We start from the raw sequence: 288,358 nt of genomic DNA, 5'->3' as shown, positions 1-288,358 counted from the left end.
TAGCCTTGTACACATAGTACGTATCGGCTTAATAGAGCCGCTGGCTCCAAGAGAAGAAATGACGGGTTGTCATGTTTGCTTTGTCTGGATCAAATCAAATCGCTTAACCGAAAGAAGGACGGACGAAGAAAGGACGGAAAGGCCGGGAGTTTAACCAGGTGTAGAGCTCGGTTTGCTACCCTGTATTGGGGGAATGGGGTTCAGGTGATAAAATAGAGGGCGGGAGAAGAGGAAGAGGTAGGAGTGGGAAGGAGCGCATTGTAGTGCCGTTTCGGTCACTATAGTATTTCGTGCATGTTTGTTTCGCTCAGGAAACGTAAACGGGCTTTCGTCGCTTTCTTCGACGTCGATGGTAAAGACCGAATACTTTGAATAGTTTCTACTGTAAATGACCCATTGTCCAATCGGCTGAGTGCCGTAGCAAGCACGCTTCTCTCCGACTGGTATTGGGGCCAGTAACACAGCGCATGCTCTGCAGTCTCTTTCGCTCCACAGGCGCCACAGTGGGCGTTGCTGGCCATCCAGATGAGGAAGGAATAGGCTTTCGTGAAGGCCACTCCCAACCACAGTCTACAAAGTAAAGGCGATTGGGGTTGAGACAGCCCATATGGAATATGGCGCTGAAGAAGGGGATCTTGAATATACAGACGGGAATTCGGGAAGTCCGGTGTGTTCCATTGCTGCTTGGTAATCCTGCGTGCAAAGGAGCGAAGTTTACTGGCGGCATCGGTCCTTGAAAGCGGAAGCAGGATGATGCGGTCGCTTTCATGGCCTGTACGGACAGCTTCATCCCCCAACACGTTACCGATGACTCCGCAGTGACCTGGAAGCCACTTTAATATTATGTCATGGCCGGCTGTAACGGCTTGATGGACTTTTTCTCTTATCTCCGTCCCCAGTTGGGGGAGACGGCCGTAGCGCAGGGCTGCGCGTAAGCTCTGTGAGGTAGCCTTGGAATCAGAGAAGATCGCCCAGTTTTGAGGAGTAGCTCCGATGACATGATCCAGAGCCTGACGAATGGCTGAAATTTCTGTAGCTGTCGATATCGTGGTATGGCCAACACGGAATCGAGTTATGGCAAAATCTTCCCCCACAATCACCGCACCTGCCGAACTGGATGACGTTACTGAGCCATCAGTGTACACATGTTTCCGGTCGTTGTACCGTTCATGCAGTAACAGCATCGTAAGCTGTTGAAGGGACAATGGTGACACGACGGCTTTTTTACCAATTCCCGAAACACTGAGACGAATCTCAGGTTTTGCCAGGCACCACAACGGGGAGGCCGCTGTTAACGCAGGGGTGCACCTTGACGGGGTTTCAGCCCTGTGCGTTGTGAAAATGGCTGAAAAGGTAGACCGTCGTCGATTCTGAGGAAGCTGCGCCAGATGATGAGATGGCAGCCTCGTGAGGAGCCTAATGTACAGGCGTGGTGTCTGAGTAGCCACGTACGTTGCTACTGGGTGTTCCTGAGCGATGCAAATGGTGCGCACTGTTGATGCACAACGCGGCAAACCAAGACAGAGAGCCTGCGCTTGGATGCCCTGTATTACCCGAAGGTTAGTGGTGCAAAGGTTGGAAATTGCTGGCAAGCTGTAACGCAAGGCTCCTAAAGACAGTGCGGAGTACAGTTGCAGCATTTCTCTTACCGATGTGCCCCACGTCTTTCCAGCAAGAAATCTGAATATATGGTAAATGGTGGTAAGTTTCTTCTTAAGGAAAGACACATGTGCGCCCCAAGAAATGTCCCTGTCGATTATGCCGCAAAGGAATTTCTGATGCCTAGGGTAGGGAACCAACCTCCCATTGATCTTGATGAAATATCAAAACATGGGCTTGCGGGTGAATGCCACCAGCGCACACTTGTCACCCTAGATACTAAGACCTTGTTTTTGTAGGCAAGATCCCGTTATATTATCCGCATTTTGAAGTCGCGCCGCTAGCTGTGGTCGGTTGACACCCAAAACCGAAAGGCAAATGTCGTCGGCATAAACGGAGGCGCAGACATTTTTGGGGAGCGCGTGCACAAGTCTGACGATCGCTAGGCTGAAAAGCGTTGGACCTAGCACAGCACCTTGAGGAACACCACGTTGAATAAAGTGCTGTGATTTTGGGCCGACCCCCGTCATGAGATGAAAAGATCTTCCGGACAAGAAGCTTTCTATCCATCAGTAAACTCGCCCACCAAGTCCGAAGTGCTCCTGGGCGTTTAGAATAGCCTCATGAACGGCGTTGTCATAGGGGCCCTGAACGTCAGGGAAGAGGGCTGCGTTTTGCGCAAACATGCGTTTGCGACTTTTTCTTGCTGTGCTATGGAGGAACGCCCTCGCCGAAAACCAGCCATAACTTTAGGGTATATATTGTTGTGTTCGAGGTACCACTGCAGCCGCGTGAGTATTATTCTTTCAATGACCTTCCAAAGGCAGCTTGGCAGGGCAATACGGCGGTATGATGGAAGGTCAAAGGGAGATTTGCCAGGCTTGAGTAAGGGGACCAGAAGGCCTATTTTCCACTCCGGTGGAACGATGCCATCCATCCACGTCATGCTAAAGATGTCCAAAAGCGTTTCACGTGCTTGAGGACCAAGGTGGCATAGCGTGGAGTTGGAGACTCCATCGGGACCCGGGAATGACCTACGCCTGCAGGATGCCAGAGCCGCCTCGAACTCTTCCAAGGAAAAGAGCACGTCCATGCCTTGATCCATGCGAGATCGATTGCCTTCAGGTCTAGGTCTAGAGGCAACCCTCGCGCAGAAATCTTCCGCGACTTCCATCTCCGGACGGTTTTAAAGGGGCCCTGAAAGGCATTTTGAGCACACTAAATGAACTAGCGCAATCGCTAGATTGGGTCGCCAACGTCACCTGTGCCAAGTATTACTCTTTTACGCGCAGCGGAAAGCTCACACTTTTGTTGCAAAGTTTGTCGCTTTTTTCTCACCCTTTCCTTCGTGTTTTTGGACGCCGCCATCTTCACATGTCTACATCATCGATTCCCAGATGTTCGTCATGAGCTAGACATCCTGCTATTGGGCGGCTTTTTCACGCACTTCCGGCACAGAGATGAGTCGTCTGCTCAGCGTCGGCTCGCCGGCTGATCTGCCAGCGGAGTGACGGAGTGCTTTGACATTTTACGACAAACGAAACAAGTGTAAACAAACGCTTAACCGTTTGTATTGAATGCAACACGGCCATAACACGACGTGGATTTTATCTTACGTGAGTACGTACCATAAAGAAAGTCCCGTGGCACTTCTTTGGTGCAATCGCAGAGAACGCCCTGAGCCGAATGCCCGGGTTTGACGCGTACATTTTATTCAACTTCAAAACAATCCAGAGATGCGTTTCGAACGAACGCAACATCACAACATGCGTTGCAAGTCTGAACCGCGATTGACAGACGATGAGTTGCCTCCTCCTGCCCGTCGTAAATACGGCACTCACCTCACACCCGGTTTGCGGGGACGAGCAGCAAGTCACAACTCTGGCGCGCAAGCGAGAAGGCTTTTAGCCAGGCACACTGCACATACCCCATGCGAGGTTGAGTGGTACGTCGTTCGAGAAAGATAATCCAGACCATGGGAAGCACTATCCACCCGCAGAAGTGCAATGTCGCATTTCATCGCGAAACGAACGCGTCCACAACACACAGGAGGCGATGCACACACACACACACAGCTTCGGTCGCTGCATTGGCTTAGCTGCAAGCTTCGTTCGGACAATCAGCGATGCTACGACGATACAGAGCTGCGTGAGGACGACGTGCTAACCACTTCACGTATTTAAAAACACAGGGGCAAAGAACTAGGTTCATCGGAAGCAAAAAATCTTTCCTCCATTATAGTGCCTGAAATATACTGGCTAGTGTGCCGAGGGCGGGCTCCAGGCGGGCGCCGGGAGCGATGTACGCGGCCGTCTGCCGCTTGGGGCGCTGCCATGCGGGAGTGTGCGCGTTCATCCGGCCCGAGCAGATCGCGCGGTTACCTCCGAGCTGCGTAGCAGACGGCAGCGGCAGAACTTTCCATTCCCGCTTGCGACGAAAGCGAGCGAAACCGACGGGAATTCTGTCGCGCAACCAAAATTTGTCCCGACCATTCGACAAAAACGATCGTCGCGCGACAAAGCGACGGAATTCTTGCCGCTCTCACTCGCTTTCGTCGCAAGTGCGAACGGGCCTTTATGCGCAATCTCCGCCCCACATAAAACAAGCTCTTGCTTGTCGCCTGAGCATACGGTTGATATCTGACTACGTTACACTGTGCTTGCCAGTGTATTTAAACGATGTCACTAGGTTTGAAACGTACGCGCTCGGCGTGCAGCTTTGTAAACGCAAGCGGTTTCACATACGCACGCTATTTTGCTGCTAATAGAGTTTTAGTACAGCGTTTGTGGCCTTTGCATACGCTAAACGCTAAATGTTTGCGTCCCGCTACGTGACACCGCGATGGGAGTTTTAGTAGAGCGTCTCATCAGTTTTGCGTAGCGACACACTAATGCATACGGCGCCATCTGTCAAATGTTTTCCGAAATGTCTCGCCGGCTGATCTGCTAGCGGAGTGCCGGAGTGTTTGGACATTTTACGACTATCCAAACAAGTGCAAACAAACTCTTTCCCGTCAGTGTTGAATGCAACACATGGGTGCAGCTTGTCAGAACACGGGTTCTCGCTGATCGAGTGCAGCGTTGGTTTGCTCTTCGCCTTCACGTTCATCGCCGCTGATAAAGCGATCCGATCCGGCGCGTTTTGTGCACGGGTTCTGTGTCGGTTGAAAATGTCTTTTTTCACATGCCGCCGGTAGTAGGAATTACAACCACCGCAAAATAACACCCGGCACCAGCGGGGCCACATCTGAGACCGCGCTTTTTGGATAAACAGTGCGCGGTGCACCAAAGGGAACGAGCGCACGATTCTCCCCACGCGGCTGCGAGTTCGCCGCCGATACCAACTGCAGCCCTGCAGCTACGTACACCGCGAAAGGGCAAGGCCAGGCCGGACACATGCGGCCAGGTCATTCGTTCGCTTTTCCAGCCTGTCTCCATGGTGTCTACAGAGATGAAAAAGCCGAAAGAGCTGGCCCGTAGCAAACGGCAGTCTGTGGGAGCGCAATAGCGGAAGTACGTCACCGCTGAGGAGCGGAGCATCATGGGAGGGGAGGCCAACAGCGAAGAAACAGTTGAAAGGAGGAGGAAATACGGCGCGACAATAATTCGCGGTTTTTGATTTACGATTTCTCAGCTAATACTCATCGCTTTAACAAAATTCTTGCAGGAGGAGATTGCTAATGCATTGCTTTATTTGGTTACATGTACATCCATGCATCGGCGGAAGGCATTTCAGGACCCCTTTAATGTAGGGCCAAAGCCTTGAATGGGTAGCGCTGCTGCAAAGGTATCGCCAGGCCACGCACTACCCTCCATATAGAAGACAAAGGCTTCTTCGGGTCGAGGGATTCGCATAATGATTTCCACCGTCGTGCCTGGACCTGAGCGATGCGGCGCTGTATTTTCTTCTGTATGCTTCTGGCTACCCTTAGGCCATGTACCGCTTTTGTACGCCGGTACCGTCGCTCCGCTCACCGTCGAATTGCCCGGAGGCGTTCACGTTCGGTATCAAATTCTGTCACTTTAGGCGGCATTGTGACAGTACGCGCGCACGCCTGGGTTGCACTGTCGATGGCGGTTTCTAAGCTTGTGCAAAGGCCCTCACAGCAGGCGTCCTTCATAAGGGATTCCAATTTCAGCAAGTCAGTGTGTTTGGCCACGTTGGGAGAAAAAGGGCGCTGGGATCTCTTAATTTTGATGTATGTTGAAATATGATCACTGCCATGCGTTTCTATATCCGTAAACCATTGGAGATGTCCAGCGAATTGCCTTGAAGCCAAGGTCAGATCCCGGCAGCTCGCATTAGTCGGGCCACGAAGAAATGTAGGACTTCCATCATCAAGCACACAAAGCCCATATTCTGGCGCCAATGATGCAAATCTTCGACCCCTGAGGTTCATCTTGGGGCTTCCCCAAAGCGGGTGGTGGGCATTCAAATCTCCGGTGAGGACCCAAGGGCCTGGTATTGTTTCGAAGATATGCTTTAGTCTCTGTCGATCAATGATAGCTTATGGGGATATGTAGGCTTCAAGGAGCGTGAAAGAGAGCTGTCGTTTTTCAACAGTTAAGCAGACGTATTGGTTGGTGTCGTGCGGGCGTATCCAATGAACAGTATATGTGAGTTCCCGGCGTATGAATACTATGACTTCGCTACTTGTCCCACAATTAGATGACTCGATGCCTTCATAGCCGGACAGTCTTATTGCAGTTCGTATTTTTTGTTCGCAGATCACAAGAATGGGGAACGAATTATTTAATACAAACTGGCGAATATCAGAAATTCGGGGTTTTAGACCTCTAGCATTCCACTGAAAAGTGGACGCTCCACGGACTTCCTGGCGGAATGATGCGGTAACACGGGTCATGATATCATGCGGGGCCTCCCAGTAGTGGACCCAGGGCATCCAGAACTTCCACGGCGCTCAAAGCGGTCGGCGTTTTTAAGGTTTTCAGAAGCGTACGAATGACGTTGATCGTGGCCCTGAGAATCGCGACGATCTGTACGTCATCCTTCGACAGTCGGAGTCTGTTTAGGCCTAGAATCCTCCCGTCGGGGCTGCCCCGGAGTGAGAGGTGGCAGCCTTGGTCACGGGTCCACTGGTGGGGACGACTTCCCTGCTTCGTTGACCTTTACAGATGAAACCGTGGCCTCACTGCTTGGTTACTCTGTTGGTAGTTCTAGTGGTGGTGGTGGAGGCGGGTCTACCGGCAGTGGTGGAGGCAGTGCCTGTGAAGCCGTGGGATTCTCACGTGAGGGTCCTGGCCGTCTTTGGCACCGACAGCATTCGACGATGTTCCAAGGAAACAGAAATTGCCGGCCCATTGAGCATCCTGAGGTTGTCATCCTTGGACTCCGGTACGAACAAGACGGTATAGACCAGGGTGTCGAACCGGAATTTTTTCGGGTTCGGTTCGGGTTCGGGTTTAAGCCTTTCGGGTTCGGTTCGGGTTCAGTTCCAGAGCACCATTCCGTTCCGGTTCGAACCGGTTCGAACCCGTTCGAACCGGTTCGAACGGGTTCAAACGGGTTCGAAGAAAAAAAAAAGGAGGCGTGTTTTTTTCTGTTAATTTTTTGTGCTCATTTTTCGTTTCCTTATCAAAACGGCATAACAACAAATTCATAATGAAGGTTTCTTTGTCCAAATATTTTGTCTTTGCGAAACTAAAGCGACCCTACAACACGTTTTTCAACTTTTGTCTAAATCTTGAGTGCTTGCAGAAAGTAGTCAACCAACGCATTATACTATGGGGTCGCAATGCGCCTCAGCCAAAAATTAGTTCTCTCCTCGTCAGATAACATAGAAACTTGCTCAAAATATTTTTCTCTCCTTCTCGGTCTTCGCGTTCTTCGACCGCTGAATGGCGTCATTACAGCGGTGTAGCGGCTGTTTGCCGGCTTTCCTTAAGTTGCAGAATAGAACGCATTTGATAGCCATCTAAAAAAAGCCACAAAAGCGAAGCAGAAACGGAAGGTGTATCCGTAGCCACAAGCGAATCACGCACTGTTGCTCTGTGCTGGCAATGGCTATAGTTTTCGCAGTACTTCCAGATGCGAAGAAGATTGAAAGCGTTTTCGAAAGTGTTTATCTATTTATTTACTGCTTTTTTATTTATGTATTTATTTACCTAGTTATATTTATTTATTTATTTATTTACTGTTGGGTTTAACGCGCCGTCGCAACGCCGACGACAAGGCGCGCCATAGTGGAGGGCTCCGGATTAATTTTGACCACCTGGGGGTCTTTACGTGCGACGAAATTTCGGACACACGGACGTTTTCGCTTTTCGCGTCCATCAGAAAAGCGGCCGCCGCGACCGGGAATCCAAACCGCGTCTGTGTGCTCATCAGCGCTACGCCTTAGCCACTGAGCCACCGCGGCGAGTTTATCTAAGGTGTTGAAGAGCTCCATTAACCGTACCCACAAAATGTTTTCTATGGTAGTGTGACGAGTATGTGGCGCCGACTGCCAAGCGTGGCTGGTGGCATTTAGCTAAATTTCCTACTGCTCATATTTTATCTGCTAACAGAGCTGTTAGAAAGAAAGAATGGCTCTAAAGACTCATAGGACGACATTGGATAGGGAACCACTGGAGATAGGAACTTGCTAATGGCCCTTCAGCGACTGGTGACAGCGATTGGGCTCTAGGAAAGAATATAGCCAAGTGAAGTCATAAGCAGCAGTAATGATCACTTGTAGAGAGAGAGAGAGAGAGAAAATGAAGTTTAATTCAATCGAGGCAATGTTTAAAAGAGGCGTCCTCATTCGAAAGGGCCGAATTGACAGCCGTTTCCATCCAGAACAACTGATCTTCCAGGCCGCAGCTGGCCATGGCTGTCTCCCAGTTCTCTATGGAAACGTGAAGGTTGGATGGATCTACGGCACACTAGTCGCAGCCGCCTGCTATGTGTATCAGGTTCCCAGGCTCTCCACAAAAGCAACGCAATGGAGAGAGTTGTGTCCCGTCAAAGAGGTGAAGTCTGGCGTTGTGTGGGAAGGTGTATGCCCACAGGGTGCGGAGTAATGTTTCCTGGTTAATCGGTAGCGATTTGTGCGGGGAGGAGTACGTTCTATGGAAGAGGCCAGAGTGCTGAGTAACTTCTTGGTCTGTGACTGCAGGATGCATGCACTCGGGCCGGGCTTCATCAGCGCCGGCTAAGCGAGTCAAATCTCGAACCACGAGGTTGGTGATCTTGTTTGCCGTGGATGCCAGTATGAGCTGGCGCCCATACAATCGTGACTGGTCTCGTTGGTGGTCTCTGATTGATCATCGGAAGTGTTGTAACATGCAATCGACCGTTGGCAAAGTTGGGCCACGCCTGCTAAGGGTCTGTTATGAGAGTTTTGACGCCGCTTTGGCTAAGCGCACGTGCTATCGCCGCTTCCTCAGCTTAGAGGGGGCTGTTCTCGGCGGTTGAGATGCTACACCTGTGGGAGGCTGCAGAACGGTAACACAAAGAGAAGGCACTGAAGAATGCTATCGCGCGGCTCTTGCATCAAACCAGTTGATCGTCCCTCCCTTTTTTTCTTGCAGTTTAGTTTCTTTCCAACTGTCTCCCCTCATATATACACACGTTTTGAAAACTCTTTGATGAATATACAATATGCATTAGGCAATTTGTTATTAACTTTAGTCCGAGATGTCAATTTTAATATAGCAACAACATAATAGCGCAATACGGGCATAAAGAAAGACCTTTTATAGCATTCAGGCGGTCTTCACATAACCTTGCGGCTACTTTGTGCGTGACAAAATTTCCTGATTGGTCGAGAAGGAGAACGCTGCAAAATTTCCAAATGCCAAGGACCCCAAAGATATCATGTTGGGTCCGACCGTCGAATCCGCCTTTACTGACCCGCTAATTCTTTTAATCAAAATTAATCAACACACCAGTCCCAATAATTCACATTAGCTCATTCACTCACCTAACTAATTTCAACTTCAACTTCAACTTTATTGAGCATTTCTTACATAGAAATGCGAGGACAAACACAAAAAGCTGCAAAACTGCAGCTTGACGAGGTGTTTGCACCTTACGGTTGGCGTGGCAGGAGTTACGGTTGGCGTGGCAGGAGAAAGATGAGTGTAAAGCATACGCACAGGAAATAATCCTAAGAAAATAAATGTCGATATTACATACAAACATAAAAGAAAGCATTAAACGCACTATAGCTCACAGTTTGTAAAATATACTTATTAAATGATATACATACACGCATATAGACACTCATAGGTACATACATACATATAAAGGTTACAAAACAAAACAGGGTACACAGGTACATAAAAAGAGAAATATTGAATATGTACGGAACCTGTGTAGACACAAAAAAAGCAAAAGACAAAACTTGAAGAAAAAGTCATGTTATATACAGGTATGCATACACTCATCAAAATCTGCGCTACAGAAGTATCCACATAAATAAATACACACAATATTGGCAAAAATCACTGTACGGTACTTTTTAGATGCTAAAGTTTGCAGGGAATGAAGACAATGCCAATAAAACGCTTGAAAAATATTGCAAGTAATTTTGGCTAAACCAAGGTTGCCACGAGAGACAACGCTTATCAGAGACAAACTTGTCAGTTAAAAATGTTCTATGTTCAGCAGTAAACGTTTCCTTAAAGGAGCTATGAAGATAAAACACAAGTTTGGTTCATTCGAAAGGTTGCCTCGTTAGAACCATAACGACACCACTTATAACGCAAACTTCGCTCAAATAAGCTACATAATTAGGAAAAAAGGAAATGACCATGCGACCCACCAGCTCATTTTCCGCAACAGAACCTATGATGTCACTCGAGACTGCTCTGCGATTGGCAGAGGCCGGCAAAAGCAAACGCATGTTAGGCAGGGCTTACAGTTTGCATAGCGAGCTATATGCCCGTGAAACATACTGCACATTCTTTTTATGACAAAGAAAGGTGGAGTAAACGGTCGAAGTTCCGAACGAACACGCAAGCGTGTGCGCCAATGCGTACGAAACTACGCCGGCCGAGCTCGACATCTCGCCGTCGCGCAGACGAATTTTCGGGTTCGAGGCTCTTAGGGGCCAACTAACCGTTCCAGCACGTACAGCCGCGACCTTGCTTGGTATCTTAATCCCTTGACAGGAGGTTGGCCGTCATATCGCCAACCAGCAAAGGTAAAAATATAAACGAGGGGAGTAAGGAACAGCAAGAAGCGACGAGATAGTGCCAGTCGTCGCATAAGTTTCGAATGGTGTTGGCTTGCTGCTGTCGTTACGACCTCGTTTCTAGTTTACAACCACTAAAAACTTCAGTTTGTTTGAGTACTTTACAATGAAATTTCGTTGCTGCGTTTTGAAATGCCCATGTAGTACGGGCAAATCGTCGAGGGAGTGCGACATCCCCGCCGGTGAAGAGATCTCCTTTCATGTGCTGCCAAACGACGAACCGCGGCGAAGCAAGTGGCTACGTTTTATGAACTTTGCAAACGGAGGAGAAAGGGAGCTAAAGGAAGTACGAGTGTGCTCGCTTCATTTCTGACGAAGTGATTACGGCAGGGACCCTTACGTTAGCTCACTCCTGGGACATGCTGGCGCTCGTCGCCGACTTCGTCAAATCGCCGTCAAAGCCGTACACAATGCCGTACACACCGCGCATTGACGCTCGTATCTTTCTGGTCGGAGCAGAGAGCTCGCGCGAACGGCTTTCCATACACGACACCGGCCAACTGGCATAAGCGATGCTGCTACTGAAATTGAACTATTATTAACCGTAATAAAAATACGGCACATACGTACCAGTCTGTATTCGTCCGTCGCGACGGGGCTGACGAGGCAGCGGTGCCCACGGCAGGGCGTTCGTCTGTTGTGGCTATCGCGGAATGGTCGCTTTCCCGTCCACCGCGTATCCCACAACTCCTGCCGCTCGTGCACTTAGAAGCATTGAGCGTTCAAGTGGTGTGAGGTTGTTAAATGCAAGCCTTAGCTCCTCGGCGAGAGTTTTGTTCTCCGGATCAGGCGATTCCATGACTAGGGCTGCGGGTGCACTTGGTTTTACTAGTATTTTTAAAATGGCCGCCGTCTCGGTTTCGGCACGAGTTTCGGTTCCTGTCTGACTCTCGCGTGTGGGTGCTATATTGAGTCGACATACTAAGTATCTGTTTCATGAACCGGCTCGTATGACGCCATTGTTCACGTCACCAAATGTGCAATTTTAGCGGGAGATTTAAAATTTTGGTTTAAATTGCCTTACTTCTCAGTGAATAAAGCATCATTTGCTTCCGGGAAAGCGCTTGGGGTACTATGAAACACCTCTTTCGAATAAAACAAACTTTTGTTTTCTCTTCATGGCTCCTTTAAGTCTCACTTAGAAATTGTATTTATAGCTATGCCACTCTCGGCTAGGTTATTTAAATGGCGGGCAGTTCGGGATTGCAACCTATCATTGCCATAATTCGTTCTTGAAAACGGCACGAACCATGTACTCCTTCCCCTAATTTCGTACGGTACGTCCAACGGTTTTCTTAAGCTACATAGACTTAGATATGCTGCACCGTTGTGTTGCAAGCTATTTTTATACTTTGTTAGAAGATTAAAGTTGTAGATACATTGGACAGGAAGCAAATTATACTGCAGAAATAGTTCGTTGGTGTTCGAGTCATATGGTACAGTTGCGATATGTCGAATGGCCTTTTTCTGAAATAAATGCAGCTTATTAATATTTTTTTTGCGGAACTGGTTAACCATACGAGGCTGCAGTAATTTATGTGAGCTGTGAATATAGCATGATAAAGAATAAGTTTAATATTTGATGTAACCACAGGCCGTAACCTACAAAGCACCCCACACGCTCGAGATAAATTAGTGCAGACGTGATCGACATGGGCATCCCATTTTAAATGTTCATTAAAAACAATGCCTAATGTTTTTATTTCACTAACTATACAAATCTTTTCAGATCCGATGTACAAACTGAGGTTTCTGTCAACAGATCTTTGAGCTGGTCAAAATAACACCGCTTTAGTTTTCTTAGTATTTATTTTTAACGAGTTTGCGAAGCTTTTGTGAAGCTTTTGGAGGTTTATATTTGCTAAATGCAAAAGCTGAGTAGTACCACACGATTGAAAGAAAATGCTGGTATCATCTGCGTAAATAATAAAATGTGCAATGTCAGTAATTTCTACATCATTCATATAAATATTGATCAGGATTGGCCCCTAGAAGACTGCCTTGCGGAACTCCAGCCCTTACTTCTTGTGAAGAAGAGTTGTGTTCCTTTATTGCTACGACCTGTTGCCGGTTACTTAAATAAGATTGCAAAAGAGTAAAGCTCCCGGAATCCATAATGTTGTCATTTTTAAAGCAATTTTAAATGACTAATTCTATCAAATCCTTTGAAAAAGTCTATAAATATAACTAAAGTTACCATCTTTTCTTCAAATCCCTGGATTATTATTTCTTTTTGCGTTAGTAAAGCTAATTCGTTGACATATGTTTACTAAAACCGAACTGTTTTGATGATATAATAGAGTGTTTGCCACAGAAGGACACAAGGTGTTTCGCGATTACTTTTTCTAGCCTTTTAAAATAACTGAAGTACAGAAACCGGTCTATAATTGGAAAAATTGATTTTGTCCCCGGATTTAAACAGTAGCGTGACCTTAGCTTGCTGCATCTTTTTTGGAAAAACACCAGTAGTAAGGCATAAGTTATATATATGGCTAAGGGGCGATACAAGAAGGCCCAGTACAAACTTAATAGGCCGAATCTGAAGCCTATCGATGTCTATGGCCTCGCTATTTTTTAGTGACAAGAAAATCGACCATATTTCCTGAGGCGTTACCGGAGAAAAAAAGGCTCTGTGGGGGTTAGAATCCTTTAGGAAGCTCATAGCGCTTTCATTGTGGGAGCATTGCATAAGATTCGTTAAATAGTGATTAAACGTGGTTGCCAGTTCTTGACCCTTGAGTGGTTTATTATCTACTGTCAATTCAAAGTCCTCGTCAATTCCAAGTCGTCGAAAGTGGGTGCAAAAGTTTATTCAATTCCCGCCACATGACATCACGCCGGGAGGAAGCCTCAGAAAACACATGTTCGAAGTACATTTTTTTAGTATAGCGTAAGAACTTTGTCACAAAGTTTCGGTACTTTTTAAAGGCTGAAAAATCGTCCCTGTTCTTTGTTTTTACAAACTTATGGTACAATAAATCTTTTTTACGGATCATCTTCAGACATTCGTCTGTAATCAATGGTTTCCTTATATTCTTATTTTTCTTGACCATCTTAAGAGGAAAAGTCTTTTTATATGCATCTTTATATGATTCTAGACAAGTATCATAGGCATCATCTGCAGTTGTGCACAGAAGTAAAGGGTTCCACCAAATAGAGGGAATTTTCTGACGAAAAATAGTCAAAGTATTCTGATTAATATCGTGAAAAGCGAAATATTCGGGGCATTGCTTACATCTTAGTATTTCTGTGTGCATTGAGAACATATATATAGGTAAATGGTCACCTATATGTACACCAATCACACCGGACATGGTACTGCTACTTTTATCACTGGTTATAAATACATCAATAAGACTTTGGGAAAGACGGCCCATACGAGTCGGTTCTTTGATCACGTTCATGCAGCCGAAATAACCGAAAAGGAGCTCTAGATCACGCGAATGTGCGCTTGCCTGTAATATATTAATGTTAAAGTCCCCACCAATAGTTATTTGTAAACCATAAGACAAAACAAAATTGAGAAGGTCTTCTAAAAATGCGAAACAATTTTTGAGTTTTCCATCAGGGGGGCGGTACACAACAACAAAAATAGCATTTTTACATTGCACCGTTAAAGCTTCATAATCTGTCGTAATTGTCAAAAATTCGTTCATTGTACTACAAGAAAGCTGTGTAGACACGAGCTGTAACACACCCCCAGCTCGCGATGGGGCCTATTTAGAAAGAACGTGTTGAAGCCCGAAAGGCGCAGCACTTCTGTGTCACTCGTATACCAGGTTTCCGTTATCATGACAACGTCGAACTTGAAACTTTCAAATCTGCGTTTGCTTTTCTTGTAGTTTCACATTCTTCTTTCATTTCCTCGTAGATTTTGTAAAACAATTCGCAGCTTTTTTGCATTTCCACAATTTCGTTCCTAGTGGTTTCATATTATTTCTTAATTTCCTCGTAACTTTTCTGCATTTCCCTTACTTCTTTTCGAAATTCACGCTTAAGATCAGCGCTCTCGCGTCTTAGGTCAGCAATGTCAGTTTTCATGACCAAAGCAATACGGGATTATACACAAGGGCACACAATAGCAATGACACTGGGTGGTTGGCACCAGAGGCAACAGAAAACGTCACTGAGTAAGCGAACAAAGATTACTGCAGAATATTCAAACCTATGAAATAGGAAGGCGACCATCAGGCGACCATTCTGTTCGCTGCCTCCGCTGCCAAGTGATGCTGAGGTGGACGGAGCGTTCTTTTAAAGGATCCACTTCATGACAAAAGCCACACGTGGTCCAGGAAACAGGGGGTGTGGGAAGGCGATGTGGCGATGGGATGTGGCGAGTGTACCCGCTAACCCGCACTAATCGACTTCAATCCATTCACCTCTTAAGATTAAAGTTAAGCAGATTCGAGATAACATAAAAATGCTATCAAATATACTTTAAAAGTGGAAATTAGGACTCCCCATTTTTTTAAATCTCATGTTGTCTTAGAGCAGTAACCAAAAGAAACAACGGCACTGTATACAAGAAAAAGTTACGTTAATTTTGAGACCTGCGAGTGTTTCTGTCTCAGTGCTGTTTGTATATAACTGCCCATTCACACTTTAAGTGGAAGATATGGATGTATTGTTGATGGTGTCCCTGAAGGCCTTCACAAGCGGACAGGGATGCATGCGAATTAACAAGACATTAAAAACTTCACGCGATTTTAAACACCATGTATTGAAACCATGAAGAATATTCCATGATATGTTGCCTCGTAATATGCGTTATAACTTAAGTTATTCTAAACCTAAAAGATAATTGGGAGAGATGGGAAGTGCCTAACGCAAACTGATAGTATATACGGACAACTTTACATTAATTTGAGGGAAATAATTAAAAGAGAACATGATGGGCCTTGGGAACTGCAGACTACGCAAAATATTTCATGGTTCTGTCTGGGGAGTAGCAAAATATCTTCAGACGCAAGGTAGGGTACCAAACTGGAAAACTAGAAATCACATTTTTGAAGCCCCGGAACCGGTTCGGAACGGTTCCTTCGATTCGTTCCGGTTCGGGTTCAGTTCCAAAATGGCGGAAAAAATACAGTTCCGGTTCAGTTCCGGTTCCGGGCAAAAATTCGGGTTCGGTTCCGGTTTTCGGTTCGGTTCCGGTTCCGGTTCGACACCCTGGTATAGACAGGGGGCCTTTTCGGGGTAGTTAGACTCGATGCGCTCGGCGTTGAAGACACTCCAGTCGACCGAGAAGCCGCTGCATGCAGCCTCTTTTTCGCCGCTTTCCCGAGCACCAACTCGAAGCCATCATCACTGCTGCCATATCTGGGTGCAGAGTACAGCTCGGTGTCCTCATAGCCCCCCAGCCTTGTCGAAAAATTCCGGAATGGGCCCGCGTTAAAATGCACCAGCTAGAAGACAGCCTAGCAGGGGAGTCTAACGTGATGTAATTATAGCCACGTGAACAATATTTTTTGTGGTAACGGTCCGTCTAACTTGCATACAGTGATGCATAATTTGTTGTCGTGCAATTTGCAATTCAATTCTGCGACTGGCCTTCAAATGCCGCCCCCGCATCCGAAAATGAATTCCGGACTGTCGCGGATGTGGTCCTGCATACGTCACCAACTCCATGAATATAAACTTCACGTAAAGAGGAGACGTTGGTTTAATCGTTCGCATCAAGCTGCTCAAAGAGACGGTCGCAATTCGGCTGAACATTATATAAAAAGTGGGTCACATCGCTGCACCGTCTATTTCAGAGCGTTCTGTACAGCGGGTTACTCCTGTGTATTCCTATCGTACGAAGATAACAGCAGTGGTTTCCGGTTTTAGTCGTCCCGTCCTATATCGCCATTTGGCTTCCTGATAATACAGCTGTTTTCCGGGACACAGCGTTTTTTTAACATCAATTTCTGGTATTATAGAACGTCGCGCGAAGCGTCAAATCTTGGCCTAGATTGGCTAGTTTTGCGCATTATGGTTTCCAGGGATGCTTTCTTGTTCTTCAGAGGGACCCTGCGACATATCCGAATTTATTACATGCCCTTGCTGGTAAAATAGGTTGCACCACAAACCTCCTCCCCTCGGAAAATTTAAAAATTGTTCAGATTCACCACCAAGACATTTTCAAGCTTGGCAGTGGTCGCACGGCAGGTGCACGTCCACATTGCTTTTGTAAAGGGGACCTGAGCCACGTTTGAGACAAGACATAAGTACATCTTCAAGAATACGAGCGTTAATTTATAAAAGACATCTTGAATTGAGCTTTACAGGACCAAATAAAATAATACGGGTTGCAAAACGGCGTACAAAATTCATACAGAAAAGACATGAAAAATTATGTCCAAGAAAACCCCTGTGCCCCATGCTCTATGCTCGAGTGTTTGCAATAACTACGTTCGGGTGGTCTAAATCACGCAGAGTGGGCCAACTGGACACCGTTAGCGTTTATTGAATGAAGTACAAAGAAACTGTCGCGCGCTTCCACCGCCACATGGAAGACAGACAGACAGACAGACAGACAGACAGACAGACAGACAGACAGACAGACAGACAGACAGACAGACAGACAGACAGACAGACAGACAGACAGACAGACAGACAGACAGACAGACAGACAGACAGACAGACAGAAGAAAAGTATATGGTCCCCCTGGACACAAAGCTCCCTCGTTCCAGTGAACTGCTGGTCGCCTTCTTGATGAAGGCCGCCGTGGATTGCGGCTGCTATATATATGTCGGCTCAGTCAGCCACTCCCTACGTAAGTTCTGCACCTGGGTATTCTTATTTCACTGCCATATAATTCGTTCTTTATCTGGTGTTTTCGAACGAGTACTGAATTCTTTGGGTGATTCAATAAAATGTCCTTGAATTAAAGGTCTTCTTACTAGTGGGATTAGGGTGTTTGCGTTTGGAGTAGTAATGTTTCGTATGTAAGGTTCTTTGCGGTGTTAGTAGTTTAGGTGCGCCTACGTACTGGTTCAGAATTATGTTGGCTGATAAGTCGCTCTTCTGGGGTTGGTCACTGTTGGCGGGGACCTGGAGTAAGGCAGCCATACAGCAAATGTGGTATGAAAACGTGGGCAACTTCGCTACTAGCGGTGGCTAAGCCACATCACTCAGCGCTTTTAATAGTGGTGAGTGTGACAGCGAAAACAAGAGCACGGCTTTGTTTGTTCATTGGCAAAACTTGTAGGGCTCATTTTTATTCTTAACATAATTTGCAAGGACACTGGTTAGGAACAACGCAACACACTGCTACACATATACAGGTTCAGTACGTGAATACATCTGCATTAATAAAGTTAGGCTGCTATAATTGAGTGACCATCTCACTGCTTCATCCGTCTTTTCTAATTCGTCTTTCCCAATTTGAACACTCCTGCATAACAGCTTCAGTTAGTTCATGAGCGTGAAGGCAGACGAAAAGTGAACAAGGAGAGCATGGACTACAGAAGCACTGATAATCATGAACCTACTTCAACTTACCCAATTCGCTGCCTTATTGTACTTTACTTGGGCCTACCGTATTGAGATTTTGGTGGTATTCCTTTTTTGACAAAGCAGTAAAATGACCTTGCTTCTTCGTACAGTTTACCTTTTAAGGACTGAAAGAGTGATGGGGCCGGCCCTTTCACAAGATTGATTATCATATTGGTTTTGGGGTTCAAAGTCTACTGTGTTATGTGGCAAAAATCTTTCGTCATAGTTCGTTGAAAACAGCTCGTTAAAACAGAATCACGAAGAAAAGAACCGGACAGCACGAGGACCTTTTCTTCGTGATACCGTTTTAACGCGCTGTTTCCAACCAACCATGTCGCTTTACCAACTCGCCCAACTCTCCATCGTACTGCAGTACAGTTCGTCATATACTTATGGAACCCCAAGGCGGCACAACCACATCCCAAATTGGCAGCACTATGCGGGTATGCATACGACCCTTTATCTTTAAAAAATGTGGCGCAGCAAGGGTAAGCGACATTATATGTATATCGATCAAATATGTGTTGCTGATCACAGTATTGAGAATTGGAGCTGTCCTGAATAACTAAAGCAAAAGGAGCTAATGTACTATTATTTCTACACACATGTACGACCACGATACGAGACCTACAAATTGACGGATTCAAAATTCGCATTGTTTGTACTCCGGGACACACCGTAATTACCCGATGCTAACGCGCCCCCGATTTTAACGCGCACCCGATTTTCCAAGGAAAAAAACCGAAACAACTTGCACCTCCGATTGTAACGCGCAAGGAACTTTGTGAGCAAGAAAAACGAATGCGAAAGAAACGGGCAATTTATTCCCCGAAGTAATCTCACTCATCTCACTCCTCGTCGCTCTTCGAGAGCTCCTTGTCGCCTTCCGCTGACCGCAACATCTCGTCATCGTTGCCGTCAAGCGCGGTCGTGAGGCCACACTTCTGAACGAACGTTCAACCATGTTCGATGGGATCGTGGCCCACGTCTCGCACGCCCATCCCGCGATCTTCTCCAGAGGCGCACGCTTCAGCCAACCGCTCGTTGTGAACGCGTGGGAGCCGCTCGCAAGTCGCGGAAGCGGCACACTTTCGTTGCCGCTGCTGTCATTGCTATTATCAGAAAGCGCGCAAGTGGAATAATTTGACGATTTGTGTGAATGCCGATAGAAAAGCCTAGGCGCCTAGATCCGAAAAATTGTTGTTAAAAGCTTTGGCGCCATCTTGAGATGGCGATGGCTATGGGTGGAACAAAATTTCAGCTGCTTCATCAGTTTCGGTTTCGTATCCGATTCTAACGCGCATGCGATTTTTCTGCCTATTTTTGCGGAAAAAAGGTGCGTGTTAGAATCTGGTAAGCACGGTACTTCCGGGGCAGAAGCCAACCTCGTTGCTCACGACGCTGCCAGGGAGAGGCTACAATCACCTCCCACGGTGCCCGCCACGCCCATCCCATCTCTCCAAGCAAATTGGCAACTCCAGCTATGTCTCTTCAAAAAAGGAAGCAGTAACCGTTTACAAGATGAAACTCCGGTTGGCATCCTTGTACCTCTCAAGCCCTTCTCGCGTCCTGGCGAGGTATTTGTCAAAAAAGTGTATGCAAGTGCAGCGTATACACCCCACAATGTACATAAGTGCCCCAGCAGGCTCTCAAATTGCACCGATGCCCCCACTGTAATAGTGATGTCATACCAAATTTCTTCCACTTAATTTGGCTCTGTCCTATATTCTCCCGTAACCGCCGTCAACTGCTAACTGTAGGTCCTGCACCCGCGACTGAACTGGAGAAAGCACGCTAGTCGTGTCCGTGAGGACCTCGCTAATCTAGAAATAATTACCCAGTACGCCCTTGAAAACGGCCTGTATAAATTGGTGTAATGGTCTGACAGACCGTCCCGGACTGGCCATACCCATCCACGACCAATGTCAACAGTGCAAACTGTGCATTTTGGTGCCACTGACTGAGTGAACTGTGCATCTTGTAAATAGGACCTTAAAACTAGAACTTTGTGGAGTGTGTGAATTTTGACCTTTCCCTTTCTCCTCTCCCTCCGCCGTTCTCACTTCCCCACAGGGCCTCATGGCCTCTAGTCCTTAATAAAGTGTTTCCCTTATATGCACACACCCGTTTTTGTAGGTAAGAATATTTGCTAGAATTTTACAGGCGTAACTCACGGGAGAGGAGAATTATGAACAGTGCAAACGAAAGTGCAGAAAAAACTGTGCCAGACAAATGCAAGTGACGTTGCAATAGAGCGACAGAAGGGTTATGAAACGAGAGTTAAAACCTGTCCAAAATTTCGGGACAGGTAGCTGCACAAACAAAAAAAACTTTAGTTAAACACCATCATTAAATGAGTTCCATTATTAACAGCCAGCGATAAAAACGAACCGAAACAAGTAAAAGTAAGTGTGGCCTCAACCAAAACATGCGCATGTGCAGCTGTCAGTAGTGCAAGCAACTGTCAACAGACCATACAGGTAAACTGATGCATGTGATAAACGAAATAAACATTTGCGCATGCGCGATTGTCCGTAGTAGAAGCAGTGGTCAGCGCAGCGCAAACGCAGATACTCAATTACAATTGAGGAGTTTTTTTTAAATGAGTCAAACCCAGAAACCGAAACTAAGTGAGACAAAACCATAGTGACAAGACAAACTCGGCAACATTCCCCTAGAAAAGAGGTGGCGACGAAATGGATCAGATAACGCCCGGCAAACGTGTACGAAGATTGTATTTTGTATCGAAAATGAGCCAGGTACTGCTCTGGCACAAATCAATATGAGTCGGATTCATTCTCCTAATGAGAGTGTGCTTTTGGCATGACTGATCGGACTGTTTTGTGGGTGTTTTCGCAAGTTTGTTTGCTTTTCGGAGCTGGCTTATCATGTATGTATTGGGACGGCAATTAAGAGATCGGTGAAAGATGTGTCCGGAGAAACCGACGACAAAGTTAACAGTAGAAGTGAACGAACTCAAACGCAGATGTGAAGCAATCATTTCATTCTGTCTCTCATGCCCCTAGGGAGTATATGTGGTTATGTTTTTGTAATACTCCCGTATTTACCATTTTATTACTCAACCAAATCGCTGCCGCTTACAAGTCCTCGCCAACCCCCCCGGCCTCTGTGGGTACCAGGCACTTCATTAAGGTGAAGAAGAGGAGGAAGAAGATATGACCAGCCTCCTTGGGAAGCGTTTTGGAAATTCGCGGCAAGACAATGAAGAACTTGCTTACTTTGTGAATTTATTCAGGCGTGCCCAAGAAAGTTATCCTCCGGAAGATTTCGAAGAGAGCTTCTTTAGCTGCCCAGAAGACTCACCTACTTTTTGTGCATTGTTCTAGTGTTCTTAAAGCCTTGTTGCATATTTTAATAAAGTTTTATTCAGAACTTTATCGCCCATTCTTGCAAGTCAATTTAAATAAAGCTGTCATAGGAATGTTGCATCAAATTAGGCGTTATAATTTTTGCAAGCGAAATTTAAAGTAATTATTCTACTATTGACAAATCGGATGCATAATTTTTAATTGTGGCCATATAATTTCCCTAGCTGACATGTAAAACGTATCTTGTAGTAGCTCTGACAGCGTTGCATTTACGTCCACGGCGGGAACACACATTTCGTTTTTTCTCAAATTGTGTTTAGATGGATATGACTTATTTCAGTTCAGTTCAGTTTATTTCAGTCTATTTCCCAGAGACTGAACAGTTTCTTTCGAAAAAGTTTATTTCCAAACTAAATTCCTCTAATAATAATCCCTCACGAGTGGTTTTAAACAGTGAAAGGAACAGCCAAATGTAAATAATAAGTATGCCGCCTTGCTGTTGCGGCAGGCCCCTTTGTACATGACTAAGGAGCGTTGTAAGAGCTAAAAAAATACTGTACATGTCACCCGTTTGCTCCAGCGCATGTGTTTGTCTGAAAGCAGCAGCTACCTGCCGCTGTGCTGCTTGAACTTTCAGGACCGAGCTTTCTTTGTAAGCAGTAAGTGCAGCCCGGCGCTTTGACACTTGCTACTGCAAAAAGGAAACAAATGTTTCGATAGCAAACCTCTGATAAATAGGATGCTGATCACTGCAATACAACTCAAACAGCGGCCAGCATAACGTTCAGACATCTACGATAACAGGCCTGCGCTGTAAACTAAAACGAAGTTATCGGGGTGTACCTTAGTGGTACTTCCACGTACCTGCACTTCTATATTTTTAGATTACAAATAATAATGCACCTCAGCAGTGAAATACCTTGACGAGCATCGTACACATCTTTTCACGTGTACAGGAAACTTTCCATGAAATCGAAGCGGCGTAACGATCAATTCAAAGTGCCGGGCAAAGTTCACCTCAGCAATTCACCCCTCCTTCGATGCCGAATTATACAGCAATAAGATCACCTGGATATACGGTCATTGTCACGGTCATTGTTAGTGAGTCATTTCACCGATGTCATGGCCATCGGTCATTGACAAAAATAAGTGTTCAGGCACAGAAAAACTCAGCAGCAGTAGGATTTTTCCCGTTTTACTGCCGAATGAAACAGCAGGCTGCCATGTTTACACATTCGTCCTCTCGGGATAAAGCCCTTCTCCATGTGAGAGGTGCCAAGATCCAGTTTTTGAAATCCATTGATTTAAAACTTATAATTTATAGCATCGAAATTGTTTAAGGATCTCAAATTCATTTACAAGTAAGCTTGTATATCTGACAAATCGCAGCGTTGGTTTTCATGGAAAGGTCACAGCTTAAGGGTCCCGCAACTAAAAAGTACAGCACCACTGAACAAACATGCGATGGCCACATCGAAGCGAACACAACCTATACTCTCGTCCGAGATGCAATTTCCCGCATAAAAAACACAGTGGGATGTCTTGTAAATCCCCATCTCGGGTGCACTTTTCTCTACAGTAAGTTAAGCCTGACAAATAATTGCCCTCTCAAGGGCATTTGAAGCCGGCTCGGCACATATGTAATGGTAGATGTCTCAGCGTTATAGTAATTGTGTAGGGGCCACATTCCGGAGCTTCGAATTTAGGTGGCAGCTGAATCTAACTATTACCGATTTTATTGGTATCTTGAAATTCAATACTTCAAATGCTGAATGGTTCTGATGATTGCCACAGCTTAATCAATTGGCCGGTTGATGAACCCTGGTCTATGCACTTCAATTGTTACTTCCGAAAGTGGTGAGATTTCCTCTCTGGACATCAAACACGTCACACGTCTGAAACGCAGACACACTGCCACTTGGCGTTGACTCTAAGCATTGCCAGCGCAGGACTAATCTATGCAATTCATGTCACATTCTAAGGCAATAGGTTTTTGCAGGATGGAAAGGATAATGCTGCAAGAAACACTACACAGAACGTTTTCTAACTCCTCGTTTTTCCCAAGATAAGGGAATCTGACGATGAAGAAAGTGGAGCGGAAGGCTGGGAGTAATGGCAAAATACGTGAAACAATGGCTGTGGAATATGCCCGGCTCGCGACGTATCAACGCCGTCCCATCGCTGATTAGGAAGTTGCGCCAGCCGGCTTGATGCCTGCTCAGTCAACAGTCGCGGCAGACGCGAGCGTCGGCGAAAACTCAGAGCGCTTCGGTCATCTGTACTCGGGCACAACATCAAAACGGCGACGGAAGTTGCCCCTGCGCCTTATTGCCGCAGCCTGCTGTTCATCCGCGCGTCGCAAAGTGGGCGTTACGGCGGGTATTTTGAACGGGGCGCGAGTAGTTTCCGTGATTTTCCGGACTTAATCTGCTTATAAATTTCTGCGGCGACGACAGACCGCGTGACAGAAGATTAAAGCCAGCTCCACGCCTGTGAAATGTACTGAAACACCGGAGCTGAATTCGGCACGCTGGCGTACACCTCCCACAGGAACGGGAGTTGCTCAAAACACCACACTCCGCGGTATTTCTTCATTTTTTGTTTACATACTGCAGCCTAATTTTGATATCTATGAGTGGGTATGTACATATAGTACAATAACACTATTCTGCACAGATAAATTCAGACATAATTCACAACTCAACAGAACTTGCGCATGTTTCGCAAAGTTGAAACACAGCAGGTAACAACAAATAGAGAAAACAGTGAATTATACAAAAATTCACGCCACACGATCAATTTAAATTACACAACATTTTTCTACATGCAATGCCATAAGTTAACCTGGTAGAAAATTCAATTTTTTCTATTGATAGGAGAAAGAAGCTGTACTTAAATAGATTAGTGTGGTTGAAAAGGCGCAAGGTTAAGCTTGTGGCAATTTCTAGTACAACACTAATACGTCCTAAAATAGATTACGCTTCAGGCATATGGGATCCTCATCAACCTTATCTAATAACTGATTTGGAAGCCCTACAAAACCGTGCTGCACGCTTCTTATATTCGGAATATTCACGTCACATCAGTGTAACAGAATTAAAAAATCGCGCAGAGTTTGAATCCTTATCTGATCGTCGTTGTGTATCTCATTTAACACTATTTCACAAACTTTACTATCATACGTCTCTTCATAATGATTTCATGAGTGAACCTTCAGCCATGTTCCCGCGCCGTGATCATCTACACAAAGTCAAACGCATCATGTGTCGTTCCTTCACATTTGCTCAATCATTCATACCTCGAACCACGATTTAATGATATAATCTGCCATCCCACGTTGTCATCGAATGAAATGTGTCGAAATTTACAGATGCTCTAAACAGAAGTATGCAAACCTAACACCATTTTACTGCGTCATTTGTAAATTTGTTGTCCATTTATTTTTCTTGCTTATCTTTCAGCACGCTAGTTAACGTCCCTGTGACGACGTATAAATTTTGACATGGTGCTTACAGAACTTCTTTATGTGTGTGTGTCTTCTCTGCGAGTGTTTCCTTTTTTACGTGATGCACTGTCATTTATTTTGCCCTTTTTGCTTTTGTGTTTTGTTTTATTTACATTTTCTTTTACCGTATTACTATTGTGATAGTAATGCACACCCTGTGTAATACCCTCCAGCGGAGGGCCTTTGGGTTATCTTGAAATATAAATACAAAAATTAATATGCAAAAGTTTAAGACATTCGCGATCACAGCATTCGGAGAGGGGTTGTAAGTCTGGTGTGGCAAGGTTCGATAACGAAGAAAAGTTCCAATCGAAACGGCGGCAATCGAAGCGGATTCTCTTCCAATTATCTTCCCTGGGTCACCTGTTCGTTGCCGGGGCTGCATATTTTGAGATGAAACGCCGAATATTGTTCGTGTAAAAAAGACCTTCCCCGCCAAGCATACGTCTTTTGAAGCAAAGCCGACTTTAAAGCAATCGATATAAGCTTGTTTTTTGTAAGCTAGCTTTCCCACATTCGTGTTGCGCAGTGAAGCGCACTCATAAAGAAAACTGGCGGCAATGGGGCGAACGCGGCGGAAGAAGACCACCGACGGCGATCGGGAGACGAAGCCAAGCGTGAGCGCGTTGCCCGAGGGGACCCCGAATACCAAGCGGCGGTAAACGGGAGACGTCGCTGTGGCTACAATTTTACTGAACGCTTCCCTGGAGCGACGGCGCGGTTTGAGGGGGCATCAGTGGCCAACAAATACCCTACAAACAGCTCATCTTGTAAGCCACGTACAGATAATGGGACGACGCTGATTAGACGCCAAGAACTTATAAACCCCACTCCCCCCCCCCCCCCCCCGCATGCGCCGCCCACGTGAAGGTCGTCTTTGAGGGAACAAACCACTACGGAGCGTTACAGTTACAAAAAGCATGCGGATTGAGTGTCGGCACTTTCTTTGGCCTCATGAGTCTCTACCTTTGCAACTCACTCGTACAATGCCAGGGAGCCTGCAGGAGTTCCGGCCTAGTAGCAACTGTCCGAAGTGACCTACTGCTGACACGCCATAATATCAACACGAAGCCGTTCTCCGTGCCTTTAAAACTGTGAAGAAAAATTTGACATCCACTGAAATGCAGCCGTACGGTTGAAAAAGAAAGCTATACAGCTTTCTCAGAAACTTCGCAGTTCAAGAAAATTTCGCCCTGTCAAAATTTGTCCTGGTCCATTCTGGACCAGATGATTTCTTTTTTTTTCATTTTAGTAGTTTCTGCAAAGGCTGTATAGATTTCTTTTGGAACTGTACGGCTGCATTTGAGGTGGATGTCAAATTTTAATTCACAGAAACTTACTTTACCGTTGGTAATTCCTCCACATCCGATTGATTAATGCCTCCAAGACGCTTCGCGTCTGTCGATACATCGATGAGCTTTGAATTGTTTTTTGGGTGTTCGACTGAGAACGTTGATAAGCGAGTGGAAAACATTTAAGACGTCTTTGTCACTGCCCTTGGACTTCACGGGCGTCTTTTTTACTTCCATTGGACTTCTAGGAGGTCTTCGTTACTGCATTTGGACTTGTGACTTTTGGTCAAGCCATGTGTGTTGGACGAATGCACCCCGATTGAAGAAAAGCCTGCTCCGCTTCACGACTGCATGCTACAAGCTCGTAAAACGGAGTATTGCCTTGGCGCTATGAGGAACTTCCTGCAAGGATCCTGCCGGCCTGCAACCGAGTTCACTTTCGTGTAGCAAGTCAAAGGGCGTTCGTTGGTGTCTTTCCACGCGGCTTTGCTGAATTACGTTGCAGAGGTCTTACGCAGGCAGCAGCACAAAAGCTACGCCAAGAGGCTGACGAAAAAAAATTGGCAGCGTACCTGCTCCTTTCGTTGCAAATGTCGTCAAAAGACGATAGTCTTTATCGGCTTTTGCGAAGTAAATGCCTCCCTTCGCTTTCCCGCTCACCTCTCATGTTGTTCCTTTTGCGTCTTTTCCCGCTCACCTCTCATGTTGTTCCTCTTGCGTCGCGCTCCTCTTAGGATGTAAAGACGCCAAAGGTTTGCTTAAATAATTTTAAATTTCCCGCGTTCCACCGCTCCAAACCGGGTGTCTCGATGCGAACGCTGCCGGACGACGAAGACGCGCGTTAATCGAGGCGCCCTACTTCAACGTATTTTAAACCGCGTTTCCCTACTCCACGTGCGTTGCAAGCAGAACGTGGAACCTACCTAGTGGAACCTTGCGTAACTGTTGCCGGTTGATTTCTTAAAATGGCGCCAGAAGCTATAGTGGCGCGGGCGACAGCAGGCGACGGCGGAGTGAATTCTTTTTCTCCAGTTGATGAAGTATTTAATTTCGCAAAAGTCAAGCATGTTTGATTTTTTATAAAGGAGCACTGCAAATATCACTTCTGTATTGATTTGTTGTCTCATATCTGCGTAATGTCTTGTTCTTCTTCAACAATGTTGACAAGTATGAACCTTACACCGGACATAGACGGGTAGATTTAGCTGTGACTATATAAGACTATTGTGCAGGCATTGTTTTGCTTTGGCCGGGTGGCTGAATCGAGTCACAGACAGACAGACAGACATACAGACAGACCAAAATTTCTGGGTTTAAGTAGCCCAAGAAAGACTATCGTCTTTAAAAAGCTAGTGAAAACAACTGCTATCCCTCGTGCAGATAAGGTTTCCCACATGCTGAAGAAGGTGGAAGGATGTGCTGGCACCTGCGTGCTGTTTACGGCGTCGAACAAACTAAGTGACCTGAGCCGATGCGTGAACTTTGAAGAGTGGAGGGGTGCTCATTGTTTAAAAAAATACACAAAATTTTACGTACCCTGCATTGCAGTGTCGTGTATGACGCTCTCCTCATCTGTGCAATGACCGATATATATCGGGCGAAGTTTCTCCTAAACAATCGTTTGCTTGAGGTTGCAAACTCACTTGAAACACGTAGAGGCAGCAATGTTGCCACCTATATATTGCCGCGGCTTCGATTGCTCGCCTAACCTTCAAGACACGCGCCTTGCAAATGCGTGCAAATGTTATCGTGAGCGGAGGATACGTGACGTTTCCGCAATACGCGAAACAGGAGGAGGTGAAAACACAATTTCCCCCTTTCTCTCCTGTTGGGTTGAAATTACCGAAAATCCTTTGTTCTACCCTACGCCATAATAAAAATAAACTCGCCAAAATTTTACGTGCCTAGGTCCAGTAGCGTCGGCTCATCTATGATGAGTCAGCCAGTCAGTCAGTCAGTCGGGCACTTCTCATAGGTATAGACTGACGGTATATATAGTTATGGATTATAGATAGGTACAGATTAGAGGTATAGACATAGATACCGGTATATGTATAGACCGGTATACATTACAGAACATGACGCCACCTCGCATGGTGGCGCGCAGGAGCGCTTGATATTGAGCACATAAGCGCGTGCGTGTGGTTTCTGCTTATTAAAGACCCAACACATGGACGTGAAACACAGGGACGTCGTTCGGCGGCAGCGCGCCAACACGAAGGAGAATGCAAGAATGAGACCGTTGAAATTGCGCGTCAGCCGCTGCATCGATGTGCGTTGGGGGAGACGTTTGTAGAAAACTTGCCATCCTTTTCAAGTTATGTTTGACCGTTTACGAGCAGTTATTCTCGATTTTATTAATTCAGTAATAAGGACCCTAGATTCGACATACAAAACACACTTTAGTCATTGCTAAGAATGATTGCAGGCCAATTTTGACGTGAATTTGAAATGATTTTCGAGTCATCACCGTCAAATCGAACAAAACCAGACAGTCTGGAGTCCGGCGGGGCGTCCGCAGTACACGGCCCCTGACGGTTCGGCTCGCTTGCAACACATCCGCTCATCCATCCTTGGACCCTGTGCGCATGAAACAGCTGCCGCTGACTGACTGTCAGGCTTTCCAGTCTGTTCATTAGTCGACTGGATAACTGCACTTCCGCATAAGTGCCGCAGCTTTGTTTAAACCATGTCAGGGGCATGGCTTAAGTGTTGCCTCGTTTGCAAAATAGACACGGAGAAAAAATTGGCCGCGTATCTGCTCCTTTCGTTGCAAATGCCGTCAAAAGACGATAGTCTTTATGGACATTTGCAAAGTAAATGCCTCCCTTCGCTTTCCTGCTCACCTCTCATGTTGTTCCTCTTGCGTAGCGCTCCTCCCAAGGTAAAGACGCCAAAGGTTTGCTTAAATCACTTTAAATTTCTCGCGTTCCACTGCTCCAAACCGGGTGTCTCGATGCGAACGCTGCTGTACGGCGAAGACGCGCGTTAATCGAGGCGCTCTACTTCAACGTTTATAGAACCGCGTTTCCCAGCTCCTGCAGCCGAAAAGCAGGCAAATAAAGATGTTACACCCCCCCCCCCCCTACTCCACGTGCGTTGCAAGCAGAACGTGAAACCTATCTAGTGGAACCTTGCGTAACTCTTGCCACTTGATTTCTTCAAATGCCGCCAGAAGCTATATGACGCGGGCGACAGCAGGCGACGGCGGAGGGATATTTTCTTCTTCAGTTGATGAAGTATTTAATCTCGCCAATATCAAACATGTACAATTTTTTATAAAGGAACGCTGCAAATATCACTTCTGTATCAATTTGTTGTCTTATATATGCGTAATGTCTTGTTGTTCTTCAACAATATTGACAAGTATGAACATTACACCGGACTTAGACGGGCGCATTTAGCTGTGACTATATAAGACTATTGCGCAGGCATTGAATTACTTTGGCCGGGTGGCTGAATCGAGTCACAGACAGACAGACGGACAGACATACAGACAGACCAAAATTTCTGGGTTTAAGTAGCCCAAGAAAGACTATCGTCTTTAAAAAAAGGCCGCAGCTTGCACGACTGGTGCAAAGCTGGAGGAACACCTGAGCTGGTGGCCCCTCTCCTATCGTCGGAGATCCGGCTGTTGCGCCTCACATGGATTTCCGAACTTGACGCTGAAAGATCTCCCTGACTGGCAGGCCCGGATCGTTTTGTCCGAAGCCTTTCACATCTTTCCCTAGTGGACCGCATTAGCCCGTGCTAGAACCAGCGGCAACCGCCTTCGCGAACTCGGCGTCTGTAGTGCGAACTCGGCGTCTTGGCTCCCCACTTCAGGCGTGAACACACGTGAACTGGTGAGGAGCACAGCACGCGAGAGATCACGCCACCAACACTGGGCAGAGTGTTCTCGCAGATCGAGCTAGCCGACGCCGAGCGCTCCTCACGAGGCGCACTCACACGTGCGCTCGGTATTTTTCTATGTATTTTTGCGCTCCTCACGTGGCGCAAGCCTACGAGTAAAGCCTGGACGATGCCGATTGCTCCTCACGAGGCTCACGCTCACATCCGCTCGGTATTTTTTTCTCGATATTTTTTTCTGGTAGCGCTGGATAGCGGAACTAAAAGCTGAAACAGCTGTGCTGTTGCGAGAGGAATTTTCGGAAAATAATGGCGCCACAGCTTTTAAGAAAAAAAGCTATCCTTCCGGGTCCTAACTGTACACCGGCATGGAATCGAAATTGCAAGCACAGACCGTGGAAAACGCAGCAGACTGAATGGGGATATAATTTTCTCGCCGCCTTTTTCTTCGGTTTTCTATACCTTGTGTTTATTCTCCTCGCAAGGCCTACATACGTAAAAGCGAAGCAGCAGGTGCGGTGGGCGAAGCTCAGTGTTCCGTGTAGACGACGTGTACAGCCGTACGCACTCGTATGCTTCGAGTCCTTGATCAGCAAACGGTCTCGGAGTAGAGTTTCTCAAGAAGTCGAGATAGTTTGGTTTCTAGTATTTATATTTTTAATCACAGTAAACTGCGGTCCCGAAGGTTCATCCAGGTGGGATCCATATAACAGAAATACATATAACTATACATATAATACATTTAAATACCTACAGAACAGGAATATTCAAAATAAACAAACAAAAAATAACTCCCCCTGGTAAATACATGGCGTATACAAAATCAATGTTTGGCAGTTATTAAATAACACTCATCAGTAAAATGACAACAAATGACGAAATTAAAACATACAGTAATGTGGCATGACTTTTCAGTGGTGTACTGCAGTCATAAATCAATGAGTCGTGCATTTTCAGAAGCATTTGCAGACTCTGATGGAACTGTTTTTTCAGGCAGTGAATTCAGGTCAGTAAGGGTTCGCGGAAGAGATGTATTCTTGAAAAGGTTAGTGGTCATTTGGCAAGGAAATAGACTAAATGTACGCCGATTTCTCGATGTGCGCGACAAAAATGGCTGCCTATATGCGCACGAATGGACGTGCAGTGTGTTGCGACCTAGAAAAAATAAAATTTGGGTAACGTTGTTTTCCTGCGCTGCTCTAATTTTCTGCCAAGTCGAGTGTCCGCGTTACGCCTGCCCTGAAGATTGTTTTTGCGCATGCGCCGCCATGTCTACTGGAGACCATTGTGTATGGCCGGCTCCAGTAAGAAATTTACCCGTATCGCTGTTTGAATGACTGTTCGTACGTTCGTATGAACGTACGTGCGACGTGGCGTACCAATTGGCGTCGTCCCACTCGCAATACAGTGAAGCCTTGGAAATGTGACAACGAAAAAGCAATTACCGAACAGTGTGAGCCGATCTGTACGTCAGTGAAGTGCATGTAATACTTGACTGGTGAGTCACAGGTCATGATGACGATGATGACCAGGGCATCGCGACGTGCGTACGCCAGACGGAAAGATTTACATCAGATTTTCTCATAAATAACATGTACTGCTCCTAAGTCGAGTTATGAAAGCACCGCGCACATGCTATGCGGCGTCTGTAAAGACAGGCAGACAGACAGACAGACAGACAGACAGACAGACAGACAGACAGACAGACAGACAGACGGACGGACGGACGGACGGACGGACGGACGGACGGACGGACAGACAGACAGACAGACAGACAGACAGACAGACAGACAGACAGACAGACAGACAGACAGATAGATAGATAGATAGATAGATAGATAGATAGATAGATAGATAGATAGATAGATAGATAGATAGATAGATAGATAGATAGATAGATAGATAGATAGATAGATAGATAGATAGATAGATAGATAGATTTCTTTAATAAGACCGAACAGGTCAGCCTAGCGTAATGCTGGGCATGATAATGCACATAGTTGGTGAATATGTAAGGACGGTTTAATACTCAAAATCGTAATATTAAAAAAAAGAAAAATCATCAGACGAACACAAGCATACACACATAAAAAATAAATTAGTGAGAGGGGCAGTCACAACCTGTAGTCCAGTCCAGAGTCTCAGAGGCAACCCACAAGAGTTTTAAAACACCGAACTACACTATCTTCGCTGTTCCAGGTGCCCAAAAAGCCACTAATGTTAAGAGAGATAAAGAAAGATAAAAACTTTTATTTACGCCACCGGCCTGGGCGACGCCACCACCGTTTGTCCCCGGGCGACCACTTGGCACTGGGCGTCTTCTTTCGAGCGGCCCACTGCCTCCGTCCAGTGGTGCCGGGAGGTTATGGTGGGGTGGAGGGTCAGAGGGACAGGCCCACATTTGGTGTTGCATTGCGCATTTAGCGCCTTAGTAGGGGTAAATGGGGGATTGGTAGGCGGATGGGTGGATATGATGAAGCAGGCCACTGTTGAGATTTCTCGCCCATAGAGAACTTCGCGCCATTTTACCCCAAGGAAAAGCGTGGACGAACACCAACCACGTGTTCAGTGTCCTCTCGTACACTGCAAAGGGGCCAAGAGCCCAATCTTAGAAAGAAATTTTTTGGTGTAGGCTACGTTGAGGCGCACGCGATGTATAGCACAGCTCATAATATTACCGGCTAACGAAAGGTCTTCGACTGCAAGGGATTTCTGTGTTTTCAATCTGTTTGGGAGAAGGCAGCACACGGCCGAAACGCCGTCGTGGCCGCAGAGTGCACAGAACAGCCCAGCGCTGCGCAGTAAATTTGACAGGTGAGTTCTTCATTACAGTCTTCATTGTTCGAGCTTCCACCTGCCCGACCTGTCTGATACGCAATATCGTGTGATTGGCTCCGTGTGCTTCAGCCTCGATGTTGCGCACGTGTGGTGGCGGGTTTTGGTAGGGAAGTTTGCGAAATTCAGTGGAACATGTAAGCAAGGCTGTCAAAGAGGCACGTCCTAAAGCGGGCAGGAAATCAAGAGATGTGTGTCTGTTGTGAACGCTTGCAAAGTTCTGCCACATATCGACAGCAGGCCATCCGACGCCCCCCGCTGATGCCACAAGGCGAACAGGAAATAAAAGAATTGTGAACCCAATTGAGCAACAAACCAACCCAGTAAGCTTGACCACCGAACGCCGTCTGCTGCTCCTTATTGTTTCCATAATGGCACAGCACAGAAAGGCTCAATACGTCCCAGTAGTGTCGTGTTATATGTCTACTTTTTTTGCCCACAAAAACGCGAAGGGTGTCATAGCATCTTTATTTGTGCAAAATTTTAATGATTTTTGGTATTTTATACTCATTACAAAGGCACTGTGTTTGACCTGTACTTCACCCGTGATAGCAAGAAAGGGCCGGATAATTCACTTTTTGCACTCGCCCCACTATTACCTTGCCAATCAGCTCTTACCTGTGATAGAGTAGAGTTTATGGCTACACTCGGGCCCAGTGTGTGCCTTGTTCTAGTTGCATTTGACACCGGTTATAACGGCCACACATATTACGAACTACCGCTATCAAAGTATCAAACGAAGCGAGTGCTTGTCTTGGACATTTTGACTTGAGGATCGGATGACACAAAAATTTTGGAGCAACACGATTCTGATTACACTTCTCATTCAAACTCTCATTTTTTAGTCGACAATATCTACGTCTCTCATGGGAGCTGGACCATGTTAACACTTTCCACGAAGGATAACAGCACGTGACTCTGCACTGTCGCCTGCGTATCTATCACTGTCTTGTTGGACGAGTGATATCGGCATCCCTACAGTAATTCTGCTCCCGCTGGCAGGAAGGAATTGTTTATGACGACGACCAGCAATATATAAATGAACGAGCAATATCTAAACGAGCAATATCTGGTGAGCAAAAACTAGGAATATCTAAACGATGTGTAGCGAAAAAAATCCCGGGTCACGTCCACTAACCGTGACACCTGGTTAGGGACGAAGCGTGCAGTGTATAAGTGTATTTCAGGCGCCTTGGCGTTTCTGCAAACGGAGAGGAAACCGTTGGGAGTTAGAGGTATACAACTTTGCTGTAAAAGTCTCTCGTATTTGGAACAAGAAGCTCTCTTGCAGGAGGTGTAAATGAGTGTCCAAATGTACTTTTAGTTGGCGTTACGTTCTAGCGAGAGGCGTAAACGAGTTTCCCGGTGTTTTAGTACCGTGACTACATGAGACGAACACCGATTACGACGACGACGACGACGACGACGGCAGGAGATCCCAGCAGCCCCAGCCCCTAAGGAGGTTAGCCCCTAAAGGCCTAATGAGCAGCTTCCATAGCGCCATCGGTATGCGCCACACCATGGAAGAGTTGCCGGCAATCATGACCAATCTAGACACAAAGGTATGTGTGCACGCTGCTAGCAGCGTACGGAGTACGGCAGAAGGTACTCAGTGCGTCAGATCGGCCATCGTCTCGATGTTTCGACCTACCCTGCCTCACTTCGGTTCCTGCAATTAAACCTAACTTCGGCCAGCTACCAGAGGGTAGACTATATCCCTTACAGGTGGAACAATATCTGTAGAACAAACATGAGCGATATCTAAACGAAAACGTGCAAACGAACAATACCTGGCAAACAAAAAATGAACAGTGTCTAGAAGTATGAGCACTATCGAAAACAGGAGTATCCGGCGAACTACAATATCTGAACGAACAAACTAGCCCGGACAAATCGCACTCTATGATGAAGAATCCCCTAAGTAATGCCTGCGGCTGTCAGACAACAAATAGTGCGCGGTTGTTGTATCAGTTATTGACATGGAACGAAGTCCTTCCACTAAGCACGATGAGATAGGAGAGCATTTTTGATGTGTCCAAGGACATGTGTTATGTGTTCAGTCTGCTAGGCTAACCAGCCGTACCTGTCGTAAAAATCCCGGAATAATGAGAAATTCTGCTCCCGCAAGTGATATGAAGGTATCCACGTGCACAACGTTTTCCTATTGAGTCCAGAGTTTGTCACTCTTGTGTCCAGTGATGCACGATTTACTGTCGTGCATTTGCAACTCAAGCATTCCGAAAGCCTACAAACCACACCTGCTGAGCCAAAAAGAAATACGGGATCAGCGTGATTGTTTTTACTGTGTATTTTTAACTTGGTCATTGTCACCGTGGTCATTGTTTATTAATACCCTCATGGCTGTACATTTGGGGTGAGGGCGTGCAGGGGATAGTATTATTATGAAAAGACACCGCAATGGCGGATACAAAGAAGCCCGGTGACTGAATCACAGTATCAAAAACTGCGTAACATACAGATATCCACAATCCTTACACGGATACGCATGTGAGAAGCAACCAATGTGCGAACACATATCAACAAGTAAGAAGCACTATTGACCCAAGTAACTATTGCGCACTTGTGCACAGTACTAATGTGAATAGGACGGCAAAGTTTATTTCACATTGTTATGTGGAATGAGGTTCCCATCATTGAATGTGCGTGGGACGAAAGAATAAAAGGAAGGGTTACTACTACATTTCAGGACGCCATTGTGAACTAGATGCTATGGCACATACGGGGGCGAAGAGCAACAAATATTCTCGGAAACTGCGATTGAAGAAACCATAGGGAGAAAAAATTAGCCAATTCCATGCATGTGCAGGAATCCAAGTAAAGTTTCAATGATGTTTTGCCATTTTTGTCATCACCATTTACCGTATTTGCTCGAATAACAAAGGCACCCCCACCTTTACCCGTCAAAATTTGGTTTCTTTTTTCCCTGGTAATAAACGCACCCACAACTTTTCAACCCTGCCGTTCCATGAAAGGCCGTACTGTAGCTTTACCACTTTAGTCGCTCCCGCTGATGATGATCTCGCATGCAACCTAGAGCCATCTCTCGAACTAAAAAGGAACAAACACTCCGGCGCGGTGTCGTGGGACAGCCATTCACAACGACGCTCAGTCAGCTCAGCCCACTGAGAGTTAAGCCCTAAATTTTTCGTGTTAGTACTGTTACTTGCTTGCTTTTCCGCTCGTCTTTTACTTTTCAGTCGGCGATTGGCCGAAATGTCAGTTACACGGCCAGTTCTGAGTTAAAGGTTGTCGTCTACGCATTTGATCATGGGAACCGTGCTGCCGATAGACATCTCACAATTGAGATGTCTATCCTTGAGAAACGAAGACGAGTGCAGTTCAATAAAAACGCTGTGTGTTTGCCAAATGTGTACGCGTATATCTACTGCGAAAGATAGGTTATCTAATGCAATATTTTGTTTCGTGGTGGCCTTCATTCATCATTCATGAAAAGTTTCGGTAAAATTACCCCGCATAATAAACGCACCCCCAACTTTGCTTCGGTTTTACGGGGAAAAAAGCGCGTTCATTACGCGAGTAAATACGGTAAGCGGCACAATGCACAATACGAGCTGTAAAATGGAATTCAAGTAGCACCGTTTGAAATGATTACAAGGGGGTCATGACAAAACTGGGTTGAGACGAAAGTTCGTGCGCCTTTCTCGTTCGCTCGTCGCTTTTCGCCGTTATTCTCACGAGTCCCGTCGTCTTTTATTCCCGCTACGCCTTGCCCTGGCTCACGTATTCGAGCCAGCACACCAAGCATACATTTGCGGTATGCGCCACGCTTCTCTGATAGTGAAGACGTCCCTGTCCAGCGTGGCACATCATTAGGGCCTGGATGTTGTGCTTGTCGAATACTTTAGAACCAACAGAATTCACGTGCGAAATGCACCTTATATTAAGCGAAATTATTACGGCCAATTCTCTATTTTCATCGACTGATCAAAAGAACATGTAAGTTATTTCGCGCGAAAAGTTCTTTGCTATTCTGATTGATCAGCATTTTCAAGTCACGGTAATTTTTCGCAACTTAATTAATCACCCTCTTAAGATTAAGTTGATAATGTTTTGTCTTTCATTCCTTGATGAAGTATGCAGCCTTCTGCAAAAAAATGAGTTTCGGCAAGAGTATTATCTGTTATTTTACCAACGAAAAGATCAAAATGAAACAACGCAGGAGCCAGACGGCTGCCCTCAGGTATACCAGCGGTAATTTTTCAGTGACAGAAGCATGGTCGCCATATTGGGTGTACTGATACCGGACACATGGGTAGTTACGGATTCAGCGAAGGGCTGCGCTATCATTAGTTACAGTGATTACATTTAAAACATTTTTTTTAAATTCGACACCCTATCGAAGGCTTTAGTAAAGCCCCGATATACGGGATGAATTTTTCATGGTTCGTCTACGGCTCACGCAAGATCACGTATAGTTTCAGTCTATGGGGTAGTCGATATTCCCCTCCTAAACTGATGCTGGTGCAAATGAAGAAGGTTATATTGCTTCAAAGGCTTCGGTGAAGAATTTCAGGATGATGTGCCCAAGAATTTTTCAATCTGTGGAAGTGAGCTAAATACTTAAAACCGCGCATTCGGACGGGACAAGGAAAAGAAGAGACAGGACGGGCGCCCGTCCTGCGCCCGTCCCGTCCCTTCTTTTTCTTGTCCCGTCTGAATGCGCAGTTTTAAGTATGAATATGAACCAACTAGCCCAACAACATGCTTTTCTGAGCTAAATACGTCTGTAAATTGAAGGACATGGGGCATCACTCGATTATTTTGAGATTTAATGCAATACAGTGATTATTTTACCCCAGAAATGTGCTAGAATAGTTTTACCAGTCGTCCTTTTTTTTCGAACGGGGGAGGGCGTGGGGGAACTATTTTACCAAACTTCCTTTTTTGAGGTGGGAAAAGTTGGATGGAACCCCCCAGGAATGATTTAACAAACAGAAGGTATAGAAACGTGCTTGCCCCGCGCTAGTATACCTGTCAGTCCGCCGTCTTCGCTGAAACCTCCGTACAAGTTTCTACGCTGCCTGGCCTCTCCAATTGAGTGCCAACCATAATGAACAGGTATATCATTGGCCTGGCGTATCCGCCTCCTTCTATCGGGACTCATCAATACATTATTTTGTCATACCGTATTTTTTTTTAACTCCATGAGGCTACGTTGCTACAGTGAATAGCTCGGGACCGACCAACGCTGTTCCGGCACTCAATAATACGTTAAATTCAAAACAATCCACAGAAAGCGTGTTCAGTTATCCCGAGTCTTCAACAGACATTTTTTGCTTTCTCTTTCACGTAGATGTGCAATATATGGTTCAACGGTTCCTAACCATGTAGCCAAAAGATCGCGAATGTTAAATTAGTGTTGCGGTTACCTGGACCGCCTACTTCCAAACCCCGCACACTTAAAATAACTGAGTGATGTTAAAGCCATTGCACTCAACGGGAAAACTGTCGGAAGTGCAGAGCATTGATTGCCCATAACGGACTGGAGTGCCGTTATCCGATCGCTGCTACCACCCAATGCAATTCAAATTTCCCGCCTTCGCAGTGCTCGCGCGCTCCCTTCCTGAAACTGCGCCAGTGGGACTTCTGGTCTTTTTCTGCCTTCTTTTCCTCCCGCACATGCCGGCGTTGTACTGCCACTTTTTCTCGCTTACTATCGTAAAAACCAACCCCCCGAGCGTTCCTAACTAAATTAACGCGGACGCTGCCGGTTAATTACGCGTATTTTGCCTCAAATGTACCAGCAGATTTCTTTGCGCTAAACAACGGGGAGATGTACGACAAGCGCCAGAGGTTCACGAGTTTCAAACGCTCATGACTATATAAACCGTTTGGCTTTTGAAGCCTCTGGGTTACGCCGCCACGACAGCCGCTACGACAGAACGCTGTGTGGCTCTACTTGGGTCCAGCGAGCGAGCTACCACGACAAGGCGAGCCCCTAAATTTCTCTACACTTAAAAGGACGCGAACACCACAGAAGATCGCGGACGGCACACACACTTTTTCCGCATTCATCTCTGGTGTTCAATAAATAAATAAATAAATAAATAAATAAATAAATAAATAAATAAATAAATAAATAAATAAATAAATAAATAAATAAATAAATAAATAAATAAATTTGACAACTGGAATTCATATTGTTTCAGTAGAAATGGTACAGTGCATAAATAACTCTAGGAGGTCCCGTAGTCATACACATCATATTTCGCGATTTGATCGTGTTCACGTTTTGTTTGTGCTAGAAAACATTCCTCAGTTATCCCAGCACCAACTTGCGCTATTTGCGTACGATATAAAACGCCTGTTTTGTTTTTTGTTTTTTTTTTATTGCGAAAGTTTGCTCTGCAGCATAAAACGGTGGAGGCGAGTGTGTTATAACCGAGGCCGGCCTCCCGACTACAGACGCTGGCTCTTTGGGCCGTATCACCGGAGCCTTTTTTAAAACGCCTGTTCTTTTCACGCTAACAGACTTCATTTTTTTACATCCGACGCAGATCAAAACCGCAGTTGCAGGTTTTTGAGCGCGAAACAGCTTTTTCCTAATAGCTGCGCATTTTGTGGCGCAGTTTTGTGATCCTGGCAGCACCAGGTGGTCAAGTCGAAAGGAAAACACGAGAAGAGGAACAGGCGGAAAGGCGTGGTAGGAAGGTTGAGGTCAATTTGAGGGTTAAACGGTGTGGAGAAGGTGAGAAGAGCGTTCGAGAAGACGGATGTCGGAAAGTAGAAAGGAGGTCAACCTCCTTCAGTTTCAGAAAACCCTCTCTCGCTGACGGCGGCCACATCAACAAGGTCAGTCCGGCAAGGCGTTGGATTCACCATCGTTAATCAGCGAGAGTCAGAGCGGACGGCTAATTATGGTAGGCGGAAGGCCAAGCGCGATCTGTTCTTTGTCGGCTGGCGAGAGTTTGAGGAAGCGGGTGAGTGGAGATGCGGCCATTCCAAAAATAAAGTACGTAAATTACTAAGCAGTTGCGACAGAGACGAGGAACGTTCTTACGCCGCGTAGTACTGCGTAACAGAATGCGAAACAACGAGCCCTTCGAATCCAAACGCGAAACGGTCATCGGCGGCATACAGCACAGAACAAGATCATAATGTTTCGCGTAGGAGTAACGATGATTGATTGGTTGATTGATTGAATGGCTGATTGACTGCTTGTCTGATTAACTGACTGATTGACTGATTAATTGGCTGATTGATTGGCTGATTGATTGTAGGTTTTAACGCACCGACGCAACACAGGCGATGAGGCGCGCCGTAGTGGAGGGCTCCGGATTAATTTTGACCACCTGGGGATCTTTAACGTGCGCCGAAATCTCGTACACACGGGCGTTTTTGCTTTTGGCCTCCACCAGAAAAGCTGCCGCGGCGGCCGGGAATCGAACCGGCGACCCCGTGCTCAGCAGCACAACGCCTTAGCCACTGAGCCACCGCGGCGGATAGGAGTAACGATGGCATAGCGATTAGGGTGCATAGTTCTTCCAGCGAAACTTGAAATAACTGACTTAAAAACGTGCGATGTGTGTAAGCTAAACGCCGTGCAGTAAAGCCGACATTAAGGAGCTCTGGTGACGATGATCTGAATTGACATCCGCAGGTCAATGCGTAAGTCCCAGGTGGTTCGTTTGGCCGAAGAGAAGGCGGTCATGCGGGAACGCGCTCGTGAGCGTAAATAAAATTGAAAAAGAAATTAGAATAAATGGGGTTATATAAATTGAAGCAGCATTGAATACTGAAATTGTTGAAATTTATAATAAACAAAATTCAGAAAATAATTTTAAATTTAAAAATAAAAATAACAACATAGGTTGCATAAATAACCAACATTAAACATAGATGTATTTACAAGATTTTTGGATGCAACTCAGGGCCAGTTGTCGTTGGGAACTGCATGTTTCACACCCAACTTCACGGGTTTTACGTTTTTGTTTAGCAAATAGACGGTTCATTTTTTTTGCGTCACTTTTTGAGGCCGTTCGGTGCTTCATATGTTCATAAACCGCTCAAAAAAAACTCCGCCATAACAAAGAAAATGGGACGTATCATGCACGGCTCACACGAGTAGACATTATAAGGTTGAACTATGAACTGCTTTATTGTGCGAAATGCCGTCGCTGTTTTTTTTTTTTTTTCAGTCAAAGAATGGCTGCTGCTTTAAAGACAACATAAGAAACACATTCGAGTTCGTGTGGGAGGGGGGGAATGCCTTTACTGATGAGGAGAAGTCAGTGTGTGGGGTTTCAATCAGGGTCTGCGCAGTCGGAGCCCACTGTGCTACCACTGCGTTATAAGCGCACACATCTGAGGTGCCACGAAATTTGCCGTTGTTGTTTTTCTTTTCTTTCTGGTGCACACTGACTTGGGGGAGTGGCCAGGAACTGTGAGATTTAAAGAGACTACACCACAGTAATGACGTAATTCCAGCGGTCGAAGTACACCAAGAACGGCAAAGTGGGAAAAATCTTTTGAGCAAGTTTGTGAGTTCCCTGATGGGCACAGAACAGTAATTTTTTGCTGGGATACGTTGCAACCACCTAATCTAAGCACTGGGTGCATTGACTGAGTACGTTCTGGAAGCGTTTAAAAGTTCGAAATAAACTCGCCGTGGTGGCTCAGTGGCAAAGGCGTTGTGCTGCTGAACATGAGGACGCGGGTGCGTTGCCCCGCCGCGGCAGTCACCTTTCTGATGGAAGCGAAAAGCAAGGACGCCCGTGTGAACAACATTTCGGCGCACGTTTAAGATCCCCAGGTGGTCAATATTAATACGGAGCCCTCCACTACAGCGCGCCTCATCGCCTACGCTGCGTCGACGCGTAATCCCTGCAATTAATCAATCACGATTTCCAAATACGCTAAAAAAAGTGTAGCAGGGTACCTATACGGTGCTCATCTGGCTGCTTCACCATACCATGAATTAGAAACGAGAAGGTGCTGGTTGTGGTGACCCATAAAATCGACGCATGCTTGCTTGGGGGATTGTCCAAGAAGAGTTCTGCGCGTCGCGTAGCCCGGGAAGGCACGCAAGTGCAACACATGCATACTAGCCGCGCAGAACTCCGATTCCAGGAAAGCTGTAGTGTGTGCAGGTGTACCTGTCTAAGTAGTTCACGGGAAAGAAAAGGTTGAAAAGCGAAGGTAGTAACGCCAATACGATGTAGCTGTACAGAAGTGGTTCATAAGCATCGCCAGGCTTTCGCACTCGAAGCACGCAAGCGGGCTTAAATGCCCCGAGTGAGTGAGTGAATTACCTTCATTGCGACGGGCTTCACGTGCTGATAGTTGGGCACCCAGCCAGTATGCTCGGGCAAATTTTTTTTCTGAAGCGAACGCTTTCCCAGTGGGACAGACAGCGTCTTGCCAAAACACAAGTATTTCCCCACAGACCTGTTAGTCTCCCGGGAAGCTCTGATAAGATCTCTGGACACACAATGCGTGCGAGAAAGGGGGCTTCCATTGTGTCAAAGAAGTTACTTGAAAATCGCGAAAACGGAACGGTTCTATGTATGACAATACAGGCATCGATCATGAAGAGGGAGTTCGAGGGTATACGTTTATCTCATAACGTGTCGGTATACATATGGATCGTTCGTAGATGCGTTTACTTAGTGCGCGAAAAATCTTAGCATTGTTTGTTCTTCGTTTCGTTCTTCGTTCCGTATGGTTTCGTTCATCAGTAACGTGTTGGATGGTTTGATGATCGATTAGACGCACTTTTAGCCCTTGCGTGTTTCTCAACTCTCTTTAGGAACCAAGAAACGAACGGCACCTTTCTTGCCCCGAAAACGTTATATATATATATATATATATATATATATATATATATATATATATATATATATATATATATATATATATATATATATATATATATATATATATATTGATTGATTGTGGGGTTTAACGCGCCGACGCAACGCAGGCGATGAGGCGCGCCGTAGTGGAGGGCTCCGGATTAATTTTGACCACCTGGGGATCTTTATCGTGCGCCGAAATCTCGTACACACGGGCGTTTTTGCTTTTCGCCTCCATCAGAAAAGCGGCCGCCGCGGCCGGGAATCGAATCCGCGACCTCGTGCTCAGCAGCGCAACGCCTTAGCCACTGAGCCACCGTGGCGGGTATATAGACATATATATATATATATATATATATATATATATATATATATATATATATATATATATATATATATATATATATATATATATATATATATATATATATATATATATATAGTAGAGTCACGGTAATTAAAACTTTCGGTTAATTCAAACAGATTCAAGCTGCTTCGTTGCCTAAATTCGGTTAATTAGTTCTTTTTGCTTGTCCTTGCCGGCAGATATCAGCTGAATTTGCAGCTTCTTGCTACCCGCCGCGGTGGCTCAGTGGCTAAGGCGTTCCGCTGCTGAGCACGAGGTCGCGGGTTCGATTCCCGGCCGTGGCGGCCGCTTTTCTGATGGAGGCGAAAAGCAAAAACGCCCGTGTGTACGAGATTTCGGCGCACGTTAAAGATCCCCAGGTGGTCAAAATTAATCCGGAGCCCTCCGCTACGGCGCGCCTCATCGCCTGCGTTGCGTCGGCGCGTTAAACCCTACAATCAAGTAAAATCAAATGCAGCTTCTTGCTGCACATTTGCATCCTTTCAGCACATTGCTGCGATCATCAAGGTCTGGACCAGTGCAGAAAACTCCCACAATAAACTGGCTGGCATCGAAAACTTTCTTTCGGAATCTCATGCAAATGAAAGCAGTCATCCATTCGTGATTTTTTTTTCAAAGCGTTAATGTTACTTCAGTATTGTGTGTGATAATTGTAATAATAAATGTATGTGAACGTGTTATTACAATACAAGATGGTATGTTGTCAGCGTCATATTTATGAGAACTTCTGATAATTTAAACTTCTGATGATTCAAACAAAATCCTGAGTCCCTTTGAGTTTGAGTTATCACGAGTCCACTGTATATATACAGTGGAACCCCGATAATGTCTTGTGAGTACATTAAGTGCATTTAGTGAGAGTTTCGTCCTCATCAATTTTATTTTTATTGAACGCTTGCTTGCTGATATCGCTATTATCGTCAAGTCTGCCGCAATAACATAGTCATGTCCTCTTCCAAAGGGAAGGAAACAGAGGTGCGCACGACCGTCATCAGCTGGACTTGGCACACATATACGACATATTGCTGCGGCTAGTTCAGGTTGCTTTCATTGCACGGGAAATAAAAAAAAATCGAACTTTTACGACAAACCTAAGGGGTGCGATCATTACGTGGGTGCGATCATTATGTGAGTAAATACGGAATTATACATTTTCTCTAAATTGTATATATGATCAGCAGAAGCTGTGCCCTTGTATAGTGGTTCGTGCCACCGATGCTCCTATAACGAACTCAGAAACTCTACCGGAAAGGCTCAGCCTTAGCTTCCGCTTTGAGTAGGCGTTACGACCCGCTATACGAGATAGCGGAAAACCAGACGTTCGGAAGACTTATGAATTTCCTGTTGCTGCTTTGCAGCATGGCGGCATGGTTGTGTGCGCTCGAAATTTGAATGTGGAGATAGTATTTTGCCTGTTATATTCTTAATACACCCAGCGTAACGCATCGCCGTTGTCCCGCTAACCTTTCAGCACGACATGCGGTGATAATATGGATCCAGAGTTTGCCAATTATCGCTAAAGTATGCGCTTCGCTTTGCCATATTTTAGAGATTTTAGAGCAGAGGAAACATAATTTGCCCACGTATCTGCTCACTTCGTTGCCAATGTCGTTGAAAGGCGATAGTTTTCTGCCACCTCTGCCACGTAAATGCCTCGCTTCTCTATCACGCCCACCTCTCTCGTTCTTGCCCTCCCGTCTCACACCTCCCTCGATCAACACGGAGGAGGTTTTGTGAAGTCAATTCAATTTTGTCGTGTTTCACTTTTCGTGCCAACTACTGGAACCTTTATGTTATTGTCGAACTTGGAATATTTGGAACACCGCCAGGAGGCCCGGGCTCGCGCAAACTCTTTTTGTATTTTTGGGCCGAAGTAATATTTTGAAGGCGTATTTCTCATTTTCTATCGCAAAAATCAAGGAGCCGTGCACGTATTTTCAGTTATTAGGACAGTGCGAGCACAAGTTGTGCATAGGTAAGTTTGCTTCACATAGGTTAAAGATTTCTTTTTGCTCAACAATGTGTAAAATTATGAGTTATGTTTCAAGATTTAGTGGTTCGGAAAGGTTTTCCGTATAAAAATGACACCATCTTCCCGTAGGGGAACCCTGAGTAGTATTCAAAGCAACCATGGGGTCGATTCAAGTACCCATTAGTTTTAAGCTCGTCGTTTCCGTTAGGTTGAAGTACGTAGATACCGTTATATTTACAGTTTGGTTTCCCTGGTAACTACCATGGAACACTTTTCACTTACCGGAACTACGAAATGGGAAATTGCGTTGAGCCCATGGCTGTCTCGCATACTACTCAGGGTTCCCCTACGGGAAGATGGTGTAATTTTATTAGATGCGACAGCGCTACGTCCCTCCCGTGTCGTTGTTGCGCCGTTCACACCCCCACTGCGCATGATCGGCTTGCTGAACGCCCGGTGGTGTCTTACCGTTGAATGGCTCCTGGAGCGGCAATGTTACCGGTGTCTTCCTGGGCCGGCCCGAGATTAGCCGAGCATGCGCAGTGGGGGTGTGGACGGCGCCACAACAAGGGAAGGACATAGCCCCGACCATGAGATGCTATAGCGACAGTGTTGCCGGTGTCTTCCTGGGCCGGCACGAGACGAGCACGCTTCCCCTTAAAGGGCTCCTGGAGCGGCAGTGTTGCCGGTGTCTTCCTGGGCCGGTGGATGGACGGACGACGGACGACGGAGCCGAGGGCAAGAGATGCTTTGCATCTGAAAACTTTCCGTTCACGCATTCATTTTAACTTTTCCTTGGATGGCTGAGTCGAAGGCCATACAGAGGAACATGCAGACAGATAAAAATTTTCGCCTTCAAGCAGCTCAGGAAGGACCATCGTATTTAAAATTTTAGGCTCACGAACATTTCGAGCCAACTCGCTATTCAAAACAGACGAACGTTTCAGCGTTAATAAATGACATAACCACTGCATACAGACGCTGCAAATTTGGTGGCAGCTAAACATATTATTCAAGTATACTATTTGTAATTGAATTGATTATTGGTTTACAGTTTTGATACGCTGGTGTGCCCATTTATCAAGGCTAGCTAATGCACCTATACGGCTACGTTCTAGTGCCGGGATACAATTGCTGTGAATTTAAACAACAACTTACAGTAGTTGCACGTTGTGAGAGCGTCGATGTGGGCTAGTTGGTTATGGTTTTGAAGCATTATTACTAGCACATAGGAGAACAGAACGGGCAAAAAACACAGGTCAGGCGAAGTAAATGTCTAGCGCTTGTCCTGTGTTCGTCTTCTTCCGTTCTGTTCTGTCATGTGCTGGTAATAATGTTCCGTGTTAGTTACACCATACGTCTTGACACTCATACCTGACTGTGCAGGGATCGAGAGCACAGGGATAATCTTTTCAGCTCGCGTCCCATTCCAACACAAGAAGTTTGATCACGAAGGAAATCTCGATTATGCCGCAAAAAAAAGAAAAAATTCAAAGCCCCTTTTTTTCGAAAAGGGTGGTTAAAAGCAAAGCTTTCTCCCAAGCAACCTCAGCCAAAGTACGAAGTCTATACTGCTTGGACCGTGCTTGTTTACCGCCAATATTATCTGATGATTCTAGATAACACTGTGTTGAAGTGAGTCAATAAAATGTGCATCCAGGTGGCTGCAAAAACGTTTTTATTTTCAGTCGCACACATCTACGTTGCCCGTTAAAACATGGCTCAATAGTAAATGTGTATATGTACCTTTGTCTCTTAACTGTCGCTTCTGTAGCCAGCCTGAGACAATTGATCAGTGCTTTGTTTTATGTCGGGACGCTGTCTCCTTTTGGGATGTTCTGAAGCGGAGTCTTAAAAAGGACATAGACGTTACCTCCTACAGTACACGATTCTTGCTAGTGATGAAGGACTGTTCCGTGCCCTACGACCTTTTTGCGCTGATAGGATTGTTTAGCCTATGGAAGTGTGGCGTGATTGACCGCAGTGAGGAGGAACCTCGGGGAACTAAGTCACTTTTTCGCGAACAATGTGCGCTTGTGTATGGTGTCTATGCAGCGCAATCGCAGCCGCCGAACTGGTTGCATCTCCTTGAGGCATGCGTGTGCCTTAAAATATGTGTCAGTGAACATACTGTTATTGTAGTTAGCGTGTGTCGTGTGCCTTAAAATATGTGTCAGTGAACATACTGTTATTGTAGTTAGGGTTGGGTTCTAAAGCTTTTCGGGCTAATATTCCATGCAACAACGAAAAACAAAAGTCGGGATGGCGCAATCGCACAGACGTCGGCCTCGTAACGCGATGTATACCCAGGTTCGATTCCTACCACGGGAAGTGTTCTTTTTTTTCTTCAGGCGCTTGATGTGCCTTTGTGCAAACCCATTGTGTAAGTTGGATTTTCTGCAGGGCCTTTTGGCGTGACGATGGACGGCAGCAGTCTGGCATAAACAGCTTCGCTTTAGAACAACATTACCGTAAATGTTTTTCGACTCAACGTTCCAACGGAGATATGGGGGTAAGACAAGAAAGAATGCGCAGCGAAAGGCAGGAAGCGAGATCGCAACACGTAAAACAATGGCCGTGAAATCTGCCCGGCACGCGACGCAGCGACGGCCTCCCGTCGCTGATTAGGAAGTATTTACGTCAGTCTCCTCCGGATCATGCCCATTCAACAAGCGCGGCCGCCGACGCTAGCGTAGGCGATTGTGACGTTCACGTTCAGCGTACGGCTGCCGTCATCCGGGCGAAGAGCGCGTCCTGAGAGACCGCTCTGTGATAGAAGCTTCTTTAACCAATCCAGTCATGTGCATGAAAAATACCAGCATTTTTCTAGACTGCAGTCACAGAAAATACTGAAATGGCACCGGCGAGGAAAACACGCGAACGATTTCATTGAAAACACGAAAACACGAGAACAAGGAAAACACGCCAACGATTCCGATAGGAAAGCTCTGGTGAATCCTGTGGAAAAATTCTGTTTGCGTCAATGTCACACAATGTGCCCGATCAGTCACTTCACGCATTGAACAGTTTTGTCTGGTTTTTCTTTATCTGAGGACGTCTGATAGAGACGCCACTGAGAATCCGTCGGATCAGGTAGTCGCAAACACTCGTGTCGGCGAATGATTACGCATTTTAATATGTCGAGAAATCTCTATAATGTTTCCCGTACTTCCACCAGCAGCTTTGCCTGGATTCACCCACGTGTTAAGCAAAGCGCATAGAGCATATCTCCTGGCTGCTTTTTTATGTTTAAACGGGCCAAGGCGTTAGGAAAACGTGTGCGCCGTGAGGCAAAACGAGAGAGTTGGCGCTCATTCATAACATCTATAAACTCATACACAGACACACGCAAGGTATGGACACGTATACGCAAACTCAAAGGACAACATACACACAGCCTGCCCCTGGTCAGTACAACAGGGGACACACTGGAAGACCAGGCTGACACACTCGCACAACACTTCCAACACGTGTCCAGTTCAGCACACCACACGAACACTTTCCTGAAGTAGTCCCTAGAAGTAGTCCCTAGAAGTCCCTAGAAGTAAAAGAAGTCCCTACACGACAACAAATCACAGACTTCTTACAACTCCCTGTTTTCACTACATGAGCTGAGGGCTGCTCTGAGCACGTGTAAACCCTCAGCTCCAGACCCAGACAACATTACATACACAATGATACAACACCTACACGCAGACACACTTGAAGCACTTCTACATCTATATAATAAAATATGGCTTTCGGGGCACATTCCACACTCTTGGAGGGAGGCCATTGTAGTGGCTTTCTTGAAGGAGGGAAAGGACCCGTCGTCCCCCTCAAGTTACCGTCCAATAGCCCTGACGAGCTGCCTGTGCAAGCTCTTCGAGAAGATGATCAATCGCAGGCTCGTGTACTTCCTCGAGTACAATGGTCTTCTCGAGAGCTGCCAGGCAGGCTTTAGGGTGGGGCGATCGACGAACGATCAACTGGTTGCACTTGACTCATACATCAAGGATGCCTTCGTGCATAAGCAGTACTGCTTAACTGTCTTTTTCGACCTCGAGAAGGCCTACGACACCGCTTGGCGTTATGGGATCCTTAGTGACCTCAGGTCATTCGGTGTTTCGGGTAATATGTTGAACACCCTTGTTAGTTATTTGTCGGAGAGAGCGTTCAGAGTAAGAGTTGGTTGTGCACTTTCAAAGGTTCACATCCAAGAAAATGGCGTGCCGCAAGGTGGCGTGTTGAGTTGCACTCTCTTTATCGTAAAGATGAACTCTCTTGGAAAGGCACTGCCACCAACAATCTCTTATTCTATGTGTGTAGACGACGTGCAAATATCTTTTAAATCGTGTAATATGTCAATATGCGAACGTCAAGTCCAGCTTGGTGTCAAGAAGCTTGCCGGCTGGGCAGACAAGAATGGGTTTAAATTGAATCCTTCAAAAATCTCCGGCGTTGTGTTCTCCAGGAAGCGCGGGGTCCATCCGGACCCAGATATTACTCTGAATGGCATGTCGCTTCCTGTGAACAAGGAGCACAAGTTCTTAGGTGGTGTGTTTGACCAGAAACTCGCATTCATTCCACACATCAAGAAACTTAAACATAAATGTCTGAAAACAATGAATATACTCAAGGTTCTCTCCCATCAATCGTATGGTTCTGACAAAGAACTCCTACTACGACTCTATACTGCTTTGGTTGGGTCTCGTTTAGACTATGGCAGTGTGGTATATGGGTCGGCGACTAAAACAGCGTTGCGAATGCTTGACCCAGTGCTACACTTGGGGCTACGGCTTGCGTCGGGTGCTTTTCGCACTAGCCCTGTCGAGAGTCTGTATGCCGAGTGTAATAAGTGGAGCTTTGAGAACCAACGGACATACATGGACTTACTTTATGCTTTTAAAATTTCATCGCTGAATACCCATCCTTTTTATCCTGTCTTTAACGACACATCCACATCTGTGCTTTTTGTAAATCGCCCATCCGTTCCTCTGCCCTTTTCACTTAGAGTGAGAGAGCGAGCCTCGGATCTGAGCGCTTCGTTTTTAGATGTGTACAGATCATCCTTTTCAGACATTTTACCTCCTTGGAAAGTTCGTCCTGTGTCCTCCGACCTTTCTTTTATGAAACTTGACAAAAATCGGGTACCGCGAGCTGCAATACTACAGCACTTTCTGTCTCTGCAGTTTAAATACCCACTTGCAGAATTTTACAGTGACGCGTCTAAAACCTCGACTATGGTCTCCTGCGCTGCTCATGGTCCGAATTTCAGTGCAGCCAGAACCATGAGCGTCCACACGACAATTTTTTCAGCAGAAGCATATGGAATTTTACTGATTGTACGACACATACTTGAAAATCAAATTCCGAAGTCTATCATTTACACAGATTCCTTGAGTGTTGTTCGCGCACTGTCATCGCATACACCCCCCAAAAACCACATAGTTAATCTTGTATTTAACACTATCATGTCTGTGTATGCACAGAAGCATCAGCTGCTCCTCTGCTGGGTCCCAGGACACGCTGGGATCGCTGGGAACGAGTTGGCAGACGAGAGGGCCGCTGCTGCTGCACTCAGGAACACTGTCGACATTACAATGATACCCTACACAGACCTCAAGCTACATATAAGACAACACCTGCGCAGAACATGGCAAACACACTGGGACGAACAGACAGACAACAAACTACATGTAATAAAGCCACACTTGGGACGGTACACAGCTGACTCACACAACAGACACACGGAAGTCGCCTTGGGTAGGCTGCGGATAGGGCACACCCATGCGACGCACTCGTATCTGCTGACGGGATCTTCTAGACCCCAGTGCAGCAGGTGCGGAGAGGCCCTATCCGTAGTGCACATACTAATCACATGCAGGGCACTTCACACAACACGACACAAACACTTCAGAGAACTCTACAAACAACATATTCCCCTACATCCATCTGTGTTTCTGGGTGACGATGCCATGTTTTCCGTTAAACGTGTGTTTGAGTACTTGTCAGATGTGAATTTTTTAAACCTCATTTCCTATCACGCATAATCAAATCTGGCCCTATACACCAGCCATCACCATTGCCGTTAATTCATTTTATTGTTGTTTTGGCTTTAGTCGCCACTATTTTATTTTAGATACTTTTGTTTGGCGCTCTTTGCCCCAGCTGGCCTTGCGCCAAAAAACTCTAACCATCATCATCATCATTTTTCATGTTTACTTTTGGTCAATCAGCAATTTCAGTTATACCAGCAGTGTTTATTTTTATAAGTTACTGTTTTAGGCAATATCCTGCTAGAACAATAGAGCACGTATTACCTGCTGAAGAAATCACACCATGTTTTATTTCAAACTCGTAACTGCTCATTAGACCTATCGCATGTCACGAAAACATTGGAGCATGTCTCTTGAAAAGCCTCATTGCAATGCTTGCTTCCTGTAAAGCCTAAATCCAAACAAATCACGTTTAACATTGCCGTCAGAAATGAGAGTAGTCATAAATATAGCAACTGTTGTGGTCAGACTTTCCTTCACTATGTTTTTAAATAAGAACACCCTTTGATATCTAATAAAACGGTGGTATCGAACCAGACATTGCGAAATTACCTCTAAAAAGTAATCAAATAACATTGCTCATAACTTTTCTAGAACTTTCTAAAATGTAATCAAATTACATTGGAAATTACCGGTGGCCAAAAGTAATAATATTACATTACTTTTACTTTTCGAAAGAAATGAAATTACTTTAAAATTACTTTAACAAAAATTCATCAATCATACACTACCAACTCATATACACGTTATTTACATTGATATACATATACACTGCAATATCAAAAATATTTGTTTGTACACCAACTTATGAACATTTTGTTTACAGCGCTATACATTGATATGTTAGATACCTTTATTACATCTCTGAAGAAGCTGCGATTCAAAGTTGGTATCGGAAAGGTGTCCTCGTTTGTACGACCGACTGTCTTTTGCCATGCTAAAAAGACAGCTCAAATACTTCGGTGCACTGCTAGAAATTTGCGTTCGTCACTTATGCGATGGTCCAGCTTCTCAGGACCTTGCGAGTTCAAAACATTCCAAGGAACTCGGACAAGGCTTTACAGCCACAAAAGACAAACGGTTCGCGCGCTTCCCTGCTTATCCCCGCCGGATGAAAAAAGCGCACCTTCCCAGCAGCCGGCTTACACCAGTGACTAGTGTAACGAAGCCTTGAACACAATCTGCACAATTTTGTTTAACCCGACTAACTGTCGTCACGGCATTCACGGAACGCATCAAAAGGGAACCAAGACGGACGGAAACCAGACACAGCTCTCATTGAAGCGTTGTTTCCTTCGTGTTCGTCGAGTTCCAATGGCCCACTTTTCTCGGTCAATATTTTATGCCGTACCCGCCGCGGTGGCTCAGTGACTAAGGGGTTCTGCTGCTGCGGACAAGGTCGCGCGTTTGATTCCCGGCCGTGGCGGTCGCTGTTCTGATGGAGGCGAAATGCAAAAACGCCCGCGTGTACGAAATTTTGGCGCACGTTAAAGATCCCCAGGTGGTCAAAATTAACCCGGAGCCCTCCACTACAGCGCGCCTCATCGCCTGCAGTGCGTCGGCGTGTTAAACCCTACAATCAATCAATATTTTCTGCCGTACGAGAAGCGGACAGGCTCAATCGTGGTGAAAAGTAATTGGGAAAGTACTGAGTGTTTTCCACGAAATTACTGGCCTGAAGTAATTTATTACATTACTAAATTACCAACCATCACAAGTAATTTCTATCACCTGATTTATCGTGGTAATATGGTCCATTCAGGTATATCCTTTACGAAACCCTGCTTGCTCTTTAGGTTGACTGAAATCTAAGGTGGCAGAAATTCTGTTAGCGATTACCTTGGTAAGTATTTTGTAGACGACTGAGAGTAAACTGATCGGCCTGTAATATTTCAAGTCCTTCATGACATTTTTGTTATGGATTAGAAAAGATAGAAGAAGAAGAAGGTGATATAGAAGTGCGCGGATTATACTGAACCCATATATATAGCCTTCATAGACTATGAGAAAGCATTTGACTATGTCGAAACCTCAGCAGTCATTCGGGCATTACAGAAGCAGGGTGTAGACGACTATTATGTAAGAATACTAGAGGATATTTACAGTGGGTCCACCGCTACCATCATCCTCCCTAAGGAGAGCAGTAAAATACCTATAAAGAAGGGCTTCAGGCAAGGAGACACGATCTCTCCGATGTTATTCACAGCATGTTTACAAGAAATATTCAGGACATTAGATTGGGAACTGGTGGGAGTAAGGGTTAATGAAGAATACCTCAGTAACCTCAGATTTGCTGATGACGTTGCCTTTTTAAGTAACTCGGGGGAGGAATTTCAAAGCATGCTTACCGCACTGGAAAAACAGAGTAGAACCGCGGGCCTGAAAATTAATATGTAGGAAACTAAAGTAATGATCTATAACCTCGGGACAGCAGAGCGGTTTGAGATAGGTGGCGAGGCCGTGGAAGTGGTAAGCGAATATATCTACTTAGACCAAGTTGTGACCCCGGATCCCAACCATGAGGCAGAGATAATTCGAAAAACGAGAACGGGGTGGAGTGCATTCGGCAGGCATTCTCAGATAATGGCGGACAGCCTACCATTGTCCCTCAAGAAGAAAGTGTATGACAGCTGCATCTTACCGGTACTCACGTAGGGGGCAGAAACTTGGAGGCTCCTTAGGAGGATTGAACTTAAATTGAGGACGACTCAGCGTGCAATGGAACGGAAGATGGTAGGTGTAACATTAAGTGACAAGAAGAGAGCGGAGTGGGTCAGGGAAGAAACGCGTGTTAAGGACATATTAGTAGAAATTAAGAAGAAATGGACGTGGGCAGGGCATGTAATGCGAAGGCACGATAACCGTTGGTCATAAAGGGTAACAGAGTGGATCCCTAGAGAAGGTAAGCGTGGCAGGGGACGGCAGAAAGTTAGGTGGGCAGATGAGATCAAGAAGTTTGCGGGGGAAAATTGGTCGCAGTTAGCGCAGGATCGGGGTAATTGGAGATTAATGGGAGAGGCCTTTGCCTTGCAGTGGGCGTAGATAGGTGATGATGATGATGATGATGATGATGGTGATGACAAGTAATTTATTACATTGGTCATTACAATAAAAAGTAAATTAATTACTGTACTTTCATTAGTGCCAAGTCTGCATCGAACCATCAGACCCATATCCATTTAGTACTCCCATTGATGTTCCCACAGGCTGGAGTGTCCGAAACCGACTGTCTAGTCGATAGCCGTCATTCAGGCATGTGCTACGAAGAATTTGAAGCCACGGAGAAGTTATTCTGGAACCAAACGAGAAAATATGATCTGGAGTTGACACACTTCAACCCTTAGCTCATACAGCATCAAACAATGGCGTGGAAATTTTATAATGAAACGAGTAATTAGCACACTTAGGCAAAGCGGTAACTCCGCCGTCATGTGCACTCCAAGATCCCCAAAATTTATATTTCATCTGTTCCATACTGTGGTTTCATTCTCGTGTCCCAATTTTCCACCATAGGAGGAACTGATGTCACTACATAAGGGTACTGAGTGTCGGCACTCTATTCTCCTATTGTTCCGTGCCGCCACTATGATCATTGGTCAGTTCGCATGACGTGACGTTTGTTCACACTGCTACGCTTCACGGGCGCCGCCATTTTGTTGTTGATTCGTTTTCGGTCAATTCTGATAGGCTGAGCTGCTCCGTCTGCTCTGTGGCTGCGCGCGACTCCTGTCGTTCCGAATGCGAATCAAAGATAACGCGTGTAGCAGAATCTCCGCCGCAGAAGGGTGTCTGAAGATGCCGTTTTGTTGCATTTTCGGCAGTGTTGTTAACAAGCGGAACTGTAGAAGTTAGCGGCGAGGCCGTAGAAGCGGCAATATTGCAACACTGATTAACACCAAAATGGCCGCCATTGCTGACTTGCGTGCTGAGTGACGTTACTCTTATGCCTTATCTGAGCAAAGCAGACTCGTGGCCTTGACCATTGGCAATGGTTAGGCAAACGTCCTACCAGATAGCCACAATGAAATCGGCGCTAGGCGTTTTATTATGTAGAACGTGATTTTTTTTTCTTCGGTAGCCACTAGTGTTTTTTTCAGGGCAATGATTATCTAAGATTGCAGCGTTCGCTGAGGGCAAAATTAGCGGGAACAATGGATACAGTAAGATAAAGTTAGATTTCATGTCGTACCCATTTAATTGAACGTCACTTACGTCAAACCGGTGCCCTATTCTTATCTGTCGCTCGGCCGTATTCTCATATATAATTCTAGCCGGAGCATTGGATTGGAATGGATAGAAGGGCAGCTTCAGAGGGCAGTTGCATGTGATATCGTACAAGTTTAATTAATGTGATAACTATTCCTTCTAGACACGGCATATTTCTTTCAAAAAACTACCAGTATAAATCGGTGCAGAAATATCAACCGGGCAGGTTATGTGTGAAAACGCAAATTGATGCAGAATTACCGGACATTGCTCTCTAAAAGGCACGGGTAAGCATACTAACGGGAGTGACACCGAGGGTATGCACGACTGCATGCACACACACGCAAGTACAGACACGTACACCCACAACCTCACATAATGCCTGCATGCATATATACACGCACATTCGACATGCACGCATACATATCTGCTTGCATGTGTACTTGCATGGATGCATGAATACATGTATATACACATAGACGTACAGACGTACAATTGTCCATATGTATGTATGTATGTATGTTTGTATGTATGTATGTAGGTAGGTAGGTACGTACGTACGTATGTAAGTATGCGTGTATGTATGTATGCAGGTATGCATATATATATATGTATGTATGTATGTATGTATGTGTGTATGTATGTATGTATGTATGTATGTATGTATGTATGTATGTATGTATGTATGTATGTATGTATGTATGTACAGTCTTTGTCAAAATTTTGTGGGCCACGGCGACCGTGGCCGGAGCAGGCACGCGGCCGTGCAGCGGCGCTCCGGCTGCCGCTATCGGCTGGTAGCGCGGCTAAAGAGAGAGGGGGGGACTTTCGCTCTTGTCTTCGTGTGTCCGGCACGAAGCGCCTGCGCTGAAATGAAGTGTCCCGCACTGCTCTTGTCACGCTAGCCACCCAACCAAGGCAAGAGCGAAAGTCCCCCTCTCTCTCTTTAGCCGCGCTACCAGCCGATAGCGGCAGCCGGAGCGCCGCTGCGTGGCCGCGTGCCTGCTCCGGCGACAGTCGCCGTGGCCCACAAAATTTTGACAAAGACTGTATGTATGTATGTATGTATGTATGTATGTATGTATGTATGTATGTATGTATGTATGTAACAAAAGAAAACTTCGAATGAGGTAGCGACCACGATTGTTGCCAAAGCTTCAGCAAAAATACTTGCCTTCGTCAGGGTCAGGACAAAACCTCCTGACGAAGGAAAGTCTGTTTGCTGAAACGTTGGCAACAATCATGGTCGCTACCTCGTTCGAAGTTTTCTTTTCTTGTGTTCTCTGCCATCTCCCAAGTTTTATTGCTCCCTGTATGCATGTATGTATGTATGTATGTATGTACGTCTGTATGTATGTATGTATGTGTGTATGTATGTATGTATGCATGTATGTATGTATGTATGTATGTATGTATGTATGTATGTATGTATGTATGTATGTATGTATGTATGTATGTATGTATGTATGTATGTATGTATGCACAGACGGGAAATCTTTATGAGGCCGTCTTTAAGCTCCATAATGACGCACGATTCTGCCTAAAGAGAAGATGAAGGTTAGAAAACAAACTTTGTTGCTATATGAGCACGTGTTGCTATTGTTGTTGCTGATAAACTTCATTCACCCGTCTCCAAGCCTGGGGTTCTGGAACAAAAAACGAAAGAAAAGTTTGCTGCCATTACTGTATTTATTTACACCGAGATATGGCGTTCAGCCCTAGTGGTTTGCATTCGCAATAAAGGCCGGAGGACAGGCTTAAAATATTTTGGTATATCTCACAAACATCTGATGTAAGGACGGTATACCTTAGAACGTTTGAAGCTGCTTTCTGAGTCCAACTCGAATTCCAGTGCCACCGAAACCAGTAAGAGAATGGTGGAAACAAGCTTTGTCAATCAGTTCGGGTTCCCCAGCATTGTTGATTCCACGGCTGCCGTCATTGAAGTTAGTACAAAACCAGCGTCAGGGCTTCCGCGCACGCGCAGTTGACTTTGACCGGTTGTCAGGGTCGGCTAGTGTGACTGTATTATCGCAGTAGAACCAGAACACGGTTCAGTCAACGTCGCCTGTATAAACATTGCTGAAGGATCGCCCGTATTCCAATGGGTGTGGTGGGACGCTTAGTCCAGGCACTCATCCGGTATGTGGCGCGCGCCGGCGGACGTCCCGCTTTACGTCACTGCTAGGGAGTCGCGAACACTGCACCCACTTCTACAGCGTGTGTCTGTCAACTTGCCTCGAAGGCGTCGGAGCGCCGCCTGGTGAATTCTAGGCAAACTGTCAACTATTTTGCATAGTTTCCGAGAAGCGGCGCTGGCTGGCGAACATGAAAGCACGCAAGAATGCTATGGAGCGGGGAAGGGTAGGAGAGAGCAACAGGAGAGTGGCTGTTTGTTCATTTTTCGCACACGGGTTAGGCAAGGATTATACAGGCGGCGTTGGTTCAGTTAACCCAATCACCATAGCCCGAATTTTTTTGAGGCTTTGAAATAAGCATCGAAGGAAAAACACGAATTTCTGGGACATAATACAGTTGAATCTTAGTGCAAAAAACACTGATATAGCGAATCATCCGCTATAGCGAACTAGATACAAACATTCGTTGGTCATGCTTTATTTCAATGACACTTACTTTTTTAACGAAACTGGAACCGTGAGAGCTGCGTGCAATGTGAGATATAACGAAGAAATATTTGACCAGGAGTCTGAGAAGCTACTTAAAAAAAGACCCCTTCGTCCGTAATTTCGGAAGTATAAAGGCCTTTTTGTTCATGGACACTGTGGAAAACTTCCTCCTGCTGAGGGCTGTGAGTAGCCACCAGACGAAGATCACATCGTTAATCAAATAAATAAGGACGCAGGCCCGTATTGTCAACTGAACTTTGTTCTGTTGCAATTTGACGCACTCATGTTCCGGTTCATTCAGGTTGAACTGCAACAAAGAGAAAGGTAAGGGTTGCCTTGTTTATAGTAAACTCGAAGCCTCGAAAATGCATTTTTGTGTAGACTATTTTTGCGCGAGCCAGATTTTATTGGTTAGAGCCGATTTTATCTCTAATTTTGCGAAGAATATCAGATATAACGACCAAATTTGCTGTCCCGATATTACTTCGTTATAAAAAAGTTGACTGTAATCTAACCGCCTACCGGGAACGATTTTTCTCAAGAAAAGTGGCTCCCAAGCATCGAAAATAAGGGAAAAGAACACAGAAAAGACAGCGGTGTCACTGGGGTTCTAGCACTTTCATGCCGACAGAAGGGCGAGTGCGGCAGTGCCGGTTTCTGGCGTCCATCTTCCACAATCTGTCTGGTCCGCTGCGCTGCAAACCAAAATCGGACACCAAAGAGACATGTCGGCCGGAGCAGTTTGCGCACTCGACATTACACCGACATTCCCTTGAAAAATGCCCTCTCAAGGTACAACGAAAGCATCGTCAGCCCTTTGCCAACTTATTTATTCTATCCTGGTATCCGATGATTTCATGGAATTCGTCTGTAGATTGTTTATCGGAATGACAGAATCGACAATTGAACTCATTCCAGGAGCTAAAACTTAGCACAGCTGCATTTGCAAGCATGATCACATTTTCCGATCCATAAACTGACTTGGTGTCAGCTTGGTCTCCTTTAATGCAGATCATACTTCTTTCTCTACTCTCTACTTCAATCGTGAGATGGTACAAGAGCTTTTCAAGCTCACCGTCAAAGGACGCCGGTAAAGCAGCTGCTCCTCCGACGGCGGACTATCCGTCCCTCAGGCTTCACCGATGCGAACTGTGCGCTATCTCTCGGCGATAAGCAACTACGATGTCTGATGGCAAGGCTCTTAGTAGCCCATCAGTCATCATCGTAGAGTACGTAGCAGAAGAAAACTTCAGAGCAGCGAGTCCACGTACATGACACTGCACGTGGTCCAGCAGTCACCGCAGTCCGCCGCCATAATTCGAGGACGCCCCTGGAGGAAGCGCTCGAAGCTGCGCCAGATGCTCCTGCACAATGCGGCAGGTGTCACCGAAGCGTCGCGAAAGAATTTCTACGGCGTCTGAATAACAGCCTTCTGTCGGTGGCCGCCCGTCAATGGATGCAGCAGCTGGCCCACCCAGCAACGACCGAGGACACTGAAACTTCTCTCCATTGTTCAGGCAAGCGTTTTCAGGGGACGGCTAACTTAAACTGCGTCAAAAGCTAAGCCAGTAGCATAACTCGCCGTTTGAGGTCTAAGGCTGCAACATCGGAAGCTTCGCAGAGTTACCATGGCGATGACACTCGTCACTTTGAGGATCCACCACAGAAGGAGCTGGGCTGTCGATCCTGGCAGGCGCTAATACCTCGTAGTGATCTCTCCTTGGCCTTTAGCTGGCCCAGCATGCCCTTGGCTGCGTCCTCGTATGTCATCACTGCAACGAACTCTGCAGCCAACTCATCTTCATGTATGGCTCCCTTCAGCTCGACATTCAGCTTGCCCAGTTCTTCATTGCAGGACTGCAGCCTTACTATGAGCGCACCCAAAGTCTCCAAATCAGCAGTATCCAAAACATCCTTCGCTTCATCGATAAGCCGTTTGTTCGGTTGCCGACGAGCCGTCCTCTTCATTTTCCGCTTCTCCATGGTTCGGACTTTACCGAGGCCTCGTTCGCTTTGTGCACATTGATGCCGCTTTCACTGTTCTTGGCCCCCTGATGCGTCTCGGCTTGGTGGCTCCAACCCCGTTCCCGGGTCTACGGGCACCAGATGTTGAAGAAAGGAGTCCGAAGCCGCCGTAAAGATAGAATAACTGTATTTACATCAGACTGAATTCCCGCTTAACATGATGGTGGCGTCCGAGCGTTCATCGTGTTCCTTCTCTTCTTTCCTCCGTAGCGTCCACAAAACATGTCGTCTTCTACATCTGACTTACGTTGCTATGTGCGACGCAATAAAAATGCAATATCCCGCTCCATGTCGGTAAGAAGCTTGGTCTCACAAATAACACACGCAGTGCTAGGATGGCGGTTCAGCTAAATTGACGCGATTGCTGTGGAAGCGTAGGATGCAGCGACAAGTGCCGCCTTGTTGCCACCGAGGAAAGGTGAAATAATGAAACAGGGAAGCGCAGAAAAAATGTTTTTGCATTAGTAAACAGTTCCCGGAATCTCTATGCGGATTTTCCCGCGCTTTTTCGTTCCGCTTCCGGCGGCGCTTGTTTATGGAGACTGGAAGGCCGGCATTATGGAAACTGAAGCACCAGGTGTTGTTTGCGAGCACACGCTCCTGTTTAGACTATGGGCGTGGGTGTGGCCACGCGCGGCGGTTCGCGTCCTTGAAAAGCAAAGGCCACCAGCATCGGAGCCGACTTTCAAAAGAAGTAGATCGAATTTGGGTTCGTAAAATTATTTTACGTCTGCTGTGTGCGCGGTGCGCATCATGCAGTCTACCTTTGTACTGGGGCTGTTTGTTTTGGCGTAGAGCATGATGTATGCGTGGCCCCAATGGCCAAAGTACAGAAATACTGAGGATCGACTTCTGATGCGTCAGCATTCTTTCGCCATTTTTCCATGCCTAACCTCACGTTGTGTTGGTGGCATTGGAGGAACACGTCAACCCAGACTGTAAGTTTATCGTTGATTTTTTTTTTTTTTTTTACCCAATCGCGTCAGGCGGCTAGATTAGCCAAACATTTGGAATTGGGAGAGTTATTTTCAGTTTTTTATTTTTATATGTCTTGTTTTTTTCTTCAGTTCGCCAGAGGGATACAACTACGTGTTTGGATACAACTACGTGTTTTTATATGTTAATTTCCAGCTCCCACGTGTAAACTAGTTTTTTTGTTAAATGCGTGAGGGCGCTGGATTCGGTATACTTTAGCGATTTAGTTGCTTAATTCGCAGTTCTTACCCATCATTATTTTTACTTTTCTGATGGTGCTTATATTTGGCTATAAATAGCCGAACTTCCAGGTTCGGCCATCAATAGCCAAATTCAACGACTTTTTGTTCCGTTAGACTACGTGTTCCGGGTTGTTTTTTATTCTTGCAATCAATGGCCTACACTTAAAACAATATTCGCTAACCATGCCTTTTTTGCAGATACAAGGCGTTGTGCAGTTCGTGTTGCGGTCGTTGACAGCGATTGCTTACGCATTAAAAAAAAGCCGCATCAGAAGAGTACGTCCTTCTTTCTTGCATTGGCAGGAACGTACTTACGTCACGGCAACGTACTTACGTCATTATGCTCGTCATAGTCACAGTAAGAAGGCGTTGGAGCTTGCACCCCTAAAATGTGAACTTTCAGATGAGATTGCCTGCTCCCCACGCAAATTAGCAGCGGATAATATTTTATTAGTTCGGAGCAGGTTATTAAAGACGACGTGTGTGGCGTAACGTGCGCACTCTATAGGCCGACAAATATGCACCATATTTTATGCTGAAAAAGACTTTCTGTAGTGTTCGTGCATGGAACTACGAAAGCACCACACACAGGCTTTGCGGCGGCTAGGTCGATGTACCAAGAGTTTGAGCTACAACGCATATCTAGTAAGATGATCGGAATCTACTGCCTCTCTCAGTAAGCCCACTCACGACTGAGCGCCCATATACTCACGAGTACATATTCGTTCATACGTCTGCAGTCATGAGCGTGTATTCAGCAGTTAGTATATACTCATAAGTCAATACATACGTGCGCCGAAATCTCGAACACACGGGTTTTGTCGCTTTTCGCTTCCATCAGAAAACTTAGTAACATACTCAATGCTCAAAATAAGGAAACACCAAGGTTTTTCGAACTAAAACAAAACACATTTAAAGGAATTTTCGCCGGTTTAAAAGCGTGACCTCCTGACTTCACTAATTGATAAGCATGCATTCTAATGGTGCTGGCCGCACACTGGTAACCATTTAAGTCAACCAGGGTTTAACTAAAACGTTTTGCCCAATAGAAAATAATCAAGTCACTTTTGTTGCGCCGCAAGCATAGTGTCAAAACATGACACTAGAGAGGGCGAAAAATATAACAGGCCAGCGACTTCAGCGAAGAATCGCAGCCTCCGACAAATGCTTGTTTGTCTAACTATAAAACATTCGTGAGGCGGGAGCTTTGCAAATGGCTATACGGCGCGCTTTCCTCTCGGGAATTGTTTGTTCTAGGGAGTCTCTTTTTCGTTATACGTCCCATCCTGCGTATGGCACTTTGGCGATACGTTCGGCAAAAAATACTTTGTACCGGGATTGCTTGCCGTGTCGGCGCGGAATTCGGGCGACAGCTGTGTAAGGCCGAAAAGTGGACTCAGGTGTATCGGGACAACAAAACAGCGCAGCGCTGCGAGCTATCTTTGACAGTAGAGTTCTCTCAATTACGGGGCTCGCTGTTCCTGACCTAAGCTGTCCGGTTCGGCTGCTACGCCCTTCACTTGTATGTTGATGTTCTGCACGCCGTCTGCTTCAGCGTCCATGTTGTCTGCGTGTGGCGACGGGATTTTGCTAAGAATGCTCACAACATTGTGCGTAACGTACAAGCTACGGAATGTAAAACTTATCAAGTGGTTTATTCCCAACAGATAGACAGGTGATTAGGTAACGCATTTTTCGTGACGCTCGCGAAATGCTGCAACACGTAAAAAAGTAGGCCATCAAATTCCCACGTTCACCCTAAAAGGCAACCATGAGACCAAGGGACCGTACGTAAAAAGGAGTAGTGAAAGAGGCGATAAATCAAGTTCGAAGGAGTACTGACACACAGTTTTCGGGGTTACGTTTTTCTTGTTCTTTTTTGTGCTATGGGTGTTTACTAGCCAACTAATCATAAAATGGCACATTAGACGGTCGATTGCAGCGGCAACAATCCTTAACGGCGTCGTTTATTCCTGGCACTTTCGGTTTAGACAACACGAACGCCGAGTGGCCGTCATGACAGGAGGGCGCCCGTGACGTCACCATTCTTGTTGCATCGCTGCCGGTTTGGACGCGCGGACGAGGTCTTCACTGGGCATCCTCGATTTACCAGTCCTGGACGGTCCGCGGGCAGTCCGAGGACTGCGTTCGGACCGGGAGCCCCATAGGAAAACATGGGAAAATCGAGCGCCAGATCGCGTTTCGGGCAGTCCGCGGACGATCCGGGACTGATAATCGAGGAGGCCCACTATCCCTACGCGAAACACGCGGCGCAGCAGCGAGCGCCGACCGCAGCTAGCGCGTCGGCTACGTCACGAGAGCCCCAACGTCGGCAGTTTGGGGCAAGGAGCAGTTGATCTCATGCTGGCACGCTCTGGGCTTTTGCGCGCGGGCAGAGATTAAAAAGGATTTAAAATATGTTATACTCAACGGTTACTGTTGAAACTTGCTGGGAGATATCTCCTGATTAAAAGAAAGGATTTTACATATTTATCTAAGCTTTGAAATTTTGTGACGCACACGTGTTGTTGATACGTGCGACGACATACGGTTCGAGTTCAGTGTGCAACGCGAACCAAACGGAGCCGTCGTAGAGCTGCTGAAGTGTTTGAGCGCCTAAACTGTCGAAACTAGTAGGTGGCAGTACAAAATCGTCTAGTGTCTAGACGTAAAAGAATCCCGTGCACGAGGTTTATTTTATTAGGTGAAGGGCCGTCGCACGTGTATTCCGTGACGCACAGTTCACGGTCGAGTATTTGCAGTTCATGAGTATCTCGCCTACAGCCTTCAAATGACTCCTGCTCCACAAAAAGATCTATCAGGATCGGTGCAAACGTTGACCCGCATACGTTATCGGCTCCGTGCAGATTGAGCGCACAATCGAGGAAGTCACTGTTTAAAGTTACAAAAAAAAAAAAAAACTCGCAGCGTTGCACTGTATGCTTGCACGGGTTTTGTCTAGCGCGTCACTCCTGCGTATGCCGGCGGAAACGCTCAAAACAACCTGGCTTCTGGTTTCAGCTTGTGTCGCAACTCGGTTTCCTGGCAGGCCGCCGGTTTACGCGCCCCAACTTTTCAAAGATTCATGGCGGCGGTTGAAGTTCGCAAAGGGAAGCTTCAAACCAGTCCTTACAGATTAGGTTTTACTTCAGCTTTTCAAGAGAATTCTTAATCCTTTGTCAATCTTAAAAAAAACCATGCAAAACTTTTCCCCCGATATCCCAGTGCCTTTTGGTGGTGAAGGGCGTTTCCCCACAAATCTCCATCCCTAAGCATTTGCAGTATGCCCGGAGTTATACACTATCAAAACTCCCGCTCCCCGTGTTATGCACCGTTCATTCTCATCTCAATCTTGCATGCGTGTGACGAAGGTGGCGTTCTCTCGCCAGGGAGCTGCGGCAGGGGAGTTGACAGCGAGGCTGTGCCTCCAGCAACCTGCAATACCCACAGGACTGCGAATTTTGTTCTTTTCTAGCAACACACAGTCTGCACAGATAAAGAAAGTGCAGGCCTTCGGGCCCCGCTCGTACGACCTCGGGTTGTCAGCTTGACTGCTTTGTAAACATTGTAGCAGGAGACTTTCGTCCCCGTTTCGTCGTGCGGAGGACACAGCAATGCGAGCACATGGCGACCACAGTAATGTGTTTAAACAGTACGGGGCACTACACACCGGAAAGCCGCCGAAGGAGACTACGGCAAGGAACCTTGCCAATCTACCATGGTAGCGACATGGAGTGGGCTCATCCTACAAGCAATTGCCGACAGCCGTCACTAAGGGCGCTCACTAACGAACAAGAGCGTCGTGTTCGAGGCATCCAAACACCTCTGCCCACCACATCAGAGCCTACATTCTGACCGTACCCATATAATCCTCTCACGCTTCTGCGTGGCTCCGGGCACCTTCTACAACGGCATGTGGTTCTGAAATCAGAAACACCACCTACCCTCCTCCCTTGCTCTTCCCCTCCCCTGAGCACTGACCAACTCGGACCCTGACGACCAGCTTCAACTGGTGATTAGAGCCCAAGAAGCCGGACGGTATGAAGAGTCCTGGAACCAGGACTTTTACCCAGGGCTTACTGCTCCATAGAGACGTTTAGCATTCCGTTTTCTCCTCCTTCTTCTCCTCCTGTCTGGTAGCTTCGGCTCTCGCGCACTAATCGGAGGCTTGAATTCAAATTGCAGCAAAGTGAGCGCGATGAGGGGCAGCTGCAGGCTTTACACCAAGCAGTTATGACGGCTGCAAAAGAACCAACTACGCGCACCACGCTCTGAGACCATGCAGGTTCTTGGCCCAAAGTGAAGAGAAATAAAAAGGATAGGAAGGCATGGGCGTCAAAACACATCACCGAGTTACCAAACCCGTCCTGCCCACCCTATAAGATTGCAATCTTCTTTCAGTGTTTGCAGTTAGGTAAGTTTAAAGTATTTCACTGAGGTGACGGGGGTCGCTCGTGCCGGCAGTGAGAGACAAAGCTTTATTTGGTCTTTGTATTCCTCAATAACTTCAACTCATACGAAGAAAACTAAAAATATTCATTCTTGCAGGGATACCTGCATTTCCTTTCAGAAATTGTAATGTTAAGTAGCTACAGCCAATCGGACAGCTAGGGATGGAGTGAACCCATGTACACCAAAACTCAAGGATGCGGAAGCAATGAAGAGCCTGTACACTATTCACGCATCCTTTACAGCAATGTCTGAGTTTCCTGCTGCCAGTAGCTCAGCTCAGGTGTTCGTTTTTAACCTAAGGATGGCACAGGTTTATTTAACCGTACACACCGAAGTTATTTCATGTCATCTGGCTATGTCCATCCGGCTCAGTTGGCCACGACCAGCTCTTCACAACCAAAATTGCGCCCGACATCTACAGAATGAAACGTCCAGTGTGTCAGGGAGACCCGTTAACCGTTTGAACAAATCACAAACTCCGGTCTCTAAAATGGTCTCCATAACATTTCTATGGCCATGCATGGACACCCTCTTCCATCTCTATTCTACTCATCTGAAGAGGGCGCTACGTGGCACTTGGATGATCCTTCAGGGTATTTAGAGGTTATTCACCAACTCTACCAAATATGCCTTCGCGGTACATTTATACGCATAAGCTTCCCTGAAGTGCACATGCGAAAACTCAAACACTCGAAGTGCCATGTGCAAACTTTGTTTCAGCCATCTTCCGGTAACTCGGCTCCGCTTTCCCAAAGAAGTGCTGTTGGACTCTCGAAAAAAGTAGACCATCCCATTCGACTTAGCGGACAAGAAAGTGTTTCGGGGGACTTTTATTTTCTAGCTTCGGCGACACTATTTCGTAAAACATCTATTCTCTTGCTAACGGACGGGCAACATGATACTGGCTCAGCATTTTTGTGACAACAGTTCCGTGGCACTCGCAAGCGCAGCTACAGGAGGTGAAGTAGAAAGAGAAACATAGGAGGACTTCGAGAGGCCTCACGAAGAAGATGCGAAGGTTAACTTGAGCGTGAAGCGGCGTGCAGAAAGTGAAAGGAACGTTCGAAGAAGAGAATACATTAGAAAGCGCAGAGGAGGCTTAGCTCCCTCGGGTTCACAAAGCCGTTCCTTGGCGATGTCAGTGATATCACCAGGTCACCTATATCCGACATTACGTTCACCACAGTTTAGGCATGTCAGTACGCGACCAAGCAGGATGCCAAGCGCAACCCCTACTATGCTAAGCAGAAAAAAAGGAGCGATAGATACAGCCACGATCAAAAGTTTACGGACCGGGGAAATGGCAATTTCACGTTGTTTCTCTTCCTTTAGGTGCTTCGACAAACTGTCGGATGCATTCCAGATGTTGTACACGTACTGAACAAATGAAAACTACCGCACATAGTACTCCGGGATACCGTGCGGCAGATAAAAAACTCGAAATTGCTGTTTTCGTGGTCCCTAAACTTCTGCTCTTGGGTGTAAGTTGTCAAGGGGAGAGGCGGGAGTTTCAAGAACTGGATGGGTGTAAATCAGGTCTTTCCAAAAGAGACGAGAAATGTTTTTCGCCCGTGTGCTGAGTTGCAGCATGCGAAACAACAAGCTATCCCACAACACTGAGCAACGTGCGGTGGTCGCATAGCGTAGTGTCCTTTCACGTTTTGGCAACACTGGTTAGCAATTTGCATAGTTAATTTTCGGCGTTGAATCGTATACAAGTGAGAACACTCCACACAGTCAACTTTGTAAGAGACATTTATTATTGCCCTTACGCGGGCCACACACTCCCTCAAACGCACAACGATCAATATTTCAAGAGGTTCGCTTGTTGCGAGAACCCCAAAGTAATTAAAAAAAATTGAAGCTTGAAACGTATACTTTGCTCCATACATAAAGGGTGTACACAGTATTACAATGCAGTTACAGGACGCAAAAGTGACTGAAGCGACCCCGAACTGTACAACTATTGTCATTCGCACTTTATACAATTAAAACAGGTTTTTATGTACATTTGTACAGAGCATGAGCGCGCACCCCATCTTTGTTCGATCATCGCCCTCTGTCAATGGGATTTTGTTTCTGAAGAGCTTATCTACCAGCGCTAGTCCTGCTTATGCGTTTTTAACAGCTTACTTCGAGTCTTTTCGCACTGTTCTATATACAGTTACAGTTACTACACGCACCAATGAGAACAGCTCTACATATAAACCTAAGCCTAACATTAGCGCAAGAAATGCGCATAAGTAGTTACTGTTAACCTACAGACTGCATATTTAAACAATCCATATGACGACACACAAACACGAAAGCAAGCTAGTTGGTCTATCTGATTCAATGCAGATTATACGATGAAGATGTTGTGTTCGGAGAAAAAAGACGCAAGGGCTGGCGGTAACAGATTCATAACAATTCACAATTCGCAACGGTTCCAGTCTTTCTCTTCCTTCTTTCTTCAGGGGGGACGCTGCTCGCCACAACCTTATGAGTGCTGCGTTCCCCATTCCATGGTTCTTTATAGGTGCCTCAAGTTTCAGTGGGCGGTACCATTTTTGTAGAAGCCCCGCCCCCAAGGTTTCGAACTTACTCTTGACTGCAAGAGCACTGTCAATCCGCGAGTACTGCGGCTGTTTTCCGCATCCTTAGCCAGCGTATCATACAAGATATAAAGTTCGACTCCAACTTTTCTCCGCTCTGTGAAGTGCTTTCGTGTTTGGCATGAGAAAGTGCCGTTAAAGCATCTGAGCTTAGCATCCTTCAGAAACTAGACAAGAAGGTTTTGGAGTGCTGGGAGGTTTTGGAGTCCGGTTCAAAGCCCACAGACGTTGATGAGGTCGTGGCGCATGCTCGTAAAGCTTGAGGAGGTTACATGAACTGCGCGCTGTGGCACCACGTGACTGGTTCCGTCCAGGCGGACCACGACGACCGGTGCGAGGTGGTCATGTTGGGCTCGGTCGGGTACGACGTGAGCAGCACGGGCGACGAGCAGAGGGCGCCGAGGCTGACGTAACGGCAGGCTTTGCTCAGTGTGCGCTTGACCATCTTCTTGGAGGAGGAGGACGCCGACTTCTGCGAGAAGCAGGGAGGAACAGAAAGAGGGCAGAAGAATAAAGATTCAGTGTAAGTAAAACCAGGCACTTCTCAAACGAGCATTGTTGTAAACGAGTATTTGTATCAACAACTTATTTTCTTGATAATGTTCGCGTCCACAAGTTGATAAGCAGGATGCAAACGGCATGGCGTTGAGTGAATGTTCGCAGCACCTTTCCTGATGCCCCATTCTCCTTAAGGTAAACATAAATAAGGTGCCCAACAGAACTTCCTCCAAACACTTTGCCGGAAGAGAGCGCGACCGTCCTTGTGTTCTCTGGCGATGTGTTAGTACTATGTCGCGTATGTGTCGTGCTGGTTCTATGAAGCTGCCATAATACACATTCGTAGGTTATGAGTATGAAGTTCCCAATGATCTGCGCTCGGGTAACCAGTAAATACGAATGAAGGACAGCGAATAAAGGGACGCAAACACAGTGCAGCAGTGAAGAAGCCTTAGATAAGTGTCGCCAGTAGAGAGAGAGGGAAATACTTTTATTGTAAGGGAAAGTCGAGACGTTTGTCGGAATGTGAACACGAAGATACTGCCGAGCAAGAGAATGGAAAAAATAAAAGACCCTGTACGTGCCAGTGCAGAAGAAAAAAGAATAAAATAAGGCAACTAAAAGGAAAAAAAAAGAAATCGGCACGTTCAGTTTGTGGGGGCAGTTCGGTTAAGCAGGCTGAAGTTCCCGCTGTTAGTCCAAATCTTTTCATTGACGCCGATGTCTCTTACATATGCATTCGGTATTTATCTGCCTTTTATTGTTAGTTGTGCTGACTGATGCACATCAGTCACTGTTGTCCAGTCACTGATGCCCAGTTGTATTTTTCTTATACTTATTCATTGTCTCCCCCTTATGTATTTCCCCCCACCCCTTATGTAACGCCTTCGGGACCTTAAAGAAATAATAAATGAAATGAAATAACCAGTCCTAATCCTTTCGCACCCAAAGCACGTAACCGGACTTAGGTAAAGAGATTATTTTTTTTCGTGGCCTTTTAAAAACGTGCTTTCAACACTCTGTTACTAACGCCCAGGTTTTTTTTTTGCCTTAAATTATTTATTAATGTGAGTCTGAAATGAATGGGTTCGACCTTTGTGGGTCACCATTGATACTGATTAGTGAAAGGCTATCGTAACCATTCTTTTCGGCTGTGCTGCCTAATCGAATGCCAACTCCGAACAATCTGCACCCTGCTTATCACGGCCGCTGTCCCGGATGACCACTTCACGAATGCGTGACCACCATCTCCCAGCGCCGTTATCAGGGAACCGCGATTCGCGTTTTATCTGTCTCTGACTCGTTGTCCCTGCACGGCGTCGTTGAGGGGCATATCTGTAGTCGTAAACAGTCACGCTTTGGTCCCGTGGGCTCCACAGCGTTAAACACTGCGAGCCCTGCGTCGAAAAGCCTGCGAGCTTTTCGCCTTGCGTTCAACGCGTGCTTTCTGGCCATGAACCACTCACTGAGGAAGCATCTTAGTCGAGCTTCAACCAGTTCTTTCATACGAACGTGCCTGACCCGCTCATGGACCCGCATTTTGTGTATTACTGGGGGATATGCGTAAAATATGTGATAACCTCCGTGAATACACGCAAATACTGTCAGAAAGAAACCTTTACCATCTCTTCGTAAAGATAGTTGAGAGAAGCGCGCGAAATTTCGAAAGTGCGTCAGAAGCGCGTCAGAACCTTCCCTAAAAGTGCGTTCCCTGATCGTGAAACCTTCAAAGGCCCAAACTGCAAACGAAGAACAAACCAATGCGATGATTTTGCACGTACTGAGTACACGCATCCACGAACGATCTAAATGTATACCGATACGTGGTTTATGATATTAAGGTATACTGCTGTACCCCTTCCTCATGATCGATGTGTTTATCGTTTTATCTAGAACCATGCCTTTTTCGCGATTTTCAAGCACTCGTTTTCACACAATGGAAACCCAGTTTCACCCATGCGTCGTGTGTCCACACAGATCTTATCAGAGCTTTTCCGTGGACCAACTGGTCTATGGGGAAATGCACTGGCTTTTGGCAGAACGGCATCAGTCCAACTCAGAAAGGTTTCACTTTTAATTATTCTTGACAGTTGGGCTTTCTTAGTTGTCATTTTGGACTGCTCAGCACTGCTCCGAAGAAGATTTGTATTTTATTTGCCCATACAATTTTCAATGAGAAGAGCATGTTTGAACTGTCTAGGAACTGTTGCTAAAAACTGCTTAGGACAAATAAATAAAACCGACGAAGTATTTGCGAGAATTCACTAGCCCTCTCAGTTTATATAGATGTGGCCTATGTTCCGTCAAACTATCGATAAAAAAGAATCTAGTCAAGCGATATACTGGGGCAGTTGTGTAAGCGGGAAATGCAGGTGATTGTTGGCCATACGTCCGTATTTGTGTCGTTTCCTTCCCTATGCCGGTGAGAGGTAGTACGTAGCCCACATGTTTCAGGTAAGTTAGCAACGCCCCCCAACTTCAATTTTAAATGTCATAAAGGGAAAATTCGCGTCCCGGCATCCGCCAAAGCGGAGCTCGGCGAACGAGCGCACGATATAATAGCAGGGAAATACAGCCAACGCCGCTGACTGAGCCTTCAGGCTAGCCATCGCACAATCTCACAAACTTTCGGCATTACATATTCACGCGTTTAATGCAGACGTCCATAAATAGGTCTAAATGATTCTACAAGACAGGCGGCGGGGCTCTCATGTCCGCACTTCTGCCGCACAAGATCCTTAACCACAACACAGTAAGATGAAAATCCAGTTGTTTAAGATTGCAGCAACGGGAAAGCGCCCGTCCTTACACTGAATCAATTTTTATGACCTCTGGCCACGTTAGGTTGAAAGTGTTGAGAGTTCCAGCCAACTTCGACACTTGCCACATTGCTGGGACCATGACTAGAACTACTCTTAAGGTCCCAGAGGTCCCACCCAAATCCCTCCTATTCTTTTCAGTGGTGCAATGCATATTTTTCATCTCGCTATACCTCCCATGTTTGTCTCTCGGCAAGCAGAAAGAAATGATCATTCCTATTGTAGGAAGATACATTTACCACGCGGACTGTTTTGTACGGTGTGAGCTGTAGGCGTGGAGTACAAGCTGCAGCCATCTGGACGACCGAGGGGAAAAGGGGTCGACCCGTTACAGCTGCAGCAGGTCAACGAACGTGACGTCCGGTACCGTCGTTAAACAGAAAGAAAGAGTGCACGAACGCTGACTTCTAAACCAGTGCCGTGGAGCTCTGAAAAACGGATGCATAATTTTGAAGTTTTAAATTTGTTTGAAGTTTATTTGATTTTTTATGAAGCGAAAGAGGAAGCCGAGACAGGAGGACACGAGGCCTAACAAGTTCTCGATTCCCTTTTCAGTTTGGAAGCGATTTAGAAGCCGTTTATTATAATGTTAACGTTGAGAGTCAAGGTTGATATTCTAATACGCGGCTTCAAGAGCAGTTTTCAAGCGAAGGTTGAAATAGCTGACTTTAACGTGTGATGTGTGTATGTTAAACGGCATTTAGTTAAGCCCAGCTTGAGAAGCGGTGATGAAGAAGAAGATTATGATGATGATGATGATCACGATGGCCTGAATTTACGTTAACAGTTCTAGGGGTAGGTCATAGGTGATTCATTCGGGCGGAAAGCAGGCGATTACGCAGGCAACGCCCTCGTGAGCGTAAAATATTTAAGCAATGAAAATTTGCAATAAAAAGTTATATAATAGAAGCAACGTTAACTGTTAAATATTATATTTAAACTTAAAATTAAAAGAACACATTGGTTATAAAATATCAGCGCCTATAAACAGATGTGCTTATACGGTGCGTTGGATGAATCTGAGCCTCAGTTGTCGTTGTGTATTGCGTGTTTACCATTAGGTTTCGCTTGTTTTACGTTTTCGTTTAGGAAAGGGTCGTTCGATTTTTTTTCAGTACAGCAGTTGATTCGTTCTAGAAAATTTCCCTGGTCCAATCAACCGCCCTCGGTTGCCCGACAGCGAGTCACTGTGTTGGACACTGGTTAAACAATCCCTTACGAAGTAAGAATGGCCTTGGGATGCTGTGGACATTTTAAGAATGGTCAGGCGAAAGCCTACAGTGGCCTGTTTCTGTTTCCCATCCCGTTCTCTTTTCTGTTTCCCTTTCGCAGCACGCGCTCAAATTTTTTGCGTGATTCTGGGTGCCTCAAGACGCTTTTCTGCACTTTACGCGCTCCATGAAATGTAAGAGAACGAAGATTTCGCCTTAACAACCAAATAAAGAAAGCATCGCCAAAGACCACATCCGGCAAAGAAAGGCAACATAACCGAACTCGGGCCTCATGCAAGTAAGTGTTCGTCGGAGGATAAAAAACTACAAAAGCACAGTAACCTCGATAGATTGCCTCGATAGATTGCGGAGCAAATGCCTGTGTGTCAGGCTCAGATGGAAAGCTCATACCACATGTCTCTCTGCTCGAAATGCTTTCGAGCAGCTGTTTTCCTTCACTGGGCTGCAACTCTAACCGTGTAATTGGTATTTGCTGAAGAATAGCGCTCGAGCAAAGGTCACTAGTACTTTCGTGATGAACTAAATTTTTTATTGTTTCCCTATTTGTGTATGCATTCTGCGGTTTATGTTGAAGACGTTTTATTTGAGCTCTAACAATGCAGATTTCTCGGCTAGAAATAAGTGCGGGAGTAACGCTCGGAAGACGTGTCTGAAAAAGAAAAACAGGTTTGTTCGGGCGTTTAGTTGACTGGTGTCATTTCACCCAGTCACGTTGTGATTGGAATCCTCAACAACCATGACAGCTCAGTAGGCAAGAGTACGGGTTCGATCCTGGCAGGGGCGGCCATTTTATTTTCGGTATGGGCGAAAGCGCCCGCGTGTCAAAATTTTCGCGCATACAGTTAAACCTGGATGCAATGAACCTCTATGTAACGAATTTCTGGATTTAACGAAGTTTTCCAATTCCCCGTTGCCACCCCCATTGAAACCCATGTGTTCGCGACCTCCACGTAACGAAATGTCGCGGCGTTTAACTTTGATGTGACGAAGTCGGCGACCAGATAAGTCACTGTTTTTTGCACTTTCACTCCAAACTCGACCGGAGAATTGAACTAATTGAGCGAATACTAGCACTACCCTAAGGAGCAAGCAGCAATTAAAACGGCTGGAACCGCGTTAACGCGACATTCATCATGATAATGATAATGATGAACGGAGGGGCTTTCACCATCCTGTGGCTATTGCAGCAGTCACTTCTAGTTCTGCTTGACACCCCACCAGCTAGCAAGAGTTTGTTTTTTCGCCCTCACTGAAAACCACCGTGCGTTTCCACGTGCTGCGAGTGCCGTTTATGTTCCTGACTTAAGTATAGACGTGCTAGGACGTCCTGGCGGCGTGTAGACGCGCATCTCCACTTATATCTGTTCACGTTCGTCGTTGACAAATTTTGCTGCTCGAAAAAAAAAAAGTTGTGTCTTTTGAAGAAGAACGCACAATTTTAAATGCCGTCTCCCCGGGCGAGAAATAAGAATGTTGCCGCCTGGCATGGTACCCCAGCTAGCACTCCCTTAATCTTGAGTGCGGTAAAGAGCATCAAGTTCGGAAAAAAGTCGCCCTTTCAGCGTAAGTTTGGCTCTTTTAACGCATTAAGGCACCGAAAAGTGTGGACAGGCGAGTGATACTTAAGTTACGTTTGTTAATACGGGGCTAAGTGACTTTGCTTTTGTGGAGTGCAGTGTAGTGCCTAAGCTCGGGCGAAAGCCGGGAGGCGCAACTCATGGAGTTTTTTGCTGTGAACCTTCACTTATCTAGCATTTTGGCTCCGTTTCTGCTTCATTCCTGCGAGCCTTAACTCGAAACCTGCATGAAACGAAAATCCGGATGTAACGAAAAATTACGAACTTTTGTCAACTTCGTTATATCAAGGTTTGACTGTATAAAACTACCCAATTTAGTCATAATTATTTCGCAGCCATGCAGTACGGCACGCCTCACAGCCCAGGTGTACATCGTGCAGTAAAACCGGCGAAATGTGCATTCGTGCGACGTCCCCTGTGACACTGAGTGTGCAATTTGATCCACACTTTTTCGATGTGTTTCGTGGGCTGGAAACGTGCAGCCAGAGCCTCTACAGCAATTGAATTCTGTTCTAGTTGTGGAGACTTCTCTAGTGATATTTAATTGCCTGCCCTGATCTAGTTCGTTGGTGCCTTCTTCACGGCTTGCATGTGTTGCTACCATCCTACTGCAAACATGTTGACTCTTCCTAAGGTACAGGTAAGTGTTTAAGTCCATTGTATTCAAACAAATCGTCAGAGTTGTTCCGATTTGGACGGGCATTCCCCAAGATTTCGGAGTGCTCGAACTGTTTCCTGAATACAACCGCCGCTGAACTTTTGGTTGTTGTTTTACGAGGCGGCATCCGCATCCATTCAGACACTCGTTCAGTGTTTCTCTTCTTGCATTTGTGTTCGAGGTATTTGAGGAGTTTTGTTAATGAAAGATGTCTGAGGTTTGCTATTGAGGCTTGGCCATTTATCAGCTGGCCTAGCAGTCTCAAATAACTAATCGAGGAAAATTTCAAAGGTACAGACCACCGTATTTTGTGGAGTGCATGCCGTCTTGCTGATATTAAAGCCAACGTTTTCTTATTGTGGGGTAACGGCGAGGAATTTTTAAATAAACAGGCGGAAATAATTTTAGTTTTGCACTAAAGTCTGAAACGTGGCGACACGTCGCGTCTAAACGTGACACTACGTTACGTGTCCAAACAACTATGTCGATTTCAACGCCTGATGCAAAAACCACGTGAAGGACTAGTAAAGGTTCCACATTATTGGTGTTTTAGTCGGGGGAAATTTTTTAAATACCTTATTTAATGTCACGTGCAGTTAATATTGCTGCCGCACAGCCCACTGCCATGGTTGCAAGATTCCTTTTGACGGAGAACACGTATGCCTGGTAGGTCTAAAAATTGCGATTTGAAGAGTTTCAGGGCGCTATCAGCGAAAGCGTTTCGGCTTAAGGTGTCTTAAATGGTTCCCTTTCATTTGTGATAAAGAAAATGTACTAGACAAAAATCGGTTGTCGGAACTTTTAAGGTCCACTGCAGGCCTTTGTCCTGCAGTGGACCGAGATATGCTGTTGTTGATGATTATGTCCCTTTAAACGAGGCGGTAGGACGCGTTTTGAAGATAAGCCGGTGGCTGTCAATATACCCTGCACTTTCATTTGCTACTTGCTATCGACGATAAGGAAAACATTGGAACTGACGGCTACATTGTTTCAATGATTCACATCAGATATAGTATGAAATCGTGCTGTCCAGACTCCTGAAGCGACGCCCTTGATGGGTTGAACGGCCCTGTGTTATGTCCGACTTCCCTCAGCCAGAGATCGATGGAAGAAGAACCTTGCCGACCTTGCTTAGATATCACAGTGTATGAAAAAAAAACACAAAAACAGCCCGGATATGCTGACGTAGACAGAATACGCTCTACTGCGCAGACGTGTTTTCCCGCTGTGTGCGCTCCGCTTGCAAAAGTTTTTGGTCTGTCTTTTTTCTCTGCGCACATGAAGTGAACAATGGCAGCCTGAAATTGCCGCCCTCATTGATTTTGCCATTAAATCACGGCACGAGTTTAAGGGTGTAAAAATTCGTCCTGTAGGAGAGCTACTTAAACAAAAATACGTCAGCTTTTACTGGTCAGCTTTTACAGCCCTACCATACGGAAAATTTATTCTCATCCCCATCGAATGTCATTCCTCTGACTTAATGGCATTTTAGATGCGAATGCATCTCATTCACTCGCCTTGTCCCTGTATCCATCCGGTGTTGTCGGCGTCCACCCCTCCCCCATTCTCCTCGCCGCGCCAGCTGCGCTCTCCGCCGCTCACCCCCTCTCCTCTCCGATAGCGAACACACCCTTACGAGGGGCATTAGATTGGATTCGATTGGCTTGGCTTGGATTGGGTTGGATTAAAGTGGATTGTGTTGGATTGTGTTGCGTCATAGCCGCGGCAGACGCACTGGCGCCGGCGCGTCCCCTCACCGTTACGCGCGCTATAAAACGCGGTGCCTGCGCCGCTCCGCTCCATCGTTCCAGCGCCGTTCCTCCGCTGTCCAACGCTGCAACGTGAACCCCCTATGCGTCGCATCTACACAGGGGTTCCCGCGAGGGGAGGTGGGAGTTTTCTTGACGCACTGCTACACGGCCAAAATTAATGCCATTTGCAAATGATGGCAGTTGCGATGGGTAAAAACTTGAGTAGAGAAAATATTTTAGTAAGCGCTTCAATATTAGTGAAAACTGAGCGAAAACAGCTTAAATACCTCTGCTGCACTTTTGAATGCACTGTAAGCACAGTTGCAGGAACTTATTGAACACCATTGAACATCGTAGAGAGGCTAGCGGTTCTCTTTTTTTACAACTCTATTCACCTTGTTTCATATGAATAAACAAATGACTAAAACTTATGCATATGTGAAAATATGATACTGCTAGTGACGCTTTAGTAATCTGTTTTGGGTGGGCATTCCCGCCGAGTCTCTGGTGTCGAGATAATACATTTGCTGGCAGAACGCACTCGAATGGGTTCCACAAACTTATTAGCTCCCTAATGTCATTTTGATCGAATGTCACTACATTTTCTCGTGTGGGAGCAAACAAATGTCATTTTGAACGAATTACATTCGATTGGAATGACATTAAATTTGCATCGTCGCTGTGGTGTAAGTTTCAGTCTTGATTAGGGGTCGCAACCATGTCCGCTGCAACTTTACAGAGGACGACGGGACTGCCACATAGCCCGAACCAAACTGCTCCTCTCCACGCAGCGTGACCTTAGCACCAGTGCTTCGACCAAACGCTATCTCCTGCGGCCGGCGTGTCGTCCAGTATAGCCCCTTCTCTCTCTCTCCCTCTGTCTGCCGGACACCCGTTCTCGGCTCCTTTGGAATGCGCCACAGGCAAACAACTACGAAAACAAGCGAACTCTTAAGAGAAGCAGCACCGCCGTGTAGGGTCAAAACAAGTTGCGCCCTCCCTTGACCTCATCCCCTCTCTCACGTTGTCGTTTGAACAGGCCTCGCTCGGTCGTTTTTCTAAGAAAAGCACCTCACATTCGCCCGTTTCCCCCCCACGGGCAAACGCGGGACCATTTGCAGAGATTATTCCGGTGCTTTGAACGAGCAACTCGTCGAAGGCCCCACCCCCCCGTCGTCCTCAGAAACCACAGCCTTCGCTTCCTGGGTTTCCGATATCTTCTCCGAAGCAAACCCGTTCCTGCCCAGAAGCAGGCAACAGCACTTTCCCAATCCTATTTCCACGCTCTTAAACAGTGTGCCCATCGCAGAACATGAGTGTGGATAGACAATGGTTCATCTTCTATTTTTTGTGGTCCTGTGTTTGATGAAGTGTTTAACAACAATGTAAACTAACTAGCCGAGGTTTTTGGTCTCCTAAACAAAATCACGTCAACGAGATGCACAGCAGGCAACGCGTAAGTCAAGATACCAGGAAGAGAGAGAGAGAAATTTTTTTGAGAGGGAGAAATTCGATAGCAGTGGGGAACAAACAGACGCCAGCGGAGAGACTCAGAAATGTTTTAATTCCAACCGGCTGCAATGCGAGAATGCCAAGCTTTCCGACGCACTTGTTTACATTTCAGAATGAAAACTGTCGTTCTGCAATCCAGTTTTGAATAGCGGCTGCGCAGGGGGTAAATAAGGTACCGCGAACATGATAATATGAACACGAACGCACTACTCAGCATCTTGTTCAGTCTGAGCACATTACGGAAGTGATTCGAGCAATTTTATACAGTGCGATGACCCAAGTTCATTGGCGTAATCTAATCCTGCAGTTGAATACCTACTACCGTGTGAGGCCATTAATATTTCCGTGTTTACTAGTTCAGATTTTGGTGATCGCACGTCTAGATAGGGATGCGATTCCCTCGGAAGTAGCACTGTATTACGGTTGACAAATAGTTCAAGGCGACCATTCAAAGCTTCGCTCTTTGTAAAATAATCCGATGCAGGGAAGTCGATCGCGCACGACAATAGGAATGGAGTGAAGCACACGACGACACACCGGGCAAAGAAAACGTGTTTTTCTTCTTTTTTTCGACTTGCTCGAATCTTTATGCCTGTGAATCATGAGCATTCGCTTTCATTCGAACAACAATACCGTGCCGTGACGGACCTGTAACCAGAGATGCTCCTGACACTAAACGCGCGTGTACCATTAGCTCGACGAGAAAAAAATTATCTAAACGTCAGCTTTCACGAGCCCTTCATCGATACGTTCAGTCCGAAGTAAAACTATTTTATCGCCAAGTAATCTCCCACTGATCAGAGTAAAGATCAAATACCTGAGCGGAACTTACCGGTTTTGCGTCTTCGAAGCGGACAGTTTTCTTGCACTTCGCCGCCGCCGCAGACGCCTTGGCGCCGTTCGCCGCCGCCGGTGATTTGCGAAGCGATGAACGAATCACCAGTGATTCCTCCGCCGTCGACCTGGAACGAACTCCGAGCACCAGGCCCAGTCGCCGGGCCACTTTCACGATCCGCTGTCGCATCTGCATCGCTTCCGTGCGGTCTCGCTGCTGCTGCTGCGGTTGTAGCGTCGCGCTCTGCCGCGGTAAATGGCGAGCCGAGTGCGCCGCCTTGGGTGCGAAGATACGGCCGCGGTTCATGATCGCCGAGATAAGGACGTCGCCGTTACACGATGCGATTGCGGGAGGGAAACAACGAGAGGTCGGGTTGGAAGACCAGCCAGCCGCTTGTCTGGGCGCGAGAAGAGTCGTCTGCTACTACGCTGCTCTGTGTTTACTTTCGCGCCCGACAACCGCAGCTGGCATGTCCCGTCGTAGTCGACCGCGCCGGCGTGTTTTGTACCGCCCGCCTCCGATAACGTCACCCGCCGCCAGGGGCCGCCTCCGTACGAGGGGCACAGGCGCACGCCACGTGCGGCGTGCGTCGAGGTCGACTTGGCGTACGCGTGCGCCGACAATTTCAGCGTAAAATCGAGCAGCCGCCGACAATAACTAGGATGTCGACGTGAATGCCGCCACGTGCTTTTACGGCGGATGTTTTTGAAGTTGTCCGTTTTGTGCGCGTGTCTTTTGTTTGTGTGCAATGTGCCAGCTGCACGAAGTGGACAGTTATGCTCAAACAGGAAACTGAACCGAAAAACGGTATCCGTTATTTGCGCAGTGCCTTTCCCGGGTAGCAGAGAAGCTGCTACAAAAACTTTCTGCGCTTGAGTTGGACACGCCAATTTTCGTTCATAGATCACTGTTGGAACTGTAGCATTACAATTTTCATCTAAACGTTGAACACAAACGTAGACTTCGTATTTGGAGAGCAGTAATAGGAGATTACCACAGCGTGCACTGATAAATCATAAATTTCTCACAAAGAATTACTGAACTAAAGTTAGAGGTCATATGTTCCTTCCTGTCTGTTAGACGTAGTAAGTGAGCTGCGAGTACTGGTTGTTATTGAACTGATTTCGCACACAACAAATCTTAGAATAGGTGAATACATTCGCGTTTACAGCCACTTTGCGTAAAGATATGTGCATAAATGGCGCAAGCAATTATTAGAATGGTGTTAGAGCCGTAGTCTGCGACAGATGTATTCCATAGGCTTTGCACTAGTGGAAGTTTTCTAAATGATCAGACTTGGAAGCTCAAATTCAGAAATTAAAAGTTAAATGAACGTATTCTTATATTTGCGGTTAGCACTGGTTTTGCCTTGGAACTAGTTACAAAAACGTTTTGTAGGATTTTCCCAGGATATATTACAAACCCCCTAGCTTATGAACGCTGGCAGTGGCTTAAGGCCTCTAAAAAGTTGCTGAGAGTAGGCTTGCAATGCTTTCGAAGGAGACCTTTAGTACCATGGAGCAAGTGAAAAGCTGTTGCCTATGCCTGTTTAAAAATAAATAAACAAATAAATAACTAAATAAATAAATAACCACTAATAATGTTCAGACTGCCGACCGCCTGTCTGCCTTTGTGCAACGAAAAAAACGAAGGAAAGAGGCCAAGAAAACATTCAAATGGACAGTATAAGCACTGCATACGATGAAACAAAGAAAACACCAATGATACAACAGGAAACATAGTTTTAATATACCGATTAAAGAGAGCACTCTCATTACAGACGGACGTGTAAAGGGAGAAAAATATTCAAGCAAACCGCAAAGCAACTGTAAAACTACTACTACTACTACAGAAAAATAACATTCGCTTCCACGGAACAATGAAACGAATATGCAAGAATTACAATATTAACAATATTAAAATAATTAATAAAGAATGTCTTGCAAGTTCATTTACGTGCCAACGTACACCATGGATGACATGTACGTATGCAAGAATAAAAATCAATTCACATGACCAATGCATACAATACATTCTATGAATCGCGACCCAAAACGCTATGATACGAAAAAAAATATGATTTTGCCTTAGCGATCAGTAAAAGGATATAAAGAAAGACCTGTCACCTGGAAGCAACGAATTATTACGTAGCTACATTACAAAAGTGAGACGAAGAAGACAACATAAACAATATGCTATGGAAAGAGCCCAACAAGAGGATAACTCCTACTACAGAAAAACATTTCACCCGACGGAAAAATGGACGGGGTATACCATGCTGTTTTGTAGGAAAGAATAAGGGCAAGATGGCACTGTGCAAATTTCTCAATTGAACAGATGGAGTAAGCTGTTGCAAATTTCTAAGACATTTGTAACCTGAAGAGGTGGCAGTGCGTTTTACTCGGCGCTCGGAGTACAAAAAGGTAGCATTTCCTTATGCTTCAGGTGGACCATGATAGCAAATTTGAAGCTGGCTTAATTAAAAAGACTGCTTTGTTACGATAACCATCTCAACAATTTTATTGCAACCTCCAAACAAGTAATGGGGATTGAAACGAAAACATGCATTAATAGTGACTTCACATTTATTTTCTGGAGATTTGCAATGACATCATAAAATATTGTTTATGTGATTGGCTGCAACCTAGCTAAGCCACCGACAAGAAACTTGACTGGGGTATTGTAGTGGGACATGTACTCCCGTTTGATCGCATCACCTGATTGTGAACGAACGTGCAGTTAGAACAGTAATAATGTGTCACTCCTGCCAATATTCCGTCACTGTAGTGCAAAATGTTTGAAGTTTTTCAATACCTAGTGCGTTAATTTTTTTAGGGGGGTAGGGGTGTTAAAAAAGCGTTCATCGGCACTGGAATTGAGCTGAGATACCGAAGACTAGTTCTTCCAAACTGAAGGAAGTCGTATTTTCTGATTTTTGCGTTGGCTTATGATGAAAACAGGATTAGTTGTAAATAGGGTTACCTAATATTATTGGTTTTTATTATATTAATATTAGTAAAATTGTTTTAAAATCAAAATTACCGTTTAAGAATTCATTAATTCATCTTTATTTGTACGTGCCCACAAACAGCGCGTGTCCTTAGACGGTGGTGAACAAAATAAAAGGGAAAGAAAATAAAAGAAAATACCCTTCAAAATACCCCTCAAGAATGCCTGCGAACTTATGTGCCAGCTGTCAGAGCAGTTACGGTACCCCGGCATCACTTGAAGTGCCGTCTCAGTTTTCAACCGTCACAGCTGGGACACCTTCATGGTACTCTTGCAGTGTCGCAAGGTGCTCAAACAACCCCTAGGAAATGGCAGAATATGCTTGAAAATTCCGTGGCATAACACCGATATCTATCGTTTCTACAACGAAACCGGTAAGCGACGGCAACCTTATAGTATACGCAGTTTGACTTCGCTCATATCAGAAGCAGTTTGGATTCGCATTTGTACTATCGCAGTATGCATTTGAAATACGCGCTCCCCTAGTAATATGTCGTTAAACACTTTTCCCAGTAAATCGTATGCACAAAATGCCTACAGGGAAATGTAGGCAGGCTAAAAAACACTAATTTCTTACTGGGGTAGACAACCTCAACACATCAACTGTTGCACAGAATTGCAGCGTGTTCTAAACATACTCTTAGCCCTCTACTGGAGCAAAATCCTTTTCAATTTTAGGTAGTTCGTCTGTAATTTGTAATTTACGCGTATTTGGTGCTGATTGCGAACGAACATTCGGAAATGTGCGTAACTAGGAGAACCGAAAGTCGAATGAGGGCAAGTGAATGTGAATGTGAATGTTTTATTAAAGACAACCGAAAAAAAAATTACAAGAGAGATGTTTACCGAATAAACATCTTAATGATATACAGGAGATGGTACACAGAACTGCGAGGGTGGGACGATGAAACTTTTTTTCGTTGCATTTTGTTTTCTTTGTTCGAAAGCAACGAACGTACGGAGGTGTGAGGCTGGCTGGAAAAGGGACATATAGTGATGTTCCGCACTAGCATTTCACAAAGGGCGTGTAGGTTAACGACAACGGTGAGCTCAAGATTATTCACATGTACTACGTAGTGTACTATGATGTGCTCTTGCCGGGTGCTGCTTTTGTTATTTTTTACGTTCTGTGTCAGATGTCGGCGATGTGTCTTGGGAAGGGAAGACGTAGAAGCAGAAACATTCAGTAAGACGTCGTCTTTCATTGAGTCCACAAACGCAAGCTATAAGACCGGAAGGATGTGAACACGCAGCGATGGTTTCTTAATAAATGGCAGCGTCCTTGAGAACGGCAAAGAATGTGTAAGAAAAACAACAGAATTTTCGAAGCAAGGGCATGAGGCAGAGTCAAATACCTTCATATTTTACAACGTTTGCATTCGAATAAGCCACAATATTGGCACGCTGATGAAATAATCAAAATTACACAATTCCACGCATATTAAAATGCCCACATTTTAATGTTTCATTCGCAGCTTTTGGCAGTTATACGGAAGAGAGTTATAAACATTCACAAACAGGCTTTTTAAGTTGAAATGAAAGTCGTCAGAGGCTCGTTACGCCGTCATTTTGCAATTAATTTGGACGCGACAATTTCGCAAAAAAAAAAAAAAACAGCGTTGAAAGGCGGCATTCCTATTGCGCAATTTTACACCTTGATTTGAAAACGTGGGCTAGAACAACGCGTTATCGTGTTCCCACAACCCAATTTCATTACTTGCAGATCCCATTAATTTGTGTAAATGTTGCGCAAGCAATAAGTCCATACTAACTATACATTACTCAGAATAAAGACCCCAAAATCTGATATAATATGCAAGCCTATTGCAACCTATTGTGACGTCGTCGGGGCAGTTGTTGCAGAGGCCGCGTAGGGTGCATGGGGTTTCTGTGCTTACGGGTTTCCAAATCAAGTAAGTCCCTAGACATTTGCTATAGGGCTAAAACTAGTTTATGAGCCCAAGAGGCGATAGTGCCACAAATAACAAATTCTCTTTAACACCCCTCATGTGGACTCTAAACTGTGAATTAAAACACTTTTTAATAACCCATTAGGCCTTGTTAATAATACATTTGCGCCAATCGGAAGTAAGATGGCATTTGTTAAAACAGACAAGAAAGAACTCTCGCCGTACCATTTTAGACTTCAATAATGGCAAAAGCGGCACTGATGGTGCACGTACAAAAACATTTTCTTGTGCAATTTTCGGTGCACGGATACTAAATGCGGATGGAATTACTACGCATATATATAAAGATGCCAACAGCGCGAAATACATACAGAGGACAGAGAAAAAGGACATGCAAGGGCTAACTTCCAACTATTTTTGATGGAAGAAGTTGGTACAGTAACACAACCCTGCGAAAGTGGCCGTTTATCGAACCAATAAAAAAACCATTACACCTGGTGACGAGGATACGCAGCGAATTCGTTTTTGAATGACGGTAGTGATATTCCCTTTGTTGCTATCACCAAATAATGATACGACCTGAACTGTGCGGTTAGATTACTCGGTCGTTGTAGCATTCCAATCCGAAGTTGTCGAAGACAAATAATCATACTACCTGAACTGTGCGGGTAGATTACTCGGTCCTTGTAGCATTCCAATCCGAAGTTGTCGAAGACAAAATCAAAGATTTAACCCTTGCTGTATTTCACAAAATCAACATTTATGTCGCCGACGATAACAACTGGTGTGTGTCACTCTTGTCTCAGCCGTGCAAGGTGCCTATACACGAAGGTGTCAATGCCTCTTAAATATGTTTAGCGCAAAATCCAAAGATAAGAACCAAAGATAAAAACCAAAAACCAAAGGTCCTTTCTTGCATACTGTCTTTGGTTGTTGTGCTAAACGTATTTAAGAATCATGAACCAACTAGCCCCCAACAAGTTTTGTTAAATTATGTGTCAATGTCTGTTTCGGACCTTCCAGAATGATGAAAAACTTTCTAGATTAGCTTTCCATAACTGCTCTTTACGCCACTGACATTCGCACCAACGGTGACTTTGGTCTCTGGCTCCAGCATCAGCCAGTATATGCGCTAGGTTCAATGCTGGTCACATTTAGAGGGTTTTTGGACTGCGAGTTTCCGTTCCCTTGCGGATACAAGCCAGGCATTTCTTGCGCGCACCCAGCGCCACTTACTATACTTTGCTTGGACCATTTCTATTTTTTTATTCGTCTGCTAAATGAGCTTCGCTGTAGTCCCTCAGTAGCCTAGGGGGCAGAATTGTGGGTTTTGGAACGAACGCTCCGAGCTCGCGGCCCCGCCCTGTTTATATTTTTTCCAAGACCTGTGATTTCTAACTGCAAAATGTTTTCTTATCTAAATTCTGTGCATTCTTTTCGTAAACAAATGTGTTTTAGTATCCTTGAGGCCGACTCAGAGATAGGGCATAGCTTATCAGCACGTTAAATTAATGTGCCGGAAAAGCGGGGCTTGTACCTATCATGAAACGAAGTATCGCTTTTGGGACTAGTACGCAACAGAAAATACACGGAAAAGCGTTCGCCAATGCGTCTCAGTTGGCATGTGCTGCTGCGTCTGTATGTAACACTGTGTGAGTGTTGAGCATCCCAGGAAAAAACAAACAGGTGGTAAGCCTTGGCCAATACACCTGCGCGTATACTCTGCTCGATGGGCGTGGAACACCCTGTGAGCATTGCATCTGCAGCAGTCTGATTCTCGAACAGTTTAGAACCGACGCTTCCTGCGTGGTACAAGATTTCAAATTATTTTTTAAAGCGAAGCTTTCAGCCTTTCACTCATTTCGTCTGCAGTCCACCAAAAACGCACTTCAGGAAAGCCAACTTTCTCTTAAGATAATTATGATGATCGTGGGTGACGGGAAGCAAAATTAAAACGGTTCTCGTGGTCGGAGTCTAATCTGGGGCCTTCGCGTTATGAAGCCGACGGCTATTAGTTCGTAATTCGACAGGGGTGTATGGACGTGCAAAATTAGACAGAAAATGCACCCCTTCTTCTTACGAGGACGATGGTTGAGCACTAGGGAAAGCCATGGAATACTGGTATCACTAAAGCACCAGAGAGGCCAATCGCAATGCAGTAAACCGTTCCTGTAAGAAACAAGCGCTCGCTACCGATTGGGTTCGTTTGGCGCTGGACCTTATTCTGGGAAGCTTCGCGTTGCACGATCATTGTTTTGACAGACGGGTACTTGATCGTTCTTTATTTGGCCTCAACGGCCTTGGTGGCGGTACATTAACGAGGAGTTGGCGGAAACACGGTGAGTACACTATATTATGACATCATTCAGACGGACAGGCACCTCCAACGGCATGCTTAAACTGGTCAGGGTTCATAATTGGGGCGACTTCAGCCATAACATCGTTCCCGTGGTAGGAAGTGCGTAAAAAACCGATTGTTGGAAAGCTGCCGTGCGGGGCGCCATCCGAATACACAGCGCAGTACGGTAAATGAGGTGAACACGCTTGATTGCTCGGTCATCGGGGAGCATAAGTTGATAGAACTTATAAAATAAACAAAGATGGTCTACGCTGCTTTCAAATGTAAGGGGTGCGGTACGAATCTGATGCTGGTGCGGTAAGAGTCATCGGAACACATGAATCTGGCAGCACGGCTTTAATTATAAATGGTGATAGGTTGTACACTGCCACTAAAGGGACCTAAAATACATTCAAGCACCCTTATTTACTGAAAATAGTGTACGAATGATCGAAAATTTTATATAAAAATACCTGACATAGCCACAAACATATAGAATTGCGCGGGTCGGAACCAAGGCCGTCACTGTAGTAACCTCAATGCCACGAACTGGGCCTGAAAGCAGTTGATTAAAAGGATGTCACTCGTATTTAAAGAGGACCAGCAGATTTAGGTACGTGCTTCCAGGAGGTGCCAGCTACGAGCCGTTTCGAAAATGGAGTGTTGCATTGGGACTATCCTGATATGAAAAATCCCGGGAGTCCTTGTATTGAAGCGTGTCCTTCAATACATCTCGGCGGGTAAGTCTTAACGTTAAGTAGCTGCAACATTGATCCTTACGACGGGCTAAGCGACGTCAAACTCACGGAGCGTCAGTGTGTGCCTAACGATAAGCCTAACGGCAGAAAGTTGGCCAATACCTTACTGCGAGTATGTGCCGCTTTGTTAATATGTATTGAGTGTATGAGTTTAGGCACGCGCACGTACGATGCCAAATATTTTTGCAGTAAAATGTCCTGGAAATCAGCTATATCTTAGAAAACCAGCGGGGCCGGGTGACCCAGGTCGTTCAAACTGCAGGTCGACCTGGCATTCCGGACTAGGGAAGCCACCCACAATGGATGACCGAAAACCATCCCCCGCTCCTTCCTCCCCATTCACTGTTAGCAATGAACGTGTATTGCCCCTCCTCTTTTGTGGCTAACGCGTCAAATTAGGCGTTCAGCGAAAGCCAAGTTTTCCCGCCGATAGGGCACAGTGAACAGTTGTACCGCAAGGCAAAACACACACGCTGCTATATACTTGCAAGCAGCCGGGTGCACATGGATGTTGCAGCACCTAGTTATATTATTAAAGACGATAGTCTTTCTTGAAAACTTAAACGCATAGATTTTGGTCTGTCTCTATGTCTGTGACTCGATTCAACCACCTGGCCAAAGTGAAACAGCAGCTGCGCAATAGTCTTATATAACAACAGCCAAATATAAACGTCTAAGACCGGTGGCAATGTTCATACTTATGAACATTGTTGAACAAGAACAAGACGTTACGCTAATAGAAGGCAAAAAATCAATACATGAGTGATATTTGCAGTGCTCCCTTATTAAAAAAATCATGGATGCTTGGTTTCTGCTATAGCAAATGAAATACTGTATACATCAACTGCAGAAAGAAATTCACTCCGTCGCCTGCTGTTGCCCGCGCTACTACCTACTGGTGGAATTTTAAGCAATCAAATGGCAGCACTAACAAAAGGTTCCACTAGATAGGCTCCACGTTCCGCTTGGAACGCTCGTGGAGTATGGCACCGTGGTTCTATAAACGGTGGAGTAGCGTGTCTCGATTCACGCGCGTCTACGCCGTACGGCGGCAGCGCTGGCATCGAGGCATCCGACCTGGAGCAGTGGAACGCGCTAAATTTAAATCGAATTAAGCAAACCTCTAGCGCGTTCCTTTGGGAGGAACGAGACGGGAGAAGAACAGCATGACAGGTGAGCGGGAAAGAGGAGGGTGGCATTTACTTGGCAGGGGCGCCCATCGACTATCAGCTTTCGTCGACATTTGCAGCAAAAAGAGCAGGTACACGGCCATTTCTTTCTGATGTCACCCGCTTACTCCTTCCCCTATCAACCTCTCCGCACCCCTGCCCTTGGAAGGGAACGGCGATTGGACCTCTTAAATCCGCGCAAGCGAAAGAGGCGCTGGCTTCATCTTGGCTGAGCTGTATGTCAGATTCACGCTACGAACCGTATTTTGGTTTTGTAGCCGAATAAATACCTTTTTTCGCTCAAAAAACCACACTAACGAGGGACTAACACGTCGGTAAAACACATATTCTTAGGTGTAAATTTACTCAAGCACGTCAAAGCAGGTTTGATAGCGTAGAGGGACATCAGGGAAAAACGTATAATTAAATGAGATGCGAAATAAGCTGTCAAACTAGGCTGTCAGACTGTCAAGCAATGCTGATTCCGAGTGTCGGTTGGAAGTTAACTAACTGGTTTCTCGATGCGAAATCAACTGGAGCGGGCACTGTTGCACCTGTTACCTTCACTCCCTGTATCTCGGTTGCCTAGATTGTTCCGTGTGTCAGTACACCTACACATGGCGGATAACAGCGCACTTTTCAAGCAACGGTTTCCAGCTTAACGAGGTCACATAAGGGACAAGGCCAGCGTGGAGCCCTTCCAATCCACGTGGTGGGTTGTTATTGCGCTCCTGCAACCTGTGATTGAGACAGCGGCCTGTATGTCCGACCTGATTCTAGGTGAATGAAATGAGAGTACGTGTTATCCTCTCATACTCGTTCAGCACACTTTGAGCTGTGATTTACGCGGCAACTTCGACCTACATTGACAGTGGATCTGTTTTTTTTTTTTTGCAAAGCGTAGATATCTATCACAGAGCGCATACAGAGAGCAGAGAGAAGATTAACTCTCACCGATTTTTTTCAGTGCATGCAACACACCATGGGTGTACGGTTTCTTGATTTCTTTTTTTTTTGTGGATCTCTCGTCATTGTTAACTCGTTGGTGTTTTTAACGGAACAATGAAAGCAAAACGCAACATTTTTCAATTCTACAGGAACTAGCCATTGGTAACTCACTCAGCTCTATTTAAGCCATGATAGACGTTTATGTTTAATCAAGAAAATGCAAAAAATGTTAAAAAACTTTCAAAGCGGCGCTACAGAAACGTAATAAGGGTAGGAGTAACGTAATATGGGCCAACAGTAGAAATAGAGTTATTAGTGTGCATGTTAACATTCACAGAATGAATGAATGAATGAATCTAAAGTAATGAGGAATAAGATGCCGAAAGTGCCCTCTTCAGCATAGGAAATGAAGCGCTAGAAGTGCAATAATGATACAAAAATGAAGCGCTAGAAGTACAAGAACTACAAGAGGTACAAGATACTCAATGAGCAAGAGCAAGTAAAGCCAGAAGCGGCGGCGACTAAAGGGTAGAAGCGTGTATGCACGTACTCGTGGGCAATATACAAAACGTATTTCGAGTGCGCTTTAGTCTGCGTGGCGCCAGCAGTCCCTGCGCTCAGCTAAAATTACCTCAATTACTCAACAATGTCTCGTTCTTTTTCAGAAGGGCAGCTTTAACTTACAGCTTTTGCATGCAAAGTAAGCATGCTGTTTGCTACAAAACGTGAAATGCATAGTGCTGCTGAGTGGCCGATGTAGTGGAATTTAGTTCACTCAGAAACTCTGATTCTCTTAACGACGACTGCGTCCGGGGGACCACGTAAAGTAGGCATAGGTAGTGCTGGTTAACGCCCCAAAACGAACAGGAATCCATGTCAGCTGGAAAAAGAGAGTGAAGATAAATTTGCTGGGAATTCTTGGGAAACCTGCGGAGAATCGGGGAAAATGCTCACAATGGTGCACGGTTGTACCTAGAAATGATAATTTTTTTCCCCAGTACGGAACATCACTGGTCTTCACAGCCCCATCCGGAAACGCCACTGCTTTAACGTTCAAATTGGCAGATGTATGAATAACGCATGGAGAAGTTTCTGGTACGTTGACTCTAAGACTACTTCAAGAATTTACGGCTCTTTCCTCCCAGTCGTATTCGCTTTTATGCAGAAATATAAAACATTGCATTAATATGACACACAGCAAAAGTAAAATATTTTGTTGCAATACAAGCGCCTGGTATTAAAGAACAAACGCCGAGACATATCCAGCGAAGGGATCAAAAGAACGACCAGTTTACTCTGTCTATACTACCCCGCATATTACTGTAATCAGCATGATAGTACACATTTAATAGATGACCTCATGGAGCAGATCACGCTGAAAATGCGGAAGGCTCTGCTTTACAGCGTATCCGCAAATACGTCAACATTACTTGCTTTTCCGGTTATTAAAGGCTTTTCAGCGGCTTACAATGGCCAAAAAACCCATAAAAGAAATTTGAGAGGCCATTGAGCCCGTGGCCACTTAGATTTATTGTGGTCGTTAACCCAGCAGAGTTCACTTGGTCGCTGACTTCCTACAGTAAACCGTCAATGCGATTAGCAACCCTCCTAATAGGAAGCTACAACTGTAGTACCTGTTCATAAAAGCGAGGCAAAAGACGAATCTAACTTATATGGGCCTGTTTAATACTAAGTTTATGCTGTAATACCCTGACAGACATAATTTTAAGTGCAATTACGAAGAACCTAATCACAAGTTATTTTAGGAGAACGACAATCTAAGCAAGCTGTTATTGGTTTATAGTGAGAAACCACAAAAAAAGCTTCCGCTCACGCGAAAGACTTGAATGGCGAAGCTGCATTTTGTAGGTTAGCATTGGCCGACACATAGTTAAGTTTCAGTATCATTGTTTATTTACATTGTTGCGGTGCTAGCAATCGTCGTCATATGCATCGAAGAGGTCGTCGTCTCCTTCGCTGCGAGTGGTGGACGCAAAGTCATCCTGACATAGTAGACTTCCACCAGTTCCTCGTCATCGACTCGAGGAAGCGGTGGCGGGATCGGCAAGTCGTCGCGGGAAGGAGTGGCACACTCAAAGCCATGTCTCCAATTACCCATAATGGCTTCTAGAGAATGCAGCAGCCGAGATGACTTCTCCCAAGCAGAGTGTCTTTTCATCTTCTGCAGCGCTGGAGCTTTTTTCTGTCTTGCTAAAACCACTGCGAAGGCCGTCACCGTGATCACCGAAGGCGGTCACCGCGAGGCACGCGCTCACGAGTGCTGGGCATTTTCTTGGTATTTTTTCCTGCAACAGCAAACTTACGGCCACTGACAACAGCTTTCAATTTCGTTTATTCAGCATTCTTTTTTACATTCATAAAAAAATTCCAGGGCGAAACAAAAAGGTACAAAAGTAGCTTGACGCGGTTTCTGCCCCACAGTTGTCATCGGAAACAACGAGAGAAAGACTCATCATACACTTTCATAACATACACTGAACACAGACTTAAAACATGATACATTTTTGGTTTATCCTAAACACAAGCTTGATATGCGGGTATTCATACAGGTATGATGCAAGAACAAGCATGCAAGTGAAAACAAAAGCGTTGATATATACAAACACATTTGCGACAAATGAGCAAATGAAGAATGAGAACTGAGACAAATGAGCAAATGATAAACAAACCGAGCGCTTATTAAAGTAGCTCTACTGTTTAAACACACACTTAAGAAAAGAAAAGGGGCAACACGAGTGCAGACTATCAACTATAATTGTATTGAAACAAACGAGACGTATATGTAAGGATCGTGGTAGAAACACAGATATAAAAAAAAGCACACACGAAAACAAGCGCGAGCTCTTTTCACTCTCTCCCTCGTGCTCCTGAGGCATATCACGTTGTGTGCCCAACCCCGAAACGTGTATACCAAATGCTACCCCGGATCTGGAGCAAGTTTTTTAAACCTTTCTTGGGCTACTAAAACGCAGAAATTTTGGTCTGTCTGTCTGTATGTGTGTATGTATGTATGTGACTCGATTCAGGCACGAGGAAAAAGTAAAATAAATTCTGCGCGATAGTCTTATATACTTACAGCCAACTCTAAACGTCTAAGTACGGTGCCAGTGTTCATACTTGTCAATATTGTTGAACAAGAACAAGACATCACACAAATATAAGGCAGAAACTGAACACATAGGTGATACTTACACTGTTCCTTTATTAAAAAATTTACGGATGCTTGGTTTCTGCGATGGCAAATCAAATACTACATCAACGGCAGAAAACCGTCGCCTGCTGTCGCCAGCGCTACCTCCTGGCCTTTACCTACCTACCGCCTTTAAGAAATCAAACGGCAATAGCAACAAAACGTTCCACTAAATGGGATCCACGTTGTGTTTGGAACGCTCGTGCAGTAGGGCGTCGTGGTTCTATAAACGTAGTAGAAGGCTGCCTCAATTCACGCGCGTCTCCGCCGTACGGCAGCGCTGGCATCGAGGCACCAGACTTGGAGCAGTAGAACGCGGTAAATTTAAACGTACTTGAGCAAACCTCTAGCGTGTTATCTTGGGAGGAACGAGATGGAAAAGGAACACCATGATAGGTGGGCGGGAAAGAGAAGAGAGGCTTTTACTTGGCAGGGGCGGAAGTCGACTATCGTCTTTGGGCGATATTTTCAACGAAAGGAGCAGATACGCGGGCATTTTTTTCTAAGACAACCTTACGGCGAACCCTGTAATGAGTGACCCATCCTGATTTCTTCATGAAGTAATCCGCCCACACAATACGTTTTACGCAAAGCAAACTATCTCTATAAACTTCCCTAGGTCTCAATCTAGTATACATGAGAAAATTACACTTGATTTGGTCGCTAAGACGACTCCATGATTACGCCGAATTTTGTTTGCCTCTATCACTTCACCGTAGAGCGGCAAACAATTCTAAATTTCCGTTAGCAGTCGATATATGAACTTTTATGAAAGAACGACGATTACAGAAAACTCTTGTAACTCATGTTTTGAAGAAACCGACCCTAAATAATTTGTAAGACGTTGGATTGCTCAAACTACCACATAACCGTAAGAAAATCTATCTCAGCAGGCACCATTGAGAGCTGCGAGTCAGTCGCAATTTTGTTACAAATAACACGATGCCACCGCTCCCAGCAATTCCAACCATATCACAATACGGGCGTGGAAGAGAAAGCCTTATGGTTGCCTCCTTGGGTAAGATTTTCGTTTTCACAAGTTCCATTAAGCTGATCATTTGAGAACGTTAATAAATCGCTAATTAGGAACAATCGTAGCTCGTTTCTTGCAATTGCTGGACTTCTTCCGATCAAAAGGCTCGTAAATAAAGTATTCCCCCATTGCTATCAATGCACATTCTTCATGCTTTTTGTAATGGCTATGGCTAGCATTCCACCCAGACGGAACGACATAAGTGCTAGAGTTCCGTCCAGACGGAACGGAGCTCGGCGGGTGTTCCTTCCGTCCAGACGGAATACAACTGAGAGCTTAGCGTTCCGTCTAGACGGAGCCGGCGTGAAATTTGTGCAGTTCCGTCCAGGCGAAAGCTAAATGTGCCGATTAGACGCTATGCTCATTCTTCCGATTTGGTGTAGAGGTCGCTCCTCGGATAATTGCACTAATGTACCGAGTTCGATTACCCGCGGACATGCTTTATTATTTTTTTTTGCATGGTTGTACGAGCGTTTTGTAACAGCTAACTTCGCGTCCACTTTACATTTGATGCGGTGAAAGCAGTCGGTATTGATTTTGCACTCAACCGGCCGCTCCGCTATCGCTCACTAGAGCCAGGGCCTACGTCTCCATCGCGAGAGTTCCGATCATCTGTAGTTCGTAATGGTGATTACAAATTGACTGTTATTCTGGCTAGTCAATGAGCGGAAGCGGTTCGTTCGGCTGGGTAAATATCAATAAAGACTGCTCTCGCTGCTTGTTGTGAAGCGGGCGTGGTCGAGCTTGGCGGTTCGCTTGACGGCCGATCATCTGTAATCATTGAGAGTGATTATTAATCGAATGAGACTCTGGCTAGTCAATTAGCGGAAGCGGTTTCACCGGTTGGGTAAAAATTAACAAAACTCAAGGAAGGCGATCGGACTAACTCTAACTCCGCCAAACGGAACGCCAAGCCGCTACCTCGACCACGCCCGCTTCACAACAAGCAGCGACAGCAGTCTTTCTTGATATTTACCCAGCCGAACGAACCGCTTCCGCTCATTGACTAGCCAGAATAACAGTCAATTTGTAATCACCATTATGAACTACAGATGATCGGAACTCTGGCTATGGATACGCCGGCCTTGGCTCTAGTGAGCTGTAGGGAAGCGGCCGGTTGCAAAATCAAGACCGACTGCTCTCACCGCGTCAATTGTAAGTTGGGCGCGAAGTTAGCTGCTACAAAACGCTGGCACAACCATGCAGAAAAAATTAAAGCATGTCCGGTGTGAATCAAACCCGGTACATTAGTGCAATTATCCGAGGCGCGACCTCTACACCAAATCTGAAGACTGAGCATAGCGTCTAATCAGCCACTTTAGCTTTCGCCTGGATGGAACTGCACAAATTTCACGCCGGCTCCATCAGGACGGAACGCTAAGCTCTCAGTTGTATTCCGTCTGGACGGAAGGATAACCCGCAGCGCTCCGTTCCGTCTGGACGAAACTTTAGCACTTGTATATCGTTCCGTCTGGACGGAACGCTAGCCACAGCCTTTTGTAATACCATTGACGTCATATTTGGCGTCATTATGTAATACCATTGACAATTATGAACAATCGTAGCTCGTTTCTTGCATTTGATGGACGTGTTCCGGGAAAAAAGCTCGTAAATAAAGTATTCCCTTATTGCTATTCAATCCACATTTTTTATTGTTTTTGTAATACCATTGACGTCATATATAACTGTTCCATTTTTATATCAATTTGTCGGGGCTCATTGTTCGTCATTACGGTCTTGTTTTCACCGCTCGGATCAAAGTTATTGCACCTTTTTTGAGCTCTAAAAGCATTGGACAGTGTTCCTCACGTGCCGTGGCTACTCGAGCTATCTGCCATTAGGTTATCCTACGATAAATTCAAGAACATCAAAGCTGAAGTTTAAAGATTGAGTGGAGGTTTAACGCGCCGACACTGCACGCTGTAGTGGAGGGCTCCGGATTAACTTTGACCTCCTAGGGATCTTCAACGTTCGCTGAGATCTCGAACACACGGACGTTCTCGCTTTTCGCCTCCATCAGAAAATCAGACGCCGCTGCCTCGAACCCTCGTCCTTGCGTTCAGCACCACAACGCCCTAGCCACGGCTCCATCACGGTGGGAAACTGAAGTTCATTGATCATGTGGTTCAACGTACCGACGCTGCACAGGACATGAGGCGCGCAGTACTGGAGGGCTCCGGATTAATTTTCACCACCTGTGGATCTTTAACATGCGCCGAAATCTCGAACAGACGGGCGTTTTTGCTTCTCGCCGAAACTGAACTTCCAAGCTTGTTTTTGCCAATTGTTCGTGTCGAGCACATTAGAAACTGCACTTGACGTTCGCTGGGCCTTGTTTTAGTGCCTTCGCTTTTCTTAGCTCACGTTATCATATTGTCGAAGCCATGACTGTGAAATACGGCTCTACTCCAACACTGCGTTATCTATAATAACCCTAACACCTTGCAAGATTATATGGTTCTTCACCATGTTCTGCGTTTTACCAAGTGGTAGTGAGGAATGTGCTGCATGTCCTTATCTTTATCATTTGTTATTGTGAACAAGGCGCCCGTACGGGAGCCGAAACGTCTTTTTTGGATTTCAAACATTCTTGGTCGGGGCCAGTTTTTATTGTCATTTTTATCTTCAGCCCTGTTATGTCCACTACAGGACGAAGGCCTCTCCCAAGAATCTGCAGCCACGCTTATCGAGTGCCTGAAGGCCGATAGTGTGATTGTATGATCATTTGGAGGTTTTTAGCAAATGTACTCAACCAGTGTTGCTAAATCTTTGTCTGGCGAGGAAATGCTGTTTGTGTCCCAGGCAGTCTCACCTAGCATGGTTGAACATATCCAGTGCAGCCTCCCGCGGTATTCGACAGCGTTATATACCGCACCAGGCAGCATTTAGAACCTGGAACAACGCTGTTGGACGGCGCTTTGTGGCACGTGGATTTCAGCGCGCAAAAAGAGCAACAACGCTGCCCCTTCGCTTACTTTGCCCCGAAGCGCTATCATGTCTTTGAAGTTGCATGCCTTTAAATGCTCCTCATTGTCGGCTTGTTTCGTCCAGTTACTTTGAAAACAAGTAACGTCTGTATTTTTTGTCTGGTTTTGTTTCAGGACAAACTGTAAGGGCGCTCCGGCAAGAGTAAAACAACCTTCATATTTTTGTCGCCTGATACTGGTCATGATGATTTGAGTCTTACGCTTGAATCCGTGCCCCTCGTTTTTGTCATGAACTGTTATCGTCATAATGTAGCGTCACAGCGTTTAAAAGCACCTACGAGAGATTTTCTGTCCAATAGCAGTCTGCGGACGGAGTTAAAAACACTTTCCCGCATCTATTTTCAGAAACAAGGTTTTAGAGCTGACAGCTACCTCCTATCCCGTCATTTGAGTGCAAGCTGCGTGACTTCAATAATCAAACTTGAGATACCTAATGCCGTGCAACAGCGTTTTAGAGGTCCGTTTTTCGCACGATATTAGTGGTAGGAATGCTTTGCCTCCCACGAGTCTTGGCGTTCTGAAAGAATGTTTCGTAGCGTTTTGGGTAAGGGCAATAAATACCTGCTCAGTGTTTTAATTGCTTGTAAGAGAACAACTCAACTTTCGGTTCTCACGTTTCTGTTTCACGGTAAGAATTTTTTATGTGTCGCCTTTTCCCGTGGTTATATTGTTTCCTTGCAACTACATAAATAAATAAATAAATAAATAAATAAATAAATAAATAAATAAATAAATAAATAAATAAATAAATAAATAAATAAATAAATAAATAAATAAATAAATAAATAAATAAATAAATAAATAACACACATCACAGATAAACAAGCTCTGCTGCCCCGTGTTAGGGGGGCAGTAATTAGCTGATCAGCGCGAAAATAACAGTATGCTCCTTGTCACCGGGAATGATCTGCCGCGGCTTGACTCCGATAGTTTAGTAGCCTTAGGCCCTATTGCCACACATCTCCACTTAGTAATAAGAGTATATACAACAAGTCATGCAAGGTCTACACGGTACACGTATGTGATTACACGTGGCCTCAAAATTATCTTTCCGTTCCAAATGGGCACCGCGGGGAAGTAAACATGATCTCACAATATCACACGTGCGCTGACGGCATGAGGCGAGGAAAAAAAGTAGAATCCATCCGGTTATGTATGACGTCTCTCGCTTCCGCTTTCTTTAGAGAAAACAATCACCGCACGTGGATGGGATATTCTGAATCATGACAACTCACTGCAATGGCACAAAAAATATGTCCTTTGTAGAAAAATAGGCACTTCGTCATGGATAAAAATAATCTCGACCCCAGTTATATTTGAGAGAAGAATAGGGCACCGACCACGCGATGACAAAGGAAAATTTAAAAGACGTTTCGGCTCCTGAACGGGAGCCTTGTTCGCAATGAGTTTATTGCGGACAAAAACGAGCTTAATTATTAGTCGTTGTCTGTATTAATAGATATTCTAAATTTAATCTTGCGGCCAAATTCTTTCCGGTAGCGATGTGCGTGCATTTTCTCAGTTCATTTCATGGCTCGTCAGCTCTGCATGTTCGGCGAGGACATTCGACGCCACTTTTTTCGTTTTCACATCCTAGCAGTGCTGTTTTAGGCGCTTTTGAAAGCAGCCTGCTTCGCCTACGTACACAGAGTTGCAGTTTGACAGGGGACGTCGTACAGTCGAGTCCACTCATAACAATACCGTTTATAACAATATATAGGATATAACGATAAACAGCTATGGCACCGTCCGCTTTTGTATGCTTTCCACGGGAAAATAGACCGCTTATTACAATGCTCCAGTGCCGCAATATCGGATATAACGATTGAAAAGGGTTACAGCAAGCACCGAAAATGCGAGGTGCCGCGGCTCTCCACGCCAACCACGCCGGCACCACGCGCCGCGATGCGCCTCGCACCCCTTCCACCCCTCAGAAAACGAATTAACTGTGCCTATTACGAGGAAGCGAGAGGAGGAGGGCAACAGTTCTCCTTCCAAACACCCCTCCCGATGCCGCCGCTTTGGCCCCGTCCCCATGCCTGCTGCTTTGAATTTGATTGGGTGCCTCTACAACTACCTCCGTTTTCTCGCGGATCAGACGTCAGGGCCAATGTTTTGGAAACGTCTGAGTGCCTCACTGAAGAGGCGATCGTTGCGCGGATACGTACTGAGGACAGCGGTGGCAGTGACAACTCTGACGACGCGGTTGCACAGCCTACTCGGGTAGCACCTTCGCAGGAGGCCCAACGCATGATAGTCTCTCAGGGACTTCGTTTCCACCAAGGACCCTTCGCTCAGCTAGGTGAAGCACCTATAGATGCTCTTGAAAAAGATGTGCGCCAGCTTCATGTGCAGCAGACAAAGCTGACCTAGTATCGCTTCTTTTCCACAAATAGGTAGCAGTACAACTTTGCTTGCCTGCAAATAAAATGTTTTGAGCTCTGCTCCGTCTTCTTATTTAGCAACCCGCATATAACAATCATCGGTTATAGCGATGGGATTTTCTTGGCATTGCATATTGTTATTAGTGGGCTAGACTGTATATCACTCCGGGTAAACTTTCTTTGGGAAGCTTATCCCTTACGTGGGTCAGTGTGTATTGCCGCTTCTCCGATGGCACGTGTGCCACGTGCACATGATAGCTGTGCAAAACACGAGCCAGAGCTTCTCTTGTGCCAGGGATGTAAGGGATGGCAGCCCATTTCTTTTTACCGGCACTTGATTTGGTCGCTAAGACAGCTTCATGATTACGCCGAATTCTATTGGCCAGTCGTAGTTCACCGCAGATCGGCAACAAATTCCAAATTCCCGTATGCAGTCGATAGACGGGCTTTTATGAAAGAATTGCGATTACAGAAAACTACTGTAACTCGTGTTTTGTAGAAACCATCCCGAAATAATTTGAATGACGTTGGATTGCTCAAACTACCACATAGCAATGAGAAAATACATCTTAGCAGGCACCATGGAGGGCTACGAGTCAGTCGCAATTTTGTTATAAGACGATTCCAGCGCTTTCAGAAATTCCAGCCACATCACAATACGAGCGTGGAACAGACAGCGTGGCTGTTTGCTTGGCTAAGACTTTCGTTATTGCAAGTTTGATAGGGCTACTTATATCATGGCTCGTCCATCCTTCCATCCTTCTTTCCACGGATGAAACAAAGACGTCAGGATAGCCTCAGCCCGAGAGGTCCTGACGAACTCTGTTAATGTCCTGCGCTACGTCTTCTGGTCTTGTACAAACAGTGTGGCTTCGTCGGATCAGTGAAGATACCACAAAGCGCTTGTGTGAGGCGGGTTGAACGAATTTGAAGTGGAGATAACGACCAGTGTGGCTGCTCTCCCGATATACGTCAAATTCGAGGTCCGATCCAGCGCATTTGACATGTACGTCTAAAAACAGCAATTTTCCATTTATCTCCTCTTCAACAGTAAACTGTATAGCCGCATTCATTCAGTTTAGGTGCGTGGTAAACTGAGGTAACACATCTCTACGAAAGATACAAAAGCTGATTGATTGATTGTAGGGTTTAACGCGCCGACGCAACGCAGGCGATGAGGCGCGCCGTAGTGGAGGGCTCCGGATTAATTTTGGCCACCTGGGGATCTTTAACGTGCGCCGAAATCTCGTACACACGGGCGTTTTTGCTTTTTGCCTCCATCAGAAAAACGGCCGCCGCGGCCGGGAATCGAACCGGCGACGTCGTGCTCAGCAGCGCAACGCCTTAGCCACTGAGGAATGATACAAAAGCAGTCATCTACATAACGAAAGAAAATCTTAGCAGCCGGGACAAAGGAGGTCAGTGCACAGCGTTCAGAGCATAGCCGCATCAGCCAGTGAATAGCCGCATGAATGCGGCTATACAGTTAACTGTTGAGGAGGAAATAAATGGACAACTGCCGTTTTTAGACGTACTTGTGAAATGCGCTGGATCAGACCTAGAATTTGACGTATATCGGAATAGCAGCCGCACTGGTCATTATCTCCGCTTCAAATCCGTTCAACCCGCCTCACACAAGCAGCGCTCTGTGGTGTCGTCTCTGATCCGACGAAGCCACACTGTTTGCAGGAGACCAAAGACGTGGCGAAGGACATTAAGAGTGTTCGTCAGGACTTCTCGGGCTGCGGCTACCATGACGCCTTGGTTTCATCCGTGGAAAGAAGGATCGCTCTGCAGACTACGCCCAGTGCCGGTAAAAAGAAATGGGCTGCCATTCCTTACGTCCCTGGCACAAGCGGAGCTCTGGCTCATGGTCTGCGCAGCTATGATGTTCACGTGGCACATGTGCCATCGTAGAAGCTGCAACGCACAATAACCCACGTAAGGGCTAAGCTTTCTAAAGAAAGATTTCCCGGAGGGATATACGAGGTCCCCTGTGCAAACCGCAACTATGTATACGTAGGATAAACACGCTGCTTTCAAAAGCGCCTAAAACAGCACTGCTATGATGTGAAAACAAAAAAACTGGCGTCGAATGACCTTGCCGAACATGCAGAGCTGATGAGACATGAAATAAACTGGGAAAAACCCCGCATCATTACTGCGGCGAAGAATTAGGCCGCAAGATCAAATTTCGAATATCTAATAATACAGACAAGGCCTAACACCCTTAATCGCAACAGCGGAACCTTGCACCCAACGTATGCACGCTGCCTACATCACGTTTTAAAGCCAACTTAAGGCCGTTTTGGTGTGCAATTAATTAATTCTGAATAAGGCTCCCGTGCGGGATCAGAAACGTCTTTTAAATTTTTTCATATTCCTTACTTGGTCGGTGCCCTCCTCCTCTCTCAAATGTACCCTCCCGAGTGGACGGGCGTCCGCCAAACCCTTGACTACACCAGTTACAGGCGAAAGACTGAACGCACACCGTTCTCAACGGTTACTCATGATTGCAGGAGGGGGTAACGTTTTCAAATCTTCATTGCCTGATCACACTTGCCTTCATGGTTATTAACATTACGCGTTTTCAAAGACAGTTGCTACCGCAAGCTTTGGCAATTGATACGTCAGGTTTTTCTATCATTCTCCTCTCCGCATGGCGTAAAACTAAAAGTTCCAAATGGAGAGTTTCATGTTCTCTACTGCGCAGCTCGATCGAGAAAACACAGAGCCGTGAAAGCGAGGTATAGTGTAAATAACGAAACACCACACCCTTATTCGCATGAACTGATTTAGGCCACCACGCACATCGCATGAAAATTTTTAGCAAACTAAACGTTGGGGAAAAAGTCTGGCGCACGAACGCGAACACATAGGCGGGAAGCCTCGTTCCACAGTACATGTGCCGTGGCGCCACATTTCCTGTGGCAAGTTGTAGTTCGTGTGTTAGCGGTATATTTTCTGTGCTGGTGCCTTTTTTCGAAAGCGCTGATAGGGGCAGCGCAGGTTTTGTAAACAAGGAAAAGCATCCCCTCAACAGCACAGTAAAACTAAAGATGCTTTTCAGCGCTTGGGATGTTTGTAACACCTGCGTCGCCATTTTACGCAAAAAGACTGCGTAGAAGCCTGTACATTTTTTTCCGTTCGTGGATTCGCCGTACCCGCAACTGTCATCATTTTTTTTCGGATGGTGATTTCTTTCCTCCTTTTGTCATAGTGCGTCCCACAAAAAGCAAGCCAGTGAATTATGAGGGTCCACAACAGATCTTCAGACACAATTTTCAACTTTGAAGCAACAGCCTTGCTACGGCGACGACAGCGCGTATTATAAGGATACCCCTCGTGCTCTAACACTTCATTTTTAAACGACTCCGCGCGTAAGGCAACTGAGCCATTATTGTACGAAGGATTTTACGAACGTTGTCATAACATCCTCGGTATCATTAGAACACCCTTTAGCTCAGCAGTGCAGTGATATATTATTGACCTTTCGAGATACCGTATTAGCACCAATGTAACGCGCAGCTTTTTTTTGTAAAAATTTGCCTTAACATTTTCGTGCGCGTTATAATCGGGCTGAAAACAGATCGACTTTTAATACTGCATGCTGTAGTTTCAATTCCACAGGAGATGGAAATGCAAGCTTATGAAGCACAATGGATTTTGCCTGCCACATTTGCGTGCGTAAAATAAAATGTCTTCTGCTACATATGGGCTATGATGTCTTTTACAACTTTGCCGTAAAATCGGCGCAAAACCATATTTTCCGATGTTCATGAGTATAACTACTGGCGCGCTACAATGGGGGGCCCGTGGGAATAGTGCAAATACGGTATGAATGGTACCTTGACATTTATTCGACAATGTCTGACACGACAGGCCGTAGCACATGATGTCAAAGTAAACTAGTCTTAATGAGATTTCTCGACGTATTGGTTTAGATTGACTTTGAACGAAGTTCGGTGGATGGGCGTTTGCTTTCGGAAGAAATTGCAACAAAGTGCGAGAATTGAAGCACATTTTTCTACAAAGTTTATCCGAGGCAGCTATTCCTGTTTTACACAGTTCTTCAATTTTGGGTGCCCTTCCTAAACGCAAGTGATAAAGCCAAGACCTCTAAAGAACAACATATATTCCAATAAATGCACGATGCTATGTTCGTAACGTGCGTAATGTTCGTATTGCTTTTCACAGCACCTGTGGGCCCAGACAGATAGATAGATAGAGAGAGAAAGATAGAGAGGACAGAGAAAAGAAGAGGAGAGAGAGAGAGATCTGGCTGAGCCGAAACTGGTGTATGCGCTTCGCCCCGTGAAAGACAACCCTAGTCCGGGCTTCCTTGGCTTCGGCTGGCTGCCCTTGCTTGGGTCACCATGTTGAGTTGAGTATCCAGGTCTGGGTTGGCCAGGGAACCCCTCCACTGCTCGAAGGTGGAGTTGGGAAGTGGAGGCAGGTCTGTAGTGCGTTGGCACACCGTTACTATATGGTATAAGGCGCCAGGCGTGGGACAGCGAGCACAGAGGGAAAGTTGTTGGGTGGGGAAGATGAGCTGGATGAGGGTGGGATGCTGCAGTTATTCGTTTCGAGCCGCCGCCAGGTTCTAGCCAGTTCTAGTGTATGTTTCAGTCTAGAGGCGCCAGTGTGGTGGTGGGAGGCTTCGGCAAGTTTGCCTATAGTGGGAAAGGGTTTCTGGGCAGCCCATAGGTGTGCAGGTCCCCTCTCGAGTGCACTGACACCCCCGCCCCCCCATCATCACTCACGAGTGAGAAATGAGTGAGCCTCGCCATCGTTTTGAACTGGCGAGTGCGAGGGCGAGTGAGTGCGAGCTCTTCTCGCGGCAAGCCCCACTCACCACTCGCGAGTGCGCGAGCCACTCGCGGAGAGCCAAGCTCACTCGCCTTGAGTCCCGTTCACCACTCGCGAGTGGTGAGCCCCACTCTCCACTCGCGAGTGCTGATCCCGGTTCATCACCCACGAGTACACTCGCGCTACTCACGCGATTTGCGGGGCTTACCGCGGTGAGCGCCATTAACGCTCTGGGGGCGTGTAGATTTAGGAATATGCTTTTGGTTGACTTCTGACGCCGTAATGCACTGATACTGTTCCGTTTCATGACCCATGAAGGGTCTGCTGCGCACACTCGCGTGGTAGAGTGAAAACGAGTTGTGAGCGCGAGCGCGAGTGAGTGCGAGTGGCGACGGCGAGGAGTGAGAGTGAGGGCCAGTGAGTGGGAGTGGTAAGGGCGAGTGGTGGGTGAGAGTGTGAGTGAGTGCGTGAGAAAAAATGCATTTCTTAGTGAGTGAGTGGGAGTGAGTGGCGTCCAGTTTTGCCGAGGTATGCTGCAGCCACTCACTGGGAGGGGTAGATCTTCAGGGTAGGAATTGGCCACCGTAGGCAAGCGCTCGGTGTATCAAATCGCGAGCTGCGGCGCGAGCCGCTTCATTGCCGGGGATGGCGGCCTGTTCAGGAGCCCAGACTACACGGATGTGAGGAATCGTCGAACAGTTGTTGAGGATGAGCAGAGCTGATAGAGAGATGCGGCCAAACTGGTAGTTTTGGCAGGCTGTCCGCGAATCGGTGAGGATTGTTCGCTCTTGCCAATATGATATGCTGTCCCCGGAATTTTAATGTGGAGGCCATGCCGCATGCACGTATGCACAAATGCTAACTTTAAAAATCTTCCGTGTACGCGATGAATCGTCGCTTTCAACAATGAGCAGATTCTGTGTTAAAGAAACCTGAGAATAACTTGCAAGAGATGCATACAAATGCAGGGTGTGTACCCAGATCGGCCCAAAGTTTCCACAACAATCCACTGGCAGAGGAAATCCTGTAATTTCGACTCGAGAAGAAAGGGAACTTTGATGTTTTTGCTTTCCGCACTGGACAAGCTGTTCAAACGCTGCGTCGTGGCTAGACAGCTCAACAAAGGACAGAAGAACTGAATCGTTTAACAGCTATACAAGTGCCCAGATTGGGCGCAAGCTGTTGTTTATGGATTACCGATTTCGTGGGTGCTGTATGTTCACCAAAAAGGCTAAGATACAACATCTGTTTGCAAAAATCACAACAATGTTTACGAGAGAATATAGATTATGTGACAACATACTGTAAACACTGTGGTGATCCTTTATTTGAAGCAGCGAAATCTTGTAGAGAACATTTGATGATGATGATGGTTGGAGTGTTTTTGCGCAAGGCCAGCTGGGGCAAAGAGCGCCAAACAAAAGTATCTAAAAGAAAATAGTGGCTACGAAAGCAAGAATAACAATAAAATCAATTAACGGCAATGGTGATGGCTGGTGTATAGGGCCAGTTTTGATTACGCATGATAGGAAATGAGGTTTAAAAAGTTAACATCAGACAATTATTTAAAGACGCGTTGCACTGAAACCGTGGCATTGTCACCCAAAAACAAGGAACGGTGTAGCGGAAGGTGTTGTCTGTATAGTTCCTTGAAGTGCTGTATAGTTCCTTGAAGTACTGTCAGTATAGTTCCTTGAAGTAGTTCCTTGAAGCTCATTTGATGAGCGAATGATAGAAGCAGTGTGCCAGGAGCAAATTCAATGTGTACAAGATTTTCATGTCAGGAGTTCATCCCTACATTTGTAAATCATAGCCACGGCAACTATTGGCTTCAGGATTAACGTGGATACGTTTGAGAACATATTACGGTTTGCTTTAGGCGAGGGAGATCATTAATTCTGGCTTTTCTTCACGATCCATTTTTCGTATGACGACTATTAAAATTATTTAGAAGTACTGCTTGCGTCTTGTGTGTTCTCTGTCCTATACTGGCTGTATTCAAATAAAGTTCTAATCAGTAAGAAATTAAGCACAATGAAGGCAGCGGGCAAAGTGCTCCTTTGAATATACATTGTTGCTGTTTTTTTTTTAAAGAAACTGCACTGCCCGGCTCTTATTCTATTTGATAAGTGTTCTTTACTGCAACATTTTACTTTTTTCTAGGTCGGAGGGCAGCCCGTGGGTAGCGCCTTTAGAACATACTTAGGATATATTTGTCGCCGCTAACGGCACATAAGGCGAGAATCTCCCTAGAACCCATTGTGGTCAAGTACAATGGGAGCCCAGCGTGATTATAAAATACATTAAATAATGCTTCCAGTGCGTAAAGTATTGCTCCAACTCCATTGAGTGAACGTAGTTGGATAGCAAGCGAAAGGAATACATGACCGAAAACACTCGCCTGGAGTAGAATCCAAACGAAGACAATAAACAAAATACCATTATTTAAACTTCGCAATTTAGCATACCTCTCGGTTATTTAACTTAATGAAGATTGGTAGGACTACAGTTTTATCATGGAAGTCAAACATGGAGCTTCCGCTTCACGGAGGCTTTTTGATGCTCCTGAAAGGGAGTAGGAGCGCCGGCTTCATGTCATTCGTGTTAAAACTGTGGCAAAGTCAAAAATTGTAGCAAGTGAGTGAAAGTCCGCGTAACGATAGAGTCCTCTTCACGGCCCAATCGCCGTATAAAGGCCCAACCACACGCACGCGTAAAACCGACGTACTCGCGCAACGACGTAAACCGGCGTAAGCGCGTAAGAAACCGGCGTACTCAGGCGTACGCGGAATGCATTGGTACGCGCTTGTTACGCCCAAGTCAGAGCGCGCCAGACATCGACGCAAACTTTCGGACGTACGATGTTGACGTACACCTCTGCCGGTGATGTTATCGGCGGTCAGGTCGCATAACAAGACAGTGAATTGATAAATAGGCTAAGTTCACTACAGTCAAACCCGGCTATAACGAACCCGGATAGAGCGAATTATGATATATACCGAACAAAAATATTTCAGTTAGGGAAATACATGGGAAACATATTCCTTATAACGAAGTTTACATCCGATATATCGAACTCTGGGCGCCTAGAATGCCCGCCGAAATGCATGATCTCGAGCGGCGATTGGGATGTGGATTGGCCGCTACCACGGAGCAAGAGCCGCGAATGAGACACTGCGCCTCGCACGGAGCGACGTGACGCCCAATACTTTCCGTAACTGTTTCCGATGCGCGGGACTCGCGACGGAACCCGCCCAGTCAGCGAGTCCGGACCAAGACAGCAGCATCGGTGAACGGTGGGAATTAGCTCGCCAACGTTCCCGATGATGTTGCGAGTGAAATCCGTCCGACGCGTGTAATAAAGCGCTTTCGGCAGTCGATGTGCTCCGCCAATGCTTCTTAGATTTTTTATGACGCGGACTCAAACTGGTGCAAACAATGTTTCGTGTAGAGAATGCTATGCTAGTTGAAGCCGCCAAAACGAAAGTGAAAACAAAAATCACCGTTTTTTTTTGCAACGTGGGCAGTTAAGGCGGAAAGTAGCTTTATTTCTTGCAATGAATGGATTATTTTGGTATGGTAATGGCTACTGTACTGTGTTCGTTTCTGCATACGCGGATGGCGGAGTTGGGGAGGGGGCGGGGGCCTCCTGCGGATTGCGATCTCGTAACAATAAGCTCGTTATAGGCGGGTTCGGTTATATCGAACTATTGGATATATCGAACTAATCGCGGTGCATATTGCAGTTCGCTATAAACGGGTTTGACTGTATTCATTATGCGATAAAACGAAGTAGTTTGTAAAATACGGTGACCAAACAACCGGACAAAACACGCGAAGCAACGAGCAACTATGGGAGCAAGGCAGTTTTACGCCAAATGTAGCGGAAGGGTTTTGCGCCTGCCAAGTATGCATACTAATCCCTAACGTTTTTTATGTCCCAAGAACTGTTTTAGTTGTTTCTGTATTAAATATACGTATATTTGTGAGAATAGGCATTATTTGCGTTATTTGAGTTAAAATGTAGTTGAACTGGTCGCCACAAAGCTGAGTCCGAAGTAGTCGAGCCACACTGCGCGGCGCATTGGTTTACGCGCGCGTTGCGGCGGTGGTTACTCGCCCTCTCCGACGTCGTCGGCCGGCATAAAGGCAGCGGCGTATGCCGCCGCAGGCGTACGTCGTTGCGGGAGTACGTCGGTTTTACGCGTTCATGTGGTTGGGCCGTAATGTGTTTCAAGATATTTACCCTAAAGCACGAGAGACGGACACGGCGAGAAGAGAGAGAGAGAGAGAGAGAGAGAGAGAGAGAGAGAGAGAGAGAGAGAGAGAGAGAGGGGGGGGGCATGCTCCTTTTGTAGAAACCTATGTATTGACACCAGTGAAAAATCCCATGTGTAAAACTCGGCGTAATAGAAATGCCATCTCAGCGTATAATTGCAGAATATTTTTTTCCAAGGTATCGATACTAGATTTTGGGGTATATAACGCCGGTGGGAGATATGGCTTTGCCGAAGCGCAGTTTGGTGCCGGATACAGTTCAGGCATTGGGGTGCAGCGGCTTACAAGTTTAGTTCAAAAATGGCGGATGCTCCGGATGCGGTAGTTGCGAAGCGTAGATAAGAATGGCTTGCTCAAGAGGTACCCATAAACCACAGTGCAGTTTCACTTCACATGTGGCCTGCCATGGAGCAATTTCCTTTCACTTGACGGCACGTGCTGATACGTTGACGGCAGGTGCTGATACGTTTATTTTTACTGCAATCCGGCCTTATTCCTAAAACGATAGCGTTCAGAGCGGAAATAAAAAAAACATTCCCGTGGCAAAATAGCCAAAAAATAAAAAAAGACCAGCCGTTGAAGCCCTGTAGTGAAGTACTCTTTAGGTGCAGCCATAATGTCATTTTTAATTTTGCTTTGAAGTGGAATGCCGTCAGAAACGCCAGTTTGAAATTCCTGCGCATACGATTCCCAACGTTGTTCTGGAGTCCTGGACTTAGGAACATGCTCATGAACCCGTTAGAGTGAGAAGGCTATCACCTCATATAAAAGTGCCATTACGCGGTCAGAGCAAATGGCGGGAAGTAATATGCCATGTTTCCACCCTGAATGAAAGCTTTCAGGTCACGGAATATGGCTCAAAATGCTTGCTCACTGTGCAATCCTTTTGTGCTATTTCAACGAGGATTAGGGCCGGATGGAGTGCGGAAGCTACTGCGCTCTTCTAGCAAAGCAAACCAAGGTTGATTCTTCTCCAGTGCCAAAGGGGGTCCGCAAGGATTGATGAATAATAGACCTCATGAGAATCACTGTAGGGAGTGCATATCTAGTTCTGCAGCATAATTACTTCGTGCGTGAGCTGACACTTGCCACTCTTTTATTGAGAATCGAGGACACACGGTGCATTCGTCCCGACGTCGCACACGTGTCGCCAAACAGATGGGTGTTGGTTAGCGTAACAAAAATACCATCTGAAAACAGAGCAGTTACCCTGTGAAAATACCGTGTAAAAACACAATTACACCGATAGATCGGGGATCAACTGATGTTCCTCGTAAGCTGCCCATCTTTGCACCATCAGATTGTTATACGGTGGTCATTACGGACGTCTAAATAAGGATACCAAGAATTGCGCGTATCCATCCCCTCGAAGTATCGTGCACTCACCTGAAAAGGAACATAGTGCCTTTCGCTGCTCAAAATACCTTTTGTGGTTGACTTCCATCCAGACTACATGAAATTTGGTGTTGATAATCTCCCACGAAAAAAGGTACCTTTGAAAACACCAGATGAACTTTACCAAGTCCCGTTACAATCTGTGATCTTGGAACCTGCTTCTGTATATAACCATCATTTATTTTTTCAGACGAAATTGACATTACTTTATTGATTGCTTCATTGATTGATTGATTTGAAGTGATGCATTGTGGTTTTTGCAATGTTTTGCCGCATTTCAGCTCATGATGAATCATGTTTTACCGAACTTCAAGAACACGTCGTTACCACATCCCCAGAACTTGAAAGCCATATAGAGGGGGTTCGAGAGTAGCTTGATGTTGCTCGGCGGGCGGGCCCTCAGCTGCATGCGACCATATTTAGGTCTGGGCACCATATTAAAGAAGAATTTTTGACACCCTTATTGACGCCTGTTTGGTAAGCCTGAATACGGCAGCGACCGTTCTACACACCTTACTTTCCACAATCACGATCAAAAAGGCGCACGCCTGTTCGCGAACCGGTATACATACTTACAAAGCTTCGCGAAGAACTACGTTACCACGACCCATCCTTTCCACCATTCCTCTTGCAAAGGCTTATCGTTATTTTAAGCACCTAGGGAGTGAACACTTTTTAAAGCGAAAGCTTTCTTAGTGGTACTGATGGTGTTCTGGCGAAAAAATAATGCATTCCCCATAGACTAGTTGGTCAAGCGGAAAGGTCTAACAAGATCTCTGAGGACACGGCGCCTGCGTGAAACCGGGCTTTTATTGTGCTGAAACAGCTACTTGGAAATCGCGAAAAAGAACGGTTCTGTAAAAGACAATACACGCATCGATTATGAACGAGGAGTACACATGCCTTATATCCTAAACCACGTATCAGTGTACATTTAGAAATTTCGTAGATGTGTTTGTTTAGTGCGCGAAAAATCATCACATGGGTTCCTTCTTCATTTGCGACTTGGGTCTTTGAACGTTTGTGGATCGATTGGACGCAGTTTCAGCGAAGGTTGAACGCACTTTCAGATACGCAGACCGTAGGACCGCACAATGTCCGTCCGTGTCCGTGCGCATAGCATTTACAACTGTATTCGAGCCTGTACCTGGAAAACCAGACAAAGTTGGTGTCAGTCGTCTTACCCATTAGGCTACGACCGTGGGTTAGTACCCGAGAGTCGAACGGCTTACTCCCTCTCCTGTAACGGTGCGAAATAACTCAAGACCTCCCAATGTCCGTCCGCGTCCATCCGTGCGCACACCACCATCAACGAAAATCAAGCGAAATTCGAGTTGAGCCGTGAGCTGCAATTTCAGTTAGGGAATAATCAAGGCGCAACTCACGGTTCGAATCGAATGACGGTCGGGGCGCAAATCGGATGTCACTCGGGGCGCAACTTGGATGTCATTTCCAGTCCCGGTATACTCCGCACCCTCGCCATCATCCACGGAGCGGAGATGCTGCCATTTTTAGCTTGCGCGGTTCTCTCGCCTTTCTTTAGGGAAGGATGGGAAATGTTTATGCTAGTTTAGCGATTTAACTTGTCGTAAACTCCTGTTTGTTGCAATTGCCTTGTTTCAGGCAACCCATCAGTCCTTTGGGAAAAAATCACGCCATATCCACGGAATGAATGATGATAAGTGGGGCGAAGCTCGAGAGGGGGAGATCATCGGTAACCGTAACTCTCCCGTGAAAGTTCGCCCATTACATCATTAAGAAAGACGTAAGACTGTGTGCGTACATTGTACAAATCAACTTTTATTTTCGGAGTCAAGGCTCCCAGGCCCAGACCTGGTGAAAGACCCCGCGCCATCGAGGACTACCCCGCACCTCCACCACAATTTGTCACGTAGGATGGGACACAACGGTAAAGAAAGAACTTTTATTTAGGGCGAACTTGTGCCCGAACAAGACGAGAGGAAACGAGCAAAGGTCCTTGCGTCTCGTTCGATCTCCGAGAACGACTGCCTGCGTTCGTGGCGTGATCTCTTGCGTGATCTCCCCCTCGCAGTGCACGTGCGCTCGCGCCTCCGTTGGCGAACACAGACAAGCTCGCGCTCCCGGTGCCGAGTTTGCGCTGCCGGTTGCAGCCGGTTCTTGCGCGTGCAACGCGGCCCACTTTGCGACATTTCCGAAAGCATGCGGCGGTCACGTACCACGAGACACAATGGATGGACAGACCCATGGCGTTAGGAGCTACGCCCCTAAAAGCACGTTAACTCGGCGGGCTTCAAAGACACCACGCAGACAGCACTTACGTTAGGTCATTGAAAACACTGCTTTGAACCCGAAAAAATTGTGTTATTTTAACACGAAATTTAACTAATTATTCGGAACATTGAGGAGAACAGATGAAACAGTGGCTACTCTCCAGCCACTTTTCCGGGGGTACTTACGAAACCACACGGAGGATTTGTTTGCGTGATTGTTGGCCGCCGACCGAAACCACACCAAAGAAACATGACTGTGTGGTTGCGGTGGCCCGACTGATTCCGTTTGATCCTTTCACTTGAATGCTAACACGTAGATGATGCACTGATCGGTCTGTTCTTGATATTCAACTTATCAGCATCGGTACCTCACGTTTGCTTAGATAAGCATTATCCACTCTACTCCATCGTACTATGTCACTAAAGACGTCTTCTCGAGAAATTTGAAAGTTTTTCAACATTTTCATTTTTTTTGCTTAAAACAGTCCTTTAAGGCTGGAATTGAGTTGAGTGAGTTACAAATAGCTTGTTACATAAACGAAGTTAACAAACGAAAGTCAACAAATTAAAGTGCAGAAGGTAATATGATCAAAAAAGTGACACAAAGTAGAGTAAACAAAGTAAAGTGAACAAGGTGGTTATATGCACAAACAAAGCCGTATTTTGTCATCATGGCCCCTGTAATGAGGTCGAGAAAATTTGACAGATGCATTCGTGAGCTTTACAACAGGGGAATTATGTACATACAGTCCAGCCTAAAGCCTTAGCTCGATAATTGGGTGCTATGGCACTAGTAGTGTATAGTTCACGGACACATTAATAGTTTACAAAAAATGCAATAAACGGTAGGTCTTTTTGTTTTGTGGAGGTAGCTTTGAATTCTCAACGTAAATGCGTGTTTGAAAGCTTTTTGGCGCACATAAAGAGGGCACAGCGATTTCCGGGAGGAATAAACTTTCCCCGAGCAGGAATTCTCAGGTGCACTTCGGCGGGGAGTTCTGGAAGTGAACAAAAGGATTTCCGCTTCATAAAGCAACCTGACAGCGTTGCTTTTGTTTCAGGGACGTGCCAGAACTCTTCCACTGTTAAGCGGAATCCATCCGGCACCTTTCATTTTTAGTCGCCATCTCTGTATGCGGCGGTATACAAACAAGGCTGTTGCCACTGCTGACGACAAAGAAAGGGTGAAGTACAGCCATATCGAGAATGCTAGATCAGCTTTGGTGGCCCTCTGAAAAAGCGACTGCGTACCTATATATATATATATATATATAGCGCATCAGAATAGGAAATGAGGGGCTCGTTGAAATAAGACAGAAATAAGAGTTGGTAGTCAATTAAACCTCGGAAAGCAACGGGGAGGATGTGGTAGGTCATTGAAACAGATAAAGAATTTGAAAGAAAGAAAGTGGAGAAAAACTGCCCGCCAGGTGGGATCCGAACCAACTACCTTCGGATCCCACCTGGCGGGCATTTTTTCTCCACTCACTTTCTTTCTTTTTCCTGAAAATTTCCAAGTTCCTCTACCCTCGGGTATAGTTGTAGAAACGGGTCTAGGGCATCTTCGGCAATCGTCTGGAAAGTAAGATCTCAGGTGGCCGCATGCGGCTTTTCGTTCCCGATGGGCTGGAACCCAAATAAACGTTACCTCTTCGGCGGTCACTTCCGCATTTGCGAGAATTTTCCAGGCAGCGTTGGAAATACTGCCTCGGTCGTAACTTCTAATGGCTGACTTGCGCTAGTATGAGCTTCCTTTATTTTTTATGCGTTTACAACTGCTACGCCGTCAATTCGAATCAACGACTTCGTTTCGTGAACGACCGCCCATCAGCCACACTGCGCGCCTGCGTTTTCGTGTGGTCGTCTTCAAGTCACTGTGCCAAGTATGAACCATTACAGCTTTTTTGAAACGTTTCGCCCTACTAATAAAAACACACTGTAAATTAGTACTCCGCAAGTGCCTTACTAAAGTATAGTACTAGTAGTTTCTCCGCCTTATTCGAAATTTCGCAACAATCACCCATCTTCACACTCAGCCTTATTTCACTCACCGAGCACGCGAAATCTTTCTGTCCCCTCATTTACGGTTTACTTTCCTTGGCTACCGTTTTGGTCGCATTTTTTGTGTTTGAGCAACCAATTGGCCTTTTCAGGAAAATACAATTCAGACCGGCGTGCTGTAACGCTGCCGATTAGAGTGCAGAAGATGCATTCACGGTCTTTATTAGAGAAGAATGCGGTGCAGCCGGGAGGTTTAACTTGGGCTTAGAGTGAACCGCCCTAGCATATGTATCGTTGAGGGACCTGTTGTCTGTTTTACAAAGGATCCGTATAGTGTATATGCTTTTGTTCTGCAGGGTTTGCTTGAAACTCGGGATATAAATGTGACTTAGAAAGTTGTCTACCATGTATAGAATGGGCGAAACAATTTCCGGGAGCAACACACTTTCCCCCAGCAGGAATTCTCAGGTGAAATTTGGCGGGATGTGGTTGAACTGCGCAAAAGGATTTCCGGTCGATAACGCAAACGGACATCGTTACTTTCGTTCTCGGGACATGCCGGAACTCTCCGCTTGTTTAAGTGTAATTCCCTCGGCACCGTTCCTTTTTTTAGACGGAATCTCTCTATTCCGAGATAAACGAGACGATTGCCCAGCAAGGTACAAATGCTTCTAGCTGGAAATAACGGTGCAAATGGCAGACGAGCGAGCATTAAAACATGTCCGTCAGGAAGGAGTGCATTCTCTCTTTATCATGCAGATAGCGGGGACAATAAAAACTGGAGGTTACAGAAAATTTTTTGCCGTTGTTTTATTTTATTTTGTTTAAACGGGAAGTGTTCAAACAAGAAAAATTGCAATAGCCGCATTGCGGCGACACTGTTATAACATTTGTGCTTCCAACAAAGAAAAGGAAAATTTTACTAGAGAACAATTATAAGTTTGGATCATTGTTGATCCAGTTCCAATTCTTCGCTTTGACAGCACAGCTTAGTAGCGCTAAACAATTTTGACAATTTTTTACATGGGTTTCCAGGTTTTGCAGGTGTGTACATTGAAAAAAAAAGAAATATATTTATTTATCCAGCAAGGTCGTTTTTTGGGGGGCGGCAAAGCTTTAAATTTCATTTTTCGAAGATATGTACCCTAAGACGTCACTTGAATGAACCACACTTTGCGGAAAAATTGTGATGAGGGATATGTGTCTATACCTGCTGGCAACATCGTATTGCACAGAATTATGAAAACTTGTAAAAGCTTTCAATCAAATGTGTGGTTTTGGTAAAACACTGCCCGTCGTTTCAATTTCTCGCGTCGTTAAAGTAAACTTGCTTCCCCTTCCTAGCAAAATAAATTTAATTGTTCATACCGCGGCAGCTTTGTGGCAGACGCGACGCAGTTCTGGTCAAATCATCTCGGCTCATTGGGTCATACATAATGGACAGGATAGCTAGCTTTGGCCAGGTTGAACAACCTGGTCCCGCGTGCCTGCGCGAACAACTAAAAGTCATCCGGCGAATGCAGTGCGAGCCTCATGCAGCGGACACGAAAAGCGTTTTGCGGGCTCCTCCAGCAGTTGTTCCAGAGAGACGGGCGTCAAAGTCATTGCATAGACGATCAGAAACCAAATATCACGTGGCTATACGCACTAGTGAATACATCCAGGCGTTGCTTGGTGAAGCCGTCAGTGGGAGTGCAAAAATAAACGCCACATTGGAATGCGTCAAGCTCACTTTGTTTTTGAAAAACGCCTGTGCCCTTATTCCAGTGGAGTGAAGCTTTAACACGAGAGGGTTTTATTCCGGGATACACGAAGATTTCGCTGACGTCATATACGTCGCGAAAGGGACGCCTGTGCAACGAAGCCAGCGGCTTGTAAAGGGTGCGCCCCTTCACACAGGTGTTCTTGCGGGGAAGCAACCATTAGTACTAAAGAGTACGTTATATTAGGGTTGTTCGTTTTCGGGCTTTATATTTTAACACGAAAGTGTCTGATGCCGCGATATCCCAAAATTTCACTGACGTCATATCCGTCACGGAAATGACGCCAGTACACCTTTGCCGAAGCGACCCGCGAGCAGGGCGTCGCTCGCCAAGCACACTCAGAAGACTGCCGCCGACCCGAAAATCATGCTCAGCTGCAGATTTCGCTGCACAATTCACTTTTGTGTTTTGCTGATTCTTATGACAGAGGAATCAACCACAGTTTTTTTGTACAATGAATTTGTGTTTTCTTGCTCAAAGTGGCTCAACTGAAGCATCATTGTCTTCCGGACAAATTTAATGTCTTAGCAATGTTCTATGTTGCACTCCCTTGGTAGTTGGACTCTGATGGATGCTTCTGAATGCACAGAGGCAGGTTGAAGCGAGCTTTTTCTATAAATTTCTTCTCCTGCATGCGATCAAATACCTGACATTGAAATTTTCTTACAATTTCATAATACTATAGCTCTTGCCTAAGGATTTCATCACAACCATTCATTGAATTCACATTTGCTCCTTTAATCAAAGCTTATTTCGTTTGAACAAGCACTTTCCAATCTGAGAACATATTGCATATTCATAAATTTTCTCTGTAATGCAGTTCAGGCGTGTACCAGTTGCAAAGTACTGCGTACCAAACGACAAAGCAGTTTTTGGAACCACCGCCATTTGTATTGGGAGGGAACGTGAGGACTGCAGGCCAAGTGAATTGTTTGCTCAATGGCAGACAATACGTTAGATTAGGTGCGCACCCGAGTATTCAGGAGCATTCTTTAGCACGGACGTGCTTAACGGGGACGACTGCACTTGTCTGATAGTAATGCGGAAAGCCCAATCCCGTACGTGACAAATACTGTCAGCTATATAAGCTGGAACCATGGCCTCTTGAGAATGAAACATATTGCTTGTCGTATCTGGATACACGACACATATCTGGCATATAGGGCGACCTGTATTGTGCTGTTATCTCTGGAGCCTTGTACGCTCGCTCATAGTGTGGGAGGCCGCATTTCCAGTGAGAATATGGTTGCGTGATGACGCAGTTCAACAGTTAGTTTTTTTCTCCTAATGACGTAACTGTTAGCTTCGAAGTGAAACCCGCCGCGGTGGCTCAGTGGCTAAGGCGTTGCGCTGCTGAGCACGAGGTCGCGGGTTCAATTCCCGGCCGCGGCGGCCGCTTTTTTGATGGAGGCGAAAAGCAAAAACGCCCGTGTGCACGCGATTTCGGCGCACGTTAAAGATCCCCAGGTGGTCAAAATTAATCCGGACCCCTCCACTACGGCGCGCATCATCGCCTACGTTGCGTCGGCGCGTTAAACCCTAGAATCAATCAATCGGAGTGAAGGCCCCTGGGCGTAGCCGCTGCGAACTGCCGTATGAGTGCAAAAAGACTAAGCCTTCACACTGTTTGTCTTCGACCGCAGGGAAAAGTCCACTAGCGTTGCTGTGCTCTATTAAAGACAAGAAGTCTTTCTTGCATTTCGCGTGTATGCTATGGTGTTTTGACCAACTACAGTTATCGAGGTCACGGAAATGGACCACTGCTGCCATGCCTCTGATCCTTAGCAGTTGTTTGTTCACTTGCTGTTGTTTTAAGAGCCTTACCCAGCAACAAAGGCCACAGTGCGTTACGTTGGTGCAAAGTTGTCGACTGTTATGGCCGTTTGGCCTTAATAGGGTAGAAGAGGTCATTGCTGATATCAATTACACTGCTGCTGGAATGCCACTCTGAATGCATTATCTTCCTGTCAAATGGACAAACTCGTGTTTTAGGATGTGTGATTGCGCTAGCCACTCCCGGAATCATATCTGCTGTTTTGTTTTGTTGACATAGATATTTCGTTTACTCAGGATACGTATCTCAACAAGGCCGACGCACAGAGCTTTCTTTTCAAGGCGGCAACTACGCAGGCTTGCGCTCCATCTCAGGCGAAAGTCCTGGTCACTTAGATAAGGCTTCCAGGAATTGCTTTATATAGCGAAGCTGTTAGTGTGACTTTCCCGGAATCCTTCGGGTTTGTGCTAGTCAACAGAAAGAAAAAGAAGCTGCATTTATCTTCCCTCCTCCACTGAAGAGCGGGTGACGTAGCATTTATCCTTTTTTAGCAGGGTTTTTAGAAGGAAACACAACCTGATCGAGCATTCCTATAAGATTATGTCAGTCCCGGTCGATAGGACTACAATGTACTAACACCTTGGTGGGAAAATTACGTAATCTCTATCATGGGTTCCCCATATACCTAATTCATGTGCTGAGACGCTTGCCGCACACATTGTTTCTTGAGCCGAAATTGTAAGTCCGCCTCTTCGGACATTAAAAAACTAGCATACCTAACCTTCCTTCGCCGAAAGCTGGAATAGGCATCATCTCTATGAAACATGCCTTAATGATTTCTTTGTAATAATTTGGAATCGGTTGAAAATCGTGTAACCTGTTTTATCACGTCACGGTACTAGAATGAAGTAAGGGTCACATCACTCAAACAATACTTGGGCATTCGCAAGCTTGCACTTCGTCGCGTTATCCGTGTCCTGCGCCATCTTTACGCCTTTTACTACCGTCCTGAAACAAGACACGCTTTGAAGTCGCCGCGACAAACGTCCTCCCGCTCGAATCAGAATCATCCGATTGCTCAAATCAACTGCCGTAGGTCATCAATGAACACTTCCTTGTTTCTTCACGAAATAACAAAGAGGAATTCACTGCAGGATGATTTAGCCTCTTGTAATACTCGAAAATGATTTGGTGAAAACTAAACGGTCAAATTACTTCCTTACCAATATTTTTGTAATTCAACTCGTCATTCAAATATATGTAACGCAGTGCCCTCCTTCGAGTTGTGCTTTACCTCGGTCATCTTGTAATTTCTTCTGTCTTTTTTTATTCTTGTTTGTGCTTATACTTCGGTTTAGAGCCCCCCTCTTATGCAATGCCCTGGTGTTTCAGGTGGAAATAAATGCAATTAAATTAAATGAAAAGTATCCTCTACTTAGGAGATTAGAACGTATGAGGTTCGTGAGGACACGGATGAGAGAAAATAATCATCTTTATTGCTAGTTCACTAAAGTGTTGTCTTCGGGAGGAGGGGCTCTCGTAGTACAGGACTTCATTGCTCCTCACTGCTGCTCACGTTCACTCCACCATTTGCCGTTAGACGGTGAGAGTGCTCGGATGTACTGAACGAATGAGGGGGGGGGGGGGGGAAAGGGGTAAACCGCGACACCCACCCGCTATATGACATAGTGTGCTGGATCCACAATCGCGGCAAAGTGGCGATGAGAGCAATTTTGAACCGAAGCGGAGATAGTGACGCTCCCTGTGGTGTGCGTCGGTCAGCGTCAAGGCCAAGAGAGGGGTATTTGGTACTATTTACACTAATACTATTACACACCCCATTGATATATAGAAATGTGAAAGGAAGATAAAAATTAATAAGGGCATAACTAAGTTAATGTTTGAAAGGAGGCTTTTTTTAATGTTCGTACCGGTGCTGTAAAACATCCCCCGAAAAAACTTTATGGGTACTCTGCTGGTGTTGGCTGTTGGTCGGTATGGGATCGATTGGGATGAGCCCCATTGCTTTTAATGACTTGCGAATGCACACTTGCGAATGATGCAGCATTATGTAGATAGAGGGGAGACGTTGTCTCTTCTCATACCAAGGGTTTGAAGTAATAATGTCGCTGATAAGCCCGTGACGGTTACCGTGATTTGAGGCCGAGAATTTGCATGTTTCAACAATCACATTATGAACACCTTCGCTGGACAACCGTTTGAAAACAGGTAAATATGCCCCCTTTTTCAAAAGCGAAAGGTTCCTTTGTTGGACCGATGGCGTCCTGTAAAAAAGCTATTGCATTCCCCTATAGACCAGTTGGTCGACCTAAAACGTCTGATAAGATCTCTGGACACACATCGCGTGCGTGAAACCGTGCTTCCACTGTGTCAAATCGTTATTTGAACATCGCGAAGAAAAAGGAACGGTTCCAGATAAGACAATACACGCACCGATCCCGAAGAAGGAGCACAATAGTATACTAATATCTCATAAACCATGTATCCGTATACATTTAGATCGCCGTTCGTAGATGCGCTTACTTAGTGTGTGAAAAATCGTCGCATGGATTCGTTCTGTGTTCACGATTTCGGTCTTTGGAGATTTGACAATCGATTGGACGCACTTTCGTCGAAGCTTGGTCGCACTTTTAGCAAAGGTTTTGACGTACTTTTGACGCCGTTATGATGTTAGAAAGCTTTCGACCCTCCCTCAACTTTCTTTAGGTTGGGATGGTAAACAATTTAACGTACATTGGCGCAGGTGTGGCTTTAAATTGACTTTCCGCTGCTTCCTAGTTTTTGTTTTACACAAGCAAGCATCTTGCGTAGTAGAATTCAATCACTGCCTTTTTTTTATGTCTAACGTTGTCGTTGTCACCAATTTACGGGGCATTTAGGCATTGGGACTAAGCATGCTATAAAAACTATAAATGTTCAAACAATGCAGTGACTATTAAAAAAGCAAAGGAAAACGGACGCGCACGCACCCAGATAAAAGTGGTACCGTTCAGTGAAAGACAAAGTCACTGACCCCTAGTAACGACATAGCGGTCGTTTCCCGGGCAAACGCCAAAGATCAGACATTCCCTGAACATGGCAGGAAGGACTGCTATGAATAATCGAGCGGAAGTCGTTTCCGCACTTAGACAACGCCCTGACGAATTGCACCTGAGATTTCCTGCTCGTGGGAAGTTATTCCTCCCGGAAATTTTTGTATCCACATCGTTGGGCTTATAACTACAAACGCATCTTTATACCTAGAATTAGAAGATAACACCACAAAGCGATGAGAAATACTGCTTATTGTGCTTTTTATAAAGCGTATGGGAAATTCCTAACCGACACACATGTTAGTGCCCGAGCAGCCAATGCTAAAGTTATAGCTTCGGACTGTACTGGATTGCCCTCTAGTAAAGATAATGGATTCGTATGCCAAAAATGTTTCCACAGTGTTAAAGCCCGCCAGGGTAAAGTGTTTTCCCTCAAAAAACCAATGGGTTACTTGAAACATGAAAGTCGAATATGCCGTAGTCTACGACAGTCAAACAAGAGTAGACGACGCTCCAGCTTTGTGAAGAACATCGTCGAGTTTACGGGTGATCGTGGTAAACTTCCGCAGAGCGGAGAAAGTGCAGGTAATGCATGCTTGCAAGCCCACACAAGTACAGAGGCCAGCACCTGGCGTACTACCACTCATTGGTACACTTTGTCATGTTAAGCTTTGTCGCTATGCCAAATTTACAGCGAGTTTTGAGCGTTGGGGCGAAGCGTTCTAAAAAAGCTATAGAACCAGGCCATGACTATATCAAGACCACTCTGAACTGTTGATGAACGCCTTCCAGCAAAAAGGGCGATTGTTTTAGCGCGAAACTAAGTGGTTGCTGTGAAGTGACGACGCAGCACTGGATTCACTGGAGAAGGTTAAAATGTGGAGGTCCCTTAAACCCGACGGGGTACTGTGCAGGAGAATATTTCACTCTCATACGCAGTCGAATATTTGTTTCTAAGCGCCTGTTATTTTTCTTTCATGTTCGTAGTATGACCTGCGGTCATTGTCTGAACTGCCTTAACGGTGTTGCTGGACTAGTTCACACAACATTGACTTGTGAGACTGGCTAAGTGCCAGACGTAGATGTATAAGACGGACGCGACACACTCTACATGCAACTCGTCTGTCATGTATTTTTTCACCCGATCGCCATTTACATCGCCCAGCAGTTCAGTCGTCATGTGCCAACGTCCTGCCCGGCCAGCGCTTTCACCACGGCGCTCTTTCATGAACTCCATCTTCAGGGTCATTATACCTACATATGCAGTCCCTAAAATACAGCCCACATTTAGGACAAGGTGCGGTGCTTCATTGTTTTAAAATATCGCTTAGCAATCTTCGGAAATGTTCCTGTGCCAATTTCGTTGAAAATGTTAGGAACAAGTGCTGTTAATGGCATTAGTCCAACAATGTCAAAAGCTAACTTTTCTTTTAATTTTAGGCAGCTTGTCGCTTCAAGTCGGCATAGCTTCATTGGAAGGACCAAGCACTCTGTCCTTACGCCTAACACTGAAACTGGAATTAAAAAGCCCGCCTTCACAGCCGACTAGAAACAGTACGTAAAAACGAATTTATTGTTTAACACGTGTTCGTTTTCAAGGCTTCAAAATAAGTTGAGTTGCTTTTCATTCACACTCCAGCATGTGCCATGAAGCACTAAAAAAATCAACTACTACATTATACGTGTGCACCTTCTACACACAAATAAAAATGCTACACTGTGAATCTTGGACAGTCTTATATCCGCTAAGTTGTCCAAGTGGTTCCGAAAAATCGGAGGTAATCTTGACCATAATAAGATTTTCGAATGACAACGCCCTTAGGTAACATTAGTGTGAGGGTGACAACAGTTCAGAAGTATAAATTTAATGCGATTCCTTGCTGCTGTTCTGTGGATTGCAGAAGCTGCGGTCGTCTTTAACCATGAACATATATACATATACCCCACTCACGAAACTCTCTGTTCGCGGCCCAGGGACTCTATCAGCAGACGTGGTGCCTGAAAAATATGTTATTGAGTACTCATTGTGCAACAGAACACTCGAAGCTTTATGCATCGCGCAATAATGTACACCTGGCTAAATTCTTTGGCAAGTCGTCGCGGTTGCACTGAGATGCTTGAGCTTCAACGTGCTTCGCGATTTGTACACAACTGAGACGAAAATCCGTAATTTTAGTTGTTAAAGGTTTATTTCCTGAGTTTGACGCTTTGACGCTACTGAGTTTAACGCTTTTATTAGAATTGAAAGGGTACGATTCTGGGCTAAAAAGATAGAGAAAGGGAGTGACAGAGAGTGAGAATGGTTTTTAATTAGGCTAACGACGTCAGCTTGACAAAAGCGCCGAGCTTGCTATGCGAGATGTGTGAGAAAAAATGAATTGAATGAATGTTATGATGATCAGTACGATGACATTGAGGCGAATGCTTGCATAAACTTGTTTAAATACATTGATCAAATCCTGTTCGTCGCAGCAAAGTGAATAGAGCTTTGTCTCCTGTCATGCTCGTTTAGGACTCACGTCCCTTCGTTTCAATCTTCCAGAGAGCGGCCGGCCCAAGGACACTAGAGGGGCGTTCTAGATGGTGAATATCGCGCACATTCATGTAGAACGTGGTTCAAGTCCTCACGCACACCATGAATCGCGCAGAGTGGGGAAGTGGCCTGTCGCAACTTGAATCGAAAGTGCCGCGTGTAAGCGTCATGCTTGCTCCGCTTCGTCATGCTTGCTCAGTCCATCAGGCACCCTAAAGTATCAGTGCAGGTGTACGGAGTGAATGGAGCGTAATTATGGGGCACAGCACCCCACGTACATCACTACATGCTCCAGGCAACCTTTGAAGCAAAACAAACGCTTTATATGGGAGAGCCGGTACATTATGCTTTAGGAACTACGGCGCAAAAAAAACAGAGACGAAGAAGAAACGCGTCGGCACTGTGTTGTTTGTATACGTATCTTGTTTCTTCTACGTTCTTGTTTTTTTGTGCCGTAGTATTAATCAATTATTTAAAGCAAGAGTGAAATCGTCTTGTCTGGTGAATGGTATAGGTAATACTAGACCTGTTAGGTCGATTGACGTCGCGGTGCCCACCTTGACCTTCCCGATTATATCACAGTGGGAAGAAAGCCACTGAAGTTCTATATGAAGGTGTGTTTTTAGAGCTTGTAGGTGCAAGTCATATGATGTCGAAAAAGGTGGTATTTCGGGTAAAATGTTAGACACTGACCTGCCACCAGAGAGGCCGTGAAGTTTGCCCACTGGCGTGCTGGTTGGATGTAGGCGTAAGCAGCACGCTGTGCAGCAGGTTCGGTGATCGTGGAAGTTGTCCTGTGGCTGAAAATGGCTGGCATGGACCCATCCGTGTAGATGTGAGCCCGCGTTCTTTATTTTTGTGAAATCAGTACTAAGGCAAATAAGTTTAAAGCTGTGGCAGGGATACCCTCCGGGTGTAATTTACGCAGGCGGAAACACCCAAGGGTAGTCTACAGATGGAGTTGGGTGTTGGTAGTGGAGCGGTAGAAGGTGCTGCACTGCGGCGGCTGAGCTGAGTGCTGAGAGAGGCCTTGCTGCCTTGCTACAAAGCGCATTTGCGCGCGAAGCCACCCGCATGCGCGCCACGGGAAAGTGTTGCCAGGTGTCGACATTCTACCAGCGTTCTACCAGGATGTTGTCTTTGGCACGCCACTGCAGATCCTTGAGATTTTTGCTTGTACGTTGCTTTGCAGAAATGTAGAATTTGTTTTCAGAGGGGTGAGAAGTACAGGGCGGCTGTAGCGTAACAAACTAACGTACATGACATCGTACAGCCGAAAAAGGGAGGGGGTCATACATACGCCGGCGTTACTAGATAACTCGCGGAAACTGTTAACGAACGAAACGAACTTTTCTTTCAGTAGGCGGACGTATTTTGACAAAGTGAAGGGCCCGTCGGGTGTCACATAGGGGTTTGCGTAGGGGATGGCATAGGGGATTGCGTAGACTACAAAGGTGGGCCCGTACTTTGATAGGTCACCCTTTGTAAAAGCGATTGCAGCGCATTTACCTGCTGATATTTCTAGACCTACACTTTCTAGAAACACCGCAATAGAATTGATTGTCCATTGTAGTCTCGCGCGCAGTAGACGCTGGTTGCGTCCAGAGACCGGTATACCAATGTCATCCACGTATAAGAAGATTTCAGCGGACTGCGACAAACACTTCTCCATGTCCATTACAGAAATGTTCAAGAGCGTGTGGCTTGGCACATGGCGGGTCATTGTAAATAGCGGTGTGTCTCCCCTGCACGGTGACATGTAGGCGCATCTTTCAGTTAGGTAGTCAGAAACTCATGCATACTTGCGACTGTCAAAGCCCGAGGACCTCATTGCCGAGCATATGACTTCATAGTATACACAGCCGTACGCCGATTTTATATTTTATGTCGAACGCAGAAATTGTGATGTTACGCTGAGTTTTGGCTTGCTCGACGCTGATAACAAGGGCTAAGGAATTCATAGTACTAGCAAACATTAAGACAGGCACAAGGCTAAAAAGGAGACAAAACACACGCGTGAAAAGTTGGGCTAGGTGGTGATGCATGTTGAACCACAGCTCAAACGACGAGACAACGGACGATAGCAAGAGGACACACAAAGCGTTTTGTGTGTATTCTTGCTATCGTCCGCTGTCTCGTCGTTTGAGCTGTGGTTCAGCATGAAACGCACGCGAGTGTTGTGCCTCCTCTTTAGCCTTGCCCCTGTCATAACTTTTGCTAGTACGATGAATTCCTTAGTAACCAACTCGCCCAACTTAGCGCTTTAGATAGGAAGGGCATTGTCATTCTCGACGCTACTGCGGCCCTAACAGAAGCTAGATATATGTGACGGATATACATTAGGAATGTTCATGTCCCGGTCCAGGTGGTGCAGCACCATTTTTTTGCCATGTGCTTACTGGCGCAGCTCAAGAGGGCAATAAAAGCTAACACTTCCTTTCGGGTTGGGCGAGATTGGCTGGCCCTTTGTCATTTTTTTCACATCCACAAGCAAATGAATCGCAGTCGATAACGAATATGCGACCAGTCTTGCCCTCAACCTTGAACTCCCCACGAGCCGTACTACCGATGTGGCCAACTTCCTTCTGTACAACGTCATTCTTCACGGCGGTACTCCTCGCCAGCACCTCCCAGACCGCGGTCGATATTTCTTGTTCTAACTCATTGCCGACAATCTTCGCTGGTGTCGAATTCACCACAAGCTGTCTACCGCATGACACCCGGAGATCAACGGCCTGACCGAGCGCTTGACTTCTATCTGAAAAAAAGTCCACTTTAAGTACGTCTCTGCTGCTCCCAAATGTGACCTGGCAATGCCATTAGTCACCTTCGCTGATAATTAATTGCCTGATGACGCTGCATAACTTGACCCTGTTATGTTCTTCACGAAAGGGAACCAACTTTGCTTCCTGGCACTCTACTCTCTCTGGCCACACATCCTTTCAGCAAATGCGCTCACAAAGCTGTCGCCAGGCCTCATCAAGCCGGCCACTTTGCCTATTTTCACCTCGCTGCTTCACAAGTCACCCAGTAGACTCGCCTTGAAGAACGCAATCCCGTGTTGCACTTTCCAACAGGGCTTTTCGTCCTGATGTGTTGTGTTGGACACGTGAGACTTCTCGCTACGCCGGTCTTTACACAGCCCTTCTTCGGGTAACCGACGTTACGTACGAGACCTCTCCCCTTGTCCCTGCGACCTCGCCTTCAATGCCGTGCACCTAAGTCGCTCACGTCGCCCGCCTGAAGCTGTACAACACACGTGGCTCGGTTCCGACAGTACAACCTTAAACAGCACCGAGTCAGCACTTTTCCAGCGAAATAAACCTTTGTCGATCAGGAGAATGAAGATCACACACTGTCTATGAATATGCCTGGTTCATGAAAGCAGACGAGATGGAAAAGAACCCGAGGCGGAAGTGCGCTAGCCAGCCGTAGAGAATGGAGAATGCACCGAGATGCACCTATCGTATGAATTACATAAATTATCGTGCTCTAATACCAGATACTGCCCTGTAAACAATTTCTGCATAGACTATCTTTATTACATAACTTGAAAATAGCCTGTGTTTTTTTTTTTTTTTTGCTATATGACAGAATGACTGAAAGAGGAATCGATATCGACTTGCCGCGGTCTAGTAGTGGCTAAGACGTGCTGTTGAGCCGAAAAACGCGGGTTCGATTCCCGGCCGCGGTGGCTGCTTTTCAGGTGGTGCCAAAAAGCAAAAAAGCCATCTGTTGAGATTTTGGCGCGTGTTAAAAACCCCGCAGGTTCAGAAATAATTTGGAGCCTTTCACTACGGCGCACCTCCTAGCGGAGGTGTGGCTTCGACTCGTTTAACTCTTCATCGTCACCAGCCTATCTACGCCCACTGCAGGGCAAAGGCCTCTCCCATTATTCTCCAATTGCCTCGGTCCTGTGCCAACTGTGACCAATTTATCCCCGCAAACTTCTTGATCTCATCTGTCCACCTAACTTTCTGCCGCCCCTGCAACGCTTGCCTTCTCTAGGGATCCACTCTGTTACCCTTAATGACCAACGGTTGTCTTGCCTTCAGATTACATGCCCTGCCCACGTCCATTTCTTCTTCTCAATTTCTACTAATATGTCCTTAACACGCGTTTGTTCCCTGACCCACTCCGCTCTCTTCTTGTCCCTTAATGTTACACCTGTCATCTTCCGTTCCATTGCGCGCTGAGGAGTCCTCAATTTAAGTTGAACCCTCTTAGTGAGCCTCCAAGTTTCTTCCCCGTAGGTTAAACACTTGCACTTTGAAAAAGACTTGTACTCGATATCGATGTGAGAAATGAGAGCCACCCACTAAGACATCTAAAGCTTGCGACGTGCTGTACAAATAATGTACCGTAATTATGCACAAAGAAAATCAGCATGAAGCGACTAGGCCTTTGCGTACACGTGGAATACAGCGAATAGCTAAGCCACCGGGTGATATTCACGTTAAGACATACGGGGGCCGACTGTAATACCGGTTTAATTTTGCAGTTTCCAATGGTTCTGTGGGGCTGACAAGTAATGCCATAAAATTCCTGTGGCTTAGCGAAACATCTGTTTCCGCCTCGGACTGTATACGCTTGCGTTTACGAAAAAAGATATGTATAAGCTAGCTGCAGGACTTGCAGCAGCATGATGGCCGCAAAAGTTATCGTTTTAACTTGGCATGTCGCCATTGCCATATGTGTTCGCAGCCATGCAATGTGCAGCTTCCGCGTTTGCTTTTTTTTACTTAACTATTACAAATGCACACATGGCACTTTCCCTAGCGTGTTCCGACAAGCCAGCGGTTCCTAACATCAGGAAAATCTAGAGGAATTCACAGAAACCTCAGTAATTAGGCAATACTGCGCCATGTGTTGTATCCATGCACATCGAGTAGTGGGTACGTGAAGCCACCCGCTCACCTACTTTCATGTGTTGCGCTGTTGCAGTTGCACTGTGAATGCTGTTGAGCAACAATACAACACCGCTACACTGCTGAGATGAATAATTGGCCTTACCCTGCGCCATGAGTCCTGTGCAAAAAAGATCTAGCCATAAACGTAAGTTCCACCCGTTATTACACATTCTGTATTGGTATGTGGTTGAACGAGTTATGTTTGGCTACGAAACTATTATAAAATCTGTGTTCCATTCACTTTTTGCTGACTCACACACGACAATCAATTTGCGCTCCTGTGAGCAAGGAGGAAAATTGTTAGACACTGAAACTTCCACTGTGGCGCTATTTTTCTCCGCCCGGATACAACGCGAAATCAAGCACAATTTCACGGGGTGGGACGCCGAGGGCGATATAAAGGGGAGGATCAAGTCATGTGTATGCATAAATGTACATTGCGTGAGGTGCGCATGCAATCCAAGGTATGAGGGCAATCGCGTAAACTGTTCAATACATGCTTCAAGAGGGCCCGAGTATGGGTCATTGATTCTGTGCATACGTTCCCTAAAAGATGTGTTCGCGCCTGCCTCGGGAGAGGTAGTACTGCCTGCTGTGCACTCTAAGTGATGTATACGGAGGACTCAATATGGCATACGGGGTAGGGGAAGACGCTTGCCTAATGAAGCTAAATTCTGAGCGACAACTCGCGGCTCGAAAGCCAAGTGGCCGGTGATGTTGTAACCATTAGGGTGTATTGGCGTGATCATTGCCGAGAAATCGCACACGCCCTGATGTCGATAGTGTGGAACATTACTCTCCGATGTTAATATTTACTTGTGGGGCTTAATAACTGTATCAAGCACCTCTCCGATCTTCATTGTCCTGCTTCTGAGCGTAGTTTATCATTTGCACAGTTGTGTAGAGGCGGGGAATTCTTCTTATATTATGGGGAGAGCACCTACCGGTGGGTGGATCTGCGCCTTAGCATGGTAAAAAGCGGCAAAACGAGCGAGGGTAGTTCACATGCACGGAACGATATACATACTGCCAGTGCAACCTTCATCGGCTGCTCCCGCAAGCACGACAGAACCCCTTTATGGTCATAAACCAGCTATCTTCACTTCCGTGAACAAAGTACACGCGAAATCGCTGTCGCCGCCCGGCAATGAAGATAGATGGCTCCACATCAGCAGAGAAGGTTGTGTTGTGCTTGCGGGAACAGCCTAGCCGATGACGGTTGCACTGGAACGATCGTTCTGCGCACGCGAACTACCCTCGCTTGTTTTGCCACTTTCTACCGTGATAAGGCGCCGATCCACCCGCTGGTCGACGCTACCCGCATAGTGAAACTTCGCGGGCTGCACATATGCCCACTTAATAGTGCAGTGGTAGCAGGTGCGGGTTGAGGGAGGCCTAAAAGTGGTCAGTGTCGTTGTTTACCTTTGGTGGTAGTTGATTGACACGTTTGGCTTAATTGCATCCGCACTGATAGCGTTTTCGAATATCCGACAGGACGTTGCGTGCGCCCGGGAGAGCATACATTGCATTCATTTCAAATGGTGTTGGCAGTAATACGAGTGCTTGTCGTGTACCTATACCAGGGTGCGGTCGGATTAGCGCTGATATTTTGGAGAAATCTACGATACCGGTGGCGTAGCTTTGTCTAGTGTCACTAGATAAGGTTGCAGAGTATCGGCACTGTTTTCTCCTATTGTTCTGTGCCGCCGGCATGATCATTGGCCAGGGGCGGTATTCTCGTAACTGTCCCTTTTGAAAACGACCCTTTTGAGTCCCTTTCATCGTGACGCACTTCCGGTTAAGCAATAGGCGTTGGCAGTAGGTTAGTTGCTCTTGCGTTACGTCACTTCCGGTTGTTTGCTTTTAGCCAATCAGGGCTCGCCAAAAGGGACACTTTTGAAAGGGACGCAAAAGGGACAAAACTCGAGAATACCGCCTCGAGAATTTGTTTACACTGCGACGGTTTATGGGCGCCGCCATTTCGTTGCTTGTGCCTTTTCAGTCGGTAAACTGTAGTAGACTTAGCTTGTCCTCCCTGCTCTGCGGCTGCGCGTGACTGACGTCGTTCCGAACGGGAACCAAAGATAACGCGTGTGGCAGCATTTCATCAGCAGAAGCGTGTCCGAAGATGCCGTTTTGCTGCATCTTCGGCAGTGTTGTTAACAAACGACCCGGTAGAAGTTAGCGTTGAGGCCGTAGAAGCGTCAATCTCGCTACACTGATAAACACCCAAATGGCCGCCATTGCTGACTTGCGTGTTTCAGTGGCGGTACTCTTATAACTTATCTAGTGACACTAGTCCGCATTCCCGCCCCCCAAGGCGCTTCCCCAATCTTTTTTTGAGATACGTCCTCAAACGAGTCGTTAATGACAACCAAGAGCAGCCAGAATTCGCGCGGTGCTTGGATCCACTAACGCGCCTTATTTGAAATGTAGAAGGGTGCCATGAAGTGATACGTCCAGTCAGTACACAGTACGTTATACGGGAACAAGGTAATCTCTTCAGAGTAACGATTCCGAGCAGCCTTTCGTGGGTAATCTGTTCCATAATGTGCCCAGGCAAGAGCTGAGAGATTATTGATGCGCCTTTGATCTCAATTTTGATAGAAACGTCCTCGCAGATTCTTACTTCTCAGCCCGCCCCGCCTCTTGCCGATTTACGTGTATGGGTATACAGTGTTTGGCATCTGGCCTGCCATATGCTGTTATTAATGTTTCTTGAGCTTATTAGATGCGACGCTGAGGGCATCTCTTTCCGGCGCCTCTGTCACTCCTGCGTGCGTCCATCGTCGTCGTTGTCCGCACAGCTGCGCCCCTCCTCCTCTCGCCGTGATAGCTCGCCCTCTCCCCCAACATCTGTGGCGCGCGCAAAGCGGCGCGCTCTCTCACTCCGCCGGTGGGCGGCGCTGCGCGCGGCGCAAGCGCGCTGTGCGCATGTGCAGCGCCCTCTCTCTCCTCGGTCTCCTCTCCTTCGGGCGCGCTGCGCATACGTTTCACGCTATTCGAGTAATCGACCCAACGGAAACGCACAATGGAACCCCCTTCACCGTCGCATCACACCAGGGTTCCTGCGAGGGGAGGTGGGCGTAATTTTTTGCTTTAAAATAAGCAACGGCATACCCCTGAGGTCTTACAAAATGCCGGCAGCGCTAAGCACTCCTGGAGAAATAGGGCAAACATGTATGGCTGTATGATTAAACTGCCGTCAATATCACGAAATGTGGAGCGAACTGGAAAGCCGACAGGTGTAGCGTAGCAAGTGCAGGCTTTGAATCCAAAGCCATCGTAGATGTCATGTTCAGCCTGTTTGCAGAGACACGTTGAAGTGACACCAAGCTTATATGGCTGAGCTCACGGGTATTGCCACAAGTTAAGTGTCCTGCAGTACAGCGGATTGTACTCACATCATTCCCCCCCAGCATTTCAGACCATGAAGAATTACGAAACTCCTTGTAGGTTGTTAATGACAGACTTCGTGTGACTTATTTGCTCTATGGAAGACCTCGTGTGAGTTATTTTTGTCGGATGGATTTATACGTCAAGGTAGCATTGTTTCAGGCATAGCAAATCGCTCCGAGGAAACTGATCGCTGAATGCACTACTGACTGGCCTGGATGACTTTACACACCAGAAGGGCGGAGAAGGAACGGATCACGATTGTTCTTCACTTGTGACTGTGTCTCCCGTGTCCCCTTAGCATAATGGCGATAATGTTCGCGGTCTCGCTGCCGTGCCTCGCGATAGTCCGGGGCGGGTACCCCTCTATTATAAAAAGCCTCACTCATCATAGTGATGCATCATAAGTGATACCCCATGATGAGGGACATCATGTCGGATGTACCAATGGGCGGACAAATGCAAAAGGCTTTTCTGAAAGGCTTGTAGGTACATTGCAACTTCAAGAAAACAGAGCAGACGACGGGAATAAGCAAGAAAACAAAGCGCTTGTGTTATTTCTTTAGTAATATGGCGCGAAACAGCGCCTAAACGAAAGTCAAGAAAGGAGTACACAACCAAATCAAGGGTGCAAGTGTTTTGTACTACTTTTTCGTTCGTCGTTTAAGCTGTCTTTTGTCATATTATGCAGAACCATCCTAAGTTCAAACCTTCTTTAGTCCCTTCATCTGTGCTGTTTTCTTGGGGGTGTACAGATGTTCGCGTGGAGCCAGGCCCATGTGGTAGTCAATAACAACAGTTTACACAAAATTACAAGTTACACCAGTGGTGACATGTCTGCAAATATACGCTGAAAAATGATGCTGAAAACAAGGTGGCTGTGAGGCTTGGATACCCATCGGACGTTTTTTGCAACCATACATAAACGTTTCCACTATACCATGATTGCCATAAAAGCTACTAATTTTATTCCCAAACTTCAGTCCGCTTGATAGTCGCACTTCATTGCTCACCTCAGAAGCTTCGCCGTAGCGCTTCTTCAAACAACACGTTAATTTTTCCCGAAAATGACAAAGCACCCAGAAAAGTTCCGTAGTGCAGTTTCTCGAACCGAACCTCGGACAAGCCTAGAAAGGCTTTTGTATAGTTTCGTGCACTAGGGTAAAGGGTGGGTTTATAAGAGGACAGAACATGGGGAGATCGTACACTTCGACCAAATTTCCGGAGAACTGTCATATTCTACGTCCTCATCAATCGTACTACGCTGACCACACACACTGAAAAATGTGGATGAGCCCTTAGCTCTGAGCCAAATGTAGCGCAAAGAAAGAACAGCACTGATAAAGACGTGTTCACGTGTCGTTGTTGATACTTTATATCATACCAAATAGCACAAAAGACATGGTTTCACTTAGCGTACAAAGCGTTTATACACAATGCCTTTGTTCCAGTAACTTGTTGACTAGCTCACACCGTACAAACTAGGTACGACGGCCAGGAACCTGATATACGGATGTTCCGGCAATGTTAGCACTGTCCTTAAACCGCGCAAAGCAAGACAGGTTTATTTTCTAGAGTGAAACACAAGAAAACACGAGAACCAGAAGAGGCTTTCTAGTTTCCAGTACAAAAACAATTCAAATAGCCGGTCACCAGGACACATACGGAGAACTAGTACACTCGTTTTCCAAGTGGCAAACCATGCAGGTTTGCAGGATTATAAATATTCGCGGAAACATTACTAATAAATTCGATGAATTGAGCATTTTTAGGACAGAAAAAGGCTCTCTGGCACTCGCAGGTGCAAAATAGGACGTCATTCACCTTTTAGAGTTCGTACGAAATATTCTCAAGAAGGCCTTATTTTAGAGAACTGTCACTCACCGCTGATACCCTCTATGATTAGAAGAGTAAAGAAGAACCAACGCTGCGAAATATAGGCGTTCTTGTTAAGAAAAACGTTGTGCGAAGTACTGGAGACGTTACAGCTTCTTACACAATTCAAGCTTGTTTGCGACCTGCAAAGAGTGGTTGAGCGGCATATCTAATTTGTACAACTACGGCATTGTCACAAGACATGGCTTCCAGAAAACCGCAAAACTATGAAAGCTACATTTTCTTTAAATCGTTCAAGTAGACGAAATTTACAAGTAAAATTTGAAGGTTAGATCTCTACCCTACCTTCAGAAGGATGTCGTATTCCCTCTTCGCCGAAGCAGTTGATTCCTATATACAGTTGTACAATAGGGGAATGTTGAGAGCAGGCCGAGGCCCTATATAAAGCGGTCAAAAATGAGACCACCCGTTTTACGAAAACTGACACTTCAGGCAATATCATGGGTGCGTATCGTGTTTTGACCTTGTTCGTGAAGCATTGTACAAGCTCAACTCTTTAGGTCTGAGTCTTGTTGATCATTGTCAGCTACAAAGCCTACTACGCAGACCATAAAATAATAAAATGAAGAACATAGGTGAAGTAGGCACCCAAATTATCAGGCAATACATAAACTAACAATGGCAAAGTCAACGCAAGCCTGTTGCGCGAAATCATTAGATAAAAAAATGGGCCAGGTTCAACACCTGTAAACATAGTCATCACGAGCGAAAGGTCCGTTAGTCTGGTGTTTGGCTATATGAATGATAGGATTCGACCAGTCGCTTGCGCTGAAGCCCACGCACAGATTGCGCGCCATCCATGGCAAGACTGCGCGACGAAGCGCCGCCGAGGCGGCAGTTAAACCCTCCCCCTAATCACGTGATACCGCAGCGCCAAGGCTCGAGCAAACGCGGCTGAGACGCCCCTCCCCAGCGGATAACATGGTGTGACGTCACACCTGCCGCAATAGCGCTCCCATAGCTCAAGGTAATTGCGACGCGTTTAAGAACCTTGCATTACATGCTGTAGTAGAGCTCTTGCCTCACTAACGAAAATCTCAATCAATCAACTTTATCGTGCCTGTCATCGCCAATGTCGTCAAATAAATCAAACAGACTGTCATACCATTCCCCTCTACCACATGTTTACCCTGAGAGGAGCAGCGGCGATAATGACTGAAAAATCAAATTCCTCCATTTAGAGCTACGAGTCATAACTCCAGCATTTTTTATTATAACGGAAAGGTTGTTATGTCCAAGCCCCTGTAGCCATATTGCTCAGGTAAAGCATTTATCTATGCGGTTATCCCTAGGTAGGACGCGGTAGAATATGCCTCAGGAGTTGACGGCGAACGGACGTGGGGGTTAAAAGTGTAAAGGCTCGACGGACAAAGCTTTACAACTAGCGAGTGCATCTGATAGCTGCCTCTCGTCAGTGCACCTGTCATCATAGAGCGGGCGGACCCGCCGTTAGCGAACCAAACGTAAGGGAACCCACAAAGTTTAGGACTCTTTTTTAAGTCCCCAACAGCGAAATACCAATAAATAAAGCGAGGATACAAACTTCCTGGATGAATTTGCAGTATGTCGTGATATTCCGGGCGCGACAGTATTCACATTTGAACGCTGTAGTTTGATGCGTCTTCTTGTTCGCACTTCTTCTGAGCTTGAGCACACCAACATACCGCAAATGGAACCGTTTTTTTCCCTTTCAGTTTTTTAGCTGACAGTTTTGTTTCCTTTTTACGTGATGGTGGCTTCCGGCATGCCGTTCTGGGTGAAGAAGCATACAAAACTAGGATGTAGTCTTCTGCGTACGTTACTTTAAAGATTAAGATATGTCGGTGATAGAGGACGGCTGTCTAATGCCGCACTGTACATGTATGAAACGGCAACAGCTGCCGTGAGCTGTCTTTTACTTTATCATTCTAACTGCATGCGGAAGTTTTGTTTCGGGGAAATGCGACACTTTTAAAGGAGCCATGAAGAGAAAACAAAAGTTTGTTTTATTCGAAAGATTAGGTGTTTCATAGTACCCCAAGCGCTTTCCCGGAAGCAAATGATGCTTTATTCACTGAGAAATAAGGCAATTTAAGCCAAAATTTTAAATCTCCCGCTAAAATTGAACATTCCGTGACGTGTACAATGGCGTCATAGAGCCGGTCCATGAAACAGATACTTAGTATGTCGACTCCATATAGCACCCACACGCGGGAGTCGATCGAGACGGCGGCCATTTTAGAAATACTAGTAAAACCTAGTTCACCCGCAGCCCTAGTCATGGAATCGCCTGATCCGGAGAACAAAACTCTCGCCGAGGAGCTCGGGCTTGCATTTAACAACCTCACACCACAAAAACGCTCAATGCTTCTAAGTGCACGAGCGGCAAGAGTTGTGGGATACGCGGTGGACGGGAAAGCGACCATTCCGCGATAGCCAACAGACGAACGCCCAGCCGTCGGCACCGCTGCCTCGTCAGCCCCGTCGCGACGGACGAATATAGACTGGTACGTATGTGCCGTGTTTTGATTACGGTTAATAATAGTTCAATTTCAGTAGCAGTATCACTTATGCCAGTTGGCCGGTGTCGTGTATGGAAAGCCGTTCGCGCGAGCTCTCTGCTTCGACCAGAAAGATACGAGCGTCAATGCGCGGTGTTTACGGCATTTTTTCCCCCAAGGTCAGAGCGATTTGACGAAGTCGGCGACGAGCGCCAGCAGGTCCCAGGAGTGAGCTAACGTAAGGGTCCCTGCCGTAACTGAACAAACTGAAGTTTTCAGTGGTTGTAAACTGGAAACGAGCTCGTAACGACAGCAGCAAGCCAACACCATTCGAAACTTACGCGACGACTGGCACTATCTCGTCGCTTCTTGCTGTTCCTTACTCCCCTCGTTTCTATTTTTACCTTTGCTGGTTGGCGATATGACGGACAACCTCCTGCGAATGGATTACGATACGAAGCAAAATCGCGGCTGTGCGTGCTGGAACGGTTCGTTGGCCCCGAAGAGCCTCGAACCCGAAAATTCGTCTGCGCGACGGCGAGATGTCGAGCTCGGCCGGCGCGCTAGTTTCGTACGCATTGGCGCACACGCTTGCGAGTTCGTTCTGACCTTCAACCGTTTACTCCACCGTTCTTTGTCATAAAAAGAATGTGCAGTATGTTTCACGGGCATTTAGCTCGCTATGCAAACTGTAAGCCCTGCCTAACATGCGTTTGCTTCTGCCAGCCTCCGCCAATCGCAGAGCTTAGCCCATGTGACGGCATAGGTTCTGTTGCGGGAAATGAGCTGGTGGGTCGCATGACCATTCCCGTTTTTCCTAATTATGTAGCTTATTTGAGCGAAGTTTGCGTTATAAGTGGTGTCGTTATGGTTCTAACGAGGCAATCTTTCGAATGAACCAAACTTGTGTTTTCTCTTCATGGCTCCTTTAAGTTAAAAAAGACAAAAGGGATAGACATGGTAAGAACTGGGTCGCTGCTCACCACACCACATGAGAATAATACCACAGTGCCATATACCCCGCTCCTATCGAGAAACGATCCTACAATAAAACTTCTTATGCACTTGGACTTCGCAGGGGATGTTTGAGCGCTGCTTCACACAAAATATAGCGGCAGCCTTGGACTTTGCTCTTGCTGGACTAGTTTTGTCTGACTGTATTCTCACGAAAGCACCGTCTATAATGTCAAGTCATTTCGGGGGGTGGCGCTGGGTTTTTGGGGAAAAAAGTCGCGCGCTTCACAGCCATTGAGACCGCAAGTGCCACGAGAAGAAATGTTGCGCTTTCACTTATTGGTCAAACTTGCCGCCCCATAGCAGAACACAGTCCTTGTTTTGTGTTGCCGGTAATCTGGGTAAACAGAGAAGCCTTTAACAAAAGTAATAGCTAGACGCGCGGCAAATATGAAGGTTTAGCGTCGCAGCTGAGTTCAGCGATAGCACTGTTCGCAGAATTTTGAACAACAGGCTGTTAAACACTTCTTCCTCTGGCGTTCAGTCTCTTTGTCTGATCGGATCACCATGAACGAAATTGCAACACAACAAATTCGCATTACGTCCACCAAAGCTAACACTGTCATTACTGGGGGCAGAGATTTGGCATCAAGTTTTCTTAGCACTGGCTTTGTAGGAAAGCTTGTTTTTGTGAAGATCTGTGACCATCACATAAGCGCTTGCACAACGAAACACTGCGAAGCGAGGAGGAACCTTTGCGTAAGTTACTCGTGCCTACATCTTCGTTGGCTGTACAAGGTGGATCTTAATCCAACTACCATTTGCTCTCGTGTTAGCTATTCTGGGCAGGCAAGTTGGAAGGAAGATTTCAAATATATGCTGAATACGAGCCACGCTCAGTTGTGTCTTCAGGAGGGAATAACCCGGGACAGGCACACTCAAACGATAAGGACAACAGAATGATCGCAATAATGGTTACTGGGATGTCATAGGCCATGCAATAAGCCAGAAGAAGTTACAGCGCCGTCATTAACCTCAGTTCAGACACTAAACTTTGATACCGCATCTGTCAGTCTGTCGGAATAAAAAATGGCACAGTTATTTGGCTCATTCATGATGGATGTTCTTGAACAAAAGGCAACAGACTGATGTTTCCCAAACTAGCACCTTGTCCAAGTTATATGCAGACACTTTTCTTACGGCGGTTTCCATTCTTGGTGAGAGTATGGGTTAGAGAAGCTTGAGGAACATAAGTTATGACCGCCAGAACAGACACTTCAACACACTAACTGTACTATAAGCTACTCTCCATCGGCGGAGGCCGCCCACTGTGACGAGCAGCCTGTGGAATCGTCAAACACTTTGTTCTCGCAGGACTCGACGTCACCACCAGTCTGGAGGCGTTGAACAGGGTCGCCTCACCACCAGAGTCACTGCTCATTTCGTCTTCCTCCTCAGAGTCACTAGTTCCCCCCAACGCCTCAGAGGACTGAAGTGTCGGAGGCGGCGATCCTCTATGACAGCAGGAAGTGTTGTAGCCGTAGGAATCGAACGCCCCTGAAGACTCGTCCCCGGGATATGGTCCTTCTTCCGCAGCACGCAGCCTGTCTTCGAGAGACGCCGGAGGTGGGAAAGACTCCCCCGAGTTATACATGCTGTCTCCGGAGTCCTCATCGCCGTTTTCGTCGACGGGCACAGGTCCACCGCCGTGCTGCCCATCCCAGGAGCCTCGCCGAGGGGCGCCCATTGTTGCAGCGAAAAGATCAAAGGTCACGTGTTTGGCCGGCTCGCGAGGCGTGAACCAGCGTTCTTGGCTGTCACCGACTTGGTCAGCACCGGCCATGTACAGAACTGGACGCCTTTGCTTCTCGCTTTGCCGAGTGTCACCGGGGAGGGGCTGCGACTTGTCCAGTGCCTGCGGTTTGTTGAATGTCTGCGGAAAGAAAAATGAAACAAAGATTACAATCTGGTTACAGAAAATGAGGCCTGCTTATTGCGATACATAACACGTAACGATCAGCGGTCATAGTGAGCAACAGCTAAATCTACTAGGGGACAGAAGCGATTGCGGAGGGAAGCGTCTCAAATGGCGAGAGGGCGAAACCCTACGACAATGCGAAGCGGGACATAAGCACACAAAGTGGCCGGAGGAGGAAGCGCTCGGACAATAATCATCATCATAACAGCCTATCTACGCCCACTGCAGGGCAAACGCCTCTCCCATTAATCTCCAATCATCCCGGACAATGTTAGTCGGATACAGTGTCTCAAGCGACCGGAGGACGAAGAGCTTCGACATCTTGAAGCCGAAGCAGGGCGACGCAGCCAGCAGGAAGATCGACACAAATGAAGGACAAGCTCCAGCGCGAGTGCGCTAAGCGACCACAAACCGATTTCCCAACGCATCTCCAAAGAACCAATCGGGCAAAGCGAGTACTGTGTGCAACAAATTTGTGGCTTAGTACAGATGACTGAGACACCAAAGTTGACGCATTCTGACCTAGAGCAACACTTCCCACGTCGGAAACGCTACACGCATCGCAAAATTCGAAGTACCCTAAGCAACGTTCAATTTGCAATAAGACTTTGTCATTGACAACTCCCAAAATGCTTTGACGTCCCTGATTGTTTCCTTGTGTTCTTGATTCCCGATGGTACACTCGCTATATTTCGTCATCTGTCGCAAGTTTTAAAATGACACCCAATAGCTAAATGGTCTGCCCGTGCCCGTGTCAACCGAATCCAACGTAGTTGCGTTTAGGTTACCATGAGTAAGTCAAGACAAGCCTTCCAACGAACCCCCCTTTGTCATCGACCTTGCTCACCTCGAATTCATAATGGAGACTTGACGTGCTGTCGGCAGGACTTGTGGCAACTGGTGGTGCCAGATGGACGTCCGAGAACCAGGTAGGCCAGGCCTCGACGGTGGCTTTCGTGACCACCCGCTGCTGTGGGGAGCTGTCGTCAGGCCCGGGAGGCTCGGACACGCGGTTGTCCGATTCGGGCGGGGCAGCGCTCACAGCCGCACCAACCAAAGAGTCCTTGGCCCAGGCCACTGGAGGCTCTACAGAGCCACTGTTCCTGCGCTGACTCCCTGAAAATGTTTGAGGCACTCAGATGGTTTCAGTGTTAAAAAGACCCTGCAACACCTTTTTCAACTTTTTTCTAAATCTTAAATGCTTGTGAAAAGTAAAAAAACACATCCAGTACTTATAGACCACGGGGCCGCAGGCCAAAAATTACTGCTCCATGCCCATCCCAGAATTTTGAAACTTTCTCAAAACGTTTTCCTCTTTTCCGGTCTTGGCGTTCGTCGACCGATGCAATTACATCATTACCGCCGTTTAGGGGCTATTGGTTAGTGTTACTTCAGTTGCAGCAATAAACGCATTGAAAAGCCACTTTAAAAAGAAAGCCACGAAAGCAAAGCAGAAACGGAAGGCGTATCTGCAGCGACGAGCCAATCCCGCAGCTATCTCTGCTAACAGCTATCTCTGCTGCGATAGCTATAATTTTCGCAGTGCTTCAAAATGCGAGGGAAAGAGTGAAAGCGTTTATCGGAAGTGTTGCAGAGACCCTTTAAACAGGTAAAGCCAAGATTTTAAGATCGGCACACGAAGAAACTCCTACGCAATAGATGGTCCTTACTTACCAGGAAAGCATTTGACTCGGTCGAAACCCTAGCAGTCATTCAGGCATTACGGAACCAGGGGGTAGATGAGCATTATGTAAGAATACTAGAGGATATCTACGATGGGTCCACAGCTACCATCATCTTCCATAAGGAGAGCAGTAAAATACCTATAAGGAAGGGTGTCAGACAAGGAGACACAATCTCTCCAATGTTATTCACAGCATGTTTACAAGAAGTATTCAGAACGTTGGATTGGGAACAGGTGGGAGTAAGGGTTAATGGAGAATACCTCAGTAACCTCAGATTTGCTGATGACATTGCCTTGCTAAGTAACTCGGGGGACGAATTGCAAAGCATGCTTTCCGCAGTGGACGTACAGAGTAGAACCATGGGCCTGAAAATTAATATGCAGAAAACTAAAGTAATGATCAATAACCTCGGGACAGCACAGCGGTTTGAGATAGGTGGCGAGGCAGTGGAAGTGGTAAGCAAATATATCTACTTAGGCCAAGTTGTGACCCCAGATCCCAACCATGAGGCAGAGATAATTAGAAGGATCAGAATGGGGTGGGGTGCATATGGCAGGTATTCTCAGATAATGAATAGCAGCCTACCATTGTCGCTGAAGAAGAAAGTGTATGACAGCTGCATCTTACCGGTACTTACCTACGGGGCAGAAACTTGGAGGCTCACTAAGAGGGTTCAACTTAAATTGAGAACGACTAGGTGGGCAATGGAGCGTAAAATGATAGGTGTAACATTAAGGGACAAAAAGAGAGTGGAGTGGGTCAGGGAACAAGCACGTGTTAAGGACATATTAGTAGAGATTAAGAAGAAGAAATAGACGTGGGCAGGGCATGTAATGCGAAGGCAAGATAACCGCTGGTCATTAAGGGTAACAGAGTGGATCCCTAGAGAAGGCAAGCGTTGCAGGGGGCGGCAGAAAGTTAGATTGGCAGATGAGATCAAGAAGTTTGCGGGGATAAATTGGTCACAGTTGGCACAGGACCGAGGTAATTGGAGAATAATGGGAGAGGCCTTTGCCCTTCAGTGGGCGTAGTTAGGCTGATGATGATGATGATGACGTACCAGATCTGTAAGCAGTTCAAATATTGTAACGCAAGTGGAGCCAGAAGCGCCTGTACACGACGTCCCTTGCAACCGCTGCTACTCCCCGTTTAAATCGTAAAGGGTGCACTAATTACATAGTACGGATGATATCAAACTTAGTGAATGCAGGTCAATACATAGATTCTCTTCGGTTTCAAGTGTGACAGGTAATTTTCTTGCTACGTAATTCGTCACACACTTCGGTTAAGCCGCCCTCACAGGTGAAGTATCGGTAAAATGTCACCATAACTGGAAGTTAATTTCCCCGGTCTTTCTCCATCGCTAAATTATACTTAAACTACACCGTTACGATGCCGTTTCGGAGACAAATAAACTCTGTCAATTTCGACGTTCCTGTGAGGAATTCAGAAAGATGCCAGTCGTGTATTCATTGTGACTATCGCGTAAACCTGTAATTTACAGCAATGACATGTAATCAGAACGAGGGAAGAGCAAAAAGGCGTGTAAAACGTGGCTACCATACCAATGTGGGCTGATAATGATTATGATGATGACACTCCCAAGTAGGAATTATCACTTAATGCTTGAGCATACATTCCTCTGCTGCGCACACCAAACCCCTTTAAAAATGGCTTGACTGCTGTATAAAGTGCATTACTAGAAGAACACTTGCCCAATGGCAATATAAGCAGCTTGATACAAAATTACGAAAGCTGTAGGGCCTTTTAGCCATTGCCTTCATACGACGCAACGTTATCTATATGAAGCGCTGTACAGCAATCCTCTTAAAGCTATTAAGGAAAAGCGCAGTGCGGATAGGACATCATACCAAGGGAATCACAAACAGTCATATGTGAAAATATGGACGCTCTGAAGCCTTTAAACATTACCTCCATAAGAACCATTAGAGGTTTCGGCTTAATGGAGCGCTATACACCCAGTTGCTTCAGTGTTCGCCTAACCTCTATACATTAATGGATTCCTGGGAAGCACATTATTGAGGGAATCATAAGCCGTCTGCTATCCCAGTACAAAGGCTCCAGGGCAATTTAAATACCTGCATAAGATGGCATGTCACCTTACAATAGCTACACATCGAGTTCCTTTCAAGTTTCCTCCACTACTCTAAACCAACGCATCGCTGGCAATACATTCCGCTCGTTTTCTGACCTAAGGTTTTTTCAAAGCGCTAAAAAAGTCACCAAATTACTGAACCATAAGACATCATCAGAAGCACGCATCGGCTGTACACTTTTGCTTTCAGTGACAGAGATAGCGTACCGTTCATTATCGTGTTTGCCAAAAGCTGCCCAGCTTATACAAATTAGACGCCTCATTTTATTTTCGTGGTTTCGATGGACTCTCGCATCTTGCCTACGAAAAAAGTGAGACCAAAGAATCTCGCTTATAGCAACAGCATCGCAAGCGCCCAAACCTTGGGCACCATATCTGACGCCTACGTTGTGTTCTTTGTGGTGCTACTGGCATACATTTATCATCTGATAAAATCAGTTCCGGTAAGGTCTGTGCGTTACCTTTAGACGAGATGCTGGAGACCTCGGAAAAGGTCTCCGGGGAAGCCAGTGGGGCCCAGGTCATCCAGTGCGGTTTCAGCCCGTCGCTAGCCGTCGTGGGAGGATCTGTGGGCGACGAGCGCGACGTCGCCACGGATCCCTCGTTTCTGACCGGCGAGATATCGTAGGTGCCTGGCATCATCCGCAGGGCCCGAACCTGCAGGTGGGAGCAGCGTTCGTGGCAAAGAGTCAACGCTCACGATAAGCCCATATGTAACATCTCAAGTGCAGAGTAGAAAGTCAGGCTAGTTGAAAATGTTTCATGACTAGGACTGCGCACAAGAAACGGGACCAGAGTCTAACAGAGTGTACTGTTGGGCGACTTGGTAGTTCATGGTAAAAGATGCTACAGCGCGAAATAAAACACGGGCACAGAAAGACGACGGGAAAGACGTCGTCTTTCTGTGTCTGTGTTTTATTTCGCGCTGTAGCATCTTTTACGACCAGAGTGTGTGTGTTGTGTGTGTTCTCTTCGGCTGCGTTGTGTGTTCTCTTCTCTGGTCTGCGTTGTGTGTAGTCTTCTCTAACTGCGTTGTGTGCGTTCTTTTGTCTGTTCTGCATTATTTGTGATCTCTTCTCTGGTCTGCGTTGTGTGTGCTCTCTGCTCTGACTGCGTTGTGTGTGTTCTCTTCTCTGGTCTGCCTTGGGTGTATTCTTCTCTGACTGCGTTGTGTTCCAGTCCTGAATTGCAAAACCACATACTTGCTACGAACACTTTTATTTGAAAACTTCCATCTACCCGGTAACAGCACAAAAGAATCGGCTGGAAACAGCAACGCAGCGTTTTAACCTTTTGGTGCTTACAAAAAAGATGTGCGCTGTGCGCGCAACAGCACTGCTGTGAAGACAAAAATGGCGACCTTGGCTTTTTGGTAAGAATTGTTTTAAAGGCGTTAGTTGCAGTTTTCGCGCGTTTTTCGGTACGCAGCGTTGTAAGTACCCGGAGCTCACTAGCCTACAATTAAATAATACGACGGCGTGGGGAACAAGTTCACAGGCAATTTCGAATACCAAGCAATCTTTGCCACAGTGTCAATTGCACGTGTTCGCATATTAATGAACGTGAAATCGCAACCAGCCATCGATGGCGTCGGACAAGATCAGCGGAATCCGTCGACAGACGCCGGCATTGGAGAAGACGCAGACCGATCTTCACGTCAAACGCATACTACCGCATACTACACAATTCCCATGCTCCAGATTTGAGCAATCTTTGGTAAGCTATTGAGATGGCGAAGGTTTTTGGAAGCCTTTGAGACGACCATTAAGAAGCATTCCAGGTTTTTTATATTTTCAGGAACTCAATGCTCTGTAGATTAAAAGCGATGACATTGCTATAGTCTATTAGCCACAGAAAACAAAACTACAAAGTGAATGTGGTAGTTGTAAAGAGCATGTGTTATCGAAATAACTTGAAGCGGCTCGGCGATCAGTACAGATAAGGCGACGGGAATGTCTGAAGGGCGCTAGGCCTCGGCTGTTCTGAAACAGGCAGTCGTCCACTTCACTCAGCCATTGTTTAGAGGCGTGGTATGTCGACGAAGATACCTCGCATACCGAGTCGTTTGTAGAGGCAGTGACCATTGATGTGTCCGTCTTCGCGGTGGTAGCACAGCCGGTCACGACTGGGACTTCGCCACAACGTTGTCTTCCCCATGGCACAGTGTTGCACCGTAGGCAGTCAGGCAAGCGACAGTTAAGGCCCAACCACATGCACGCGTAAAACCGACGTACTCGCGCAACGACGTAAACCGGCGTAAGCGCGTAAGAAACCGGCGTACTCCGGCGTACGCGGAATGCATTGCTACGCGCTTGTTACGCCCAAGTCAAACCCCGCCAGACATCGACGCAAACTTTCGGGAACACGGTGTTGACGTAGACCTCTGGCGGTGACGTTATCTGGCATAACAAGACAGCAAATTCATAAATAAGCTAACTTTACTATTAATTATGCGATAAAACGAAGTCATTTGTAAAATACGGGGAGCAAACAACCGGACAAACCAAGCAAAGCACCGAGCAACTATGGGAGCAAGGCAGTTTACGCCAAATGTAGCAGAGGGTTTTGTGCCTGGCAAGTATGCATACTAATCCTCAACGTTTTTTAATGTCCCAAGAACTGTTTAGCTGATTCTGTAATAAATATACGTACTTTTATAAGAATAGGCATTACTTGTTTATTTGAGTTAAAATGTAGCTGAACTGGTCGCCACAAAGCTGAATCCGGGGTAGTCGAGCCAGACTGCGCGGCGCATTGGTTTACGTGCGCGGTACGGCGATATGTGGTTACTCGCCCTCTCCGACGTCGTCGGTCGGCGTAAATGCAGCGGCGTATGTCGCCGCAGGCGTACGTCGTTGCGCGTGTACGTCGATTTTACGCGTGCATGTGCTTGGGCCTTTAACGGCGGTAGGATAGGGCTTCTGGGGACGAGTGGCCGAAAAGCCCGGACGACGAACGGAAGCGGCATCCGCCATGGCTTGTCGCTAAGGAATTTTTTTGGGCGATGTAAATGCCCGCAGAACTTGTTGACTTCTTTGCGGGTGACGTCGTTTAGCCACACGATCTGACGTTGTGGCGTCGCTGTAGCTCCTCTCCGGCTAGTGCATGGATAGTATCGCGGATCATACAAAACCTAACAGCACTGTCAGTGATATTCTCTGTCACTTTCGCTATCATTGAGCGGTCGTACTGACTTGTGCAAATGCCAATTGATCCATTCCGCCCGTCTTAGAAACGAATTCGGCAACCGTCTTACGCGGGTTCCGGGTAAGACAAACGAAGAGCTCGTGTTTTACCCATCAATCAAAAACTGAAGTGTCTCTTTGGACCTTTCGTAACAGCCTTCTCAGTGTTGTTAGAGTGGCGTGTGAGTTCCTGAAGCAAAAGCTCGCCACATTATATTTTTGTACAAAGGCATCCAAACCTCAAAAAAGGCGGATCCTGCGCATAGGCGAGAATAGAAGTAAAGCTAAATGCTGGCAAAAGAGTGCACAAATGTGAGACGAAACGAGAAACGTTCAACGTATCAACATCAGCCGTGAAGACGCGGTCATCCACATCACAGTTTTTTGCGTGGGCACTGATGAGAGGAAAGGTGGCGGCTAAAAATGCTCACTCCACTAACATCTGACACGAAGGCCAATAACCACCCGTTTACTAGTTTTAGAAAGTCGACGTCAAAGTCTCCAGACAAAACGAACGGTTTCGTTTTGCCGTGGCTGTAGTAGTCAAAAGAAGAGAGAGAGTGTGTGTGAACAAAACTTTTGTTATAGCTTATTTACGCGTATGAGTGGCTTCTCAGTCCAGAAATCCAAACGGTGTATTCACACGTTCTGCTCTCTCCGTCAGCATGACCTGGTTGGCAGGGTGTGCGCTGGACAGCGTAGTCTCCCGCTGCTCGAGGTCTGGGCTATGGAAAGGGGCTGGCAAGTCTGGGTTTTGACTGCATTCCCAGATTGCATGATACAGTGAGCCTGTCTGTCCGCAGAACTTGCATTGCGGTGAATGTTGGTTAGGGTATAGTGCATATGAAGTCGAACCGGATGAGGAAACGTCTTGGTTTGTGGTAATCGAAGCGTGGATACTTGCTGTTTACTTAAGTGGGGATGCTGCGGTGAACAGAGTCTTCGTATTAGCCTGTAATTCTTGGTAATGTCCCAGTAGGACAAAACTGGGGTGGGGCCATGCTCTCCTCCTATGGCCTGGTTGGTGACTGCGCAGGCCGTCACGTAGGCGAAATCGTTGCCCACGAGGGGGGGGTGTGCCGGGGCCCAGAGTTACCGACTGTCATGACCCTCGGTTCCGGGGGTTTGCGCTCAACAGGCGATGGGCTGTTGGGGTCACCATCCCCGCAATGAATCTTCTGCAGACCTGCTGTTATTCGGAGATGATGCTGGTTGCCTTAGCGCTATGGCCACTTCTTCCGCCTTGCGCACACTGAACAAAACGCAAGGCGAGGAATTCTTTCATTTCCACTTGAATTATTGCTGGACTGATGAAAAGGGTGGCCAAAGCGATGTCCACGAGCCCACGCTGGCCTCACGCTACGCACGTGTCGTCGACGCCGACAGCGAGAGGGAGCTCCGCTCTCTCTTGGCTGGTAACGGGCGAGTCGGCTGACTGCGAGATGCGTCCGGGCCAAACCGACTACCACGGCGGCGAATAGCCGCACTGGGCAGGGGCCAGCGACATCTGGTGGAGTAAGAAGCTCAGCGGGGCGTCCGACCTGACCACGGCAACAGAAGCAGAAGCAGCACCCGGAAAGTTTGAAGGAGAGGCAAATAAACCTTCGCTTTCATAAGGTGGCACAGGTTAGTTGTTAGGCTAGAAGAGGCTGGTAAAAGTCTTCGACGAACTACGGCCTGTACTAGAGGACACATCTCATGTGTGCGGTATAGAGTCGAAGTAACGCTCCATTGTAACACAACGGCGTTGTAGGCAAGAGAATATATAGGTTTTTCGCGCAGAGAACCTGAGACCTGGGAGGATGGCTCACCTGGTAGGCCAAGTCGGTCGTTGTGGCGTGGTCCCAATGCTGTCGCTCCATCTCGGACGGCGGCAGCAGGTCGGTGAACGAGGTTTCGAGAACCACGCAGTGAGGAGGAGAGGAGCGGCTCCGGGGGGAGTCGTCGAGGAGCAAAGCATCCCTAGATCCTTGGTCATGGGCCGATCCGCCAGCAGAACCACCGTGTTCGGGATTGGCCATCTTCCGCTGAGGCTTCGCGGGGCCCTTGTTCACCAGCAGCTGCGCAACGGTTCAATTCCATTGAGATGTGTAGCGCGAACCATTCAGTGATAAAACTGGCACCAGTTCATCCGGCGTTGAGGGCACGGGTGACTGGGTGCCTACATCCAGTGGCACACTGACTTCGATACTACAAAGTGTTATAAAGTTACACATTCGATATTGCTAATCACACAATCTATGATTACCAATAGAGGCGTACTTGTCAAACGAAAATATAACAACAAGATGTCAAATACCTACTAAGTTACCCAGTTCCCTTCGCTGTTGTTTTTCTATAGCCGATAAGTGTACTTTATTTTGCCTAAACCGTTCTATACGCGGGTATTGAATTGCTGGAAGTACAGGTGAAAAAAAAAGCAAACGGAGCACGGGTTGGAGATTTTCCTGGGGTTTCTCCGCCATGTGCCTAGCCAGCAACCTCGAAGTGACTTTTCAAGAAAGCGATTCTAAAATAAAATCCGGCCACGCATACTGTATTTATGCTGACAGCCGCATAAAATAGAAATCATTCGAATTTCACGAAGCCATGCTCTGTGTGCTCTTTATTTCACCTGTACATCAAGGAATACAGTGGAGAGTTCTAGGGCGCGCATTCCGCAGGCCCAGCGTTCGGGTTTTGGATGTACGGCACGCATTGGTACCTGTTGGTTGGAGATCAGTGAGAAATTTTTTTTGAGTGGGTGCCGGTTTGAGGTGTTAAACCTCAAGATGAGACGTTAAGCCTAATGTCGTTAACCTGAAAAGGGAAAGTTAGGCCTAACGTCTTGTGGCTAACGGCCTTACGGTACGTAAAGCAACGCTATTCTTCTCGTGAGGGATTCTTTGGTTGTCGTCTGAGTTTTCGAAAGCACTTTGACCATGTAGAAATGAAGCAATTGGACAGACGCCGGCTTCGTAACGCTATGGGGGAACAAGGTTCGATTCCGGTCATGGGAAGCGTTTCTTTTCTTTTACTTCACCGACGATCATTCATCATCATCATCAGAGAAAGTTGGCTTTCCTACAGGGCGTATTGGCGTACAACGGCTAAAGTGAGGACACTAAAGCTTCGCTTTAAAAGAACACAGTCACACACACACGTGTACACTCCCACTACTAAGATAATTAATAAACGATCGCGAGAGTTATGAAACAACAAAATTCTTCGTAGTTTGAAAGCGGCCTATTTTGCGCCTTTTGTTACTTTGTGGTTAACGTTGAGCTTAGAGCGCGGGTGAAGGGAAAGGTCTCGTGATACCACAACGACAAGCTCACTTTCGGAACCAGAGAAATAAACGATCATTTACAAAGGATACTCTGCACAGTGTTGAGCGAATATGCGGCTATGTGACTTAAACTCTTATCGGAGGAATGTTGTCCACTTTTAACGCCGGGGCAATAACCGGGCTAGTAACCCAAGACTGGTATACGAAGTAGACACAGTTCTCGCGCTGTTTTTTGCCAAGACAGGTGTTCTGCTTGGTTACCTGCGCCTACGTTTCGTGTGACCACCAGGAAAATGATCAAGCACCTAACGTTACTCCTAAGTAAAAAATTAAAGCCGTTCCACTCGACGTGAAAGCTGTCGGAAGTGCAGAGCAGTGATTCGCCATAACGGTCTGTGGCGCCGTTATCCGCTCACTGCTACCACCCATCACGTTCTTCGCCTCCCTGTCTCACTCATCTCTTGATGAATAGAACGGAGGTTTGTCCAATGCAATTCAAATTTCCCGCCTTTGCTGTGCTCGCGCACCCTCTATCTGCAACAGCGCGATCAGGATATCGCACGTGCCGGCGCCTTACTGCGGAGTTTGGAACGCGTCGTTCTTGGCGGCTACATTTTTCGCACGACCTAGTGCGCGCAATCGAGCGGCCGTGCTCTGTTTATGCCGTTACGGTACGCCGTGGGGCTCTACATGAGTCCGCAATCTCGCTCTGCCGCCTGATTCCGGCTGTCGCGTGACATTGTGACAGCGAGCTACGACGACAAGGCGAGCCTTTGAAGTGCTTTGCAATTAAAACACCGTTTTTTTTTTCTACCAAACTTATGTCCAGTACTTCCAGAATTCTGTGGGGCTATCACTTCCTATTAGTTCAATACAAGCAGCGAAATTAGATACTTCGTAGCCGACACTGGTTCTGGTCTAATTTTACGGAGCCAGACGTTCTTATTCGACGTGACGCCAAATGGACGAAATCGCTAGCGATGTCCGCTTTTCGTTTGTTTTTTTTTCATTTTTTTTGTATATCATGACCCCGGAAAGAGACCAGAGTTCAGAAATGAAACTAATTTTTCTGCACACAGTTTTTACTTGCGAATTAAAGTTTAATTTCATACTCTGGCGTTTGTTTCTATGGCCAAAAAGGAGGGCCTCATTGAATTGTGCATTTTAAAACGAACCTTTCACACAGGAAAGTTCCGCACAGTACGGGCAATCAGTTCCCACCAGGTCTTGCTGACGATTTTTTAGAGGTTACCGAAAGCAAAATCGCTCGACGATTTCTGTTGCCGCCGGCCGGATATCATTAGTTAAAAAGGACCTTTCTTCAGTGTTATACATAGCCAGTCAAAGAAGGTGGAAGTAGTTTAGAGTCGATGACGGTGCACTTTTTATGTGAATTCATTAGGGGAGGTTTAACCACGATATTTTTAAACTATCGTTGAACACGACGGTCGAACATGTTGATCTAATACCCAATATAGCTAAACTACTCCTAATATGTTTTCTAGGTACGACTCAATATTTAACCAGGGCTGGAGTGAACATGGTTGCGAATGTTCGTGTTTCCCGGTGTACAGAAACCTCCCTTCACTTGCCTTTTTCGCCGCTCTCCGATTCTCAACTACCTTTTTTCATTCTTCTATCCACCTTTTCTTGCAAATGTACACCCGCCCAATTTTTTACCAATATCACGGGAGCGTCGACCGTTCCAACGATCAGCGCCGTATGATGGAGCGATACGACAAACTCGGCGAGAGTAACCGTATGCGCATTAAGCCAAGGCCGCTGCTATCGTCTTCTGCTGGGCTGTTCCAAGAGCAGACAACCACCCTCATTTTTTTTATTCGCTTATCACACTGCCCTCCAACCCGCCGTTAACCAACAGTTGGTGTTGCGTTAACTGGTACAAGAGGGCAAGTGAAAGCGAGTGGTAACAGCAGTATGGGGTGGCTATCGGCTCTTGGAACAGCCTAGCAGACGACGGCAGCAGCGGCCTTCGCTTAGTGCGCATGCGGTTACTCTCGCCGAGTTTGTCGTATCACCCCATCATACGGCGCTGATCGACGGAACGGTCGACGCTCCCGTGATATTGGTAAAAAATTGGGCGGGTGTACACGGTGTTACAGCAATAAATGAGCTGCCGTAAAACATTTGTTGTCCTAAATTGTAACAAAATCTTAAGCATTTGCAGAGCATATTCTCAGCCCCAGCATTTCATAAACTGCTTCTTCTTTTACACTTGTATTGCCTGATGCTGTCTCTTATGCGTAGATTGTTTCCATCGTAAACATTATCCGCTTAACACGTTTCTACACCCCTCACCCAAAGCACGTATGCCATGCTTCGGTCCCCTGAGGAACAAGTAATTGAAATGAAATGACGTAAAATATAGGCGCTACAAGGACGGTTATTTTGATGTTCTTGAAATGAAGAAGCATGTGTAATACCTTGCGAAAGATCATTACAGAATGACATGACCCTAGGGAGCGCCAGTGAGGTTAATGCTTGTGTTTTTGCCGCAAACACGTATTTAGTTCTGCTGATTGTGCAGTCCTCTGAACTTGCATAAGGGTGGTTCTATGGGTTGACATCAAAGTCCAGCGCTATGCTTACGTTTGTTTAATGAGCCCAGCAGTGCACGTGTAATGGCAGAATCAAATCCCAGTAAAAAAGCATCACATAGAATACGACAGGTTTATCCTGTAATGGAATGGGGCATTCTGTCGTAAGTACAACAGAAAGGTCTGTCGTGCGACAGACATTCTGTTTTTCTACAGCAGAGATTTCCGTCGCACAAGAGATCATCCTGTAGTCCCAACAGAGATCCTGTTCTACGAAAGATATTCCTGTTGTACAACAGACCTTGTGTTGTGCGACAGAAATTTTTGTTGTGTTTTTAGACTCGGATGTCCATGTGAAACTTATCTGACACCATAATGGCGGCTATAAATACCTAAATAAAAGGTGTTTGTAAAAACGTACCGCATCATTGCATCCTATGCTTCCGTCTCAGTGTCAAAGGGGGGATCATAGTTACGTAAAAATCACCACTTACCCTATTTTTCTAGGTCTAACAGACAATCCCGAGAAAAGCCAATTCCTTGCGTAAGTTAGAGCCAATGTACGTGTACCGGCTCCTAAGCTACCTGTTTTCCCCAAATTCTCCGTGTTTTCGTAATCGAAGAAGGGCGTACTAGACCGCACTCAATAGGCCGCATTACGTCCCTTTAAGGACTAATCTACCGCGGGCAGCTGACGCTAACATTATGAAAGCACTCCGGAGCAGAGAACGCTGGAGCCGTTCCCGTCTGCAATGTCACTTAGCGCCCCTAACGGCCGATGTGACGGAGGCAAACGCAGTGGCTCCGCAGGGAGTGGAGTCGTCCGGATCTTAGAGGAACGGAGACCGGCGTGCCCCTTTACTCCAGAGCAGTAAAAAGCCTGAAGTCTGAAATGCACAACTTAACCTACAAAAGAAAAACCAGTGCTCAGGTACTCGGTGCGAGCATCGTAGAGACGTAGCAATATTCCCCTCGTCAACATATGTATGTCTTACCTACTTACAATTTCTCATATCATGCGCTGTCCGAAGCTGTTCTTTGGTCCAAAATTTTGTAGTCTCACACCTCCCTCGAAAGAGAGACAACGATCTTTAATGAAATCTTTTTATGTAAGCCGGGCTAAAATGCCTAACTTGCTACGCCAGTTGATGACGTGATGAAGATAATGGCGATGATTTTCAAGAACTTGATCCGCACAGGAACGGTAAGTTATTCACAGCGACTGGCCAAGACATGTGTGTTGCAGGTACTCTATCACAGCTTCTGTAGCCAGTAAAGCACGTTTGGTACATGCCCATGGTCCTAAAATGTCTTTTAGCTGAATGTCCACGGAAAGCGGCAGTCCCAAAGACCCTGCCAGGGACATTCTTTGAGCACTGAATCGAGCACATTCCCAGAACAGGTGCTGGAGGGTTTCTCGCACATCATAGTGTGGGCAGAGTGGCGACGTAGCTAGTTTCATCTTAAAAAGGAAGCTGCGCGTGTATGCGACATTCAACCGCATGCGATGTAGGATTGAGTAGTCAGCTTCCTACTTTTAGTCCTGTCTTTTTCGGTTAACTTGGACGCCTGTTTACCATTACTTTAGATTACTATCCCGCAGACTTCGCAGTGGTTAAAAATTACGGCTACTGCTCGGCCTTTTATCTAGACTAGATTTTCCTTCGCTATTTGATTTGGGAACCACTCTGTGATGTTTACAGGAAGCGAAGTGCCCGTCATGAATGGATCCTAGCACGTAGTAAATCGCATCACCTCGAGCCAACAGTCCGAACGTTGTTACCCCAAAAAGAAAATTTACGAATTTAGGCATTTGTGTTTCGTTTGATCTCGATAACGTTATTCAGTGCTTTGTTTTTGGTGGCCCCGTGAAGGGGCACGTGAATCAATGTGAGAACCGACGCACTGCCGCCGCACAGCAGGTCCGACTTGTGTACATCCTTCGGATCGGAGTTCGTGAGACGAACCGCACCATGTTACGCCTCATTTGCTGGCCTTAATTAGGGCCGCTCGCAGTCAGTGGACCCAAATTCGTCTCTGCCCAGTGACCGCAAACAAAAAAATATCAGCGATACTGATCAGCCAACGACTGGTCTCGGGTCCGTACATTAAGACCCTAATGCGTGCTTACCGAGCCTTCAGACGATTTATTACGCGAAAGAACTTGTTACTCAAATAGCTGCGGAAACTATCCTTGGTTCAATCAAAGGACGTGATAAAACGCTACGCAAAATTGTCTTTTTTTTTTCAACAGACCATTATATAGTTTTAGTTTTATACAGCAAGACCAGAACAAGTTCCGTAAGCAAAAGATGTTCAGCAATGAGCTCATTTGCTTGAGCACACGAGATTGCAGCTATTATGGAAGGGGGAATTCCCTGCAGGCCGTAATGGGGAAAGGAGATTTCTTCATGTCGCAACGACTCTCTCAGACCTCATGACACAAAATAAAAAAACACGTACCGCGACAGCTCAGAGACTAAGGTGTTGTGCTGCTGAGTCCAAGGACGCGGGATCAATCCCGGCCGCGGTGGCCGCTTTTTCGCTGGAGGCGAAAAGCGAAAACGTCCGCGTGCCGAGATTTCGGCGCAAGTTAAAGGTCTCCAGGTCGTCAAAATAAATCGGGAGCCCTCTAGTGCGGTGCGCCTCATAGCCCTGGTTTAGCTTGGGCGCATTAAACTCCAAATCTGAACGAAAAGTTTCATAAAGTAAATGTAAACTGACAAAATATAGGAATGAGCTAGGCTTACGTCACACAATCCCTGCCTCTTGATTTACTCGCACGATGTAAATGACCGGCTGTGAAGAAATGACTCCAACTTCCGCAGTGTACACGAGAACCTGGACCTCCTCATCAGAGGAAGTGACAGGATATTAAGCACTGAATCCAAAAGTTCTCGAGTAATTAAATTGCACACCAAGTTGAAAAAAAAAATAAGACAAATCCACTCTTTGGAGGTAGGATGCCAGCGATGGTGCAATTGAGCCGCCTATCTACTCGTTCTGCAGCCCTCCACCGTTCTTTTTTCGTGCGACACCTACTGTTTCGTCTTGCGTGATCGGTGGCTGGCTGCGCACGGGGTCGTGGCGCTGCTGTGAAGCTTTTTTGACTGCTGCAGTACCGCCGTCCCGCCCGTTACCACATCCCCTGTACGGTCTCCTTTGCAGTGCTTCCGCCACACCATTTCCCCATTTTCGCCACCGGTAGCCATCAGTCACTGTCAGTCACTAGCACTGGCTTAAAAATTAGCATCGGCTTAGCTCGGCTATGCCAGGATATACGTAGCGTAAGCTAAGGTTCAGCTGCTTATTCTTAGGTTTCCTGGTTGTCTAGGACTAGCTGATTATCATGCTTACTGCTGCTAAAACGATTTCCAATCCAAAACAATCTAATCCAATCAACTCAAATCGAATCCAATCCAATTCAATCGCGGCGGCGGCCCAGGCGCGCCAGCTGTGCGCCGTGAGGCGTCACTGCTCTTCGCGCATGCGCAGCACGGCTCTCCAGGAGCCACGCGAAACTGCTCAACCCCGGCCAGTGTAGCTGACGCTACAAAAGGGGCACTGAAAGGATTTATGACGATTGTGAGATAACTTGCGCCGATTAAACTCTGGAGTACCTAGGCCATGTTTCGATCATTACGGTTGCGTTTACGTAAATTTGTTTCGTAGAAAAATAAATTCGAAAGTGCTTTTATCCTTTCGCCATTTTTCTGGCCGACTTTCTACGACGTATCATATATTACGCGAACCTTTCCGGAGTAGCTTGACCAAAGCCGGCGGCGGGTAGTCGCAATTTGATCGCGCAGCAAAAAAAAACGAGCCCTGGCAAAATTTGTGCCCCGAAAAATGCGGCTTTATTTTGTTAGTTGTTTAGTTGTTGGGCTTTATTAAGCTTTGTAAAGCCGGTGAAGTCAAAATAACTAGTACACACTAGCGCATGTGTGATTCGTATATTGGCTTAGCTTTGGGTAGCCGTAACGCTGAGCATTACTATATGAAAAGCAAGGTCAAATATGTCGTTCGTAAAGCTGTGGATAACGGTTGAAGACGTTAAAGCACTAAGCGTAACTCTGCTCACCAGGTCGCAGCATCGCTCGACTTTTGAAACGTATACTTTGCAGAGTAAATAAAAAATGCGGGTCAGATTTAAAAAAAAGCGCAACTACCCGTCCAATAATCGCCACACAAGCCTTATACCTTTCTTCAAAACAACCCATTTTTATGGTGAAGCCCCTTTCGGGGCTGGGGCTGTTGGCGTATTCTGTCGTCGACCGTCGTCGTCGTAATCGTCGTTTCATGTAGTCATGGTACTGATACACCGGGAAAGTCGTTTACGCCGCGCGCTAGAACATAACGCGTACTAAAAAACACCGGGACACTCGTTTACGCCTCGCTCTGGGGTGCTTCGCAACCCGCGCTAAAAAAACACCGCGATACTCGTTTCCGCCTCGCGCTAAAACGCTTCGTGCTTCAAAGACACAAGACTTTACAGCAAAGCTGTACACCTCTATACCCCAGCGGTTGTATCTCCGTTGGCAAAAACTCCAAGGCACCAACGCCAGTGTATAAGTGTATTCTTATACCCTATAGACTGCATACTTCGCTTTTCCCTAGGTTTCACGCTAGTGGAGATGGGCCGAAATTTTTTTGCAGGTTAGATCGACGTCCACCGAGTTACGCCGGACATACCAACTGCATCAAGAGTCAAGAGATGGCAATACCGGCACTCAAGTTGCGGTAATAAACTTCGCCCGAGCAAAGTGTGCAAGGGTGAACGTACCTTTTCTAAGGCTTCCAGAAGCTTGTCCGGCATGTGGTCTTGAATCATGACAGGCGATATGAGCACTTGGTCGAAGTCCTTGTTATCCGCCCACAGTGCCTGGTAGACCGGTTCATTTTTCTTCATCACCCGCCTGCAAGAAGTACGACCCTTTCACTGATGCCCTACAATATCCTCACTATCCCACAAAGCCAGAAAAGAGGTGATCCCAGAACCTCTACGCACGTTCGCGTTTCGAAGTTCGTGGAAGCTAGGGTCACTAGATAAGGTATCAGAGTACCGCCACACGGGCACGCAAGTCAGCACGGACGGCCATTTTGGTGTTTCTCAGGGTTGCGAGATTGACGCATCAACGGTCTGGCCGCTAACTTCGACCGGGTGTTTTGTTAACAACACTGCCGGAGATGCCGCAAAACGGCATCGCTCGGCACACTTCTGCTGCTGTAATGCTGTTATACGCGTTATCTTCTATTCGCATTCAGAACGATGGCAGTCGCGCGCAGCCGCAGAGCAGGGAGTACAAGATAGGACTGCTGCCGTCAAATGAATAAAACGCATAAACAACATGGCGGCGCTCATGAATTATCACAGTATAAACAAATGTCAGGGGATGCGAACTGACCAGTGATCATGGCGGAGGCACGAAACAATAGGAGAAAAAAGTGCCAGTATTCTGTAACCTTAACTAGTGAGACTAGTGGAAGCCATATGGCGGCCAACATGAACTAAATTTTAAAGTCCTCTTGGTTTCCGCTTCGTGTCAATGCGCCCCGGCACCATTGTTTCGAAACCTTTCGAAACCTTTCAACTACGAAGTTATGATGCCGCCCCACAAGGCTCGGACTGAAAAAGCTTCATATTCACGGCTGTCTAGATCGAAATACAAATATATGAGTATACGTTCTTACGAGTGCTCGCGAGTATCAGACGACGGACCTCAGAAATCCGTCTTGCACTGGTCGTCGATTGAACTGGCTTGACAGTGTCTGTGGTTCACACACACAGTACAGCCGAGTCAAAGCATGGGTTATTCAGTTCAGGACCCGGTATTCCGCCCACTTTTACTGCTCTCTCGCGTATTTCCCTCGAATAGCTAATAATTGCTGCCACCGCAACCATCGCCATCATCATCACGCTCAGCGGCGTCGGTGCCGTGATCATGCCCACACTGTTTTAACAGGACAAAAGGTTCCATCTTACTACTGCGGCTCAATTTCAATATTGTTTAAATTTATTAAAGCTGATTTGTTGATATAAAAGTACAACTGATGTGAAACTATTGCGTCCGGAATGTTTCGAAAACCTTCAGGCAAACATGGCCCCTGTTGCCTTTGTCATACCTAGCCACAACAACCCATGTCTCATACTGGGTCAAATAAGCATGCATCCCTGTCTGCTGTTACGGTGCCTCCATCGACGACTGCAGTGGCAGATTTTCCTCTCGGATATATTATAATCGAACTGTATGCTTGCCGAAGTCTACCTTTCTTGGCGGGATGATTCGGGGCACTCTTTCTGGTCACAGGTGCCTGCCAGATATAAATAAGAGCGCCAAAAGGAGGGCAGCGCACATACCCCAAGTCAGTTCCATGGAGAGATATTTGCGAAGCGATAGCCCGCCGCTAGCTCTCGCTTCACTTTTTTTTTGGTGCGATAGCGCAGGGAGAAAAAAAAAGGGGGGGGCTTTTTTATTCCACCCTCAACACCGTACCCTCAACAGCATTTAGCAGCAGTCTTCAACCAATCGGCCGAAACATTTCCGCTTGATTGCCTAATCGTTTGCAAAACTCCTCCTCGTCATCACTGTATGCCTCTTAACCCTTTCGGCCCTGGCGTCCTATACTAAGGACATCAACCAAAAGACTTCTCGCAATTTGAGAACAGGACTAAAACAGCAAGTTTTCTGGGAAATACTTCTTCAAAGATGCGTCTTGCGATAGATTCCCCCACTGCTCGTTTTTTGCTAAATCTGAACGCTAGAAGGCATTGCAGTGAAGGCCAAATAGACGTTAAGTTGACATGGAGTACCAAAGTTCTACTTTGATGACGTGGCTGTAAATCTAAAAGTACTTGCACTACCAACATTATTTTTCCTCTGTGGGCTTACTGATTTCCAAGAATTACGAAAATAAGCAAAAAAATTTTCTTCTGCCAATTTAAATTTCACTTGCCTGATCACCTAATTAGATATTACGCTTGTAAATTGCTAATTACTTGCATAAAAAGCTCTATTTTCCGTTTTCAAGCTGATAGGGTGCAATTAATAAAAAAACACACAGAAAAAATTTACAATGAAAAGAAGAAAATACAACTGAAAGGGTTATGACAATGCGAGACCGTGGAGTTACCAGCAACATAAATAACAGGGGAGGAAAGCATGTTCTGCACAATACACAAATTTTCGGGAAAATTTCCGCATTCGGTTTTTTGGTTATCTGTGAGAAATAACAATGCTACGACGATTCCGTTCAAACAGTAGCATAGACAGCTCATTTTCCCGTCTAACAGCGCAGTTATCAACTCCTCTGCCTTTAGTTTATTCGAGATTAAGCTTTTATTCATGTTAAAGCAGCAATCATTTTCTGATAGCCATTTCGTGGCTTGCCATTGACGCAGCACTCAAGACAATTACTGGGATTATAAGGGCACGTCACAAAAGGCACTGAGGTGTGTGTTCGCCCTGCTGCAATACTCTATTTAGAAAATTGTGACGAAAACAGGAACGGTCCAAACTACCTGTTTGTTGGACACTTCATCCAAACTCGCTGAACTTCCTCTGCCCAATTCATAAGTTTGCATATGTATCCAAGCGCACTGTTTTCTATGAGCAGACGATCCTGCATGATTGCACAAAAGCCAAGCGTTTCAACCACACTCACCTCCATGTTGGCTCGTACTTTTGGCTGCATGCGAAGGAACAACAAGAAAAAGAAGTAAGTGGATCCAGCAGTCCACCGAAACTGAAACACCAAACGCGACCAAAACAGTTGGCAGCAGAACTGGAAAGCACCACAAGATATTATGTGCAGGTAATGAATTAAACAAAGTCTCACATCCACAGGGGCTTACACATATCTGCCCTGAACTTAACTAGCCACAGTAAAGGTTCAAAGGGAAGTTTGTTGCTTGCGCATATGAAGAATTCAACAGCCAACAGTCAACAGCCAACAGCCCAGATGTTGCTTCCAAAACGATTAATTGAAGATTTATTCGTGAAGCTTGAAAAATGAATGAGCATCTTGTCCCTCTTAATCGCGAACTTTATCCCAGGCCCGATACGCACGCCTCGCTCCGGCTTTCTGATTTGCCGCCCTGTAATCGCTACACACTCTATTTTACACCACGTACAAGCGGTGGCGGGAATCACAGAAGCCGTCGAGACGGCGCAGAACCAAGTGGAGTGCCGCGCTTCGACTTGACGTCACCTTGGCTACGTCAGGGCCGCCATTGCAAAGGCGGCTCTCTCCTTCCTCGAAGGCAGCTCTCTCAATACCAGCTCTCTTCACTCCGTCATTTTGTGCTTTTCTATCGCTCGCTCTGTTGACAGGTCGACGCGGTTTTGCGGAGCGACGCGAACCTTTCGCCCATATGCCCCATCTATCAATGACGCAATAAAACATAACCCCGTTTTACACATCGGCAAGACGTGTTGAACCATCTGTAATAAGGATGACTTTTTTTCGTACATCAACTCTCCTGCCATCGATTATTTTCGTTCAGCCCTTTATGTCCGATACTTTCTAGATAGCGCCCATCTGCTCTTCGTATATTGCTACGGTCGGGAGCACAGTTAGGGTACAGTGTTTGTTTTTTCGCGAACGGTCGTCCTGAACGCAAGGCGCAGCTATCTCACGACGCACCCGCTGGGCAGACAATAAAAGACGGCAGCTAGGAGTGGAATAAAGGATCCACAAAACGGGAAATACAACAAAATGAAACAGGTTTACTTTAAATAAAAAAATATCCAAATATTGAAGGTTTATGGAAAAGATGAGGTGGGAATCGATTCCCAGTGCGGTTCCCCAAGGGCGAAGAACGAGGAGATAATGGAGCACATGTACATACTCTGCGACGACGAGCAAAAGGAAAGTGGGAGCGGCGGTAGAGACGCGTCTCAAACACATCGTCTCCAAGCGCTAACATTAAGCAGCTCTTCAGCTGTTTAAAGGTTGAAGCTACTCCATACCCGCACCTTTCGCGAGAAGCGGCCCGAGGCCGAAATGGCGCGTTACCACTTTGCATATCTCAACACCTAACGCATTTTTAAGTTAGTTATAAAGACAAAAACACGGTACCCACACAGACTGTTCCGTTTTTATGGGCATCCAAGTTAGTTTAAACAAAAGACACAAAAGGCGCTTTCCTCAGTATTCTTTTGGGTACGTCGGTATGCATATGCGAATACGCGCTCATATACATACACATGCTGTGTTTATAAGTGCTCCTATGTACCTATGTATATATGCGTATCAGTGTACACTGGCCAGATCACTTTGTTAAGTTGCAAAACAGGTGCTGTACCAAGACCGCCATGCCCCCTTAGCGTCACCTCCGACAGATTTTACCCTGGAGAGCCCTTGACACCTGAATGTCGGAAATAAAAACTGATTGATTGGTTGATTGATTGATTGATTGATTGATTGATTGATTGATTGATTGATTGATTGATTGATTGATTGATTGATTGATTGATTGATTGATTGATTGATTGATTCCACTACAAGAAATAGTGGTTTCTCACTCACTCTTTGGGGTGATTTCGAACGATATGAATGATCCTCCCCGGAGGATACAGTGGCTGGTGGGCGGTGAGAGCTATCGTGGCGTCACTCGGGTGTGACGTGACGTCACGCGACGCCAACGTCAGCCCTTCCATACCATCGAAGTCCACTTCGTCAGGACAGCAGCAGAAGACGCCTCCCAGGATGATCTTCCACTAAAAGCCGGAGGAACGAGAGCAAATCAAACTCGAGAAACTGGAAAATATACTCACGTTGACTGAGGACTTAATTTTAAATTAAACTCTTCCAAGGCTCACCCTACAAGACTTCGTGATCCCGACATGTAAAAGTGAATTCCAAAAAAAATTATAACAGGAAGGCAGAGGGGGACAATGACTTGAGGCTGATTGGCTGACGGTTACAGTAGGTTACTAATACTCGGAGGTCAGGACTGTAGCGAGTAGAGATGAAGGGGTTGATTGTTGGTTAGAAGCATTGAGATATGAGACGTTGATTAAGTCAAGCTAGGGGAGCTATAGCTCTGAAAAAAATACGATGGACACGGTATTGACGGACGGGTAATTACGCGATGCGGATTGTTTAACTTGGTAACGGAAGACTGGAAAAACGAAAAGTTTTATTAACCAATTATCGATTACGATGCGATTAGACAACTAGCATCGCCTAATCCTCGCGATGAGAGAACGTTCCACGTGCGTGTGTTTAATGCCTCCAAATTTGCCTTAAGTCCGCAAATAAAGATGAACGTTGTGGATTTTAGTTCACTGCATCACTAGCAATCAGCAATTTCAAACGCCTCTTATCGCTGACAGTTCTGCCTTAACGAAATGGTCGCTTTACTGCTCAATTAGTTGTGCTTCTTCTACCCCCCACGCCATCGAACAGAAAGGTTAACGATATCGCCTTTCGCTTGAAACTGTTATATAGCAGGCATGAAAATGCAAGCGGATATAATGTGCACGAGCGAAGAAATCACGCAACAAACCGATGCGATCGTATTTTAAAGATGCAGATGCAGATTTTTGTCGAGTATACTTTCTCTATCCCAAATGAAAGCACATCACTTAAAACACCTTTAACCCGAAACGGTTTCGCTGATAGCGCGTTAAAACTTTGGAAATAGGAATTTTTAGATATACCAGGCCTACGTATTTCGCCAGAAAAAATGCTGGCAACCATGGCAGTGATCCGTGCGGCAACATACTTTTTTACTGTACGTGAGATTAAAAGAGGCATTTAAAACCTTGTCCCTGACTAAAACGAACAACAATGTGCAACCTTTCTATTCCTTTATGCGGTTTTTGAATCCCGCGTTGAAATTGACGGAGTTGTTTGGACGTGTAACATAGTGTCACCTTTAGACACTGCGAGTCGCCCCCTATCAGACTTCAGAAATTTTAGTGCCAAATTAAAACTAATTCCGACCGTTTAATTTAAATTCCTTGGGGTTACCCTACTATATAAAACGCTGGCTTTTATAATAGCTGGAGGACATGCAACGCACAAAAATCTGTTGTCTGTCACTTTAAAGCAGAACGAAGGAACAAGATGCGGCACTTTGTTCACCGAAAGCCTCCACGCTCGAGCGCCTCAGTATGTGTGTGTACCTTGGGGTCCGCGCTCCTCTTAATGGCGTTGATGAGATCAGTTCGCAGGGCCTCCATCTGGTGCAGTCCTATTCTGGGAACCACGTCCTTGCCAAGCACCACCGAAGTGATGAACGCCTTGCTGTACTCGACGGCGGGTAGGCTGCACACAGACATAAACATCGCGGGTGCCGCCAGACTGCGATACATACACGCTCAGTCGCGCCGACGCGGCAGCGACGCACAGGCGCGCACACACAAATTCAGCGCAGCGTGAGGGTGGGAAGCCTGGAGAGTTGGGCCGGCGTGGCTCCGGAAAAGATCAAGGTGCTGCAAGTCGCGGAAAGCCACACACACACAGTCGGATTCTAAATGCAGTTACGCCACATCGGCGGTTCCTATAGGCAGTCGGCAGCATCTGTGAGGGCGTGAAAGAGGCACAGGGTGGTCTCGGGAGGGGTAAGCTTTAGGGTTCCTACCTCGTATGCCTGAGTATACTCCTTACAAATTGACAATAGAAAAAAAAAGCTGTAAACTGCAAACATAAACGTAGATCAAAGTTCAGATAACTCGTACGTAGACAAGGGCAAATAAAAAAAGCGTCCAGTCAATAGTACCGAACCTTCCACCGAGCGTCCGTATTCACACGATGGAGCAGAAATTTGTACGTTTTGCGTTGAAACGCGCCACAACGCCCACCCAAAAGTAATATTGAGGGAATCGGGGCAATATGCATTTCTTGGTACCAGCTGGCATCAATCGGAGCTTCGGTAGGCGGAACTTCGAAACGGGACGCTCTGCCTGATGATTAAATTCGCTTCAGAAGTAGAACTGCGTCCTCCTACCGTACATTGACACATTGCCTCAGAATTCCAGAAGCTTAGTTTAGCCATATTATTTAAACTGTGCGTTCTTCCTGCGTCCAAAGATGCTTTAAATTTTTGTTCTGCATGTAGCTTGGCACTTGACACATCAGAGTATGAGAGGGCCACCAAGTGAGCCGCAAGGGTCTGGGGGATATATTAATAGTTACAAGATTTTGTTAGTGAGTACCGAATAGCACTGCACTTGGGCCAATTTGTATCTTGCCTAAACACACATACAGCTTCAGAGCTGTTGTAAACGCAGCCACTTGCTTACAGCCCCCGCACACAACAGATTTATTTACATTTAAGCATTATCGTTCATTCTTAATGCCATTCTTCGACACTTCATTACAATTACGAAGTACATCCGCTGCTAATAGCATGAAGTGGTCCAATGAGTTGTGAGAACTCATCATGGTCATTTGGTTCTGAACCAAGTGAGCAGCTTCGATGGCAGAGATGAATTAAAACATAGTAGTAGTGAATAAGCCGTTCGTAAGGCGTATTCGACGATTCCTTCAAGTAAAAATGTTAGTTATAATGCAATGCATTTTCGAAGTAAAAATTCCGCAAAGGTATTTCTAAAGAAAGACTGCCTTTATAAGCACAACATTGCACCAATGAGAATTTAAACAAAACCTTGTTCCCAAAGTGCATACAGCTCAAAGCGTGGTACCACGTCCGCGTCACACGTGACGTCAGCGCGATGTTTGCTGCCACTGCCCTTCGCTAGTAAAAGCATCGTGCCATCCACTTCGCATTTAACGCTGGCTTTGTAATGGAGCAAATTCGTCACTCTATATGTTCTATTCATGTTAACTTCCACTCGGTTGCGGCCAGGTGGCACGCAAAGTTACCTTGGCTTGCGATGTCCGTTTCGTCTTATTATAATCATGAATTGGTTTATATAACATGGTAAACAAGTTCGACTGCAGTATTTTCAGGAACATAAAAAGCTTAGAAGAATGTGAAGGCGTTCAGTTCGTGTATTTGGATTCCTCAATTATCGCATGCCACTTCAATTGCTGTGTTCACCCGCACGGCCAAACCGGTTGTCGTTAACAACGAATGTTATTCGCTTTCCATGTCAGCAGTTTTATCGTTTGCCAAGTGTATACAGCAGTCGAGCCGATTTGCTCAAAATGATTACAGCATGGCGCACTAAAAAGACCGCAAGCACTTAATGACCCATACATACAATCTGTCACGCAGCTTCGCGTTTCGGAACCTGTCGAACGGGCTCGTAACAAGTTATGGCGCATGAATGCAGCGGTAATACCTATGCGTGAAAAGGCAATCGGGTGGCATTTATTAAAGGGACAGGCTGCCAGGTGATGTTCCAAAATTGTAAACTGATTGAGAATAGAAACGTCGAGGAGGTACGAACAGGCTCGGAAGAAACCTTGCGCTAGCGCAAACGTTCGTAAGAACTCTCTGGTACTTGCATGTTCCTCTTGTGCTCAATATCTACAATCGTCACGTATCTTGTCACCCTTACATACACATTTGAACAGCTAACACTTCCAAAGTTAAAATTCAGCAGTACAAAAATTTTGATTAGTTATTTCGCGTTATTCCCGAACGAACAGAAACAGACCTAATCAGATGCTAGTTCGTAACAAAGTATGGAAATTTTTTTTTTCAATTCACAATGACTACCTACCAGAAAACGCACTGAAGGAATGCAGAGTGCACATCTACCAGCACACAGCTGCACACACTTCCTCGCGATTGCGATTGCAAATAATTACTGCAGTATCAGCGTTCACATGTTAAAATCATCTTGACGGTGCAGTACTTACTTAAAAACCTGAAAATGTGGATCAGTAATTCTGGCATATATATTTAGGCATAACGTTATCATAACCACTCCCACAAGTCAGCTGGTACAGAAGCCTTACCTGAGGAGACCGCCTGGCGGGGCATAGGCGTAGCACAGAAGATTAGGGAAGTCCTGTTTGAGCAGAATGGCCAGAATCGCGGCGGCGCCCGCGCCGAGCGAGTGGCCAACGAGAACGAGGTCGTACTGGGTCGTGCCTTTGTCCTAATACAATGCGAACACGAATTAGAGATTAAATACTAGTGACCTAAGGACGTAGCGGAAGGAAGAACACACGTAAGATTTGTGTGCAAACAAATACGAAGTGACTAAAGCGTGCGCTCGCTAGGCGCGAACTGTGCAACACTTACTTCAACGTGGAAAACAGCGCAAATTAACGGGACGCTGAGTATAAGACACCCACAAGGCGCTGACTAACAACCTAAGAAGCGTTTTGCATCAGTCAGAGGGGCGACAAGTGTGCAAGCAAAGCGTCTGTGTTACTGTATGAAAACTAAATCATGTATCTTTCGAATCAATAACTTGGCTTATTTATCGGTGAATGTGAACGCTTTATTTGAGAAGAACCTTTGTTCATTCTTTCTTTTTTCGCCTGTTTTCCTTTTCCCTTTCCATTGCTTACTAGATATGTACTTACTTAAAGGAGCCATGAAGACAAAATACAAGTTGGGTTTATTAGAAAGACTGCTTAGTCCCGATAACAATGATACCAATATCATCGCAATCTTCGAACAAATAACGGAGATATTAAAGAAAACGTGTGAAGCAGTCGCGACCCCCTAGCCAATTTCCCGCAACTTTTCTATGACGTCACGGAACCTTGTTTGTGGGATTGGCGGCCGCCTAATTGACCTGTCGCGACGAGACATGACTGGACGTCTGTAATGGGGCCTCTAGTTCCATTTGACCGCATCACTTGAATGCTAACGTGCAGTTAACGCAATAAAAATTATGCTTTATTGTTGGCCCGTATGACGTCATTCCTGCTCATAACACGTCACTCTGGCGCAAAATTTGAAAGTTTTTATATACTTCTTGCTTTTTTTTGGTTAAAAAAACATCTTTTGTGGCTGTAATGGAGCTGAGTGAGATACTGAATCCTAGTTCTTTCAAATTAAACGAAGTTGTATTTTCTCTTCATGGCTCCTTTAAGCCGCCTGCAAGCAATAAAAGTTTGGTTGTTAGTGAGCGCCGCGTGTGTGTCTTCTACCCTGCTTCCACGTTTTTAACATGCACCAACCAGCCCCCTTGCTTCCCGTTCTAAGTTACTTCAACGGGCGTATACAAGTTGCCGGGTACGGGCCGACAAGCCTTGCATGGCTTGGGCTGACCCGATGTTCATTCGTGTATTTCAAGAGATGAAATAAAGCTATAGCTATCACTGTTACTGTTACAAAAGCACAAAAAACCGTACAGGAGTCACTCAACTAGTAAATGAAGCACAAGGGAGAATGGGATGTATGAAGGCTGACGTGTGAATGCGCCGTCTGTGAGGTTGAGGCAGAGCACTAAATGTTTCCTAAAACTCAGTGCTACGACATGGTAATTACTAAGAATAAAACGGCATCAGCGCATCACGCCAATAACAGTTTGTTAAAAGCTATTTGACACTTGTGTAATGCAAGAACCAAACAGTTTGGCCAAACATTTTCTGAGCAAATGGTCGTATGGTCGGTCATACACTACCTCGCTGCGTGTTCCTCGTTGCGTAGTGCTAATAGGAGCAGTGAATGATCGGCTACAAACTCAAATGAAGTTTTCATGGGTATTTTTCATAAGCATGATAGGGGTGAATTAGAATAGAACGATTTCGGTTTTTCTTTTCATTGTATAGTGCACATACGGGCAGAACTGCTCACGAATCTTGCCATGTGTCTTGTTCCTAAACTTGACAGTCTGGCTAAAACTGCAACCAGCTTGTCGGTTGTTTATATTCCCATACGGGTGCTACTATTTGCACATCAAATTACACGTAAAGCTTTTATTTTCTTAACCCTGGCGCAGTCGGGTTAAAACCTCGACGAACTCGTTTGTTGTTACTCATTGTATAGTGCACATTTGGGCAGTACAAGTGGAACCTGAGTACAAGTGGCACAATCTGAGTAAAACTAACGAGCTCTTTGCTTTTGCTCGCTGTATATTTCATCACAGGCCGTGCAATTCGAACTTGAAATTACGCATAAAATCTAATTGAAATAATATCCATTTGTGCATAGAAATTTAATCTAAAAAATGAGGCACTGAAATACATATTTAAATTACGCGCGTAGCGGGTATATAATTTTTCACAATCTCACCAGAACTAGACGAGCTCACAGCTTTTTGCTCGTGGTATATTCTTCAAACCGGCAGTGCTATTTTCACTTCAAATCACACATAAAACTTGCTATGAGTATTCTTGAGCATGGCACAGTCTGGCTAAAACTGGAACTATATTCTTTGTTGCGAGGTTCGCCTTGTTACATGTTTAGCTATAGCTTCAGTCGCTCTATGGGCCTGCGAGCGCCAAACGTGCGATTATTTCTCACCAGGCTGTAGTTGAAGGCTTGCGAGAGGATCCCTTCGTCGACCAGCTTTCGCCTGATGTATTCAGCCGCTTGAACCATGCCCTGTGGTTGTGGTACGTGCAAAATCACGGCTCTGAAGTCGTCATCTAAACACAAATGCCAACCTACAAAACTACGTGCGAGTACTCAATAAATTGTAGTGTAACCCAGGTTTTCAGTGTGTAATTAAGCGTAAAAATCAAATTGTGATAGCGCCTAATAGAACAAAAACAAAACTTATCAATACAGCACCAGTCGCCAAGAGAGACGGAAGGGCAAGCTCAACCACCGTGGTACCTGCCTGAAGAGGTAGTACTGTGAAAAAGTCTGCTTAGGGTAATGTTTGGTTATCATTTCAACTCCACAAACAAATATGTCCTGACTTTCGAGCATCAGTTTGCGTCTATAAATAATTAGCTAAGTTAGAAGACATGCCATCGCATGCGACTATTGCTGGTATTTTTGTAGAGAACTGGTCATGGTTCTTGCTCTTTTTTCTGGGAAATGTACCACCTTTTCTTGGTATTAATTCTATGTGGCGTAACAGCATATATTCTAGAGCGTTCAACGTCCTTAATACTCTCCAAACGAAGTATCTCTTATAACAAACCAGGGAGTACCGGCAACATATGTGTGATTCATGGGCTTTCCAAACGAGAGAATACTTCGCGAGCCCTCGTAACATGACCTCAGCGCACGCAAACATTCGCATACATTACAGAGCGCTGCCATACAGCACTATTAGCGTATATAGGCGCACCGCCTGGAACTTCGTGCGGGCACCATTACCATGGCATCAACGGTGGCGCACTGATGAAGCACCATCAACGACTAAGCTCCAGTCTCTCTAATTGCCCGTCGGCGCCATAACAACGCTCACATAGGGGAAAGTGGAACGCAAGTGAACGTGCGAGATATAAATGCGATGCTAGTACCTTGTTTGATGTCCATTTTAGTTATCACGGAAGCGAAATATATGCTGTTGAGGCGAGCCTAGAAAAGTGTTGCATACCAACAAGATAGCCATACCCGCAATGGTGTACTGGACAACGCTTTGGACGCAAGATATATGGTGCTCTCGCCGATGAAACTAATTGCCTGTCATTTTTCTAACATCTTGTAATAATTGCCCAAGATGGCTTGGTTTATACCAGGCTAACGAAACACTTCAAATATAAGAAGCGCAGTACAGAACTACAACATAATCTCGGTAAACGGTGATTGCTTACACAGAACAACTAAGCGTTGTTGTGTTTGCATATAAGACCAGAATACTCGTGTAAACGCAACGGATATTTTCGTATTTTGGAACGTCAGTCTGGATAAACGGAGGCTGCCGCGCGTATTGTAAGCCTTAAGCGTATTGTAAGCCTTAAGAATTGCGAAAACTTACCTTTCCTTTCAAACAAGAGGTACGTTGTACTTTCTTTTCACTAGTCTGGTGGATATGAATGTTATTAGACAAAAGAAGTGGATGCAAGATCTTAACCAGTTAAATATTGGCTTTTCTTTGGCCACTCTACAAAGGGGTACCGTACCGGCAGTGGCAAAAATTCCTATCTCTGAGGACGTTCCTATAAAAACGGCAGTTCTTTACATTCTTAGAAACACCGCTGGAAACGTTATTCGGCCTACTTTACCACTTCACGTGTCTTCTTTCGACAAACGGTGCGGACGTACCCATTGTTTGAGGTCCCGTTTATCAATATCGTACAGTACCACGGCGCGTCAACCAGCAAGTCCTAGATATAAAAGGGAAAAGTAACAAAATATGTACCTTGTGCCCTAGCCAGTCTTCATGCGGCGGATTGATGGGAAGCTGCTCGCCCTCTGCGTTCAAATCCGTCAGCACATCCTGAAAATGGAAAACGTCGCGAGAAAGTTCAAACTGTACTCGGTAAAGTTAAAATTTGGCCGCTAGCAATTAAGGTGAATGTTGTAGAAGTGTGCTTGCATCACGGGCAAAGCGATTTAAACAGCCGATAAATCAATCAATAATTGAATCAATAAACTAACGAAAGAAAATGGTCAAAAACCCTCCACATAAAAATTGTGCGCTGCTGCATATTTGGTAGACCTACCGGGATTACATTACATAATTTAGCCCTTCTTTTGTCACCGCTCGTGCTATACGGATTCAAAGCGTCTGTGTAGGATATTTAACACATAACAATTTGTGGCCCAAATAAGGTCTTTGGCATGCCGTGTTAATTGCGGTAATCTGATCAGCTCAGACGCATTAAGCGACCACAACCAGGGGCAGATCGGAAAAATTTCCGGCCCAGCAAAGTTTATGTAGCAGTGGGCCAAAGAATAAAAAACCCACTGGTCATTTGTAAAATAATTGGGCGTCGTACTAAGACCACCGTTAGTGACAACGATGAAATCGAGAAGCTGTGAATCCGGTCAACATTACGCGCTAGCAAATGTCAAATACGGGCAATGAATGAGTCACCTGCAGAGACAGAGTACCCCGAACCGACACCACAACCGTCCGTTTCTCGTGGTCCACGGCAACAAAGAATGGAGTCTCCCCGACCTGGCAGCGCAAACGAGAACAAGAGGAGTTCCCAGTAAGCCCGTTAGAACGTTCGCATAGCATTTCATCAAATACAGCTGTACTAAAATTTCTCTCCGAGTGTAACATGAAATACAATGTTTTAAAACACGTTCAAAAACAGCGTGCGGACAAAAAAAAATTCGCAATTACGATTGTGAGAACAGCCGGACACTCAGGAGATATTTGTTTAGAGAAGCAGGGTTGCTGTGAATTTGGCCCGACTAATTTAGCGAGCCGCATTGCAAGGGTGTATGCTATATTACAGAGCCTTCACGCATGACGTAGTTGCGTGTCTGCTTCATTCAGCAGATAAGCATTACTCAAGTCATCCGTCCTAAGCTGTGACATCTCAATGCATATGTATAGCGGATAGCCTTGTTCCAGGTGAGCGTGGTTTCTTCACTGATATGCAACACGTACAGTATCGTTTTAAACGTTGACTTAAATACCGGCGCCATCTTCGTGCCTTGTAATTGGTCGGAAGGAACTTCAACAAACTGTCGACTGCACGTATTCTTTCCTCAGCGCCATTACCCATTACTCGAAGTTATTGACGCATAATATCGCCCAGAATTTTTAGTGTTAAGGCTTCCGCGATGATATTTAGTATTGGAATGGCGCTGGCCGGTTTGTAATTGCATTCTTTGTTGTCACTAAGCATACCAAACAATAACAATATGCGTAAACAATATGCGTAAAGGAACACCAACTGGTATAATTAAAACATCAAAGATTATAAGAAAACGTTCTGGAGAACATGACAAAAACTTACTACTAAAACAGTATTCATAGCTTCCAGCACATTGCTCTAGGAAATATCTCGTTTCATCTTTGCCGTTGACGACGCCACCAATGGTTCGCAATCAAAGTATTTTCCTTTACTCATCGCTACGGCTCCCCGCATACCGCAAGTGATCTCATTTGTTGAGCTATAGAGAAGTGTGCTACGGTGAAATTCTGCTGCGCAGCACATCGTTCATACGCAGAATGCAGCAATGTGTACAGTATGTATTGTTGTTGCCTTTTCCGTCTCCGTTCAACTCTCCCGTATCGCATATAAGCGTGGCTGTATAAGAAATGACTAGCTCATTTCTATTTAATATTTGTACAAAACTGCAGGCAAAAGGCCCCCGCCGGAGGTGCACAAATACATTCACGTAACGTATACAAGTACAGGGTGTTGCGACGATAATTAGAACACTTTAAAACTATTTCCTGAGCGAAATGCCCCTCTGTTCGCGCTCAAACTTCACACGAAGGTCGCATTTTGTGGTCCATTTGGTTTGACACCGGGAACAACGACGGTACTTACCTGTTTACCCTGAAAATAAATACAAACGATTTTCGCTTATGGGAAAATGGCGGCTGATTTGGACGTGCGAGCCCGAAAACCGGGTTTTCTGATCGTCTGCTAGCTCATTCCTATAGGTGCATTTTGTGATCGTCTGCTGCACCATTTTGCTCCTTCCTACCGTGAATCCCAAACGCCTGTTTCGCTCTGCATACCCGAGGTGGTTCCGTCGTTCCAACATCAACTTGCGCTGGCTCGCACGTCCAAATCAGCCGTCATTTTCCCATAGGCGAAAATCGTTTTTATTTATTTTCAGAATACACAGGTAACTACTGTCGTTGTTCCCAGTATCAAACACAATAGACCACAAAATGCGACCTTCGTGGCAAGTTTGAGCGCGAACAGAGCGGCGGTTCGCTCAGTAAAAAAAATTTAAAGTGTTCCAATTATCGTCGCAACACCCTGTATAGCACAGCTTCTGTGAGACAAACAATGCGGTTTAAGCCACGGCAGCAGCCCTGCACGTTGCGATCGCCAATTCGAAGCTGTCAAATGAGTATAAGAACCAAAATAATTATGTTTTATTGTGTTTTCTCAAAATCACCCAGCAGCACTAAACAGGCAACAGTCCCAAAGTGTTCTTGTTAACTACGCAAAGCACCATAAATCATTGTCGGCCGAAGTCCAGCACCACTAAGCATGTATTACAAAGCTAGCCGTACCTACCAATCCGTTTGATATTTTACACTTGGAAAACAGGTTATGGCAAAAAAAAAACTGCGCCGATCCTTAATAAGATGACTATACGCACGTACTACTGCTGTGCTGGCAGCTACACTAGCTAAGTGCCCCGCGTCCTATGGTGCGTTCACGCTTACAAATACCCTACGGTGGCTAATTGCGAAATTCATTTGCACGCCGAACCCTTCCCCTACCACTGAGTTCATGAGTGCACCAGGCTCGGCGTGTTTTTCGCTGAGTTTATTTGAGTACTAGATTAGGCTTGTTTTATTGTGTTTATTAGGGTACCAGGCTTCGTAGAGTTCCCATTGCGTTTACTCGTGTACCCGGCTCGGCGTGTTTTTGAGTGCTATTAATAGAATATCAAGCTGGCGTGTTTTCCACCCATTTATTAGTCTCGGCATTTTCCCACTGAGGTGACTGAAGTATCAGACTTGGCGTGTTTTTATTGAGTTTATTAAAATACCATGCATGGCATTTCCCCCCTGAATTTACAATAGTACCATGCTCGCACTGTTTTCGGCTGATTTTATTACGGTACAAGGCTTGGCGTGTTTTTTAATCAATTGTTGGGGTTGGCGTGCAGGGAACTTTCAAGTTTTTATTGAGTTTATTGGAGTACAAGGATTGTCATGTTTCCCACTGAGTTTACAAGAGTACCAGGAACGGTTTGTTTTCTACTGAGCTTATTAAAGTATTAGGCTTAACATATTTCCCAGTGAGTTAACTAATGTACCAGGCTTGGCATATTTCCCACTCAGTTCACTAGACTACCAGGCTGGGTTTGTTTTAGAGTGAGTTCGTTAAAGTACCAGGCTTGGCATGTTTTTCACTGAGCTTACTAAAGTACCATCATTGACATGTTTTCCACTATGTTTAAAAAAAGTAATAGGCTCGGCGTTTGGTAAGCCTAACAGTCCTGCAAACATTTAACGACAAATGGGACCAGTGGAAGTGGAGATTCACTGTAGCTTCGCTGGCAGACTCTCCCGTAACAATCTTCTAAGCGGCATAGTTATTCCCTCTTTTCAAAGAAAAACCGGAGCCCAATAGTTACCTTATGTAAACTTTGAGAGCAGTTAGAATGTTTGAATGAGGTGGGACGACCAAGAAGGAAGCTTGACTGATGTCTGGTGCTCTGGCAATTGTTTTACATCCCCTGCCAGGGTCCACAAAACTAGCCACCGAAAAAGATTTGGTACAACTGCCGAACCACGCAACTTACGCTATGTTTGATGGCGTTGTTATTACAGAATATTGCATCGGTTTTATATGTCGCAGGCCGTTTATGTATGTACGCACTTTCTCCACTCACGATGCAAAGTGAGAACGGGCGGTATTCTGGAGCATCCGAATTAGCCATCATTCCTGCAATTCAAGCCGTACTGATAAAAATTCGAATTAATAGGAAGTTCGAACTTAGGTCAACGGTTTCTTAGCGGCAGCCATTTACATCGAAGGTGGTGCTGGTGTAGAAGATGAAATAACGTACTGAAATTCAGTTAGTAGATAGGCTTTATTTGCTGGCTTTATATTGCAAGATGGGTTCACGGAAACCTACCCAGAGGTGAATACAGAATTGTGCTACACAGTTCGCTGTTTGTGGACCATGCAGCCGAGTAAAAATTTGTCTTCAGAATTCACAGCCAATGCATTTGCATTCTACATAGCCATTTCGGTCCATTGCACAAGCGCATGGTTACTAGCAAGAACATTTACGTTTTTCGAAGCAATTATATGTGATTTGCATCCCGCAAACCAACATTTGTAGAGCCCAGAGAACTTTAGGCTCACGATTGGAAAAATATGACCTTCTAATGTCAAATCAAAACTTGCGCCTATGAAACCATCAGGCCATAAGTTTGCTTAAAAATTCAAATTTTGGGGATTCAACTCGTCGAAACTGCGCCTGGGCTATAAGGCGCGCCGCAGTGCATGGCTCCGGATTAATTTTGACCCCCTGGGGATTTTTAACGTGCTTCAAAATCTCGACACACAAGCTTTTTTTCTTTTCCCCTCCATATGAGAAGTATAGCCACCGTAGCTAGGATCGAACTCGCAGTCTCGAGCTCAGCAGCACAATGCCTTAGACACTGAGCCACCGCGGCGGGTCATAATTTCTTATTCATTTTCAACTTGGCATGCTTTTTATATTGCTACGCATGCCGTTGATGGTAACATTAATTCAGAAAGGCAAAACATTGTTTTAGCTCAACAATTATGCATCCGTTTTTTTGCTTGAAACCACACAGTGCTTCTTTACGCAAAAACAAATGGAGGCACGACGCTTACGTCCACGTGGTAGGTGACGTAGACGACCTCCATGTTGTGATTATTGACCATGCTCTTCAGCGCAGCGTAATTGCAGTAGCAGCAGTTGTCTTCCACAACCAGTGCACGGTCACGCTTCTTCTTGCGAGTTGGAAAGCAGCAGCATCTGCGATCACCAAAACATGTAAACACCAATACAACCCCATTCAGTTTAAGTTGAGCTAATATAAGCACCTTTTCATAGAAGTCAACTCAAATCCCCCTGATGTTACAATAGGCCCTGCGCAAGAAACTTCCACCTGCGCTTAAACACCCATGCTACAAGGAACTGATTTTAGTGTAAGGTAACTTGAAAACCGGTGGCGCTGTTCAAGGTATTCCCAACGCTAAACTGTCGGAGATGGAGAAGGGATATTGGACGTCGGAGCATGTCGAAGAGGAAATGGGGTACGTTGAAGAGCGTACCGAGGTAAAGCAACATTTTAAATGAGTTATTCCATTCTACCGCGCAAGATCTCTTTATCTGACCCGGGTAAAAAACGTGTACAAGAGCTCTCTGCTCTTGCTTTTTCGGAAAATTTGGTAGCAGCGTGAACGCATAAACTTCAAGATTCGTATAAATCTGCCCACCTGTTTACTAACAGCTCATTCCCTCACTCGCTCACTCACCCACTCACTCGCTCACTTACTCACTCAATCACTTGTTCACGCAGGTGTCATTCAGTGTGGTGTTTTGCTTCGTTTACAAAGAAGAGCACTCACCTGAGGCTCGGAAATAATTGGCAGCATTTGGTTCCTCCTCGAGACATCATGAACATGGGCCAGCCATACACGCCCAATGCGTAATGCATGTAGTGGGTGATGGCCATCACAGCTTCGCACACGTTCTGCACAGGTAGCAGGATTACCAATGATTAAATTAAACTTCATCCTAGTCTATAAGAAAGGTGACATGAATAACTTGAAAAATTTCAGGCCGATAAGCTTACTGTCAGCCGTCTACAAGACACTTACCAAGGTAATCGCTAACCGAATTTCTGCAACCTTAGATTTCAGTCAACCTAAAGAGCAAGCAGGGTTCCGTAAAGGTTATTCAACAATGGACCATATTCACACGATCAATCAGGTGATAGAGAAGTGCGCTGAGTATACTGAACCCCTATATATAGCCTTCATAGATTATGAGAAAGCATTTGACTCGGTCGAAACCCTAGCAGTCATTCAGGCATTACGGAACCAGGGGGTAGATGAGCATTATGTAAGAATACTAGAGGATATCTACAATGGGTCTACAGCTACCATCATCCTCCATAGGGAGAGCAGTAAAATACCTATAAGGAAGGGAGTCAGACAAAGAGACACAATCTCTCCAATGTTATTCACAGCATGTTTACAAGAAGTATTCAGAACGTTGGATTGGGAACAGGTGGAAGTAAGGGTTAATGGAGAATACCTCAGTAACCTCAGATTTGCTGATGACGTTGCCTTGCTAAGTAACTCGGGGTACGAATTGCAAAGCATGCTTTCCGCACTGGGCGAACAGAGTAGAACCGTGGGCATGAAAATTATTATGCAGAAAACTAAAGTAATGATCAATAACCTCGGTACAGCACAGCGGTTTGAGATAGGTGGCGAGGCAGTGGAAGTGGTAAGCGAATATATCTACTTAGGCCAAGTTGTGACCCCAGATCCCAACCATGATCGCAGAGATAATTAGAAGGATCAGAATGGGGTGGGGTGCATATGGCAGACATTCTCAGATAATGAATAGCAGCCTACCATTGTCGCTGAAGAAGAAAGTGTATGACAGCTGCATCTTACCGGTACTCACCTAAGGGGCAGAAACTTGGAGGCTCACTAAGAGGGTTCAACTTAAATTGAGAACGACTCAGCGGGCAATGGAGCGGAAAATGATAGGTGTAACATTAAGGGACAAGAAGAGAGCGGAGTGGGTCAGGGAGCAAACTGGTGTTAAAGACATATTAGTAGAAATTAAGAAGAAGAAATGGACGTGGGCAGGGCATGTAATGCGAAGGCAAGATAACCGCTGGTCATTAAGGGTAACAGAGTGGATCCCTAGAGGAGGCAAGCGTTGCAGGAGGCGGCAGAAAGTTAGGTGGGCAGATGAGATCAAGAAGTTTGCGGGGATAAATAAGTCACAGTTGGCACAGGACCGAGGCAATTGGAGAATAATGGGAGAGGTCTTTGCCCTGCAGTGGGCGTAGATAGGCTGGTGATGATGATGATGATGAAATTAAACTTGCTTTGCAATGATCCCATCAGTCAATGATGCACGTCCACACACGCACACGCACACACAAATACACACACACACACAAGCACGACGCACACACCGCAATTTATTGAGTGATTGCTTGCTTGCTTGCTTGCTTGCTTGCTTGCTTGCTTGCTTGCTTGATTGATTGATTGATTGATTGATTGATTGATTGATTGATTGATTGATTGATTGATTGATTGATTGATTGATTGTACGGTTTAACGCGCGGACGCTTCACAGTCGATGAGGCGCGCCGAGTGGAGGTCTCCGGCTCAATTTTGACCACCTGGGCATCCTTCACATTCGCCAAAAGCTCGAACACACGGGCGTTTTTGCTTCTCGCCTCCATCAGAAAAGCGGCCACCGCGGCCGGGAATCGAACCAGCGTCCGTGTGCTCAGCAGCACTACGCCATAGCCACTGAGCCACCGCGCCGGCTATACGCCGCAATTCAGCTGGTTTTATGCAGCCTGCCAGTACAGTACGAATATAAACGTAACTGACTTTCCGCTAGCAGTAACGAATTCTACGCATGCGAAGATACATTACATATGTACTAAATAAAGAACGGCGGAAATAAAGTATACAAATGTAAAAAGGTTGACGTTTTATTTTCTTTTCCTCCATTATTTCTTCAACACCACCTACTGCTAACCATCACAGCGCAGTCTAACTAGTGGTATTTACTCCCGCGTTTCATTTATGCTGACACAGGCTCATCTCTTTTTCACTTAAGCGTTGCTCAGAAGCAATTTACGCGCCCTTTTCCCATTTGCAAATTATTAATACTGCGCTCTACGCACCGCATTGCATATGAATGTCCCGCACTACATTAATAATCGCTAAACGCTGAAAAAGTGCACGCCACATGTCAAATGACCCGCTCCCAAACTCCTTCACTTCGTGCGTGCCAGCACAAAACTGATGCATAACTAAGGCACACGCGTCGCCCACTTCAGCCGGGAGGCGGAATGACGCGTTTTATACGCCTAGGGGGCGCATTACGTAGGCAGCCGAGGGCACGTCGGCGTGGCGCGCGTTGCCCGTATAACGCATAATTACGGCTATCCCAGGGGGTCACGGCGCAAACGCCTCCGGAGAACAAAGTGCCAACGCTTTGCGTTGATGCCGAGGCCAAAAGCCGGCCGCGCGTCGCGCGCGTGTTTCTGGACTCTTTATCTGTCTTGTGGAGGCAGCGCCGCATGCAGATGAAAGCACACCACAACTCAGGCGCACTCCCAAAAGTCGGCCCGAAAATGGGAGCAGTGCTGCTAAGGTTTAGTACTATACACTCTAAAACAATCTCACGTTTCCGCTTCAGCACTATGTGCAGTCACAAACGAATGAAACGCAACCACAAAAATATGAACCAGAACAGACAAATCGCGCGATTTCTTTCCGCGCACGTCAAACTGACGCATGGCATAATTACAGTAAAAATGTCGGGAAATGTGGCTTTACAAATATACCAATATTGCACCATTATTGGACCTCCACGAACACATTTTTTTTTCAATTCCGCGTGTCCTGGGTCATATTTTCGTGGTAGCGTTGCATTTGCGCATGACTGTACAGTCGGTAAAACGCTAGTCTATATCAGCGAGTTCAACTTCAACTTGTTACATCAGAAAACTGCCGAAACATACTCTTTATAAATATGTTGGAGGCAAAAGGGGCGAGCTTAACCTTCAGAACGACACAGTAGTTTTCTTCACATAGCCCAGGCTAGGCTGGGTAAGGCTTAAAATACGAAAGCCGTGTTATAGACAAGCGTTTTAGCGACAGCGTTTTACCGACAGTAAAGAAAGAAAGAAAGAAAGAAAAAATGAAAGATAGTAAGAAAAGGCAATCCGTGGTTCTCCTTACCCATAAAGCGCTCGTGAGAGACCTATTCAAACCGCCAACAATGCGAATTCATCAATTGCAGCAACGCGTATACTCAAACGTGGGATCTGCGCTGTGACACAGTCTAATGCAGCTTGTCATGCTTGCGCTGCGGGATTCCGCAGTGCAGGACGAACTCTTGAGTTAAATTGTATGGCCGACATCGGCATCCATCAAACTATCATTGGCAGAATAGATTGGTCGCCCCAGCTTATAGTGGTTAAGTTGAACCATAGGATTGTCTTCGAGCGATAATGTGTTGGTGCTCCCCACGGTCCGATGTTTTTGTAAGAACTGTTCTTGATGCGGCGTAAGTCCCCAATAAATTTCATCTATCTTGTAGGCTGCCACGAATTCTTAGCCCGAGTGCCGAACTTTGACTAAGTTGTTTTCTTAGAGCGGAGTGCTCAGATTTGAGACTGCAGAAAGTATTTTCCGTTCGTATAAAAATTACAGATCGGCGGGGCGTGGAGGAGCGGCTATTTCTGCTCGACTAAAGCATGCAAGACTACAGTAATGGGAAGCGTCTTGCTGACACATAACATCATCAGCCCATTCTGGGTAACATTTCTACAACTTTAATAAAGTGCAGTGCTCCTCAATCAGTCTGTCAGGGCTCTGCACCCAAGGAATCCATGATTCATAATCAGACCAATTGTAATAAAATGTTCTCGACGGACGTTGTAATGCTGCAGGAATGTCATTCCTAAGAGAACACTAAGTGAACATTCGTAATATTGCACTGAAAAGGTTATTAACAAAGGCAAATCACAGGTATCGTACGGTTCGTTCTTGCGAAATATCTACCTTGCATCTCCCGCAGAAATACATAAGCCAGCTGCACTGCTTGTAGTATTGTGCGCGTTTATGCGATACGGGACCCCGCACCGCGGCAGACAAAAGTAAGACAAACAAGGGCAGCAAATGCGGGCGAGTCAACCCACCGGATGATTGACGTCTAAGAAGCGGGTAGCTGGCGTGACGGCGACGCCGGACAGGAACTGGTACGTGTCATTGCCCTTCTGTAATGGAACACATGAAATTGATTGATCACACGGTTAGACCCGCTTGTCGGGTGGAACCCCGCTGCAAGATACGCAGTTCATCAATGTCTGCAGTTTAAACCGCAGGCAGCGTGCAGGAAGAAACGTGATGTGTATTTTTACTTGTTAAACGACACTGCACGATACAAGTCGGTCGAAGCAGGCGTTGGGGGGGTAGGGGGGGGGAGGGGGGGGGAGGGGGGGTTACAATAAGGAAATGCGGGGTAGAATAGTATTTACTTATAATTTATACACATTTACCAAACGCGATTCTCCAAAACGACTTTGTGATTACACGGAGCCAAATATGCAGACCATTCGAGGAATGGCAGACACAGGAGAAGATAGTCATAACGCCAATTTCCCGCCTCTTTCATTAGACGTTCCCACCAACTGGTTTTCACCATCTTGTTCAGGCGAACCCGAAACTCCGCAGCAACAAAAAAATGGTCTCCATCCAGCCCTGCTACATTGGATGCCCAGCGAAGCTGTTGTGAACCACTGTAAATGCTCATAGGGAAGGGTATGAAATGTTTCCCGTCGTCTTGGCGGGCTTGTCGCTTGCGCACGGTTTCTCTGGCAGCAAATGCTGGGTTCCACCTAGCCTGAAAAATGCACTGGGCGTCTTGGACAAGAACCACTCTATTTAGTGACACTAATACTGCCTAGCCTTCAAACATAATCTACAAACATCATCTTTGCCAGAAAAACATGGTGGGTGGGAAGGGGGCAGGGAGTCTCATTGTTCACAGGCGCTTTATCATCCATAATACCGTTTCGATGCTTGTTTTGTGGTTTTTACACGAATACAGAGCTCTATGCTGTATGCCTGATTAGCCTGACTCATGCGCTCGGCGTCTTAGACGAGAACTGCTGGGTCATGTTTTTTGTTGTTGTTGTTGTTGTTGTTGTTAATGTTTACGACACGCAATTTTACGACCAAGGCTAACAGCTTCGCTGTAAAAGTAACGCCGCAATACCTGACGAACTTTTGGCAAACCGCCTTTAGCGACAACTGACGACCATTCGAGGTTAATCTGTCGGAAGGTGGCGTGAAATTTGCGCTGTTGAAAAATATGAACGGTTACCAAATAACTCCCGCGAAGGTCGTCGCATGACACTGAGAGAAAGCGATTGCATCGGTGTCAAAAAATGTCCTAAATTCCGTGCACTGCTTTTTCAGGTCGGAGGCACACTAGGGACTTCTGAACTTCAGCCACAGTCAAGTACAACTACGGAGCACTTTCCTCTACTTTCCACTGTCCGAGCTATAGCGCATATCCGATTTGAAGCACCTCGCTCCAAACGACGATGTATCGAAACAGTCTTTTGGAAACAACTATGATTATACCGCTGGCCCGTGTGCTGTTTATATCACCTTGCTTAAGAATAAAATCTGCAAAGATAAAGATCCCAGAAAAAGTTAATTGATGGTTACTTTGTAGATGTTTAAAGAGCATCTGCAACACTTTTCTCAATTTTGTTTTCAAAATCTTAAGTGCTTTTAGAACGTAGTCAACAAAGACATCGAGTGCTCAGAATAGGCGGTTACAAAATACCCGAGTCCAAGATTACTTCTCCATGCCCATCACATAAATTAGAAGCTGGCTCAAGAGATTTTTCTCTCCTTCCTAATCTTGCCATTCTCCGAGCGCTCGAATTGCGTCATTACAGCCATGTAGCGGCCATTGGCCGGCTTTCGTTCAGTTGCACCAATGAACACAATGGATGGCCCCTTTTAAAAAAATTGCCACAAAAGCAAAGCAGAAACAGAAGGCGAATCTGCTACGACGAGCAAATCGCGCAATGCCACTCTGTGCTAGCCATAACTATAGCTTTCACAATGCTTCGAGACGCAAAGGAAAGAATGAAAGCATTTATTGAAAGTGATTCAGAATCCCTTTAAAAACGCATGAGTATCTTTCTCATCCTTGCGAACTTCACGCTCCCCTAATGCGCACTCCTTGCCTCGGCTTCAAAAAATGGCCGCGTATCTGCTCCTTTGGTTGCAAATGTCGCCGAAAGACGATAGTCGACTGGTGCTCCTGCCAAGTAAATGTCTCCCTTATATTTCCCGCCCCCCTCTCATACTGTACATTTCCTGTCCCGTTCCTTCCAAGATAACATGCTAGAGGTTCGCTCAAATCAATTTAAATTTACCGCGTTTTACTGCTTCAAGTCCGGTGTATCCTATCCAGTGGAACCTTTCGTTGCTATCGCCGTTTAATTTCCTCAAGGCGGCCAAGAGGTGGTGCGGGCAACAGCAGGCGACGGTTTCCTGCCGTTTATGTAGTATTTCATTTGCAGTCGCAAGAAACAAGCATCCATGAATTTGTTAATAAAGGAACACTGCAAATGTCATTCATGTATTGTTTTTCTGCCTTATATTTGCGTGATGTCTTGTTCTTGTTCAACAACGTTGACAAGTATGAACATTGACACCGGACTTAGACGTTCAGATTTGGCGGTGGGTATATAAGACTATTGCGAAGGTTTTGTTTCCCTTTGGCCGGGTGGCTGAATCGAGTCACAGACATTTAGAGAAACAGACACACCAAAATTTCTGCATTTAAGTAGCCCAAGAAAGATTATCGTCTTTAAAAGTTCTCAAGTCAGCATTTCGTACCCGTGCGTAGCCCTCTAGCCGTCTGAGTGGTCCCGTTTCCTCACTTTAGAAGTGGCATTAGCTGCCTGTCGCCTATTTTGTTGCCCGGCAGTATCGGCATATCGCCGCCCTTACTCTCATTCGCTCCTCTTTTCAAGCCCACACTGGCTGCAGACTCAATTCAAGAAGGCCAACAAGCGGTGGCGGGAGTAACAGCACCCGTCGAGGCAAACGCGGCTAGCGAATCGCGCTCCGATTTCTCGTCTCCATGGCGACGTGCCCAGCACTGTGAAAGTAGTTTTCGCCACTCTCGAGGAATTCCTCTCCACGCGATATTTCCATTTGTTCGTCATCTAGTCTTCTATCGATCGCTCTGTTGGCAGAGGGGTGCGGAAAGAACTTTCATCATCATCATCATCAACAACAACATCAGCCTACGCAGGCCCACTGCAGGGCGAAGGCCTCTCCCAGTGACTTCCAACAGCTCCCGTCCTGCGCCGCGCGAGTCTACAGTTTACCCTCGAATTTCCCTATTTCGTCCCTCCCTCGTATCAATGGCCTTAATCTTCTTTTAGACCCATCTCTTGGTATCCATCGTGTTACCCTACATCTCCATCGGTTGTCGGTTCGTCTCACTACATGGCCAACTGAAGTCCATTTCTTTTCCTTTGCTTGAAGTATGATATTTTCTATTCTAGTTTGTTCTCTGATCCAGGTAGCTCGTTTACTGTCCAGAAGTGTTACTCCTAACATTATTCGTTTCGTGGCCCATTCAGCCGATCTAAGTTAGTTTTCCAGTTGTATAGTAAGGCACCAAGTTTCAGCTCCGTATGACATCACCGATGCACTGGTTGTACATTTTTCTTTTGAGCGACAGAGGTAGCTTACTTTTTATTATTTGGGAGGGTTTTCGTAGTGCTCCCCAAACGATACCTATTCTGCACCGGATTTCCCTCGCACGGTTGGGGTGAGAACTAACTATGAGCACTAACCAACTTTGTGCCGCGAGAATGTCTCGACATGTCCCATACCTATTGCTCAGACAATAAAAAAAGCAGAGGGTCGCGTCGAACTCGCAGTCATCTGACTCGTCATGGCAGATGGAGCTTACAGGCGAAGGACATGTCAACCAAGTTAGCTCTCCGCGGATTGGTTGTCGCTGTTGACACGTGAAGAACGGTTGTAGGCGAAGCGTTAACACGCGTCATTCTCCGCAGAGGACAAGGACGACGAAAGCGAACTAAGCACCCCCGGATAGCGTAATCGATTTCCAGCTCGCCTAAGCCTTAAAGGTGAAAGCGGAAGAGAAGCAGCCACCGTTTTCGCCCTAACGAGGTCCACCGCTAAGCTTTGTTTGACGAGATAATGGGAGGAAAGCTCTCGGGTGCTGCAACGAAAGCCGCGTGTAAGCTCTTTGCTTTTTTTTTACCGCCATCTCACGCCTGGCTTCGCCTAACCTCGCTAAGACGCAACTTCCGCGGCAGCCGGAAGATTGATTGTTAAGGTTGGCAAACAACTGGCTCTCATTACAAAAATTGTGACGGAGTGCTCGGAGCTTAGCGCGTGCTCGCTAATTAACGTCGTTGAACTTATGGAGTCAGACGGTGCTGGAAAAAGAGGAGGGCTTAACGTGTTTCGACGCTCCGACGGTGACCTTTTTCCCTCTAGTGACGTGTGACCAGGCAAGTTTCTCTTGTCTTGTGTGTTTTGTTCTTCGTAAGAGACTGTCGTGACTCGTGGCAACGCTCGCGAGTAGCGTAACCAACACAGGCCAGAGTCATAGCCAGTAAACTGATTCATTTAACCAGAGAAGACGAACGAAGTTTGTATTCGAATTCATCTGACAAGCGGCTGGTACTAGTAGTAGAAAAACTATTTTGCCCAGGTTGGGATCAAGAGAAGAAGAGTGGGAAGATTAGTCGGCGGCGACTTTGACTATTCGAACAAGTTGGACTTGCACGTACAGGTCAGAACTGAACATCGCGGTCTTCCACTGCCCCGTGGTTCTAATTTCTAATAAACAACGCTACTCTTCAACTACTCCCAGATTTCCTTATCTGCGAATATGTCTTATAGAGCACTGCACGGGCCCGGGCCGGCCCGAAAGCCCGGGCCCGACCCGGCCCGCGGGCCGGGCCGGGCCGCCCGAAGTCAATTTTCGTCGGGCCCGGGCCGGGCCCGGGCTCAATGCCGTGGGCCCGGGCCGGGCTCGGGCTCAATGCCGTGGGCCCGGGCCGGGCTCGGGCTCGACGCCGTGGGCCCGGGCCGGGCTCGGGCTTGAATTCATAGGCACGGCCGTTAATAGGTCCGACGTGAAGTGTAGAAAAGAGCATCAAAATGAATATTCTTGGTTTATTTTTGCGCGCTCCTTGCTGTTAGTTGTACTCATTGTTTTAAAAACGTGTTTTGCTAGGTTTGATGGCCACTATACTGCAATTTTAATGTCATTTCTTGTACTGCATCAATATTTTATATTTTTGTGTATAACATACCAAAGATACGGTTACAAGGAATGCCCAAGAGGGGAAGGAATTAATTCAGATATCCTGGAGCTGTGCACCTATGTCTATGTATGTACACGTGTGTTTTAGATGTCGCACCAATCAAAATGCGGTTGCCGTGGCCGGGAATCAAACACGCATGCCAGAGAAACACCACCGCTTAACGACCACTGCAGGTGAAGTATTTCAACACGCGTACATACTCGTTGATTCAAATGCGGATAAAAAAATTTCAACAATACCAACTTGTGGCCGAGACAACCACGTGAAGTTGCCAAGAGTCTGGTAATCAGAGGTGATGGTGTCTCTCGTCTAAGAATACGAGCTATTATTACGCCGATGTGGCGTGAACTGCAGACGGTGAAAGCTAAACTGCGTGCACTTTTAAACACTTATTTTTTGCGTTCAGTTCATGACGTGCTTGTACAGACTAGATGCTTCGTCTGATCACCGAGAATATAATAAACAAACTTACTTCAGCGTCAGAGACCGGGCCTGGTCTCACACGCGCGGGCCCTCTTTAGGCCAAAAAATAAATCACCGGGCCGGGCCGGGCCTGGGCTTGAGATGGCGGGCCCGGGCCGGGCTCGGGCCAGGCTCACTTTTGAATGCCAGGGCCCGGACCGGGCTCGGGCTAGGTGTTACGGGCCCGGGTCGGGCTCCGGCTTCGCGAAGCGGGCTCGGGCCGGGCTCGGGCCTTAAAATCAGGCCCGTGCAGTGCTCTAATGTCTTACACTGGATGAATGTTCTTCGAGAGTTATTTCTGGGTAGACAAAACAATGATACACCGTGTATAGTGAGTTAAAACTACAGGCTCCTACGCTGACCTTTCACGACCTCCTGCATCTTCTACACGAGTTATATTTTCATCCACGAGTATTTTGAACCCAGCGCACTCTAGGAGAACAGTAGCGTTATTTCACATATCTCTGTTCTTTTGGCTATTCCCCATTCACAAGTGTAGTTTTTAAGCATCTTGTGCATTAGCAGTGTGCATTTGGGGCCGCACTTAGGGGTTTGCTCGGTTTGAAAAAAGGTACAATATTAAGGAAGAAACATTACTCACTTCGAGGCGAGTACGTACCATTACACGGCGAGGAACTTCCTAAAGAAGTTTCTTGCCGAAGCCCTATACTATACGCGCTATACACGGATTTCCACTGGACGAATTCAAGCTTGCACACGTCCATAGGAAGACACTTTACAGAAATAGCTGTATACTTCCAGCGTTATCAAGACTTCATTAATGCATTTCTGTGCAGAATTCAGCTTTACATTTTTTCTTAATAGGCGTGACCAGCGCGATCTAGGACGAGCAGCTTGTTACTTTAGTGGTCGGCGTCGATCTAAGTTCTCGGGTGCGCTGCACTTCGGACATGACATTTATAATATTAATGCACCAGCGCATCACTGAAGATTTTGTTTATTGTCGTAGGTAAGTACGAGAACATCAGATATTGAGGAAACTGGTAGAGATTCTTTGTCAGACATCAGTATCCCTATTAGGTAAATCTCCTCTATGAGCGGTAAATCTTTCAAGCAGGAGCTTGTACTTAGTTTAATAACAAGTGCGCTTTCCCGTTAACAAATATACTCCTTGGTACGGTGCATTTGCATAGAAAAGAGTTAAATTTGCGACATGCAACGACAGCTTTTACAAAGTGACCTACAGGGCTTTTTTTTTTATATTGTGCTGCCAAAAAGGTCTAGAGCGTCCCACATAAAAACTAACATTTGGTTTCGTTTTTTTAAAGACATCAGCATTAACGTTCCTTCCACTTAATTAGCTGCTTTCCTGGGAGAGCGTGATAGCTTGATCCAGTTAACCTTTGCTCTACATTAAAGAACTGGGGGAACATTAATAAGAAAACCTCCATTATCGTTCCAAGGAGCATCGATTGCACTTGATGGTTGTTTGTACTTGTATTGCGGAAAGAGCCCGTGCTTCTCGCCAGATGAGGCTGAAACCGTAAGAAATTTGAAATCGGTAACTGGGACTTGATCATTCGTATTTCTTAACCCACCAGAGCGAAGTCGTCACACACACACACACACACACACACACCCACACACACAACCCTCACCTTGTCTTCTGAAGCCGATGGAATATTTATGCGCGTAAAGAATGTCCAAGGGCAGCCCCTCAGTGCAGCACACTACATGTACAGAGCAATAAACGTATCTTTGCTATTTATGCTGAGTATAGACCACAATTCGCACACTGCTGCGTAGTCTGTCAGTTCCGTATTTTTGGTTGTCCGTCACTCTTGATGCACGACTCGCAGATGAAAAACGGTGAAAAGGCTGACGTGCTTGAACGTATCCTTACACAACTTTTAAAACAGTCATTAATATCATCATCGTCATCAGATTCCACAGGCATCTCGCTGAAGAGAAAGCTCTATTGAGTATGGAGGTTCTGAGGAGGCAAACGACGGCTTGTTTTAGACTCACCTGATTGGCGATAACGAGCCTCTCCTGTCGTTGGAACTTCCTCAGGAGCACAAGACCCGCCACCACGTCGGACGGTACCACGTCCAGGTCGCGGAAAAAGTCCGACAGGAGCTTGGCTATTTCTGCGAACGAGTTCTGCCAAATGAAATGCGCATACGCGCGTTTTTAGACCACGAAGTTGTCCTGAAAGCGACAGACTTTTCGGGAGAACTTGCATTCAACTTATCTATGACTACGTTCGTTGTGGTGTAAAATGCGAACCTCACGTGGGTCATGCGGAGTTGCAAGACGGCGTTAGGGTTTAGTCTATGCTTCGAAGGTAAAGAAATACGATACGGCGGGGGAGAGAGAGAAAACGTTTTTATTGAGCATCAGGTGCGGCGTGGGCCCTTTTCTGAGAAATCCATGTACCGCCTGGGCTCGACTGCCACTCTCGACCAGTAGAAGTTGGTCTTGAACAACGCTCCTCTCACCAAATCCAACACTCACGAAGAGTCAGGGAACAACACTGAGACTAATACAGACTAGCACGTTTCCGCATTCAATGGGGATGCACCTGTTATTCGCGACACAATTCGACGCCCAATGTGAATTCTGCAACCAGCCAGGCACTCTTGCTCACATTATCTGGAAGTGTGACAATAACCCCAACCTGCCAAAGATTTCCCCGCCCCCTGAGCAGTGGGAGATATATCTCAAACGCAGAGTTCCGCGCATGTACGCGACTCTCTCCCTCGCACGCCCATCTCAAGCGTAAAAACAACCGTTCAAAGGGAGGAATAAAAAGGCGCTTGTGGTAGGAATAGGACGACGGCGTTCTTTCGTCGTCGCGCCCGCTCTACGGGAATACGACACCTGGCATTGCTGTATCCCGATCAAGGCCACCCTAATCATCGTCCCTCGCTTTTCAGTTCAACTGTGGTTCTCCAGGCGGTGTCTTTCTAAAGGAAGCAACGCGGAGGATCAACGGTAAGCACGCCTTAGTTATATTTATCTTCCGTTTGTTCATTGGAACGTAGTGTAATTCGCTGCGATACCAAGCCGCGAGGGCCCCGTCTCAAGCGTGACTTGGGAAGCCATGAGAGGGGTCATACGAGGGTAACCACCTCTCGTTAATGAAACACATCATGGCCAGATAGCGCATATTACGAAATTCCTCAGGCACGTAAGCCTGCTTACGTGAGTGGAAAACGAAAGCCAGCGAATATTACACTTCTTCACTGCTACACCATGCTTGCTAGTGTCATTAGATAAGATATCAGAGTATGACCACAGAGGCACGCAAGTCAGCAACGGCGGCCATTTCGGTACTTATCAGTGTTGCGATGCTGACACATCAACGGCTTCGCCGCTAACTTCAACCGGGTTGTTTGTGAACAACACTTCCGGCACACGTTAAAGATCCCCAGGTGGTCAAAATTAATCCGGAGCCCTCCACTACGGCGCGCCTCATCGCCTGCGTTGCGTCGGCGCGTTAAACCCTACCATCAATCAATCTGTTAACAACACTTTCGAAGATGCAGCAAAACGCCATCTTTGGACACCCTTCTGCTGATGAAATGATGTTACACGCGTGATCTTTGATTTGCTTTTGGAGCGACGTCAGTGGCGCGCAGCTGCACAGCAGGGAAGACAAGCTAAGCCTATCAGCGTTTACCGACAAAAGCACATAAACAACAAAATGGCGACGCCCATCAACGTTCGCAGTGTAAACAAATGTCACGTGATGCGAACTGACCAATGATCATGGCGGCGGTACGGAACAATAGAAGAAAAGAGTGCCGATACTCTGTAACCTCATCTACTGACACTAATGTTTGTGTCTCTTTCTACTCTCTCGTCTCTTCGTCTTTGAATGCGAATTAGTCCGACCAGCAGACCGGCCGCAGTTTACACGGAAACTTCCCCAAAGTCAGAGCTCTACCTTTCGTGAACCTATTCTACGCACGTGCTGCCACGTTCACTTGTAATGGGGCAGGCATTAGGCCTAGTCTTCTTCTATTCCGGCAAGGTGTCCAACTAGCGCAGTTGTTAGTGCACTTGGCTTTTTGATCTGGCCGCTTCAGTTAAAATCATACATCATCAAAACGTAATTTCTCTTAACAGTGGGGGCCATTTTTTGTACCATTTGTGCTGACGGCGGCGACTACGATCAATTTTCGCTTTTGATGAGACACCGGAGGCCTTAATAAAAGACGGAGCTTGGAAGCGTACTGTGTTATTAGAAGTGCAGAGATAAAGCAAGTAAAAGTTGCTAGGGAGCTTACCCTATTTCGATCGTTGGTTCCCATGCAGCAGAAGAGGAGGCGGCAGCGTTTGTTCCAACTGTCCTGATACTCACGGACAGCTTTCCTGTGGTAGACGAGAACAAAGAGAGGAAACTTAAACACGAACAGAAGAACATAAAAAATGATGGAGCGAGAGCAAAATTGGTTTTTCTTAAAGTAACGTTCACCGCCTTGTTTACCGACTCAAAGTAGAGCGGCACACTCCCGAGGGTTCATTAGGCGATCTTCAGGCAGCAGCTGCGCCATTATTATGCAGCCGGTCTTAGGTTTCCCACGGATTAAACGCAAAATGCCGTAAAATAAATTCTGAGGGGCCCACATTATGCACTGCGTTTCATGCAAATTGTTTCAGAATGCGATATTTTATCATCAAAGAGGAACGAAGAAGCCCGGGAAAAGGCCCTTAAAACATGCGTCGAATTACAAGTCATACTTTCATTTTTTTTTAAACCAGAAGACCAGCGATAGTTTATTTAATACTTGATGTTGTATGGTTGTTTTACACGTCCACACACACTGCGTACCAGTAAGAAAAAGTTGCACGCGCTAGACTTCTTTTCCCATTTTTGTTAGTAAAAGTAGTTCCACAGATTTGTCAATATATGTTTTTAATAGCGAAAAAAACCCTTAGAGGCGATTAATTACGCTTGGTTGATGAGTTAGTGCGTTAACGAATATGCGCTCTGTGAGAATAAGTACTAAAAACAGTGGTTTAATCATGTGTCCTTCGCCCAATTAGACAGGGCGGTTCGCTGCTCTAATTACAGCGCACGACGAAAGAAACAGCGCCAAAAAGGATGTGGCTGTCACAAATATCTCCAGGTCTCCAAACTAAATATAAACGCAAACTTTCTTTACCCCCAATGTTTTGAGTCCTATAATTTCCGCATCGCTTTTTTGTTATTATTCCTACAGGCCTTGGTGGCTGTAGTGAAGTCCGCCTCTACGAGTAATAACCCGAGGAAATTTGATAACCTCAGTGCCAGGCTAGCCGTCGTGGAGGAACAGACGACACGAAACGAAGAGACATGTCGCCCAAGTTCTGATTGGCTGGGAATATAATTATCAATATGAATAGACGCGCAGTCTAGGAATCCCACGCGAAATCTTCCCCGATGTGTCGACATCGCCTGTCCCCTCGCCGGTAGCAAAAAGCGAAAAGAAAAAACAAGCTAGGGAATTCGCGTAGAACATTTCAATGTAGTAGCACCAAACTTTGTTCTTAACTCGCAGATTTTGTTTTTTTAACGCTGCTTGTCAAGCTAACGCAGTGCGGCTGAATTTGTCGATGAAACACTGTTTTTGTCACTACCTCTCTCATTCACTTCATTTCTCGAAAAATGAAATTTTATCATCTCAAAGGTGCTGACACCTGTCCTGGTTCAAAGGCATGAACCCAAAGAAACGTCAATTTAAGGCAAAAGTGGATATGTCGTCGCTGATTTCGCGTACAGCCGTCGTCATAGATTAGTAAATTCGCCTGGCGGAATTTGTCGCTCGTAATCTGAAAAAAAGAGCTAAGTTCTACACCACCATAGAGTGTTTCATACTAATATATACTAGAGGGAAATCTGGCGCGAATGTCTAGGCGGGCCGCGCTTCAGCGAGCGTTCCGTCCTGTGCCGGGCAGGCACGTTCCACTTTTCCTTTGCATGGCTCAAGAAAAGGCTGAAAAGTTGGCTCTGGCTTCAAAAAAGCAGCAATACTACTGCAGAAGATTAATCAAATTAGTTTTGTTTTTATAAAATTGAAGCTCCAAAAAAGTCTTATTTGCAGGAATTATTTAGAAGCTTCATGCAAGATGAACAAGAAAAAGATTTTACTCTTTTATGTTGGTTTTGTCTTCGAGACAAAAACGAAGCTCAGCGGCTAGCCAAGCCAAGTAGGCGAGGAACGTCGCTGGCTCCAATGGCGGCGCCCACGACGGTCCGAGATTGCAACGCCAGGTTTCTTTCTAGCATACATTAGTATGGAACTCTACATACACCACATGCCGAGATCAGGCAGTGGGAAGTTCCAGAGAGTCGCCGAGGAAGAGAGTAGACACTCATCGATGGGTACATGAGGAGTACGGATGGCCCAGATTACAATGCAGGACCAATGGTATCACAATAGCTTTTCCAGTAACGTTGCGCACGACTGCGACAGCCCATTTTAAGGACAAACACAAATTGATATGACGCAAGAAAGACTGATAAGACATGATTACTGACGTAACTGCCCTAGTGAAGCGTTGCGTAATAAGGAATTATGGGTATGCTGAGTTCATGCGGGGTATAGCGCGCAGAGGCGTAAATAGAGATATTTTCAAAAAGAGCGAAATCGCGTAATTTCCCATAGTAATAGGGTTTAGCGCAGCTTTCATGTTTCTACAGTACGTTTTCCATACACTTCGTATGTAAGGAACTCATACGGAGAATGATGCGGCGTTTCTGGCAGTCGTATGGAAGTAAAAATGGTGCCAAGTTTTTGACGGGACGGCTCTGCACTATTTTGTTACCATGTGTTTCTCAAAGATGTTTTTTTTTTCATTGCGATAGTATGCCCTTTGGCATAAGTTCCAACAGGGACAAGTTGCCCCGTTATATAACGGCAATTGTCGTGATAGGTAAAGACTCCGTATTCCCATAATCGTATATACCGAACGTTTCGAAAGTGTGACGAGGAAGAAAGGAAGAAGTATGGGGTGCACTATACCTTCAAATGAATTTTCTCACACGGCTTCATATATCCCTGCAGCACACCCTCCCGAGTGCGCACTAAATATGTACACGTTGTCATCGTGTACAATATTTACGCACTTCCTGCGCGCTTACTGCGCAAATGTCGTGTTCTTTTGGTGAGAAGCCCAATGGCAGTGTGCTAACGCAGGCGTTTGTTTCTTTGTTAATCGAAGGGGCTTGGAAGATTTCCCCTCCCTGCCGCGTTGCGAAGCGGCGAAGGAAATGGCAAAGGAAGAAATCATTGACATTTGAAAGTCGCTTTGAGCAGTCTTAAGCAAGCTACAGCTGATGGCGTCGGCAATAAATATGACGACGGCGATGATCACAGCGACCACAATGAAGCGATACAACTTATATTCCCCTCCCTGTAGCCGCTTTTGCTCATTCTGAAAACGTATCTCCGGCAGCTTCGATTCGCCACCAAACCAACCAACCTGTGCCTCCAGTTGCGCTGGGAGTTTCCGGACCTCTTGTAGCGCAGCTTGCCGTCTTTGAGGCTCCGCTGGTAGCGCTTCATCTTCACCCACGTGCGCCCGGCACGATCGAATGTGCACCACACGGTCACCAGGACGCTCAGCAGAACGCACCAATTGCACACGATGATTCCTGTCACAGAGCAACGCCAGGAAGACCACTGGGAACGCTGCGTAGTTGCCTCGCAAGTGAAGCTTATCAATTACTCTAACAAGGGCGATGCTTTTTCGTTTTGTTTACACCCACGCAATTTGGAGTACTTCAATCAGAGGAGTCACAAGGGGGTAAATATCAATGCACGGGGGACAAGCAACCAAAGTGTACTACATTTGGGGCTTTTTAAAGGCACGTTGGTACGGGTGGGAGAGGCGTGGCGAAACAGGGCGTGAAGACGGCAGTGGATGCGACAAAAAAGAAGAGCACAACTCTGACGAGTGCACAATAGCATTTGGTTGCCCCCGTTAGTTGTAAACAAAGGAAGAGATCAAAGACGATTGGGTGAGGGCGGTGCTTATGCATGAAAGAGGGGCGCTTAGCAAACCAGGCAACAGAACAATGATTCGATACAAAAACAATGACAGCATGTATACAACGCGGTCAAAGTGCGCTACTGACTGATCCTTGTGTGATATTCGGTACGCATCCCCGCTATCTTGTTCAGCTCCTTAACATGCCATATTTATTTTTCATAGCGTGCACTGCATATTCAGAACAGCTCTCTTTTTTTTTTCATCTGCCGCCCACCTCGAAATGAAAATTGCAGATTTTTCATAATAAATTACCAATAAGGCGCTGTTGTAGCACGATTAGCTTGAAGAAGGTCGATAGAGTATACTAATCGAAGCAGCTGTCCGTGGGGAGCGATGTTTTAGGCAAAAACACCCCAACAAATGAGACAGCATGATCCGCTTAACCGACCCATGTTTAGTCTACGATACGCACGACGCTAGGAAAAAAAACGCAATACTTTACGCAAGACATGGTTTATGACCCAGCGCAAAACGCTGAATATGAGGACGATCCGGGGGAAATACAGAAACTTTTCTTTATCGCAGCGAGGATACCCTAACTTGTGAAACTCGCTAAATTTTGCAGCACGACATGTGAGAAGAGAAATCATGGAAATGATTCAAGTGTGACCTGCATAACGTGAAACTGCCTTGAAAAAACAAGCGCACATCTGTTATTTAACAACAGTTTGAAGGTATCTCGGCACTGTAAGGAACGTTGGTTGGGCACCATTGCAATGCTAACTTTGTACACGAAACCCTATCTTTAAACATCTCACTTAGCTAGCAATATATGGTAAAAAATTGAATATTGCTACCACACACATTTAGTACTACTGTGTGCATTGTAGGCAATAGTTCGTTTCGGTAAAAGTGTTTAACTCCCTTTGAAGATTAAAATCAAGAATGCGTGGGTCACGTCCTGAGTTTTTCTTTTTTTTTTCGGCCGATGTACACGCACTTTTCCGAACACGAGAAAAGCGTGTTCGGAAGTGAAGCTTTATCGCGTACGACCATTCCCATCAACTTTCTGTTCTCAACTATCGCGCGGCAAGCCCACATGTCGAAAATACCTCCATTTATAGTATGCTCGATATGTTGATAACCTCGGAGAACCAATAAACGGCCCATCACATCGGCCAAAAAATAGGTGAAAGTCAAAGTTAGAGGACTAAGCTAGATGAAATTACATTGCAAATGAGTGTCACCTCATCCCAGCAGTTAGTGCAATGAGCGCGTATTGTGTTTTCTACTCTACCACGCACCACAGATAATATAACGCCCTCAATTTCCACTAAATAAGTACAGCCTCCCAAATTTTTTAATAATATAGCGGGAGCGACGACCTACCGGCATGTCAGCGCCTTATCACGGTGTTCAGCAGCGAAATAGTCGAGAGTACGCGCACGCGCATAGGGCTATCTGCTGTATGAGTGTCGTCTGCTACGCTATTTCCTTCAGAGTGGTACACCCCCTGCCACTGCATCTGAATGACTTTGTTCCCCACGCTGCTTAACTACCTCTGGCAGCAGCCATAGAGTTTCTTAGTAAGTATACTCAATGGCGGCAGCGAAACGGCCTTGCAAGATAAGAAAAACAGAGAGCGTGTTGCCCTGAGAAGAAAAGCGCAGCAGACGATGCTCCGACAACCGATAGTTCCATGCACGTGCGCGTAGCCTCGCATATTTTCCCGGTAAACACCGTGATAAGGCGCTGACATGCCGATCGGTCCTCGCTCCCGCTATATTATTAAAAATTTGGGAGGCTGTACATAACGGTTTACATATGGCAAAGTACACAGGACTTCGATAGCTTCATTTCAGTGCCCTTGTCATTATTTTCCCACTATCTAGATCGTTCAGGAGATTTTCACTGCGGCTGCATCACAGCCCAGGTGTCACTTTAGCCTCAAGAAGTCCCAGATGTGACGAAAAGTTAATTTTACACCTAGTGTGATTGTGTACGCAATTTCAGGATAGGTCTGTTTCAGGGTGTAATCTCAGGTATATGAAAGTCTGTTCATCAATCAAATTCTACTCACAAGTCTGAAATCAGTGTGCTCCAAAAAGCACATTGGCGACAAAGAGCTTACATTGATGCTCCAAACAGCATGCCAGAACATTCAAAATCTAGTAATAAGAATCCGTAGAATTGCTTGGGTTTGGGCGAGTTTGTTCATATCCACTTGAAACTTCAGCCTGAATGAAAACGCACATGACGTGGGAAGAGAACACGGACACAATGCTGACTAGTTTGCTAACAAAAAAGGAGAACATATATGCATGAAACATTGCACAACATTGGCACAGCGCGACACTCTTTCCTCGGAGATTATTAAACAAGATAATCGCTAAGAAGGTCCTTTTCTTTCTCTGTCACAGCTACGGGAGCTAAGCTGACGCAAGTGTCTGCTTTCCTGCTGATAGCCACTGCCTTGACCGCTTCACGTGCGAGGCAATTGCGTCTTTCTAACGTTAGCTACACTGGCCGAGCTTCAGCAGTCTCACGTGGCTTCTGGAGAGGCGTGCTGCGCATGCGCGAGGAGCAGTGACATCACACGGCGCACAGCTGGCGCCGGCACGTGCCCAGCTGTGCGCCTCCGTTGCGCAGTAACCAAGGCTGACGCTGCGCCAGAGCCGCTTGATAGCGCCTCCCATTTTTTGCGCATGCGCAGAGGTGTCAATGGGGGTTTGCCGGTGTGTTGAAGGAGAGTGAAACTGCTGCTCAGCGGCGCAGAAGAGCGGAGAAGCTTCTCATCGGATCCCGAAGTAGTTGCCTGGCAATGAGCGGTTGAGCGTAGGAAGAATGGACAGAAGAACGCTATACGTGCTGCGGAGACAGCGGAGCAAAGGGAGGAACGTCTAGCAAAACGGCGTCGCCAAGAGGCCGAGCGACGTGCCCGACCATCTCAGCAGCAGAAACTCGCGCTACGTATATCCTGGCATAGCCGAGCTAAGCCACTGCTAATTCTTTCCAAAGTACTTCGATATCGTCGATGTGCGCGGTGCATTTGGGGCAAGTGCGGCAATGTAATGGTTTTCTTCCTACGTCCTGCGTTTTTTCGTTGAAACTGAAGTTTCAAGTCAAGAATAATCGAATCGAAGGGTGTGGTACTCACCGAGCACGGCGTCCTTGGCGACGCCCGTAGGACAGCTGTCATAATGCTTGCTCACCCAGATGACCCCGACGACAAGCCAGGAAACCTCTACCAGGAGTATTCCTGCGCCAAGCCATCGGCACAAGGCAAAGTAAAAACAATTCACGCATCTCCACGAAGTGAATCATGACGAGTGGGCGAAGCACTGGGAATCGTTCTTACCGTAAATCACCTGTGGCATTGCCCACTCGCGCATGTAAATGAGTGACAATGCGTGTGTACACTATACACAATTCCAATCCAACCCAATCTCATACAATTCAATTTAATCCAATCCAATCCAAATCCAATGCAATTCAATCCAATGCTCCTCGCGCATGCGCAACACTGTGTACACGGACGTCAAGTCCCGGACAAAGCGAGGTCCTAAGGTGCTCGCCCATAAAACATCTTCGCTAACAATAGCTGTCTGATCTACAGTCACGTCCGCACTATGGTGCCACATTTACTAAATTCACTGCACTCCCAGGGCTAACGATCTAATGTAGGTCGCACCGCGCATTGCACGCAAAGGTTCACTGAGAGACACAATGCGCAAGGGATCATTCGGTGACCTTTCGGAGGGTACCTTTCGGGTGACCCTTCAGAGCTGAAAGGTCATTCGGTGAACTTCCGGTGACCTTTCGGCCATTCGGTGATCATTCCGCAACTTTTGCGCTCTACTGGCTCCTTGTTTTTGCAAGGGGATGCATAGTGCGACTCCAGTCCCTCACGCTTTTCTCCCGATCCGGATACTTTCGAGAAAATTCCGCAAATGTAGTGTAAAAACACGAGAGGAAGGCTATCAGCGACGGAGGCCTTGAAGTTTTCAGAAGCTGACAATGCCACTTTTTCGACCGAGATTGCAGGATTTTACCCTGAACTCCCCAGAGGTGCTGTGTCTTTAGAGACATACGAAGGAAGTTCTATGCATTCCGTGCGCTCCAATAGCAGTCAAGTACACGCCCTCCTATGCACTGCAGACAAAGAAGTGTAGTGAAAGAAGCAAGCGCTTGAACACAGGTTTTTTTAAACATCAATAACAGCTATTCGCAGTAGTGTGTTTTCTAGCTCGTTGATTTAACACTTGAGGTGTCTGTTCAACCCTAAATATAATGTTACACTGCTCAGTAGAAACACGTCATAAAAGCGGAGCTCAGGCGGCTTGCTTGCTGGCTTACGGGTCCAACCCATAGTTGCACAAACGTTGCGGGGCACAGATAAGACGCATGCACTTAAAAGTCCGTTCTCACAGCCCTTATCGCCGCCTCCTTCGTTGTACTAGTTACCCTCAAACGCCGCTTATTAGTCAGGCAGGCTCACAGCAATACGGCAGAACAAAATATGAGTGCATCCAGTGTGACTTGAACTGGAAAATGCTCACAGAACAAATGCTTACCGTGAGCATTCACTTTTTTTTAGCTACCTTACTGTCAAACCGCGTCAAATCGCGCGTAGTTTAGTTTAATCTGAGTAAGCATCACTTTATCGGCAGTGATGCTTACTTCCCTCACTTCACGGGACCACCAGAATGCAACCAGACAGATCTTTCTGCTGCACTAGTTGGTGATGAGTTCCCGTTGCCTGAAGCGCTATGAAGAACACACGGGCGGCGAACACAAGGTACACATGACAAGCGCTAACCTTGCCTGCTTTGAGTTCGCCGTCCGTGTGCATCTATCTCCTCGCGCTTCATACCGAAGAACATTGCGGGGTGAATTTAAGGCGTAAATCTTTTTAGACGAGCTTACATATTACCACTATACGTTTTAAACGTGCGTTCTCCAATTTTAAAATAAAAACGGCAATTAAAACGCGCTGCTGTGAGTTAAATAGCACAGTAGGTCTTGCGCTGGTAACTAAACCAGCCCTCAAGTGTGCAGCCCCGGGCAAACAGCCAACGACTACAGTTAGCGTGTACTGGTAATGGCCTTTTACCCATTAGGTCCTGCTCATTAGCTGTGCCAGAAAAAAGTATTTATTTTGAACAGATCGTAAATACATCCTAGCCTTCCATTTAACCCGCCTGCGACTCAGCGCGAGCCTTCCGTTTAATTAAATGGTCACGCAACCAAACGTAATAAATTGCGCTTCCCCTGTACTTGCGTGAGATTAGTGTCAAATTAAGAGGGCGACGCATTAGGAAGCGCCCTCAGTACGTGATTACGAACCGGTTGATGGCAGCCGACGAGCATTTAAAAACACGCTTTAGAAATTTTACGTGTATTAGCTTGTATTGCAATTAGCGTGTATTTGCGTGCATTAGGAGACAACTGGCATTAAAAGCAAAAAAGAATCGTGGACCTTTCCTAAATGTTTTATGGGGTACTTAGTTTCCCGTTACGTTTTATTTTGGGCGCAGATGACCTCGTTCACGTGCAAGATACCACCGACGCGCAAAGCGCTCGTTATCCGTGTTAAGCCGCAAAGCTGCGCCACATTTTCTGGAATGAAAAGCCCGTTGCCTTGATGTCGGTCTAGTGACGCTATGGCGTTACTTTCGTCCGTTTCGCAAAGCACGTGTTAGTGCACTGCTTGCCGGATTAAAATGCAGCGAGGCTTGGCTTTGAGTTCTGAGGGCGCTTTTCGGGAAGAGTGACGAAAAAAGCGTTTCTCTGTGCGTGGCAAAGCCGATTCCGGTTTTTCTAAAAACAAGCCGTTTGTTTCGGAGGTGAAGTGACATTTTCGATTGCCATTCTGTATAAAAGCTGCGAGACGGGAAACGTGTTATGCATATAAAAACTAGAAAATGACGTGGATAAGGAAGCGCTCACAAGCCTTAAAAGAAAATTAGGCAGTTAACTGTGGTGCTGAAAGCCGCTTAAACTTTCCCACTAAGTTTGCTTATGTTTCAAAGTTTTCTTATTGTTGTCTGAGTGAGAACGGTACATCCTGATGGCAAGAACATGATCTTGCCAAAAGAAAACTCCTACTTCTCACTCGGCTTATCCACCAATTGGTAATGACTAACCGGTCAGAAATAATTCCAATTATGAGTGTTTGAGTACACCAATAAATTTCAGGATCCGCAAGTGTTGTCACTCGACTCTCAGTGGAGATAAGATAAGATAAGCATTGTTGAGGATGCCTCCGTTAGGATACCTCCGACGCAACTTTTCAAAAGCCACTCCATCACTTAAATTACAAATGTACAAAACATTAATTCGTCTCAAGCTCGAGTATGCGGCATCAGTGTGGGACCCACGTTACGATACTCAACTCATTCACTAGAAATGGTATAAAATAACTCTGTTCGATTCCTTTTTCCGAACTTTAGTCGCACTGCTAGCATAACTTCAAACAAGGGCAGCCTTCAACTGCCTTCATTACCTTGCCGCCGAAACCTTTTGCGTCTCTGTCTATTCCATAAAATATTTTATCCCTCAATAACACTACGTCATGAGTTTATTTAGCCTCCTCACTTTATCGCGCCACACTTGGATCATGTCAATAAAGTTGGAATACCAATTTCAAGAGTAAATGCATTTTTCCAGTCTTTTATACTCAAGACTTCAGTGGAATGGAACCGCTTTCCGGCATCAACTGCTGTCATTATTGACCATGAGTCATTTGAGAATTCAATAGCTGACATTGTGTAGTTGTAGCGTATTTGTTTCTTTCCTGTTATGTTGTAATGCATTAGCTAATACTGTATAACTACAAGCAAATTTATTATTTTTCTACATGTCTTACTAGGCGGCAGCTACGAATGTATGTTTGATTGCAGTTTTTGTAGCCTTTTTATTTTTTACTGGTTTCATCATCACTTTATTGTATGTAACCACTCCCCTCTCCAATGTCTTATCGCCCTGAGGGTACCGTTAATAAATAAATGAATAAATTTAACTCAGGGGACCTTACACATGCGCGATGTAAAGCGAGCACGCGGTTACACAATTTTTAATCGTCATCTTGTGCATTCAAGGTCGGGTGTAGGTGGTTCAGGTCAATAAGGTCAATATCAGGTCGCACAAATGAACGCAGAGGTCCAGAAGTCGGAGACGCACCGAGACGCACGTAGAGCAGGTACTGCATGGACGCCCTTGGCGCGGCGTCCAGTATGCTTCCTCGCATGGACACCCACGAGATGCAGGCTTCGACGACGACGCATCCGCTGAGTATGACGCAGTAGCCCAGCATGTGTTCCTGAAGGTCCGAGACGCACGCCAGCGCGCCAAAGTCCAGGACCGACAGCAGCACCGCCAGCACTATCAGCCTGCGAATAGAACGCAAGAACGCGCAAAGGACGCTGTTGTTAAATCACGGACCACTGACCTTTTCATTCTTTGAACCATAATAAGTTTCATACACGGTATCATAAGTTTCATGATAAGTTCAAGAAGCCCCAACACTAACGTTCCATACTGCAGCTTCGCAGCCTTTGATATTGACGGCGCCATTGTGCAGTCCGATGATAAAGTGCCCAACACAGTACATGTTGCCTAGTCCAACGCAATGTCCAGATAAAACTTTCGAGCACACAAATATTTACACGAAGCACCTAAAGGACAGAGATATAAGCTTGAAAGTCTTATCACGGAATACAGACTAGCCCGTACCCACACGTTGTTAAGCGTAGTCCAGTCTGCCTTAGCAGTACAAAATCTCTCATACCCGTCTGGCCTCCGCCGATGTACTTCGGTGAATTGTAGGCTAAAGCAATCAGCCGTAGTAGACAGTTAAAAAATGTACAAATCGCTGAAATTATTACTTAGCGCAACCATTGGACCGTGTCACCTATAAAGGATGCAACACGTACCGCGTTTTAACGCGCCACCAATGGCCACGCCGGCTTACACAAACGGGAGGGGGACGTCACCGCCGCCACTCACAAGCGCGAACATGCATCCACGATAACGGTCGCTATAATTAAACGGGCCGGTTTTTGCAGGCTAGACATGGCCGGATGTCTTCAGGGACGCTAACGAGGCAAGGACACTAAACACTGCAGAAGCACGTACGTGCTTTATGCCTGGGATGTGTGTGGAGGCGTATGGTACAGCTGCGCTCCCGGTAACCAAATAATGAGGAGATGCACGTCATTATAGAATGCCGCCCCCTGCAGACATTTTCTTTTCTTGTTACTACTACCCGCTTCTACGCTATTAAAGAGTCGGATGCGGTGGAGAGGAGTTTAGAGTGGAGCTGTAACCGTACTCCCTCCGTATACGGCCATGCCACTCTGTGAAACGCACATTATGGCAAAGGCAGCCTTTAAAAAACCAAGCTTAAAGGGACACTGAAGTGATATGTAAACATTGCGAGATTACTAGCGCAAATTGTAGTCCGGAGTCCCCAGGCCATGTTTCGACCACTCTAGGCGCGTTTACGCGATTTTATTTAGTAGAAAAACTAATTTGAAAACGCTGTCCTCCTCTCTTTACGCTCGCCCATTTTCTGTGGCGTTTTCGTGTGACGTCAGGAGGGGATGAGCTGGCAATTGGCTGCGCCACGGCTGCGCTACTGCACGGCTCCCCGGCCGACAGAGTCAGTCGGCCCAGCGTTTCGTCCGCCGGCCGCCGGCGGGTCGTCGCAATCAAGGAGGTTAAAAAAAAATGCTTGGTCGCAATTCGTTCGCTTAGTTGAAACGAAGCCAGGACACGTTTGTGAATGGAAGAATGTGCCTTTCTTTACTTGGTTTGTTTGTACACTGTATCTAGCTCCAAGTCAAGGTCGCTTCACACAAGCGCTGCACATGCGACGCTTCGCTGACTGGTACGCCAGTAGGAAAATATAAGGCCTCTTGAAGGCGGGAGAAGAGTCAGCGAAGTCAATATAGGTACTAAGCAAATAAAATCAACTGATATTTTTACCGTACAGCGTAAAACTAGGGCGCGGGAAGCCCTTTTTTGCGCTGGGGGAATAAGCACAGTGGTCAGCAGCACGACTACGCATCTGCGAACGCTTTTCCGTCTACGAAATGCAATTGCTAGACGTGAGCTACTGTGGAAACTCGGGCGACGCTTACTGCACGATCGCAGTACAACAAATAGTCACCTAAGCAGCTTGAAATGCCAAAACTAAATAAAAGTGTAAACCGGTTGTACAATATATACCCTATATTAGGAAAGCATTCGCGTCCCGCTCCGTAGCCTAGCACAATAAAGAAAAAAAAAAAAAAGCTCCGTAGCCTAGCAGTCTGGGGCGCTAGTACTTCGCCGCGAATGTTTTGCGAGTCACGAGTTCGAATCCCCGCGGGTACGTGCTTTTTTTTTTGTAAGTTAACTTTTTTTGTTTTCCGCCGATGTTTTCAATATTGAGTTCACCTTTTTTTGGACCGCAACGTTCATGGCTACACGAACTAGTTCACAAAACGCGCGCAGGCTGGCACTGGCGCGCTAGCGAGTTCTCGTTGGCGTGCTGTTGCCATAAGCACCGACTGCTTGCAGACAGTGGGCACAGGCCAGAATGACAGACCCTTGGCCTGGTGCGAACACGCTTTTTACGATACAGGCATGAGGGAGGCAAGCTCCAAATATGGGGGAAAAGCGCATGACATTTGGGCGTCTGCGGGTACGCGGAGGGCGTTCATGCACTGCGTAGGTCTCGGCTAGTGAATGCTACGACTACAAGCCGTCCTGGGAGGCTTATCTTGTGCATTTTACAGCCGACAACATGGCAGAAGCGCGGTACGATGATTACTGAGATATTGAGAATGCCCATCCAACAAAGCCATTGGTTATGTTTTACAGAACCGAAACCGAAACCGAAACTTGTGTGATTGCTAACCTTGGGCATCGTCCAATCACGGCGCCCCTCCTCTCAACGTCACAGCCTTAGTTGGTGCGGCCGCCGCAAACCGCGCATGGTAGTTTTTCTTCTTTCTCGCTTTGTAAAATAATTACTGATTTGTCAACCGGATAAACGATGAAAAGTGTGCTAATTTGAGCCAGTCTACGCAGTGCAAGCAAAAACGGGAGCTTGACAAATTCACTTCAGTGTCCCTTTAAACCAATCTCCCTAAAGTAGGCTTCACTTGTAAGCCCACGCATTGCTGGGTAGACATCCTTTCAGGAGCAACAAAAGACATTAAAGTATTGCGGCCCTAAGTACCTTTCTTATTATTTTTTATGAGTTTTTCCATGTGCTCTATACAACTCCCCGAGTTTTCGTTCCACACGTGCGCGAGAACAAGAGCTAGGGAGAAGACATATAGCTTCGCTGTATACCAAGTGAGGCGTTCTTGCGCCCCCAGAACGAATGTACATCCGATCACCCCATATCGAGCATTACACCCACAGGTATGCTATCGACGGAAACGCAAACAATCCTTTACATCACGCGATAAACGCGCCAATCAGGCGTGCTCGCTGGCCTTGAAAACGTGGCTGCGACGCAAGTCATGACTGTGTTTCTGGCGCTCAATTTATCTTCTTATTTCAATAGTTGACGACGCAATAATTTCTATGCGACACCCAGGAACGCTGCGTTTTTATTGCCCCATCCGCATTTTCAGTTCTGTGCGATCTCTTCCTACGCGTTATCGCGCGAGTCCGCAAGGGCTCATCCGCCCGCCATCTTGTATGACGGCCTTCAATGCACGGCCATGTTAGGGCATGTTATGTTGTCGGTGCTTGGTCAAGTAAGGTGCAACTACAGCGTTCAAATGTTGAAACGGTCGCGGCAAGGCCGCACAAGTCTAAAGGCCGATAGGAGCATAATCAAACGAGAAAAACGAAAAAGCACAACACTATTTGCGTTAGCACTGCTGTGGCGGAGGTCATTTATCACTTATTAAGGTAAGGAAGCGCGTCATCCGAACACCACATTCCCTACCAGTGTGAATTAGAGATCACGCGGGATTTTTTTCGCTTCATCGTTCGCTTGAAGTGTCATTAATAATTCTAATGTTACACGTCATTTACATATTTCAGCTGCAGTCCTGTGCTATTTATACATTGGCTACATCGCCATTTTCTGGGCTATACAAGAAATCGCCCCCACAAAATGCACAGTAAATAAGATATTACTTTTACGTAAAACTTTTGCGGCGTTTGCAACTTTGGCTGCGAACTACATCAGAAAGAAGCGATAACATGCGCCGCCGCGGAATTTTTCTTACTTGCATAGCCGTACCATTGCGATCTCTGTCTTTGTCGTGCGTATCCCCATTATGCTTTGAAGCATATTTTTTGCCTGTTTTTACGTACCAATTTCTACTCTCTCCCCTACTGCAATGCCTTTGAAAGGCGCTGTTGGTACTAAAGTAATTAATTAATTTATTATTAATTAGTTAGTTGATTGATTATTAATGCTATACTGGAATTTCCCATTTCCCCCAATTCGAGCTTAGGTAATGAAAGCTGAAAATGCAAAGGTGTCTCTCAATTTACCCACTAACTATGAACATTAATGAGCGTGCTTGGTCTGTACTGCGCGACGAAGGTCGTTGTATGCTGCGACAAGCGTGAGCGCACTACACATACCTGCGTACGTTATCATCCCCGGTGCTTACAGGAAGCGTCCATAAGCCAAGCTCGTGGTGCAAGATCAGAACGCCATAAATACCAACAGCAGCTTTCCGAGCGCTTGTCAAACGGCAATGGCCGACCATCGGACACGCCGGAAGGAGACCATGGGAAGAGGTAAAAGACCGTTGCTCTCCAACGGTTGCGAGCTAGAAATCGATCCCCAAGAGGAGGTATGGAACTCACGCGCCAACCGAATTAGTGTCGTCTGCTTTCCCAGGAGGTAATGCGCTGACATTGGACCAATAAAAAGGAATCTTGGACAGTCGAGCTTTGGTAGGCGCCGCTAAGGAGCAGAGCCGAGATGAAAGGAGGGGACGAGAACGCACGAAGCGGGGAAAGAAACGGCAATGAAGCGAATGAGCTGAAGGGACGTGCTTTCTGTCGCCGGGAATGTGTGCCGAACAGAACAGAGTACATTCCCTCTTAGTTTGGCTGTTCTTCGTAAATGCAAGAACGCATAATTGAAGGCGTAAAGAGTCGCGGTGGCGGGAAGACAGGACGTAAAAAAATGCTGAGTGAGTGAGTGAGTGAGTGAGTGAGTGAGTGAGTGAGTGAGTGAGTGAGTGAGTGAGTGAGTGAGTGAGTGAGTGAGTGAGTGAGTGAGTGAGTGAGTGAGTGAGTGAGTGAGTGAGTGAGCGGGCGAGTGAGTGAGTGAGCGGGCGAGTGATTGAGTGAGGGTGTGGGTGAGGGGGTGAGTGAGTGAGTGAGTGAGTGAGTGAGTGAGTGAGTGAGTGAGTGAGTGAGTGAGTGAGTGAGTGAGTGAGTGAGTGAGTGAGTGAGTGAGTGAGTGAATGAGTGAATGAGTGAGTGAGTGAGTGAGTGAGTGAGTGAGTGAGTGAGTGAGTGAGTGAGTGAGTGAGTGAGTGAGCGAGTGAGTGAGTGAGTGAGTGAGTGAGTGAAGCAATGTGTTTGAATTTCGCTGCAGTGGAGTGCTCCCGAATTTTTAAAGGCACTCCGTAGGGTTTTTCAGACGGCCACCGGACGTCGGAAATGCATCCACCATCGACTGCAATGCATATTATTATGCGGCGCTAATTAGCAGCCAGCTGCCGTGGCAATAACGCTACGACGAAGAGTAGATCAAAAACAAAATGCTTGCTAATGTTTCCAGTGCTACATCTTTGATTCGCTAACTTTTTGTCTTGCCCTGGCCAATTAGCGCAGAGCTTCTGTTTCACTTCTGAAATAAACATCATTCCAGCCCTTACTACAAATCCATAGGCGCAGGTAAAACCTCGGCCTATTGCATGACAAAACCGAAAGCACAAAACAGGTCATTACGTCATTTTCAGCCAACAAATGCGTGGTAAAATCAGCTAAAAATTCTGGAGGGATTAATGTATACAACCTACTACGTGCCCTTTCGGTGCTTTTTCTGGGCACGTGACTTCACTGTCTTATAAAAACACCTTAAAATAAACCTAAAGTCAGTCAGACGAATGGCGGAAAGAAAACTGTTCGGTAGCATTCTCAGGGACCGGAATTTAATGCGCATTATCAGTTAGAGAACATAGCATAATGACGGGCATTCTTGCTCACGCTCAAATGAAGGTTGGTTAATGCCAAAGATGGACAGTATATGATTAATGACACGGAATACGAAATTCTGGAAGCGCAGGAAGGCACAGCATATGGCATCTATAGGTGGCGGGACGAAATGGGTGGTGGGATGACCAGCATACACTTCGTTTATGCAAGATTGGGGCATGTCATTGGAAGAGGAGATTATACTCCTCTTCCAATAACGATGACTATGGTGATGGGGCCCATCACTGGTCCCCAACTCAAGTGCCTATTTGCCGTCTTTATTTGTCAAAATTGAACACGCCAGGATCGATTTTGTTGCGATAAGGGAAATACCGAGGAATGATGACATAAGCCAGCGAACTGTTCATTCAAGTGGGGATCCAATGCTGCAAAAGCCGGTGTGAAAATTACAAAAGCATACCAAGTAGTAACAAACCTCGTTAGAAGAAAAAGGAGTTAACGCGGCTTAGCTGGTGTACAGCCGGTAAAACGCTTGTCTATAACAGCGATTTCAACTTCAACCAGCTACATCCGAAAACTGCCGAAACATACTCGTTCCAAACATGTCGGAGGCAAAAGCGAAGGGCTAAGACTTCCGAATTCCGCAGTAGTTTTATTCAAATCCCGTTCCGGCGGGGCAGGATAGGGCTGAGAGTACGAACGCTGTGTTATAGACAAGCCTTTTACCGGTTGAATATATGCTTCAGCAAAGAAATAGCACAAAAACAAGATTAAAGAAGCTTCGTGGTGACTCGTCTTCCTCACTTCTACTTTTGTTTTTCTTTGTTTTTCGTTTAAGCACCTGCTACGGAATACCAGGTGGGACAAAGGTGTAATTTCTAAAAAACTATTGTTGTTCGACAGACCTACACAATATTTTCGAGAGTCGCCTGTAAACACAAAAAGGTGCAGTTGCAAAGCTGTCTCTTTTCAAGACACCTAGTGAACGCCATAGTGCATCTGTGAGCGCGAACGAAATAAGCGCACCTAAGCATAACCACAAGCTGGAACAAGCATCCAGCAGCTCAAAACGACCCATGCCAAAGACAGCACACGCGCTTATGGTTCTGTTTCGTGAGTGTCTTTTTATCCCATATCGTTTGCAGGTATTCCAAGCAAAATTAAACGCACTGATTGCTTGTTTGGCTGGTTGGCGGGTTGTCTGACGCTGTTACGTCAGTCACGCTTCACTGACATCCCAGCACTCCCACTCCGTCAACAAGAGTCCCCAAAACAAAACTACCCGCACACTCATCTACACATGCCCTCCCTGCGGGGCGAAGACTCGAAGCCCCCGTCCGAAGCAGCTCACCAGGACTCCCCCTTTGCTGATCGACCGCCCGTAGCCTTCCGTCCCCGTAAAAGCCACGTCATCACTCTCTCCCTGTCCCAGCGGGGGGGTGTCGCCACGCGTTCTGCTTCAAAGAAGCCCGATCAAAGCCACCGCCGCCGTCCAAAAGCGAAGAGGCCTTTAATGGCGGACGCCGCTAGCAAAGGGAGGTAAGCTAGAGGTGACGGCTCAATGACGTCACCCGCCCAGAAGCCATTCCGTGCAGGCAGCAGGCAGGCGGCGACTCGCTTATGACCAGCGGGCCCATTACGTCAGGAACGCTTCCAGGCCACATCGGGAGAGAGAGAGTGGAAAGGGGGGTGTAAACGGAAGAAATGCAACAAGGTTAAAGCAATAACAGATGAGAAGGGTGACGAACATCAGCTTGTCGAGAGGGGTGGGGAGAAGGCGTGCGCAAATCAAGTGGACTTCTGCAACGAGCCTCCGTCTGTCGTTTAACGAAAGCGAAAAATAAGGTAAGGGAAGAAGGGAAAGTGGCAAAAAAAAGGTCACAGACGAGCGCACATACGGCCCCAGCCATCTCCCCTCGTTCGTGCCGCATTCATCCTCAGCCTCACACAAGCATCGAAAGAAGACACAAAGGGAGCAGCCCTGAATGGCGGCTTCTTGATGGGTGGCCAGATTCAATATATAACACGCGCGGGGCCGAATCGAACGATCCGAAACCGCACGGGGAGTATAGAAGGCGTAAATTGGATAAGAAAGAGAGGCCGGGGGAGGGAGGCACGTGGCATCGTTCGTCATAGCGTTAAGAAGGCCTACATGTGCTCTAGTTGGAGATTCCTCCTCTCTTTGCGAAGCCTGGACCGTCTTGAGACGTCTACGCTTGACGTATTGTGTCTTCTCCGCACACGGGAACACTTGCCATGCCTACTTTTGCCGTAAGAAGGTTCGGAGGGTCTTCTTGTTTGGACGGTGTTTGCTGGGATACCGGGTGAGAGGGAAGGGGAACACGGGAGGGGGAGAAAAGGAGAAAGGGGCGCCAGGTGCTCTTTTCGCGCGAGTCACTCACACAGCGAGCGTTTTCTGTTTGGGGCTCCTCGCGTTCCTCACGGTAAACGGAAGAGGAAATTTCCGGCACGGGCGAATAAAAAACGCGCATTAAATAAAAGGTAAAGTAGAACCTCCACAAGCAGAGAACCCGAAGCAGAGCGAGTGAAAAAACCACGCCCTCGTTGCTCACCGCTGATCGCTGAGCGAGCTCCCCGTTCTATTTGGAGTCGAGGATGGAAATAGGAAAGGCCAATTTGGAAACAACATGGACGCGATGGCTGGAAGAAATGTCTCCCAATAATGGGAAGATGAAGCCGTCAGAAAACCTGTGGCCTGCGTCCCTGTCTGCACCTGAGTCCCGTTGCTCGTACCATCTCTTTCGCGGAGTAAAACGCCGTTCTCTCTCAAGAAATAAGACTCCATTTCTGAAAACTAAAGCCCCGGAGATTGCCCCCACCACTGGGCAGCTATATCGGTCAGGAAGAATGCTAAGACCTGCAATTTCATCCGGGGTTCAAGTGCCTTTAGCGTTAGCCATCTCCTAATGGTGTATTGTGCGTTAGGGCGTGCAGTGAGGTTTGCAGAGCCGAGGTTAGAAATAAATTGTACGTGACGTCCGTGGTGAGATTTCAAAAAACGAATTGCACCCATTAAGACATCTTTACATTTGCGTAGAGCTTTGCATCTCTGTGGGTATAATAGTTGCCGCACTTTGGCAGTACAAATACGCCAGGAAGTCCTCGCTTCTTCACCCAGCATGGTTTCGGAAAAAGATGGTGCCTCGCGTGTGATACACGTATAACCAAAGAAGTAATACCTCGCTTCGTGCGTACGAAAACTCTGTACCAATCCCTAGTATCGATCCATTTTTTGTCACGTGTGGTTACGAATTGTTAGCGATTATGTTTCCACAGGAAGAATAAAACAGCCTTGAAAGGCCCCTGGAAATCGGCTGTAAGGCGGACTGTTGAATGTTATTGTGGCCTATTCATTCACAAAAACGAAATTATGACCCCAATGCAGGTTGAAGCTACGCAAGAAATATTCGAAACTAAAATATCAAACCCATCGAAACTCCATCGCTATAAACTAGCCTATTTGCAATTTACACATCATGGAGCTTTGCGATGGATGAACTGGGATTCAAAAAGATGCAGAAGGACGAGCGCTTTTTACAAGTGATTTTTTCTATAAACAACACACTCCTACACGCCTCACATCTGTGCAAAACATCGCACGATTTCGTCTCGAGCGCACACAGGCACAGCAATGCTCTGCAATTTATAGATGCCACGAAATGACCTTAATTTTTTTTTCCATCGAAGTACATTGGACAGGTCAATCACACGATCTTCTTTACGGCGCGATTCCCCGGAATGCCGGACTAGAATGATTGACTAAAAGGAACGTGTTGTAAAGTAGAGTGTGCACTCACACGTGTTACAGTGCGGAGCCGAACGTGTGCTTGGTCATCCTTTTAAATTAGACATAAGCTCGATTAACATTATACCAGCACATGTGCCAGCTTGTCTGACGTACTCGTGTACGCAAGTGAACGGGATCCTATTCAACACATATTTACACATTCAAACAACCAAAGTTCGTGCCTTACAATACAGTTATTCGTAGTCATCCTTGTCTTGAAATGTTCTTTTTACACTGGAACAAGCGCTGCCTTTGTGTTTAACCGAAAAGAAAACACCCCTCTACTCCTCTTTTTCCCTGCCCACGGTTTCTTTTTCTTTTGTTGCCATAAAAAAATTCCTAGTGATATCATTTGTTCCGAGAAATATATTGCCATATTAATGTGAAAAATTCGCGAGGTTCCAGACCAGGAGCCTGTAACGGGATATCGGGTTCGTCAAAACAAAAATTTCCAAGAGAAATAAAGGTTTGGAGTGAAGTCACGTACCTTCGATCCTAACTTCGATTCACGTATTCATGCTTGACAAGAAACCTCGCTCTGGAATATGAAAACGAGCGCCGTACCACCACGCAGAGGATCGCAGGCGACGCCGGATTGCGCAAGTCGCGTATGCACCTTCACCTCCATGGTGAAACAACTGCAGCCAATTTTGTATTCTCTTCAAGGGGCCACTCCAGCTCCCCCTCTATCCCGTTTAGAGGCCACGCTGACACGTACAGTGGACTTAAACAGTTCCTTGGATTGCCGCTGAACAAACAAGAACGTTTCAAAAAAGGACATAGAATTGCAACGGTCTCTGCAAAAGCTTGTCTGGTAGTACAGCCACAGGTTCTTCTGCACTGTGGTCACGGAAAATAGGTGGCACAAGTTTTAAAGCAAAGACGTTTTTGTTTTATTTATTAAAGACACAATTATCACGCAGGATAATTTCGCGAAGCAAGAAGTGTGCTAAAATACTCTCCAGTTGTGATTCCGTGTTAGCAGGCTGTTCAGCATTAACTAGCGAACTTCATGTTATTTTAATAAATTTTCCAGCGGAAGCGATAAAATTGCATTTCAATATATTACCTCTTGTTAAAGTTCCTTTTACAACCATCGTCGTAAACACTTACGCCTCGCTACTTGCAAAAACTCCCGAAATAAAAAGTAACGGCCTTTTTTCCAAATCAATCGGCGGATGCGCATATTCTTTTATGTTTTTACGGAAGCCTCGGCCCATCATGCTAAACCCATGCTGCTAGGCTGGCTGCCAAGAGATGGTTTTAATATTTGTTTTTAGAACTTTCTACGTTGTTGCATCTCACGGCCGGAGGAAATTGGATTTATGTAAGATCTGATAAAAGTTAAAAGAACCTCTAAAGGCTTATTCACACCGTTTTATTATACACCCGCAGAACTTTGAATAATACGTTTTATTGTGCACCCGCATTGTTCAAGCATGTACTGTCCAAACGTTATGCTTATTGGCCCCGTAATTCAGGAAGTTAGGAAATCGCGTCCGCACATACTGCGATCAAAACGCGGTAACGTTTTATTGATAGAGATTAGGCACACGTAAATTGCATGAAAGTTGTCCCGTGAATATTATTTAATGCCCTTTTCATGTCCCTCCATTATTTTTTTGCGATTACCAACAAAATGTCTCTTTACAAAGCCATTTCAGGACCGCATCGATGCAGTGTTTTCGTACAGTTGGAGACGCCATCATTGAAGAAAATTTATTTTTCGCTCGTTCAGTGGAGAAATCAAGAGCATGAAAGGAAGGGTGCCAGTTGCAGCCTAAATCTGTATTGGAGGCGAAAAAACACCCAGTACTGTTTTTTTAAAAGCGAAGCGTTATAAGGGTAAGAAAAGGAAACATGCGGCAGTGCTGACTACACAGAAAACACCTCCGGGGCAACCTGCTAAGCATGCGCGAAAAAAAAAAAACTATTGCAGAGGAGTTAAAAGTAAGGGGAGAGAGTGTGGATGAGTTTATCTATTTCGCAGTAGAGCTCACCGGCAGTGACCTACTGTGCGAAGCCCAAATAAAGCGAAAAGTGCTACAACATTTTTTATCTAAGTACAGAACATGGAGTAGCCCGTTGCGCTGATGTGTGCCACACAAGCAGCAGCGCCCTTGTTGACATTCTCGTGGTTCAGGGCGTGATTTCTATTGTGAAAGATGCCATATGCTTATCCCGACCACTGTTCGCAACATTCAATACGCGTAAGAGTCGCCGCCCTGAGCGAGATACCAACAGCCATGATTAGCCCGAGTAATGCCACGGGCGCCCACACAAGGGGGGCTCTTGGTGATGTCATAACAAAAGATAAGACACACGAATAGTTTAAACGGCGCAAGTGACAAGACAGTCGCTGATACTGTAGCCGACCAATCAGGTAATGAAAAAGCAAAGGAGGAATCGATGCATTCATCACGGCTGCCTTTCTTTACTCCTTGTCTCAGTGCCAGCCCCGTAGACCATTGTCACGGCACGCTGCAGGCAGTGGGTGACAACGAATCGAGAAATAGCGACTCTTTTGTCGATGCCCTAGCGTGCTCTACAGACACCTTTATTAGAAAAAGTGCTGCGCTCACAGCGGCATCTGTCTCGCGCGGGGTGCCTATACTGCATAGTGATAGTTCAGGTGAGTTGCTTCGCCTTCTCGGAAAACCATCGCTGCCTGTGTTCTTATGAAAGCTACATGCCTTCTAGATGTTCACGTAGGAAGTTCTCTATGACAAGCAAGAAGAGAACACGCCTAAAAACGCTTATTTCGTTCCACCGGCAGCCCATCCTGTGCTCGCAACACGATGCTGTATATGTAAGCGTCTTTGAAATAGACGCCATCTAGTGACTTTCAAACTTTACACCAGCATCACCCACTTCCTCCTTTCTGTCACCATGACAGCGCCAACGCAACCACCACAGCGAAATAAATATGGCATGGTTTCTTCAGTGTGTCTGCCCAAAACCTTTGCAGGCACAGAAACCGCCCCTAGTCATCATTCCGAACGCGTGGCTACTCCGCAGAGTATGCTGCCAACGATACATCATCGCACGCGAAATTTATGTGCACTGTTCATCAGAATTCATTCTGCACTCAAAGAAAGGAGAGGAGTCGACAACTTCCAATTCTATAACGGCTGTCCTCCTCTATATGCGAGCAAGGGAGGATGCGCGAAATGTTCACTCGGCCTTTCGATAATCGGAGCAGAGAAAAGCGAGCAAGAAAATCAGGGCAATTTTCGCGCAAGCCCGGGTGCGGGGCTTCCTATCTACTTTATATGCAAACGCATCCCTCGCTGGTTTCCGGGACGCCAGAGAGTCTCGGGACTTCTGGTGCGCTCTTTATAAATGCAAAGTTATTTACTTTTGCAGCTCCTCCGCATCCCAGCCACGGCACGATTCATGCGCCTATATTATACTTTTTCGCGCTATTTGTCAACGAAAACTTTAAATCCAGGTCAGCTGTCCGGAGCACGCGTGACTGTACTCCAAAAAAAGAGAGAGCAATGGTTAGGCCTAGCGATAGATAGAAGACTGCCGCCAGTTCCATCTTAGGACAACTAACGTTGGAAATTGGAACGAAAACCAAAACAGGCAGAATTCTGCTCATTTCATTGTTTTGCGCACGAAGCTTTCTTTAAATTGGTAGGATTACTCTCTGTGGCCTAACAGACACTCATAGTTTAGAATTGCTAAATCTTTACAAAAAAAAATCCTCGCGAGCAGCGCCACTCCGACTACTATACGAGTGTGAGTATACTGCGAGTGCAAGTTCAAGTTGTGCGAGTTTTGCCACTGGGAGGAGGTGGGGTGGGGGCGGAGAAAAGCAAACGGAAAGGCCGAGAGGTTATCCACGCTTAGAGCCCGGATTGCTACTCAACACTGGGGAAGGGGTGTGCAGGGGATGAAAGAGAAAGCAAGCAAGGGAAAGGAGAAGGGCCGCGCACACACTTCAGTCCCTTTGCGGGCACTATAGTCTTTCGGCTAAGCCTGTTTCCTTCATAAAACGCAAAAGGGCTTTTGTTGCCTTCTGCGAAGTCGATTCTAGGGGTCGGTGTCCTAGAATAGTCTCTAGTGTGAATGGTTGATTGTCCAATCGGTTGATCTCGGCGGCGAAAACACGTCTTTCTGATGAATACTGCGGGCAACGACAAAGCTTATTGCGCATATAGTCGTTTCAAAATAATACTCACGTTTGCTTTGCGGTCACAATAACCTTTATGCTGTGACAGGAGGCCAGAAAGCTACCCGACCTACCCGCCAGGACATTAAAACCAGGTTGAGCAGGCATTACACTAACAAATGTGCGGTAGCACCTTCAGAGGGTATCTGTCCCAGTCTTATTTTTAGGCTGCACTGAGTACTTCAGCATGACAAATTTGTTATTCAACAATTTCGGGGATGTCTATAACCTTCATTTAGCTGGACGGCAGTAGTGACAAACAGAAAGCGCCGTTGACGGGGGTCGTGCCAACTCTCGTAAAATCAGTACACTGATTCAAAGTATGTTTTAATTTAATTTTAGCTTTCAATGTTTTGGCTTCCACACATTGCATTCCGAATATACTTTTTGTTTGTTTATGCATAGTTTATACAAGTTAAGAATGATAGAAATCTTTTAAAATCAGCCGCCGGGTAGCCATTGCCGCCGGGTAGCCATTGTCGACGTCAGCAAAGTTGTGGAGAGAATGGTCCTAGGAAGACGTCCCTTCCCAACGTACTTGTCAGGATAAACGTGCATCTACGATGGAAGGAAAGCCGTAGGAGATGCACTTGGATTTCAGACTTTGATGTGGTAAGATAAACACCCTTCAGAACTCATTTCAACATCTGTTGCAGCCCCTTGTGCTCTTACAGAACCTTTTCGTCGCTGTTGCATCACTAACAATCGGTGAAAACGAAATTTACAATGAACTTTTCATGTACCCTGATCCTTCTTATACCCGTTCGCCTTCCTCATAAGATGGATGTCATGTCACGCATATTCTATTTTTTCTATTCTATTCTATTCTATGTATAGTAATTCTGGCGTCAACAATGAAAACTGGAAGGTAGGCAAAACAGAGAGGAGACACGCACTACAGGGGGTGCCTGCTGTCTTTTTTCGTAGATTTCTTTTCGTATCTGCCAATATAGGACCCTATTGTTGCAAAAAGGAAGAAGATCGATTTCCAACGTGCAGATCCTCAACATGAGCTAGTGGAGAAGGAAGATTAAACGGGTGAGCCATGGCGTGGGTCTAGTTCCTCAACATGTTTGGTGCCGTGAAACCCGGGAGGAACAGACTAGTAGAGACCAAATGACAGCGCAGAGCGACTTCGAGGCACGCGGGGCCCGGGAAACTGTTTGACATCCTGATCCCGTAAGCTGGCTGCTCGACGCACCGCACCGACCACTGGGAACCAGGAAGTGTCCAGCAGCAGCACTGTATCCAGAAAACCCTCCCTGTGGGTATTCAGCCTACTGAGGACAGGGAGGCCGTCAGTCAACTGAAGCGGCTGAGGGATACTCTCCGGGCAAGGATATCAGAACTCGTCACAACAACAGACAACCTTGTGGAATCACCAACACCTAGAATAAGTAGGCTAAAAATCCGCCTCGAATCTCTTACCAAACTGCTGGACGACATAAATAATCTTGACAGACTGATACAAGATCTCCTAGATGTCGAAGATTACGAAAAGGATTACGAGGAGTCTGACAAGTAGTTATACATGATTTTCATCGCGAAGTGTCTGCCTAATGGCAAGATATCCAAGATAAGCTTGATCCGGAAAGAGATAACCACGCAGCATGTCGCGAAGAACAATGTTGCACGGAGACCTTCGGCAACCACTTAAGTCCCACCCGTTTTAACATCATGGAGCTCGTTGGTCCCCTCTACAGCTGCCCGTAATAAGGTATCTGAGGGAGCAGACCCATCACTCATAACGAATGCGACGACGGCGGAAAGCATCCCACTGCCAGCAGGCGACCTGAGCACGTGCACAAATGCTACGCTGTGGTCACGGATAGACTGCGCTAAGAGTGAAGAACTCTTAGCACAACCTACCGAGTACGTTCCCTATCATCAGGAGCCGGTTATTTCAATTTCTCTGATCACGACCAGTAATGCCATAAGCACCGACATGAACCGGCGGAAGAGACAAAGACTTCGGGACAAGCCAAGCAAACAGAAAAAGAAGGCCAAACTAAAGACGAATCGCGCAGTTTGTGGACATTCGCCTGAACTACGATCCAATTCCGCCAGACGGAGTGGAGCTAGTTCCTCCACATTTACAAGGCGTGTTCAGACACGAGAGGTTCGGTCGAGACAACTGCGATCCCGACCATGACGATGTGAGAGACGACGCGAGACAGCCCGAGCTTTCTTCCCTCCAATACAACAGAAAGCTTTGGTACCTTCATCGCCGATCCTAACGGAGACCGTCATTAGAAAGCAGCATCAGCCGTCAAAGCACCGATGGAAAGTTAAGCTGCTGACGAACGGTGACGGAACGGCTAGACGGATTCTTACCAGGCTACTGAACTTACTAGAATTTTATTTTTCTGGCATGTTTTTTCTCCTCAAGTCTTTTTTTATTCATAGATGCATCACTATCGCGGCCGAAAGGATGTTGAAAAAAGGAAGAAGATCCATTTCTAACGTGCAGATCATCATCATGAGCTAATGGAGAAGGAAGATTAAACGGGTTACCCGGAGGTTCCCCTCCGGCGCCTGTTTCTCGCCTTGTCTGTGCCTAATTTATTGTCATTTGGGGCAGTCGGGCTTGGTTGGTGCAACGGGGATGTCTTCCGCGCTCTTCACTCATTTATTGCCGAAACAGGTCGCTGCCTTGTTAATCAATCGCATCAACCAATTTTTAATCGTTTATTGAAATACCTGTTGGTACAGTAGTATTGAATTTTTTTGGTCCCAAAATTTTCAGCATCACTGTAGCCTATTTTCCCTTCGTTTGAAACTAATCACTAAGCTTCTTCAACAGTGAAATCGCAATAAGACTTCGCCAATCCCCCAGAGTGGGTACGCGCCATTCTTGTTCCGGATCCAACCAACCGACCAACCAACGGGTGTTCTCAGTAGAGCCATGGCGTGGGTCTAGTTCCTGAACACATATTATGATACATTTATCATTTAGACAGAGATAAGTGACAAGTGAAATGGGCGGCTACGAAGGCGGCTACGTAAGCAAAATTAATACCACTGTGAAAATCAAGTCGCGGTTAACTGCAATTGAAATTCTCCTGGGGTGGCTACTCGTTGCCGAGGGCTATACCATAGGTTCTGGCATACACTCTAAGAAATCGCCGCGGCTGAGCTTCACCACAACACCCCAGAACGACCAATCAGCGTGGCCACATGTGCAGAATTCGCAAATTACAAGGCCCAGCAAGAGATTACCGAAAAAGATAAATCTGCGTTGGAACGACAGCGCAAGGCGTGCATTTCCTCTGTTGTCGGAGTGCAGATCCTTTGTTTTACTTTAATACAACCTCGCACTTTCGATTACGCTGATTGGTCGTTCTGTTTTGTTGTGGCGAATCCCAGCTGCGGCGCTTTGCTATAGTGCAGTGCTGTTGGTTACCCACTTGCTATGAGTAAATAGCCGTGTTATGAACAACCAAGCAATGAAAATTGTCCGAGACGCATGAACAGCCGCCCAACTCCGTTGTTCAAGTATTGTATGGAGTCTGCTGCAGAAACTTTGCGCCTGTACGAGATGGACGACTTACAAGTGTGTTCGCCCTCTGAAGAAACCTCAGTTCATCCATTAAGTGGCACAGTTATGCCCAAGACGAATGAAATGTTTCCCGAGTTTTTTTTATTTTTATACGCAGGCAGTTTGCGCGCTGCAGGCCCGAGTGACTCGCTCCGAACCATGCATCGATCCTCCAAGGACGTCACGCCTCTGGACAGACACTCGGTTCCAACACAAGTACCTTGCACAATTTTATATCGCCGTAAAAAAAAAAAAGAGAACACGAAAGGATGGTCGATAATTCTGTGCTTGCAAGCCGCACAAATGTGTTCATCTTTTAACCGGTCTTCCGAAGGAAGTCTACATCACGCCTCCGGGCATTCCATTCTAATGCAAGCCTATATGCAGTAAAAAAGAGCATAAAATGGTTATCGATGGTTTTGCGCCCCAGGCACCACATATGTGGTCACATCTTTTTGAGTACATCTCCCAAGAGCTTAGCTCAGAAGATTCTTATGAATGATGAAACCATCGAGAATAAATGTCTTCCGCGAAAAGTTGTGATGGCAATCCAAACAATTCTGCCATTCCATTCAAATACAAGCCTATTAGCAGTGAAAAAAGAGCATAAAATGGTTATCCATGATTGTGCGCCTCCGATCACCATATATGTGGTCACATGGTTGAGAGTACAACATCTACCAAAAGCCTAGCGCAGAAGATTCTTATCAATGATGAAACCGTCGAGAAAAACTCTTCCGCGAAACGTTGTGACAACAATCCAAAAACCTTCGTGCGAATCGCAGTCTAAGTAGGGTGGAAATTCCTCTAGTAGCCCACTCCATATTCTTTTTTTGAGTCTATCTGTAGTTTTATTTGGCATACAACTTAAAGTGAGATAAGAAATTTAAAAGTTGTCAAAGACCCCATGACAAACAACCTGGCGTCAAAAGAAAGCGATGGCATAAAATTTAAGCTTGAAAAAAAGACATCACAAAGACAATTTGACAAAAAAATAAGGGAAATGAAAAAAAATTACAAAAGAATTCGAGCCAGTGCAACCCCTACCAAGGCCACCACTAGTCTACCAGGGATATCTCTATACTGCATTCGAGGGCTCCTATCATAAACTAACATAACAGCCCTTCCCGTGACATCTGGATCAATAGTATGCTTAAAACGTGCAAGTAGTATTAAGTGTAATTGATGGTGATCACAGAATCAGCGCATTCTGCAAAGTGAACGAGACCGGAGCTGAAACCACGAAATATTTAACGCTGCATAAAGATGCTTTTGATGGGGGCCGTTCACGCTCTCGTTAATTTTTACTTTACCGTGCTCCACGCTCCCCGAATGACCCAGTCGTACTAAATGGCAGCGAACGTTACATTAATAGCTCCTCTCTCGCGTGCTCTTTCAAATCTCCACGCGTACGCTCATCGAACGCTTTTGAGCCGCTGCACAAATGGCGAATCACTTTTGGGAACTGTGGGCATTGAACGCGTGCACTTGGAAACAGCTGGGATCTCAAACGAGACTGGGTGTGCTTTTTTGCAGGACTGAGCGCCCTAGGCAATGGTGAAGACGTTAGTAGAAGAGATGTGGTGACCGAAAGGAACGCCAGTTCCGGCCAAACCATTTATGCAATGTCTTATGCGATGCCTCATAACTTCATGTTTTCACACATGCGAAATCAATGGCTATCTCACTTATAGCTGACATTTTTAAAGCAGAGAAGATGACCAAGCAGCTGCGTTAGAGTTGCATGCCCTTGGTGGGACTCTGAAGTGGACTGCCACGTGCCTTTTAGAACCAAGGCTTATCGAGCTTGGATGACGGGTTCATCAGTGCTAACCTAACTTTGAAACAAAATTAAAGGTGATAACACATACATATGTGCACCCGTTTGCGGTCATGTGCGTGTCAACAAAGACTTTCTAGCAAGGAGGTTTGGCATAAAACAAACTTGTTGCTTTGAATGCGAAGAATCAATGAGGCAACTAGCATGAAGAAAAATTAAACACAATCTTAAAAGGTTTCGCTCCGCAATTTTTTTTCTGAGATAATATTGCAGAATTTCTTGTTATAGTGTTTGCATATTCAATTAGCGTGCTAAACTGACCCGTACCTCGACTGCCTACATATTTTTAACAACATTTTCGCATTTATTAACAGGAGGTCCCCCCGACAGTTTTACTTTGGGACCTCCTTCTGTACTAATAACTACGTGCAATGCGTATGTACCAAAAAATGTTTAATAAAATCCTTGAATCCTTGAAGTGTTTCAGAACCTACATGTATTAACAACCCCGCTTCAAGGTTGACACTGACTTACGCCTACAGTGCATCTCAGACACAGTGCCCCTTTTTCCTGGCTGAAAGTGCATGAATAAAACCAGGAACACTAGTGGAATGTTGTGCAACTTGATGACAACTTGAAGAGAGTAACAAACAAACCTGTTCCGTTTTGCATAATATAGCCCCCGTAAGGTGAGGCGATTTCAGACTATTTAAAATTCTGGTTTCACACCCCATGCTACCTACACTCGGGCCATGAGAGGCACATGGTGCAGGCGGGCAGAATAATTAGTTTTGAACACAAGGGCATATTTGGTGGTGTCCACCAAAATATCGACAGGTGTTCGTGCTTTTTGCCTACAGTGGAAACACAGCCGCCACGACAGCGAATACAATTAGCGCCATTGTGCTAAACAGTGGAGTTAGTGACACGTAATTGCAAACTTGTCATAATTATGCAGCACAACGACACCCCTAGTCGCCTACATGACACGTGCGCCGCCTGTTGATTGTGGATTTGCGCTTATAAAACTGTTGGCATTTCAGTGACATTCGAACTTTTTAACACGAGGAATTCTAGCTCGCTCTTTGAACAAGTACCCGGTAAAACGTGCAACAAATTTCCCAAAACTAGAATTTTCGGCAATTGCAAAAACTTAGCCACTAGCAGTGTAGGAAGAATTCTGGTCTCCAAGCCCTGATTTACTTACTTTTGCACGCTGAAAATTACAAGTCGGTATAAACTACAAGACTTCCATTTTGTAAACTGTCGTATTACAGCGCGAAAAATTCATGACTTAAGGCTTGTTAGAAATATGTTAATTAAAGCATTTCAACCCGACTACACAAACTTCTTACGTTCCCTGGTAGCTGACCTTGGTTGGTTTACGCAGTTTTCTTCTTTCGAAGTCTTCATTACAAAACACACTTACGATACGCCCAAAAGCTCTACAAACGAATTTTAGCCCCGTTGCAATGCCCTCAATGGTCAAACTGGTACCTATTTGGTAGTATTACGGCTGAGTAGGTTAGAAGTTCTAAACTTCAACTGCAACGGCCGGAGGATGGATGGATGTGTGGATTAGTTTATTTGTGATGAAATTCGAAAAGGTTGACAAGCAAGTCGCTGACCATTCCGTAACAGGAAATTAGGAACGATCGCTGAAAATAAAATAAACGATCGGAAATTTTAAAACTTGAATTCGCTGCAAATAAAGATCGAGAGCCAGAATCTACTACGAAGACTCCGCAAATTGATGCCTTTTTTCCACTGGGGAAGCAGCTCATTCAATTTATAAAATGCTGTTAGGTGGAGATCGTAAAATAGTAGGTTTTTCGGATGCCTTTGGCCTGTGTGTCGATACTTCGGCATGCCCCAGGAAACTTCCGGAGCTATAATTAACACATAGCACCCCACTATACGTCTACTCATATCCCTATAATGTGGTTTTCTGCTCGTAAAGCTATTTCCGTTTCAGGCAAAAATTTGGTACGGATTGTTCGAGTTCGGCTCGAGCTAAAACACCTCTTAAAGATAACCCATCTACATATTCTCAGTCTAAACTATCGACTTGAAATTTCAGCTTGAACAAAAAAACGATAGGACTTAGGAAGGAAACACGGACACAGCACTGTGTCCGTGTTTCCTTCCTAAGTCCTATCGTTTTTTTGTTCAAGCTGAAATTTCAAGTCGATATGGAAAACCAACTCGCCCAAACCCAAGCAATTCTAAACTATCGCTGTGGCATGACATCTGATTGGGTTCCAGTTCTACAGCACCAAGCAGTTTTATTCGGTCATCAAGACATTAGAAAACACGCTCCTTAAAATACACACGCAACTGTTATAAGGAAAACAAAACGGCAGCACATTATGCAGGCACAACTCTGGAAGCTGCCGTTGAGAAGTTGACGTAGAGCTAAAAGCTTGCCTCTCGCATAAAAAATCTCTCTTCTACACTGCTTGCTTGTCCAATGTATAATTAAGGCGCTTTTCTCCATTCCAAAAGCAGCAAAGCATGCCCGACAAAGCTTTTCGTACGAAAGGCCAGCGGCAGACCTTTGCTCTTTCACTTTGTTCCAGCAGAAGTGATTCATTCTCGGGCGTATTCAAATATCTAACGTTTGAAGGCTCAACTCAAGGGCCTGTGTCTGCTCCGTTAGAAATAAATGAGAAATAACAAAGTGTTGGCCTTTTCTGTCTTTGTGGCGTTTTGAAAGCACAAGCTGCTAAGCTGTTCTAAAGAGAGGTTTCAAGTCAAGTGAAGACGTGGAAGACTGTCACAGGTCGGCCCGGAATGCGCGCGTCAGACTGGAGATGGCTTATTGGCCAACGTAATCCCGTCTCGTCGCTCTTTTCTCTGGTTCGGGCTTGGGTCAGTCAGTTCGCTCGACACGAGCCTTGAGGATGACTAACCTCGTCCGACATGTCCTGCTCGCGCTAGCGGTGATCTCAAGCGTTTCGTATGCCATGGAGAAGGTCGTGAAAGTCGAAGAAGAGTACGAGTTTAGCGAAAACGAAATAGTTGTTGAAAAGAAGCAGGCGAAACCCAAGAGACAGGAAGATGCTTTAGAAAACGAAGTGCTCGACAAGAAGCACCCTCCAAAGGGCACTGAAGTCCCAGCTGGAAAAGAAACCACACCGTACGAGGAAGACCCGCACAACCAAGCAAGGCAGCATATGGAAGACGTAAGATTTTCTTTTTTTCTTGTTGCTTCGAATATAAATAGTTTTCTTTCGCTGCGAAAGACGTTCCCCAGGGAGTAACCACACAAAAATTACGGGAGATTTTTAACGGGTTCTTTTTCTTAACTTTTGCTATATTTCACACTACCAGATTACACAACCAATGCTTACGTCTACCGAGAACCACTAGCTAGACATTGTCGCTAATTTCTCTTTTACGTTTAGTTAGCGAGGTACGAGCCATTTTGGGCATTTGCAGAACAAAGTTGTAACAAACTTACGTTGCCTACTCCAGCACTAGGACACGTAGAACCTTGCAGCCAACGCAGATAGTTCCCAAGTACAATCTTATTTCGAGCATATGAAGATGCAAAACCAGCGTAACGTTTTCCACGGGCAGGCAAGAGGACAAGCTTCACAGCCAGCGGACGAATTAGCCGATGCGAGCTCCATCGCGCAACGGGAGCAGTGAGAGTGACCTGAACTCCCTCGCATCAGTTTCAGGCATCTAGGGAGCGCTGTGACTTTGCGATGACTGAAGCCAACGTGTCCCCACGCATCGGTACACGTAGAACAAAAATGTCGGCAGAAGTTTGCTACGTGGATTTCCTACGTAAAATAAACGAAATAGGCGAACTTGAGGATCATTAGATAAACATCGGGCCGTGGGATTTATAAACAAGAAAGCCTATCACTAGCTAGAATACTGGTTCATGTAGACTGGTGCATCTGTGGGATGATGTAACCAGCAGACTGGTGTATTTATATGCAAGGGAAATTGGAGCAGAATGTACAGCAACTTTGCACGCACTGCAAGGTACGCTGGCGTGAAGCCTGCTTCGGCGAAAAGTCAAGAAAAACTCGGGTTATTTTAGCAGCAGCTTCTAACATTTCAGTGACTGAGGACGACAGAGAGTGAGGGAAGCGCGGTAGTTAAGTGATTGCTGCTTGTAATGCCAGTATTGGTTGCCATTTCTGTAGGCGATCAGCTCCAACTGCGGAACTGGGTATCATCGTAGCTTAAGGCCGTATTTTAGTATTGCTTGACAGTCGGATGTAATTCTACATGCTCATAGGCTAATTTATTGTCACATGCAAGCAAATTTGATTACATGCCAAGAAAGAACTTCAGGTCCCTGTCTCAACTGCTTTCTGAGCGATAGCTGTCAACGATATACTGAATTATTGTTAATATTTCGGAAACTCACAAAGTATCGGTTTATTATTCATTCCAATATTCTTCCTATCATTTTCTTTTTTATCTTTGAGTTGTTGCTTTCGAAATGCATGACTTCATCTATTTTCCTCTTCTTTTTCGAGCAGCATCTGATTTCCAAATCTCTTCGCTCGTTATGACGTCCGTCGCGGCACTTCATTCTCCAGCTGCGGCTCGAACCATTCCACTGTCCGCATTTCTGACGTGCGCTTAACGATCTAGCGACCGAGAGACATTCTCTTCCCACAAGTGGCTCCGACTTTTAAATCTTTGTAGCACACGCGCGCTACTGGCTAAGCTCCTTAATGGCAGCCGGATTGAATCACTGCTTTTTCGTTACCCGTCTCACATTCAAAGAGAAGCTGGAAACAACCAGAGGACAAAAACACGAATAAATAGAAAAATAAGCTTAATACCGGATCACATCTACAAATTGAATAAGCGAAGCCGTAGAAGGAAATTCAGTGAATTTCCACCGAAACGAGCTCTAAATTACCATGAAAATCAGTTCGCCTAGCTGGTACTTTTTTTACGCCCAACTTTTTTACCCAAAAGATCAACTGCTCAGGAATCCAGTTAAACGATTGCACAAAGATGGTATTCTGGTGACATAAAAGAGTTGAGTTGCACAAGAACACTGTAAAATTACTTGGCAGAACTGGGAATACTTTTAATCAATCATTTTCACGAGCTCGTTGTTAAAAGTTACTGCCCATATATTTAAAGCTGATTGTTCCCGCGTTTCCAGAACCTCGCAGAGCAACGCGTTAAACTTCAAACAGCTCACAAAGCAGGCGTTTGCCTTCAATATTAGCTTTGCGAAAATACTTTGCATTACGCATAAGAACTACACAGGAATCGATTTTGAATGAACTGTGATGACCCGTAAAGCTGCAACTACGCGGTTTCAACATAGCAAGGTGGCAAAGAATGGTTTTTCTAACACTTGCTTTTCTTCAAACCATCAGGAAGTCTGAGTGGCAGGACCTCTACGAAAACAGGGGCCTTCCTGGATGCAATCCAGCCTCGAGCGTTTGTGAGGCCCGCGCGCTACACAAGCTCCCGTACCTTGTTGCCACTCAGAGTTAATTATGCCGAAAGGCTGCGACCCGTTCCATTTATGTGCTGTGAAGGTGTGCACACAACACACGGGAAGCGTGAATTACAAATTCCCGTAGGTCACATAAGTGCAGGCATATACAGAAGGAAAGAACCCGCGGCGGTGATGGCCGTAACGAGAGAGACAATCATGTAATTAACTTCAGAACAACGCAGTCGGGCGACTAACCTACGCCGCCAACGAAACAAATTCGGCGAATGGCCGCTACGCTGGTAGTATGTAACTCAAAACCATGGTCTCCGCTATGACGCAGCGCAGTGCAGAAAGTAATGTTTATATTGCGTGATACTACCGTATAGACCGAACTTTCAAGTCATATCGTATGCCGGACATCGTCACAAAACTTCCTTATTCGTCGCATAGATTTGTCAAACAAGTGTACTGCGGTGAAGCTGAAGAGCACGATTGTCTTTTAGTGTGCGTGGGAATGTATCGGGAAGGGCGGCAGGAAGAGGAAGATCTTCCACAGCCGGGCCAAACACATGTGGCTGCATCAATCATTGCGACGTATTCGTCTGCCACTGCAACATGCGCCTGGACCATCCACGGAAGATCTTCCGTTTCCTCTCGTACTTCGCAAACATTAAGCTCAGTTACACCCAGTGTCAAATCTGCTGAAATCGCGGAGCTGTGGTTATCTTGTACCGGCTCGAACGTCAACGGGTGCTCGCCCTTGAATGGCAGCGCCGTTCCTGCGCAAATTCTAGGGTTAGCGCGGCGGAATCGGCAGCTAAATGTCGGTAGCGTGAGGCCCCCTACCCGCTTCCTCCCCTAGCGCTAAGGAGAGGAACCCGGGTCTGCTAGACCATTGCGCCCTCTATCGCTGCATCTGAGAACCGGTTTCTGAGAGGCTACCGGCGGAGAGACCACTGCGCTTTCTATTAGGGCGTCCGAGAACCCATTTCTGTAAAGCCGTTTCTCCAGCAGACTTACGACAAGGCTCAACTTACAAGAGCTTCGCTGTTCTGAATTTCTATCGATTAAGACACTGCTGTCATTGGACCAAATTTAGCACCGTATACACGCTGCATTTCACAATGCATTTCGACTGGTCCTTAGCCTTCAGCTGTCAGGAGCAGGGTCAACGCTCGCTGATGTACCCTCTATGGATTCTTTATCACACGTTATGTGACTGGTGTCCAACACAACCCAGGCATGCGGGAATAGTTATCTAGGCTTGTACCGTCCCCTGAGCGACACACGTGACGCGGCAGAAGCAAAATTCCCTTTCGCACAAAGCCTCTGTATCCAGTAGTCCAGCGCAGCCCTTAAGACTGCCGTAATGGTCACAAAAATTCCCCCGAGTATGCGAAAATTGCCACAAAAGCAACCCTGGACTTTAAGTTGCGGGTCTGTATGCTTTATTTGCTTTGCGCACAGTAGTAGTAGTAACAACTCTATTTTGCTCAAAAGTTGCAGTGATAGTACCACTTAGTTGTTCACTCAGTCATCTAGACAGCGGGGCTCCGGATATTTTATAAGCTGGGTGTCTTCAGCCAATTGAGCGAGGGCTTCTCGCACGAGAGGAGCTGGGTTAAAGATGGCATCCTCCGGCTCTGGTAAGGATGATATGTTATGAAGGATGGGATGATTTCTTTTACGTAATGCCGGTATTACTGGGCATGGCGAAATGATGTGGTGAAGTGAGGATCGTTCCACACAACAGAAGGGGCAAGCGTCCTTCTATTCCGCAGGATATACGATGGACATGGTATGTGGAGTGGGGAATGATAATGTTTGAAGCTGCCTGAGAAGGACTGCATGCCTTCGACTGAGCGATGGATGCGGTGGTGGGAAACAGGTACGATCATGGCGGAAATGTTCGAGGATACCGCCGAAAGTATGGAGGCGGTTCTTATACCAAAAGGTTACGGGATACCTTTAGGGGTCGTATGAGGCTCTCGCCGAACAATTTCTCGAGCAGTCTCACTGGCTCTCTCATTTCCCATTAGGCCAGTGTGTGCTGGTGACCAGATGATGCGTTTTCACGGTGAATGAAATGGCGATTGTTACGGTTCTTCAGTTGATTTCCGTTCACGAGCCTTGTTCGGTGCAGGTAACGTTGCTTTAATCTTAAATGTGGGACTGACTCAGTGCTAAGTGGTTTGACTTGTACGGTCACTCAAGAAGTACTAAACGTATCAAGGGACCGATAACTCGATACAGAGCAAAAGATGCATCCCGGAAACACGGGACAGGAGAAATTTGAATCCTAGAAGAGAAGCCTTAGTCCTGTCTTGTGAGTATATTTCGCTGACAACCCCGATGATGGTACGATAGTGATAGTGGTAACATTTATGAAAGTATGATTTCGCGAAAATATCGTATTTTAAAAACAACTGCCTTTTTTGGACCTGCTGAATTACACAAGTTTAGAAAGTAATTTTTTTCTTTCTCTTCCGCAGTTCTTGAACCTGACCGAGAAAATCTTCGTGAGACATCGCAACTTCAATTTCAAGTCGCAAGACAAGTGCGAATCGGCGCAAAGGCTGGAACAGATCAGCGAACGGAAGTACAAGTACCGGATTCGCACGCGGCAGTACCCCCAGCAGACGGAACTGTGGGTGCAGTTTTCTTTCTTCGCAGAGTAGTGATTTGGGCGAGTTGGTACATAGCGGCGGGTCGAAGCGCAGCACAAGACGAGAGACAAAGCACAGAAGAAGGCACACAGTGCGCTAACTTCCAACTTTAATGGCAGAAAAACCCAACCACCGCATATATACCGCACTTATCAGCCAACACGCCTAATTTGAGAGAACGAGGATGGAGTCAATATATCGCAACAACACATGTAAAACCGCGTAGAAGATCAACATTGTCACGAATCCATAAACGTATCAGAATACAACTACACCGATAAAGACCTTTACAGACAAAATTTGTCAGAGTCAGGCAAGGACAAGCAGAAGCGCATGCGCGAAAGACAGAAAAATGAATGGCAGCATCTCCACTCCGTGGATGATGGCGAGGGTGCGGAGTACGTGGACTCGAAATGACACCCAAGTTGCACCCGGAGTGACATCCGATTTGCGCCCCGACCGTCATTCGATTTGAGCCGTGAGCTGCACCTTGATTATTCCCTAAATGAAACTGCAACTCACGGCTCAAATCTAATTTCGCTTGATTTTCGCTTGATGGTGGTGTGCGCACGGATGGACGCGGACGGACATTGGGAGGTCCTAAGGTACTCCGCACCGTTACATGCGAGGGAGTAAGCCGTTTGACTGTCGGGTAATAACTCACGGTCGTAGCCCAATGCTCTTCGGGCTTCCAGCAAGACTTTCCTTTTTCAACTCCACAGTGGCACATTAGCCGTAAAACCCTGGCTTCAGTTCCAGGAACTGTAAACTGCAGGGTATGCCCAAGGGCAGAAACTATAGAACATATATTTTTGGAGTTCTCTGACGCGGTGTTTCATTGGAACATCTTGCAACGCACATTGAAAAAAGAATTGCCGGTCTCACCATATGGTATTCGCTTTCTCCCAGTGAGCAGTGAAAGCGGAGTCCCATATGACATGCTGATGTTGTTGAGCCTTCACAGTCTATGGAAACCAAAAATGGCTGATAGACATACTGACGTGGACGCTCCACCTGCAAGAGACTATTTCATAGAAAGTGTTGCTCTGATCAGGGAAGTATACAAAGCACAATGTGAGCCATCAGACTGGCTGCCTGTAATGGATGAATTGGTGTCATTGAAAAGATTTTAACCAAAGTGTGACCTCCGAGTGCAGGAAGTTCATTTTACTCAATGGTTGTATTTTGTTGTAATGCCAAAAAGGTAATAAAGAAAAAAACACGGTCGTAGCCCAATGAGTAAGACGACTGACACTAACTCTGTCTAGTCTACCAGACGCAGGCTCGAATCCTGCCGGTGCCTGTGTGTTTTTTGCGATTTTAAATGCTATACGCACGGACGCGGACGGACATTGTGCGGTCTTAAGGTACTCCGCACCTAATAAGTCAGAAACAATTAAGGTCAAACCCATCCTTTTTCGCCCAGAGTGTCTGTCTTTCGCACATGCGCCCCTGGTTGTCCTTGCCTGACTTTGGCAACTTTTGTCTGTAAAGGTTTTTATCGGTTTACTCGCATTTTGATACTTTTACCGGTTTGTGACAATGTGACAGACTATCCTAAACACGCAGTTAAAACTAGTTAGAAATAACAGCGGAAAAACAAAAGCGCAAAGCAAATTTACGGAGATTTGCACGTATGTTGCAGTGTAACGTTATCTCTTGATGCAGAAAATGGGAGTGCTGTTTTGCAAGAACACTACATACTTTTGAGCAGCATTCCTGCTAATGTATGTAACGTACAGTTCATCTGCGTAGCGTCCGTTTTCGTAACCAAGTCAGCGTACTGGAGGCCAGCGTACTCATTCCGTTTTTTTAGGTGCGGAGTACCTTAGGACCGCACAATGTCCGTCCGCGTCCGTGCGCATAGCATTTGCAATCGCAAAAAATCACATAGGCACGGGCAGGATTCCATCCTGTGTCTGGTAGGTGAGACAGAGTTAGTGTCAGTCGTCTTACCCACTGGGCTACCACCGTAAGTTAGAGTCAAACGGCTTACTCCCTCGCCTGTAACGGTGCGGAGTACCTTGGGACATCCCAATGGCCGTCCGCGTCCATCCGTGCGCACACCACCATCAAGCGAAAATCAAGCGAAATTCGATTGGAGCCGTGAGTTGCAGTTTCATTTAGGGAGTAATCAAGATGCAACTCACGACTCAAATCGAATGACGGTCGGGGCGCAAATCGGATGTTACTTAGGGCGCAACTTGGGTGCCATTTCGAGTCCTCGTACTCCGCCCTTTCGCCATCATCCACGGTGTGTAGATGTCGCCATTTTTTTACATTATTCTATTATTAAGACAAGTCAGGAACACTGGCTCAGCGCACCATGATTCCTACTTAATTCATTAATGTTGGAAGAACCTGTGACTGAGCGGGATTATTCGGCACGCTTTGACACGTAGTCGATTAGAAGGTAACGTAGCATAAAATTAAGCGCCCGTGATTGACGGCCGTTTCCGCAGTTTATTGCTCGCCGCCTAAACTATGAACGCGAAATCTCCTACGTCAATCCCTCTTCGCTCGCAGGGCCTTTATGGACATCACCTTCACAGTCACAAAGACCGGTATCCACAAAGACTACAACGCTGTCACCTACATGCACGGCCCAGGTAAGGTGTCAAAAAATATGCCTATGAAGCAGCTAGAAAAACGATCACGCTGTTAAAAATCGCCACCTGTCCAAAAACCGAGCCTTTTATGTTTGAATTGAAATTATAAGCTTCTCTTTCTACCGGCGTGATCGCATAGGCCGCCTCACTAGGCGACCTGATTTTTGTGTTTGTACTAGGCTAGCATTTAGAGGTGTTTGTAACATACTATATATGTACGAACCTGTTAATGCACTCTTTGTACTTTCACTCATTATATATTGCCATTCTTCATGGGCCAGCATTAGCAAATAATAACTGAATTATTCAATTATTTTTCATTTATTTATTAATTATCCATTACCCGCTTTAGTTCCGCCTTGCCCCTGCTATCACTAGCAGTCTCAAAAGTAACAGGATGCCAGCATACATATATCCTTTATTCGAATGATAAGACAGTTAATATGTTGCTACAAATACTTCCATCAACGAGGACTTTGCAGGTAGCAAAATATATTTCAAGTTACTTGCTTCCTGAACTGACCCCACAAAGTTCCAGAGGAACACATGAGGTAATCTAAATCATCTCTTCAGTATTACGATACATGTCAAGTGATGAAGCCCCAGAGGAACAGAAAATAGGGGTAATCCACATTGAAACTACAAACGTAAGTTACGGAGTTCCATTTGTACAATCCCGCGACCGTGGGTTGGATGCTATCTTCAAGCTGGGAAGCTCAATCCACATCGCGTTTTCTGAGAAGAACCCGGGTGAAATGATATGCGGGTGTTTTTTTTTTAGAGTTTTATAGTGTCCCTTCGTTAACGAAAAGCGAAAAGATGGTGCCCAGCCTTCAACGTCCTGTAAGTGTTTGCGTCCTAGCCATTCGGTGATTGCGGTATCGCTATAACATGCGATATTCAAAACTTCCGTCAGATGTAATTTAATTTTGAGGAGCCCGTAACGCTGTTAAATTATCGTTCATTTTTCACGGCAACAGCAGAACTGTACAGGACACCTGTTGTCTTGACTAGGTGGCGTCATTCGTCAATTGCAAAAAGTGCCCTAAAGCCCTGCCACACTAATGTCTTATTTTGCAATCGTTCAGCCTGATTAACTGGAGTTTACATTAAAACTATCATATTATTTCGCAATACCAAGGTTATCGTAGTACCAAGCCTAGGCTATCGTGTTTAGGCGAGGAATCTGCTGAAGTGTGGGATATTAAGCTCACGGAACCGTTTATCGGTAATCGAGAGCAAGACAGTTTAGAGTAGGGGGGTCATTTCTTGACTACTCCATTTGAACAACCCGATGACGCCATAAGCAACGTTATTGCGCAGAAATGTAAGATTTGAGAATGGTGATGTGCTTAGAGCAACATCATTGATTTGATTGATTGCAGGGTTTAACGCGCCGACGCAACGTAGGCGATGAGGCGCGCCGTAGTAGAGGGCTCCGGATTAATTTTGACCACCTGAGGATCTTTAACGTGCGCCGAAATCTCGTACACACGGGCGTTTTTGCTTTTTGCCTCCATCAGAAAAGCGGCCGCCGCGGCCGGGAATCGAACCCGCGACCTCGTGCTCAGCAAACATCATCAGAATGCGTCTAAAGCTTAGGACGCTTGGGGAAGTAATTAGAGGATGACAGCTTCGGTTTAATTGTTGAGCGTTTCATATTTGTAACGCTACCCCTGAGCGCATGTTGAGCAAACACCCCTATGTTCCACGAGTGCCCCTTGTTCTATTTTCAGGAGAGCCTGAGACTGAGCGAAAGCTCATGTACATCAGCCCTGACAAATCATGCGCCATTTTGGTGGAGGAACTAAAAACTGGCGGAAAAGGCAAGCGAAATAACTTCATTTTTTTTGTTTATTTGCAGCGACTCTGTAAGTTCGCATAATGCGCAGCGTGTTGCCGTAAGCATGAAATTATGGTTTGTGACTGCGGAAAAATTGTGGTTGATCCCTCTGTCATAGGAATCAGTAAAACATCAAAGTGAAAGGTGCCTTCACAGGATCAGTTGAATGTTAAAGGAACCAACTTAATTTGCGAAGGGTTCACGAGCCTGACCCCGCCAGATGAAGTGACACCGACACGCACGAAAAAAAAATATAACCGGTTTATTTTCGGACAACAAAACCAAAAATCACATGCACAGAAACAGCAGCTTGAAACACGACGGTCATGGGAACAACGCCACAGCGGAGCCTTGCCTCAATTCACGCGTCCCCCGTACACGAAGGCGCTGGCATCGAGACGCCAACTGTCAGCGCTCATTAGCATCGTGCTGCGCAACTTCGCTTCGCCTCTCCTAGACGGCAGCACGATCTGAATTAGTCATAGGGAAGGACATAAGGCGCGTTCGTAGACCTGCTCACATCGCTGCTCATAGCGCAGTCGGTAGAGCGCCACGTACCTCCCGCTGCGGCAAGAGGGCTCGAATGAGCATGGGCTCGAATACGGGCGCCGCAGCGTCAATGGCCCTTTTTCTGGCGACGGCACTTCCGTGACAGATATGACGTAGGTGAGATCTTGGTGTACCCGGTCATTGTTAACAACCAAGCAGAGGAAAGGAACAGACACTCATATGACTGGAGCATGCGCGTAGCATTCCCCAATCACCGCCCACAATTATTCAGAGTCTTTAAGGGGATTTACTTGGTTCTGCCTCCAGATGGCGCTTGCGGGCAATGACAAACAAAAAATGCAAGCTAAAATGTCGTTAGAGATGTACAGAACTGAGAAATGGGACATCAGGAAGGAAAATTTCTACGATAATTCCAAGGGCAGTGCTTTGCCTTTTGAAGCTACAGCAGGTTGCTTGCGAACTAAGAGCTTTGTGGGGAACTATACACAAAATGACGGGGTATGCGTGGTCTGTGGAAAATAAACAAAAACCATGCGGCACATGTTGTTAGAATGCGAGAGCATCCATCCAAATCCGCTTAAGGGAAACATTCGGCTTCCAGAAGCCCTATTATTTAAGGGTAGTACAGAGGGAGTTAACTTCAAGGCTGTCGAGACGATAAAAAGAAGATCATGTTAGTGGACGAAAACAAGAGAAGAGAATATTGCCTAGATCATCTACCATCTGTAACGAAAAAATAAGTATTTTGTGCCTCATAAGTTCTTTGTGCCTGCCATAAGAGCTGTCAAACAAAGCTGTATTAGTTTTTTTAGATTTCTTCGTAAGATGACACACGTTATCACTCCGCTACAAATGGGATACTACTATCAATCATCACCATCAACAAACAGCTAAAAATCTCATGGGCCAAATTGAGGAAACAGATTGTCATACGTTAGCGCATGCATGCTGTCTGCAAGCTATAAGACGCCCTCTGAACACAGCACCGGGCTCAGTGCAGACACATGTTTCTACATATATTAAAACTCAGCGCATCTTACGCTCGCTCTGAGTCAACCGAGATAATGAACGGGGAAATGAACGGAGACTGGAAGCACAAGAGCACTTCTTCTACCGTACATCCCCCTCACTGTACCGAACTACGAGCCCACGAGCCCATGAGCTACGAGCCCACACGGAGACGGGGGAGACAGACAGTGCACTCACCAAGCACATGTGCGGGTTTACCCCCTGCGTTTTCGCTGGATGCCACGTGATAGCGTCACGCGACCTCTCGCGCCGCTATGCGCTCTGCATTCGCCATATGTAGCGGCCGTGTGCGCGCATTGCGCATGCGCTAGGAGTTAAAAAAATAAAGAAGCTTACACCAACGCATGACATCTCACTTCTCCTCCGTCTCTGCCGCTGATCTCGCCGCCTCCGTCAGCGGCGGAAGAGAAGAAGTAAGATACGTCTAACACCAGGTTTGATATTCCTTTAAGTTTATAAACAAAAGAGTTCCCACTCACGCGCTTCATCAGTAAAACTCAACAAACCACCGTTTATGAATCATGCATTAATTTCACCTTAGCAAAAAAATATCTCTTTGAAGCAATAAAGGGTGTGGTTAAGTGCATTCACTTGTCTCTGGTTTCACTCTTTGTAGAGCCCCGTGAGTGAATTGAAGTGACGCCGCATGGGTAATCGTTGTGGGTGTCGTTTAAAGCTACACTTTCCAACCACCTTCACAGAGTGGATTGGCGCACATTTTTTTTTATTTTGAAGCAGGGTGACGAAGGTATTGTCAGGGCTGGGGAAAGCAGGCAGTGGGACAAGAGCACCTCATTGCCTTTTGTATTGCCGTGGTACTTGCAAAGTACATAGGAAGATGATAGTACCGTCTCAGGGAGGCTATGTACTCCTTGAAGGTCTTGATGTATCTCAGCAGATGGCTTCTTCTCTCTGCTTTAAAAACAGTATTATTTAGCTTCCAAACAAGAAATCGGCATCGACCCGTATGAAGATCCTTGTGTTCTCTGTGTTCACACAATTATTCCGTTCCAATTTGCAGGCTGTCAACTTGTTCAGCCGGAATCCCACATCGACAAGAAGGTGCCTGACGAGTGCAACAGGGTGTACAAGGCGAACTGCGGCAAACTCAGCATCCAGGTGTATGAGCCCATCTGCAAGGAACTCGGCGACTACACACACCGCGGAGAACTTTAGACCTGTGGGAACTGGTGGACAACAAGAAACTACCGCTGTCAGTTCACCCTCATGTTTCTTGATGCCGACTTCACAGTTTACGCTAAATGTTACTCCTAAGTCCATACTGACTGCATCCTTCAGGCCACTAGTGGTTTAGTACTCATTCGATATCATCCCCGTGCTGCAGGGTTCACACTATATGTTGTTTATGGATAACTGCGTTATGCTGTAAAACGACCCCATCAATATTGCAATTACTTCGGCACACCGCTATTATCATCATCATGAATGTCGCTGCCTCTGTTATTACGTCTTCAATAAAACCTGATCGTTACTATTTTTCTTGTTTTGTCGAAGTGGGCGTCATGCAGTAATGACGAAAGCCGGGGTGGCAAAATGAAAGTAAGGTTATGGTGATTATTGATGTCTCTAGGAATTCACGAGGTATCGATGTTGATTCGGCGGCTTTATGCTACGAACAAGAATTATATTACCGCCCGTCGCAGCGACATGAGTATGATAATGGGTTAACGGGCACGGGCCCTACAGCTAAAATGGAGGTGAGTTAACGACGTTGAGTGGTTTCTGAGAGATATACCTTTTCACTGCCCAGATGAAAAAATCTACGAAGTGCATCCCATAACGCGTCCCCGCCATCGGTTTCTTCATCATCGCTCAAGTGATACAACCAGCCTTCATAACAATGTAGAAGCCGGTCGATTACAATCGAAATGACAAGGGGACACCGTTTAGACGAGCGCGTTTGTTGGGTGAAACTTTGCGGAGGATCGTGGGTAAAGGTGTCGTCCCTAGTATCCGCTAGTTTCTTCCATTAAACGTTCCCTGTGAACAGCCAAAAAATGTGCGCGAAGCTGCTTCGTGCACCCTAGTGCGTATGCGCACACTAGCTTCTTCGCTTTCTATCTAGCATAATAAAAACCACTGACGATAACTATACTCGCTAAAGCGAAATTTGTGCGCCGCGCGAACTGCAGTCTTCTCGGTCACGGTGCATACCTGCTGCGTCTCAGGAAGCGATCGCGTTATCAGCGAACGCACGGCGGCGCGCGCTACTCTGCCATTATCTCAAAGCGCGTCGCCGGCTCGAAGAAAGTTGCTGCAAATCGTGTTTAAACCTCCCGCGCAAATGTCACGTGGTTTGGATGAGCGCAGAACGGAGCAGCGTCTGGGGAAAGTGCGAGAAGGAGGGAGCTCCCCAGCGGCGACACATGGCGAAAGTGTGAGGGGAAGGCGGGGAGAGAGGTTACGCCATAGCCGCGCGTGCCACCCTCGCCACCACACTTGTGCCTACGCTCCTCTCTGTTTTCTTTCTGTTACGTTCGCTCAATCGGTTACACGGAGGTGGCGGACGCCGCCACCGGCGCCGCGAAACCCAGGTACCGGGGGCCAAAAGGCTGCGCCATCAAATATATGTACAGATACACGTGGGATTCCTAAACCAATCATAGCAGGGGCCATGATGTGGACCTTGTATCCAAGCCCGGAAATCTATAAAATGACAAATACACTCCGGATTCCCGAATAAATTGGAGGAACGACGATATTTGCGACCATTGCATCCGAAACTGCGCCGCCTGGACTATTTGTTTTTCTCTTGCTGTTTAAAGCTAAGCAGAATCGATCCGAATCGTTTGTCCGTTCTGGCAATGTGTTCGGCTGTAGTGAAAAAAAAATCGAGCTTTTGTGAAATTAAAAAAGATCTCTATTAAGCGCGGTAGTTTCCATGGCTGAGAATAGGTCTCTTTTTTTTTGCCTGCTTAGGGCAGCTCTGAGCAGCTCCAAGCAGCCCACAACTGCTCCCGCGGTAGACGTTCTATGGGCAAATAAAATACGGAGCTGCTTGGAGCTGCTCAGAGCTGCTTTGAGCAGGCAAAAAAAAGAGACCAAATGTTCATACATGGCGCAGCTACTAACTACAACGCTTGCTGCAAAAAAAAAAAAAAAACAAAGCTTCTTCCCGGTAAACATGAAGGGTCACCACCAATGTGTTTCGGCGAAATTGGCGCCCCCCCCCAAAAAAAAAATAAATTGTGATGATGATGATGATGGTGATACTTAAAAAACGAGTTAGCAGTGTATGGCCCACATTTTTCCCAGAGCTTTACAATCCTGAGCATGGTTTTACAGAGATGGTCTTAATAAACATCAGCTACTGGATAAAAATGCACCACGGACACGGAAGGCAAGCTGGACTCTCGAGTGTGTTCCGCAGACAGACACGACAGCGGTAAACGCTTTCAGCTAAGAATATGTATAACCGTCTCAAACCAGAGAAGTGGTAGAGTAAGCACATTCGTAAACAGCAATTTGAGTGACATATCATGCAGTAAGTACATGCATGTCTGCACTTCCAAAATCCTAATCTTACGCAGTTATTTCCTGGAAGAAAGGCTGCACTTCAGTGTTTCGTACAAAAATGTACCACCTCGTTCAGCTGCGAACTATCAAAAAAATGGTTGTGACTGATCTGAACGCAGTAAAATTACCAATAAAGTAGCAGGCGTCTTCTCGCCGCCATTTTGAAATTACCAGTCTTTCACTGAACTTGCAACCGCCATGCAAGCGTTAGCTGCCTATTCCGAGTCGAACTTACGAATCTACCTATTGGCCTGGCAATACAATATAAACGTAATACCCAACAAACGCCGTCTAAGAGGTCCGTGCACGCTTCGTTCAGCAGACTAATAAATACTGAATTTCAACATTCCGAGCAGAAAATTAGTTCCTGCGGCACGATGAAGCTGCCAGCAGAGAATTTCGTCAGCTCACAAAGAACGCCACATGCCAAGAGAAAAAAAAAATTCCGGAACGAGTAAGATTTAAAATGCATGACGCGCGTAATCCTGCGAACACGTCTCCTTTCACGGGAGAATGAAAGACGACTACTGCGTTAAGCCTTGTGCCTACTAAGGCAATCTTCTCAGATACGTAAGCCCTGCTCTTCACTCCAACAGCTCGAAGTATAGAAACCCATTAAAATAAGATACCCACTTAAACCCCCCCCCCCCCTTTTGCGCAGTTATTAGGGGATTCTTTTCGCCTCTCAGAATAACCTCAGCAAAAAAAAAATTCTAGAAAGATAGGAACCAGCCTTCTTAAATGTTCGCTTAGGGCGCCTTCTTGATGAATATATGACACTCGGAAACATTTTCGAGCGCTGGTCATATTTCCTGTCAGTCCTTCGTAAAGGTGAAAATTTCACAAAGGGTGTGCACGGCTAAGAAAAAACTTACTGCTGTCGAGTCAGCAGTTTATGAATTCTGTAAGCGTGGCGTGACAAAGTTATTTACACGGCCCACGAGTTTACGTTGAGCGCCTTCGATATTAGCCAATTAAATCCAATTTCTGGCAAATTTGTGCGACGATAGCACATTTTATTTTGTTGTATACTGAAGAGTTTTCGACAATACATGCCATTAGTAAATTGCAACAGGACCCAGAACAACGCGCCCTCGTCGTCGCCGATTGCAATCTCGATTAAGAATTTCCCTGACAAACGAGGCGAGAGCACATACAGAGTTGAAATTAACAATAAAAACTACACACACGGGCACATGGCGTCAAGAGTGATTAGAACACCAAATAATTCCTTTAGACAAATTTTACGCGTACTTGAATGCTGGCCCGTCCTGTTATCTACAAGAATATCAACACGCAATAATACTACAAAAGCACATACCATTTATTTGTATTCTTTCAAGGTGCAGACTTTAGGCGTAAAAAGAAATGGGAGAGCCCAAAGGCATGAGAAATACCGAAAGGTTTTCTGAAAACCTCAGAAGCCTCTTCCGTACTCTCGTGTAGTTTTATACCATAGCACCCTTTTTGAGTCTTCGGTCTCTATGTCGGTCCTTGTATCACACTTTTCGTTGTATACATTACCAAGCACTACAAAAAATACACCGCCCCTCAAATAAAACTAGCGCTTGATGAAACAGAACAAAGAGAGGTAAAGTCGATAAAAATAAAACGAACAAGGCAGTATCGATCCCTGGAGGATGCAAGTTTAAAAGCACTGTGAAAAAAATATCAGCCAGCGACTCGCGCGAAAGCACCTCCGCACTTCTTGAACACGACTATAGAGCCCGATAAGCCAGCAACCACCATCCCCTCAATTCTCGCCGTCTAATGTCAGCGCTTTGGAAAAACAAAGGAACCAAATCAAGAAACGACGCCAACGACACTTCAAACCTAAATTGCGTTTCGATCGTCGAGCGAAGGAGCAGTTGCGAGCTCGGCATGCTCCTTGAGGAGGGGACCCCTTTCTTTACATCTCACGGGTTTGAGATACCGCCAGGGCTATTTTAAATTTTCTTTTATTTCTGACGTCAGTACGCAGTTCAGTAGGTACTTAGAGCCTGGGGCGAATTGAGACGCTGCTTTTTTTACCGCTACTTGCCTCATCGTTTGCGTTGTCCGTGCGACCCGGCATGCCTCTAACGTTGGTAACGCGCCGTCTGCAGTCCGATACCTGAAGCGTATTGGAAATCAATACCCTCCGCTTGTACGAAGTAACTGACAGGCGAGGCTTGCGATAAGCCCGCTTAGAAGTTTTGGAGCCTTCCATTCGTTGGCTACGACGTTTTGCCGCTGCTGTTAGCGTCAGTCACTTCAAGCCACTGTAGGCACGCATGAAAGTTAATACCCGTGCCACACGTACACGAAAAATGAAATTAAGTGTTAAAGGCTCCATGAAGACAAAATAAAACTTTGGTCAACTTGAAATAGTTAGGATTCAGTACCTCCCTCAGCTCCATTCCGGCCACGAAAAACGTTTTAAGTGCGAATGCACTTTATAAGCGACCCCAAACCATCCACCGCCGGCGGCGGCGGCGGCGGCGTCCGCAGTGCTCCTCTATATTTAAAAAAGAAACAGCATCCGGCGCCAGGTTTTGATCCGAGGACTTTGCGGCCGCAGCGCGACGCTCTACCGACGAAGCCACGGACGCCTTTTTTTTTTTTTTTCTTTATTGCCGGGTTTGGACATCAACTAAAACAAAAAGGCATGAACAACAAGGGTAAAACCGCTAACGCTATGGTCGCTAGCGTAGCTCAAATTAAAAACGCGGCATGTTCAATACTTTTTCCACCTCCAAAATCCAGTCCGGTACACACGGCTGGACCTTCCACACTTCTACTATCCGTCTGACGTTCTCGCAGAAGTACTGCCTCGCTGGCCTGGCATCAATATCACTGTTGCGGAAAGCCATGCGAGACCTCCATATGCCGTGCAAGACCAAAAGCATTAACAAATCATAAGGTACACCATTACAGTCTTCTACACACAGGAACCGTATACCGTGACAATCAAGAGGGAAATCCTTTTTCAGGGTACGCTGTAGCACGTCCCAAAGAAAGACCGCGTCCCAGCAATCCAGGAACACATGTTCGATTGTTTCGGGCTTCTTACACAGGGTACAGTCCACACCCCACGGGACAAATAGGCCCTTCTCCTGCATCCACGCTTTCACAGGTAAAACACCGGCGTGCAATTTAAAGAAAAAGGATTTGACACCAGGTGGAACCGCCATTGCTTTGACCCGTTTCAGTACATCTTGGCCAGTTCCTGCACGGTACAACGTTCTATACAGTGGAACTGGCAAACAAACATCAAGGAGATCTCTATACAACTTTTTCTTCTGTACATTGCACAAGTATTCCATGGAAAATCGTGCGCACAAAAATTGAGCCGCTTGGACAACTTCACGCAAATAACGAAGCCACGGACGCCACGCTGATATCAGTGTGAGTAACGCGCCTTATATCTTTAACGCATTCAAACTACGTCGTCAGCGGCGTGCGTTGGCGACTCAGCGGCGTTATAGCGGCTTGATAACTGCGTGGTGTACACGTGATACTACAAACCCGATGGAAGAGATGGAAGAGAAGGCGGCGAGGCGGTGGGCTGCGGGGGCCGAGCGCAAGCGCCGCAAGCGGGCCGACAACCGTGCATTCGCACTTTCACATTCTCCCCCTCGGGGAAATGCGGGAGAATTTTTTTGAACCGATAAGAACGCAAGACAAACATCAGAACTTTCAAATTTCGCGCCACTGTGACGTGTTATCGGCACGAGTGACGTCATATGGGCGATCACTAAAAACATAATTTTCAGTGTCTTAACTTCAGGTTAGCATTCAAGTGATTCGATCAAACGGAACTAGTGGCCCACTACAATCGTCCAGTCATGTGTCTTGGCGATTGATGAGTTCGGCCGCCGTCAATCGCCCAAACAAGATTCTGTGACGTCATAGAAAAGTTGCCGGAAACTGGCTAGCGAGTCGCCACTCCTCCACACGTTTTCTTTAATATCTCCGTTATTTTTCCGAAGTTTGCGATTAAATCGGTATCACTGTTATCACGACAGAGCCGTCTTTCTAATGAACCAAACTTGTATTTTGTCTTCATGGCCCCTTTAAAAGGTCTTAAGATACCGAATGACGTTACTTGGTCTGGCCGTGCTACACACGAAAGCGCAAAGCGATTAAATGAGTTAGGCATGATGGTGATAATGACCAATAAGAGAAATGCACTCATATTTTAAACATTCTAGCCTACAGAAAAACGTCTTACAAGGGTTAAAAAAATTTTGCGTGAAAGAAAACGTTTTGACAAATACTGTTCTCTAAAAAACTGTGTGAGTCGTTTCTAAAAGTGCCTTCGGCGGCTGCCGTCGCGTGCCAGCGGTAGCCAAATCCGAAAAATTGAAAACGACGAGAAACACGATGTTTTGCCTTTTGCCGCTATTTTAGGGAACTTCATATTTTCCGAACTCCGCCACGAAGAGGGCACAAAAGTATTATTTCTAAGCTCAGCGACACTTCCGTGCCAATATCTGCTGCCGATAGTTTCCTTGGTTTTATTTAGCGCCCATCGCGTTCGAGAGTAAGCAGATTTAAGGCGTTCGTGAAAGCGAATGAGTTGTGCGGAACTCCTTAAAGCAAGAATGCATTAGAACGACTAGCATTAGATTTTTGCGTATAGCAGCGAGTTAATGGCATTAAAATTTAAATCATTAAGCACTTGTCATTTTTCATGTACGTGTGGAACGGGCATAAGACAGTTTCCGAACTGTATCCCAAATCTCTCTTCTAAAACACAACATGATTGCTCTTTTTATCTCTCGCTACAAATAAATTTTGCTGCATGGAACGTCTTGTAAAGCAGTAAATGAAGCTGGGTGCACCTGTGACAATAATTCAAATACCGTTTCGACCGGGGTTAGGTCGAACCGTTAGTTACACTATTATGTTCACCCGTGCGTGGCTTTTTTGAAGAAATAAAAACAGGCGAAGCTGGCCCGCATGTGCAAACACTGCCAGGCTACTTGGTATGGTAGGTGATAAGGGGCTAAAAACCCCAGAAAAGGAGAACCCAGGAAATAAAAGCAGATTGGGCATGCCCGCCTCGGCGAGAGTGGACGTGATGTTCCGCAAAAGAAAACGCGAACACAGGGGGCATTCACAGGACATGTCCGTTCAAGACAACGTCAGACAACAGTACGCTCGTCAAGGGTGGTCAAAACCGCAAGTGTTTCAGACCAAGCCAGCACGCAAGTAAGGACACCGGCAGCCCTTGCGTGGCGGGCGTAACGTTTATTCATTCTTGACCAATCCTACCCATGCCTGGTATGCGCGCCATGTATTGGGGAGAAGTGTTTCCTTTTTTTCCCACCAGGTGACTCGAAACAGTTTACACTTAACACCAGATGACCGCCAGGTCTGCATCGCAACTGGTTGGTATGCATGGCACGGTACCCAGCATGGGTTTGTGCCTTAGAATGTAAGAACATGACACAGTGGCCCAGTCCGGGGTAACGAGGATTTTACTTCGGAAAACATTTATAAAAATTTAAGTGTTATTTCATAATTTCGCAACGGGACGATACAGACGCATACAGGCATATGATCATAGGTTTCTAAGAATTTCGGAAAGGGAGGGGTAACTTCTCGAAGCCCCTTTTCGTTGCTACGCCAATGGCAGACTGCTCCACAGCCCTCCTACCCACAAAAATGAAATCCCCTTCCAGCCAGAGACAAACACAAATATAAGCACTCGCGCGCACACAAATACAAGCACTGTGCTTCCAACGGTACACACAAAGCAAAGCACCCCCACCCCTTTCAAATGAAAGCACCCTGCTCCCTGAGGTACACATCAGCGAAGGCACTTCTACCCACCCAAACGAAAGCACCCTACCCCAAGCAATAGACACCAATGAAAGCACTCCCACCAACACAAATGAAATCACCTTCCAGCTAAACCTACCCTCAAATGAAAGCGCCCTGCTCTCTGCGATACACCCTAGTGAAAGCACTCCCACCTACACAAACTAGAGCACACTTCTTCCAGCGAGACACACCAAAGATAACACCTCCCACCAACTCAAACGAAAGCCCCTGCTTTCAGCGATATATTCACACCAACACAAACACACACGCACGCACAGAAGCACACCCAGGCACAAACACACACACGCACACGCGCACACGCACACACACACACACACACACACACACACACACACGTGAAAGCACCCTGTCCCAGAAAAAGCCCCGCTCAGCCAATGGATCACACGGGAAACGGGAACGGCTCACACGTGGCGTCACGTATCTCGCCGACCGGCTGCGGATATGCATTCGCACGTACGCAGGCCAACTCCTGCGATGTACAAGACCTCGCCCTGGAGGAGCCTCCGCCGCGCGACGTGTACCGCAAACGCGCTCGTTTAACGCCAGGTGCAACCCCGCGTCCGCTGCCCCCGAACACCTCTCCCGGCTAAACGACGATCGTGACTCAGCTACGGGTCGCTGGGTCGAAGCCAAGCCACCCGCGCATAGGCACAGAGTGTGCACTACGCTCTCCGAGGACTGAGTCACAGCTGCAAGGTAAACTCTGCAATGTCCGCCTGCTTCAGTTGACGCGGATGCTTTATCAGTGGAAGCTCGGAGCTGATTTGAGAAGTCCGGCTTTTGCAAAGTATGCGTGCACATTTGCCGAGAGGAAAGGGTACATTTCTGGCGATGGCATCTCGCTGAAAATTAGGGAGCCTGAAAATAGTTTTTAAATAATTGCGGAGACTACCACGTGGAAACCGTTGAATAAATACGTAAAGGTACCCTGTTACACTTTTTTCAACTTTCTTTGAAATCTGAAATGCTCGCGGAAAGCAGTCACCCAACACACCCAGTTCTTATATTATGGGGTCGCAAAGTACCTCAGCCAAAAATAGAACGGACCGCTCCGGTATCAGCGGCACGCTGAGCGCAACCGGAGCCAATGCCGTTCGCGGCCAAGCGCGGCACGCACGCGCAATGGCGCTCCCGCTTGCTATCGCAGCGGAGCGGAGCGGACCGTGAAAAACGGTCAGCTAAAACTCTCCATTTACTGCTCTGTGCCCACCAGATAACTTGTAAACTCGCTCAAAAGATTTTTCTCTTTCCCGGTCTTGACGTTCTTCGACGGCCCGAATTACGTCACTGAGGCGATGTAGCGGCCGGTTTTCCTTTAGTTGCAGCAACGAACGCTTTTCAATAGCAACTTTAGAAATACAGCCCCAAAAACAAAGCAGAAACAGGCGGTGTATCTGGTGCGACGAGCAAATCACGCAGTGCCGCTCCGTGCTGGCGATAACTGTAGCTTTCGCAGTGCTTCCAGACGCGAAGGAAAGAGTGACAGCGCTTATCGAAAGTGTTGCGGGTCCCTTTAAATGGAATCTGCAACACTTCCAATAAACGCTTTCACTCTTTCTTTGGAAGAGGGGAAGCGTTTGGAAGCGCTTTCACCCTTCCAAAAAAAGAGTGAAAGCATTGTCTGGAAGCACTGTGGAAGGTATAGTTAACTTATCGTAAGCACGGATCAGCCCTGCTTGATTTGCTTGTAGCAGCAAATCTATCTTCCGTTTCTGCTTTGATTTTGTAGCTTTGTTTTTTTTAAGTGGCTATCTAATGCGTTCATTGGTGCCACTGAAAGCCGGCCGCTATCGCTGTAATAATGACGTAATTCGAGCGCTCGAAGAACGCAAAGACCGGGAAAGAGAGCAAATTTTCTTGAGCAAGTTTATAAGTTATCTGATAGGCATAGAGCAGAAATTAGTTGCTGAGGTACTTTGCGACCGCCTAATCTAAGTATCAAATGTGTTTGTTGACTACGTTCTGAAAGCATTTAAGATTTAGAAAAAAAGTTTTTAAAAAGTTGCAGGGTCCCTTTAACCGGCTTTGTTATACGCCAGTCCCCTTCATCTTCACCACAACACACACATGCGTTGCTGAGAAGACATTCTTCATGCGCAATATAAGCAGTGCGGCCCCAAGGTACGAAAGGCCTGGAACCGTTTATTGAATATCTCCAAAAGACAAAATGTGTTCTTACAAAGTGTTTGGGGCCGAGCACCACCAAAGTCGGCTTCGCTATCATGCACAAACGTTTTCTTGGGAAGACGGTATTTACCGGGACTATATTAGAAGTCTTATTTGAAAGTAGGACCTTGTATTAAATCAGAGTTTCTTAGTACGTATATTACAGAGGAATCTGCGCCCGGGAATCCACGTCAGCGTGAGGCGGTTATGGTCTTATGAGAAGACCACAGCTGCTGGCTTGGCATGTCTATCGGATTCTTAAGCGTCTTCGTGGGTTTGCTTTCTTCACTCTGCATTGCTGTCTACCAGGTAGCCGCTCCCGCCGAATTCGACGAAACTCGCTTTGCTTACAAATTCGAAATTCGCGCCGTAGTTCAGGCTAAGACAGCTTGCTTTATTGTAAGCAAGTCGGAGGAATAGTTCCGGCGAGCGACTATCGATATACATATTAACACAGTTACAAACCCACAATGTAAACCCATTAGTTTGTGCTAGGGAGAGTGCGCTCTCGGTATTTTGCAGTCGCAGTACATATGTTAAAGGGACCGTGCAACACTTTCGATAAGCGCTTTCACTCTTTCCTTTGCGTCTGGAAGCACTGCGAAAGTTATAGTTATTGCGAGCCCGGAGCGGCACTGCGTGATTTGCTGGTCGCACCAGATACGCCTTCCATTTCTGCTCTGTTGTTGTGGCTTTTTTTAAGTTGCCATCGAAAAGCGTTCATTGCTGCAACTGAAGGAAAACCGGCCAACAGCCGCTGCATGGCCCTAGTGACTTAATTCGAGCCGAAGAAGAACGTCAAGAACGGGAAAGACAGCAAAGTCTTTTGAGCGAGTTTACAAGTTATCTGATGGGCATAGAGCAGCAATTTTTGGCTGAGGTACTTTGTGACCCCCTAATCTAAGTACTGGGTGTTTTTGGTGACTACGCTCTGCAAGCATTTATTATTTCGAAATAAGTTGAAAAACGTGTTGCAGGGTCCCTATAAAAGCACCCGGACATCTTGACTGAGCGGGTATTTTGTCGCCCCGAAAGTTGTAGCAAATGGTCTGTTACGAAAACACGAACGAAACACCTCGAAGGTGACGTTTTCATAGATACGCGCATAAAAATTTTCTGCGCTTTTCAAACTATTTATTATTTGAAGCGTTTGCAAAATAAGAGTTTTGAACTAGTCTTCTTTACTCTTACATTATTGTCAGCTACCAGCTTGGTCTGCAGAACAGTAGTCCCAACCGTTCCGGCAGACTCTCAGTAAAAGGCATACGCCTTCCTTTCAATTTCCTCGGCTTTAAAACAGCGTGTTTAATTTTAGGGTTATATAATTACGCACACTTTTTTTGCTTTTTGGAGACATTGTATTTAAATTTCAAGCCACTTAAACGTTTTAAATCAAGCCAATAATGAAACTATAGACGAGCGCAAGGTATAATGGCGGCCCATGACGACACAGACGGCCTCGCTGTGAGCCGCATAGACGCTAGCGCCAGATTCCTCTCTAGTGTATATTTTGTAAGAAACTGTATGTTATGAACAAAAATGCTGTACATGTCGAACCCCTGTATAGTAGGCTTCAGTACTATGCAATAATGCACAACTGAGAAGACATGCCTTCAGGGGCAATATAAACGGTCTTCAATGAAAATATCCAGGCACAGCCTTTGTCAAAACTTTCTAGGCCATGCCAACACTGCATAGGCGATAAAGACGTCTAAGCACAAGGTTACCCTTCGAGTGGGGCCGGAACATTTTGGGCCAAAAAGGAAGAGAAGACACCTTTCTTTCTTACTGCCATAAAATATTTTGGTCCCCGTTAAACGTTAAGCTTGTGCTTTGATTTCTTTGTGGCCAGAACTTTTTGGCTTGGCCTATAAAATTTCTGTAAAGGCTGTACATAGCTGTCAAGGTCTTAATAGCATTAATAGCATTATTGGCATTATCAATAACCTGTTATTAAAAAATTAACATATTCGGTGAAGGTGGGACGCATCAAGTGTCACGGGCAGACCGGTTTCTTCGCTGAGTCTACTGAGAGTTTAAAGAAGGGGCCATTTTTTCGGTTATCGTAACCACGTGCAACTCATAACTTGACGGGGAGGGAATAGAGGAGGTGGAGGAAAGGGGCGAGGGAGGCTATCAATCTTCTTTCACTTCCGTCGAAATTGATTAATCCACCACGTCCCCTCCCCGCCACTTCATGTTCAAGACGTTAGCAAGTAGGACTACAAAAATTGAAGCCAGAATGGCTAAGCCTTTCTACAAAAGATTGACGTGCGTGGAAAGACAACTGAACGTGAAGTTATAGTTGAAGAAAGAGACAAAAACAATGTCACAAACCTATTTATTATGGCCGAAAGGTTATGTTGCTATTAAAACTTGCTGCCCCTTGATTGATGACATCGTCATTTGATACGACGCCACCCCTTACGCAGATAAAAATAGGGGTCGGCTATGCCGTTCCAGCGGCACCACTAGGACCATTATGTATGCGTAGGCAAGCGGCATTGTCTTACGGGATACGATGTTATTCGGGACTTTGCCATATTTGTTATTGGGATTGAAATGAGGACACAAGAGGAAATAAAGTATAAAAAAAATTCCCCCGCATTTCCCCGAGGGGGAGAATGTGAAAGTGCGAATGCACGGTTGTCGGCCCGCTTGCGGCGCTTGCGCTCGGCCCCCGCAGCCCACCGCCTCGCCGCCTTCTCTTCCATCTCTTCCATCGGGTTTGTAGTATCACGTGTACACCACGCAGTTATCAAGCCGCTATAACGCCGCTGAGTCGCCAACGCACGCCGCTGACGACGTAGTTTGAATGCGTTAAAGATATAAGGCGCGTCACTAACACTGATATCAGCGTCGCGTCCGTGGCTTGGTCGGTAGAGCGTCGCGCTGCGGCCGCAAAGTCCTCGGATCGAAACCTGGCGCCGGATGCTGTTTCTTTTTTTAAATATAGAGGAGCACTGCGGACGCCGCCGCCGCCGCCGCCGCCGGCGGTGGATGGTTTGGGGTCGCTTATAAAGTGCATTCGCACTTAAAACTGTGGTTGATTCCTGTGTCATAGGAATCGGTAAAACACGAAAGTGAAATGTGCAGCGGAATCTGCAGCTGAGCATGATATGCGGGTCGGCGGGCGTCTTGTGGGTGTGCTTGGCGAGCGACGTCCTGCTGGCGGGTGGCTTTGACAAAGGTGTACTGGCGTCATTTCCGTGACGAATATGACGTCAGTGAAATCTTAGTGTATCCCGGCATAAAAAACCTTCGTGTTAAAATATAAATCCCGAAAACGTACCTGCACCATCTCGCCTACGTCGCCGGTCACCGAGTGACCCTACAGTGGATGCCTGCAAATTGCGGCATTATCGGCAACGAGAAAGCGGATGAGGCAGCTCGCAGAGGCCTACAGCTGCGAAATGTAAGAAAGATTTTTTTTTCACAAAACATGAGGCCGCGGCGCTAGCGAAGGAGCTTGCCTTAGCGGAGCGAAACCGCCTCTGGTCTTGTCCTGAAACTCGGCACCCTTTCCTGCACCATATAGACCCTGGACTCAGAATGAGGCTACCAGAGCGGATCCCACGTAAGCTTGAAACCCTTTACCACCGGTTGCGTCTCAACGCAGCGCTCACGAACTCTTACCGCCATCGCCTCGGTCTAACTGCAAACCCCTATTGCGATAATTGTGGATTGCCCGAAACAGTAGAGCACGTCCTTCTAGAGTGTCCGGCATACATCCAAGAAAGAACTCACCTCGCAGAAAAGATTGAGTGCCTCAACAACGTATCTATATCTTTGAAAGGTCTCCTTGGACCCTGGCCCTCTCCATCGTCCCAGAGAAAAGTGTTGGTTGCTTTATTTGACTATTTACACGGAATCGGCCTCGCAGAGACAATTTAGAACTTTACGTGTGAGATCGTGTGGACTTTTAAGTCACCACGCAAAGCTTCGTGTTCACTTTTTCTTTTAATCTCTTCTTTTCCCCTCTTTCTTCTGCCCTACTTCTTTTAGGGCCTTTACTCACTTCTCCCCATCCCCGCAGAGTAGCATGCAGGCGGGAACATGCCGGCAAACCTCTCTGCTTTCATCTAATAAAGAGCTCTCTCTCTCTCTCTCTCTCTCTCTCTCTCTTGCTTCCCCGCAGCAACACCATGTGTCCAGGGGTGTACCCTTTACAGGCCGCTCGCTTCGTTGTACTGGAGCCATTTCCATGACGGATATGACGTCAGCGAAACCTTCATGTACGGGGGAATAAAACACTTTCGTGTTAAAATAGCCATAAAAACGATGGGAGTTACAGAAACTTGCCAATGATGCGGAAAAAAGACGGCGACGAACAAAGTGTACAATACGGCGATGAAATGTATTGTACAATTCCTTCATCGCTGTCTTTTTTTGTCTCGTTGCCAATATTTCAACATAAAAACTCGAACAGCTCACCAGCCTTATCCAGTATACACAATGTAGAAACAAGTACAAACAAGTGACACAGTTCGCAAAGTTTCGTCAAAGTCTGACCTTTACGCCAACGTCCTGTCGCCCAAAGATTCATTGACTCTTCGCTTCGTTCCCACCTTTTTTTGCATTATCGCTGCTTTCTTTTTTCAACAGAGATTGTTTGCGGGGTATAGCTAAGAGTATTGTGTATGTCTGCTTTTCCAGCGAGCAATAGAAGCCCGAATAAAAACGGTTTTGGTACAAAAATACTGCTTTTTTTTTAACTACACACTGGCGGTACAGCTGTCCGCACGACTTCGTCGCCACCATTCGCGAGCATTCCGGGGTTTCACCAAACGAAACACTTAAATATTTAACGACCTGCTCCACAGACGCTACAGCAGGAAGAGTTATAGAGTGGGTCCAGTCGGAGGGAAAGAGTCACAAAACAGACAGAAATACCCGCACAGTAGTTCTATCGTCTTCAACATGGTGTATATAGTCGGCGACATCTGGTAAAGCTATCGAAATGAATACGTACCCGTCCGACAACAAGGCGTCTGTAGCGTGTAGGAAAGCAAATATGTCAAGAGTGAGACATCACGGAATAAACAAATTTTTGCTGCAGCGTCACTCAGTGATGCCCAATGTTTTTATGTATTTTCTTGCTACACTAGACGTATTAAGCGAGAGCAGTGGACTTGGGCGATGGGTAAGTGAACTTGGCTGGACCTGTAATGCGGAGAACAACTTACAAGCGGTGGACCATCAGATAACAAAGTGGCTGCCAAGAGACGGGACTTCACACAGGCGGCGTCCCGGGAGAAGGATGAACCCAGAAAATTAAGAGGTGAAGGATGGTCTATAGGGCAGCGCAGGAGAGGAGCGGGTGGAGGGACATGGAATAGGAAGAATTCTTTATGCAGTGGACACAAACGGGATGATGAAGATGATGGTTACGGCGGCGATGATAGCGACTTTAGTGTTAAGTATAATGATTGTGATCACAGCGACGACGAAAGCTGTGATGGTTACTATGATGACGGTGGTGGTGTTGATGACGATAAAGATTATTGTAAGTGTGATGATGATTATGATTATGACGATGACGAAGAAGAAGAAGAAGATGATCATGATCATGATGTTGATGTTGGTTATTTGTATTCAGATTGTGTACATTGTGATCGGAGCCATCACTTCAAACGTCCATGGAATCAGATTACCCTGCAGCAGTTCGGTTAAAGAAACAAAGTTCCTGTCTTTATGGTAGTTTCGTTTTCACATCAAACACCCACTGCTCGTTCACCGTGCGTCGCACGTGCTCGTGACGTTATTCCGCGCTGCTATCGCGCGCTTTGGGAGCTCCCGTAAAATTGCACAACCCTCCCAGCGTATACGTTTACTGTGCCGACTAGGTGGCAAAGAGGATTTAGAAATGGTATACCGCACGCGGAGCACATTGCTATATTCAGAGCAACAAAGGCGGAATAGACGTATATAGACCTATATACACGTATATAGACGTATATAGACAAGGGCTGAATAGACGTTCCGCCGTACGCTCATTCCCACCGCTTCGTACATTTCCACACGCGTCGACCTTGATCATAAGATGGAACCTATATTTTCTCGCACACAAAAACACCAATACTCACCTCTTGTTTTGTTGATAAACGAGCGGAATGCTCTGCCTGCTAGCATTGTAACGCATACACGGCAATCAACTTTCCATACTGCATTATTTGCGTTCCTTGAATGTGATGGATAATCTTAGCCACTGCCACCTTTTTGCTGCTGTATAACATAATGTGCAGCTTTTTCAATGTGCTCACTTGTCAAAACCTTCCTGTGTTCGTTCTTGTTTATTTTGGTTGACCGACTGTGCATCCTGGGCATGTTTTCTTGTCTTCTTATTGTCTTGTTAAAAAATAATTACTGCTGTCATTGATTACTGTATGAAACCTTCCTTATGTAATGCCCTCGAGGCCTTAAGGTATATAACTAACTAACTAACTAAATAAATAAATAAATAAATAAATAAATAAATAAATAAATATTCGCAGCGGAGATCTGTCTTAGCTTGGCGATTTAGCGGCACGAAGACACGGGGACCAATTAAAGGTGCCGGTGGGACCCACCCACTTCCCACGCACCCCGCCACGAGAGCGAGACACGAGCAGCCAGTATCGATTTCGGCGTTCACGGTCAATGACCGGACCGGGAACTTGGAAAAATAGAAAGCTTTGAGGTGTATCGTCGCCGAAGCGAAACGGCTAATAAAAAAATGAAGGAAGCTCATAATAACGCGCAAGGCTTGAAAGTAGCGAAGCTGTGCGCAACCTTCACGCCCACCACGACGGTTGAAGTCCACGATTGCAACCGATTTGCGAATTCTTCGCAGCCGCAGCGACGTTTACTCCATCATTGTTGCAATAAGTGTGAGCTCCCTTCATTTTTTTGGAAGTGATAACCATTGGACATCACCTTGGAGTAACGTACGCTATGACGTGTCTTTCTCGTCCCGAGCAAGTGTTGTCGAGATTACGGCGAACGCTGGAGCTTTTTGTGGCAATCTTAGCCGATCTCCCTAAGGGCCAGGTAAGTTGATTATGTGCAACTTTTTCCCTTTCTTTCCCAATAACCTTGTACAGTTTATGAAAAATAAACTATTACTATTATTATAAGTGGCTTTGCTTGGCTTGTGCGCAAGGGACTCTGCGCGGTCGCCAGGATGCACACGCTCACGTGCCCTTGGCATTTTCTTGGTATATGCGACTGCGGACACCAAACTCTGACGATTTGCTAAACAGCTTCTCTGTTAAAATGATGCCTAACAGCCTGAACAAAAATTCAGATGAAAGGAAATATTGATAAAATCAAAAGAGGCCGCTAGCACAAAATGCTCAGCCAGCCTAAGTTAGCGGGTTTGATTCCGTCCGCCGTCGCTGCTTCTCTGATGGAGGCGAAACGCGAAAGCGCCCGCGAGGCGAGATTTCGGCGCACGTTCGACATCTCCGGGTGGCCAATATTAATCCGAATATCTTCGCTACGGCGCGCCTCATAGTCCAAGTGTATACCTTCGACGAGTCAAAGCCCCAAATTTAAAAAAAAGAACTCAATCGAAAATATGAAACACGACAAAGAAACAGCCATGAGACGTACACACACAGAGCTCACATAGGAGGTGCACAAGCATCGCATAAATTCATTCGAAAAACTAAAGCCGATCCACTCCCAGTTTTGACAAAATACCGCTTAAAGAGGAGGCAGTCGGTCAGTTTCCTATCACAAGGACTGCGTTCTACCGACAATTCAACATACATACATACATACATACCGACAATACATACATACATACATACATACATACATACATACATACATACATACATACATACATACATACATACATACATACATACATACATACATACATACATACATACATACATACATACATACATACATACATACATACATACATACATACATACATACATACATACATACATACGCACGCACGCACGCACGCACGCACACGAGGATTCCGAATCATATAACTGTGCCTTCAAGTGCAGTCCCAAAAGCAGTTGCCCTTGCTTCGGCAGCGGTGGTTCCTTCTAACCAGCAACCTTGACTTCTTCACTTCATCCATCACTTCACTTTTTGGTAGGGAAAGGACCAAAATAGAGGGGGAAACGAAACATGGCTCGTCTATTACCGGCCTCGCTAACACGACGAGTGCCCACGCGGCGTACGTACAACTCCAAACGTATAGGATCGCTGTGCAGACATCTCGTAATTAGGAGTGCGATGCCTGATTTCAGCGGTCTCGGTGCTTGCAGAGGCGACCAGAAATTGGAGCGATCAAGGCAGCACCTTGTTCTCCCAGACGTGGATCATCGGACGCCATTAGTCTGCTACAAAACAGAGTCCATTAACTGTCGCTCGCTGTGTCATTAAGCGCGTCGCTCTTCAGCGACAAGAGTGACGTTTGTTGCCTCGACACGGCCCCGATGCGGCACGACAGTGATTGTGCAATAGACGGGAAGTCTTGTTTTTTCTCTTCACGCCAGACGGCTACGCCTGAAGGAGACAGACAGACCGGTTCGCTGGGCGCGACGAAGTGCAAGGAGGGGGACGTACGCGTGTACACACGAGCGCTCCGCCGCGTCCAAGGACGTTTCGGGTTGGTCCCGGCGCTGTCCCACGCGCGTGCGTCACCGATTTCGTGCGAAAGGCCGTCCGCCTTATCTTTGAAAGCGCAGTGAGAAAAAATAAAACCATGCCGCAGGATGAGGCCTAGAAAAGACGGGCGCTGGTTTCTTGCTAACGACTAATCGGTAGGGAGTGCCTCTGTTCCGTTCTTTATTGCCCCATAGCTGTTGCGCTTCGATTACTGTTTCCTTGATTGAAAAGTCGCCTTTCGACTATTAAACTACGCTAGAAATGTTATCCGTCATGCGCTTTTTTTAAAAAACAAACCGAAATCACAGACTCCTAACGAAAGTTGACCGACGTCATTTAACTCGACACACACACGCACACATACACCCAGAAAAAAAAACTTTTGAAAGAGCATGTGCATATATATATATATATATATATATATATATATATATATATATATACATATATATATATATTGAAAAGTATAGTCCGATGCGCGTCTCAAAAAACAAAAACAAAAAGGTTTACTGACGTTTCGACTGGAGGACCACAGTCTTGATCGGAGCGCATATATATATATATATATATATATATATATATATATATATATATATATATATATATATATATATATATATATATATATAGAGAGAGAGAGAGAGAGAGAGAGAGAGAGAGAGAGAGAGAGAGAGAAGTCGGCTTTTCGAAATCTTAGCATTGGACTTTCAGAAGTTTTGTTTCTTATCTGCAGGTATGTCTGCGTGCGTGTCTGCGTGTGTGTGCGTGCGTGCGTGTGTGCGTCTAACTCCAAAGAAAATTTCGGTGCGTATGCGTCCTTGTGATAACATATCTGTTCTCAGATAACTGCGTGCCCGTTACCGCGTTCTCTTATAGCATAATTTCTACGCTGTGTGCACTGCGACGATTCATTCGCCGCTGAAAACGCAGCGCGGCTTCTTCTCCCGATAGAATTTTCCCGATATAATTTCCCAATCGGTTTACCACGGAAAATGGCTCATTCCTTTCCACAAGTTTTACGCGATGCGTGGAACGGAGTTAAGTAAGGCGTAGACAAGGGAACCAAGTTTCTCGAACAAAGTTTCGTCCACCCAAATACACGCAACACTGCCCAGAAATATGTTATCTGCCTCCGCAACGCATGGAGCTCGTGCCCACCGAGATAAAGACTGCGGGTCCAGCGTTTTTTCTAGAAAGTCCTTCGAACTAACTCGGCCAACTTTCAGCGTCTTGGGGGCTAGTAGAGAGGGCTTCCACAATGCCCTCAATTTCCATTTTTCGAGTGGCAGCGCGCCAAGTCCTTTAGACGGGCTATTGTTCCGCGAAAACGATTTCGTGGTCTCGTTTATTCCTTTCGGGTTAGAAGGGGATTTATCGTCGCTGAAAGCCCATCGTTCCTTCTGTAGTGCCACGCACAGCCCTATATCAAACGACGCGAAAACTTTGTGCGCGCAAAGCACTACTAAAGAACCAAGCTCGCACGTACTTGGTGCTTCCCAGTGACTCCGAGCTAGGACATTATTGCAGTGTTTATGAAACCGAGTGCACGCTACCGCTAGTGCGTTAACAGATGCAAATGAGAAACGGTTAGTAGTGAAGAAACGGCCAGTGCAAGAATCCACAGCAAACCATGCAGTATAGCAGTGGTCGCTGTTGCCGTTTGCTTATCGTCATGATGATGATGATGATGATGATGATGATGACGACGACGACGACGACGACGAAGACGACGAAGAAGAAGCCACGCCACCAAAATTTTCCAAGGATGACTGGTCTTCACTGACAATCAATACATAACGCTAGCACCATATTTATTAATTTATTTTTGTAGTTGTTTTCAGGGTAGTAAGTGTCGTTAGGATGAGTGATTTACCTGCCAGTATTGGTGACCAAGTGATTGGGCGGGTTTTCTCCTTTCTTGCAGTAAAAGAATACTGAAACATTCAAACAGTTATCAGTAAAAAATCCGATCAATCAATTAGCCGCTCGACATCCGCTCTGTTAAACTCGGGTCCTTCGCAGCCTCCCCTTGTGATGCTAGGGAGGCAGCGGGTCCAGGTCCCCGTCGACAGCCATTAGTATGTTGTAAGAGAGAGAGGCGGCTTCTATCTGGGCAGGAGGACTGTAGGCCAGGCGGCGGAAGCGGAACTAGAAGGTAAAGGTGTTTGCTGCCTGTGACATCTCGAAGGTACATTGGAGGTCGAGCAGTGAGAGTGGTAGGCCCCTTGAGAAACCGGGTGAGGCCGCGAGGGGTGAAGAGAGCAGGCTCACGGCTCCAAACTTCACACGAGTGGTAGCCGTGCCGCAAACTTGTCGCTCTATACAGATTTATAAAGAGAACACTTACATACATAATATCGACGAAGAAATTATCCGTTGCCTAGTCACGTAAATGTGATGTTTTCCACAGAACTAATCGAAGACTGAGAGTACAGCGTAGAGGACGACAATTGAACGGTGGCGGATTATTTCCTCGCGTTCTTCGTAGAACACACTGGCAGTATTTGTCACCGGCCGTTATAAAATGGCCCCAGCTATCTCTTACTGCCTTATTCTTCGTTTCTTGTGAGGTAGGAAACTCTGCCAGAAACTCAATGCTTCTGTCCATCAATATCTTCAGCATACAGGGAAGATTCAGAGTCTGGGTTTGGGATAGTTGGTAGTTATTTTTTTCGGTACACTAAGTTAACGAAGATTACCTCATTTTTCTTAAGCAGCCATCAAGCCTTCACTGCTTTTCGTTTGTGCCGACGCCATTAGGGTGCCCAGTTTCCGCTTTTTCCATCGCGAAGCTTCAAAACATGATAATGTTGTCGACAGATGCTGACTTAGGACACTGCACCTTCGGTTCCGAAAGTATTCTACTGAAGCTTCGCCAATGTTTTGGAGTACACCACGTAAAAACAAGTTTGCACACATCTAAACACGCCTATTTAAAACGCTGGCTGTTGAGGGATAATGATAAAATTGCTAATTAAAGATGTGCCCAGGATTTTCATCTTTTATCCCTTTGGCGAACCTGGTTGTCCTCCAGAAAGACTTAAGCCAATACTTGGTAAGTGATAGTCGCATTATAAGCTGTAGTACAGCAAGAGAATTCAGCATAACTTACGTGCCCAATTTTTTTATTATTAAATCACGGTCACATTTGACAGCGCTTTCGAATTCGACTGTTTAATTCGTCCTCTTCACAGAAGAGCGATCTACCGCTTGCCACCTGGCCCCTGTAAAGCTGGAAGCACCAGGTTTTAGTAACGCCGAAACCGCTCTGCTGGACATTGGTTGTAACGTCGGTTGACCACGTATGGGACGCCAAAAGAACTTTTAAAGGAACGATCTTTTGACCAGATTGCCCAGAAAGGAAGCTTGAGTGAGATCCGTTTTAAGTGGGCCCCATCTCTTTGTACTGAAATGGTAAACGATGGCACAACCAAGGTATGGAAATTACAGATGACTAGCCCCGTTATGGACGTGGTTTCAGCCTGCCACGGAAGTGCGACGATGTCGGAGATAGCAAGGATGTGGTGATACCACGAGAACGAGCAGAGAATCATTACGCGCATGCGCTGTTCGACGCTTTTCGGAGCTAAACGAGAACAGCAGGTAATTTATTTCTCCCTTCAGTTTCTCCTGAAGCAGCGTTCGACGGGCTTACAAGGCACGGACACACAACAAATTGATGCTGGGTCGGACTAAACGCATTTCGTGTTTCAAATAACCTGCACGAGTGACGCACAATGCGACCTATTCCTTATCACCAGCAGCAGCATCAACAGAGCCGTTGTCATCATAATAATCATCATCAGTCTATGTCCACTGCAGGAGGACGGCCTCGCCCCCTGACTTCCTCCTCCTATACTGTCCTGTCCGACCTAGTTATTTTCCAGCGCATTTCATGATGTGGTACCTCCATCATATTATGGTTAGGCGACTCAGAGGCTGATCAATCATTGTGCCAAGGCACCGCGCCATTCGTAACGTTTTTCGGTCGATGCTACTGCCAGTGAAATACCTACAGCGTATAGTAAGAAAAATGAAGGAAGCTTACACTAACACGTACGACGAAGTTATGGAAGCTGTACACAACCTTCACGACAATCACGAAGGTTTAAGTCCACTATTGAGGCCTATTTGCTTCTTCTTTGCTGCCGCAACGGCCTTTACTCCATCATTGTTCCTATAAGTGTGAGCTTCCTTCATTTTTTTTTTTGGAAGTGATAGTCATTGGACATCACCTTGGAGGGGCTTAAGTTATGACGTGTCTTTCTCGTTCCGAGCAAGTGTTGCCACGATTACGGCGAACCCTGGAGTTTTTTCTCCTTTCCGATCTTGGCCAATGTTAACAAGTGGGTATGTTTTGGCTTCCAAACGTGCGCCGGAGACGCTGAGCGGTCGCCGCGACGCACTCACACGTGCGCGAACGCTCGGCATTTTCTTGGTTTGGTTAGCTGCCGGGTGGTCGCGGCGAGGCCCGTGCTCAGGTGCGCGCGCTCGGCAATTTCTTCGTATTTTTAACTGCAGACACAAAAATTACAAGAGAACGTGTTGCTGGGCGTGTTGGTTGAGGTCTACAAACATACTGAGTGGCGAAAATACACAACACACAAGAAAAAAGACACGGACAGGCGCTACACTTCCAGCGCCTGTCCGTGTAGCGCCTGTCCGTGTCTTCTTTCTTGTGTGTTGTGTATTTGCGCCACTCAGTATGTTTGTAGACAAAAATTACGATTTGTTAAACAGCTTCGCTGTTAAAAACCACTGCTCATTCGTTCGGTCACCATGCATACATTAAATTCAAGACAGCTTTATTTTTGAGGTTACAAAATGCACAGACGTTGCTCCACGATCGGTCCTAAAACGCCGTGTCGTGCTCGCACACTCGATCGCAAAAATGCGGCCACAAAGTCGACTGCGTCGATGCCACGACGTTCGAACTCGCGGAGCACGACGACAGCCAGCCAACCGCGACGCAGAATCACAAAGGCTACGAGTCGTAGGACAGAATGACGAGAAGAAAAAACGTCACTGCCGGCGGTGTCTGACATTCGCCGAAGCATAATCGACGTCCCTGGGCCTTTTGAGCGAAATCTGCCAAGCGTGAATTGTGTCCCTCTATCAGTTCAACGCCCCGGGGGAACTTTGATCACGTCCCGTTTTAGAAGCGGTCGAAATTTCCCGACTCGTAGTCACGTTCCGGCGGTGCAAGTAGTTGGCCCGAACGCATATGAGCGTAGCGCGCCAGAACAGCCGCCGTGAGGTTTCTAGCGCAGTACTACACTGTGCTTCACTAAATACTCGAAGCGCTGCAGGAGCTGCGAAGCGTAGTCAGACACGGTCAGCAAAAGAAAGAAAGAAACAAGAGACACAGTCAGCAGTGCACAGCACTAAACCGCCTCACGGCGCGCCGACTGCGTCCCCTTGACTGGGCGAACTCTTAAATTAAACATCGGCTTCGCGAAATTGACCGGATCAGCGCTGTTTAAAAGTTGGCGCCACTCGAGCCAAGAGCGCCACAGCGTCTTCTTATTTGATCGTTTTGTTGTTGGTGAATTTTGCTGCTGCTGCTGCTGCTGCTGCTGAATTTTGTTGTTGTTGTTGTTGTTGTTGTTGTTGTTGTTGTTGTCATTGCTGCTGCTGCTGCTGCTTCTGCTGCTGCTGCTGCTGTTGTTGTTGGTGTTGTTGTTGTTGTTGTTGTTGTTGTTGTTTGTTGTTGTTGTTGTTGTTGTTGTTGTTGTTGTTGTTGTTGTTGTTGTTGTCCTCTTAGTCCGCCTTTTCTTGGCACTGTTTGATAACCTGGTCTCTTCACTTGGTTGGGAAAGCCAATCGTCCGTCCGCTTGTATTTGAAGAACGCTGGTAACGATAGCTTATGTATTTATGTATCGGCTCAAATATTCATAAAGTTTATTTCGCGTTAAGCAACGTAAACATGTATCAGGCAGTGATATTCCATGCGGGAAATTTTCCCTTTTTCGGGGAATTTTCGGCTGTAATTTTGGCCAAAAGAGAAAAAGGCAATCTTCACTAGATGGAGGGAATTTTAGGAGTCACCAGAATAAAAAGAAAAATAATGTAAGTACACCAAACCTTGCATCATTTATTACTTTTTTAAGTTCTCTTAACGCTTCGTCGGGTTTGATTTGTGTTTAGATATCTTAATTCGTGTTCCTGCAAGCCAAAAGCATCCAAGACCGCTTCCAATACGGTTCATGAAGCAAGAGGGAAGAATAAAAAAAAGAGTATTCAATGATAAAGAGTTAGTAAAGCGTGACGCGGCGGAGGCTGAAGGGCTGAAGCCTGTTTGCATGTCTTCCTGTGCAATATACAAAAAAGTATTTCGGGTGCGCCTCAGTCGGCGTGCTGTCAACAAGAGATGGCGCCAGCAGTCCCGGGCTAAGTTAAATTTGCCACACTTACCCAACAATGTCTCGGTCTTTATACGGGAAGTTCAACCTTGGAGCTTTAAAATGCGAAATAAGCATGTTGTTTGGTACAAAACAATAAATCTATATCCACATGCTGCGGAGCGGAGCGGTAGATGTAGTAAAATTCATTTCCTGCGGAACCTCTGATTCTCGAACGGCGTCTGCGCCCAGAAGGCTACGTAAAGTGGCACTGGCTAACGCCTAAACCGAACAGGAATCCACGTGGAGGTCTATTAGCTGCAAAAAAAGGATGACGGGAAATTTGCAGGGAATTTTTCAGAAACCTACGGGGAAAATTGCAAAAAATAGGGAATTTCTGAACCTAGAAATGGGAATTTCTCTACCGAGTACGGAGCATCACTGGTATCAGCCGTTTCACGCGTGTTAGAAGCTTGAAAATGCATATCCTGCATATACTCCGCGTCCATTCACTTCGCTCTGGCAACAATGCTTTCTGCAACACTATACGGTCCTTGGAAAGCTGAAAATAGTTATAAAAAAGTGACGCCGCAAAAGCGCTACTAAAATAGGAAACGCGAAAAAACTTAAGTAATAAACCTTGAGTGTGCAATACAGAGGTACCACAAAAGCAAACAGTAGTAGAGGCTATATACAATATGATACAAATTTATTTACTCCACAGACCAGATGAGAACCTACCATTCAAAGAGAAAAATATCAAGTACAATTAACTTGTTTCCAGTGTCTCGCAAAACATTTTGATTATAAATAATTCATACATGTACACGCACAACAAAACAAGAACCCAGATGTGACCAACAGAACAAATACCAGTAATAGTGTCCAATTTTTAATTAGTGAAATTGTGCCGCAGGCAACCAAGGCATCTTTATACGTTCCACGTTTCCTGTATAATTGGTGTTTACCGTCGCTCTTATTTCACGTTCCATGAAAAAATATTCTCTCTGGAATAAGAAATACGACCCTCTGAAAACACGCGAAAGCGCTCCGATTGCAAAACATTTCGTCTTCATCATTTAATGAACATCCAGGGCCCGCATTTCATCGAGACCTCTCGGAAGAGCAAAAAACAGATGTGTGGGTGGAACCGGAGAGTGCGTCGATCATGCGAGACCGGAGGCGGAGGATGCCTCCTTTTTATCGTGACGCGTTTCCGCTGCACACGCCTCAAAAGCATACGCACCCAGAGTCACTCCCAACGGCAGAGTCTGGACGAAAACAGAAAACCTCAGTACTTCGTTACCATACTCTTAATCACGCCACTGGTGCGAGTGGTGCAGCCTAAGGGGATGCATGGACTGAGGCATCGCGAAAGCTCTCTGTCCTATCGCTTTGCCACGACACGACGGCACTGGCGCCATCTTCGCGGCCTTCTTTTTTCGTGTAGGTACTACTTCCAACCAAATCCCAGTAGAGCAGGAAGTCGCAAGTGGAGATTCCCGACCAACGAACGGAGACACATGTATCTGCGGGAAATGCGAACAGGACGCTACCGCGCTGGCATCTCTTGTTCTTTCTGTATGCGATGCCGGGCGACGCTAAGATATATTCACCCACGCGCAACCGACGTCTGCAAAAGAACAGCGTTGGCCCGAGTACAAGAGCTTGGGGCGGATGGTTCCATTGCAAGGTTCAGGCACACTGTCGGTAAAGGCTGGTGGAGTTCACGTCCCCCGTAAAAGAGCGTAAGACTGTGGTTGCGCTTTTTGTGGTTGCGCTTTTCGCGCTGTGGTTGTGGCTGCCGGAGCTTCTCGGTAAATTCTGCGAGGATTCAACTCCCCGAAGGGAATCAGCTAATCCGCCTGAATAAGTGACTAGACTCTGTGTTTTTTTGCGAGATTCAGGACTAGACAAAACTTTGTAATTCTTCCATTGTGTGCATGGCTACGTCTGTACGCGTTTGCGTCGTCATGTACGTTTTGACTCCTTTTTCTTGTTAGGCGCGCTGCGCTTCCTGGGCTCCACTCTCTCTACATTTTTTTCTTTTACTTAACTTTATTTCGAGTTTCTTTTCTTGAATTTCATTGCGTGCCATTTTTATTTAACTTTTGTTTTCTCTCTATTGCTGCTTTCCCGATCTCTCACATTCACTTCACTGCATTGTAATCACCCCCGTCTGGCGTAGTAAGCACTGCCGCTAGCAGAGCTTACCTCTCAAGCCCACATTAAAGAGTTTTCTCTCTCTCTCTCCTTTGGTCGGGCTCCTGTTGCCTTGGTGGGCTGTGTGTTTAGTGCGCTGCTTATTTTGTAATTAGCAGTAAGAGCAGTAGCTGTTGCTGCGAAATGGTGTACAACATCTACGTGTACGTAAGAAAGGAGGGAGAAATACGCCCTAGCACTTCTGTAGGGAAAAAAGACACTTCTTTTTCCTTCGGTTGTTCCGGGTTTCATAGTTAGGATCATTAGTTGCGCTTTGACAGCACGCTGAGGGCGACGAACGCCAGTAGTTCATCCATTTCACGAAGTTTATGACGTACTCCTTGCAGGTCGTGCGCCAACCCATGTGCGTGCTCTAATGAAACAGGTATGTTCAGTATATGAGCGCGGTCGTTATTACAGTCAAATCTCGTTACTACGAAACCCAAAAATAACGAATTTCTCAAATTTACGAATATTTTAAGACTCCCCACCAGATTCCCTATATTTATAATGTTAAAATGTTTCAGAACTACGAATTTCAGTATGGCGCATATTTCAGAATAACGTACGTAATTTATTTTCCCAGTTATAATCGAGGAACATCGGTATTACGGATTCGGCTAAAAGTAACAGCGCCGCAACTCTCGCGTGCAACAGCAACCGCCGTTTCTCTTTGCATTCCCCGAGTGAAGTGTAGCTATCATGATCACCATGTCGAAAGCCAACGGCTAGCGCCACCATAATGCTGTGGTTTAATGTGCAGTATCCTAGGAGGCCTAGCCGCGTTCGCCTCTTTTCTCTATCGTTGTGTTGGGTGGTGGTGGCCAGTCGGTTGTTCTTCACGCTAATCACATGTGCGGGCCGGTATTTCTTTGTTTGGGGGGTGATTTTGCTGCGAACTTTATGCGCGATCCAAAGATGAGTGCTGCTAGTGACAAAGCAAATAAGATGCGAGAGCAGGCATCTTCAGTGACGATGACGACGCAAAGGGTTACGACTGTGGTTCATCGAACACAGAAGAAGAGATCGCGTCGAACAATGATGTTTTAGTTCACATAATCAAAGACCGCACTTTCATTGCTCGGTGCAGTGACGTACCCGCTGAGGTATTGAGCGTGGTGGAATATGTAGACGCATGCCTAATCCAGCGTGCGTGATGCACGCCCCAAAAGAAAATAACTGATTGCTTCAAATAAAGCGGCCTCGAAATGAGCGCAACATTTTTTTTTTTAGAGTTTGCATGTCTGCACACGCGTCTACTGCTAACGTACGTTATTTTCGTTCCTCGGTGTGAGCACTGGCGTATAACCGCCAGTTTTTTTATTACAAAGATATTTCAAAATAACGAGCGATTTTTGGCGGTCCCGCCTGATTCGTATATATACCGACGTTTGACTAGTAATAATGACGGCAGCCACCAAATCAGTTGTCTGACCAAAATGTTCAGACGGGAACCGGCAATTTATGGAATGCTATATAGTGCTCGGGAATCCTACATACGTATTCAAAAGTGAACGCCCGAGTAAAAAAATCTTTCTTTTTCGCTCCCGAAAAGAACGCAAACCAAAAATTGCAACAACTACTAAAGCAGTACAAAAATAATCTGTTCCATTATAAATGCCGGCACCATTTATTGCAGAACACACAACGATCCCTAGGCCAAATTACGGAACGCGGATTTCGGAATTGAGTTACACTTGCTTTTTGCATTTATTTTTCTGACCGAAATATCGCTATGCTCGAGCATAAATTAGTCTGCGTTATTTCAGATTACACTAGGCTTGGTTAGGCCTAATATGCTAGAAGTTGAGACAGCAAAATTAGGCTTTTAGGTACACCGGCATCCGCGAAATAGGCTTTTCTGGGCCCCCAAATTAGCGAGAACGGTTCTGGTTTCTGTTCACTCACGAGATTAACAGAAGCATCACGTTCCTCGAGTCTAAACCCCGCTACAAGCGCACAAAATGAAACAAAGAAACGAATCAAACGACATCTTCGTATCGAGAATGTGCGATTTTCGTCTCTCATTTGGTGTACGCTTACCACTGCACCTGCTCCCAGTGGGAACGAGATTGCTTCATCTTCTGATTTTTTTCTGGCTAACTCAACGAGATGCCTAGGCCAAATTACGGAACGCGGATTTCGGAATTGAGTTACACATCTTGCCCGAAAATTAGGAGCATCGGAGGGGGGAAGAGAGAGGCAGAGGAAAAACGAAAAACGCCAACGTGATCCGCAATGATGACGTTCACGATGAGTTACGACGTGGGCCGTACAGCGTTCCTATTCGCACACTCCCGCCCGCCCTCGGCGATTAGTCATCGTTTGTAGAAGCGCGCTTGCGTCGGAAGCGCTGCGCTGGCTTTTATAACAAAGCGGATCGACGGTGCCCCCACCATGGGTGCTCCGCAGGCCCCGCCGGTGCGTGCGATAACAGAAAACGAAAAATGGAAAACGAAGTTAATCCCATCCGCTGCCGAGAGCCGCTTTGGCGATCGGCGTTCCACAAGGCATCGCGCTGAGCCCTATAGTTTTCACGAGAGCTGATTGCTCTGGCTCGCTCTGCTCGCGCCTGCTGTTTTTCAGAGTTACAAAACGACGCCCCACAAAACTTTGTCAATGCGTATGTACTTTCATCTTGCTTTTGTAGCGTAAGCTACATTGGCCGAGGTTGAGCAGGTTCGCGTGGACCTTGAGGGCCGTGCTGCGAAGCGCGAGGAGCATTGGATTGGATTGGATTTGGATTTGGATGCGGTTGGCTTTGATTGGCTTTGATTTAATTGAATTGGATTAAATTTGATTGGATTGGACTGAATTGGAAATCCCATCCAATTGGAGTACGGGTGTGTAGGGAATTGGGTCTGCACATTCACCTGTCTGCGCATTCCAGAGGAGTGACGTCATAGCTGCGGCAGACGCACTGGCGCCGGCGCGTGCCCAGCTGTGCGCCCCCGTTGCGCAGTATAGCCAAGTCTCACGGTGCGCCAGAGCCGCTTGATAGGTGCATGCGAGAGTAGCAGTGACTGGACTGGACTAAACTGGACTGGACTGGACTGGACTGGACTGGACTGGATTGGACTGGACTGGACTGGACTGGACTGGATTGGATTGGCTTGGATTCGATTGGATTGGATTGTAAGTCGTTTTAGCAGCAGTAAGCATGATAAAAAGCTAATCCTAGACAACCAGGTAACCTAAGAATAACCAGCTGAACCTAAGCTCACGCTACATATACAATACAATACAATAACAATTACAATAACGATTACAATAACACGCGGTTTTCCGAAAATAAGAATATTTTACTACCCAAAGCCAAAACAAACTATGGTCAATTTACGGCTTACTTCATGGGCATTTCAATTTGGAACCTCCTCCCTAACCATATAAAATTCTCTCGCACGTCAACACAGTTTAGTAGAAGGGTGAAGCAATATTTCGTTACACTCTTATTACAGACGGATGGATAACTTCACAGGATTCCCCAAATATCATGTTTTCTAAGTTTCTGAGTGATTCGTCATTGCTTCCTTATGCTTGTTTGTACGCAGTTTTTTGCCTCAGCTTTGAGTTGACAGTTAACTTTTCAATTATGCTCTCGGTATGCTGATGACTGTATTGTTCAAAACTTCATGACATATATTATTCTTGTGCAATGTCCAAACTAATTTGTCTATGAAGTGTTTTTTCGCACTAATCAGGTTACTTTATTCAGCAATGTATAATTGTCGCTGCTTTCAAATGTAGCAATGTTTGATATCTTTTCATGGGAGGTCCCCCGGACAGTTCTTTGGAACTTCGGGACCTCCTCCTGTATTGCGTTTGCGTTTGAACAATAAACAAACAAACAAACAAACAATATATCCTGGCATAGCTGAGCTAAGCCACTGCTAATTTTTGTTTTCATTTCGGAGCCATTTTTTTCGGCCATTTTTTCTCCTGGGATTTTTTTCTCAGGGACATTTTTGAGCGGGAAAATGTTTTCCAGGACATCTTTTCCGGGACATATTTTTTCCATGATGCGGCTCATCACACATAAGCCTTGTCGCCGCTTGGAGTTTACGGAACGCATGACGACGTTTTAATACGAAAGTAATAAATGGCTCATCGAACGAATAAGCCCGCGTCGGCGTTGGAAGGCGAAAAACGGCTACCACGAGACTGACTGCAAAGCGTTCCATAGCACACGAGCTTCGCATTAAAAAACACAAGTAAATTAGTACCCCACTGTTAGGTAACGCCTGCGAGTATACACGAATAGATTAAAACGTAAACTATCAGCAGCTTTCAGAGTTCGTTGATGTCACCCTGCCAAGATCGCACACCCATATTCTCCATTTTTTTTGGTCACCATTATGATTTGGAATTTCAAGCATGCGAAAAGACTCTACTCTAAAATGGGTGAAGGTAGTGGAGATGGGCCGACCATGTGATGACGAGGAGAGCCACAACAGGAGGACCGCCAGAACGGCAGAATGGCAACAGAGCAACGAGTTGACGACGACCATGATGATTATGATGAAGACGATTAATGTGGTGCCGGTGGTGATGATGATTATTATGATTGTGATGATTATTTAAGTGGAGGAGGAGACGAGAGGACGAAAAAGAAAACGAAGATAATCATGGAGATAATGATCATGATGATTAGGAAGAGGAATAGTAATGGCTATCGGTTAAAAATTAGCAATTAAAATTTCCAAACAATGAGGTGTGCTGGGGGCTAGTTAAATTTGTATCTCGCATGTTCTACATCCAAAATAAAAAGAGCCATCGGGTTGGAGCCACCCGCACCAGGCCTGCAAACGAAGTTGACAACAACCTCTATTTAGAGCGGTGAGCATGGCGTGCAATTAGGTCCCGGCCGTTTCCTGAATGAAAACGACGCAACGGAACAGGTCAGAAACCGGTAGCGTCCGCTTTTGACAGGCAATTAAGAACTCGCGGCGCTCTCCCCTAGCCGTGAACCCTCGGGCGTTCGCTCTGTGAATGTGAAGCGCACGTCGCACGCTGACGTCAGCGAGGGACAGACGAGCTTTCGATTTCTTTAGGTTTTTTATTTCTTCGTTCTTAGTCAACGACATAGTCAAGCCTCCGCCCTGTCGGTTTTTGTCTAACTGCTACGACGGTGCGCCAGTCACGATGACTCATCTCGGATGTGACGTTGCAGGCTTGTTTGATGACTGCGCCTTTTCGTTGCATTCGCTTTGCCCGACACATGCGAAAACAAAGCCGCTTAATGAGAACGCTTACATTAAGTGGAGTTCTAAAATGCGAAAAAGTAGCCTCGAGCAAAAAATTTACCATCCCCTCCTAACAAAAGTTTAGAGAAGTGAGAAGGCTAAAGGTGCATCTAACCTTCGATGAAAGTGCGTCCAATCGATCGTCAAACCTTCAAGGGCTCAAATCGAAAAAACGAAGAACGAACCCACGCGACGATTCATTGCGCTCTACGTAAACGCATCTACGAAGAATGTGAATATATATCGATAGGTGGTTTATGAGATAAAGGTATACTGTTGTGCTCATGCTTCATGGTCGATGCGTGTATTGTATCATCTGGAACCGATCCTTTTCGCGATTTTCAAGTTACCGTTTTGACCCAATGGAATCCCGGATTCACGCACGCCCTGTGTGTCCACCGATCTTATCAGAGCTTTTCAACCGACCAACCAGTCTACGGGGAAATGCATTATTTTTTGACCGGACGCCATCTGTCCCGCTAAAAAAGCTTTCGCTTTAAAAAAATGGTGCCTTTTTTTCTTTTGCCTGAATCATTGGTGTGAAAAGAAGCACGTCCCGACTAGCGCAGAAACCTTCATTCAGCGGCCTGTGGGGAGTGTAGCCACTAACGCGAAAGCATTAAATGGACCATTGAGCAAAAAAAGCGGCCGGCCCGCGTGTGGCGTCTGTAGCATCGAAACGGCTCCTAAACGCACGTGACTGTGAAGAGTTCCATAGCGATTGCCACGGAATTATAAAACAAGAAAATGGCAGCGTTGCAGGGCAATGCCATTCGTTCCGACGCGCTCCGTGGCTCGTGCTTTGTATTATTAAAGCACAATGAAGCGCCACCGCATTCAATGGCTACGAAGTATTCTACTGCGAATGCTTCACAGCAGTGACTCCACTTGGCAACTAAATAAACTTTTATTCTCTCTCGCAGCGCCAAACTCCAAAAGGAGCTCAATGGTGTTCAATCCGATATTATTGCTTGCACAGTTACGGATCATTAGATGAGCTCAGGGGTCCCCGGACTTGTTAAGTATGGGTCAAAGATAAAAAATTTGACGCGCTTCTATATCCCACTGTTTAACGAAAATACAAATGTATTAGCGGAATATTTTGGCGGACGCCTTGCCAGAAACTTTGAGGTTGGAAAACGATATAGTAAAATCCGAATTCCACGATGTTTGCGGCAACCGCAATTCAACTAGCACAATTGGGGAGTTCGCATAATCTAGAAAAATATCATAATCAGTGGTTCGTGGTTGAGGAAGAAAAAATTTTTTGTACAATAAAAATAAGCCTTGTGATTTGTACAATCGATAAATCTGCTACATCGGGTTGCAAATGCGATTGTTTTAAATCCTACCCCATCGGGAGGTCCCCTCAAACACTCAAACATGCCATTATCTGACTTTGAACTGGTGACGTCATCTGGTGACAGCTAGACCACCATGCCTAGACAAACGCAGGCCAGCCCCCCAATTACAGGGTGCCCTTATCTACACATACGTACACCGTAAAACAGAGGAAGTACAGCTTCCCTTGCAGATAAATTTGCAGATTAACGTGTGCGTTATCGGAGGGTTGGGGGTGCAGATCCCACCCAAAATGCGTATTTTTCTCCGTATCGCTTTCTGTCCTATCATTTAGCAGTTACTATTTGGGCGCAGAAGAAGTGACCAATCACTTACCCTTTCCTTTCTTGGATTTTCCAACTGTTCGCGTTCCTGTATATAAATATATATGACGTCACGGCAATGCGAGCTAAAGGATTCTAAATATTTGGCAGCACTGCCACAATCTGTGAGCGACCGCAACGCCATAGACATGCATGCACGAACCATCCCGCGACCGCTTTACCCACAATCTATACACACACTTAAATACGCAACGCCGATTGCTTTTCTCCGAGACAAGCGCATTCAATGAATCGGTCTATACTTCGCCTTTAGATTCCGGAGTCAAGATGTTTGGCGAACAACAGAACCCTCCTTTTATGGCTGAGACTTTGCCGTACGAGCGACTCGTCGACGCTCGCTCATATGCAGCGTTAGCGCGCGAGTCGTGATCGAAAGTGCAGTTACGGGTCGCAGTGTCGTTCGAACAAGAAAATCCCGAGAACGGCGAACATTTCTCTCCGGCGCACAATTCCTATCCGTTGAATGAGCAAATGTTGATGTCACTGCTCCCCATCCAAAGACTACTCTTTCTTAACAATCATTTGCAAGCTCCTTCAAGAAACAAGTATGCTGATATCCACGCGCTGCAAATAGACACTGAGAAAACGGAAGAATCTGTTTGTATTCTCCAAAAATCTACATGTTTTTTTTTTTTTTTTGCATCTGCTGCTGTTCTCCATAACTCCGCGAAAGATCTCTGCGCTTCTTACGCGCCATTAACTCCGTCGGCCTCCGAGATGGCGCTGCAGTAACGACTGTCGTCTGCTACTCATCGTCTGCACGAAGCAGAAAATAGATTTTTCTTTTTTATTCTACAGTCAGCACTCAGAGAGTTTTCTTTGCCGCCTAATGACAACGAAAGGAAGGTGACAACAAACTGCTGTCTTCTCTGCTGCACGAACATCAAAACAATTAAACGAACAGCACACCAAAACCTTTTGTTCGTGAAAGACGCCAAAGATGGCGTCTATGTTTGAAAGGGGGGACAAAGACTGGAAATGTCACGATGGCATTACAAAACCTCTTCGACGGACATCGGAAGATGCGCGAAAACCACGATGGCCCGATAACGTAGCATTATGAGCCTTTATTCACGCAAATGCTATTGCGGCAGGATGGAAGTTTTCGTTAAAATGAAAAAACACATCCCAACACGGTCACACGGTCAAAAATGATCCCTTTTTCTACGTTAGTTTATAACTGATGCAAAACAAATACGTGTGCATCAAAAGATGCGCGCAACCAAGAATAGCACAAAGAAGGGATGTTCAGTAAGGAATCGCATAGGAGAAAAGGGCAAGCCGACCAATGACGTAAGGAGGCCAAGCAAAAGTAGCAGACGACAGCGAAAGGCCTTCGGCAGAAGACCACGTATTCTGTGTCACGTGATAGGGCAAGAGTCAAACCCTGCGATTCACTCCGGCGCAGCAAAACGGATGGCGGCAATCCGGGAAAAAGGGATTGGCCCCAGGCGCCTGCAAACGGCAGGCGGAAATCGTAAAACAAAGCTAAACTACCACACCAGGAACTACAGCGTCCTTGGCTGCTTACGTCACAGGGAGCTGCGGACGTCCACAGAAAAAGAAAAAAAAAACCTAATGGTCCTTCCCATATACGTTACCATTTCACCGGCTCATAAAGCCCCCCAAGGACTCTGTGTGAGTGCGGCCAACTCCAGAAGAAAAAATAGCACGGTATTAAAATGCTAAACGTGGGCACCACTCTGCTTCCTCAACGCCGTCCAAGACGCAAAAAACTCTACTGCATCTAAGAAAAACGGGGACTCCGTCTGTTAAAGTAGTCGAGTCACGTATACATTGAGGAGACGGGTGCGGATGAAGTATACGAGCATAGGAAACCTGATCAATGTAAATTGGAAGAACCTGCATGGCGCAGAAGACGCGAGACATTTATCCAGCTGTCAGGCTTTTTGTTTTCAAGCATTCTTGCTGTAACCAAATAAATAATGCTGATGACACTGCCTTGTATTGCGAAGTGATTGATCGTAGGGGTTTAACGCGCCGACGCAGCGCAGGCGATGAGGCGCGCCGTAGTGGAGGGCTCCGGATTAATTTTGACCACCTGGAGATCTTTAACGTGCGCCGAAATCTCGTACACACGGGCGTTTTTGCTTTTCGCCTCCATAAGAAAAGCGGCCGCCGCGGCCGGGAATCGATTCCGCGACCTTGTGCTCAGCAGCGCGACACCTTAGCCACTGAGTATAGTATTGCGAAGTGTCAGCGGACCATGACACGCAAATTTATTTATTTATTTATTTATTTATTTATTTATTTATTTATTTATTTATTTATTTATTTATTTATTTAGTTATTTAGTTATTTATTTATACGAGCCTCCCTCCCACCCTCCACCACCCTCCCCACCCGCCCCCAAATAGGCCGAGTCGCCATCCTTGTGCCAATAAAGTTTCATTCATTCATTTATACGAGGATTGCAAAAAGCGAAAGTTGAACGTTGTGCAAGGAATCGGCGTACGAAGGTAACCAAGGTTACATATTATACATGGACAAGGTAACAATACAATATTTAAGCGTATCTGTACGTATGTGTGATAATACAATATGCACACTTGACAGAATTGGTATCCGCCATAAGAAAAACTAAGGATGTATTTTTACTTAGAAAGTCAATAAGGAAAGTCACAAATTTAAGAATTGGTTTCAGCGATGTTAAATTGAAGACTCGTCGTTTCCCGTGAGGTACTCGCTTTGAAGAAACGATAGTAGAAGTGTTGTATGAGGAGACGGTAGTCTAACTGCAGAGACGACGTATTCCGACAACATGCTCCATTCTGAAATTCTGAGAACTAGGGCTTAATGCTGGTGTTTGTTTCCGTGTTTGTTTTTACAAAAACTGGCTCAATTTTACGAGAGTGGTCGAATCGTGAGGTAACACTAGTGGCTGGTCGGAGGTGGAACTGGGAAAATTAAGAATCACATTAGAAGACAGAGAAGAAAAGGGCAAGAGAGCAGCACAGTTAGGCCTTCTGCATCCTTATACACCAATTTTTGCTGACTCGTCTGTCTGGTTCAGAAACGAACTGGAGAACAAGACAAGGCTGCAGTGCGGTGCGCGAAAGCTAGTTCACTGGGCTTTACAAGCGCCCGAATATTGTAGCTGCTCTGTCCCACAAGACATGTAAGTGATGTCAGCAATGACGTCATTTTCTGACGACGCAATCCCACTCCTCAAAGAGATAAGGACTGTGGTGAGGAGGCTATATAGTAACACTGCCACCCACTCGGGACGGTGGGTGGCAGTGGGCATTATCTGACTGATATTCTAAAATGTCCCCGAACACCAAATTAAAATTGTAAAAAATCTTCGAATTATTAGAAAAAGTCCAGTCAAAAAAACTTAGACATAACAACTGGGGCCAAAACAGTATTATTATTCTCCATGGGCACACCAATTTGTAGCGCCTCGCCCTGTGGTTATCCCGAGAAGAGGCGCTCTTCCGTTAGGGTCAACGACCGTTTTGCACCACGCCCTTTTCGTTACCTCTTTTTGCTCGAAAAAAAAAGCGTTTCTCTTAAAGATCACGCCGCAATAAATGCCATGTCAACAAAGTCTGCGCAGACAACTAAATCAGAGCACATCCCTTCACGCCGGCAGACAGCCAATTGCGGTCCCCACATCTGCAGAAAACTACACGTGCCGTCGGAGTACTCCAAGCCCAAAGCACAAGAATTTGAGCCAATGTTTTACCCTTGAAGGCCCAGAACGAATGTTCTCTTTCTGTATTTTTTTGCGGGTTTGCGTATAGTGCACATACTGTAGGAAACGATCGAAGCGACAAGAAGAAAATGTGAATGAGGAAACATGTCTTGTGATTTCATTTAAAGGAAAGTTCTTAATTCTCGAGGCTCATTCGTAAACGTTCTACCCCTCTCGTACACTAAGCAAGACCGATTAGCTAGCCACGACAGCGGTTACCTTGTATTGCATAATATGGTCAAGATTTGGGTGAGTTGGTTGCGCTTTGTGTCATGTGGTCTTTCTTCAGTCTTCACCCTTTCACGAAAGCACAGCTTGTATAACAGGCACTCTGCAGTCAAGAAGCAAGTTTACGTGTCAGTTCGAAAAGACGCCACACTAGGAAACAATACCTAGTTCAATATGCTAAATCATAAAAACAAATGCACGAACACCGCCAAAGCCCATTTTACTACCGATGTCTGCTGACATTCCAAATATCGAAGGAAGATGTGTGGTGTTTGTCAGAGGCCCTCAAAAACGGAAAATTCACATTCTTTACTGCTTACGCATACCAGAAGTGCGCCTTTTCTAACTTAGGTACACTCTCCTTACCTCTTTATTGAAGCAGCAGCGGTGCCATAGTCGTTTGCGACGTCATGTACCATGGCCTATAAGGTGTCATAAAAATGAGAGAAGAGAGTGGGAAAGATAGAGACCACGTCTTGTTTTATTCGGTATGAATATCAGCTTTCGTCTGCTAACGAAACTAGAAATAGCTATAAGAGGTCAGGCACCTTCAGTTAGTGTCCCTTCAAAAATCTCATCGCGCGGCTTTTTCCCGCAGATGTCAAAACTAGGGCAACTATCAACGGCCGGCGCAGCCGTTTCACTTAGGAAAATGACTCCAGCTTTAGTCAGCTGTCTTGCGTGGTGTCCTTTTATTGTGCCCCGTTAAAAGCAGTTTTCTACGCGTGTTTTGCACCGCACGGCACAAACGGCAAGTATCCGAGGTTTCTCATACCCTCCGGCGCTGGATCCGACGTGGCGACCCACCAAACTACTAAATATTTAATCTCTGTCACCGAGGAGATATCAGGGTTACGGTCTTAAGTAAAGAAGAACGGCGGCTGACAGCCCCAAGCCGAAAAAAAACAAAGATACCCGTACGAACGATCCGCGCGGCATGCTGTGAACGTAATCTTGGTCCAGGCCAGCGTTTGACTCTTCTACAACTGCAGCTGACAAGAACGAAGAGCAGCCAGAGAAGAAAATGTGAAATAGGCGTTCGCAAACGGTGAAAACGTACGCCTTTCCTACTAGCGACCACAAAAAAACAGAGGTGACGATAAAACATTATTAGGACTCCGGGTTCCAGAATTCGGATAAAGAAGTCGGCAGGAAAGACGAAATAGGGAACCGTCGTAGCCTGTGCAGGAACTCGCAATGAAGCAGTCCCTCTTTTTATAGCGGTTGAGGGCTCCCAAGCAGCAGGACATGGGTTCGCCGAGAGAAAATGAATAGCGGCCGGCGAATAACATTTCGGTGACCGGCCCCATATCGTTTATGAATCTTTTAATATCTGCACTCGCTGGGAAAGCAATTACAGCGGCTCATCGTTTGCGTAAACATTTATAGACAGGGACGGTTATAGCCCTATAACCTTTATTGCACCCGCACCAGCACGTTGCAACGAATTCCTATTCCGGCAACGGAAACGTCGTAAAGCTTCCAGTTAAAAAACATACCAGGGTCTCCAAAAAAAGCTTCCCTTTATGATGTGAGAGTTCACAGGCATCACTTCTTGCAGGGTTTATTGTTACTGAGTTTATTGTTGCTAAGTGTATGATGTTGCGAAATACGCAAGGCGACGGAACCATCGTCCATATTTCGATATTTCAGCTGAGTTCCTCGTTCCTGAAAGGGGCTATGGAGACAACATAGAACATTGTCCAGTTTGAAAGAAGTAGCCTGATAACTCACTCAGCTCCGTTCTAGGCACGTAAGATGGTTAGTTAACCGAAAAAAAATTCCCCCGCATTTCCCCGAGGGGGAGAATGTGAAAGTGCGAATGCACGGTTGTCGGCCCGCTTGCGGCGCTTGCGCTCGGCCCCCGCAGCCCACCGCCTTCTCTTCCATCTCTTCCATCGGGTTTGTAGTATCACGTGTACACCACGCAGTCATCAAGCCGCTATAACGCCGCTGAGTCGCCAACGCACGCCGCTGACGACGTAGTTTGAATGCGTTAAAGATATAAGGCGCGTCACTAACCCTGATATCAGCGTCGCGTCCGTGGTTTGGTCGGTAGAGCGTCGCGCTGCGGCCGCAAAGTCCTCGGATCGAAACCTGGCGCCGGATGCTGTTTTTTCTTTAAAGAGCACTGCGGACGCCGCCGCCGACGCCGGCGGTGGATGGTTTGGGGTCGCTTATAAAGAGCATTCGCTCTTAAAAGCGCAAGAAAACTTTAAACACTTTCAAACATTCCTCGCTCGCTACAGTGGCGTATTATGGACAGGAGTGACGTAATTGAGCCAGAAATAAAAAAATGCGCGCCAATCCACCCTGTGAATGTGGTTGGAAAGCGAAGATCTAAACGACACCCACAACGATGCCCATACGACGTCAATTGAATTCACATCCGTGGCTCTGTAAAAAGTGGAATTAGAGACAATTGAAATGCACTTAACCAGACCATTTATAACTTCAAAAAGATATTATTTGTTCAATCAAATCCTGAAATTAAATAAATGCATGATGCACGAATGGTGGTTGGTTGAGATGTGCTTCGTGAGTGGACCGTCTGTCTCCCCCGTCTCCGCATGGGCTCGTAGCTCCATCGGTAAGGCAACGGGCTCTCGCTCCGGTCCTCTGTTCGTTCTAGGTTCGATTCCTTGCGGTGCCAGTAACTTCTTTTATTTGTTAGCGAGAGTTTTCTGTTGACACCAACAGTCGCGACAGAACCCTTTGGGGGTAGAGGTAAAAAGCTTCACTTTAAAACATGGTGGTGGTTGTGTTAACAGCACGTTAGCATTGAAGTGGTCCGATCAAACGGAACTACAGGGCCACTGTAATAGTCCAGTCACGGTTCCTGACGGTAGCGAACTCGGCGGCGCCAATGCGCCAATCACGCAAACCAGATTATATGACGTCATAGAAAAATCGCCAGTTAGTGGCCGGGGAGTCGCCCCTGACTCGTACGGTTTCTTAAATTTCCGATTATTTGTTCGAAATGTCCCATAAAATTAGCACCATTGCTATGGAAACCAATCATCTTTTTTCATAAACCAAACTTGTATGTTCTCTTCATGGCCCCTTGAATTCATACCATGATGTAGACGTGTCTTCCGTTGCTGTTGTTGCATTTCTGTACCTGAGATACCAACTAGGCGCCTTAAGCGATCCTGCGCCATCTAGTGAGTCGCCATGTAGTGAATCGCCGGCAGGGAAGCGGCCAAGGTGGAGTTCCTGTATAGCTATTCTAGGCCAAGGACGTGCACCGCGCCAACTAGTGAGTCGTAGGTCAAGCAGAATTTTGTCGACAACTTCCGGCCACGCTGTTTGTTCACGCGGATCTGGGGACGCCGCGTTTTTCGCCTATTGAGACAACTGACATGCGAGTGATGTTCATCGATTAAAACCAGCAGAACCATAGGAAATATCACCCAGGCTATGTTCACGTCGTGCTATGAAAGTTCGTTTCTTTCCGGCAACTTGTGCCTAAAAATGCGTTCTCGGGGACCATCACCATGACATGCTTTGCTGTAGCTGCTGCTGCTGCTTTTATTCTTGCTGTTGTTATTCTTGTGGCTTTTTGCCTATAACTGTGGTCAACCATCTTCCTTTCAGCATACTGAGTCATTACGTCATCTTTGTTCCGTAACTTGGGTTCCAATCCCCCGCCGTACTCCCCGCAGGTTAGGTTTAAACGAACCTTACAACACTGAAATAAACGCTTTAAATCTTTCGTTTGTACTTGCAAATACAGCGGTAGCTGTGGTTGCAAGTTAAATCGCTGTTGTTAAATCGCGTCTATACCCTCTGTCCGCCAGTTTGTGGTCCAGGTGTGGGCGTGCCCCTTGTTGCCCACAGGTACATTTAACTACATCTATCGACAGAACTTCTGACCAATGAAAAAAATAATTATTTATAAAATATTTATTGATTCTAGTTAAGTTAAAGTCTCATGAAGATGTGCTTCTCTGTAACCATACCACTATTCCATGTGCAGCGTGGCACATGGAACGACACGAACCGCAAATTAAGCTATCGCAGACGTCCCATCGCATGGTCTAATAATTCAACCTTCGTCTCCTTGTGCCCTTCGAGGGCTACCCTTATATAAAAGAGCTGTGTTTACAAGAGCCTCGCCCCCGTAAATAGACGTCTATTGATGTTGCACGCACAGTGGTCACCGCAGATATCCCTTTGCAGGGATAACATCGGCAGCACTTGATAAGCATGCTGAACTGGTTCCGGTTCAGCGGCCTTCGCTTGCTATTGTATGTTTGCACGATTGACAAGTGCAAAGACGAGTGGCGACCCGAAACACCTGTTGCCCCCGATAAGGCCTCCGAGAAACACTCCAGCTGTCAGATAAGAGGCATTGGACATCGATCGCGTTGTACCACGACAAAAATCGAACACAAGTATACAGTCTAACTGCTGGCGGTTCCAGCAACAAAATTTCCCCTCTCTGTTGCATGCAGGAGGTGGTGGTCGCAGGCTGTTCCGGTGGCATGTTTTACAGCTGCACTGTGCGAAGAGAGTTTAGGAAAGACGACGACCCGCATAACAGCTATAAAAAAGCAAGGCCATCAAGTAATCCTTTTTCCTACATGGGCGAGAGGTACAGAACTAAATGTTACCGGTAGGTTTTCGTAGTCAGAACTAAATAAGAGCATACACGCTGGCACGCAGACGCACGGACACTACCAACAGAAAGAATTGATTGCAATCATTAAAATCATCATTGAAAAATATGACTGGTTTCATCCTCTCCGCGAAGGACAATGACGAAAATATAAATAATGAGTTCGTCTGTTTTACCATGATGAGCACAATCCTGAGATCCTTGGTGCTGTACGGGTCTCGCTATAGAGGGCAAGAGAATCACAAAATAGATCCCAGGACAGGAATTTATGCTGAGTGTTATGCAGATATACATCAGACAACAAGCAATATCCGTCAGTCCCTGCTCTGTGACACAAATGAACAAAATTTGGCGTGCCTGTTCACCTAAAACGAATCTGCACTAGATCTTCAAACAAATTCTTCATCATATTAAGTAGTACGTACTGCAGTTTTTGCGTTTAATTTCATTCCGACTGTGTTCAGAGTCTGACTGTATACTAAATTTCATCTTATTCCGACTTGTATGCCCCTTGCATTCATTTCCGGCAAATCCGACGAGTCGGCACCCCTGGTTCCTTGTTTCTTTCATGGCTGCCATCCGCATAACGGTCTCTACCTCCCGGGCGTTTCCACCTCCGGTTTCCGCTCCGACACTGCGACCATCGCCTCGCTACGAAGACAGAGGCTCGGAGATAAGCGGAAACGGCGAGGCTGAAGGAGACCACTGAGCAAGCGGTAACGGCACCACTGAACGGGTCACATTCAAAATTTGCAGTTCCGAGGAACCGGCAACTGCCGCCTTTGTGTATGATTATTCTTGGGTCACCACTCTCTGAAAGGATCTGGTGACTCTCTTCGCGAGAGTCAGGATGGGGTGAATTTTGGTGACTATCGAATGGCTCCATTAAAAGAATCTCTACGGATTCCTTTTTCCCTTAACGTGTCGCAGCTCAGGTTGACGCGTGAAAGCAGCAGTCAAGCGCATGAAGTGCGATGAGGGAACATTGTGAAGTGCGATGAGGGAACATTGTTTAGTCGTGGAATGAAAATAGAGCGGTAACGGAGCACCTAAAGGAAGCAATACCACATCGGTTTCTCCACTTCGAGCTGGATCGCACGTCAATCTAAACCAATACATTAGCAACGTACACAAGATGACCCGAACATGGCTTATAAACGTCGAAATGTGTGAAACATGTTTCTGTGAAACTTCGCGTGCGCAGCCGCAGAAAAATACTCCGCATCGATGGTTGTATCAACAGGAATCAAAGCCACCTGTTCAATGTGATGGAAGCTTGGCCACCCATCGTTTATTCGTCATTGATGCCGTGGCATCTTCAGGGTTAGTGGAAGATCTTTAGCAGCTAAGCTGTATTCCTTCTGCTATGTATTCATATATCTTTTATAGACCATACATGCTATGTAACATATGAAACATTATTTGGGAAGGGATGAAACTAAGCTCACAGAAGCTTACAGAAGGTATATTAGTTTCTATACTTTTACACCTGCTTTTAGACCCACATCAGATTCATAAACGCTTTCGTACTGCTGTTTTAAGTATGAGGGTCCTATGAAGGAGAACTAGAAGTGTCTTCGCACGCGCCTGATTTGTTTCTAATTTTAGATCATTAAAAAGTGTGTGCGATGTGTTTTACTTCTGCGCAATTCCAACGAACTCAGACTAAATTTAACCTGGCCTCTTTCCGACACCTTGTGACGTACTTCCATTGGTGTTTACGAATAAGCAGCTGGTGAATGACTCGGGTCTAACACGGTTAACTATAGGTAACTGAAAAATGGTTAAAGCAGTCGCTATCTTCAGACGGATATAATTTTAAAAATGGGCTTTTCAGGTTTCCAAATTAACAAATAAAAGATAGGGTTGCCGAAATAATGCAAATGATAATTGGCGCAATAGAGAAACCATACTTACGATGATTGTCGGCTCATTTGTTCCTTTTTCAATAAGCCAAGCTTAAGCGCGCATACATCATGAGTTAGCTTAGAACCGTTCTTAAGTTTCGGGAAATCTCTGTGAATCACTTCGCCTTTTTATTGGCCAACCCGGAACGCTCTTGAGTAATTCATGTGCACTCCAGGGCTGCACTCAGAATATAAATTGTGTGAGTGAAAATGAATACGAAGCTGCTCTGGAGCAGTTCTGAGGAGTCCGAAATGACATATCGAAGAGAACAACTCACCCCTGAGCAGTTTCAGAGGAGAACATCGGCAGTCACAACACGCTGTTGTAGAATGCGAAGCGAACGTTCAGAACTGCGTCCTATAAATACATTTTCAACGTAGCAGGCCCAACAAAATTTGCGTGCTTAGATATAATTTTACTTTCAAAATAATATGTGGACGTTTTTGGTGCTGGTGGTGAATTACACGTACACAGTTATATGACATTTCCTCCTCGTGCTTTCATTTGTTTAACGGCAGAGTACGAAGATGATAACTTCAGGGAAACGAACTTCTGTGAACCCCGGAAAAAGTTTTAGGGTCGATTTCTTGGCGTCGCTCTTTCATAGCCTATTCCAACTCCCTAAGCCGGTTCTGTTGCAAGAAGAATTTCCGTCATAACATAGAGTATAAAAACGTACACCCGCTCAATTTTTCACCAATATCACCGGAGCGTCGACCGTTCGGTCGATCAGCGCCTCGTGATGGAGTGACACGGTAAACTAGGCGAGAGTAGCCGCATGCGCACTACAAGCAAAGGCCGCTGCTGCCGTCGTTTGCTAGGCTGTTCCAAGAGCAGACAGCCGCCCCATTTTTTGTTATTCGCTTATCACACTGCCTGCCATACTCGAAATTGTTCTTCAAGACCAGGCACGTGGCGTCAACTGACACCAGAGTAATCAGCGTTGCCAAACGCAAAGTTCGTTCAGCGCAAGGTTCGTTCGGCAACGCTGATTGCTCTGTTTTCAGTTGGCGATACGTGCCCGGTCTCGAAAACTTTCGAGTGTGGCAGGCAGTGTGATAAGCAAATAACAAAAATCGGAGGCGGCCGTCTGCTCTTCGAACAGCCTAGCAGACGACGGCAGCAGCGGCCTTTGCTTAGTGCGCATGCGGCTACTCTCGCCTAGTTTGCCGTATCACTCCATCATGCATGAGGCCCTGGTCGACCGAACGGTCGAGCTCTGGTGCTATTGGTAAAAAATTGGGCGGGTGTACAATGTATAGGCAAATAACACTAGTTCATACGTCTCAACAAAGAGTTGATACATGTGAACAATGTTCAGTGCAAACAACCTAGGGAAAATTTGTGGCAGAACACACGTGCAAATTAAACGTCTCCAAGAAGACAAGGACATGTCCCTATTTTTTCAGAGCTTTTTAAACTGCAGCCTTACCAAATGACTCGGCGTTTCTTAATACGCGCATAGCTCATGGAAGCAGCGTTCTTTAACTACAAAATAAACATTCGAATGGCTAACAAAAAACGGTGCGGAAAAGAGAGGACACGGCACAAAACCCACAAAAACAGGCCATCAGGCAATGCTGGCGCTGGCGCATCAAACTGCATCCGGGTCTATGATAGCTCCGGTCAAGGGCAGTTGATGTTTCGCTGAGAAAAAAAAAAACACTAAGAGACGCTGAAGAGCGCTGGTCGAATGAGTCAAGGTCGGTTGGAGTCCACATTTCAGAGCGAATGGGGGGCATTCGCTCATTCCAAGGACATGGCTCAGAAAAAAAAATCGTATTATTCCCATTATACATTCTTTTTTTATTAAACGAGGCTTTATTAAACGAGCTTTATTAAACGAGCCTTATTAAACGAAGCATTATTCGCGATTATCTTTTTTTACAAGAATTAGTAAATACAGAAAACCCTCGGAATAAGCAAACTATAGCTTCGTTATAGCCGATACTTCAAAAAAGCGGTAATATTGGCTCTCTGTGCATAGCACTGGGAGTCGTAAAATACTTTGAAATATGGACATTTCCAATGAAACGATTTTGTTATAATGAGAATGTACTGTACACGCTTCCTCTCACCTGCGCATATCTCATTTTTTGTGCGTAAGCATAGGAAGCTCAAGCCGTACGAATCTGTTTGTAGTCTTAAGTGAAGCTTCTGCATCGCGCATGCGCAGTGGGGTGACGTCATCTACAGTCTCCGCACAAAGGCAGGACAATCTCATCTACGCCGTCAACGGTCTAAAACATGAACCTAACTTAACCCTCGCGAATTCAAACTACAAGGCTCTATACTTTTGTGAACCACTTCTGTCATGTATTTTTTCAATTGAATAAAGTTCTTTTTTTGTATTGTTTTCGCACAGGCAGCCGAGAGCTACTAGTGTACAATAATAATATCCTGCCAGGAGACACATAAAAACGGTTAAACATGCAAGGCTCGTTGCTTTCTCGCTCTTCCAAGATCTTCCCATTCTTATCTCTCCATCGGCTTCATCGCGTTACCTGTATGCGCGCCTAGCCCACGGGAAAACTCCACAGCACTGAAGAATTCCAGTCACGGCCAAAGAGACAGCTTTCCGACTTTGCCGTGGACGCGACGCTTGAAAGGCATTTTCTATATCAGAGAGCGCACTCGCTCGGCTGTTTTACAAGATAACATGGCGAATGCATTATGCACCGAGTCGAAAAATCGAATTGGCCCGGCGCGTTACCCGGACGCCCTCCTGGAATCTTTTCTGCACTCTCGGTTCGAAGTTCTTTTCTGTGTCTGTGCGTTATAATAACCTCGTTTACTATACTGGTTTGTACTTTTCTTTTTGTTTGTCCTCCAGGAGAGCTTACAACTGTGAGCGACGGAAAAGACAGGCATCCAATGACCCTTCATCAGTTGCTAGCACATCCGACGCGTGCACGGAAAACGATTTTCTGCGCGGAGACAAGTCAGCGGAAATTCGATTCCATGTGCGCCGACAAAATGAAACTTAAGCCAGTCGAGTGAAGTGTTTTTCGACGTCCAAGAAGAGTCAAAACAAACCTGATTTGCTGTGATTAAATTTTGTGCACTACACGCAAGTTATTGTATCATGAAGGCAGCAGTAATAAGCTTTGACAAGAGAGAACTTCAATGTCCCAATGGTGCAAGCCAAGCTATCAACGCGGGCATTTTAACTGTAATACCGCAAACTACGTCCGGAAACGTTACTAACGCAATTCAGCTCGGCATCAATTTGGGTTGCACTCGCCTGATAAAGTGAAGGAGTAAAACAACACCTTCCTCGGATTAATTAGACATTTGGGTGTCAATTAAACATTTCGGTACACACCTCATTAGCGTTCGGGCTGAAGAGGCATGTACCATTTTGTAGGACGGAACACGTTGAATAATACAAGATACACGGCCACCGGATCTCGGAACGAAAAGAAAAACAGCACGTCACTCACGGGCAGAGCGATCGTAGGCCACTGCTACCATGGCAACAGCATCACGGCAAACCCATCCGAGTTGCTCCGAACGCGACTGAAAACCCCTCCACGCATCCCGGGTGCTTTACGGAGAAGCCAACCGTTTCTCCCCCCGAAACTTTCTACTTTCTCAACTCCACCAATTAAAAGGTAGCACGCGCCTTTACAGGGCGCTTTTAACGTCTTTCAAAGTTTAGCGTGCACGCTTACCATATCGTGTGCAGAATTAGGAGGAAAATCCCAGGGACCACGAAGTCGTCGGAGCCGACGGACCACCGTCGCTTGAACACGACGACACCCGGCATGACAGCTCGTCACTGACACGGCCCCCACTACACGCCGCGGGCATTTCGACGCACGCCAGCGACTCCTTTGCTCGGCTCCGACAGCACAGATCTCATCAAAGCCGCCCGACGAAAGTGGTCGTCCGCTCGGCTTCTCGGCGCGTTGCACCAGTCGAACGATCGCCGCCGTTCACGTCGCGATACCCTCATCTCCGAGGTTCAGCCGTCGCCGTTCAATCTGCGCTCGTGGCTGCCGTATTTCGCTTTCACTGATGCGTCTCTTTCGGGGTTGCAAGAGCGAGCACGCACGTTTTGCCCGATCGCGCTTCTCTGCTTGGAGAGCACGCGATGGTCGGGCGCCTCAACCACTTTGCAGGGAATCTCGTACAACCACCGAGTCGCCAGGGCCGTCGCCGAAGCGGCCGCGCAGCTTCCCCGAGCTGCCGTCAGACGGCGCCACCGCGGCCACAAACCGTACTAGAGTACGGACAACTGTGAGGAGACGCCGCGCGGAAAATGGGCGCAGGAGTGCGGCCGGTGTTTCGTTTGCCTTTAGATGTACTTATTAGGTTGATATCACAGGGATTTTTCTTATAGATAGAAATTAGGTAGCTTCTGTATCAGTAGGGGGTATATTTTCGATTTTCCCATGGGTTCATCCACTACACCGGACAATCGCGTTACGGCTGAATCTGTGTTTCGGCGGAACGTAGCGACAGCACTGAGTGTTTGCTACGTCGAAATTTGCTACGACGGAGATTTTCGCTGGACCAGAAGGTGCATTACGACGGAGTGTCGCGGTACGACGGAGGGGAGACTGCTTCTCCACGGCTGACGGCGCGCAACGACGGACGGTCACACACGGCTGAACAACCGTGCGGGAGAATGCAAACAATGGCTGCCCTGGAACACCACCGTAGATGAGTTGGAACAGTCGGTGATCTTATTTACTATCTTTGTGCTTAGTTATTAAATAAATACTCCATGATTGATTCTTAACAGGAGGTTAGTCAAGCACCTTAGCCGATTTGAAAGACCTGCAGTCTTGCAAACGTTAGTTAATGACCTTCACTTATACGCGCAAGTACCGATATTTTTTTTATTTTATTTTAGTAATGCACGCTACCGTGTCAATTTCCAAAGCGCCACTCCGCTCCCGTGAGAAGTAAGAACAACCTTTGTGAAAATGCCTAAGACGGGCCCAGACGCAGACGGTCACAGAGGGATGAGAGCCGTGTGGTTGGGAAGTATCATAGTGGGTCATCTTGTAATCTATTAAAGAGGAAAACTGATTGAAATTCATCGATCGTTACTCTATAAAGGAAGTCGTTGAAGCGTTAAAAAGTCACGATAAAATGTAATCGATTACAAGCAGTCCACTACTTGTGACACGTTACGTAAAGTCAACGTTGATGGCTGTCGGCATGAGATACCACAAAAGTTCCACAAAGGTCATTAGATAAGTACTGCTTAATTGAACAATGTCAAATACAAGAATGAAACCAAAAGGGAGCGATACCGTTACTTACGCTCAAAATTTTACTGGAAAAGATGGAATATTTGTAGAAACAGTAAACACGCACTCAAAAAACTTTAGGCAGTAGTTGAGAGCAGTTCGGTGTTTATTTGAAAGGAGTTATTTTACAGAAAAGGCTTGCCGTCATGCGTTGGCCCCAGAGTTTTTCTGTAAAGAAAAAAAAAACATGAAAGGGCTTGTTATAAAGCAAACATTACCTAAACAACACAATGAGTGATAATGGGACATGATTCAAGGACATTCGGGTACACATTCTTCCGAGATCTGCTGGGCCACTTTCCTGCCGTATTGCAGTCTAAATTTACCATTATATTTTCTGCGAAACAGTTTAATAATGGATATAAAGCAAGGATGTACGTTAAGCTCTCATTTTCCCCGCGCCAAACGATGCAGACTGGACAGCACTATTAAAAGTACGCCTGAAGCAGTATTTGATTTTTATAAGTTATCTGCATATCACATAGTTTAAAGTTCGGTGTATAGTTATGTCATATAATATGTCATATGTCATATATATAACCTGACTAAAGCAAGACAAACTTTACATTAAATGAAAGTTCCGAGCCCAAAGTACCAGTTATGTACCTTTTCCTCAGCGCGAAGTTTTCGCATGCACCCAAACGCGAGCTTCCGACCAGATTTGATTTCAATCTTACTTGGATATGCATAGCTGGAGATAAACGAACAAAAGTGAACGCAACATCGAACACGATTTGTGCAGTAGAAAGACGCGCACCATTCCCCAACCTTCCTAGTCCCGCATACGTCATAGAAAATCACCTCCTTTTTTTAAATTGAAGTGTTATATTGCTAGGTGAAAGGATAGCAGGCCGTCCCGTGTACGCAGAAAACACCTCCGGCGCAACCCCACGCGCATGTGCGATAAAACAACGCTAGAGAGGAGTTACAAGTAAGCAGAGAGAGATTGGCTGGGTTTATAGAGGACGTAGCTATACTCGGGAACAAGTTAAGATCGGCAACAGCTCATGTACGGTATTACTCCACCTGAGCGACGGACCCGGATGTCAACGGGCGCGCGCGTTTTGAAAGAGGTTACTATGAATGCGTGATATCGTCTGCCTTTTCTCGTGTAGTTTGTTTGTCATCGCTGCAGTAATTTATAAGCATATTAAGTCCGAGAAATCACGGAAACGACTCGTCCCACGTTCAAGATATTCCGAGTAACGCACTACTTGCGCCGCGCGGAGTAACATCCGGCTGCGGTGATGAAGCATAGCGGCAACTTCCGTTGCCGTTCTTAAGTTGTACCCGAGTATACACTCTTGCATCTATACCGGCACTGGTAAGTTTGAAGGGCGCATCGCAGGGAGAGAAACTTACGGGTAAGCGCCGGCCGCTAGGTATAGCATGTTCGCTGGTTGACCATTCTGTACAGAGTGCGTGGGCGCATTTTTTATATGAATAATGTAGTTTTTTTCGTATCAGTATGAGGGGTATATTTTCACATTTCCTGTGAGTTTATCACACTACGACGGGCTATAGCGTTACGGTTGGGCGTGTGTTACGGCGGAACGACGTCACGATAACGCTGAAAGTCTGGCGGAACGGATGCTACGACGGAGTGTCGCAACCCGCGGAGAATAGCACTACAAGGGGAGGTACATTAAGGCCGAGCTTCGCGGTACGGCGGCGAGGAGACTACTTCATTACGGCTGGCGGTGCGTCAAGACGGATGGTCCTAACACTGTTGGTCAACCAAGCGGGATAATGTAAACAATTGAGAGTTTTAGAATAGCACTACGTAACGAAATAGCGTAAGTTATTTCTTTGCGTGGCTGCACTGCGCATGTGCAGTACGTTAAGTTAATTTTTGCGCCTAGCGTACGCTAGTGACGCTATTTCAACAAAACAGCGAGCGTACGTTGATGCGCTTGCGATCACGGAGAGTGAGACCGGCTTCTAATGACAACATGGTGATGTGAATGGAGAAAACGATGAGATTTCGCTTTTCGCCAGACTGAGATGTGAACCTTTTAACAGAAATATTAAGTGCAAATCTTTTGAAGACACTATGGAAGTGGCCGACGCTTTGCGGACACGTACAGGTGGTGTCGAAGAAGCGGCTCAGCAATCAGCACACAGAAGCGGGTTAACCTCGGATATGCGGAATGTTGCACACGGATACACAGATCTCGCCATGCGTACGAATCTTCGGATGGATTTGCTTGGTGCTTAATGATTTCAAGTGGACACACGAGAAGCTCTTCACCCTTTCTTGCTCAGATGGCGCCACCATAATTAACGAACGTTTGCGAAGCGTGCGAGTTCCCTACTAAAACCCGTTTCGCGCATCGCGCTGCTGCGTTCAGCCATTTGCTTACGCTACGTGTGCGGTAACGTCCGTACGCTATACTAAAACTCCCTATTACCGGCTCTGGAGCAGCTGAGCACGACAGGAGTTGAAACATCAGGACACGTTATGGGCTATCTCTCAGTTTGGTCTTTGTTGTAAGAATGCGACAGCACACTGACACAGGCCCATGCAGTCGTGATATTGAAGATAAGCCGCTTCAACCAATTTTATCTTGCGTTGTCCTCACTGACGCCGCGAGACAAGTCTGCGCAGTTCTTGTAAAAACTGGAACGCCACTTCAGTCAACTTAAGTCACGTTTTCACTGCCAGGATGTCTCGTTTTGTGGTTTTTTGAGCATCCCGGTATTATTTGAAACTTGACTTTTATGCGCTAAGGCTACACCTAGGTTATGAAGCGTGCTGTAGTGGATGGCCAATATTTAAATTATACAAATTGGCATCACTTAACCTGTGCTCACCTTTAACCTGCTTCGGCTCCACCAGAACAACAACCGTAGCAGCAGCGAAACGCCTTTGCAATTGCGCCACCAGGGCGGGTACAACTCAAAGTAAAACTCAGATCTTAATTAGTCTGAAAGCAGGGTTTCTGCGTCTACGCCGATTTGCATTTGAACTTTCTTCACCCTGAGGATACAAGCAATCTAAAATTACGGGTTTATTTTGTCTAGTGTATGAACCAGTGAAGTAAACATTCAGACATTGTTTTAAGGAAAGTGGGCTACGCTCGAATGCGATATTAAGATTTAGCTCCACAACAATGCACTCGTTTGGCCAATCCCTGTCGCCAACAAAGCAAATGGGAAAACTGCCAGAAACGTGTACATACGTTTAG

At 46.1% G+C, this 288,358-nt stretch overlaps 4 protein-coding genes across 5 annotated transcripts; 1 reads left to right on the top strand and 3 right to left on the bottom strand.

The window, feature by feature from the left end:
* Nucleotides 1-56,980: 56,980 nt before the first annotated feature.
* On the bottom strand, nt 56,981-60,558 carry LOC144141536 (uncharacterized). Its single transcript, XM_077673079.1, has 2 exons — nt 59,210-60,558; nt 56,981-57,153 (listed from the first exon to the last, which is right to left on the bottom strand). The coding sequence occupies exon 1, from the start codon at nt 60,115-60,117 to the stop codon at nt 59,779-59,781; it is 339 nt and encodes a 112-aa protein (XP_077529205.1). The 5' UTR covers nt 60,118-60,558; the 3' UTR covers nt 56,981-57,153; nt 59,210-59,778.
* A 7,007-nt stretch (nt 60,559-67,565) lies between these two features.
* LOC144142568 (uncharacterized) lies at nt 67,566-79,831 on the bottom strand. The gene is made up of 2 exons (XM_077674161.1): nt 79,302-79,831; nt 67,566-68,894 (listed from the first exon to the last, which is right to left on the bottom strand). Exons 1-2 carry the CDS (start codon nt 79,608-79,610, stop codon nt 68,691-68,693), a joined length of 513 nt encoding a protein of 170 aa, XP_077530287.1. The 5' UTR covers nt 79,611-79,831; the 3' UTR covers nt 67,566-68,690.
* Nucleotides 79,832-132,572: 52,741 nt separating this feature from the next.
* On the bottom strand, nt 132,573-284,097 carry Inae (inactivation no afterpotential E). 2 transcript variants are annotated; one of them, XM_077674158.1, is made up of 21 exons: nt 283,581-284,097; nt 200,463-200,671; nt 196,438-196,539; nt 192,771-192,942; nt 189,593-189,677; nt 187,326-187,460; nt 179,667-179,744; nt 175,324-175,448; nt 174,583-174,727; nt 170,154-170,237; nt 169,476-169,553; nt 167,681-167,761; nt 165,214-165,356; nt 162,468-162,609; nt 160,864-161,054; nt 158,998-159,078; nt 156,119-156,251; nt 147,321-147,569; nt 142,786-142,981; nt 139,371-139,639; nt 132,573-138,478 (listed from the first exon to the last, which is right to left on the bottom strand). In XM_077674158.1, exons 1-21 carry the CDS (start codon nt 283,673-283,675, stop codon nt 137,840-137,842), a joined length of 3,432 nt encoding a protein of 1,143 aa, XP_077530284.1. In that variant the 5' UTR covers nt 283,676-284,097; the 3' UTR covers nt 132,573-137,839. The 2 variants fall into 2 exon arrangements, with proteins under 2 accessions (XP_077530284.1, XP_077530285.1); XM_077674159.1 differs by having other exon boundaries at nt 158,998-159,021.
* LOC144142567 (uncharacterized) lies at nt 222,471-235,300 on the top strand. Its single transcript, XM_077674160.1, has 5 exons — nt 222,471-222,902; nt 227,641-227,795; nt 230,341-230,423; nt 232,160-232,249; nt 234,827-235,300. The coding sequence occupies exons 1-5, from the start codon at nt 222,621-222,623 to the stop codon at nt 234,979-234,981; spliced, it is 765 nt and encodes a 254-aa protein (XP_077530286.1). The 5' UTR covers nt 222,471-222,620; the 3' UTR covers nt 234,982-235,300.
* Nucleotides 284,098-288,358: the final 4,261 nt, after the last annotated feature.

Source organism: Haemaphysalis longicornis, unplaced genomic scaffold (assembly GCF_048455015.1).
Source record: "Haemaphysalis longicornis isolate Haplotype H1 unplaced genomic scaffold, Haemaphysalis longicornis Haplotype H1 scaffold_6, whole genome shotgun sequence".
Lineage (NCBI taxonomy): Eukaryota > Metazoa > Arthropoda > Arachnida > Ixodida > Ixodidae > Haemaphysalis > Haemaphysalis longicornis.
Note: the sequence above shows the minus strand (reverse complement) of the source record. Positions and strands in the feature narration are given on the sequence as shown.

Excerpts from the sequence above, each read along its gene's own strand:
- LOC144142568 (XM_077674161.1), bottom strand. The coding sequence starts at position 79,610 with ATGAACCGCGGCCGTATCTTCGCACCCAAGGCGGCGCACTCGGCTCGC. Across the intron at positions 68,895-79,301 it reads GCTTCGAAGACGCAAAACCG|AAGTCGGCGTCCTCCTCCTC; the intron begins GTAAGTTCCGCT and ends TGCTTCTCGCAG.
- LOC144142567 (XM_077674160.1), top strand. The coding sequence starts at position 222,621 with ATGACTAACCTCGTCCGACATGTCCTGCTCGCGCTAGCGGTGATCTCA. Across the intron at positions 230,424-232,159 it reads CACCTACATGCACGGCCCAG|GAGAGCCTGAGACTGAGCGA; the intron begins GTAAGGTGTCAA and ends TTCTATTTTCAG. Across the intron at positions 232,250-234,826 it reads ACTAAAAACTGGCGGAAAAG|GCTGTCAACTTGTTCAGCCG; the intron begins GCAAGCGAAATA and ends TCCAATTTGCAG.
- Inae (XM_077674158.1), bottom strand. The coding sequence starts at position 283,675 with ATGCCGGGTGTCGTCGTGTTCAAGCGACGGTGGTCCGTCGGCTCCGAC. Across the intron at positions 189,678-192,770 it reads CAGCGCAACTGGAGGCACAG|GAAAGCTGTCCGTGAGTATC; the intron begins GTTGGTTGGTTT and ends CGTCTACCACAG. Across the intron at positions 138,479-139,370 it reads GTCTCCATTATGAATTCGAG|ACATTCAACAAACCGCAGGC; the intron begins GTGAGCAAGGTC and ends TTCTTTCCGCAG.
- LOC144141536 (XM_077673079.1), bottom strand. The coding sequence starts at position 60,117 with ATGGAGAAGCGGAAAATGAAGAGGACGGCTCGTCGGCAACCGAACAAA.